Source organism: Somniosus microcephalus, chromosome 5, assembly GCF_052327205.1.
Source record: "Somniosus microcephalus isolate GS21.2 chromosome 5, FLI_Smic_1.0, whole genome shotgun sequence".
Lineage (NCBI taxonomy): Eukaryota > Metazoa > Chordata > Chondrichthyes > Squaliformes > Somniosidae > Somniosus > Somniosus microcephalus.
The window spans coordinates 17732641-18020998 of record NC_140991.1 but is presented as its reverse complement, the minus strand read 5'-3'; the positions used below and the strand labels follow the sequence as shown (position 1 = coordinate 18020998).

Sequence of the window (288358 nt, the reverse complement as noted above, 5' to 3'; positions counted from 1 at the left end):
TGTTTCCAAAATTTGGTGGCTCTTTTTTGGATAGTGATTATTAATGGATATTGGCCTAGTTCTGCCCTGCATGCATTGTTTACAGTTTTCCTTTGAGTCCGGAGGATACTTTTACAGAATTCTGCATGTAGGATCTCAATTGGGTGTTTGTCCCATTTTGCAAATTCTTGTTGTGTTAGCGGTCCCCACACCTCACTGCCATAGAGTGCAATTGGTTCAATTACTGATTTGAAAATTTTGAGCCAAATGCTAATTGGGATTTCTATTTGGATTGATTTTTTAATGGCATAGAAAGCCCTTCTTGCTTTCTCTTTCAGTTCATTCACAGCCAGTTTGAAATTTCCTGTAGAACTGATTTTGAAGCCTAAGTATGTGTAGTTAGTGGTTTGTTCAATTTTGGTTGTTCCTAGTGTGAAATTTATTCTGGGTCCCTGATGTCTGGATCTTTGCTGGAACACAAGGACTTTGGTTTTTTGGGGATTTATTGCCAGGGCCCGTCTGGCAGTACGACTCCAGCAGATCCAGGTTCTGCTGTAGACCCTCCTTAGTTGGTGACAGCAGAACCAGGTCGTCTGCATAGAGGAGGAATTTAACCTTGGATTCATATAGGGTGAGGCCGGGTGCTGTAGATTGTTCAAGTAGTTTTGCCAATTCATTTATGTAAATATTAAAGAGTGTCGGTGAGATTGGCGAGCCCTGCGTCACCCCCCGCCCCTGTGGGAAGTATTTTGTTTGTTTGTCTCCAATTTTAACTGCACATTTGTTGTTTGTATACATTGATTTAATTACATCATATGTTTTTCCCCCTACCCCGCTTTCGATAAGTTTCAGGAATAAACCGTCATGTCAGATGGAGTCAAAGCCTTCTGGAAATCTATAAAGCATGCGTAGATTTTGCTTTTGTTTTGATGAACGTGTTTGTCAATTAGGGTCTGTAGGGTGAAGATATGATCTGATGTTCTATAGTTTTGCAGGAATCCAATTTGGCTTTTACTCAAGACATTGTGCTCCTCAAGGAAGTTTATAAGTCTTTTGTTTATGATGCTACAGAATACCTTCTCCAGGTTACTGTTTACACAGATGCCTTGATAGTTATTTGGGTCGACTTTGTCCCCACTTTTGTATATGGGCGTTATGAGTCCTTTGTTCCAGATATCAGGGAAGTAACCGACACTCAGAACCAAGTTGAAGAGTTTTAGGATAGCCAGTTTCATTTTATCGTCTGTGTGTTTAATCATCTCGCTTAGTATGCCGTCTGCCCCGCAAGCTTTTCCTGGTCGCAGGTCCTTGAGTTTTTCAAAAAGTTCTTTTTCTGTTATTATGGAGTCTAGCGGGTTTTGGTTATCTTTTATGGCCATTTCGAGCTTTTCCAGTTTTTTGCATATTTGGTGTTGCTCTGGCCTTAGTGTGTTTTTCTGGTATAATTTTTCAAAGTGGTTTTCCCATGTGTCTCCATTTTGAATGGCCAATTCGTCGTGTTGTTTTTTGTGTAATGTATTCCAGTTGTCCCAGAAACAATTGGAATCAATGGATTCCTCAATGGAGTTGAGTGTATTCTTAATATATTGCTCTTTTTTGGTTCTGAGTGTGTTTCTGTATTGTGTTAGTGTCTGACAATAAGTAAGGCGTAATTCCTCGTTTTCTGGATGTCTGTGTTTTTGGTTTGATATTTTTCTAAGTTTTTTCCTCATGTTATGGCAATCTGGGTCAAACCATTTTTCATAGTTTTTTGTTTTGGGTTTGTTCTTGCGAGCTTTCAAGTTTGACCTTGTTGCCAAATTATCAAAAATATTGTTTAGTTTATTCACTGCCCGGTTTACACCTTCTTTATTGTGAGTGTATATGTTATCCAGAAAGGTGTCCAAGAGAGCTTGAGTTGATTCATTGCTAATTGCTTTCTGGTATTTTTCCGTGTCGTTTTTGGCCCATCTGTACGATTTTTTGGTGTTGTACAGTTTACTGGGTTGTGTTTCTGTCTTTTTAAGATACATAGTAATTTGACTGTGATCTGACACTCCAGTGCTGAGGGAGTGCTGCACTGTCGGAGGTGCCGTCTTTCGGATGAGAGGTTAAACCGAGGCCCCGTCTGCCCCTCTTGGGTGGATGTAAAAGATCCCATGGCCACTATTTCGAAGAAGAGCAGGGGAGTTCTCCCCGGTGTCCTGGCCAATATTTATCCGTCAACCATTATTAAAATAGAAAAACTGGTCATTATTTGATTGCTGTTTGTGGGAGCTTGCTGTGCGCAAATTGACTGCCACGTTGCCTACATTACAACAGTGACTACACTTCAAAAAAAGTACTTCATTGGCTGTAAAGCGCTTTGTGACGTCCTGAGATTGTGAAGCAAGAGAGAGGTAGAGCAGTATTATTAATATAGATTCTATTACAGCACTCCCCTCTCTCTCTCTCTCTCTCTATCATATGTATGTCCTTGAGTGTGGTTATGTTCAGCAGTGCTCTGTACTGGCAGTCTGTTAACTGCTTAAGCTCCAGCAGCATCCCCTGGATCAACTCAAGAGTGCCTCTTTCTACTGCCTGTGGTCCTACAGGGAGAGAGTGAACAGCCAGGTAAATCAATGGAACTCTCTCCCCCACCCCATCTGACCAAGGCTGGATACAACTTGACATAACTTCTTCCCCTTTGTATTCCAGACCCTTCAGATAAAGGCCAACATTTCAGTAGCCTTTTTGATTACTTTTTTTTTTTTTTTACCTGGCTACTTGTTTTTAATGACACGGACTCTCAAATCCCATTGCTCCTCCACAGTTCCTAATCTCTCACCATTTAGGAAATACACCAATTTGTCTTTTGTGGGTCCAAAGCAGATGACCTCACACTTGCCCACATTGAACTCCATTTGCCACAGTTTTGCCCGTTCACTTAATCCATGTCCCTTTGTAACTTTCTCCTCCCATCTGCACCACTTACTCGCCCTCCAAACTGTCTTATCCGCAAACTTGGAAACACAACTCGCTATTCCTTCATCCAAGTCATTAATGAATATGGTGAATGGATGAGGCCCCAGTACAGATCCACTCGTCACATCCCGCCAATCCTACCCTTTATCCCCACTCTGTCTCCTACCACCACCCCCACCCAACCCCACCCAACCAATTTCCAACCCAAGTCACAAGGCTGAAAGGAAATCAGTGAATTTTATGCGTATTTTTAAAAATAATTTTAGGAGTTAAATAATTCATCTCCTGGCCACATCTGATTGCAACACAAGAACATTTTATACACTGGTCTAATTTTTATTAAAAATAGACTACAGTGGGATCTCGACCATCCGCCCACATTATCTCTGTCAGACCTTGTGCGTCAGTTATGAGACCAGGTGGATGATGGGGCTTCAGGTCCAGGAGTAGAGTGGGAGTCAGGACTGGGAGGGCAAGGAGGCCAGGGGAAGTAGGGAAGCTGGGCGGCAGATGGGCAGGATCTGGGCTTCACGTCTGGGAGACAGGCAGGAGTCTGGGCTTCACGTCTGGGAGACAGGCAGGAGTCTGGGCTTCACGTCTGGGAGACAGGCAGGAGTCTGGGCTTCACGTCTGGGAGACAGGCAGGAGTCTGGGCTTCACGTCTGGGAGACAGGCAGGAGTCTGGGCTTCACGTCTGGGAGACAGGCAGGAGTCTGGACTTCACGCCTGGGAGACAGGCAGGAGTCTGGGCTTCACGTCTGGGAGACAGGCAGGAGTCTGGGCTTCACGTCTGGGAGACAGGCAGGAGTCTGGGCTTCACGTCTGGGAGACAGGCAGGAGTCTGGGCTTCACGTCTGGGAGACAGGCAGGAGTCTGGGCTTCACGTCTGGGAGACAGGCAGGAGTCTGGGCTTCACGTCTGGGAGACAGGCAGGAGTCTGGACTTTACGTCTGGGAGACAGGCAGGAGTCTGGGCTTCACGTCTGGGAGACAGGCAGGAGTCTGGGCTTCACGTCTGGGAGATGAGGAGGAGTCAGGGCTTCAGGTCCAGGAGACCAATGGGAATCAGGGCTTCAGGTCCAGGTGACCAATGGGAGTCAGGGCTTCAGGTCCAGGTGACCAATGGGAGTCAGGGCTTCGGGTTCAGGTGACCAATGGGAGTCAGGGCTTCGGGTTCAGGTGACCAATGGGTGTCAGGGCTTCGGGTCCAGGTGACCAATGGGAGTCAAGGGCTTCAGGTCCAGGTGACCAATGGGAGTCAGGGCTTCAGGCCCAGGTGACCAATGGGAGTCAGGGCTTCAGGTCCAGGTGACCAATGGGAGTCAGGGCTTCAGGTCCAGGTGACCAATGGGAGTCAGGGCTTCAGGTCCAGGTGACCAATGGGAGTCAGGGCTTCAGGTCCAGGAGACCAATGGGAGTCAGGGCTTCAGGTTCAGGTGACCAATGGGAGTCAGGGCTTCAGGTTCAGGTGACCAATGGGAGTCAAGGCTTCAGGTCCGGGTGACCAATGGGGGTCAAGGGCTTCAGGTCCAGGTGACCAATGGGAGTCAGGGCTTCAGGTCCAGGAGACCAATGGGAGTCATGGCTTCAGGTTCAGGTGACCAATGGGAGTCAGGGCTTCAGGTCCAGGAGACCAATGGGAGTCAGGGCTTCAGGTCCAGGAGACCAATGGGAGTCAAGGTCTTCAGGTCCAGGTGACCAATGGGAGTCAAGGTCTTCAGGTCCAGGTGACCAATGGGAGTCAAGGTCCTCAGGTCCAGGTGACCAATGGGAGTCAAGGTCTTCAGGTCCAGGAGACCAATGGGAGTCAGGGCTTCAGGTTCAGGTGACCAATGGGAGTCAGGGCTTCAGGTTCAGGTGACCAATGGGGGTCAGGGCTTCAGGTTCGGGTGACCAATGAGAGTCAGGGTTTCAGGTTCAGGTGACCAATGGGGGTCAGGGTTGAAGAGGCCAGTTAAATGCAAAACTGAGAAATGACTGCATAATCTGCACGGACCAATCAGAAATTGCGGAGCAGGTTTGAGGGGCCGAATGGCCAACTCCTGCTCCTATTTCTTATGTTCTTATGAAATGAAAGACTCACGGTGCCTGCTTTATATGGGATTAGCTCCACTGGAGCATGGTTGGAATGAAGTTGGCTGTCACAGGATGAAGAGTTAACTCTGCGGGACACCTGTGAACGCTGCAAGAACCAGCGAGACAGAAGAAAAGTCAGCCTGGTATCCATGGTAACATAACACTGGGTGCAAAGGTTCTTAAAGTGAAACATTACAGAGTCAAAGAGGGCAGGAGTCTCAGTGCTGTCAAGTGAGCTAATCGTTTGGGTGTTGAACGAGCTGTTAAACTCTCCAAGCTGGTGAGAGGGAAATCGGACTTTTGAGCTCCTCTCCGAAGGAACTTGCTGCTTTGTGTCAGAAAGTCAGCAAAAAAAAGTGCACAGTCATGGGGAAAAAAAAACTTTTAAAATTCCTTGCTGGTGTCCCAGGCCTTCTGGAACACGAGGCTTTAGTGCGCCTCTGAATCCTTATTTTTGTCCCTCCTAATCTCTCAGTACCCTGACCGATGCAATCTTCCTTCTCCCTACATGATAAAAATTGGCCCTTAGTGTTAGGGGGGATTAAATACGTGGGGTTACGGGGTTACGGGGATAGGGCTTGGGTGGGATGGCTGTCGGTGTAGGGACCGGGTGCTAGGGTTTGGATGATCAGCCATGATCTCGTTGAATGGCGGAGCAGGCTCGAAGGGCCGAATGGCCTACTCCTGCTCCTATCTTCTATGTTTCTATGTTTCTATCTTCGATGGCCTGAAGTCAAGATTCAACATCAACAACTTGCATACATATCGCGCCTTTAACGTAGAACAACTTCCCCAAGGCACTTCACAGGAGCAGTTATCAGACAAAAATTGACACCAAGTCACATAAGGAGATATTAGGACAGGTAACTAAAAGCTTGGTCACAGAGGTAGGTTTTAAGGTGCGTCTTAAAGGAGGAGAGAGACATAAAGGTTTAGGCAGTGGAGTTTCAGAGCTTAGGGCCTCGGCAGCTGAAGGCACGGCCGCCAATGGTGGAGCGATTAAAACCGGGGATGTGCAAGAGGCCAGGATTGGAGGAGCGCCGAGATCTCGGAGGGTTGCAGGGCTGGAGGAGATTACAGAGATAGGGAAGGGCGAGGCCATGGAGGGATGAGAATTTTGAAATCGAGGCGTTGCTGGACCGGGAGCCAATGTAGGTCAGCGAGCACTGGGGTGATGGATGACGTGGACTTGGTTCGAGTCAGGGTACGGGCAGCAGAGCTTTGGATGAGCTGAAGTTTACAGAGGGTGAGAGGCTGGGCGGAAGAGCGTTGGAATAGTCGAGTCTGGGGGTAGTAAAGGCATGGAGGAGTGTTTCAGTAGCGGGTGAGCTGAGGCGGGGGCAGATTCAGTGCCTATTCTCCCGCGCTTGACACATTCTTTCTCAGGACCTCAAATCTGTGAGGCTCCTTTCCTCCCTCCAAGTCTTTCTCGTCCCCTACAATCCTCAGACTTTAAAACATTAGGAACAGCAGGAGGTCATTGAGCCCCTCGAGCCTGCTCCGCCATTCAATTAGATCGTGGCTGATCTGTACCTCAACTCCATATACCCGTCTTAGCGCCACATTCCAAATCCCAAGCATGATGCCAAGTAGTGACCACTAGTGGTTGGAGGAGGAGGTCTCACCTCCTTTCCGACTCTTTTTATCCTACAGTGTTTGGCCTTTCTCCTGGGTTTCAGCTGTTACCCGTTTCATGGCTGAGCTTTGTTAAATGATTGGATTGGGAAGAACGATAAATCTGAGCTTAGAATCATAGAATGATACAGCATTGAGGGAGGCTATTCGGCCCACCGTGTCTGTGCCGGCTCTTTGGTAGAGCTGTCCAATTAGTCCCACTCCCCCTGCTCGTTCCCCATAGCCCTGTAAATGTTGACCCTTCAAGTATTTATCCAATTCTCTTCTAAGAGTCACTATTGAATCTGCTTCCATCGCCCTTTCAGGCAGAGCATTCCAGATCATGACAATGTTTCCTCCGCTCCCCTCTGGTTATTTAGGCTTGTCCCTATCCCGGTATCCGTGGAGACATCCACAAACCCAGGGACTCCCCAATCAGTCGGTGGGGAGATGCGCTGCAAACTGGGCTACTGAGACTAACGGAGCAGGAGGACCCCAAGCTCCAACACCCGGGCAGGCCCACACTAACCGCCATCACCCAGGGCAAGGTTAGTCAGACCCCTGTGCCACCTGAGCTAACCCATATATATCGGACTCCGATCGGAATATCATCCTGCCTCGCGCCCATCAGATCCTGGTTCTCCGCGGTCGACGTTCGTATTTTCCAGTCTGTAACAGACTTGCCTTGTCTCCGGGATGTTTCCGTAATGAAAGGCATCTTTACGTAGACTGGCCTTTAGCCTGACTCACGCCACCCCGCCCCGCCCAGGACGTCCCACAGTTAGAACGTGTCAGTCCACGTTTAGTGTACTTTCACAAAGAGCCGGCACAGGGTCGATGGGCCGAATGGCCTCCTTGTGTGCTGTAAGACTCCAAACTGCATCCGAACTAATGACTCACAACACACTGCAATTAGACAGGGTTTGAAACATTCTAAGACTTTGCTTGTGCCTTGAAAGGGGCATTAGAGCGACACAGAGACAAGTTAACCATCAACACCCACGGGTAGTTATGATAGTTAGTTAATGAGACAGTTAGTTAAGACAGTTAGTTAATGAGAGTAGTTAACAAGACAATTAGTTAAGACAGTTAGTTAATGAGACAGTTAGTTAACAGTTAGTTATGAGATATTTAGTTAATAAGACAGTTAATTAAGACAGTTTTTAATAAGACAGTTAATAAGACAGTTAAAGCAGTTAGTTAATGAGATAGTTAATTAAGACGGTTAGTTAATGAGATAGTTAATCTCATTCCCTTCCACGGGTGTAAAACATTTCCATTCTGGGCCTCGCTACAATACGTTTTTGTAAGAAAAACTTCAAATTAAAAAATCACATGTTCATAAAACAAATCTGGAATAACCTTTCGGAGAGTTTGGCTGGAGCCCATCCCCCTCCCTTCAGATTGTAACTTCGCTTCTCTCCAACTCTTGGTTGTATTAAACTGCAATTCCACTTCATAAATAAATCTTAGCTCTGCCAAGCGTCCATCTTTCAAGTTATTTTCCTTATTTTTTGTTGCTGGTTTTGTTTTGTCCAACACCAGCGATCACTTACCTCCCGCGCTGCAGTCGGTCGGCTCCGCTGAGTTTTGCCGGTCGCTATGGTTTCAGTCAGGGAGCTGCTGACCACAAGAACTTTAAACAGGCCGGACCCGAGCAGCTGGATTCCACTGCACTGGCCTGACACTGTTTTACTGGGGCTTGTTTAAAATTTTACACACACAGACACAGAGACACAGACAGACACACACACAGACACAGAGACACACAGATACAGGCACACACACAGACACAGACAGACACACACAGACAGACACACACACACACACACACAGACACACACACACACAGACAGACACAGACAGACAGGCACACACAGACACACACACAGACACACACACACACAGACACACAGAGACATACACACAGACAGACACACACACAGAGACACACACACAGACAGACACACACACAGACAGACAGACACACAGAGACACAGACAGACACACACAGACAGAGACAGGCACACACAGACACAGACACACACACACACACAGACAGACATACAGACACACATACACAGGCAGACACACACAGACAGAGACACACAGACAGAGACACACAGACAGACTGATACAGACAGACAGACACACACAGACCCACACACAGGCAGACACACACACAGACACACACAGGCAGATCTACACACAGGCAGATACACAGACAGGCGCACAGACAAATACACACACAGATTCACAGACTGACAGACACATACAGACAGATACACAAACACACATACAGACAGACACACAGGCAGATACACACAGTCAGACACACACACATTATAACCATGGAATGAAATATTTCTGTGCATATTGGGCCTACAATGTTCTAAAACTCCACTAAAAGCCATATCTTGTCATTAGCTTTTTGTGGAATCATGCTGTGCACAAATTGGCTGCCGCATTTCCCAACATTATAACACTTCAAAAGTACTTCATTGGCTGTAAAGTGCTTTGGGACGTCCTGAGGTTGTGAAAGGCGCTATAGAAAAGCAAGTGTTTTTTTTTGTAATTATCAGTAGAAAATTTTGGACAATTAAAAAACAATGCATCCAAGTGTCAACTCCAATATATTTAATTAAATTTCAGTATAATTCACTTTGAAATCTTACACGGATTATTCGGTGTCAAATTTTGTTTGATAATCGCTCCTGTGGAGCACCTTAGGCTGCTTTACTATGTTAAAGGCACTATATATAAATACAAGTTGTTGTTGTGCATGCTTCTGTGAGTGTGTGTGTAAGAGTGAATGTGTGTGTAAGAGTGTGTGTGTGTAAGAGTGTGTGTGTGTAAGAGTGTGTAAGTGTGACAACAAGGCCTCAGGAGCAGATGGAATCCCTGCTGAGGCACTAAAGCATGGCGGAGAAACACTACTGGCGCGAATTCATGAACTCATTTCTCTTATCTGGAAGGAGAGCATGCCAGGGGATCTCAGAGATGCCGTAATTGTGACCATCTTCAAGAAAGGTGACAAGTTCGATTGCGGTAATTACAGAGGAGTTTCCCTGCTATCTGCCACAGGGAAAGTCATCGCAAGAATTCTCTTCAATCGCCTTCTCCCAGTGGCCGAAGAGCTCCTCCCAGAGTCGCAATGCGGATTCCGCCCACTAAGGGGCACAATGGACATGCTCTTCACCGCACGTCAATTACAAGAGAAATGCAGGGAACAGCACCAACCACTGTACATGGCCTTCTTTGACCTCACAAAGGCCTTCGACACTGTCAACTGTGAGGGATTATGGAGTGTCCTCCTCAAATTTGTCACTATCCTCCGCCTGCTTCACGACGGCATGCAAGTCGTGATCCTGACCATCGGTTCCACCACAGACCCAATTCACGTACGAACCGGGGTCAAGCAAGGCTGTGTCATCGCACCAATGCTCTTCTCAATCTTCCTTGCTGCAATGCTCCATCTCACCCTCAGTAAGCTCCCCACTGGAGGGGAGCTAATTTACAGAACAAAAGGGAAACTGTTCAACCTCCGTTGCCTCCAGTCCAGATCCAAGGTCGTCCCATCCTCTGTCGTCGAATTACAGTATGCAGACGACGCTTGCGTCTGCGCTCACTCGGAGGTTGAACTCCAAACCATCGTCAACACCTTCACCGAAGCATACGAGAGCCTTGGCCTTACACTAAACATCCGTAAGACAAAGATCCTCTACCAACCTGCCCCCGCCACACAGTGCTGCCCCCCGATTATCAAAATCCACGACAAGGCCTTGGACAACGTGGACCACTTTCCATACCTCGGGAGCCTACTGTCAACAAGGGCAAACGTCGACGACGAAGTCCAACACTGCCTTCAGTGTGCCAGTGCAGCCTTCGGTCGCCTGAGGAAGAGAGTGTTTGAAGACCAGGACCTCAAACCCGGCACTAAGCTCATGATCTACAGGGCAGCAGTGATACCTGCTCTGCTGTATGCCTCAGAGACATGGACCATGTACAGCAGGCACCTCAAAGCACTGGAGAGGTACCACCAATGCTGCCTCCGCAAGATCCTGCAAATCCATTGGCAGGATAGACGCACCAACGTCAGTGTTCTCGCTCAGGCCAACATCCCCAGCATCGAAGCTCTGACCACGCTCAATCAGCTCCGATGGACGGGTCACGTTGTCCGCATGCCCGATACGAGACTCCCAAAACAAGCGCTCTACTTGGAGCTCCGGCACGGCAAGAGAGCCCCAGGAGGGCAGAGGAAATGCTTCAAGGACACCCTCTAAGCCTCCTTGAAAAAGTGTAACATCCCCACCGACATCTGGGAATCCCTGGCCCAAGACCGCACAAAGTGGAGGAAGAGCATCCGGGAAGGGGCCGAACACCTCGAGTCTCTTCGCCGGGAGCAAGCGGAAGCCAAGCGCAGGCAGCGCAAGGAGCGCACGTCAACCCAAGCACCCCACCCGCCCCTTCAACCACCGTCTGCCCCACCTGTGACAGAGACTGTAGGTCCCGCATTGGACTCATCAGTCACCTGCGAGCTCATTTTTAATGTGGAAGCAAGTCATCCTCGGTTCTGAGGGACTGCCTAAGAAGGAGGAGTGTGTGTGTATAAGAGTGAGAGTATGTAAGAGTGAGTGTGTATGTGTGTGTGTGTAAGAGTGTGTGTGTAAGTGAGTGTGTGTGTGTGAGTATATAAGTGAGTGTGTGAGAGTATAAGTGTGAGTGTGTGAGAGTATATAAGAGTGAGTGTGTGAGAGTATATAAGTGTGTGTGTGTATATAAGTGTGTGTGTGTGAGAGTATATAAGTGTGTGTGTGTGAGAGTATATAAGTGTGTGTGTGTGAGAGTATATAAGTGTGTGTGTGTGAGAGTATATAAGTGTGAGTGTGTGAGAGTATATAAGTGTGAGTGTGTGAGAGTATATAAGAGTGAGTGTGTGAGAGTATATAAGTGTGTGTGTGTGAGAGTATATAAGTGTGAGTGTGTGTGAGTATATAAGAGTGAGTGTGTGAGAGTATATAAGTGTGTGTGTGTGAGAGTATATAAGTGTGAGTGTGTGAGAGTATATAAGAGTGTGTGAGAGTATATAAGTGTGAGTGTGTGAGAGTATATAAGTGTGAGTGTGTGAGAGTATATAAGTGTGAGTGTGTGAGAGTATATAAGTGTGTGTGTGTGAGAGTATATAAGTGTGAGTGTGTGAGAGTATATGAGTGAGTGTGTGAGAGTATATAAGAGTGAGTGTGTGAGAGTATATAAGTGTGTGTGTGTGAGTATATAAGTGTGTGTGTGTGTGAGTATATAAGTGTGAGTGAGTGAGAGTATATAAGAGTGAGTGTGTGAGAGTATATAAGTGTGTGTGTGTATATAAGTGTGTGTGTGTGAGAGTATATAAGTGTGTGTGTGTGAGAGTATATAAGTGTGTGTGTGTGAGAGTATATAAGTGTGTGTGTGTGAGAGTATATAAGTGTGAGTGTGTGAGAGTATATAAGTGTGAGTGTGTGAGAGTATATAAGAGTGAGTGTGTGAGAGTATATAAGTGTGTGTGTGTGAGAGTATATAAGTGTGTGTGTGAGTATATAAGAGTGAGTGTGTGAGAGTATATAAGTGTGTGTGTGTGAGAGTATATAAGTGTGAGTGTGTGAGAGTATATAAGAGTGTGTGAGAGTATATAAGTGTGAGTGTGTGAGAGTATATAAGTGTGAGTGTGTGAGAGTATATAAGTGTGAGTGTGTGAGAGTATATAAGTGTGTGTGTGTGAGAGTATATAAGTGTGAGTGTGTGAGAGTATATGAGTGAGTGTGTGAGAGTATATAAGAGTGAGTGTGTGAGAGTATATAAGTGTGTGTGTGTGAGTATATAAGTGTGTGTGTGTGTGAGTATATAAGTGTGAGTGTGTGAGAGTATATAAGTGTGAGTGTGTGAGAGTATATAAGTGTGAGTGTGTGAGAGTATATAAGAGTGAGTGTGAGAGTATATAAGTGTGTGTGTGTGAGAGTATATAAGTGTGAGTGTGTGTGAGTATATAAGAGTGAGTGTGTGAGAGTATATAAGTGTGTGTGTGTGAGAGTATATAAGTGTGAGTGTGTGAGAGTATATAAGAGTGAGTGTGTGAGAGTATATAAGAGTGAGTGTGTGAGAGTATATAAGTGTGAGTGTGTGAGAGTATATAAGTGTGTGTGTGTGAGAGTATAAGTGTGAGTGTGTGAGAGTATATAAGAGTGAGTGTGTGAGAGTATATAAGAGTGAGTGTGTGAGTATATAAGTGTGTGTGTGTGTGTGAGTATATAAGTGTGTGTGTGTGTGTGTGAGTATATAAGAGTGAGTGTGAGAGAGTACATAAGTGTGTGTGTGTGTGAGTATATAAGTGTGTGTGAGTATATAAGAGTGAGTGTGAGAGTATATAAGTGTGTGTGTGAGTGAGTATATAAGTGTGTGTGTGTGAGAGTATATAAGTGTGAGTGTGTGAGAGTATATAAGAGTGAGTGTGTGAGAGTATATAAGAGTGAGTGTGTGAGAGTATATAAGTGTGTGTGTGTGTGAGTATATAAGTGTGTGTGTGTGTGTGAGTATATAAGAGTGAGTGTGTGAGAGTATATAAGTGTGTGTGTGAGTGAGTATATAAGTGTGTGTGTGTGAGAGTATATAAGTGTGAGTGTGTGAGAGTATATAAGAGTGAGTGTGTGAGAGTATATAAGTGTGAGTGTGTGAGAGTATATAAGAGTGAGTGTGCGAGAGTATATAAGTGTGTGTGTGTGTGAGTATATAAGTGTGTGTGTGTGTGAGTATATAAGGGTGAGTGTGAGAGTATATAAGTGTGTGTGTGTGAGAGTATATAAGTGTGAGTGTGTGAGAGTATATAAGAGTGAGTGTGTGAGAGTATATAAGAATGAGTGTGTGAGAGTATATAAGTGTGTGTGTGTGTGAGTATATAAGTGTGTGTGTGTGAGAGTATATAAGTGTGAGTGTGTGAGAGTATATAAGAGTGAGTGTGTGAGAGTATATAAGTGTGAGTGTGTGAGAGTATATAAGTGTGAGTGTGAGTGAGTATATAAGTGTGTGTGTGTGAGAGTATATAAGTGTGAGTGTGTGAGAGTATATAAGAGTGAGTGTGTGTGAGTATATAAGTGTGAGTGTGTGTGAGTATATAAGTGTGAGTGTGTGAGAGTATATAAGTGTGTGTGTCAGAGTATATAAGAGTGTGTGTGAGAGTATATAAGTGTGAGTGTGTGAGAGTATATAAGTGTGAGTGTGTGTGAGTATATAAGTGTGTGTGTGTGAGAGTATATAAGTGTGAGTGTGTGTGAGTATATAAGTGTGAGTGTGTGAGAGTATATAAGTGTGTGTGTGAGAGTATATAGGAGTGAGTGTGTGAGTATATAAGTGTGTGTGTGTGAGAGTATATAAGTGTGAGTGTGTGAGAGTATATAAGTGTGAGTGTGTGAGAGTATATAAGTGTGAGTGTGTGAGAGTATATAAGAGTGAGTGTGTGAGAGTATATAAGTGTGTGTGTGTGTGTGTGTATATAAGTGTGAGTGTGTGAGAGTATATAAGAGTGAGTGTGTGAGAGTATATAAGTGTGAGTGTGTGAGAGTATATAAGAGTGAGTGTGTGAGAGTATATAAGTGTGTGTGTGTATATAAGTGTGAGTGTGTGAGAGTATATAAGTGTGAGTGTGTGAGAGTATATAAGTGTGTGTGTGTGAGTATATAAGTGTGAGTGTGTGAGAGTATATAAGTGAGTGCGTGTGAGTATATAAGTGTGAGTGTGTGAGAGTATATAAGTGTGAGTATATAAGTGTGAGTGTGTGTGAGTATATAAGTGTGAGTGTGTGAGAGTATATAAGTGTGTGTGTGTGAGTATATAAGTGTGTGTGTGAGTATATAAGTGTGAGTGTGTGTGAGTATATAAGTGTGAGTGTGTGAGAGTATATAAGTGAGTGTGTGAGATTATATAAGTGTGAGTGTGTGAGAGTATATAAGTGTGAGTGTGTGAGAGTATATAAGAGTGAGTGTGTGAGAGTATATAAGTGTGAGTGTGTGTGAGTATATAAGTGTGAGTGTGTGAGAGTATAAGAGTGAGTGTGTGTGAGTATATAAGTGTGAGTGTGTGAGAGTATATAAGTGTGTGTGTGTGAGTATATAAGTGTGTGTGTGTGTGTGAGTATATAAGTGTGAGTGTGTGAGAGTATATAAGTGTGAGTGTGAGAGTATATAAGTGTGTGTGTGTGAGTATATAAGTGTGTGTGTGTGTGAGTATATAAGAGTGAGTGTGAGAGTATATAAGAGTGAGTGTGTGAGAGTATATAAGTGTGTGTGTGTGTGTATATAAGTGTGAGTGTGTGAGAGTATATAAGTGTGTGTGTGTATATAAGTGTGAGTGTGTGAGAGTATATAAGAGTGAGTGTGTGAGAGTATATAAGTGTGAGTGTGTGAGAGTATATAAGAGTGAGTGTGTGAGAGTATATAAGTGTGTGTGTGTGTGTATATAAGTGTGAGTGTGTGAGAGTATATAAGTGTGAGTGTGTGAGAGTATATAAGTGTGTGTGTGAGTATATAAGTGTGAGTGTGTGAGAGTATATAAGTGTGAGTGTGTGTGAGTATATAAGTGTGAGTGTGTGAGAGTATATAAGTGTGAGTGTGTGAGAGTATATAAGTGTGTGTGTGTGAGTATATAAGTGTGAGTGTGTGTGAGTATATAAGTGTGAGTGTGTGAGAGTATATAAGTGTGTGTGTGAGTATATAAGTGTGTGTGTGAGTATATAAGTGTGAGTGTGTGTGAGTATATAAGTGTGAGTGTGAGAGTATATAAGTGTGAGTGTGTGAGAGTATATAAGAGTGAGTGTGTGAGAGTATATAAGTGTGAGTGTGTGTGAGTATATAAGTGTGAGTGTGTGAGAGTGTAAGAGTGAGTGTGTGTGAGTATATAAGTGTGAGTGTGTGAGTATATAAGTGTGTGTGAGTATATAAGTGTGTGTGTGTGTGTGAGTATATAAGTGTGAGTGTGTGAGAGTATATAAGTGTGAGTGTGTGAGAGTATATAAGTGTGTGTGTGTGAGTATATAAGCGTGTGTGTGTGTGAGTATATAAGTGTGTGTGTGAGAGTATATAAGTGTGAGTGTGTGAGAGTATATAAGTGTGTGTGTGTGAGTATATAAGTGTGAGTGTGTGTGAGTATATAAGTGTGTGTGTGTGTGAGTATATAAGTGTGAGTGTGTGTGAGTATATAAGTGTGTGTGTGTGAGTATATAAGAGTGAGTGTGTGAGAGTATATAAGTGTGAGTGTGTGAGAGTATATAAGTGTGTGTGTGAGAGTATATAAGAGTGTGTGTGAGAGTATATAAGAGTGTGTGTGTGTGAGTATATAAGTGTGTGTGTGAGTATATAAGTGTGTGTGTGTGTATATAAGTGTGAGTGTGTGAGAGTATATAAGAGTGAGTGTGTGTGAGTATATAAGTGTGTGTGTGTGAGAGTATATAAGTGTGTGTGTGAGAGTATATAAGTGTGAGTGTGTGTGAGTATATAAGTGTGAGTGTGTGAGAGTATATAAGTGTGAGTGTGTGAGAGTATATAAGAGTGAGTGTGTGAGTATATAAGAGTGTGTGTGTGTGAGAGTATATAAGAGTGTGCGAGAGTATATAAGTGTGAGTGTGTGAGAGTATATAAGAGTGTGTGTGTGAGTATATAAGAGTGAGTGTGTGTGAGTATATAAGTGTGAGTGTGTGAGAGTATATAAGTGAGTGTGTGAGAGTATATAAGTGTGAGTGTGTGAGAGTATATAAGTGTGAGTGTGTGAGAGTATATAAGAGTGAGTGTGTGAGAGTATATAAGTGTGAGTGTGTGTGAGTATATAAGTGTGAGTGTGTGAGAGTATAAGAGTGAGTGTGTGTGAGTATATAAGTGTGAGTGTGTGAGAGTATATAAGTGTGTGTGTGTGAGTATATAAGTGTGTGTGTGTGTGTGAGTATATAAGTGTGAGTGTGTGAGAGTATATAAGTGTGAGTGTGAGAGTATATAAGTGTGTGTGTGTGAGTATATAAGTGTGTGTGTGTGTGAGTATATAAGAGTGAGTGTGAGAGTATATAAGAGTGAGTGTGTGAGAGTATATAAGTGTGTGTGTGTGTATATAAGTGTGAGTGTGTGAGAGTATATAAGTGTGTGTGTGTATATAAGTGTGAGTGTGTGAGAGTATATAAGAGTGAGTGTGTGAGAGTATATAAGTGTGAGTGTGTGAGAGTATATAAGAGTGAGTGTGTGAGAGTATATAAGTGTGTGTGTGTGTGTGTATAAGTGTGAGTGTGTGAGAGTATATAAGTGTGAGTGTGTGAGAGTATATAAGTGTGTGTGTGAGTATATAAGTGTGAGTGTGTGAGAGTATATAAGTGTGAGTGTGTGTGAGTATATAAGTGTGAGTGTGTGAGAGTATATAAGTGTGAGTGTGTGAGAGTATATAAGTGTGTGTGTGTGAGTATATAAGTGTGAGTGTGTGTGAGTATATAAGTGTGAGTGTGTGAGAGTATATAAGTGTGTGTGTGAGTATATAAGTGTGTGTGTGAGTATATAAGTGTGAGTGTGTGTGAGTATATAAGTGTGAGTGTGAGTATATAAGTGTGAGTGTGTGAGAGTATATAAGAGTGAGTGTGTGAGAGTATATAAGTGTGAGTGTGTGTGAGTATATAAGTGTGAGTGTGTGAGAGTGTAAGAGTGAGTGTGTGTGAGTATATAAGTGTGAGTGTGTGAGAGTATATAAGTGTGTGTGAGTATATAAGTGTGTGTGTGTGTGTGAGTATATAAGTGTGAGTGTGTGAGAGTATATAAGTGTGAGTGTGTGAGAGTATATAAGTGTGTGTGTGTGAGTATATAAGCGTGTGTGTGTGTGAGTATATAAGTGTGAGTGTGTGAGAGTATATAAGTGTGAGTGTGTGAGAGTATATAAGTGTGTGTGTGTGAGTATATAAGTGTGAGTGTGTGTGAGTATATAAGTGTGTGTGTGTGTGAGTATATAAGTGTGAGTGTGTGTGAGTATATAAGTGTGTGTGTGTGAGTATATAAGAGTGAGTGTGTGAGAGTATATAAGTGTGAGTGTGTGAGAGTATATAAGTGTGTGTGTGAGAGTATATAAGAGTGTGTGTGAGAGTATATAAGAGTGTGTGTGTGTGAGTATATAAGTGTGTGTGTGAGTATATAAGTGTGTGTGTGTGTATATAAGTGTGAGTGTGTGAGAGTATATAAGAGTGAGTGTGTGTGAGTATATAAGTGTGTGTGTGTGAGTATATAAGTGTGTGTGTGAGAGTATATAAGTGTGTGTGTGAGAGTATATAAGTGTGAGTGTGTGTGAGTATATAAGTGTGAGTGTGTGAGAGTATATAAGTGTGAGTGTGTGAGAGTATATAAGAGTGAGTGTGTGAGTATATAAGAGTGTGTGTGTGTGAGAGTATATAAGAGTGTGTGAGAGTATATAAGTGTGAGTGTGTGAGAGTATATAAGAGTGTGTGTGTGAGTATATAAGAGTGAGTGTGTGAGAGTATATAAGTGTGAGTGTGTGTGAGTATAAGTGTGAGTGTGTGTGAGTATATAAGTGTGTGTGTGTGAGAGTATATAAGAGTGAGTGTGTGAGTATATAAGTGTGTGTGTGAGTGAGTGTGTGAGAGTATATAAGTGTGAGTGTGTGAGAGTATATAAGAGTGAGTGTGTGAGAGTATATAAGTGTGTGTGTGAGTGAGTGTGTGAGAGTATATAAGAGTGAGTGTGTGAGTATATAAGAGTGAGTGTGTGAGAGTATATAAGTGTGTGTGTGAGTGAGTGTGTGAGAGTATATAAGAGTGAGTGTGTGAGTATATAAGAGTGAGTGTGTGAGTATATAAGAGTGAGTGTGTGAGTATATAAGTGTGTGTGTGAGTGAGTGTGTGAGAGTATATAAGAGTGAGTGTGTGAGTATATAAGAGTGAGTGTGTGAGAGTATATAAGTGTGAGTGTGTGAGAGTATATAAGAGTGAGTGTGTGAGTATATAAGTGTGTGTGTGAGTGAGTGTGTGAGAGTATATAAGAGTGAGTGTGTGAGAGTATATAAGTGTGTGTGTGTGTGTGAGTATATAAGAGTGAGTGTGTGAGTATATAAGTGTGTGTGTGAGTGAGTGTGTGAGTATATAAGAGTGAGTGTGTGAGAGTATATAAGTGTGTGTGTGTGAGAGTATATAAGTGTGTGTGTGTGTGAGTATATAAGTGTGTGTGTGAGTGAGTGTGTGAGAGTATATAAGAGTGAGTGTGTGAGAGTATATCAGTGTGTGTGTGTGAGAGTATATAAGTGTGTGTGTGTGTGAGTATATAAGTGTGTGAGTGAGTGTGTGAGAGTATATAAGTGTGAGTGTGTGTGAGTATATAAGTGTGTGTATGTGTGTGAGAAAATGTAAGTGTGAGTGTGTGAGAGTATATAAGTGAGTGTGTGAGAGTATATAAGTGTGTGTGTGTGAGAGTATATAAGAGTGAGTGTGTGAGTATATAAGTGTGTGTGTGAGTGAGTGTGTGAGAGTATATAAGTGTGAGTGTGTGTGAGTATATAAGAGTGAGTGTGTGAGTATATAAGTGTGTGTGTGAGTGAGTGTGTGAGAGTATATAAGTGTGTGTGTGTGAGTATATAAGAGTGAGTGTGTGAGTATATAAGTGTGTGTGTGAGTGAGTGTGTGAGAGTATATAAGTGTGTGTGTGTGAGTATATAAGAGTGAGTGTGTGAGTATATAAGTGTGTGTGTGAGTGAGTGTGTGAGAGTATATAAGTGTGAGTGTGTGTGAGTATATAAGTGTGTGTATGTGTGTGAGAAAATGTAAGTGTGAGTGTGTGTGCGTCAGAATTTTCCCGCTGCCTTGCGTGCGGGATTGGAGGCAGGTCGGGAGTAAAAGTGGAAGTAAATGGGAGCACGTTGGGAACCCGCTGTCATCTCGCCTCCTTTAACTCGGGTGCATTTGCCAGCGCGGCACGGACCCGAACGGCAGAGGCGGGCGACCTAATTTAGATCATTATGACCTTGTTTTTAACCAGAACATTTGAATTTCACTGCATGACCTCGGGAATCACGCAGCTCAGGAACCACGTCTGTCAACTTGAGGCGGAAGTTCAGCGGTCATTGAGTGAGATCATTACTGCAGAGCATGGAAAGCACAATAAATACTCCCACATTACACCTGACTACTTGCCTAAGGGAAAGGCTCTTGCGGAGCGCATTTTCAGCACTGATTTAGGTGTCTAGTGTTTGCAAGTCTTTTCTGCAAATTCTGAAACCACTCTCACCTCATTGCTACTATCACACCATTGACAGATTGCTTCTCTGATCTCTACTTGACCTGCTGTGGTAAACCACTGTTATACCTGCCTGTGTGTGTGCTTGTATTCCACTGTGTACATGTCTGTACATGCCTCGGCTGACTCCTCCCACGAGTCCAGGTATAAAGTTGACTGCTCCACAGTCCCTCTGTATTCTGGACTGGTCGACCACTCGAGGCACACCTTCATTCTCTTGTTAATAAAAGCCTGTTAGTTACTCGCTTAACCTCAGTCTTTTGAGTAATTGATAGCGCATCAATTTTATTAACAAGATTTTTTATAATGGAGAAGATCCTCACACCAGCATGCCTGGACTTAGACCATCGGGAGGCGGACACATCCACCAAGTTTGCTCACTGGCTTAAGTGCTTTGAAAGATTCCTGATCGCCTCCGCTGCAATGGTCAAATCGGATGAGGACAAACTGGATGTCCTGACCTCCAAAGTGAACCACCGAGCGTACTCGGTCATCCAGGACGCGACCTCGTACACGGCTGCTCTCAAGCTTCTCAAAGACCAGTACACGCGCCCAGTGAACGAGGTGTACGCCAGGCATCTCCTGGGGAGTCGTAAACAACAACCTGGGGAATCGACTGAGGAATACCTTCAGGCACTGTCTGTGCTTGGCCGGGCCTGTGGTTGTAAGGATGTAAAGGCCGCCGTGTACACAGAGGAACTTATCCGGGACGCTTTTGTTGCTGGCCACAGGTCCAATTACACCCGACAGCGACTGTTGGAGCAGAGTGACCTCGACCTCAACAAGGCCTCTGAACTCGCACTATCATTGGACACACCCTACCGGGGCATGGATGCCTACTCCTCTGCACCGTGCACGCCGCGGGGAACGACAGCCTGGGACACGGTAGGACCGTCTCATAGCGCCGTGCCACCCCAGCCACATCCCAGCAACGGCCCAACTACCGCAGCAGTGTCCCAAGGCCAGAAATGCTACTTCTGTGGCCAGGCCAAACACCCCAGAGCGCGCTGCCCGGCGAAAAATGCGATCTGCTCGGGCTGCGGGAAGAAGGGACACTACGCCAGCGTCTGCAGGGCCAAAGCCACCCCGAACCCCAGCAGCGCCGCGTGTGGGCCGTGCGGGCCGCCATCTTGGGCCTCCCCAGCCATGTGCGAACCACCGGAACAGCAGCCAGTTTGGATGCCTCCAGCCACATGGGGATCATGGACGCCGCCATCTTGGACGCCAGCCGTGACGCAGCAGGCCCCCAACACCGCCTCATCTGATACCCGCAGCAACACACCGACCCCTACGCTGGCCTCCGTTACGCTGGACCAAGCGAGACCGCACCAACTGGCCCGGTCCACAATGGACATTAAGGTAAATGGTCACGAAACAACCTGCCTTTTTGACTCTGGGAGCACGGAGAGCTTCATCCACCCCGACACGGTGCGGCGTTGCTCTCTCCCAGTCCTGCCTGCGCACCAGCGGATTTCTATGGCCTCCGAGTCCCAGTCGGCGGACATTGGCGGCTACTGCGTGGTGACACTCTTAGTAGACGGGACTGTGTACGATAATTTTAAACTTCTGGTCCTGCCCCACCTCTGCGCTGCCGTTCTACTGGGGTTAGATTTTCAGTGCCACCTTAAAAGTGTTACGATGGCGTACGGTGGACCCCTCCCCCCACTCACAGTCCGCAGCCAGCAGCTTCCAAATTGCCCGCCGCGCACCAGGTGCAACCTCTCCACACTCAGAGTCACCCCCCCCCCCCACAGTTTGCTAACCTCACCCCCGACTGTAAGCCCATCGCCACAAAGAGCAGGCGATACAGTGCCGGGGACAGGGTTTTCATTAAAACCGAAGTGGAGCGGCTCCTGAAGGAGGGGATTATTGAGGGCAGCACCAGCCCCTGGCGAGCCCAGGTTGTGGTCGTTAAGACCGGCGAGAAGCAGCGCCTGGTCATCGACTACAGCCAGACAATAAATCGCTACACCCTGCTGGACGCTTACCCACTCCCCCGCATAGCTGATATGGTCAACCAGATCGCGCAGTACCGCGTCTTCTCGACCATTGACCTGAAATCAGCGTACCACCAGCTCCCTATCCGCCCTGAGGACCGCCAGTGTACCGTCTTTGAGGCAAACGGCCGCCTCTACCACTTCCTTAGAGTTCCCTTTGGCGTCACCAACGGGGTCTCCGTCTTCCAAAGGGAGATGGACCGGATGGTCGATCAAAATGCGCTGTAGGCCACTTTCCCATATCTGGACCAGCGGGAGCAGCGAGGAGGAGCTCGGGAGAAAACCCGGCGACCAGCGAGGCCCGAGACCAGTCGGGAGCAGTGAGTCGGAGCCCGGTATAAAAACCGGAGAGAGGCGAGGCCCGAGACCACAGCTGGGGCAGTCTGGAGAGCAGGAGGCCAGTAACTGCTGGGGCAGTCGGGAGAGCAGGAGGCCAGTAACTGGTGAGTTTAAAAGCTCACCTTTCGCGGGCTTTTTCTTTCACAGCTGGTGCAGTCGGGAGAGCAGGAGGCCAGTAACTCTTATATAGGTGGAGCTGTTGCTAAACCCGAAACACTACAGTGTAGTGTCTCCCACCCTTCCACCTCCTCTAACCTTTTAGGGGTTAGGGCAAGTTGAAAAGGTAGGTTCAATTTATTTTATTTCAGGAGCCTAACCTAGGTGGAGAAGGTTCCAGGACAGGAGGCGGCAGTGAAAATACAACACCAGAAAACAGGTAGGTGACTGGTTGGTGAGTACTTTCACAAACTTATTCTAAGTAGAATTCAATAATTAAGCTAAATCGTAGTAAATAAAAGGGTATTGTAAGGGTTAAGTCATGGAAGGGCAGCTCGGACCCGTGTCATGCTTCTCCTGTGCCATGTGGGAAATCAGGGACACTGTCCCTGACAACTATGTGTGCAGGAAGTGTGTCCAGCTGCAGCTCCTAGCGGACCGCATGGCGGCGCTGGAGCTGCGAATGGACTCACTCTGGAGCATACGCGATGCTGAGGATGTTGTGGATAGCACATTCAGTGAGTTGGTCACACCGCAGGTAAAGGCTAGCTCAGACAGTAAATGGGTGACCAAAAGGCAGGGTAAAGGCAGGAAGGTAGTGCAGGAGTCACCTGCGGTCATCTCCCTCCAAAACAGGTTTACCGTTTTGGGTACTGTTGGGGGAGATGACTTATCAGGGGAAGGCACCAGCAGCCAGGTTCAGGGCACCAGGACTGGCTCTGCTGCACAGAAGGGCGGGAAAAAGAGGGATAGGGCTATAGTGATAGGGGATTCAATTGTAAGGGGGATAGATAGGAGTTTCTGTGGCCGAGACCGAGACTCCAAGATGGTATGTTGCCTCCCTGGTGCAAGGGTCAAGGATGTCTCGGATCGGGTGCAGAGCATTCTGAAGGGGGAGGGGGATCAGCCAGTTGTCGTGGTACATGTAGGTACCAACGATGTAGGTAAAAAGAGGGAGGAGGTCCTACAAGCTGAATTTAGGGAGTTAGGAGCTAAATTGAAAAGTAGGACCTCAAAGGTAGTAATCTCTGGATTGCTACCAGTGCCACGAGCTAATAAGTTTAGAGAGAGTAAGATAGATAAGCTAAATACGTGGCTTGAGCAGTGGTGCAAGGGAGAGGGATTTAAATTCTTGAGGCATTGGAACCAGTTCTTGGGGAGGAGTGACCTGTACCAAGGGGACGGTCTACACCTGAACTGTGAGGGAGCCGATGTCCTCGGGGTAATATTTTCTAGGGCGGTTCGGGAGGATTTAAACTAATTTGGCAGGGGGATGGGAACCTAGGTAGTGGAAAAGAGGGAAGTCATATGAAGTTAGAAATAGATGGTAGAAAGGTGAGAAGCAATAAGCAAAGGAGAGTAACACAAAGGGCCAAACTAATTCATAATGAGAGTGTGAAAAAAGCAAGCCTGAAGGCTTTGTATCTTAATGCTAGAAGCATTAGGAACAAGGTGGATGAATTAGTTGTGGAAATAGAGGTAAACAAGTATGATTTGATTGGGATTACAGAAACGTGGCTGCAGGGTGGGCAAGGCTGGGAACTTAACATCCAGGGATATACAATATTTAGGAAGGATCGGCAAAAAGGTAGGGGAGGTGGGGTAGCATTGCTGGTAAAGGAGGGGATTAATGCAATGGAAAGGAAGGATATTAACTCGGATGAAACGGAATCTGTATGGGTAGAAATGAGAAATAGCAAGGGGAGGAAAACGTTAGTGGGTGTGATATATAGGCCTCCAAATAGTAATATGGAGGTGAGGGAAGGCATAAAAAGGGAAATTAGAGAAGCGTGCGATAAGAGCACAGCTGTCATCATGAGTGACTTTAATTTACATATTGATTGGACTACCCAAATTAGTAAAAATTCTGAGGAGGAGGAATTCCTGGAATGTTTTCGGGACGGTTATCTGGACCAATATGTCGAGGAGCCGACTCGAGATCAGGCCATTTTAGACTGGGTATTGTGCAATGAGAAGGGACTTATCAGCAATCTTCTTGTACGAGGCCCCTTGGGTCAGAGCGATCATAATATGATCGAGCTCTCAGTCGAGATGGAGAGTGAGGAAATTGAATCAGAGACTAAGGTCCAGAACTTAAATAAAGGGAATTACGAGGGTATGAGACGGGAATTGGGTAAGATTGATTGGGTGGTGTTTCTGGGGGGATTGACAGTGGATAGACAATGGCAAGCATTCAAAGATAGAATGGAAGAATTCCAGAACATGTTTATACCGGTTTGGCATAAAAATAAACCTAAAAAGGTGACTCAACCGTGGATAACGAGGGAAATTAGGGACAGCATAAAATCAAAAAAAAGGGCATATCAACTGGCAAAAAAAAGCACCAGACCGGAAGATTGGGGGCAGTACAGGATACAGCAAAAGAGGACAAAGGGATTAATCAGGAAGGGGAAAATAGAATACGAAAGTAAACTTGCAGCAAACATAAAGGCAGACTGCAAAAGCTTTTATCGGTATATCAGGAGGAAAAGACTGGTAAAATCCCAAGTCGGTCCCTTGCAGTCCGATTCGGGAGAATATATAATGGAGAATAAGGAAATGGCAGACCAATTAAACTCATACTTTGGTTCTGTATTCACAAAGGAGGACACAAATAACCTCCCAGGAATATCGGCAAACATAGGGACTAATGAGAGGGAGGAGCTGACAGAAATTAGTATCTCTAGGGATATGGTGTTGGGTAAGTTGAGGGGACTGAAGGCCGACAAATCCCCGGGGCCTGATAAACTACATCCTAGGGTACTTAAGGAGGTGGCCCTGGAGATAGCAGATGCTCTAAGGATCATCTTCCGGAACTCCATTGACTCGGGAACAGTACCCGTGGATTGGAGGGTAGCTAATGTTACCCCAATATTTAAAAAGGGGGGTAGAGAGAAAGCAGGGAATTATAGACCAGTAAGCCTTACATCGGTTGTGGGCAAAATGCTAGAGTCCATTATTAAGGATAAAATAGCGGAGCACTTGACAAATGGGGAAAGGATCGGACAGAGTCAACATGGATTTACAAAGGGTAAATCGTGTTTGACTAATCTGCTGGAATTTTTTGAGGAAGTAACTGGTAAAATAGATGGGGGAGAGCCAGTGGATGTGGTGTACCTTGACTTCCAGAAAGCCTTCGATAAGGTTCCACACAAAAGATTATCATGCAAAATTAAGGCTCATGGGATTGGGGGCAAAGTATTAACGTGGATAGAGAACTGGCTGGCGGATAGAAAACAGAGAGTTGGAATAAACGGCTCGTTTTCGGAGTGGCAGGCAGTGACCAGCGGGGTGCCGCAAGGATCTGTCCTGGGACCCCAGCTGTTCACAATATATATAAATGATCTGGATCAGGGAATTGGATGCAATATTTCCAAATTCGCTGACGACACTAAACTAGGAGGAGGGGTGGGCTCTGATGAGGATGTCAGGAGGCTACAGTGCGATTTGGACAGGTTGGGGGAATGGGCGGATACGTGGCAGATGCACTATAATGTGGATAAATGCGAGGTTATCCACTTTGGGGGTAAAAACAGGAGGGTGGATTATTATCTAAATGGCAATAGATTGGGAGATGGGGAAGTGCAGAGGGACCTGGGTGTTCTTGTGCACCAGTCACTGAAGGAGAGCATGCAGGTGCAACAGGCGATTAAGAAGGCAAATGGTATGTTGGCCTTCATATCAAGGGGGTTCGAGTATAGGAATAGGGATACCTTACTACAGCTGTACAAGGTGCTGGTGAGACCGCATCTGGAGTATTGTGTACAGTTTTGGTCGCCCCATCTGCGGAAGGATGTTCTTGCCATGGAAAGAGTGCAGCGGCGATTCACCAGGCTGATACCTGGAATGGCGGGAATGACCTACGAGGAGAGATTGAATAGTTTGGGCTTGTACTCACTGGAGTTTAGAAGATTGAGAGGGGATCTCATCGAAACATATAAAATTATGGCAGGCCTGGACAGGCTGAATTCAGAGAGAATGTTTCCAATGGCAGGGGAGCACAGAACCAGGGGCCACAGTCTAAAAATAGCGGGCAAATCATTTAAAACAGAGATGAGGAAGAATTTCTTCACTCAAAGAGTGGTGAGCCTGTGGAATTCCCTGCCACAGAGGGCTGTGAAGGCTAATTCAATAAATATTTTCAAGAGAGAATTGGATATATTTCTGAAGGCTAAGGGGATTAAGGGTTACGGAGAAAAGGCGGGGACGGGGTACTGAACTGGTAAGATCAGCTATGATCTCAGACGAAGATCAGCCATGATCTCATTGAATGGCGGAGCAGGCTCGAAGGGCCGAATGGCCTACTCCTGTTCCTATCTCTATGTTTCTATGGACAATGTGACCATCTGCGGCCATGACTTGCAGGACCATGACGCAAACCTCAAAAAATTCCTCTGCACCGCCCAACTCCTGAACCTGACGTATAACAAGGAGAAGTGTATATTCCGCACAACCTGCCTCACCATCCTTGGCTGTGTTGTGGAACACGGAGTCATCGGTCCCGACCCCGACCGGATGCGTCCCCTTATGGAACTCCCACTGCCCCACTGCCTCAAGGCCCTGAAGAGGTGCCTAGGGTTTTTCTCCTATTACGCCCAGTGGGTCCCCTACTATGCGGACAAGGCCCGTCCGCTGATCAAGTCCACCTCTTTTCCCTTGACGGCAGAGGCCTGCTTAGCCTTCCACCGTATCAAGGAAGACATTGCCAAAGCCACCATGCACGCAGTGGACGAATCCATCCCCTTCCAGGTGGAAAGCGACGCGTCCGACTTTGCCCTGGCCGCTACCCTTAATCAGGCGGGGAGACCCGTGGCCTTCTTTTCACGAACCCTCCAGGGCCCGGAGACCAGACACTCCGCTGTTGAGAAGGAGGCCCAGGCTATTGTGGAGGCTGTGCGTCATTGGAGGCACTACCTCGCCGGAAAACGATTTACCCTGCTCACTGACCAGCGTTCAGTTGCTTTTATGTTTAACAACAAGCAGAGGGGCAAAATCAAAAACGACAAGATCTTGAGGTGGAGAATCGAACTTTCCACCTACAACTACGAGATCTTGTACCGGCCCGGGAAGCTCAATGAACCCCCGGATGCTCTATCGCGTGGCACCTGTGCCAGCGCGCAGATCGATAGACTGCGGGCCCTCCACAATGACCTCTGCCACCCGGGGGTCACCAGGTTCTTCCACTTCATCAAGGCCCGCAACCTGCCTTACTCCATTGAGGAGGTCAGGACCATGACCAGGAACTGCCAAGTCTGCGCTGAGTGCAAACCGCACTTTTATAGACCAGACAGGGCTCACCTGATAAAAGCCACTCGCCCCTTCGAGCGCCTGAGCGTTGATTTTAAAGGGCCTCTCCCCTCCTCCGACCGCAATGTGTACTTCCTCAACATTATTGATGAGTACTCCCGTTTCCCGTTCGCCATCCCCTGCCAGGACATGACCAGTGCCACAGTCATTAAATGTCTGAACAACCTCTTCACCCTGTTCGGTTTCCCCAGCTATATCCATAGCGACCGGGGCTCATCGTTTATGAGCGACGAACTCCGTCGGTACCTGCTCGCTAGGGGTATTGCCACAAGCAGGACCACCAGTTACAACCCCCGGGGGAACGGACAGGTGGAAAGAGAGAATGCGACAGTTTGGAAGGCCGCCCTGCTAGCCTTAAAGTCTAGGGGCCTTCCGACCTCCCGCTGGCAGGATGTGCTCCCCGATGCGCTCCACTCTATTCGGTCACTGCTCTGCACTGCCACTAACGCCACCCCTCATGAGAAAATGTTTGTCTTCCCAAGGAAGTCCACATCGGGGACATCGCTACCGCCATGGCTGACGTCCCCAGGGCCGGTCCTATTGAGAAGACACGTGAGGACCCATAAAATGGACCCTCTGGTCGAGAGGGTCGACCTCCTCCACGCCAACCCCCAGTATGCTTACATTGCGTACCCGGACGGGCGGGAGGACACAGTCTCCATACGAGACCTCGCACCCTCGGGGGCCCCAGTAACCCACTACCCACTACCACCTCCCCCCCACGATCCAATATCCAACCCCAGCAGACGGCACGCCTGGGCCCCGCGACCCGCTCGACACCCACGAGGACTACACACCAGTGCCCCAGCCTACGCGGGACTCGACGCCAGAAGCTTCACTACCCCTGCCGTCGCCACGTCGATCACAGCGGCAGACAAGACCTCCGGAGAGACTCCAATACACAAACTTTTAATACACTTCACCCCGCCGGACTCATTTTTAAACAAGGGGTGAATGTGGTAAACCACTGTTATACCTGCCTGTGTGTGTGTTTGCATTCCACTGTGTACATGTCTGTACATGCCTTAGCTGACTCCTCCCACGAGTCCAGGTATAAAGGTGACTGCTCCACAGTCCCTCTGTATTCTGGACTGGTCGACCACTCGAGGCACACCTTCATTCTCTTGTTAATAAAAGCCTGTTAGTTACTCGCTTAACCTCAGTCTTTTGAGTAATTGATAGCGCATCACCTGCCATCTATTACATCAGCACGGGTGCTGTTTATACTGTCTCACCTTGGTCCTCAGAATCTGACCACGATGAGCCCCAATACCAGCAGCAGCAACAACACCACCAATATTCTCCTCAACAACCTGATGCTCCACAGGACAGAGGGCATCAGCGCAGGGCTGCACCGCGCCCTAGGCGATACCCCCAACACAGGGTATACAGGCAGAGGATGAGCTTCCTCAACATGACTGAGCAGCAGTGCCAAAGGAGGCTCAGGCTATTGTGTTAGGTCATCGCAGATATTTGCAGATTGCTGGAGCAAGACCTGCAGCCCAGAGGACCTGGTGGACACGCCTTACCAGTGGCTGTCAAAGTCATCAGCGCCCTCAACTTCTTTGCTTCAGGCTCCTTCCAGGGATCTGCAGCAGACATTTGCGGCATCTCGCAGTCGGCCGCCCACAGATGCATCACACAGGTCACCAATGTCATGTTTGACAAGCCAGCCAATTACATCAACTTTGCCACTGATGAAGCCAGTGTGACTGAGCGAGCGCTGGGCTTTGCTGCTCTGGCTGGCTTCCCACGGGTGCAGGGCATCGTCGACTGCACAAAAGGCCATCAGGGCACCCCTTCATCACCCAGGAGTCTTTGTCAACCGCAAGGGCTTCCATTCCCTCAATGTGCAGCTCGTCGGCAGCCATAGGAAGATCATCATGCATGTCTGCACCAAATTCTCCGGCAGCTGCCATGACTCTTTTGTCCTGCGTCAGTCTACCCTCCTTCAGCTCTTCGCACTTCCAAACAGACTTTCCGGCTGGCTGCTTGGAGACAAGGGCTATCCACTGAAGACGTGGCTCATGACACCCTTGAGGATGCCAAGTACTGAGGCTGAGGAGAGATATAATGAAAGCCACATATCCACCAGATGTGTCACAGAACAAACAATAGGCATGCTGAAGATGTGCTTCAGATGCCTTGACAGATCTGGAGGAGCCCTTCAGTATGCACCAGCCAGGGTCTCCAGAATTGTCATCATCTGCTGTGCCCTGCACAACATAGCGCAGCAATGAGGATTAGGATTAGTGCTGTATGAGGAGCAAGGCTCTGAGCACACAGCCTCTTCAGAAGAGGAGGAGGAGCATCAGCTGGTAGGCGAGGAGGAGGAGGAGGAGCAGGAGGTACCTGAGGTCCAGATGCCAGCAGCACCTGAGCACAATTGCTGCCCGGGAGTGCAGGGATGGTCTCATCATGACCAGATTTACTTAACTTCCTGCATTACACCCATATGGCTGCCACACGCTGTGCCAGGTTCCCCACCCCACCCCCCGCCAACAACACCATAAAGCATCCCTACAATGGCCAACCCATTCCTTTCTCACTGACCTCCATTCAATAATGTTATGCCTCACCATTCACTCCATCTCACTAAGCCATTTCCAAAGCAGCAGACAAAATTGGGCATGATCAGAAAGTGGTGAAAAAACATAGTTTTATATGTAACGGAACCTTAACAGAAACACTTCTTTAAACACCCATGTGGTTACTGGTTACCCTTGTGCATCTAATAACGTGTCATCTTTGGCTTATGTCTGCTTCTACGAGGTGCAACCCCTGTGGCTTCAGCAGAGGTAGAGGCAGCCTGCTCGCTTCCCTGCTGCGGACATCCTCTGGGTTTTGGAGCCTCTGATGGCCCCGCCAAAGTCTGCTCCTACTGCGACTGTGCAGCAGCAGACTCAGCCATCGCAATCCCAGGAGGCATCTGGGGCTCTGACTGAAGAGGAGGCAACGGGGGAGAAGTGTGAGAGCTTTGAGAGGAGCCCCCACGTCCATGACTCCTCTTACCATCATCCCTCTCACGGGCCACTCGCACTTCCCTGCTAGCAAGGAGCTGCAGAGCACCTTGCTGCACAGCAGTAGGGCCATGAGGACCGAAGTCTACTTTTATATCCCTCCTAGACAGGAGGTCTATGAGCATCTGCCATCTATTCTCCATAGAGAGCATGTGCTCATGTGAGTGGCGCATTAGCTGCTCCATGCAGGTGGCCATTCTATCCATGGAAGAGCCTACCATCGCCATCACCTGCGACACGGTATGCTCATGTTGGAGATGGACTCCTCCATTCTCTGCACATTTGCAGACATCGCCGTCGCAAAACCTGTCAGAGCCTCCTGCATTTCATCTTTCACCTCCAGGATCGCCCTGTTTCTGGATGGCCCCCGAGGCTCAGCGTCTGCAGCTGAGCAGAGCTGGGAGCATCTGCGACCTGCAGCAAGGAGTCTCCACTGCAGGTTCTGTCTCCACCATCTCCTTTTACTCCCTTGTGACTTGTGAGACACCAGATGACAACACTACTCTATCTCGCGTAGGACCCATCGAGGTGTGCGTATTCGCTGGTGCTGGGTGCGCTTATGTCTGGTGATGGTGCACCCTCAGAGGCTGGAGGCTCCTCTGAGGAGTCGTCTTCCTCTTCCGCCTGGACATTGGGTGGGGGGGGGCTCTTGATGGACCAGTGGGAGGGTAAAGAGATGATTTAGAAATTGTGGTAAACCACTGTTTGTATTCCTGTTTGTCCTGTTTGTATTCCACTGTGTACATGCCTGGACATGCCTCGGCTGACTCCTCCCACAGGTCCTAGTATAAAGGTGACTGCTCCCCAGCCCTTTGTATCCTGGGCCTGTCGACCACTCGAGGCAGACCTCCATTCTGTTGTTAATAAAAGCCTTTAGTTACTCTTCTAACTCTCGGTCTTTTATGAGTAATTGATAGCGCATCAATTTTATTAACAACATTTTTATAATGGAGAAGATCCTCACACCAGCATGCCTGGACTTAGATCATCGGGAGGCGGACTCATCCACCAAGTTTACTCACTGGCTTAAGTGTTTCGAAAAATTCCTGACCGCCTCCGAAGCAATCAAATCGGACGAGGACAAACTGGATGTCCTGACCTCCAAAGTGAACCACCGAGTGTACACGGTCATCCAAGACGCGACCTCGTACGCGGACGCTATCAAGCTCCTCAAGGACCAGTACACGCGCCCAGTGAACGAAGTGTACGCCAGGCACCTTCTGGGGAGTCGTAAACAACAACCTGGGGAATCGACCGTGGAATACCTTCAGGCACTGTCTGTGCTTGGCCGGGCCTGTGGTTGTAAGGATGTAAAGGCCGCCGTGTACACAGAGGAACTTATCCGGGACGCTTTTGTAGCGGGCCACAGATCCAATTACACCCGACAGCGACTGTTGGAGCAGAGTAACCTCGACCTCAACAAGGCCTCTGAACTCGCACTATCGTTGGATGCAGCCTACCAGGGCATGGATGCCTACTCCTCTGCACCGTGGACGCCGCGGGGAATGACAGCCTGGGACACGGTAGGACCGCCTCATAGCGCCGTGCCACCCCAGCCACACCCCAACAACGGCCCAACTACCGCAGCAGTGTCCCAAGGCCAGACAGCAGTGCCCCAAGGCCAGAAATGCTACTTCTGTGGCCAGGCAAAACACCCCAGAGCGCGCTGCCCGGCGAAAAACGCGATCTGCTCGGGCTGCGGGAAGAAGGGACACTACGCTAGCGTCTGCAGGGCCAAAGCCACCCCGAACCCCAGCAGCGCCGCGTGTGGGCCATGCGGGCCGCCATCTTGGACCTCCCCGGCCATGTGCGAATCACCGGTACAGCAGCCATTTTGGACGCCTCCAGCCACATGGGGATCATGGACGCCGCCATCTTGGACGACAGCCGGGACGCAGCAGGCCCCCGACACCGCCTCATCTGATACCCGCAGCGACACACCGACCCCTACGCTGGCATCCGTTACACTGGACCAAGCGAGACCGCACCAACTGGCCAGTTCCACAATGGACATTAAGGTAAATGGTCACGATACAATCTGCCTTTTTGACTCTGGGAGCACGGAGAGCTTCATCCACCCCGACACGGTGCGGCGTTGCTCTCTCCCAGTCCTGCCTGCGCAACAGCGGATTTCTATGGCCTCCGAGTCCCAGTCGGCGGACATCGGCGGCTACTGCGTGGTGACACTCGTAGTAGACGGGACCATGTACGATCATTTTAAACTTCTGGTCCTGCCTGACCTCTGCGCTGCCGTCCTGCTGGGGTTAGATTTTCAGTGCCACCTTAAAAGTGTTACGATGGCGTACGGTGGACCCCTACCCCCACTCACAGTCCGCAGCCAGCAGCTTCCAAATTGCCCGCCGCGCACCAGGTGCAACCTCTCCACACTCAGAGTCACCCCCCCACCGTTTGCTAACCTCACCCCCGACTGTAAGCCCATCGCCACAAAGAGCAGGCGATACAGTGCCGGGGACAGGGTTTTCATTAAAACCGAAGTGGAGCGGCTCCTGAAAGAAGGGATTATTGAGGGCAGCACCAGCCCCTGGCGAGCCCAGGTTGTGGTCGTTAAGACCGGCGAGAAGCAGCGCCTGGTCATCGACTACAGCCAGACAATAAATCGCTACACCCTGCTGGACGCCTACCCACTCCCCCGTATAGCTGATATGGTCAACCAGATCGCGCAGTACCGCGTCTTCTCGACCATTGACCTGAAATCAGCGTACCACCAGCTCCCCATCCGCCCTGAGGACCGCCAGTACACTGCCTTTGAGGCAAACGGCCACCTCTATCACTTCCTTAGGGTTCCCTTTGGCGTCACCAACGGGGTCTCCGTCTTCCAAAGGGAGATGGACCGGATGGTCGATCAAAATGCGTTGCAGGCCACTTTCCCATATCTGGACAATGTGACCATCTGCGGCCGTGACTTGCAGGACCATGACGCAAACCTCGAAAAATTCCTCCGCACCGCCCAACTCCTAAACCTGACATATAACAAGGAGAAGTGCATATTCCGCACAAACCGCCTCGCCATCCTTGGCTGTGTTGTGGAACACGGAGTCATCGGCCCCGACCCCGACCGGATGCGTCCCCTTATGGAACTTCCACTGCCCCACTGCCTCAAGGCCCTGAAGAGGTGCCTAGGGTTTTTCTCCTATTACGCCCAGTGGGTCCCCTACTATGCGGACAAGGCCCGTCCGCTGATCAAGTCCACCTCTTTTCCCTTGACGGCAGAGGCCCGCTTAGCCTTCCACCGTATCAAGGAGGACATTGCCAAAGCCACCATGCACGCAGTGGACGAATCCATCCCCTTCCAGGTGGAAAGCGACGCGTCCGACTTTGCCCTGGCCGCTACCCTCAATCAGGCGGGGAGACCCGTGGCCTTTTTACGAACCCTCCAAGGCCCGGAGACCAGACACTCCGCTGTTGAGAAGGAGGCCCAGGCGATTGTGGAGGCTGTGCGTCATTGGAGGCACTACCTGGCCGGAAAACGATTTACCCTGCTCACTGACCAGCGTTCAGTTGCTTTTATGTTTAACAACAAGCAGAGGGGCAAAATCAAAAATGACAAGATCTTGAGGTGGAGAATCGAACTTTCCACCTACAACTACGAGATCTTGTACCGGCCCGGGAAGCTAAATGAACCCCCGGATGCGCTATCGCGTGGCACCTGCGCCAGCGCGCAGATCGATAGACTACGGGTCCTCCACAATGACCTCTGCCACCCGGGGGTCACCAGGTTCTTCCACCTCATCAAGGCCCGCAACCTGCCTTACTCTATTGAGGAGGTCAGGACCATGACCAGGAACTGCCAAGTCTGCGCTGAGTGCAAACCGCACTTTTATAGACCAGACAGGGCCCACCTGATAAAAGCCACTCGCCCCTTCGAGCGCCTGAGCGTTGATTTTAAAGGGCCTCTCCCCTCCTCCGACCGCAATGTGTACTTCCTCAATATTATTGATGAGTACTCCCGTTTCCCGTTTGCCTTCCCCTGCCCGGACATGACCAGTGCCACGGTCATTAAATGTCTGAACAACCTCTCCACCCTGTTCGGCTTCCCCAGCTATATCCATAGCGACCGGGGCTCATCGTTTATGAGCGACGAACTCCGTCAGTACCTGCTAACTAGGGGTATTGCCACAAGCAGGACCACCAGTTACAACCCCCGGGGGAACGGACAGGTGGAAAGAGAAAATGCGACAGTTTGGAAGGCCGTCCTGCTAGCCTTAAAGTCTAGGGGCCTTCCAACCTCCCGCTGGCAGGATGTGCTCCCCGATGCGCTCCACTCTATTCGGTCACTGCTCTGCACTGCCACTAACGCCACCCCTCATGAGAAAATGTTTGTCTTCCCAAGGAAGTCCACATCGGGGACATCACTACCGCCATGGCTGACGTCCCCAGGGCCGGTCCTACTGAGAAGACACGTGAGGACCCATAAAACGGACCCCCTGGTCGAGAGGGTCGACCTCCTCCACGCCAACCCCCAGTATGCTTACATCGCATACCCGGACGGGCGGGAGGACACAGTCTCCATAAGAGACCTTGCACCCTCGGGGACCGCAGTAACCCACTACCACCCCCCCCCACGATCCGATATCCAGCCCCAGCAGACGGCAGGCCTGGGCCCCGCGACCCGCTCGACATCTACGAGGACGACACGCCTGTGCCACAGCCTACGCTGGACTCGACGCTGGAAGCTTCACTACCCCTGCCATCGCCACGCCGATCACAGCGGCAGACAAGACCTCCGGAGAGACTCCAATACACTAACTTTTAATACACTTCACCCCGCCGGACTCAATTTTAAACAAGGGGTGAATGTGGTAAACCACTGTTTGTATTCCTGTTTGTCCTGTTTGTATTCCACTGTGTACATGCCTGGACATGCCTCGGCTGACTCCTCCCACAGGTCCTAGTATAAAGGTGACTGCTCCCCAGCCCTTTGTATCCTGGGCCTGTCGACCACTCGAGGCAGACCTCCATTCTGTTGTTAATAAAAGCCTTTAGTTACTCTTCTAACTCTCGGTCTTTTATGAGTAATTGATAGCGCATCAGAAATGTCATACCAAGAATGGGTAACAATACCATTATGCACATGATGACCATTCACTGGCTGCTAACATCAGTCCCCATATGAGTGACTACTATATACCATGTGGCTGTATGAGATGTAATTCTGTCACCAGGTTGCTGAGAGGTCTCCCACTCTCCGTCTCCCACTGCCAGCTGCTCTGCAACTTCTGAGATCTCCAGGGCGACTGCGTCTGCTGATGTCAACGTGGCGAATGATGGAGGGCCGCCTCCGGTTCTCTCCCTCTCTCTCTTATCGTGGGCTCTCTTCTCCTGCAAGGAGGGAAAGAAGAGATGTTTGAGCGAGAGTGATGGAACGAGTGTAAGGAATGTGTGGGCTACATCGGTAGAGGGTGACTATGAGGGAGTGTGGTGCCAATGCCAAAGTGACAATGCAAAGTGTTGTCAGTTGGTATGATTGCATTAGGATGAGGGTGAGTGTGACTAGTCAGATAGGATGAGAGTATGTAAATAGAGAGAGGGGGATGGGTGGAGGTGCAAGGTATGTTGGTGTGAGTAATGATGTGCAGGAGTAGGCTTGGGAAGGCAGAGTGATGGGGATGTGATGAGAGGCACAGCAGGATGAAGTTGAGTGTGGCTTTGCACATACCTTTCCTGATCTCATGAGGCCATTGAAGCGCTTCTGGTACTGCACCCAGGTCCTCCTCACCACATCCCTGCTGTTGGTCTCCTCTGCAATCTCCAGCCAGGTTCTTTTGGTTTCCTGGTGAGGTCTCTTGCGCTCATCAGAACGGAAGAGGACCTCTCCGCGTGTTCTGACTCCCTCCACAAACATATGTAGGGAGCCATCGGAAAACCTGGGTGCAGCCCTCTGTCTCTGTGCAGCTATGTGTGCAAGGCTGAGCAATAATCAGATGGTGATATGTCTGCACACTCCTAGATGGTGAGATGTACAGCCTGCACACTCCTAGATGGTGAGATGTACAGCCTGCACACTCATAGATGGTGAGATGTACAGCCTGCACACTCCTAGATGGTGAGGTGTACAGTCTGCACACTCCTAGATGGTGAGATGTACAGCCTGCACACTCCTAGATGGTGAGGTGTACAGCCTGCACACTCCTAGATGGTGAGGTGTACAGTCTGCACACTCCTAGATGGTGAGATGTACAGCCTGCACACTCCTAGATGGTGAGATGTACAGCCTGCACACTCCCAGATGGTGAGATGTGCAGCCTGCACACTCCTAGATGGTGAGATGTACAGCCTGCACACTCCTAGATGGTGAGGTGTACAGTCTGCACACTCCTAGATGGTCAGTCTGCACACTCCTAGATGATGAGATGTACAGCCTGCACACTCCTAGATGGTGAGATGTACAGCCTGCACACTCCTAGATGGTGAGATGTACAGCCTGCACACTCCTAGATGGTGAGATGTACAGCCTGCACACTCCTAGATGGTGAGATGTACAGCCTGCACACTCCTAGATGGTGAGATGTACAGCCTGCACACTCCTAGATGGTGATGTGTACTGCCTGCACACGCCTAGATGGTGAGATGTGCAGCCTGCACACTCCTAGATGGAGATATGTACAGCCTGCACACGCCTAGATGGTGAGATGTGCAGCCTGCACACTCCTAGATGGAGATATGTACAGCCTGCACACTCCTAGATGGTGAGATGTGCAGCCTGCACACTCCTAGATGGTGAGATGTACAGCCTGCACACTCCTAGATGGTGAGGTGTACAGTCTGCACACTCCTAGATGGTCAGTCTGCACACTCCTAGATGATGAGATGTACAGCCTGCACACTCCTAGATGGTGAGATGTACAGCCTGCACACTCCTAGATGGAGATATGTACAGCCTGCACACTCCTAGATGGTGAGATGTACAGCCTGCACACTCCTAGATGGTGAGATGTACAGCCTGCACACTCCTAGATGGTGATATGTACAGCCTGCACACTCCTAGATGGTGATGTGTACAACCTGCACACTCCTAGATGGTGAGATGTACTGCCTGCACACTCCTAGATGGTGATGTGTACAACCTGCACACTCCTAGATGGTGAGATGTACAGCCTGCACACTCCTAGATGGTGATGTGTACAGCCTGCACACTCCTAGATGGTGATGTGTACAGCCTGCACACTCCTAGATGGTGAGATGTACAGCCTGCACACACCTAGATGGTGAGATGTACAGCCTGCACACTCCTAGATGGTGAGATGTACTGCCTGCACACTCCTAGATGGTGAGATGTACAGCCTGCACACTCCTAGATGGTGAGATGTGCAGCCTGCACACTCCTAGATGGAGATATGTACAGCCTGCACACTCCTAGATGGAGATATGTACAGCCTGCACACTCTTAGATGGTGAGATGTACAGCCTGCACACTCCTAGATGGTGAGATGTACAGCCTGCACACTCCTAGATGGTGAGATGTACAGCCTGCACACTCCTAGATGGTGAGATGTGCAGCCTGCACACTCCTAGATGGTGAGATGTGCAGCCTGCACACTCCTAGATGGTGATGTGTACTGCCTGCACACTCCTAGATGGTGAGATGTACAGCCTGCACACTCCTAGATGGTGAGATGTACAGCCTGCACACTCCCAGATGGTGAGATGTGCAGCCTGCACACTCCTAGATGGTGAGATGTGCAGCCTGCACACTCCTAGATGGTGAGATGTACAGCCTGCACACTCCTAGATGGTGAGATGTGCAGCCTGCACACTCCTAGATGGTGAGATGTGCAGTCTGCACACTCCTAGATGGTGAGATGTACAGCCTGCACACTCCCAGATGGTGAGATGTGCAGCCTGCACACTCCTAGATGGTGAGATGTACAGCCTGCACACTCCTAGATGGTGAGATGTACAGCCTGCACACTCCCAGATGGTGAGATGTGCAGCCTGCACACTCCTAGATGGTGAGATGTACAGCCTGCACACTCCTAGATGGTCAGTCTGCACACTCCTAGATGATGAGATGTACAGCCTGCACACTCCTAGATGGTGAGATGTACAGCCTGCACACTCCTAGATGGAGATATGTACAGCCTGCACACTCCTAGATGGTGAGATGTACAGCCTGCACACTCCTAGATGGTGAGATGTACAGCCTGCACACTCCTAGATGGTGAGATGTACAGCCTGCACACTCCTAGATGGTGAGATGTACAGCCTGCACACTCCTAGATGGTGAGATGTACAGCCTGCACACTCCTAGATGGTGAGATGTACAGCCTGCACACTCCTAGATGGTGAGATGTACAGCCTGCACACTCCTAGATGGTGAGATGTACAGCCTGCACACTCCTAGATGGTGAGATGTACAGCCTGCACACTCCTAGATGGTGAGATGTACAGCCTGCACACTCCTAGATGGTGAGATGTACAGCCTGCACACTCCTAGATGGTGAGATGTACAGCCTGCACACTCCCAGATGGTGAGATGTACAGCCTGCACACTCCTAGATGGTGATGTGTACAGTCTGCACACTCCTAGATGGTGAGATGTACAGCCTGCACACTCCTAGATGGTGAGATGTGCAGCCTGCACACTCCTAGATGGTGAGATGTACAGTCTGCACACTCCTAGATGGTGAGATGTACAGTCTGCACACTCCTAGATGGTGAGGTGTACAGTCTGCACACTCCTAGATGGTGAGGTGTACAGTCTGCACACTCCTAGATGGTGAGATGTACAGCCTGCACACTCCTAGATGGTGAGATGTACAGCCTGCACACTCCTAGATGGTGAGATGTACAGTCTGCACACTCCTAGATGGTGAGGTGTACAGTCTGCACACTCCTAGATGGTGAGGTGTACAGTCTGCACACTCCTAGATGGTGAGATGTACAGCCTGCACACTCCTAGATGGAGATATGTACAGCCTGCACACTCCTAGATGGTGAGATGTACAGCCTGCACACTCCTAGATGGTGAGATGTACAGCCTGCACACTCCTAGATGGTGAGATGTACAGCCTGCACACTCCTAGATGGTGAGATGTACAGCCTGCACACTCCTAGATGGTGAGATGTACAGCCTGCACACTCCTAGATGGTGAGATGTACAGCCTGCACACTCCTAGATGGTGAGATGTACAGCCTGCACACTCCTAGATGGTGAGATGTACAGCCTGCACACTCCTAGATGGTGAGATGTACAGCCTGCACACTCCTAGATGGTGAGATGTACAGCCTGCACACTCCTAGATGGTGAGATGTGCAGCCTGCACACTCCTAGATGGTGATGTGTACAGCCTGCACACTCCTAGATGGTGAGATGTACAGCCTGCACACTCCTAGATGGTGAGATGTGCAGCCTGCACACTCCTAGATGGTGAGATGTGCAGCCTGCACACACCTAGATGGTGAGATGTGCAGCCTGCACACTCCTAGATGGTGAGATGTGCAGCCTGCACACTCCTAGATGGTGAGATGTGCAGCCTGCACACTCCTAGATGGTGAGATGTGCAGCCTGCACACACCTAGATGGTGAGATGTGCAGCCTGCACACTCCTAGATGGTGATGTGTACAACCTGCACACTCCTAGATGGTGAGATGTGCAGCCTGCACACACCTAGATGGTGAGATGTACAGCCTGCACACTCCTAGATGGTGAGATGTACAGCCTGCACACTCCTAGATGGTGAGATGGACAGCCTGCACACTCCTAGATGGTGAGATGTGCAGCCTGCACACTCCTAGATGGTGAGATGTACAGCCTGCACACTCCTAGATGGTGAGATGTACAGCCTGCACACTCCTAGATGGTGAGATGTACAGCCTGCACACTCCTAGATGGTGAGATGTACAGCCTGCACACTCCTAGATGGTGAGATGTACAGCCTGCACACTCCTAGATGGTGAGATGTGCAGCCTGCACACTCCTAGATGGTGAGATGTACAGCCTGCACACTCCTAGATGGTGAGATGTGCAGCCTGCACACTCCTAGATGGTGAGATGTGCAGCCTGCACACTCCTAGATGGTGAGATGTACTGCCTGCACACTCCTAGATGGTGAGATGTGCAGCCTGCACACTCCTAGATGAACCTTCAACTGCAATGTGGCCAAGGCTGCTTTAAATAGCCCGCTGGAAATGAGTCATCGATGACGTCATCAGACCCGCACCATTTAATGGGGCTGGGAAACGCGCATGCCTACCTTAATAGGTGCCATTAAGGGAAAGCCGCTCTGAGGAGCGGGATAAAAAGAACAGGGTCCCGACTCGCCACGCAGACCGCCCGCACCCGACCCGCCCGGGTAATGAAAATTCCGGCCTTTGGGTGAGTGTGTCGTTGAGTATATTCAAGACAGAGATCGATAGATTTTTGGATATTAAGGGAATCAAGGGATACGGGGATAGTGCGGGAAAGTGGAGATGAGGTAGAAGATCAGCCATGATCTTATTGAATGGCGGAGCAGGCTCGAGGGGGCCAAATAGCCGACTCCTGCTCCTGTTTTTTATGTTCTTATGTGTGTGTAAATGTGTGTGTGTGTAAGAGTGTATGTGTAAGAGTGTGTGTGTGTGCGTGTGTGTGTGTAAGAGTATGTGTGTATAAGAGTATGTGTGTATAAGTGTGTGTGTGTGTAAGTGTGTGTGTGTGTGTAAGAATGTGTGTGTGTATAAGAGTGTGTGTGTATAAGAGTGTGTGAGTGTGTGTGTATATAAGAGTGTGTGAGTGTAGGAGTGTGTGTGTAGGAGTGTGTGTATAAGAGTGTGTGAGTGTAGGAGTGTGTGTGTATAAGAGTGTGTGAGTGTAGGAGTGTGTGTGTGTGTGTATAAGAGTGTGAGTGTGTGTGTAGGAGTGTGTGTGTGTGTGTATAAGAGTGTGTGAGTGTGTGTGTAGGAGTGTGTGTGTGTGTGTGTAAGTGTGTGTGTGTGTGTAAGAGTGTGTGTGTGTATAAGAGTGTGTTTGTGCGTAAGAGTGTGTGAGTGTGTGTGTGTAGTAGTGTGTGTGTGTGTAAGTGTGTGTGTGTGTGTGTGTGTGTGTAAGTGTGTGTGTAGGAGTGTGTGTATAAGAGTGTGTGAGTGTGTGTGTAGGAGTGTGTGTGTGTGTGTGTGTGTGTATAAGAGTGTGTGAGTGTGTGTGTAGGAGTGTGTGTGTGTGTGTGTGTATAAGAGTGTGTGTGTAGGAGTGTGTGTGTGTGTGTGTGTGTGTGTGTGTGTGTGTGTAAGTGTGTGTGTGTGTAAGTGTGTGTGTGTGTAAGAGTGTGTGTGTGTATAAGTGTGTGTGTGAGAGTGTGTGTGTAGGAGTGTGTGTGTGTGTGTGTGTGTAAGTGTGTGTGTAAGTGTGTGTGTATGAGTGTGTGTGTAGGAGTGTGTGTATAAGAGTGTGTGTGTGTAAGTGTGTGTGTGTGTGTGTGTGTGTGTGTGTGTGTAAGAGTGTGTAGGAGTGTGTGTGTGTAGGAGTGTGTGTGTGTAGGAGTGTGTGTGTGTGTGTAAGTGTGTGAGTGTGTGTGTGTAAGTGTGTGTGTGTAAGAGTGTGTGTGTGTATAAGAGTGTGTGAGAGTGTGTGAGTGAACATAACCTGGCGATCGAAAAAGGTAGACACAGACAGACCCGGCTACCAAGAGAGGACAGGATATGCTCTCACTGCAGTCAGGGAGTGGTGGAGACAGAGATGCACTTCCTCACAGCTTGTAGAAAATATCAGGGCATAAGGGAGAATTTCTACCCAAAATTCACAAAAATATGCCCGGAATTCAGAAATTTGAATGACGACCAAAAACTCCCATACCTACTAGGGGAAGAGAGAAATTGCATAACACTAGCGGCACACTATGTTACAGCTTGCCATAAACAGAGGGACAACCAGTAAATATAAGAAAAGAGTATATATAAATTATATGAAAGTATATTTATACACTCAGGGATATATCTGTTTATACACTGTATGGATAGATCTGTATTTTTGTGAACAAACATGAATGTTTTCTGATGCTCTGGCAACATAAGATGTAATTTGTCATGCCAATAAAGCGATTTGAATTGAAAAAAAAATTGAAGTGTGTGTGTAGGAGTGTGTATGTAATTCCCCCCGGCAAAATTAAAGATTACCAACCCTACACAGCTGTGGTGACTCACCAAATATAATATGTACAAGTATTTCCTTGCCCCACCCAAAGATATAGAATCAAATTGTAGGCTTGTTTGTTTTAGTGTGTTTATTAATCAAATTCATATTGGGCCCAGCACTCCCAGGGTGCTGTCACCAGCTCACACTCTTTAAATAGCACTAATTGAAAAAATCTGACTGAAAATGGCAGAACAAATAAAAGGATTTTAATCATCTTTGAAACTGATTTAAAAAAGAAGAAATCTCGATGAGGAGATTTCCTCATTGGTCAGGTTTAGGGCAACCCCGTCCTAGAATTCAGTAGGACTGCTCAGTAAATTGGAGGCTGTGGTGTTTTATAATGGGACCATGCTGAGCCTGAACATCAGCCAGCAGATCCAGAAATGGCCCTTGCTCTTTTGCTTCATTCATCCATCCCTTCTTCATTGGGATTCTCTCCTCCTCGATCCAACAAGGCGACTCTCTCCCCCCCGCCGCGCCCACCCCCCTCCCGTTCAACCGGATCATCAACAATCGACTTCTTCTTCCCTTGAACATACTATCAATCTGTCTCTCTTGCTGTTCCCAAGCAGGGTCTATCTTCCATAACCCTAACCCTCCTCATAACAGCTTTTGTCTTTCTGTCTCTCTCTGTCCCCTGGATCATAGTGCTGCTGAAATAGTCAGGAGTTGTTTTATTGGGGTCAGCGACTCCATACCCGTGACCTCCACCACCTAGAAGGACAAGGGCAGCAGGCGCATGGGAACACCACCACCTCCAAGTTCCCCTCCAAGTCACACACCATCCTGACTTGGAAGTATATCGCTGATCCTTTATCGTCACTGGGTCAAAATCCTGGAACTCCCTCCCTAACAGCACTGTGGGAGTACCTTCACCACACGGACTGCAACGGTTCAAGAAGGAGGCTCACCACCACCTTCTCAAGGGCAATTAGGGATGGGCAATAAATGCTGGCCTTGCCACCGACGTCCTGATCCAGTGAATGAATAAAAAAAAACTACACACGTGTATATTACTTTGCCTCACCTCACCGCTCTCCCTCCACTTCCCCATTCCCCTCCTCCTCCCCAGGCTGTCCTCCTTCACTTCTCTTCTTCTCTCTAACCGCTATTATTCTCCTTTGGTTTTCCTTCTTTCACATGACTTTCCACTTTCTTCTGCAACATGTCCAAGACGGTCAGAGGCCCAGACAGGACGGTCAGAGGCCCAGACAGGACGGTCAGAGGCCCAGACAGGACGGTCAGAGGCCCAGACAGGACGGTCAGAGGCCCAGACAGGACGGTCAGAGGCCCAGAGAGGACGGTCAGAGGCCCAGAGAGGACGGTCAGAGGCCCAGAGAGGACGGTCAGAGGCCCAGAGAGGACGGTCAGAGGCCCAGAGAGGACGGTCAGAGGCCCAGAGAGGACGGTCAGAGGCCCAGAGAGGACGGTCAGAGGCCCAGAGAGGACGGTCAGAGGCCCAGAGAGGACGGTCAGAGGCCCAGAGAGGACGGTCAGAGGCCCAGAGAGGACGGTCAGAGGCCCAGAGAGGACGGTCAGAGGCCCAGAGAGGACGGTCAGAGGCCCAGAGAGGACGGTCAGAGGCCCAGAGAGGACGGTCAGAGGCCCAGAGAGGACGGTCAGAGGCCCAGAGAGGACGGTCAGAGGCCCAGAGAGGACGGTCAGAGGCCCAGAGAGGACGGTCAGAGGCCCAGAGAGGACGGTCAGCGGCCCAGAGAGGACGGTCAGAGACCCAGGCAGGACGTACCTAGCTAGACATTTTATCTCCTGCACTTCTGCCCTCACCCCTGCCCCTCCCTCCCGTAACCACGATAGGGTTCCCCTTGTCCTCACCTTTCATCCCACCAGCCTCCACATTCAACGGATAATCCTCCGCCATTTCCGCCTCCAAAGTGATCCCACCACCAAACGCATCTTACCCTCCCCTTTCAGTATTCCATAGGGACCGCTCCCTCCGAGACACCCTAGTCCACTCCTCTATCACCCCCAGTACCCCTTCCCCTTCGCCTGGCACCTTCCCGTGCAAGCGCAGGAGATGCAACACCTGCCCTTATACCTCCCCCCTTCCCACTGTCCAGGGCCCCAAACACCCCTTCCAGGTGAAACAGCGATTTACTTGTACTTCTTGCAATTTAGTATACTGTATTCGCTGCTCACGATGCGGTCTCCTCTACATTGGGGAGACCAAACGCAGATTGGGTGACCGCTTTGCGGAACACCTCCGTTCAGTCCGTAAGGGTGACCCCGAGCTTCCGGTCGCCTGTCATTTTAATTCACCGCCCCATTCCCACTCAGACTTCACTGTACTCGGGCTCTTGCATTGTTCCACGGAAGCTCAGTGTAAACTTGAGGAACAGCACCTCATCTTCCGATTAGGCACTTTACAGCCTTCCAGACTCAATATCGAGTTCAACAATTTCAGATCGTAACCTCGGCCCCCATTACATTTTTGCTTATTTTTTATCCACACCTTTGTTTTGGTTTCCCCCCCACCCCCACCCCACTTTTTTTCTCTCTCCCACATGGCAGCTGTCTCCCATTCTGCCAGCGCATTTCACACCTAATCTAGAGCCGTCTTTTGTCTCCACTAGTCCTATCACCATCTCCTCTCGTTTTGAATACCTCTTAATGTCTCTTCACTTCTCTTTTGTTCTCTCCCAGCCTGGCCTCTTAATCTATTTCATTTCCTGTGCCTTTCCAGTCTCGACAAAGGGTTTGACTCGAAATGTTGACTCTATTTTCTCTCCATGGATGTTGCCTGGCCTGCTGAGTTTTTCCAGCATTTTCTGTTGTTATTTCGGATTTCCAGCATCCGCAGTATTTTGCTATCGTAAGGTATAATTATAGCCACATCTATGGGTAAAATGTGTGTTTTTATATAAAACATAGAGCTTATGTTTAAGGGTATATAGTGCAGTGGCCGAGGAACGGTCACAGTGGCTGGATTTATTTTTTGACGGAACGTAATTGGGAAGTGCATCGCAATGGGGGTGAATAAATTGGGACGATTACTTTGCATAATGTGATCGATGAAAGTAGAAAATAACCAATTAAAAAGGGGACTTAAACACTTGACCAATGACAAAGAAGATAGCTGACCAGCTCAACGTAGTAGACAGGCTCAATTTATACGATAGTCACCAGAGCGTGCGGATCTCCCGTGGTACTGCTCATGGTTCAAGTGCAGAGTGCCACATTCACCTGCACTGAGCTGATGGCGCCGTTTTCCTTTTCATTGACGTCCTGTTGCCGTCAGTTCAAGGGCTTTGTTCCTCAGGCATGTGGGACTAGGAGCACGTGGGCCAGGGTGGTTGGGATTGGACTGGCTCCAGGGTGCTGCCCGTCAAGTGTTTTTTTCCTCTTCCCGATTGCTGAACATTGGGTGATTGGGGGAATAGCCACCACGGTTTTAGCTCGTTTATTTCTCTTGGAGCCATTCAGTATGTGGGAGGACATCAAGAGGTTTGAAGGCTCCCTGGGAGAGTTTCTCTGTGGTCCTTCCCCAATTGAAAATTTCACAACCGAGATTGATAGATCTTTGTTAGGCAAGGGTATTAAGGGTTAAGGCAGGTAGATGGAGTTAAGATACACATCAGCCATGATCTAATTGAATGGCGGAACAGATTCTAGGGGCTGAATAGCCTATTCCTGTTCCTATGTTCTTCTCTCCTCTAGACTGTGTTTTCCTTAATTTACCACTTAGCTACCATCTCCGTTGCTCTTTCCTTGTGTCACGCCCCCTCTTTTCTCACCGAATTTCTCTCCGTTATTATCTTTCTGGATATGGAGCTGCGCAGAGGGACAAAGAGGGAGCTGCCCCCCGTCAACTGGGGACATGGGGTGGAAGGAGGAGGACAGCATGCGGCATCAGGAGCTAGCAGAGGAGGGTGGAGTTGTCAGCAGGCACATGCATGGTTCCCGCTGGGCCTGGGTTGCAGTTGGGGTCAGGAGTACAAGGCTGTGGGCAGACAGGCAGGTTGCTTACTAGTGGGGTTTACCTGTGTTCTGATTTTGTGTTGGGGGTAAGGGGACATCAGTAGTAGGGAAAATGCTACAATCTATTATTAAAGACATGGTGACAGGGCACTTAGAAAATAATACAGGAAACTTTCATTTAACCGGAGGTTAAATGTCCAGAAAGCTCTATCTACTGGCAAAATTCAGGAACCATTTCCTATAAGTTTTTTAACTTCTCGTTGCTTTTTTTCTCCAGTCAGGCTCTGCAAGGTCTAGCTGAAGCTGTTGCTTAGCTACAGAGACGCTTTTAAGCTGCAGCCGACTGTTTTGAAGCTGTTGCTAAGCAACAGGGTTTGTTGATTCACACGGAGCTCAAAAGCTCCCTATGTTTTAACATTAGCGCTGGTTTCTACGGCAGTTTTGATGGTACGGCACCAGCTCGGTCCCGTCAGTGCCGGATACCAGAAAGTTTCCTGTAATAGGATTGGGCAGAGTCAACGTGAATTTATGAAAGAGAAATCGTGTTTGACGAATCTGTTAGAGTTTTTTGAGGTTGTAACTAGCAGGGTAGATAAGGGGGAACCAGTGGATGTGGTGTATTTGGATTTTCAGAAGGCATTCGATAAGGTGCCACACAAGAGTTTATTAAACAAAATTAGGGCTCATGGGATTGGGGGTAATATACTGAAGTACCACATAGAAGGCTGGTTAACAAAATTGAGGCTCGGAATAGGAGGGTCAGTGGCAGCTTGGATAAGGAATTGGCTTAAGGACAGAAAACAGCGAGTTGTGGTAAATGGCTGTTTTTCAGACTGGAGGATGGTAGACAGTGGTGTTCCCCAAGGGTCAGTGCTGGGGCCACTGCTTTTTTGATACATATAAATGACCTGGATATTGGAATACAAAGTAGAATTTCTAAATTTGCCGATGAAACCAAACTTGGGGGGGTGGCAAACAGTGAGGATGATACCAATCGACTGCAACAGGACATATAAAGGCTAGCAGAATGGGCAGACAAGTGGCAGATGGAATTTAATACAGAGAAGTGTGAGGTGATGAATTTTGGCAGAAGGAGCAGGGAGAGGCGATATACACTTAATGGCACAGTTTTACAGAGTGTGCAAGGACAGAGGGACCTGGGAGTTAATGTGCATAGGTCCCTGAAGGTGGCAGGACACATTGAGAGAGTGGTTAACAAAGCATATGGGATCTTGGGCTTCATAAATAGAGGTATTGAGTACAAAAATAGAGAAGTTATGCTGAATCTTTATAAAGCGCTGGTTAGGCCACAACTGGAGTATTGCGTCCAGTTCTGGTCACTGCACTTTAGGAAGGATGTGAAGGCCCTTGAGAGGGTGCAGAGGAGATTTACCAGAATGGTTCCGGGGATGGGGGATCTTAGCTACAAGGACAGGTTGGAGAAGCTGGATTTGTTTTCATTAGAGAACAGGAGGTTGAGGGGTGATTTGATAGAGGTGTACAAGATTATGATGGGTTTGAATAGGCTAGACGGGGAAAGACTGTTCCCACTAGTTGATGGTACAAGGACTAGGGGACACAGATTTAAGGTTTTGGGCAAGAGATACAGAGGGGATGTGAGGAAAAACTTTTTTACGCAGCGAGTGGTGATGACCTGGAACTCGCTGCCGACGGAAGTGGTGGAAGCGGAGACACTCAATGTTTTCAAGGGGAGACTGGATAGGCACTGAGGGAAATAAACTTGCAGGGCTACGGGGATAGAGCGGGGGAATGGGACTGACTGGATTGCTCTACAGAGAGCTGGCATGGACTCGATGGGCTGAATGGCCTCCTTCTGTGCCGTTATGACTCTATGACAAGCATGGATTGAGGATTGGTTAACGGACAGAAAACAGAGTCATTTTCGGGTTGGCAGGTTGTAACTAGTGGGGTACCGCAAGGATCAGTGCTTGGGCCTCAGCTATTCACAATCTATATCAATGATTTGAATGAGGGGACCAAATGTAATATATCCAAGTTTGCTGATGATACAAAGCTGGGTGGGAATGCAAGTTGTGAGGAGGATGCAAGGAGGCTTCAAGGGGATATAGACAGGCTAAAGGAGTGGGCAAGAACATGGTAAATGGAATATAATGTGGAGAAATGTGAAGTTATCCACTTTGGTAGGAAAAATAGAAAAGCAGAGTATTTTTTAAATGGTGAGAGATTGGGAAATGTTGGTGTTCAGAGAGACCTGGGTGTCCTTGTACACAAATCACTGAAAGTTAACATGCAGGTACAGCAAGCAATTAGGAAAGCAAATGTATGTTGGCCTTTATTACAAGAGAATTTGAGTATAAGAGTAAAGACGTCTTACTGCAATTATATAGGGCCCTGGTGAGACCACACCTGGAGTATTGTGTACAGTTTTGGTCTCCTTACCTAAGGAAGGATATACTTGCCATAGAGGGAGTGCAACGAAGGTTCACCAGACTGGTTCCTGGGATGGGGGGATTGTCCTGTGAGGAGAGATTGAGTAGACTAGGCCTATATTCTCTAGAGTTTAGAAGAATGAGAGGTGATCTCATTGAAACATACAAAAGTCTTACAGGGCTTGACAGGGTAGATGCAGGGAGGATGTTTCCCCTGGCTGGGGAGTCTAGAACCAGGGGTCACAGTCTCAGGATAAGGGGTCGGCCATTTAGGACTGAGATGAGGAGAAATTTCTTCACTCAGCGGGTGGTGAATCTTTGGAATTCTCTAGCCCAGAGGGCTGTGGAGGCTCAGTCGTTGAGTATATTCAAGACAGAGATCGATAGATTTTTGGATATTAAGGGAATCAAGGGATATGGGGATAGTGCAGGAAAGTGGAGATGAGGTAGAAGATCAGCCATGATCTTATTGAATGGCGGAGCAGGCTCGAAGGGCCAAATGGCCCACTCCTGATTTTTTTATTTCTTATGTTCTTATGATCCTATACGGTTGCCAGTGGAAGGAAAGGGTTAGACTGACTTGCGGTGTGCTAATGTAACACTGCTATCGATTTCTCTTTATATTGTAGTAACGTTAGCCTCCGTTTATTAAATAGGGAAGTATGGTTCAAATTTAAAGTAGTGACCAATAACTATGTGAACCGAAATTAACCCTACAGCTCTGGCAAGTTTCAATATGAAGCAATCACCTACTTAATGAGGGAACTTAATTAACGACATACCATTGCACACTGGCTCCGACACTTCAGGTAGTTGCAGTCACTGATAATGGCTGCAAGGACAGACGTTGGTCCGCACAAAAGGAAAATATCTGGGTAAATATTATCCTTTTAATTGGGGTTTCTGCAGATGGTACAGAATCAAAAACAAACTTAGAATTACAGGTTTCACCTGGTGGAATTTCAATTATATGTAACGGGGTGTAATTATTGACAAGATAACAAAGTGCTCATTAGTAACGAAACCAGTTTATTAACCGAAGTTATTGTAAAGGCCAATTAGATTTCTCTTATATTGAGTCATAATTTAACGTTAGGTGTAATCATGTAACACAGAAACGTGCGAATTGTCACGTCGAGGTGAGAGAAATGTATAAAAAGTGTCAGACGATCGTGAGCATTTGGATTTTGTAAAAGTTTGATCGACCTGTATGCTGAGCTCAGAACTGTAACACGTGTGAGCTGCCAATCATCAGGCATGGCTGCACCCACTGTATTTCAGGGTATAAGCACTATTGCATGTACTGTGTGCTTAATCAATCTATGAACGCTTGACCGCAACGTTACAAGGACCTGGTTGATTTATGAAGAATAGACGGAACATCTAAACATAAATAAAAATCATCTTCTAACACCAGTGTCCAGCCATTTGATTCACTTGACTTGACATTAAGCGGCTGATTGCATGGAGCATAATGAAGGCAATGGGTCCTTGGGATACAATGAGAATACATTTTTTTTGGTAAGAAAACACTCAAAAGAATTACAATTCAAAGACCAGAAAAGTGATTTTCTTTCCTGCTGTGCCTGAAAATCTGGTCGCAATGTTAGGAGACGCTCCTGAACAAGCGCAATTGGAGGTTACTCGCGTTTGAGGGCAGGGGCTGGGGTGGGGGGGCGATGGGAACGTGGCCCGTTTTGTGGTCGGGGATTGGTTCGGGCGGAGGGTGCGATGGACGGAGGTAAAACAAAATTGTGCGGTTAAATGCGTAACTCACTTATGCCCAGAACTCTGCCAGCTTTTAAGCCACCTAATTGGTGTGTGCCCAGATTACCAGTGTATCTGGGCACAAATCCAGAGGAAACTCCCATAAACTTGATGCCATATTTAGCAGATCTCCCCTGGCATTGCTCATAGTGAGTCGGGGGTTTAATGAGAACGTCTGTGATATCCCAAGTTGTACAGGAAACTCTTTTTTATCCGGGACCGGCGTGGTGCCGGTTTATCAAAAAGTCCGGATTACAGAGAGTTATTATAGTTAAAAGGTACGAGAGCTCCGTACACAGCAACAAATCCAGGCTTCCCTGTTGCTTAGCAACAGGTGCAAGAAGCCCGGCCACAGACCAAACGTCCCTGTTGCTTAGCAACAAGTGCAGGAACCTCGGTTACACAGCCACAGATCCAGGAACGGCCACTAATATGAAGTAAAACTTACCTGAACCTACTCCTGAATTTTGCCGGTTAACAGAGATTTCCGGTTATTTAGGTGCTGGTAAATCGAGATTCCTGTATTACCAGGGACACGGATTTATCAGCATTGCGAAGGGCCCCAGGGTCTGGAGGCATCGTGTCAGGATCTAACAGTACTTTGAAGGGGCGAGGTGGGGGGATATATATAAATGCAAGTTCTCTCTTTACTTTGACCAGTGGGGCATGAAACCGGGAGATGAAGTTCAAGTCCTTAAGTGTTCGAGGTAGCTCTTTGGGATTCCACTCGGAAATATGTAAATCTCAGTTTGAAAAGTAATCGCTTGCACTGCAGCAGAATTTGCCTGGATGAAATGCAAGCAAAACCACAACTTTAACAGTGGTAATCAGGAGGGGAATTGCGATCTATTATCAGTGAGCCATGTAAACGGGCTGGACAAAGCACCTATTCAAACAACAACAGCAATATAAGCTAAATGATAATCAGTCAGAAATTGACACCGAGCCACATAAGCAGATATTAGGACAGGCGACCAAAAGATATTGGAGTATAAGAGTAAGGAAGTCTTGCTACAATTGTACAGGGCCTTGGTGAGGCCACACCTGGAGTACTGGGCACAGTTCTGGTCTCCTTATCTAAGGAAGGATATACTTGGCTTGGAGGCGGTGCAACGAAGGTTCACTCAATTGAATCCTGGGCTGTCCTATGAGGAGAGATTGTGTAGAATGGGCCTATACTCTCTGGAGTGTAGAAGAATGAGAGGTGATCTCATTGAAACATAGAAGATTCTGAGGGGGATTGACAGGGTAGATGCTGAGAGGTTGTTTCCCCTGGCTGGCGTGTCTAGAACTAGGGGGCATAGTCTCAGAATAAGGGGTCGGCCATTTAAGACTGAGATGAGGAAGAATTTCTTCACTCAGAGGGTTGTGAATCTTTGGAGTTCTCTGTCCCAGAGGGCTGTGAGTGCTGAGTCTTTGCGTATGCTGAGATCGATAGATTTTTGGACTCTAGGGGAATCAAGGGATATGGAGATCGGGCGGGAAGGTGGAGTTGAGGTCGAAGTTCAGCCGTGATCTTATTGAATGGCGGAGCAGGCTTGAGGGGCTGTATGACCTACTCCTGCTCCTAATTCTTATGTTCTTGTGTTCTTAAAACTTGGTCAAAGAGGTAGGTTTTAAGGAGTGTCTCAAAAAGAGAGGTAGAGAGGCGTTGAGATTTAGGGAGGGAATTCCAGAGCTTAGGGCCCAGGCAACTGAAGGCACGGCCGCCAATGGTGCAGTGATAAAAATTGGGACTGTGCAAGAGGCCAGAATTGGTGAAACGCAGAGATCTCGGGGGGGTTGTAGGAGGTTAGAGATACTAAAGTTAGAACATGAATACAGGATTGATAAGTAACCCCATACGCAAGATGGGTCGCAAGTTCAATCTCTGGACTTTGCTAACCTCAACTGCTGCGTCCAAGGCATTTCCTACATTAGCCTCGGCCTTTTTCGCCCTGGAGAAGCCAGGGCTCCTGCTCCTAATCACTATCCAGTGATCCCGACTGAACAGCGTGCGTGAGCTGATGTAGGATTAGGACTGGATTGGGCTGGACTCCTACAGGTGACCATCCTGCCAACACTCACTGCTCACACGAGCATCAGCCACTTGGGGGAAGATATTGGATGAAAGAAAGAACTTGGGATTTATCAGCCAATAGAGTACAATCGTAGTCATAGAATCTCACAGCACAGGAGGCCATTCGGCCCATCGTGCCTGTGCCGGCTCTTTGAAAGAGCTCTCCAATTAGTCCCACTCCCCATAGCCCTGAAAAGTTTTCTTTTTCAAGTATATAATCCAATTCTTTCAGTTTCTTTTGAAGTGCAGTCTGTTTGTAGGCAAATGCAGCAGCCAATTTGTGCACAGTAAGATCCCACAAACAGCAAATGAATGACCAGATAGAAAGACTTGCATTTACATAACACATTTTCACAACCTCAGGACATTCCCCAAGGTGCTTCACAGCCAAAGAAGCACTTCTGAAGTAAAAACAGAAAATGCTGGAAATACTCAGCAGGTCAGGCAGCATCTGTGGAGAGAGACACAGAGTTAACGTTTCAGGTCGGTGACCCTTCGTCAGAACTTTTGAAGTGTAGTCACTGTAGTAATGTAGGAAATGCAGCAGCCAATTTGTACACAGCAAGCTCCCACAGACAGCAATGAGGTAATTGGCCAGATAATGTTTATTAGTGGTGTGGGTTGAGGGATCAAAATTCGATGGACACCGGAGAGAATTCCCCTGCTCTTCTTCGAATACTGCAATGGGATCTTTTACATCTACCCGAGAGGGCAGACGGGGCCTCGGTTTAAACGTCTCATCCGAAAGTCGGCACCTCTGACAGTGCAGCACTCCCTCAGCACTGCACTACCTACGTAACTATACCCCAGCAAGGAATCGATGCCTTCAGGAGAGGAAGGCAGAAAAGAATATGGGAGCTCACCCAAAATTGGGTAGCTACTGATATACCTATCAATTCGTCCAATAAAAGCGACGAGTTAGGAACGTAACTAAAGGTTTTTATTGACTAAATAACAGAGCCCACCCTCGTGGGTGATCGGGTCCAACAAGGAGGAATACCAGCCAGTCGACTACCTTTATACCTGGGCAGGTAGGTGGAGCCATGGGCGGAGTCGGAGGTGGTCAGCCCAGGTATAACAGCGCGACAAGAGGCGACCTCGTATCGTGATACAACAGTGATAATGGTGATAACAATACAACAGTGATAACTATAGTGTAACGATAAAAGTGGTTTACCACATTCACCCCTTGTTTAGATTTGAGTCCGGCGGGGTGAAGTGTACTACCAGTTCTGGTATGTCAGTCTGTCCGGAGGCCTCGTAAGCCTCTCCGATCGTCGCAGCGGCGGTGCTGCATTATCCGGTGTTAGTGCTGGTGTCTGCGTGGTCGGCGAAGGCTCGTGGGGTTCCGGCATGCCGTCTACCTGGGCTGGAATTGGGGGGGTGGTGGGGGGGGGTAAAGGTGGTGTCTCCGGAGTGCCCGAGGGTGCGAGGTCTCGTAAGGAGACAGTGTCCTCCCGCCCGTCTGGGTAAGCCACGTAGGCGTACTGGGGGTTGGCGTGCAGGAGGTTCACCCTTTCGACCAGGGGGTCTGTTTTATGGGCCCTCACGTGCTTTCGCAGCAAGACGGGCCCCGGAGAGGTCAGCCAGGTTGGTAGAGTGGTTCCCGTAGTCGACTTCCTGGGGAAAACAAACATTCGTTCATGGGGGGTGGCGTTAACGGCAGTGCAAAGTAGTGACCGGATGGAGTGCAGCGCTGTCGGGAGGACTTCCTGCCAGCGGGAGGTTGGGAGGCCCTTAGACTTTAAGGCTAAGAGGACGGCCTTCCATACCGTCGCGTTCTCTCTTTCCACCTGGCCGTTCCCTTGGGGGTTGTAGCTGGTGGTCCTACTTGCTGCAATACCTCTCGCTAGTAGGAACTGACGGAGTTCCTCGCTCATGAAAGAGGAGCCCCGGTCACTATGTATATAGTTTGGGAACCCGAACAAGGCGAAGAGGTCGTTCAGGCATTTAATGACCGTGGTACTGGTCATGTCTGGGCAGGGGAAGGCAAAGGGGAAACGGGAGTACTCATCAACAATGTTGAGGAAGTACACATTACGGTCAGAGGACGGGAGGGGCCCCTTAAAGTCGATGCTCAGGCGCTCGAAGGGGCGGGTGGCCTTGATCAGGCTTGCTCTGTCCGGCCTAAAGAAGTGCGGTTTGCACTCGGCGCAGGTCTGGCAGTTCCTGGTTATGGTCCTGACCTCCTCGATGGAGTAGGGCAGGTTGCGGGCCTTAATGAAGTGGTAAAGTCTGGTGACCCCGGGGTGGCAGAGGTCGTTGTGGAGGGTCTGAAGTCTATCACTTTGCGCGCTGGCGCATGTAATTCGTGACAGAGCATCGGGGGGTTCGTTCAGCTTACCTGGCTGGTACAAGATATCATAATCGTAGGTGGAGAGCTCGATTCTCCACCTCAAGATCTTGTCATTCTTGATTTTGCCCCTCAGCTTGTTATTAAACATAAAAGCGACCGAACGTTGGTCGGTAAGGAGGGTAAATCGTTTGCCTGCCAGGTAGTGCCTCCAGCGTCGTACCGCCTCCACAATCGCCTGGGCCTCCTTCTCGACCGAAGAGTGTCGGATCTCAGGGCCCTGTAGGGTCCTTGAGAAGAAGGCCACCGGTCTCCCCTCCTGGTTAAGGGTGGCGGCTAGGGCGAAGTCGGATGCATCGCTCTCGACTTGGAAGGGGATGGACTCATCCACTGCGTGCATAGTGGCCTTGGCAATGTCTCCCTTAATGAGGGAGAAGGCTGCGCACGCTTCCTCCGTAAGGGGGAAGGATGTGGACTTCATGAGGGGTCTGGCTTTGTCCGCATAATTGGGCACCCATTGGGCATAGTAGGCGAAGAGCCCCAGGGTTCTCTTAAGTGCCTTAGGGCAGTGGGGGAGGGGTAGCTCCATGAGGGGGCGCATTCTTTCGGGGTCGGGGCCGATGAGTCCGTTCTCTACTACACAGCCAAGGATGGCAAGGCGCGAGGTGTTAAACACACATTTCTCCTTATTGTAGGTGAGGTTCAGCCGTTGGGCTGTACGGAGGAATTTCTCCAGATTCACGTCGTGGTCCTGCCGGTCGCGGCCGCAGATGGTGACATTATCTAGGTAGGGGAATGTGGCCTGCAGTCCGTTCTGGTCAACCATCCGGTCCATCTCCCTTTGGAAGACCGAGACCCCGTTGGTGACACCGAAGGGGACCCTAAGGAAGTGGTATAGGCGCCCATTCGCCTCGAAGGCGGTGTACTGGCGGTCCTCGGGGTGGATAGGGAGTTGGTGGTAGGCCGACTTAAGGTCGATGGTCGAGAATACGCGGTATTGTGCAATCTGATTGACCATGTCAGATATGCGGGGAAGGGGGTATGCGTCCAGCTGGGTGTATCTGTTTATGGTCTGGCTGTAGTCGATGACCAGGCGATTTTTATCGCCGGTCTTAACGACCACGACCTGGGCACGCCAGGGGCTGTTGCTCCCCTCGATGATGCCCTCCTTCAGGAGACGCTGCACCTCAGAGCTAATGAAAGCTCTGTCCCCAGCGCTGTACCGCCTGCTCTTGGTAGCGACGGGTTTGCAGTCGGGGGTGAGGTTAGCGAACAGGGAAGGTGGCGGCACCTTGAGGGTGGATAGGCTGCAGGTGTTACGCGGTGGGCGGTTTAACCTTCGCTGGTTGTCGACTGTGAGTGGGGGGAGGGGTCCACCGTATGCTAGGGTTACACTTTGGAGGTGGGATTGGAAGTCCAGCCTTAGTAGGACGGCAGCACAGAGCTGGGGGAGGACGAGGAGTTTAAAGTTTTTATACTCTGTACCCTTAACCGACAAGGTCACAGCACAGTAGCCGCTAATATCCGTGGCGTGGGACCTCGATGCCATCGAGATTCGGTTGCGCGTTGGCAGGACAGGGAGGGAGTAGTGGCTCACCGTGTCTGGGTGGATGAAGCTCTCCGTGCTTCCGCTGTCGAACAGGCAGGTCGTGGCGTGGCCGTTTACTTTGATGTCCATCATCGACTTGGACAGGTGGTGTGGGCGGGCTTGATCCAGAGTGACGGAGGCTAGCGTGTAGGTAAGCGAGTCGTTGTCGTCTGCGGGCGAGGCGGTCGTCGAGTCCGGGGGCCCGGTGGCAGTCGGGCGTGGTGGGTAAAATGGCGTCTCCCACGAGGTAGGACAAAATGGCGGAGAAGATGGCTGCCCCCATAACTCACATGAGGCACTATTGGGGTCGGTTGCCTTGATCAAAGATGGCCGCCCCCATGACTCACGTGTGGGGATACTGGCCTCAGTTGCCGTGAAAGAAGATGGCCGCCCCCACAGTTCGCATGAGGCACTGCTGGCCTCTGAAGATCCGCTCCTGCAGGCCTTAGAGAAGTGGCCTTTCTTCCTGCAGGTTGTGCAGGTAGAGTTCCTGGCTGGGCAGCGCGACCTCGGGTGCTTCTCCTGGCCGCAAAAGAAGCAGCCGGCGGCCCGATCGCGGGTGCCCGATGTCGGAGCCGGTACCGGGGGTGGCGGGCCCGGTCGGGTCCGGGACGCCGACGCTGAGGTAGGTCCCGGGGGCGGCGCTGCGAAGGGTATTGCGGTAGGGGTCGGGCCCGAGTCCCAGGGTCGCGAGCAGTACCTGGAAAACGCCTCCTGGTCCTGATGGGCCACCTCCAGGGAGAGAGCGAGGGCTTCAGCTTTGTCCAGGTCGAGGTCTTTAGCTTCAAGCAGTCTTTGCCGTGAGTAGTCGGACCGTAGGCCTTTCACAAAGGCATCGCGGATATTATCTTCCGTATTTTCAACAGCCGTCACCGCTTTAAAGTCACAGTTCCTGCCGAGTGCTCTTAGCGCCCGTAAAAATTCAGCTACAGACTCTCCTGGCTGTTGCGGGCGGGATCTTAGGAGGTGCCTGGTGTACATGTAATTTACCGGGCTGCGGTACTGCTGTTTCAGTAGGTTGATAGCGGCCTCGTACGTAGTCGTGTCCTGTATGAGTGCGTATACTCTCGGGCTCGCTTGGGCGTTCAGAACTCTTAGTTTGGATCTCTGCGGGGCGCCGGATTCTTCCAGGTAGGATTCGAAGCAGTCCAGCCAGTGTTTGAAGTTGAGGGCTGCGTTTGCTGCCTGTGGGTTTAGATCCAGGTACGGTGGTTTGAGGGCTTGCAGCCAAGCCGGCTGGTGTGGCTGTGCTTCTGGGCGGGCTTCTGGCTGGCCAGTAGTAGACATCTTTAAAATTTAGTCAATAAAATTGATATACCTATCAATTCGTCCAATAAAAGCGACGAGTTAGGAACGTAACTAAAGGTTTTTATTGACTAAATAACAGAGCCCACCCTCGTGGGTGATCGGGTCCAACAAGGAGGAATACCAGCCAGTCGACTACCTTTATACCTGGGCAGGTAGGTGGAGCCATGGGCGGAGTCGGAGGTGGTCAGCCCAGGTATAACAGCGCGACAAGAGGCGACCTCGTATCGTGATACAACAGTGAGAACAGTGATAACAATACAACAGTGATAACTATAGTGTAACGATAAAAGTGGTTTACCACAGCTACCTTCTGCGTGGATTTTGTGTTTCTTGTGGTGAAAGGATCAGACATTGGGGAATGTTTACCATTACACTCAGCAACTGTCAGATGGTCCCAACTTAGAAACTTTTAAAAGGCACAGATATCCAATTTTAGGGCTTGTAAGGGACTTGGCTGCTTTGGCCCAAACCTTGGTTTCAATAAATATAGTGTGATTCTGTTGTAGTTGCATAACCTCCAAGTAAAGGTTTGCAAGAGGCTAATAGTGTTTGCTTGAACCTACAGGACCGCCCCTGGGAAATTAGTCCCATCATCTCTGTTGATGTTTCATGTACCACATTATCTCAGCTGGGGGCAAGATACCCCCTTGTTTCAACTTTACCTGCCTGGTGGAAAGAAAGAGGTCACTATTCCAGGCTCATCCTGGAATCAAGCGTCTTGACCCCTTGCCCTGAAATGATGACGCATCAACTCAGTCATAGTGAACAAACTAACCTGCAGTGTTCCTCGGCGAAGATTAGAGACCAATTTCTTGTGTAGGGTGTATTTGTAGGGTTGGTTCCCACCAATCTTGAGGTGGTCTCCACAACAACCGCAGGTTAACAATGGGATCTTGTGCCCAGAGTAAACATTCCTCCTCAAAAGCATCCAGTCATAAATTCTCGGATCGCGTGCTCTTTGTACATGTCAGTAGCCGGCGTGGATTTGTTAACTGACAGCACTGGTAGGCTCGGTGTCCCTGGGCTGCAACACGGCAGGAGTAACTGCAGAAAGCTGCTGTGGCAGATATAGACAATGATACAACAGCACAACTGATGACTGGGGAAGGGGAAGGGGACGGGGGAGGCGGCGGGGACGAGGAAGGCGGCGGGGACGGGGGAGGCGGCGGGGACGAGGACGAGGAAGGCGGCGGGGACGAGGAAGGCGGCGGGTACGAAGAAGGCGGCGGGGACGAGGACGGCGACGGGTACGAGGAAGGCGACGGGGACGAGGAAGGCGACGGGGACGAGGAAGGCGGCGGGGACGAGGAAGGAGACGAGGAACGAGGACGAGGAAGGCGACGGGGACGGAGACGAGGAACGAGGACGAGGAAGGCGGCGGGGACGGGGGAGGCGACGGGGACGAGGAAGGCGGCGGGGACGGGGGAGGCGGCGGGGACGAGGACGGGGGAGGCGGCGGGGACGAGGACGAGGAAGGCGACGGGGACGAGGAAGGAGACGAGGAACGAGGACGAGGGAGGCGGTGGGGACGGGGAAGGAGACGAGGAACGAGGACGAGGGAGGCGGCGGGGACGAGGACGAGGAAGGCGGCGGGGACGAGGAAGGCGGCGGGGACGAGGAAGGCGGCGGGGACGAGGGAGGCGACGGGGACGAGGGAGGCGGCGGGGACGGGGAAGGAGACGAGGAACGAGGACGAGGGAGGCGGCGGGGACGAGGACGAGGAAGGCGGCGGGGATGCGGACGAGGACGGGGACGAGGGAGGCGACGGGGACGGGGGAGGCGGCGGGGACGGGGGAGGCGGCGGGGACGGGGGAGGCGGCGGGGACGGGGGAGGCGGCGGGGACGGGGGAGGCGGCGGGGACGAAGAAGGCGGCGGGGACGAGGACGGCGACGAGGACGGCGACGGGGACGAAGGCGGCGACGAAGGCGGCGACGGGGACGAGGACGGCGACGGGGACGGGGAAGGAGACGAGGAATGAGGACGAGGAAGGCGGCGGGGACGGGGGAGGCGGCGGGGACGAGGACGAGGAAGGCGGCGGGGACGGGGGAGGCGGCGGGGACGAGGACGAGGAAGGCGACGGGGACGAGGAAGGCGGCGGGGACGCGGGAGGCGGCGGGGACGAGGACGAGGAAGGCGACGGGGACGAGGAAGGAGACGAGGACGAGGGAGGCGGCGGGGACGGGGAAGGAGACAAGGAACGAGGACGAGGGAGGCGGCGGGGACGAGGGAGGCGGCGGGGACGAGGGAGGCGGCGGGGACGAGGGAGGCGGCGGGGACGAGGGAGGCGGCGGGGACGAGGGAGGCGGCGGGGACGAGGGAGGCGGCGGGGACGAGGGAGGCGGCGGGGACGAGGGAGGCGGCGGGGACGAGGGAGGCGACGGGGACGAGGGAGGCGACGGGGACGAGGGAGGCGACGGGGACGAGGGAGGCGACGGGGACGAGGGAGGCGACGGGGACGAGGGAGGCGACGGGGACGAGGGAGGCGACGGGGACGAGGGAGGCGACGGGGACGAGGGAGGCGACGGGGACGAGGAAGGCGACGGGGACGAGGAAGGCGACGGGTACGAGGAAGGCGACGGGGACGAGGAAGGCGACGGGGACGAGGAAGGCGACGGGGACGGGGAAGGCGGCGGGGACGGGGGAGGCGGCGGGAACGAGGACAAGGAAGGCGACGGGGACGAGGAAGGCGGCGGGGACGGGGGAAGCGGCGGGGACGAGGACGAGGAAGGCGACGGGGACGAGGAAGGAGACGAGGAACGAGGACGAGGGAGGCGGCGGGGACGGGGAAGGAGACGAGGAACGAGGACGAGGGAGGCGGCGGGGACGAGGGAGGCGGCGGGGACGAGGGAGGCGGCGGGGACGAGGGAGGCGGCGGGGACGGGGAAGGAGACGAGGACGAGGGAGGCGGCGGGGACGAGGACGAGGAAGGCGGCGGGGACGAGGGAGGCGGCGGGACGAGGGAGGCGGCGGGGACGAGGACGAGGGAGGCGGCGGGGACGAGGAAGGCGGCGGGGACGAAGAAGGCGGCGGGGACGAGGAACGAGGACGAGGAAGGCGACGGGGACAGGGAAGGAGACGAGGAACGAGGACGAGGAAGGCGGCGGGGACGGGGGAGGCAGCGGGGACGAGGGAGGCGGCGGGGACGAGGCAGGCGGCGGGGACGAGGAACGAGGAAGGTGACGAGGACGAGGAAGGTGATGAGGACGAGGAAGGCGACGAGGAAGGAGACGAGGACGAGGAAGGCGACGAGGAAGGCGGCGGGGACGAGGAAGGCGACGGGGACGAGGAAGGTGACGAGGACGAGGAAGGTGATGAGGACGAGGAAGGCGACGAGGAAGGAGACGAGGACGAGGAAGGCGACGAGGGAGGCGGCGGGGACGAGGGAGGCGGCGGGGACGAGGGAGGCGGACGAGGAAGGAGACGAGGAAGGCGACGAGGACGAGGAAGGCGACGAGGACGAGGAAGGCGACGGGGACGAGGGATGCGGCGAGGACGAGGGAGGCGGCGGGGACGAGGGAGGCGGACGAGGAAGGAGACGAGGAAGGCGACGAGGACGAGGAAGGCGACGGGGACGAGGAAGGCGACGGGGACGAGGAAGGCGGCGGGGACGAGGAAGGCGGCAGGGACGAGGAAGGCGACGGGGACGAGGAAGGCGGCGGGGACGAGGAAGGCGGCGGGGACGAGGAAGGCGGCGGGGACGAGGAAGGCGGCGGGGACGAGGAAGGCGGCGGGGACGAGGAAGGCGGCGGGGACGAGGAAGGCGGCGGGGACGAGGAAGGCGACGGGGACGAGGAAGGCGACGGGGACGAGGAAGGCGACGGGGACGGGGGAGGCGGCGAGGACGAGGAAGGCGACGGTGACGAGGGAGGCGGCGGGGACGAGGGAGGCGGCGGGGACGAGGGAGGCGGCGGGGACGAGGGAGGCGGCGGGGACGAGGAAGGCGACGGGGACGAGGAAGGCGACGGGGACGGGGGAGGCGGCGAGGACGAGGAAGGCGACGGGGACGAGGAAGGCGACGGGGACGAGGAAGGCGACGGGGACGAGGAAGGCGACGGGGACGAGGAAGGCGACGGGGACGAGGAAGGCGACGGGGACGGGGAAGGAGACGAGGAACGAGGACGAGGGAGGCGGCGGGGACGAGGGAGGCGGCGGGGACGAGGGAGGCGGCGGGGACGAGGGAGGCGGCGGGGACGAGGGAGGCGACGGGGACGAGGGAGGCGGCGGGGACGAGGGAGGCGGCGGGGACGAGGGAGGCGGCGGGGACGAGGGAGGCGGCGGGGACGAGGGAGGCGGCGGGGACGAGGGAGGCGACGGGGACGAGGGAGGCGACGGGGACGAGGGAGGCGACGGGGACGAGGGAGGCGACGGGGACGAGGGAGGCGACGGGGACGAGGGAGGCGACGGGGACGAGGGAGGCGACGGGGACGAGGGAGGCGACGGGGACGAGGGAGGCGACGGGGACGAGGGAGGCGACGGGGACGAGGGAGGCGACGGGGACGAGGGAGGCGACGGGGACGAGGGAGGCGACGGGGACGAGGGAGGCGACGGGGACGAGGGAGGCGACGGGGACGAGGGAGGCGACGGGGACGAGGGAGGCGACGGGGACGAGGAAGGCGACGGGGACGAGGAAGGCGACGGGGACGAGGAAGGCGACGGGGACGAGGAAGGCGACGGGGACGAGGAAGGCGACGGGGACGGGGAAGGCGACGGGGACGGGGAAGGCGACGGGGACGGGGAAGGAGACGAGGAACGAGGACGAGGAAGGCGGCGGGGACGAGGAAGGCGGCGGGGACGGGGGAGGCGGCGGGAACGAGGACAAGGAAGGCGACGGGGACGAGGAAGGCGGCGGGGACGGGGGAAGCGGCGGGGACGAGGACGAGGAAGGCGACGGGGACGAGGAAGGAGACGAGGAACGAGGACGAGGGAGGCGGCGGGGACGAGGGAGGCGGCGGGGACGAGGGAGGCGGCGGGGACGAGGGAGGCGGCGGGGACGGGGAAGGAGACGAGGACGAGGGAGGCGGCGGGGACGAGGACGAGGAAGGCGGCGGGGACGAGGGAGGCGGCGGGGACGAGGACGAGGGAGGCGGCGGGGACGAGGAAGGCGGCGGGGACGAAGAAGGCGGCGGGGACGAGGACGGCGACGAGGAAGGCGGCGGGGACGAGGAACGAGGACGAGGAAGGCGACGGGGACGGGGAAGGAGACGAGGAACGAGGACGAGGAAGGCGGCGGGGACGGGGGAGGCGGCGGGGACGAGGAAGGCGGCGGGGACGGGGGAGGCGGCGGGGACGAGGACGAGGAAGGCGACGGGGACGAGGAAGGCGGCGGGGACGGGGGAGGCGGCGGGGACGAGGACGAGGGAGGCGGCGGGGACGGGGAAGGAGACGAGGAACGAGGACGAGGGAGGCGGCGGGGACGAGGACGAGTAAGGCGGCGGGGACGAGGGAGGCGGCGGGGACGAGGAAGGCGGCGGGGACGGGGAAGGCGGCGGGGACGGGGAAGGCGGCGGGGACGGGGAAGGCGACGAGGGAGGCGGCGGGGACGGGGAAGGAGACGAGGAACGAGGACGAGGGAGGCGGCGGGGACGAGGACGGCGGCGGGGACGCGGACAAGGACGGGGACGGGGGAGGCGGTGGGGACGGGGGAGGCGGCGGGGACGGGGGAGGCGGCGGGGACGAGGACGAGGAAGGCGGCGGGGACGAGGACGGCGACGGGGACGAGGACGGCGGCGGGGACGAGGAAGGCGGCGGGGACGAGGAAGGCGGCGGGGACGAGGAAGGCGACGGGGACGAGGAAGGAGATGAGGAACGAGGACGAGGGAGGCGGCGGGGACGAGGAAGGCGGCGGGGACGAGGGAGGCGACGGGGACGAGGAAGGCGGCGGGGACGAGGAAGGCGGCGGGGACGAGGAAGGCGACGGGGACGAGGAAGGCGGCGGGGACGAGGACGGCGGCGGGGACGAGGAAGGCGGCGGGGACGAGGAAGGCGGCGGGGACGAGGAAGGCGACGGGGACGAGGAACGAGGACGAGGGAGGCGGCGGGGACGAGGAAGGCGGCGGGGACGAGGGAGGCGACGGGGACGAGGGAGGCGGCGGGGACGAGGGAGGCGGCGGGGACGAGGGAGGCGGCGGGGACGAGGGAGGCGGCGGGGACGAGGGAGGCGGCGGGGACGAGGGAGGCGGCGGGGACGAGGGAGGCGGCGGGGACGAGGGAGGCGGCGGGGACGAGGGAGGCGGCGGGGACGAGGGAGGCGGCGGGGACGAGGGAGGCGGCGGGGACGAGGGAGGCGGCGGGGACGAGGGAGGCGGCGGGGACGAGGGAGGCGGCGGGGACGAGGGAGGCGGCGGGGACGAGGGAGGCGGCGGGGACGAGGGAGGCGGCGGGGACGAGGGAGGCGGCGGGGACGAGGGAGGCGGCGGGGACGAGGGAGGCGGCGGGGACGAGGGAGGCGGCGGGGACGAGGGAGGCGGCGGGGACGAGGGAGGCGGCGGGGACGAGGGAGGCGGCGGGGACGAGGGAGGCGGCGGGGACGAGGGAGGCGGCGGGGACGAGGGAGGCGGCGGGGACGAGGGAGGCGGCGGGGACGAAGAAGGCGGCGGGGACGAAGAAGGCGGCGGGGACGAGGACGGCGACGGGGACGAGGAACGAGGACGAGGAAGGCGACGGGGACGGGGAAGAAGACGAGGAACGAGGACGAGGAAGGCGGCGGGGACGGGGGAGGCGGCGGGGACGAGGACGAGGAAGGCGGCGGGGACGGGGGAGGCGGCGGGGACGAGGACGAGGAAGGCGACGGGGACGAGGAAGGCGGCGGGGACGGGGGAGGCGGCGGGGACGAGGACGAGGAAGGCGTTGGGGACGAGGAAGGAGACGAGGAACGAGGACGAGGGAGGCGGCGGGGACGGGGAAGGAGACGAGGAACGAGGACGAGGAAGGCGGCGGGGACGGGGAAGGCGGCGGGGACGGGGAAGGCGGCGGGGACGGGGAAGGCGGCGGGGACGGGGAAGGCGGCGGGGACGGGGAAGGCGGCGGGGACGGGGAAGGCGGCGGGGACGGGGAAGGCGACGAGGGAGGCGGCGGGGACGGGGAAGGAGACGAGGAACGAGGACGAGGGAGGCGGCGGGGACGAGGACGAGGAAGGCGGCGGGGACGCGGACGAGGACGGGGACGGGGGAGGCGGCGGGGACGGGGGAGGCGGCGGGGACGAGGACGAGGAAGGCGGCGGGGACGAGGAATGCGGCGGGGACGAAGAAGGCGGCGGGGACGGCGACGGCGACGAGGACGGCGACGGGGACGAGGAAGGCGGCGGGGACGAGGAAGGCGACGGGGACGAGGAAGGCGACGGGGACGAGGAAGGCGACGGGGACGAGGAAGGAGACGAGGAACGAGGACGAGGGAGGCGGCGGGGACGAGGGAGGCGGCGGGGACGAGGGAGGCGGCGGGGACGAGGAAGGCGACGGGGACGAGGAAGGCGACGGGGACGAGGAAGGCGGCGGGGACGAGGACGGCGGCGGGGACGAGGACGGCGGCGGGGACGAGGAAGGCGACGGGGACGAGGAAGGCGACGGGGACGAGGAACGAGGACGAGGGAGGCGGCGGGGACGAGGGAGGCGGCGGGGACGAGGGAGGCGGCGGGGACGAGGGAGGCGGCGGGGACGAGGGAGGCGGCGGGGACGAGGGAGGCGGCGGGGACGAGGGAGGCGGCGGGGACGAGGGAGGCGGCGGGGACGAGGGAGGCGGCGGGGACGAGGGAGGCGGCGGGGACGAGGAACGAGGACGAGGAAGGTGACGAGGACGAGGAAGGCGACGAGGAAGGAGACGGGGACGAGGGAGGCGGCGGGGACGAGGGAGGCGGCGGGGACGAGGGAGGCGGCGGGGACGAGGGAGGCGGCGGGGACGAGGGAGGCGGCGGGGACGAGGAAGGCGGCGGGGACGAGGAACGAGGACGAGGAAGGTGACGAGGGCGAGGAAGGTGACGAGGACGAGGAAGGCGACGAGGAAGGAGACGGGGACGAGGGAGGCGGCGGGGACGAGGGAGGCGGCGGGGACGAGGGAGGCGGCGGGGACGAGGGAGGCGGCGGGGACGAGGGAGGCGGCGGGGACGAGGGAGGCGGCGGGGACGAGGGAGGCGGCGGGGACGAGGGAGGCGGCGGGGACGAGGGAGGCGGCGGGGACGAGGGAGGCGGCGGGGACGAGGGAGGCGGCGGGGACGAGGGAGGCGGCGGGGACGAGGGAGGCGGCGGGGACGAGGGAGGCGGCGGGGACGAGGGAGGCGGCGGGGACGAGGGAGGCGGCGGGGACGAGGGAGGCGGCGGGGACGAGGGAGGCGGCGGGGACGAGGGAGGCGGCGGGGACGAGGGAGGCGGCGGGGACGAGGGAGGCGGCGGGGACGAGGCAGGCGGCGGGGACGAGGAACGAGGAAGGTGACGAGGACGAGGAACGAGGAAGGTGACGAGGACGAGGAAGGTGATGAGGACGAGGAAGGCGACGAGGAAGGAGACGAGGACGAGGAAGGCGGCGGGGACGAGGAAGGCGACGGGGACGAGGAAGGCGACGGGGACGAGGAAGGCGACGGGGACGAGGAAGGTGACGAGGACGAGGAAGGTGATGAGGACGAGGAAGGCGACGAGGAAGGAGACGAGGACGAGGAAGGCGACGAGGGAGGCGGCGGGGACGAGGGAGGCGGCGGGGACGAGGGAGGCGGACGAGGAAGGAGACGAGGAAGGCGACGAGGACGAGGAAGGTGACGAGGACGAGGAAGGCGACGGGGACGAGGGATGCGGCGAGGACGAGGGAGGCGGCGGGGACGAGGGAGGCGGACGAGGAAGGAGACGAGGAAGGCGACGGGGACGAGGAAGGCGGCGGGGACGAGGAAGGCGGCGGGGACGAGGAAGGCGACGGGGACGGGGGAGGCGGCGAGGACGAGGAAGGCGACGGTGACGAGGAAGGCGGCGGGGACGAGGGAGGCGGCGGGGACGAGGGAGGCGACGGGGACGAGGAAGGCGACGGGGACGGGGGAGGCGGCGAGGACGAGGAAGGCGACGGGGACGAGGAAGGCGGCGGGGACGAGGAAGGCGACGGGGACGAGGAAGGCGGCGGGGACGAGGAAGGCGACGGGGATGCGGAAGGTGACGAGGAAGGAGACGGGGACGAGGAAGGGAAAGGCCTTATTGCTGCTTTAATATCAAATCTCAAGCTTGACAACTCAAGGGGACACGTCGCCGACCTCATTTTCAGTATATGAAGAACCAGACTTACCTGTGAAGTGGTTTTCCAGGTATTGTCTTCATCGTCCTTCGCCAATCTTTATTCTCAATTTGTAGAGATCTGTACTGGATGGAAAGGTTTCATTATCACCCTGCCCGTCACATCTTTACAGAGCTTCCAATCCTCAGTGTTTAAGGCACTGACCCTTAGATTGTTCGTATGGTATTCAACAAAATTAAAAGAAGCATTTTGGCTCAACAATATCAGAATAAAACTAACCACACGTGCTATTGCAATGTACTGCAGCTTTACATTAAAACTGACATTTGACTAATGCCACATTGCTGCTGAAACAGTTCCAGTTTCCAAGCTTGTTAAAAAAGCTTTCCAGTACAACACAGAGCAGATTCCCTCCCCACCCCCTAAAACTCCTTCTTTTGCTTTAACCAGTTACTGGATTTTGCTTTAATGATGTGCAATCTATTGAAGAATGATAAAGCAGAGTCTGTTGTTTTGTACGGACACCCATTGATTGGACACCAGAGCATCTATACAAGACCTGAGGAGCACCGCAGTCGGAATGCTGTGAGCAGTTTTGGGCTCCACAGTAAAGGAAGGATGTTGAGGCTATCGAGAGGGTACAGCACAGATTCATTTCACAACCTTCTGGACTCAACATTGAGTTCAACAATTTCAGGTCAGAACCATTGCTCCCATTTTTTCGGACAGCAGCTGTTGGTAATGATTCTGCTATTCCCATTTACACCTCCTCTCGACCCATCTTTTGTTTCTATACTTGCCCCATTACCAAAGGGGGACGATAGCATAGTGGTTATGTTACTGAGCTAGTAATCCCAGGAGCCTGGACTAATAATCCAGAGGCGTAAGTTCAATTCCCACCACGGCAGCTGGGGAATTGAAGTTCAGTTAATTAAATAAATCGGGAATTTAAAAAAAAAAAACTAGTATTAGTTACTATCTGGTTCACTATTGTCCGTTAGGGACGGAAATCTGCCGTCCTTACCTGGTCTGGCCTATATGTGACTCCAGACCCACAGCAATGTGCTTGACTCTTAACTGCCCTCAAGGGCAATTAGGGATGGCCAATAAATGCTGGTCTACTGTGCCACATCCCATGAACAAATAAAAAAAATCTCCTTTTGCCCAACACCATCATCCCTTTGTCATTTAATCTCTCCTGCCTCCACCACCACCCCGCCCCCCCTCCACCTCATTTCCCTGCCTCTGTACTTGCTTATAACCTGCTCCATCTTTTCAGTTCTGATCTGGTCATCGATCTGAAACGTTAACGGTTTCTCTCTCTCCAGCCTAACTGATTTCCAGCATCCACGGTATTTTGCTTTTATTTTCACGAGGATGTTGCCTGCGGTGAGGAGATACTAATACGAAGGGGAGACTTTGAGGAAATTATAGGGTGATTTGATGGAAGTGTTTAAAATTCTAAATGGGTAAAAACTGTCTGTTTTCAGAGATGAGGGAGGGTCTACATCCATCGATATACCATTAAATCTAAGCGATGTAGGACAGAGAGCAGGAGAAACCTTTTACAGAGGATTGCAAGTGTGTAGAATGAACTACTGGAGGTAGTGACTGAACCAGGGATCATGTTAACATTTAAGAGTAGGTTAGATAGTTGGTTGATGGAAAGAGGAATAAAGGGATATAGGAACATGGCGGGTACAGGGGATTAGGGTTACTGTTGGCGTGGAGGGTAACAACACAGCCTGGTCGGGGCAAACGGCCGTTTCAGTCTTGTAATTTTTATGTAATCAGAAATGCTGAGATTAACATCACACTATTCCTTCAAAATGAGGACACTGCAGTTAGTAAATTCACCAGATCCAGAAAGGAGGGTGGGCAGGGGAATATGCTTCTCAATTAGAACATAAGAAATAGGAGCAGGAGTAGGCCAATCGGCCCCTCGAGCCTGCTCCGCCATTCAATAAGATCATGGCTGATCTGATCCTAACCGCCAATCCACTATCACAGAACCATCTCCTGAATCTAACAGAATTAGACACACGAAATAGGAGCAGGATCAGGCTACACGGCCCCTGGGCCCGCTCCACTACCCACAGGGCCATGACCGATCCGCACCTAGACTCATGTCCAAATTCCTGCCCGCTCCCCGTAACCCTCAATTCCCTTTACTTCTAGGAAACTGTCTATTTCTGTTATAAATTTATGTAATGATGTAGCTTCTACAGCTTTTTGGGGCAGCATATTCCATGGACCTACCACCCTCTGAGTGAAGTAGTTCCTCCTCATCTCAGTTTTGAAAGAGCAGCCCCTTATTCTAAGACTATGTCCCCTAGTTCTAGTTTCACCCATCATCGGGAACATCTTCCCCGCATTCACCCGATCCAACCCCTTCACAATCTTATATGTTTCAATAAGATCGCCTCTCATTCTTCTGAACTCCAATGAGTAGAGTCCCAATCTACTCAACCTCTCCTCATATGTCCATCCCCTCATCCCCGGGATTAACTGAGTGAACCTTCTTTGTACTGACTCGAGAGCAAGTATGTCCTTTCTTAAGTATGGACACCAAAACTGTACGCAGTATTCCAGGTGCGGTCTCACCAATACCTTGTACAACTGAAGCAATACCTCCCTATTTTTATATTCTATCCCCCTAGCAATGAAAGCCAACATTCCATTGGCCTTCTTAATCACTTGCTGCACCTGCATACTAACCTTTTGAGTTTCGTGCACCAGGACCCCCAGATCCCTTTGTACTTCAGTACTTTCCAGTTTCTTGCCATTAAGATAATAACTTGCTCTACGATTTTTCCTGCCAAAGTGCATAACCTCACACTTTCCAGTATTGTATTCCATCTGCCAAATCTCTGCCCACTTACTTAGCCTGTTGATGTCCCCTTGCAGGTTTTTTATGTCCTCCTCACTCACTACTTTCCCTCCCATCTTAGTATCATCTGTAAACTTTGATATGTTGCACTCGGTCCCCTCCTCCAAATCGTTAATATAGATTGTAAAGAGTTGGGGACCCAGCACTGACCCCTGTGGAACACCACTAGTTACTGATTGCCAGTCTGAGAATGAACCATTTATCCCAACTCTCTGCCTTCTGTTAGATAGCCAATCCTCTATCCATGCCAGAATATTACCCCCAATCCCGTGATTTTTTATCTTAAGCAATAATCTTTTGTGTGGCACCTTGTCAAATGCCTTCTGGAAGTCTAAATACACTACGTCCACTGGTTCCCCTTTATCCACCCTATATGTTACTTCCTCAAAGAACTCCAGCAAATTTGTCAAACATGACTTCCCCTTCATAAAACCATGCTGACTTTGTCCTATTAAATGATTATTATCCAAATGTCCTGTTACTGTCTCCTTAATAATGGACTCCAAAATTTTACCTACCACAGATGTTAGGCTATAGTTTCCAGCCTTCTGTCTACTGCCCTTTTTAAATAAGGGTGTTACATTAGCAGTTTTCCAGTCTGCCGGGACCTTTGGAAAATTATTACCAATGCATCCACAATCCCTACCGCCACTTCCCTCAAGACCCTAGGATGTAAGCCATCAGGTCCAGGTGATTTATCCGCCTTGAGTCCCATTATTTTACCGAGTACCACTTCCTTAGTGATTTTGATCATGTTTAGCTCCTCCCCCCCTTTAGCCCCCTGTTTGTCCAGTGTTGGGATATTCTTAGTGTCTTCTACTGTAAAGACTGATATAAAATATTCATTCAGTGTTTTTGCCATCTCCATATTTCCCACCATTAATTTCCCGGTCTCGTCCTCTAAGGGACCAACATTTACTTTAGCCACCCTTTTTCTTTTTATATAACTATAAAAACTCTTACTATCTGTTTTTGCTAATTTACTTTCATAATCTATCTTCCCTTTCTTAATCAATCTTTTTGTTATTTTTTGCTGTCTTTTAAAGTTTTCCCAATCCTCTATCCTCCCACTAGATTTGGCTACCTTATATGCCCTTGTTTTTAGTCGAATACTATCCTTAATTTCTTTACTTAGCCACGGATGGCTGTCTTTTCTTTTACTCTTTTCTTCTCAGTGGAATATATATTTTTTGGAAGTTGTAAAATAACTCCTTAAATGTACACCACTGATCATGTATCGTCTTACCCTTTAATCTATTTTCCCAATCCACTCTACTCAATTCCGCTCTCATACCTTCATAGTCTCCTTTATTCAAGCTTAGCACGCTTGTTTGAGATCCAACCTTCTCACCCTCCAATTGAATATGGAATTCAACCATGTTATGGTCACTCATTCCAAGGGGATCCTTTACTAGGACATTTTTAATTAATCCCATCTTGTTACACAGGACCAGATCTAAGGTTGCTTGCCCCCTGGTCGGTTCAGTTACATACTGCTCAAGAAACCCATCCCTAATACACTCAATGAACTCATCCTCAAGGCAGCCCTGCCCAATTTGATTCGTCCAATTAATATGATAGTTAAAATCCCCCATAATTATAGATGTTCCCTTATTACAAGCCTCAACTATTTCCTGATTGATACTCCGTCCAACAGAGTTGCCACTGTTCGGAGGCCTATAGACTACGCCCACTAGTGTTTTTTTCCCCTTATTATTCCTTACCTCCACCCAAACTGTTTCATTATCCTGATCTTTTGACCCAATATCATTTCTCTGTATTACAGTGATTCCTTCCTTTATTAACATAGCCACCCCACCTCCCCTTCCTTCCTGCCTGTCCTTCCTGATCGTTAAATAACCTGGTATGTTTAATTCCCAGGCATTGTCACCCTGCAGCCATGTTTCTGTAATGGCCACAAGATCATACCCATATGTAGTTATTTGTGCCATTAACTCATCTATTTTGTTACGAATGCTACGTGCATTCAGATAGAGAACTTTCAAAGATGTTTTGTGACACTTAGTTCCTGCTTTTGCCCTTTTTATTACTTTACCTTTTACTCCATACCTTCTGCCCCTTCCTGACACGCTCTGGTTTTTAATTTCCCCACTGCTACCTAAGTCTATGACCTTCTCTGTTGTCATTTTTATTATTTGCTCTCTAGGAACTATTTTCCCCATTTCCATCCCCTTCCTCTCTCTTTGCTGATGTTCCCCGCTATACCCTTCAGAATCTTGCCACAAGAGTAGTGCTTCATGTATGAAGATAGAGGGTGAGCATTGGCAGGCTACTCTGCTGCGGAGGCCATCACAGCCATATCCCCCGCCCCACACTTTCCAGCAGCAGTCACTCAATGATGAGCTGAGGTCCTGGCTGATTTTTGGTGTGCTGGGGCCAGCTGGAGCATCCCTTACTGCTGCCCTAGTACGTAGCTAGTTTTACTTCTTCCGTTGTAAATGCAAAGCGTTTCACACACATCCCTGCACTGCTTGGGGTGCAAGCAAGCACAGTACAGCTCTCCTCATACACAAGTCAAGAGGTGAAGACATGAAGTCAAGGGTGTTGCAAGCCTCGAGATGATGGCCACCACCTCCAGGATGCCTGGCTCTGATGTTCCCACTAGCCGCCTGAACTCCACCTCATTCACAACTCCAACCCTCGCACTCTACCCTCAACCAGCCTTTACTGGTTGGCCCATCGAGCAGCACTGCACCTCGACCTCTAACCTCCTTCCGCCCTACACGCTGGTCTACAACCTCTTGTTCTTCCAGCTCACGCCCGCTGTGTGTTCCCTCCGGCTTTGGGTTGCCAACTCTGGTTGGACGTATTCCTGGAGATGTCATCACATGACCTCCTGCCTCCAAACGCCCCTCCCCCCCTTAACACTCCTGCCATTGATCGCCCAGCATGCCTTCCCATGGCCAATCGGAAAGCGAATAGACTCTGTTACCGGATTGAATGATTCATGACCGTCAGTCAAACAGCCTTTACCCCATCTCAGATTTATTTTTACAACTAGTAAACAAAAGTGTTTAAAGAATGTTTGTTTAAAAAACGCCATTTTTTAACACTCATATGATTTCTCTCTCAGGTGTTGCTCATGGCAGTGTCCTGGAGATCAGTCCTGGCAACTCCAGAGCAACCCTACTCTGGCTGAAGGTGTTGCATTTTGTCCCTGCTCTCTGGAATTGTTAATTTATTAGCCCTCCCACCCTTTGCTGCATCTCCTCTACCTTCAGTTTTTCGGTCACACCTGTAATCACCTCACCTCACTCTCCTTCCAAATCCCACTTAGTATTCGATTTCCTCCTTACAAAGCATCTTGAGATATTTCACCAGGTTGAAGGTGTGATACAAGGGCACAGCATTATGTCAGAGCACCAACATGCATTACTCCATAAAGTGGTGAAAGGCAGCATCAATCTCCCACATTACTGAGCTCTGATCTCTACCACACCTACAAAGCATACAGGGATCCTTGGCTTTAAAAATAGAGGCATAGAGTACCATAAGCAAGGAAATTATGGTCAACCTTTATAAATGACTGGTTCGGCCTCAGTTGGGAGAATGGTGTCCAATTCTGGGCATCACACCTTAGGAAGAATGTCAAGGGTGCAGAGGAGATTTACCAGAATGGTACCAGGGGTGAAGGACTTCAGTTATGTGGAGAGACTGGAGTAGCTGGAATTGTTCTCCTTATAGCAGAGGTTAGGAGATTTAATAGAGATGTTTAAAATTATAAATGGTTTTGATAGAGTAAATAAGGAGAGACTGTTTCCACTGATAGAAGAGTCGGTAGCCAGAGGGCACAGAGTTAAGGTAATTGGGCAAAAGAACCAGAGGGCAGATGAGGAGAATTTTTAATACGCCGAGAGTTATAAGAGTAAAGATGTCTTACTGCAATTATATAGGGCCCTGGTGAGACCACACCTGGAGTATTGTGGACAGTTTTGGTCTCCTTCCCTAAGGAAGGATATACTTGCCATAGAGGGAGTGCAACGAAGGTTCACCAGATTGATTCCTGGGATGGGGGGATTGTCCTATGAGGAGAGATTAAGACTAGGCCTATATTCTCTGGAGTTTAGAAGAATGAGAGGTGATCTCATTGAAACATACAAAATTCTTACAGGGCTTGATGGGGTAGATTGTCCCCCCTGGCTGGGGAGTCTGGAACCAGGGGTCAGTCTCAGAATAAGGGGTCAGCCATTTAGGACTGAGATGAGGAGAAATTTCTTCACTCAGAGGGAGGTGAATCTTTGGAATTCTCTACCCCAGAGGGCTGTGGAGACTCAGTCGTTGAGTATATTCAAGACAGAGAGCGATAGATTTTTGGCTATTAAGGTAATCAAGGGATATAGGGATCGGGCAGGAAAGTGGAGTTGAGGTCAAAGATCAGCCATGATCTTATTGAATGGCAGAGCAGGCTCAAGGGGCCGAATGGCCTACTCCTGGCTGCTATTTCTCATGTTTTTATGATCTAGAACGCACTGCTTGAAAGGTTGGTGGGAGCAGATTCAATAGTAAATTTCAAAAGGGATTTGGATAAATGCTTAGAAGGGGAAAAGTTTGCAGGGCTATGGGGAAAGAGCAGGAGGAGGTGGGACTAATTGGATAGCTCTTTCAAAGAGCCGGCCCAGGCAGGAATGGCATTCTTCTGTGCTGTATGTTCCTATGAATCTTCTATGATTCTATGCTACCGTGAGGAAGTGTGGACCACTTTTAGGCCAAGAGTTAGGCCCGTCTGTCAGAGCCGCATTACTATTAATGGGTCCACACGCGTTTACACCACAGCTATAAAACAGAAATGATTAACTTTGGGCTCCCCAGTGGTCAAATAAATTACATACTGTGGTAATGCAGGCGAGACCAGGTAGTCACCAACAAATCCAATAATTTAGAAGAAACTTCTTTTCCCAGAGAGTGGTTAGATTGTGGAACTCGCTACTACATGGAATAGTTGAGGCGAATAGCATGGAGGCATTCAAGGGGAAGCTAGATAAGCACATGAGGAAGAAAGGAATAGAAGGAAATGTTTATAGGATGAGATGAAGTAGGGTGGGAGGAGGCTCGTGTGGAGCAGAAACACCGGCATGGACCTGTTGGGCCGAATGGCCTGTTTCTGTGCTGTAAATACTATGTAATGACTCATCTAAAGCAGGGAAGATCCCAGGTTAGCTCCTGGTCTGTGCTGAGCTATGATCGGCAGTGAGCGGTTATGATTCCCCCATTTCCATTGTGAAGCACAATGGGACTATTCTTCTTAAAACAGTAAGTCACTATATAATAGTCCAAGACAATAATTAATAAAAAGTCATGAGGTGTGGCTATTCTCGTGGCCATTGGCCAGCAGGGGCATCACTGCCCAGCTTAATTCTATTTTCACCCGATGTCCCTATTACAGCCACAGCATTCAGCTATGTGAATGGGACCAGTATTGTTTTGCTTGTGACTCGCATGTCCATTTTGTGCGCGCGCGCGTTTTCAGATCCTCCCTAGGAATATTTGCCCAGTTTGTGTGCCCTTGATTTAGTTTGAAGTATAGAGTTCTGGGTCCACCTTTTACTATCCAATACAAGAGGTCCTTAATCAGTTGCCTACTTTGCAAGGCTGCTATCAGGCCTCGGGCATTCACACCATTGAATCTGTGCCCAGCAGTGCTGTGGACCTGCCTGCATAAAAACTTGTTTTTGTGCCATTTAACAGAGAGAAAAAAATCCCTTTGAAGTGGTAGCCCTTTGAAGTGGAAAGCAGGTTAGCTGTTAATGCATTTGCTCATTAAAACAAACTATTTCAAGAAAGCTGCTTCATCAAATAGCACTATATCCTTGGTTAGAACGGTGAAAAGGGGGAGTCAATGCAATGGGGCTCCCTGGCTTCGCCGCACCAGGAATACTCGCTGCACGGTAGAAAAATACTTGCTGCACGACAGTTGTTTAAAAGTTTATTTTATTGGTGAAAGTAAAGAAACAGATTATTCAGTAACTGACAGTAACAACCATTTCTGTTTCTTTCCCTCTTAAAACGTTATAGTGTTTCTCAAGTATTGCTGATCAAAGTGGAAAAGTGTCACCAACTCCGGAGCCACATTAAAACTATGAAAAACAAGCAAGTCACCTCCCTTCCCACTCTCTGCCCTCCCTCTTTCTCCCAGGCCTCCGAACACCAGACACTCACTGCTCTGTTATACAGGGAAATGGTTCAACAGTGGGAGGGTGCGGGGGGGACGCGGGGGCGATGGAGACGAACCCCCGGCCTCGACAGCTTGTTGTGCATAGTTACCCTTGCTGTTTTGTTTTATTTCCCCCTCCTTCCTCCCTCAACGCCCCCCCCCCCCACCCACCAACCAATCATTTACAAGGCAATCATCCTTTAGAGCACCTTTGGAATCAGAGGCACAGAACAGACCATTTACAAACACCAGTATTAGAACAGTCGAGAGTTTACAGGATTAAAGATTGACGGAATGCCAAATTTTGCGCTCAGAACAGCCAACTAGGATTGTGTTTCCTGCACAATCCCTTGTGGTTTGAGGAAGCAACTGGTTGGTTTATATCACCGTACAGAGTTTATACAACTTGTGTATGAGAACAGAAATTACGTTGTACTAACATTCATTTACTGGATTTTAAGGCAAGTGGTTCATTTGTTCACCAAGTTTTTAAAAAGAAAAATGGAAAGACTGTAACAAACCATTGGTTTGAGCTGAACACGATTATATTAAAAGGAGGAGTTGTACATAATCTACACTCTTTTAAAAAAAAAGGTAAAGTCTAGCTAACTGGGCGGAGTATGTGCCTCTTACGTTGATTCATAGGACTAATACATAGCAGGTTACAAACACACACACACACATACACACACACCCACCCAGTGTACTATGGGCATAGAACTGTCCATCTCCCTCGCCCAGCCCCTCCCCACTTCCCTCAAACCAACAGACAACACAGTATATCTGGAGCTTTATTCGCCATCATACTGTCACAGTACTTATGCTGCAGAGAGGGAAAAAATATATAATGACCCTATTGGTTGGTTTCTGAAGTTTGTAGTCCATCAAGATCACACACTCGCACTCACACTCGCACGCAGAGCAGCAGCACGAGAAATGTTGGCAGGTTTGTTTCACTGCATTACCACATACTAGTAAGTCACAGAGGTAAAACGATGTTGAAACAAAGTTAGTTTCCTTAACAAAAGCAAGTTACCACTTAAGCAAGTCAAAGAAAAAGAAATTAAACCGTATAGAGCGGTCTAGACTTTACCATGCCATAATGCCAAAAACTTGAATAATGCTTAGTGTTTGAAGCTTAGCATGTACTGCAAGTAAGTGTTTTTAAAAAAAAGCTATTTCAATTCCCATTCTTACAACTTCCTGGTACAGGGGAAGGTGCTTGAAAGAAAAAACCCAGCGTGTACTCTGGTTACATTAACGCGTCGTGAAGTTACAGTACTCTCAACACTTTGCAGTGAAACAGTAAGAAATATTTGCAGCGAGGGGGGGCGTGAGGCGAGGGAAACAACCTTTTGGGGTAATTTCTTTTTAAAGAAAAAAAAAGGACACTTCGACCCGATTTTGTGACACGAAACATTTTACAGTACACAAAAAAAAACCGGAGAGAAATTCTGCGGAGTCCAGGAGCTGGCTGCCCAGTATGTCCTCCGAAATGATTGCGCCTGGATTTGCGGCATACAGTAGCATGTTTTTAAAAGCGATAGGCACACAGTGGCGAGGAACAGTTTGAAACAGCCATGGGTCAGCTCCCATTGGGTAAAACCGTACTTTAGCAGCATCCGCTGAAACAGAAACAAGACCAAAATAAACACAAAAAATATACACGACTGCATCCGACTTACGGGATCGTTCAGGTTCACTATTGCAAGTAGTTTCACAGCCAATATTCCTGGATAATGAACAGATAAGTGCAGGAGGGTTAAGCCCCCCTTGTGACATTTAATTAAATAATAAATGGATGGCAAACGGCGCTCACACCAACGAAAGGGAGCTCGTATTTTTTTTGATTTGTTGGATAGTTCGTCCCTGCGGGCAGGCACAGGGCTCGTGCCCGTACCACGTAGGCGCGCACCTTGCCCAGAACGACACTCGCCCGGTTCCGAAAGCTACGCTTGGTTCCATCAGCGCTACAGACCGATGCCTTCCTTCGTCCCACTCAACTCCCAACTGCAGCAATGCTCCAGCCAACTTCCATCAGCCATGACTCCGCTATACGGCAACCTACCTCTGCTCTTTGTGGTCCAGTCCTAGTCTTTCTCTTCTGCCCTCCAATATATTTACTATATTGTACTCTACATATTTATTTAATTCTCCTCGTTACTCCTCCCCTGGAGCTGCCTGCCGTCTCCTTGCTGGTGCACACTTTCACGAGCACCAGTATCCCAACCAAGTGGGCGTGAGCGCCGACTGTGAGGGCCAGCAAGCTATTCCACCATAGAGGGAGTCACAGCTGACTTCAAGCTTGGCCATACCAGGTGTAGGACAAAGAGGGGGCCACTGGATAGCGATAAGGACGGTGAAATTTGGGTGTTTCCCCCACCCCATCCACCCCTAAAGCAAACGGCAACACGCTCACTGGTTCCCTGGTTGAGATGAGCTAACTTAAGCAAAGACCCAGGATCAAAACCCGGGGCCGTCCTGGTCAGGTCTGTTAGGAAAATGAATTGAATAAATAAACGAGGACCTTAGGTCACCTCGAAGAATGGCGACGCGATTACTTGCACACTACCACGTACAAGGGAGTGCATTTTCCAGTTATGTAGCATTTTAAAATAGAACCTGATAATACTGCAGGTCTCATCACAATTCGGCAAGCTCCCGATCGAGAAGATTGGTAACTCCCTACATCACGGGAACCTATGGCCTCCTTCCCCAAAAGACATACAAAAGTATCACTGGAACTACAACATAAATAAAGCAGTTACTTATTGTGCAATAGGGTAAAAGCCAGACAGATGTGGACAACTGTTCGACTACGAGATCAGCGATGTTGATCGGTTTTGCTAAGAGTACATCGGGAGAAACTGTTTCCACTGGCAAAAGATAACTGACAAATAAATCCAGAGGGGAGGTGAGGAGAATATTTTTTACGCAACGAGTTATGATCTGAACGCGCTGCCTGAAAGGGCGGTGGAAGCAGATTCAACAATAACTTTCAAAAGGGAATTGGATAAATACTTGAAGGGGGAAAGAGCAGGGGGGAGTGGGACTAATTGGGTAGCTCCTTCAAAGAGCCGGCACAGGCACGATGGGCCGAATGGCCTCCTTCTGTGCTGCAAGATTCTATGAAATCTTTGTTGCTCTAAGCTAATATTTTAGAGCACTACCAGAAGCAGAAACATAGCCTCGGCCTCAGTAATCGTGAGCAGAAAGCAAAAACGCAAGGACTGCCCCTGCAACATTTCCCACCCAGCGTGGGCGCGGATTTATTCCCACAATGCATGGGCTGGACGCAGGCTGAAGCTCCTCCTGCTCTGCCCCAAACACTGCGCTTTGGAGCAACACTCCCCAGCACCAACCAGCCACCCTGCCTGGGCAGCCTCAGTAAAATCCCCCAATTCAGGCAGGACTTTGTGCTGTGGACACTTGCCAAACGAGACTGCCCAAACGCACTTTACTGGCAGCAAAGATGGAAGAGGTTGCCCATCAGTCTGGGCTGGATTTGAGTTCGGATCCAGTGGGTGAACAGACTCTCCTCTGACCTGTTGCATCACCTAGTCCTTTACCTCCGAAACTCAGCGTCACCGCCGGTAACAAGAATACAGATTCAATGTAACTGCTACGTAAATAAACCCTGCCATTAAAACAGTAGGCTGATTCAGGAATCTCACACTCGCCAAAGAAGCACTGCAGTTGGCAAACAGTGCGACGCCGACTCCAATGCTAACACAGTCTTTCTAAAATAATTGCGTAAAGTTGCCCCCAGGATGGAGTGCACTCAAAAAGTTCCATCTGCAAGCTGCACTCCCTTCAATGACATCTCCCCACTAGGAACAGAACTGATTAATTTAATCCCCCCCCGCCCCCCATGCTGCTTTTGTTGCCTTTAATCCTCTCCCCCCCCCACCTCTCCTATAAAAGCACCGGCTCTAGCCGGGATGCAGTTCTACAAGGCTTTGTCCATCCTCCGCTTACTCACCCCAAGTGGCCCTTCTTCCCGTGCCAGCCTGGACAGCGAGTGCCAGCCAGTTTATACGGGCATCACCGCCCAGCACCATCCCGCCCTCCTCCTGACCTCCGACACACGTGCGTTTCCAGAAAGAGCCGCCAGACGGCAAATCTGGCTGAATTTTACCCCCCTCCCTAACATTACTGATTGCATGTTAAAAAAATAAGAGAGAGATGCCATCGTTGTGCTTGACAAACAGGAAAGGCAGCAGGAGCGGTATATCATGAATACCTATTGCAAGGGCATTCTTGCTTGCAAGCAAACAAATGCCTCGAGGACAAAGAACCTTCAAGCAATGGCCAAATAAACAAAGTTAGTGACTCGACTGTAAAAGAATATCCTGGCTGATATTTCACTATTGCAGGGAACACCTACCATCTCAGTTTCTCTTTCAGAGCAATTTGCTGACAGGAAGTCACTTTTACAGACTCGCCACTACCAACAATACGGAGACTTTGTAAATTGACCATTCGGTGTGTATGTGTGCGCGCACAGAGAGACACATGGTTAGCTCCCAGTGAAGACTGGCATTAAGAGGAAATTCCACTCATGTCTGGTGAAAACCCAGCAAGGTATTCGTGTTTACTGAGGTGACAGTGGGTCGGGTCACGTGCACGGGTCAGCTGCACTGACCTGTCCCAAGCGAATTACCTTCAAGCGGAAATCAGAGTATGTCTGGGTAGGAGGGAGGGGAGGAAGAGCGAAGGCGAGGAAGGGGGATGGAGGGAAGAGCAAGGGCAAGGGGGGGGGGGAAGGGAGGAGGAGGAGGAGGCAGAGGGGGAACAAGGAAGGGGAGGAGGGGGAACTATGAAGGGAAAAATAAAAATCACTTGTCTTGTCTTGAAAATTCAATGGAAAACATTAGACTACTGAGTCGCTGCTTCAATACTCACAGATGGTGAAGTGAGACACTCAAAAAAAGTCCACGTTTGCCCAGTTTTCCGATGAGACCCCCAACATCAGGCGAAAGACAGTGAGAGAAGGCAAGCCACTTAACTAAGTTTTAGAACCAGACAGAAAGGTTGAGCTCACATATAAATACGGACGGACAGAATCACAATATAAATTCGCCCCTTCCCACTGCGGCCTTTTGCTTGGGATTGCAAATGCTTCATGGAGAGAGCAGAAAAGGTTTGAAACAAACAGGAAACAACAGTGGTGTTATCCACAAAGACTGCATCTTAAAACCCCTCGAGATCCCCACTGTACGACACACCTCCATTGCGAAAACCTCTTGCCCTTCCCCCGCCCCCTTTCCGCTCCCGCTGCTGTTGGCTGCCGCACATTGCTAGCGCCTGCGGTGAGCAGCGTCAGACAGCCCGCAACACGCAGTGGCCGAGCTGAGTCGCGTGGGACCAGTACAACGCCAGTCCCGCAGCGGAATCCAGGGCGAGACCACCCCCCCCCCCGCACCTTGGCTTGTTGTGGTGTTAAGTTGTGGAAATTGAAAGCGGGGGGGGGGGGGGGGGGGGGGTGGTTAGGTAAACTGACATTCCAGTCACAGATAAGAGAGCATCTATGGCATGTGTGGGGGGTGGGGAGAGAAATAGGGGAAATAAAATATCCATCACAGTGTTTGGCATCACCGTGCCTTTTCCCCAAATAGCTGGTGGCACTTGTAAGGACTCCAGCTTCTGATCTGTCCCTTATCAAGTCATACTGCAATGGCTGCTGACAAGTGTGACATTGGTAACCTTAAACCATCCCTATATTTAAAATAGTAATTTTTTTTTTTTAATTTATAATTTGGTGCCCATGAACTATTGTTAAGCCAATTGATGTAAAATTTAAAAGTTTAATGATTCTGGAGACTTGTACCCAGCACTTATAATTCAACGTGTTCAGCATAAATAACAGTGCTCATAAAGATTAATTTTTGTTTTTTTTTCTTTTAAAACATACAGTCATTAAAAGATAAAAGATCTCTGGAATATGCGGTGTACAAAAAAATTAACTGCTTTTTTTTCTCGTCTAAAATTATCAATTTTTTTTTCTCCAAAAAGGCACTTCATTCTGCAAAAGAGAGATCACAGAATCAGGTCAGCTACTGTAGAGCAGAGTGACTGTCTGCATAGCATGAACCAAAAAAATAAACACAAGAGGGGAAAAAAATACTTAAAAATATCACAGAACTGCCCAAATACTTGTTTTTGGTAGGTAGATAGAAGGAAAAGTTTTCTACTTAAACTGTAGTCCATAGCAGAGTTTTCTTTTTGTTTTCCGTGTGTTGTGTGTTTTTTTTAAAAAAACGACAGTTCTTTCTTTTAAACAAAGTCTGGTCATGTGCGACTTTCTGACGTCAGGCTTCGAAAAGCTCCAGCGAATGTCAATCATCGTGTCCATCGTGAATTAACGGCTGGAACTGCTGAAGTGCTTCTTGTTCGAAGATACCTTCCTCCTCCTCCTCCAAAAGCTGCAGTTCCGATCCAAACACAGGTGCGCGAGGCAGGGGAAACTGAAGGAAGCTTTCTTTTTTTTCAAAAAAAAACGCAACACTGCGAGGGGGTTGTTTGGGGCGGGGGGTAAAGAGGGGGGTGTAGGGAAATAAAAATCGGGCAAGAACAACGTAAAGAATCTGCCTCGAGGACACGCCCGGAGCACAATCGCTACCTGCCGCGGAGGTTCTGCAGCATACTGTAAACATCCTCTTCTTTACTCAGTCCTTCAAAGAATGGAATCAGATCAAACAACTCCGTGTCCGACATGTCGTCGAACCAGGACTGCACAGGCACCTGTTTTAACAAGAAGTGAAAAAACATCGCAATTAGCGAGCTGCGGATATTCCACTTGACAGAAAACTTCGACAAGGCAGCTCAGTGGTGTCGAATTCTGTTTTTTTTATAAAACAGACTTAATTAATTCTCGGGATGTGGGCGTCGCTGGCAAGGCCGGCATTTATTGCCCATCTCTAGTTGCCCTTGAGAAGGTGGTGGTGAGCTGCCTTCTTGCAGTCCGTGTGGTGAAGATACTCCCACAGTGCTGTTAGGGAGTGCCAGGATTTTGACCCAGCGACGATGGAGGAACGGCGATATATTTCCAAGTCAGGAGGGTGTGTGACTTGGAGGGGAACTTGGAGGTGGTGGTGTTCCCATGTGCCTGCTGCCCTTGTCCTTCTAGGTGGTGGAGTAATTGGCCGCATTGTCTGGAGTCTCTGGCTCTCCTGCTGTGATGTGGTTCTATAGGCCCCCGTTCCAGCACCCCGATACCCCAGCTGAACCCTGTCCTGCCCCCGCCTGAAGCCCACCCACTTTCCAGCAGGCGTCACTGAACGGCAATCGGGACCTCGATTCTTTTTTCTTCTCTTCCTCTCCTTAGTCCGGGGAAGGAGAGACCAATTGTAGCACCCCAACCTCACCGTGATTAATTGACTCAGCATGGGCCAAATGAACTTAGGATGGCTCACTTACAAACCACGTGGAGGAGCCTCGAGGAGATTTAAAAAAAAACATAAATGAAAATGCCAGGGGTGGAAGTTATGCTACAGTTGTATAAATCTCTAGTTAGACCGCATCTGGAACACCGAGTTCAGCTCTGGGCATTGCGCCTCGGAGGATATATTGGCCTTTGGAGGGGATGCTGCGCACATGCACCAGAATGACACTGGGGTATAAAGGGTTAAATTATGAGGATCGGGTACATAGACTAGGCTTGTAATTCCCTTGAGTATAGAAGATTAAGAGGTGATCTAACTGAGGTGTTGAAGATGATTAAAGGATTTAATAGGGTAGGATGGAGTTAAGATATAGATTAGCCATGATCTAATTGAAAGGTGGAACAGGCTCGAAGGGCTGAATGGCCTCCTCCTGTTCCTATTCTGTTGAGCGGGCCACTCATTTTCAGGAATTTCAGGTGTCTCTAAGATAGCGTGAAAATTGCCAATGAACTAAGAGCAAGCGCGCAGACCGAGAACTGTTCGAGGTTACTGAAAGGACTATCGGCTAGACTGGTACCAGGGTTGAGGGACTTCAGTTATGTGGAGAGTCTGGAGGAGCTGGTGTTGTTCTGCTTAGAGCAGAGAAGGTTAAGAGGAACTGATGAAAGTCATCGACCTGAAACGCTAACTCTGCTTCTCTCACCATACAGATGCTGCCTGACCTACCGAGTGTTTCCAGCATTTGCTGTTTATATTTCAGATTTCCTTCACCCGTAGTATTTTACCTTTGTAGAAAGTTAAGAGTTGATAGAGGTGTTCAAAATCATGAACAGTTTTGAGAGAGTAAATAAGGAGAAACTGTTCCCAGTGGCAAAAGGGTCAGTAGCGGGAGGACACAGATTTAAGGTGTTGGCAAAAGAACCAGAGGCGACGTGAGGAAAACATTTTTTTTTGCAGCGAGTTATGATCTGGAATGTGCTGCCCGAAAAGGTAAAAGCAGATTCAATAGTAACTTTCAAAAAGGAATTGGATAAATACTGGAAGGGAAAATACAGGGCTATGGGGAAAGAGCAAGGGAGTGGCTCATGGATAGCTCTAGCAAAGAGCCGGCATGGGCATGATGGGCCGAATGGTCTCCTGCTATACTGTATCATTCTATGACTGCTCGCTACCAATGAAAGAAGAATGACTTGCATTGATACAGCGCCTTTCACATCCTCAGGACGTCCCAAAGCGCTTTACAGCCGATGAAGTACCTTTGAAGTGTAGTCACGGACATGAATCAGTCATTCATGAATGAAAGACTTATGAAATAATACTGAGCGGCCTGCTGGTGGCGCTGTCCAGGGAGAGTATAAATACTCGGGCACGGACCCAGCTTGCGTAGGACATTCTTTAACAGGAACTAGTGAAGGACACAACTAGACCTCCATGTTGTAAAACAGTTGATTAAAGCTTTGTTTAACGCTTAGACCAAGTGCCCAGTAGTTTTCTTACGTCAGTCACTGTTGTAATGTAGCAAATTTGCGCACAGCAAGATCTCACAAACAGCAATGTGGTAATGACCAGATAATCTGTTTCAGTGATGTTGATTGAGGGATAAATATTGGCCCCAGGACACCGGGGATAATTCCCTGGCCTTTCTTTGAAATCGTGCAATGGGATTTTTTACGTCCACCTGAGAGAGTAGAAGGGGACTCGGTTTAACGTCTCATCCAAAAGACGCCACCTCTGACAGTGCAGCGCTCCCTCAGCACTGCTCTGGAATGTTGGCCTGGATTTCTGTGCTCACGTCTCTGGAGAACCCACAACCTTCTGACTCAGAGGCAAGAGTGCTACCAACTGAGCCATGGCTGGCACTGACCAGGGACAGTGGGCTCCAGAATGGGCGGGTGAGGCAACAGTCAATTAATCCCAACGATGTATGAAGGTAGCGAAAGCAGTAGCTGCCTACACCTCAGAGATCCAACGTGGAATTCTGGCACAGCAGCAATGAAAGCTTAATCTCCTGGTGGTAAAAATGGTTTGAAGTAAGTTAGGTTTTTCAAACCAGGTTCACTTTTGGAAGTGTGGCGAGGAGGGGGCCTGTGTGAACAATTCCATCGTGATTTATCTGCGAATGCAGTGAGCTGCTGCCATGGCGTGAAGGAGGATGCATTTTACTTAACCCTCTGCAAAAAAAAAAGGACCAACTTAGAAATGAAACACGTTTTGTAACGAGCGGCAAGGAATACTCACTGCGTTTTCAGGATGGAAGATGTAGGATGCCGGCGAGTTATCCACTATAATAACCTTGCTTAAGTCCCTCCCTAGCCGACTGAGATCTTTCACGTAGTTTCCTCTGTGGAAAACGCACGATTCTCTGAAGAGCCTGGCCCTGAACACGCCCCAGCGATCCAGCAAGTCTGCCACGGGATCTGCATACTTCGAGAAGGCGAGAAAAACAAAACAAGTTAGATCCCAGAGACTGACGCAACACGCTTCGAAACATTCGCAGTTAAAAAAAAAAAAGGGGTCTCACACCACAAACCCATTTCTAGTCGGAGGGGGAGAAACTGCGAAACGTGCGCTTAGTCAAAAACAACAAAACATTTTCTTTTTAACAAAGATGGTTTGTTCGATAATTGGCTTTAATCACAGAATCACAGAAACCCCACAGTGCAGATAGAGGCCATTTCGGCCCATCGAGCCTGCACCGACACATATCCCACCCGATCCCCGTAACCCCTACACCAACACATATCCCACCCTATCCCCGTAACCCCACGTATTTAATCCCCCTAACACTAAGGGTCAATTTATCATAGCCAATCTTCTACAGGCTTATACAAATTAATACGAGATAGAATCCGAATGTTCCGTTTCCTTTGGGTACTAAAACTACGCTCTCCCATTAAATTCACAAGCCTCGTGCAGGGTTAGAAGTGAGATAAAGCGCATGTGAAGCAGACTCCCAAAAAGTAGCAGTCAATTGACACCTTCAAAAGGGAGCTGGATTGAGAGGGGTATTGAGGGTTATATTGAGATATTAATAACGCTGCCATGATTTTTATTTTTGCAGGGAGGTTGGAGAATCTTACAGCACAGACGGAGGCCGTTCGGCCCATCGTGTCTGTGCCGGCTCTTTGAAAGAGCTAACCAATTAGTCCCACACGCCCATTCTTTCCTCATAGCTCTGCAAACTTTTCCTTTAAAGAACTGAGACCAATGGGATCAACAGCTGGGAGAATATCTGAGCGTGGGCTTGGGATGGAGTGGGCCGATAGGCTTTTTTTCGCTCCAGATTTTGTGTTCCTATCCCTTTGATCATGTTATCCTCTGCCCAGATAATAAAGGGCCGACAGTAATGAGCAGGTCTTCACTGTTGTATACTGTAATACACTATAAACATTAAATAATCGAATTGGAGATGATCTATATATTGATAGAATCTCTTCTGATGATACACTCAGCATTAAATCAGTGATCACACAGTGTCTCCGCTATCTGAAGGGCAGAATTCTGTGACATCAGCCTCGGTGTCAAAGTCAACATTGACCCCTAGTGGAAAGAGCAAAGAAAGCATCGAATTCAATGCTACAACATGGCCTAGTTTCTCAGTGTTTGAGCCATGTCTCCTGTGAATTTTTGGGATGATTACTCGCTGTGTGCAGTGTAGAATGCTTCTACACACACCCAGTATCCTGCTCAGTATTTCCCCCCCCTCCCCCCTGAAATGAATGGGACCAAGGGGGGGGGGGGGGGAAAGTTCCAGCAGAACCGGAGATTGAACCCAGTTTATTAAATCCACGGCCTGACATTTGTTCCATGTTATAATGTTTGTACCCCTTAAATAAGTTTGGGACTTCTCCCAACACTAGTTAACAGGTGCGCTGAAAATGGAGCGAGTTGCACAGTATCGGTGAAACGGTAATAAAGTCGGCGGGGAACCTGAAGGTATGTGGCACAGCCAGTACCGTAACATTGCAAGTTTTACTTTGGCAAGGGCAAACAGGGAACAGCTTACGTACGGTGATGTGAATGAAACAGCTGTGAACAGTGACTCCACTCTCAATAGGACGACGATGATGCTGGTGCATCTTACACAGAATTTACAGCACAGAAACAGACCATTCGGCCCAAATGGTGCAGGCCGGTGTTTATGCTCCACACCAGCCTCCTCCCAACCCCTCTTCATCTCACCCCATCAACATACCTTTCTATTCCTTTCTCCCTCATGTGTTTATCTAGCTTTTAGTTAAATGCATCTACGCTATTCACCTCAACTACTCGCTGCGGTAGCGAGCAATTTTCCCTCGTGTTATTTTTTGGTGCGCAGCCCATTCAAATTTTCACACATGCGCGGTTACGCCCATGTAAAAGTCGGTGAGCAGCCGCGCGGCTACATTGGCAGTGAGTTCCACATTCTCACCACTCTCTGGGTAAAAATGTTCCTCCAGAATTTCCTACTGGATTTATTCGTGACGATCTTATATTTATGGCCCCTAGTTCTGGACTCTAGAACATAAGCTGGCGAGGATGGCACGGGATGAATATCAAGTGTGGTGTTCCGGCGCGTGCAAATGGAGCGGCAATTTTCTGGTAAGGCTACAGGAAGCTTCGGCAGAGCTACGCTGCAGTGGGCACCCTCGGTGTGGCTGCACTGGTGAAATATCAGGCCATTCTACCCTCGCACGGCAAACATAAGGCATCGAAGGCATCTCTGGATATGCGCACATATTTAAAATGCAAGCAGGGGATGGGAGGAGAGGGGGATTGGGAAGCACCGAGTATTTCCCTAAATGCATGGGATTTGTAGTTACAGTGCGGCATGTGTTTTCCTCTGTACTCCTGCAATGCTAGAGAACCGAACCGGCGGATGGGACTGGGGAAACTAATTCTGTGGCCGTGAACAGGTGCTGCTAAAAAGGCATCCACTACTTCTAGTGCAGTCATGGCAACACACAAGGCTCTTGAAAAGGCCACACGGGCGAAGCCAAGGACCCAGGTAGCCGTATTGCCATGGGCGGGGGAGGGACTTACCCGTGCTATAGCCATCAGACAACAGCAAGAAAAAAAAATACACACACACACGGAGAATAGAAACAAACAAGTGGAAAAAGGGTTAAAACAGCAAAAAAATTAACTTTGTAATTTAAAAAAAAAATCATAAATATGTTAACCTATTAGTTTCCCGGCGACTGAGTCACACAAATGCAAACCGACGGTTATAATACTTCGGTTTCACTGCATGCTTACCTTGGCTAGACTGGCTGTAAAGAGAACACATTCAAAGAGCTGCCCCATCTTTTGCAGAAATAGGTCAACGTGCGGCCTTTTCAATACATAAACCTGTAAATGCAGACAACAGTTGGGTCAAGGACTCAACAAACAAACCAGCCTTATGCTGTTTTATCCATTCATCTTAAAGTTGCAACAAATAACACCAGATCCTCTCGCGCACTTTCTTGCCTGCTTACAATCTGTGGAATGTTTTCCAAAAACTAATAGGTTTGATGCTGCCTTCAGTTTTATTTTGGGATAATCTGGTAGACGGGCGTAATAACAGAATGAATGCAACATGTGTAAGTGTTGGGGCTCTATACCGTCCTTCTGAGCAGCAGCGTGTGCGTGGTACGTTGGTGGGACGGAGGGTCGCTCTGCCGAGCTCTTAGCCTCTGCCGCTGTGGGGAGGCAGCACAAGGTTTCGCCACAGTGAGGGGCAGGAAACCAGAGGGAAAGTGATGGCCAGGGTCGCATTGGATACGAGGCAGCAGCGCTCTCTCTCTTTCTCTCTCTCGTTGAGAGAGGCGCGGTGCCGGTGGACTGAGCAGCATCAGGCCGAATGGCCTCCTTCTGTGCCTGAATGATTGTCAATTCTCATCATTTGTTCCACGAGGCAGCCGTGAATATCCATCAACTGGAAGCAGCTGTGGATCAAGTAAAATGACTCGACCTGTTCCCTGGGCTTCTTCTCTGAATGATGTGAAGACATTCAGGGTGCATTCAACCATCCATTTGTGCTAGCGACTGCTTAGTTAACTGTTGATCTTGGGTCCCTCCATCATAGGAAACAAATTACATTTTATGACTGCTAAATTGTAAGATTAAAAAATAGCTTGCGACTCTGTGAACATGTACACAGTGGAAACGTTGTTCCCGTTCGAACTACTGTGGTGGCAGATAGAAGATGGGCCAAGTTATTTCTCCAAACAGAACTGGAAAGCAACCTCAGGCTCTTTCAGAGAGCTGGCACGGCCCAATGAGCCGAATGTGTTATACACTTCTCTGATTCTGAAAACATGGAGTGTCCTAAAGATGGCCCTGTCAAAATGCCAACGCAAATATAGACGGTATACAATGAGGGGTTGCAGCTGACCCACTGTGCTGAAGCTCTGCTTGTGAAGAACTAAATTAAGGTACCAAATGGAAACTAGTGAAGGCCTAACTGGGCACAGTATCTAAATACATTGCACAAGGCTACACACCAATAGATGATCCACAAAATCTAAAGATTAACATCTGAGCCAACCAAGAAATCTACCACCAGCAACAGGAGACCCTGACCTAATCACCAACTTTCAATAACCAGATTGAAAATTGGAATGTCTCAATGCCCAGATACAATATTGAACCCCCAATTGTTGCGAGGGGACCCCTGCTAGGGGGTAGTGGGATCCTGCCTCTTCCTCATTGTCGTGGAGTTCGACCACAGTTTGAAGGGCAAATAAGGGGTTATCGGTGTTCCTTTCATTTGGTTTGCTCATATCTTTTGAACGCAAAGAAACCTTTGTGCCCAGGAAAAGGAGAAACTATCCAAGGTCCAGGCTAACATGTTCTTGAGCATAATCACAGAAAATGACCGTGATCTGGGGCTCCCTCTTTCCTGGAAATGTCTTGGATGTATTTTTAACTTGTGAGATGACAGTCTGCCACTATTGTATGTACCCAGTTAATGCCGAGAGAATAATCCTGTGGTCTAGACACCAGTGGAGCCTCATCCTGAAAGATGGAATGGGAGCGTTAGCCTCCCTCTGCTCGCTGATGTCGTGGATCGCTACAGTACTGTCTCACATACTGGCCTGTCCTATCTGGAAGTGTTCTGGAGTGGACCTTTCTATCAATCGATTGACAGGCCAGGCTGACTGCTCAATTGTCGGCTTGCCTTGTCGGCTGTCAATGGAGATTGCTCCACAGCACGCTATCGCTTGGTGGCCACCATACGAGGTCCAGGGATGAGGCCTGGTCAATTCTTGGTGGTTAGGAGGGGGAAGCTCGATTAAAGACGCCACAGACTGAGCAGGTCCAGCTGATGCACTGGTGCTCGAGCAGAAACAGAGACAGACTGACTTTGGAAACGACAAAGGTGGCTATTGCTTAAGTTATTGATCCATGACTGTCCCCGCTAGTGATATAGAAGAAAACATCCTTTAGGTCTATAGCAGCTAACTAGTCCTCAAATACATTGTCTTAATAAATTGATGTACAGGAAACTTTGGTTTATCCGGAGGTTGTATGTCCGGAAACCTCGATCTACCGGCAGAAATCAGGAGCCGTTTTGTTAGGTTTTTTTTTCTCTCGTGGCTTTGCTTTCAACAGTCGGGCTCTGGAAAGTCTCTCTGAAGCTTCCAAGGTACGGGCCGACTGTTTACAAGCTGTTGCTAAGCAACAGTGTTTGTTGTCAGATACGGAGATGAAAACCTCCGTATGCTTCAACATTATCTTTGTATGTCCGGCAGTTTTGATAGATCGGCAACAGCTCGGTCCCGTCGGTGCCGGATATAACAACGTTTCCTGTAGTGTGACCATTTTGAATTCCCTCCATTTCAGGAATTAGTTTAGAACCCTTAGATCTAATTCAAAGCAAGTTCTTCCTTTGGGGGATGACGAACCATTTATAATAGGAACTCTGTTAACGGTGGTGAACTATTTCTATTGCCCCAGTTGCTATTAATTTGTCTATCTTAACTGACAGTGCAGCTCACCATTAAAGGTTTCTGCAACAGGTGCAGTCTCACCAACCCATTAAATCTTGGAGGGGTGCTAGTCAATTGGACAGCAGAAGTCTCTGAGGCCCATGTGCCTGCAGTAACATTTTCCTCACACAGCCACAACATTCTGCGGTGGTCCACACGCAGGTCCCAGAGTGGGAGAGGAATACTGGGTCCACGGTAGGACACCTGGCCGCAGTTGCTAACTGCGGATATCAACTGAAAGCAAAGGGCTACTCTAGGCCACAAAAAGCCAGCCACTGAACCAGGCTTTGCCACTACATAAGCTGAGCAAGGGAGGCTCCTAATGGGAAACTTGCTGTTTAAAGCCACCCGGTCCTAGCTCACATATTCAGCTAAGTTTTTTTCTTAATATTCCAACAGTTCTTTTCCTACATTGCAACAGTGACTACGCTTCAAAAGTACTTCATTGGCTGTAAAGCACTTTGGGACGGCTGGTGGTCATGAAAGGTGCTATATAAATGCAAGCCTTTCTTTCTTCTGCCTGTTTCTTAAACCAGGGACCCGGGTTCAAATCCGGCCTCGGGTGACTGTGTGTGGAGTTTGCACATTCTCCCCGTGTTTGCGTGGGTTTCCTCCGGGTGCTCCGGTTTCCTCCCACAGTCCAAAGATGTGCGGGTTAGGTTGATTGGCCATGATAAAAAAATTGACCCTTAGTGTTAGGGAGGATTAAATACGTGGGGTTACGGGGATGGGGCTTGGGTGGATGGCTGTCGGTGTAGGGACCGGGTGCTAGGGTTTGGATGATCAGCCATGATCTCGTTGAATGGCGGAGCAGGCTCGAAGGGCCGAATGGCCTACTCCTGCTCCTGTCTTCTATGCTTCTATGTTAATAACTTTTTCATCAGAAGGTAATCACAACAAAAACTGCTGCAGTTTTCACTGGTAGCTGCAGCGATAGTGGATGCACTGGTATTAATCTTCCAGAATTCCCTAGATTCCAGGACAGTCCCCAAGGATTGGAAGGTAGCAAACATAACCCTGCTATTTAATAAAGGAGGAAGAGAAAAAACGGGGAACTATAGGCCAGTTAGCCTGACATCAGTAGCAGGCAAAATGCTAGAATTTATTATTAGGGACATGGTAACAGGGCACTTAGAAAATCGTAATATGATTGGGCCGAGTCAACATGGTTTTATGAAAAGGAAATCGTGTTTGACAAATCTGTTAAGAGTTTTTTGAAGATGTAACTAGTAGGATGGATAAGGGGGATCCAGTGGATGTGGTGTATTCGGATTTTCAAAAAGCATTTGATAAGGTGCCGTACAAGAGGTTATTACACAAAATTAGGACTCATGGGATTGGGGGCAACATATTAGCATGAATTGAGGATTGGTTAATGGACAGAAAACAGAGAGTAGGAATAAACTGGACTTTTCTGGCTTGGCAGGCTGTAACTAGCGGTCTCCTTACCTAAGGAAGGATATATTTGCCTTTGAGGGAGTGCAGGGAAGGTTCCTGGGTTGAGGGGATTGCCCTATGAGGAGAGATTAAGGAGACTAGGCCTATATTCCCTAGAGTTTAGAAGAATGAGAGGTGATCCAATTGAAACATATAGGCCTAGAAATTCAGTATAGCCACGTTTGGGGCGCTACAGCCGGGCGGCCGCTAAAGTTTGCGCCCGGCGCAACTTCGCGCCACCTTCGCCGATATTCAGTGGCATCGCCCCAAGAGGTTGTTGCTGCGCTAAAGCAGGCGATGCACGACTATCATTAGGCGCTAAGCCGGCGATCCGGGGCGCTAGCACCGAGGACGGGCGCAGCGCAGGTGCGGCGAGTTGCTCAATGAAGGCAGACACGCTGGCGCCGGTCAGCTCTTAAAGGGGAAGGGTCGACTTGTTTGGCTGCCATGCCCTGCACACTGCAGCCCTGAAGCAAGGCCTGACCATTGCTGGTTCATCAGTTCTACGCCCTCAACCATGGGGAAGCCCGCTATTCTTCCAAAGCCGATTGCACGCTCTTGCTGCTTGTCCAGGGTCATGGGGAAGGAGATGTACTGACGTCTCCTTCTGAAAAGGGCATTGTTCACCTGGCGGATGCAGCAATGTACCACGAACTAGGAGATGTTGGCAATGTCCCCAGTAGCGGATTGGAAGGAGCCAGTGGCATCGAAGTGGAGAGCCACCGTCACCTTCACTGCCACTGACAGAGACGTCCTGCTCCTCAGCTGTGGCTGCAGATCTCTGCGAAGCAGGTGGCAGATCTCAGTGACCACCTCCCTTCTGAATCGCATCCTCCGAACACACTGCTCCTCAGACATGTTCAGATATGAGAACTGCTGGCGGTATACCCTGGGTGGGTAAGGCCTCCTGTGCCGACGCCTGTTGGCCAATCTCCGTCTGGCCATGACTGGCACTCTCTCACGGCGTCTCTGATCCCTTTGAATGCAATGCAGAAAGCCAACGTTTCCACCCATTGCAGCCCCCATTATATGTGGCGACTCAAGGCTATGGCACTGAAAGTGAAATCCAAGTGCAAAGCTCTGGCCTGAAGCCACAAGTACCTGTGCAAGCGCTGAGTCAAAGCAGAAAGCTCTCTGCCTTTGTCTCTCTCCAAATATCCGTCTCTCACACAGAGGGATTGGCACAAAATGACTGCCACTTATACTGCAGGAGGAGTCCCCTTTAAATAGCGCCCCCCGCAGTGACTGGGAACCGTTCCCCTCTACCAGTCGCTGGGGGCGCCAGGCGCAAAGAAGGGCGGCGCCACTGAATTTCCGGTTCGGGGCGCACAAAGGGCGTTGCACGATGAAATGACGTCAGGATCTGCGCGCGCGCAAAGGCTTTGCGCCGCCGCTAAATCTTTACTGAAGTTGGGGAGAGGCGCAGATCGCGCTGCGCCCGGCCGCTAGCCGCCTAGCGCCCCACATCTCCTCCTCCTAAGGCGCTAGCGGCTGGCGCAAACAACTGAATTTCTAGGCCATAAAATTCTTAAGGGGCTTGTCAGGGTTAATGCTGAGAAAATGTTTCCCCTGGCTAGGGAGTCTAGAACCCGGGCTCACGGTCTCAGAATAAGGGGTCGGTCACTTAGGACTGAGATGAGGAGAAATTTCTTCACTCAAAGGGTTGTGAATCTTTGGAATTCTCTACGCCAGAGCGCTGTGGATGCTCAGTCATTGAGTATATTCAAGACAGAGGCCGATCATTTTTTGGGAACAAAGGGAATTAAGGGATATGGGGATAGTGTGGGAAGGTGGAGTTGAGGTAGAAGATCAGCCATGATCTTGCTGAATGGCGGAGCAGGCTCCTATATCTTATGTTCTTATGGAGCAATGCTAAACACAGCTGTATGGATCTCACCGCAGAGCTCAAGAGACGTACAAGGGGTGCACTTAGTTTTCGATCAGTGGCATTGAAAAATACCGCGATCGGCTTTAGCATCTGTCTGGAGCAGAGTGGCCCTTTGGTGAACAAAACCTTCCCCCATTCTCCCTGGTAGCATGCCATCCCAACCCAATTAACCCCTTGTTGGCAAATTCCTTGGCCAAAGCACATAGAGGTTTGGAATCTTGATTGGTGAGGCTCGAGGGTCATCTAATGGGTGGTGGATTTTGCACGGCCGGAGAGGGTCTGAAGTAGAACAGTCGAGTCTGTGGCTGGCATGCTAAACAAGGGTTCTGCTGAATGGCACAGACTCTTTACTCAGTCTATTTTAGGGTTAGGTATTGGTCATTTTCAGAAGTTGGCCGAGGTCTTTGTAGACATGGTCTATAGAAATGTGGCCATGAGGAATCGCATGAAAACCACCTACTGTTGCCTGTGTCAAATCCAGAGGAGGGGTCCACTTTGGGGTCAGGACCTTTGAAGCTAGTAAATTTAAGATGTGGACACCTCGTGTTAAGTGCATCAGTACATTATATCTTTGGTAAATGAACCCTTGAGCACTATCATTCTACTTGCGGAGTCTTTTTCATGATCCCAGTATGTAGATGGGTGACATTCTGAAGTGAAACCCTCAGCTTCTGGTGGTTAGGCCCTGATATAGATAGAAGCATGGCTCTCACTGATTCCACCTTCTACAGGGAGTCAGATGTGATTCCCTGGCATACCATCTGCGAAATGATGCTGGATTCCCCCAATGTTTTCTAGAAGCCTCAATTGAAGTCTTGGATTTTCTTACAGGAAGGCACTCCCAATGAAATGATGTGGACAGGAAGCATGCACGCGCAGCTGGAGATAGTTTACTCCGTAGGACGAGGAGAGCACAAAGCCAAGCTCCCTTCAAGATATTTCATGTTCGTCCAACAAAGACCAGTCCCTGGTGTACACTGAAGTCTCGTCCTCAGCACGCCGCAGTGCCAGTGTTTTGATGTGTGTTCTGTGATGTATTGCTACATTTCTTAGGCTTGCTGTGCTCGTCTATCTTGCTATTAATAATGCAACTCAGCCTTACGTTTTATGAATCAAATGCATTTTGACTAGTCACAATGTCATGATTAGGCAACAAATATTTTATACAGTCATCATGAGAGTCAGCGACTGTGAATGCATTACTGAATTCTGCACAGTATTTAAAGCCTGAGACAAATGTTGGTGCTGACATGCTGACCCAACTAAGGAGGCACTTAGTTTGTTTTGATGTACTGCACATCTCGTTTGTTATTGCCTGCTTTACTTGCTCTCCATAGGACTGTCTAGGGAGTAAATGACTGGTGACTGATGTTGCAAATAACCTAAAGACACAGCTTTGCTTTTCTATGCTTGGCCTGAAAGAGTGAGCCTAGAGCTATATTTCATGGAGATTCACCATCTGGTGACGACACGCAAGTTTCCTGAGAAGCCTCAAAAGAAACCCAGAACCCAGACAGCTGACAAAAAATAAAGAATGTGATGCTCTGTGTAATCGAACTTACTCCCGTAGAGAGGATGGTAACTACGTTCCAAACTTTGGTCAGAAAAATGCTTATTACAACTTCAAGATGTCCCATGGCCATGGCGTTTTACAGCCACAGTAATTTTGAAGTGTAGTTACTGCTGTAATGTAGGGAATTTGTGCACAGCAAGGTCCCACAAACAGCAATGAGATAATGACTAGATAATCTGTTTTAGTGAAGATTGTAATTTAGGTGCACATAGCACAGAGGAATAGCCCCATCCCCCCAACACACACACAGCAGACCAGCAGCATTAATCCTTCTAACATTCGGCAGTCCCTATTAAAGTCCAACAGTGGTTAGTAGTATGCTCCGGTTCGTAAATACCTTGTGTTTTCTTTCCTTAGAGGGAAAGTAAAACATAAAATTTTAAAATCTCATTCTTCACATCATTAACTCACAACTCAACTCGTGCTTCCTGCAGTCACTGACGTTCTTCTGCCTTCAGATGCAGGCTCCGTTCTGTGCACCGTGACTGCCCCCTAGTGCAAGTAATCAAGAATAGGCCAACTAGAAGCTACACAGCCTATCCTGGATTACTTGAACCAGGTCTCAGCCTGATCATACGTCCTTCGATGGGAGACATCATCTACCGTCGGGCACTTTCAGCACCGATAGACTCCAACGTCCTGAGTATCACAGCCAGTGTAATGCTTTAAACCGTAGCACTGATTCAATCCGGCACCCACAGACAGATAGGCAAAAATATACAAGGGGGCATAACCTTAAAATTAAAGCTGGGTGATGTCTGAAGGACTTCTTCACAGAAAGGGTAGTGGAAATCTGGGATACTCTCCCTCAAAAAGCTATTGAGGCTGGGTGTCAATTAAAAATGTCAAAAACTGAGATCGCTAAGATTTTTGTTAGACAAGGGTATCAAGGGTTACAGAACCAAGGCGGGTAAACGGAGTTAAGATACAGATCATCTATGATCTAATTGAACAGGCTTAAGGGGCTTAATGGAACGATTATTTTTACAGTGGTACTCAGCATTCTGCAAGTTGACTTCCTTTTCTTAAAAAGTATTGCACACAGACCAGGGCGATCCTCAGTCTATGGTGAGCTGGCTGATCTCATGTGAGGCAGCAGTCAAGTGCTACCTCCGAGGGGAAAATGGACAGGATTCCCGCTCCTGATTTTGTACTCGTGTTCCCTCGTTAGTTTAATAATGAGCTGATAGCCATATTAACAATACCTTGCTCCAACATCAACAAGTGTTTATATAGCGCCTTTAACGTAGTAAAACGTCCCAAGGTGCTGCACAGGAGTATTTTAAGACAAAAAATTTGACATCTAGTCACATAAGGATAAATTAGGGCAGGTGACCAAAAGCTTGGTCAAAGAGGTAGGTTTTAAGGAGCGTCTTAAAGGAGGAAAGAGAGGTAGCGAGGCGGAGAGGTTTAGGCAGGGAATTCCAGAGCTTAGGGCCTAGGCAACAGAAGGCACGGCCACTAATGGTGGAGCGATTATAATCATATAATCAGGGATGCTCAAGAGGGCAGAATTAGAGGAGCGCAGATATCTCGGGAGGGGGGTTGTGGGGCTGGAGGAGATTACAGAGATAGGGAGGGGCGAGGCCATGGAGGGATTTGAAAACAAGGATGAGAATTTTGAAATCGAGGCGCTGCTTAACCGGGAGCCAATGTAGGTCAGCGAGCACAGGGGTGATGGGTGAACGGGACTTGGTGCGAGTTAGGACACGGGCAGCTGAGTTTTGGATGACCTCAAGTTTACGTAGGGTGGAATGTGGGAGGCCAGCCAGGAGTGTGTTGGAATAGTCAAGTCTAGAGGTAACAAAGGCATGGATGAGGGTTTCAGCAGCGGATGAGCTGAGGCAAGGGTGGAGACGGGCGATGTTATGGAGGTGGAAGTAGGCGGTCTTAGGTATGCTGCGGATATGTGGTTGGAAGCTCATTTCAGGGTTAAATATGACACCAAGGTTGCGAACAGTGTGGATCAGCCTCAGGCAGATGTTAGGGAGGGGGATGGAGTCGGTGGCTAGGGAACGGAGTTTGTGGCGGGGATAGTATCCTTCCTCAATCTTGCTCGAGGCTGGTTAGTTTAATACTCAAATCCTCTTAAGTCTAGACGTAGGAAAAACTTTCCTCCTCTCCATACAAATAACAGTCATGTGAATTGACTCCCATCCGCAGCAGTTAGTTGATTAACTGCTTCATAAAGGAGCTGGTCAACTTGTGTAAACTCCTGGGGTTCCCCCTAACTGCAGTCCATTGGTGTGGCCTACTGAGGTGGCTCGAGGAGATCCCAGCCCCCAGCTGCCAATCATTGTGAATTGGCAGACTACAGAAAACTGTCCAGTCACTAAAACTTTACTTGATGCTGAAACGCTTGGATATCTGCCCTCCCAGACAGTTAGTATATCAAGGAACAACTTGATCAGTTCAGCTTCAAAGAGAAACATATATTCACAATATATATTAATGATCTAGACGAGGGAACTAGATGTAATATCTCCAAGTTTGCAGACGACACAAAGCTGGGTGGGCGTGTGTGCTGTGAGGAGGATGCAGAGAAACTCCAGTATGATTTGGACAGGTTGGGTGATTGGCAGATGCAGTATAATGTGGATAAATGCGAGGTTATCCACTTTGGTGGCAAAAACAGGAAGGCAGATTATTATCTGAACGGCAATAGATTGGGAGAAGGGGAAGTGCAACGAGACCTGGGTGTCCTTGTGCACCAGTCGCTGAAGGTAAGCAGGCAGGTGTAGCAGGCAGTTAAAAAGGCAAATGGTATGTTGGCCTTCGTAGTCAGAGGGTTCGAGTACAGGAGCAAGGATGTCTTGCTGCAGTTGTACAGGGCCTTGGTGAGACCACACCTTGAGTATTGTGTGCAGTTTTGGTCGCCTTATCTGAAGAAGGGTGTTTTTGCCATGAAGGGTGTGCATTGAAGATTCACCAGACTAATACCTGGGATGGCAGGAATGGCAGGAATGGCGTATGAAGAGAGATTGGGTCAATTGGGCTTATATTCGCTGGAGTTTAGAAGAATGAGAGGGGATCTCATTGAAACTTGTAAAATTCTAACAGGACTAGACAGACTAGATGCAGAAAGGATGTTCCCGATGGCGGGGGAGTCCAGAACCAGGGGTCACAGTCTAAGGATAAGGGGTAAGCCATTTAGGACAGAGATGAGGAGGAATTTCTTCACCCAGAGAGTGGTGAACCTGTGGAATTCTCTACCACAGAAGGCAGTTGAGGCCAATTCATTCAATATATTCAAGGAGTTAGGTATATTTCTTAAGGCTAAAGGGATCAAGAGATATGGGGAGAAAGCAGGGACAGGGTACTGAATTTGGATGATCAGCCATGATCGCATTGAATGGTGGAGCAGGCTCGAGGGGCCGAATGGCCTACTCCTGCTCCTATCTTCTATGTTTCTATCCCAGAGGGGACCTTATGGGGATGTATATAAACTCGAGCAATACTTGTGGATAGGGTAGGGCAGGTTAGTAGTTGTGAAGGGCACATTTAGGACAGATGTGTTCTTTACACAGTGACCAATAGCTGGAATGAAAGATGGCTGAGGCAAGGGCATTGAGCTAATTTAAGGAACAGCTGGATTCTGTAATGGGGAAATAGCAGGGTTGACATGTTGGATGGATAGGCTGAAGGGTGTTCTCATCCAAACCTCTCTCATTTCACACTTTCTTCAAATATTTCTGTTTAAACAAAACCAGGTGAATTCCTTTTGCTCCAAGTGAGAGACGTCAGCGCAAGGGAACGGAACACTGACACAGACTGTCAGCATCACATCCCTTTACACAAAGCATAGCACAGATTGGATCCAAACTGAAGCACATCCCCAACACTGTGTACTGAACACAACGCAAGAACAGCCTTTTCTGCATTGGTTTCCATCCAGCGAGATAAGCAGATTTAGTACATACTTGTGCTTAAGTGCGTTTGCAGAGTTTTGAGCTGTGAACCATTAGAAACCGGGGAGACTAAACTCATTTCATCTGGGACAATTACAGACAGCAGAGGACTGGTCTGGGCTACAGTCAAACCCAAGTACCAGCAGAGAAACATTAATTTCAGAACCCAGTGCACCATGCCAACGGTCAGGCATCTGACCTCTACGATGTACTCTGGTTGAAATTTGACCCACCAACTTTGTACTTATGGCTCAGTACAGTGACTGTGTTTTGCTGCATATTCAGTCACAGATTAAGCCCGAGCTATTTTATTTCACAGCAAAAGGAACAATTATTCTAAAAATACTGCAGGCCTCGCATTGCTCCATTACTAACCTGTAGCTAAGTAATCGATACTTGATCCTCAGTCATGCTGCTGTTCAGCTGCTGTTAACAATCCAGATGTAGTTCAGCAATGTATGCACCCAAGGTATATATGGAATATATATGGAGGGGAATTCTAACCACCCCCTCCCCGCCCAGGAGAAACAGAGTGGGGGCAGTTAAAATGGTGCGGGATAATTACCTGCTAGCTTCCCGCCTAATGCAATTTTCAACTGGAAGCTCCAGGTACACCCGCCCAAAGCTACAGGTCCGGGCCCAACAGCAATATTAACCTCAGGCCTGTGCGAGGAAGCCAAACCGGTCAGGCGCAGCAGCCGGGGCCAGAAGAGGAAGGTTTTTGTTTGGTTTCCTTGTAGGCCAGGAGGAAGAGGAGTGCTCCTCTGAGCGGCACAAGGACACCTTGAACTTCTCTCCCCTCCCCCAACTGCGATCGCCTCCGAACCGCAACCCCCCCCCGCCACACTTTATCTTATACTGGGGTCCGTACCCTCGGGTCCCCACAGTTGCCTCCTGAAATCCCGCTCACGCCCACCTCCTTGTCATTCCCGCCGGGTTCCGGCGGGAATCCGTCCAGCAGAACGTAACCGAGGCCTAGTTCCTGGACAGGCCGGCTGCTCACTAGTCTGCGTTCCCACCCAGGAGTTAAAAATCAATCCCTAGATCACATCTACCGCAATGTACTTCAGTGCCTTGCATTAAAACAAGTCTGAACTAAATACAAGCTAAAAATTCTTACTGACTTACATGGACTGAAAAACAAATTCAATAGCAGCCAAGGCATTTGGATGTAGAGAACACACTAATTTTGTTTTATATTAGCTTTACATGGCGGTGGTTGGTATAAATGAGCTCCTTTGACCAGAGTCTAGTGTGGTCCCTCAGTAACTAAGCTTACATTAGATCATTCAAAGCAGTTTAATAATGTTAACGGGGCCTTAGTGCGCTGCGCAGTATCTGAAGCGATATCAGCTCCATCACCAAGACTGCCTACTATCTCTGTAATATCACCCCTCCACCTCAGCTCATCTGCTGCTGCAACCTTCGTCCGTGCCTTTGTTACCTCCAGACTCGATTATTCCAATGTTTTCCTGGCCGGTCTCCCATCGTCTTCCCTCCATAAAATTGAAGCTCATCCAAAACTCTGTTACCCGTATCCTAACTCGCACAAAGTCCCGTTCATCCATCACACCTGTGCTCGCTGACCTGCACTGGCTCCCGCTCCGGCAACACCTCGATTTTTAAATTCTTATCCTTATTTTCAAATCCTTTCATGGCCTCGCCCCTCCCTATCTCTGTAACCTACTACAGCCCTACAACCCTCCAAGAACTCTACGTTCCTCCAATTCTGGCCTCTTGCACATCCCCAATTTTAATCGTTCCCCCAATGGCGGTCGTGCCTTCACCGTCCCTAAACCTCTCCGCCTCTCTCTCCTCCTTTAAGACGCCCCTTAAAACCTATCTCTTTGACCAAGCTGTCCTAATGTTTCTTTTTGTGGCTCGGTACCAAATTTATTTTGGCTAACACTCCTGTGAAGCGCCTTGGGACGTTTTACTACGTTAAAGGCGCTATATAACTGCAAGTTGCTGTTGTTGATCTAACCCCAGATAGTCACTGCAGTAAGTGCTCGTGCCCGAGTAGTGAGCCATGTGTGTGGTTGAGTCTGATCACAGCCTGATTGCCAGTTATGAAGCAGAGGCGAGATGCCCGGTCGTGGTGGCGAGGGAGAGAATCAACAGCCAGCCTGCACTCTTACTAACCAGCCACACGACACCAGCCACCACAGGTGTGCCCCTTCCAGCCTCTCAATTAGAGCTTGCTTCGGATTTCAAATTTCTTGCACAGTTCTGCCATTTTCTGAACAATTGTGTACCGAAAGTGAGCAATCCCTAATCTAAATAAACTGCACAAACACGGGACCCTTGTAATTTGTAACCACCTTCACTGACATTTTGTTTGGTTATTTCATTTCACAGGTTTCCCGCCTCTGCAATGAAACCCTCTGTGCCACCTCAATTCTTTGGTCACTCGTGATTCTGCAATACCACTTCCGCATCACTCGGCTTGTGCGTTTGTGTAAACAGCTCGGTTTCTCAACATGACACCAGCTTGAGCCAACATGCAACACTTGCCCCTCTGAACTGTGACCCTTTTGTGTAACTAAGGATGCGTCGTTTACAGTAAGATTTCTTACCTGGTGAACAGTCCCATCTATCTCAACAGGAACAATGAAATCAGCATTGTTAATAGGCTGTAAATAAACAAAAGGCAGTCATTATAAATCACTGTTGAACATGCAAACGCTAATTCTGTTAACAGTTTCACCGCAAACACGTACAATTTGAGCAGTCTGTTTGCACTGGGATTGTATTCATCTCACAGACAAGATGATTAAATCTGAGAATTGACAGGTTTGAACATCAGTGATATTTTTCAATCTATTGTTTTCCACGTGGTGATATAAAGCTAGGGAATTTTTAACATTTTCCAAATTGTTTATTGTACATGCTTGATGTTTGCGTTGCAGTTGGCAACAAGCAACTAACTAAGCTAAAGTTAAACCGGTTCCTCTCGGACTGCGTTCTCCGTGGTCCTGTGTAAGGTTATCCCTCCATTTGCTGCAGACACGGACTCATGCCGAGTTACGGGTTTGAAGGCCTTTCTCTCGTGCGCGAGCGATGGAAAAGGAGCAGCGAGTGCCGGCAGATGAGGGTTCCAATTGCGGGAGCATCCGAGCCAAACCCAATCCAGTCCTCCCCCACTACTCGCACATCCGCTTTCACTAAAGGAGCCCTTGAAGGGCAATCAGGAACCAGGGCCGTAGTTTGCTCCCCCCCTTCCCTTCCTAGCCCAATTACATAGAATTTACAGCATCGGCCCAACCAATCCATGCTGGTGTTTATGCTCCACATGAGCCTCCTCACAGCCCTCTTCATCTCACCCCATCAGCATATCCTTCGACTCCATTCTCCCTCATGTGTTGATCTAGATTCCCCTTAAATGCATCTATGTTATTCGCCTCAATTACTCCATGTAGATATAAGTTCCGTATTCTCGCCACTCTCTGGGTGATGAAGTTTCTCCCGAATTCCCTATTGGATTTATTAGTGACTATCTGATATTTATGGCCCCTAGTATTGGTCTACCCAGAAGTGGAAAAATGCTCTCTACACCTACCCTATCAAACCCTTTCATAATTTTAAAGACCTCTATTAGGTCGCCCCTCAGTCTGTTCAATCTTTCCTGATGGGCATAACCTCTCAGTTCTGGTATCGCCCTTGTAAAAATTCTATCACCCCCTACAGGGAAACTAGGGATGAGCAGCAAGTTAGGAACACAGGAACAGGAGGAGGCCATTCAGTTCATCAAGCCTGTTCCACAATTCAATGAGATCATCTGTATCCCAACTCCATCCACCTGCCTTGGCCAAAGCTTACCCTATAGGCCTTGCCAGCGTTGCCCCTGTCCCAAAACCAGATAATTTAACAACATTTGCACATAGCAAGGTCCAACAAACAGCGAATGAGGTGAACGAACAGTTTATCATTTCTTCTCGCGCTGTTGATTTGAGGGGTGAATGTTGGTCAGGATACCAGAGGAACTCCCTGTTCTTCTTGGAAAAAAGGTCCACCCGATCAGGCCTCGGTTTAACCGAGAGACGGCATCTCTGACAATGCAGCACTCCCGCAGTACTGCACTGGAGGGGCAGCCAAGATCATGAGCTCAAATCCATAGCGGAGCTCAAACCCACAACCTTCTAAAGGAGCTATCAACTGAACCAAGAGGGTAAAACTTGTAGCCTTACAGGTCCAATTGAGCGTAGGGGGAGGGGAACAGAATCCTGTGTAAAATTTAATCTTTAAAAGTATGAAGGGGTTCAATAGGGTAGATGTAGAGATGTTTCCACTTCTGGGGAAGACTAAAACTAGAGGTCATCAATATAAGATAGTCACTAATAAATCAAATAAGGAATTCAGGAGAAACTTCTTTACCCAGAGAGTGGTTAGAATGTGGAACTCGCTACCACAGGGAGTGGTTGAGGCGAATAGCAGAGGCATTTAAGTGGAAGCTGGATAAGTACATGAGGGAGAAAGGAATAGGGTATGCAGATAGGATTGGATGAAGCAAGAGTGAGAGGAGGCTCGGGTGGAGCATAAACACCAGCATAGGCCAGTTGGGCCAAATGGCCTGTTTCTGTGCTGTAAATGTGAGGTTTAGCTTCACGGTTCTTTTAGTTGATTAAAAAAAAAATTCAAAGAGTAGAAACAGAACTTGGGAACAATTTGCATGTATGATAGCGTACATCAGTACCACTGAGAAGCTAAACTGCTAAGTAAACACAGACTAACCAAACATTTGTAACTTTCCAGAGTGCAGATTGTGTGCTTACAACTTTGACGACTGCATTGGGCCACACCAAAAAAAACTTTGCTATTAAAAAGTAACCAGGAGAGGGCACCCCACACATGAATGGCAGGAAGCTGCCTTCATGTTACGTCGCTGGGAAACAGCCACTCCTGCGGGATTTTCACCTCACAGTATAATGGCAGCCAAGTGCTTAACAAGTAGGCCTGCGTAGCTGGAGTTTCCAACACCATGGAGATATTTGAACTGATTCCTTTCATTAATGCGACTCACTCAATGTGACGGAAGTTGTTGTTTTGGGATCATTGCTTTTCATGACTCTGAATGCTCTCTCATGGTAAATACTTGTTTTTAAAAAAAATTTAAACAAGTGAGAAACGAAGGTGAAGGGGCCGAGGGCCCATAATGCAGGATGCCACCGAGGTCGGAAAGAGCGAGGTATGACTTAAACCAAGTAGTGATTCTTCTAGGGTTTTAAACGTTCCTAGATTGTAGGAAAAAGGGATTACTGAGGGAGGTGAGGAGCTCTATAGTTTTGAGATCCTGCGAAAGGAGGATTTAAGGGCAGGAGATGATGTGACCAACCTTGATTTTGGCACAGCGAGGATGTCGAGAGAAGGAAGGTACACGTAGAGCACGACGTGCAGCTTACGAGAATGGAAAGCTCGGAGGAGCATCGACCATACAATTCTTTACCCAGAGAGTGGTTAGAATGTGGAACTCGCTACCACAGGGAGTGGTTGAGGTGAATAGCATAGATGCCATTAAGGGGAAGCTAGATAAGTACATGAGGGAGAAAGGAACAGAAGGATGTGCAGATAGGGTGTGATGAAGTAGGGTGGGAGGAGGCTCGTGTGGACCGGCATGGACCAGTTGGGTCAAATGACTACAGTAGAGAGGAGAAAGGCTGCAATAGTGAGGTGGGTGGTAGGTGTGCGAGAGGAGAGTCAGCGGAGCCTCCACAGATATGGAGCAGCATCAGGTTTTGGATAGACTTATGGAGAGCGAACAGTTGTTGAAGGGAACAAGTGGCTGCCGCATTGATAATCCGCTTGCGATTTGCAGATGTGTCTCAGGTTAAATATTCAGGTCCTGAATTTAAATAAAGGAAACTACGATGGTCTGAGGCATGAGTTGGGTAGGATTGATTGGGGAATGTCACTCAAAGGGTTGACGGTGGATAGGCAATGGCAAACATTCAAAGATCGCATGGATGAACGACAGAATTTGTTCATCCTAGTTTGGCATCAAAATAAAACAAAAAAGGTGACTCAACCGTGGCTAACAAGGGAAATTAGGGATAGCATAAGATCCAAGGAGAGGACATATAAATTGGCCAGAAAAAGCAGTAAACCTGAGGATTGGGAGCAGTTTAGGATTCAACAAAGGAGGACAAAGGGATTAATTAAGAAGGGGAAAATAGAATATGAGAGTAAGCTTGCAGGGAACATAAAAACTGACTGTAAAAGCTTTTATAGATATGTGAAGTCAAGCGTAGGTCCCTTGCAGTCAGAATCAGGGGAATTTATAATGGGGAACAAAGAAATGGCAGACCAATTAAATACATATTTTGGTTCTGTCTTCACAAAGGAGGACACAAATAACCTCCCAGAGATGTCAAGGAACATAGGGTCTGATGAAAGGGAGGAACTGAAAGAAATCAGTATTTGTAGGGAAATGGTGTTAGGGAAATTGAGGGATTGAAGGCCAATAAATCCCCAGGGCCTGATAATCTACATCCTAGGGTACTTAAGGAAGTGGCCCTAGAAATAGTAGATGCATTGCTGATCATCTTCCAACATTCGATGGAATCTGGAACAGTACCCATGGATTGGAGGGTAGCTAATGTTACCCCACTATTCAAAAAAGGCGGTAGAGACAAAACAGGGAATTACAGACCGGTAAGTCTGACATCGGTAGTGGGGAAAATGCTAGAGTCCATTATAAAGGATGTAATAGCAGAGCACTTGGAAAACAGTGACAGGATCGGACAAAGTCAACATGGATTTACAAAAGGTAAATCGTGCTCGACTAATCTACTGGAATTTTTTGAGGATGTAACTGGTAAAATAGATAAGGGAGAACCAGTGGATGTGGTGTATTTGGACTTTCAGAAGGCTTTCGATAAGGTCCCGCATAAGAGATTAGCGTGTAAAGTTAAGGCACATGGGATTGGGGGCAAGGTATTGACTTGGATAGAGAACTGGTTGGCAGACAGAAAGCAAAGAGTTGGAATAAACGGGTCTTTTTCCGAGTGGCAGGCAGTGACTAGTGGGGTACAGCAGGGATCGGTCCTTGGACCCCAGCTATTCACAATATATATTAATGATCTAGACAAGGGAATTAGATGTAATATCTCCAAATTTGCAGACGACACAAAGCTGGGTGGGCGTGTATGCTGTGAGGAGGATGCCGAGAAACTCCAGGATGATTTGGACAGGTTGGGTGATTGGGCAAAAGCATGGCAGATGCAATATAATGTGGATAAATGTGAGGTTATCCACTTTGGTGGCAAAAACAGGAAGGCAGATTATTATCTGAATGGCAATAGATTGGGAGAAGGGCAAGTGCAACGAGACCTGGGTGTCCTTGTGCACCAGTCGCTGAAGGTAAGCATGCAGGTGCAACAGGCGGTTAAGGCGGCAAATGGTATGTTGGCCTTCATAGCGAGAGGGTTTGAGTACAGGAACAAGGATGTCTTGCTGCAGTTGTACAGGGCCTTGGTGAGACCACACCTTGAGTATTGTGTGCAGTTTTGGTCGCCTTATCTGAGGAAGGATGTTCTTGCCAGGGAAGGAGTTCAGCGAAGATTCACCAGACTGATACCTGGGATGGCAGGAATGACGTATGAGGAGAGATTGGGTCGATTAGGCTTATCCTCACTGGAGTTTAGAAGAATGAGAGGGGATCTCATTGAAACTTATAAAATTCTGACAGGACTGGACAGACTAGATGCAGGAAGGATGTTCCCGATGGTCGGGGAGTCCAGAACCAGGGGTCACAGTCTAAGGATAAGGGGTAAGCCATTTAGGACAGAGATGAGGAGGAATTTCTTCACCCAGAGAGTGGTGAACCTGTGGAATTCTGTACCACAGAAGGCAGTAGAGGCCAATTCATTAAATATATTCAAGAAGGAGTTGGATATATTTCTTAAGGCTAAAGGGATCAAGGGGTATGGGGAGAAAGCAGGGACAGGGTACTGAATTTGGATGATCAGCCATGATCGCATTGAATGGCGGAGCAGGCTCGAGGGGCCGAATGGCCTACTCCTGCTCCTATCTTCTATGTAAATATAAAAGGCAGCTTTCCACATCATGAAAGTTTCTCGAGAAGTGAGAGGGTCAAAAAAAAACTTCCACAAAACATACACGAATTCCAGCAACAATTTTGTTCTTTGTCTTTAATGAGCTGTTACTAGAAATTTTAGCAACTGCCTCCATATTCCAGTCATTAAAAAAAGTGTCAGATTGAGTTGGTGGATTCGGCACAATGTATTTGAATTTAACAGCTCCTGTTATACAGTGAACGCCCTCTCTCATTAAGCAGCGAGCTTGCGACCCAGTAAGGAAGGTAATAGAATCAGCTCTGCACTAGTGTACACAATCCCAGGATTCTCTCTCATCCTGGTACCTTTTGGAAGGTGACTGAATAGGAAGGGAGGAAGCCTGACGGTCGTGGTAGAAATGGAGCAGGAAGATGTCTTGTAATGGTGGCATCACGTGGTCTGCTGGCATCCACCGTTGGAAGAGGGCTGCCAGTACCCATGGAACGGCGGGGCTAGCCCATACCCAAAGGTAACATATCCTGCAGTGGCCTTGGAGAGGGTGCAGCGCAGATTCACCCAAGTGATACTGGGGCTGATCCTCGATCTCAATACCATATTCCCGCTCTCTCCCCATACCCCTTGATGCCTTTTGGGTCTAGAAATTTATCTATCTCCTTCTTAAATATATTCAATGACTCGGCCTTCACAGCCTTCTGTGGTAGAGAATTCCACAGGTTCACCACCCTCTGGGTGAAGAAATTTCTCATCATCTCAGTCCTAAATGTCCTACCCCATATCCTGAGACTGTGACTCCTCGTTCTCGACCCCCCCCCCAGCCAGGGGAAACATCCTCCCTGCATCCAGTCTGTCTAGCCCTGTAAAATTAGAGCTTGGCCATTCAGGGGAGATGTCAGGAAGCACTTCTTCACACAAAGGGTAGTGGAAATCTGGAACTCCCCCCCTACCCCCCCCAAAAAAAAAATCTGTTGAGGCTGGGGGTCAACTGAAAATTTCAAAACTGAGATCGATGGAATTTTGTTAGGTAAATGGAACCAAGACGGGTAAATTGAGTTGAGATACAGATCAGCCATGATCTAATTGAACGGCGGAACAAGCTCGACGGGCTGAAGGGCCTTCTCATGTTCCGATATGCAGGCCCGTCTGCAATCTCCCACGGTGAGCTCCCTGTGGGCGCTGCTCCTCACCGGGAGTGCCGGATGGCAGAATCACTCCTCAAACCTCAATGCTAGTGGGCGCTTTCAGGAGCGGATGGTTAATGGGGAAATAGGTGGGTGTGGCTTCTGCGAAGAGTCATATCGTTAAATGAATGAATACTACTCACTGCAGATTTCTAAAGCTGTATGCTCCACAGCATGGTGCTGTCCCCACAACAGCGTGTATGAGACTGGCAACTCCGTTTACTTAGCAGATCGCAGGCATGAGCCTATGTCCCAACACTCATGTGGCACGACTTGCGGCTACTCCAGCGCACCATCGCAAATCTGGGTTAACATGGAACTCGCCACCACATGGAGTTATTGAGGCGAATAGCAGATGCATTTAAGGGAAAGCTAGATAAACACACGAGGGAGAAAGGAATAGAAGGATATGCTGATAGGGCGAGATGAATGGGGTGGGAGGAGGCTCGTGTGGAGAATAAACACCGCATGGCCCAGTAAATTCTATGCAGTGATGAGAGGAGACAGATCATTTACTGTGCAAGTGAGTCAAGGGGGTTCATAATCATGCAACAAATGAAAGGAACTCATCAAGGCTGTACATCAAGATGTCAGCGTGGCCTGGTGACTCTCGCCTCGGAGTAAGAAGGTCGTGAGTTCAAGTTCCACTCCAGAAACTTGAGCACAAAATCTAGGCTGACACACCCAGTGCAGTACTGAGGCTGAAAAGTTAAACGGACAACCCAACTGCCCTCTCAGGTGGACATAAAAGATCCCACGCCACTATTTCGAAGAAGAGCAGGTGAGTTCTCCCTGGTGTCCTAGGGCCAATATTGATCCCTCAGTCAACATCACTAAAAAACAGATGATCTGGTCATTATCGCATTGCTGTTTGTGGGACCTTGCTGTGGACAATTGGTTGCCGTGTTTCCTACATTACTACACTTCAAAAGTACCTCATTGGCTGTAAAGCGCTTTGGGAGGTTCTGAGGCTGTGAAAGGCGCTATAGGAATACAAATCTTTCTTTTTTCTTTCTAGTCCACACCGAGCCAGCTAATTGCACTGGGACTACAACTAGCCTCAGCATTTCCCTAGTTAGGCACATCACCCATAACTGCTCCCCAGCAACTCGCCTCTGCTGGAATGAGAGATGTGTGGATGAGAGATGGGGTCAAGCTCCACTGTGAGGGTTAGACCGTCTGCCGACACTTGCTGGTATATAAAGAATGGGCACGTGCACAAATCACCACCCCTCCCCAACCCCCCACCACACACAGGACCACTTACGTCACCTGTAAGTCTGTACTACGCCGTGGGTCACTGCTTGCAGGAGAGAAGGGATATGGGTAGGGAACAAATAAAGTCACAAGGCAACAACATACTATTAATTAGATTAAAACACAAACTGGTCACGCCGACCTGTGCTCTTACAGATTACCTGGTATCACAGTTACTGACCAACGTCAGGTTGTAAACAGCAGCTTTAGTTCCTTTCATCATCAGCCAGCCAATGTCTCAAATTTACCAAACCCCAGGTTTACTTTTCCTCCCAATAAAATGACTTCTCCGTGAAGTGTAATCACAGAAATCACAGAAACCCCACAGTGCAGATAGAGGCCATTTCGGCCCATCGAGCCTGCACCGACACACATCCCACCCAATCCCCGTAACCCCTACACCAACACATATCCCCATTTAATCCCCCTAACACTAAGGGTCAATTTATCATAGCCAATCAACCTAACCCGCACATCTTTGGACTGTGGGAGGAAACCGGAGCACCCGGAGGAAACCCACGCAAACACGGGGAGAATGTGCAAACTCCACACAGACAGTCGCCCGAGGCCGGATTCGAACCCGGGTCCCTGACGCTGTGAGGCAACAGTGCTAACCGCTATGCCACCGTAATGTTCGAGGTGAAAGTAAACAGCTCCATATTAAAAGCAACAGTGCAAGGCAAACATCAGCTCTCGGCTCTCCCACTGAAAGCAAGAACCACGAGTATGTCAACTGTACCTTTCCTCTCTGGCAAGGTGCTCATTACCGACGTCACCAATTCCCTGCCTACATTGCAAGGAAGGTTGGGGCTGTTATTTAAAAAGGTTTATTCTCACACTTGTGATAGGAATGGGCATCATTCTGGATTTAAACGCACTCATCACACAATAAGTGTGTCCGAACAGGTGCCCTGAAACCGAGGCAAGCACATGCCATTATTTTGTGAGCATGGGTATGTTTTATTTCTGCTCCTTTCAGTTGCTGGCTGGTAGTCAACTGATTCTGCACGAGTTGCGCTGACGCAGGACAAAAGGGGCGAATATTGAATGAAATCCTTTGTTTGTGTGCAGGGTAAGGTTTTTTTTTTCTTCTTTCTCTGCTGATTTCCTTTTACATTCGTCAAGGTGGGAGAGAGGACTCAGTGCTGGAGAATGGATATGCCTGGATTCGGGCAAATGGGATCAGTATCAAGCACTTCCCGGTCAGATTCAGCAAAGCCCGACAAGAATAAAGCGCCTTCTACTTTTGTACCACCAATGCACAGCCTCGGATGACGACTCCCTACTTTCCATTTCCTTCACAAGCCATCATGGTGGCCTCTTGACTGCAACTTTGTACTTAAATTATGGGCATTTTTGCGCTACGTCCAAACCCACCAGGACCAGTGCCGGGAATTCCCCAAACCTATGCAGTAACATCCCAGACAGCAAAGCAGCACTTCCATACCACTGCTGTGGGCTGGATTTGAACGCAGGTCCAAAGAAATTAGTGCTAACCCACCGCAAAAGCCAGTTATGGGGTTAGGGATTTCATACAATCATACAGCACAGAGGGAGGCCATTGGGCCCGTCCTGCCTGTGCCGGCTCTTTGAAAGGGCTATCCACTTTGTCCCACTCCCCCCTGCACTTTCCCCACAGCCCTGCAAATTTCTCCTTTTCAAGTCTATATCCAATTCCCTTTCCTTTTGCTTCCTCCCATCATCTCCATGGCAAGTATCGTCCTCACCCCTCACACGAACACCTTAAAGTTACCGGAATCACATTCTGACCATTTTGAACAGGCTGAGAATTTGAAACTACAAAAGTATCATGCGTTATCATGCGGAAATAAAATCGGCAATCACTATTTTTACTCTCGATTACTTCTCATGCACTGCCCCCGGAACAGACTTGAGATTGAAAGTTGTACGCTTGAACTTAAAAAAAATAAAATTACACAAGTTAAAGAACACCACAAAGAATAAACAAAGAACTTGCAGTACCTTAAAGGAACTATGTACTAAGGTTTCATCTAAGTCGATGACTACACATTTCTTTGCAACATCAGATACTCTCATCTCTGGTAAGAGGTATTTGGCCGGAGGCTAAAGGAGAAAAACAAAACAAAAAGGCAAACAAAAAACAAACAAAAAAATAAAACAGGATTGAAATAACAGGACATATATTGCCATAATACTATAGAACACACTTGCAACTCTGCAAAAATCAGATATCTGAATTGTCTAGACCCAGATAGGCAGCAAAATAACCATTTCATTTACAAACTTTGACATCAGGCCCATCAGTGCTCACCCTATCCCTTTGATTGTTCAGTCTCTGCAATGCTAGCTCTTAGAACCTGTGGCCAAATTTCAGGCAGACCTCGGGAAATATCTCATCAACTAGCTCCAGAGAACATAGTTGAGACTGGGGTGCATCACTAGACTTTGCTTATCAATACCAAGTTAGAATTATATTCTGATTGTTACTGTTCCTTCCCCAGTTCTTCTCCTCCTTTATTTAGGTCTCATTCCCAGTCCAGAGAACCAGTAGCCACCCGCTCCCTGGGCACAGGTGATTCAACTCAGTCACCCCACATTGGAAAGCACTAGAGAGAAACTCCTGTGATTTGAGATGCCCTCACTTTTCCTCCCATCTCCCTATTTATTCCACTAAGAATGGCGGAAGGGAAAGGAACAGCATGGGCTGAGTCGGAGAACTCATTGGGTACAATGCTGCGGGCGTGAGCCAGTGTCCTGTCACTCTGTGCACAGTCCATTGGTATGCCAACACACTGTGGCACAGAGGCCCACCTCCAGCTACATGCATTAGTACAGTCTTAAGTCCATACATTTTTTGTTCCAAAACAGATAATTTTCCTTAAAAAAACATAAGAACTAGAGTAGGCCATTCAGCCCCTTGAGTTTGTTCTGCCATTCAATAACATCATGGCTGATCTGCGCTCTAACTCCATATACCTGCCTTTGACCCAAATCCCTTAATACCACTGGTTAACAAAAAGCTATCAATCTCGGATTTAAAATTAACAACTGATCTAGCATCAATTGCCATATGCGGAAGAGAGTTCCAAACTACTACCACCCTTTGTGTGTAGAAGTGTTTCCTAATTTCACTCCTGAAAGGTCTGGCTCTAATTTTTAGATTATGCCCCCTAGTCCTAGAATCCCCAAACCAGCGGAAATAGTTTCTCTCTATCTATCCTATCTGTTCCTTGGCAATTTTCTCCCTTCTCCTCCATTCCTGAAAGCACCAGCGCCTGGGTCCATGGACGCCATTTGCCTTCTGGAAGCCCACCCCCAGTAGCCAGTGCTCGACAAGAGTGTGACGGAGGTTACTGAGCCGAGCCCAATCCTTCCTCACCTGGTGTCCACACGATGGCACTTCCCAGCAGCAGTTACTGTAGGCCAATGAGGACTGAGAAACTGGGCTAATTTCAGCTCCTTCCACCCCACCCCACCCCAAACCTAGGGTCACTGAGGCATGTTGTAGTGACTCGGCACATACCAGGGACTGTATGGCTCAATTACTCACTGAGCCATCGAGTGAGTGTGCAGCATCGTCATGGGAACGCCTGGTTAGAAGGCATCAGCTGGTATGGATACAGGATTAAACTTACGCTCAAACGCTTTCAAAAGCTCAGCACGGAGACACAGAGGAGGAAAGGATGGCCAGGTTACTTCTGCTTTAGCGGTGAGGCCTATTTCCTAACAGCAAATGTGTGTCTTCATAAATAATGTTAAGGGCTGGGAGGAATGTACTCTGGGCTTTAGATAGTAATGGCCAACAGAGCGAGAAAAAATGCCAATTGTATAGTTAGGTTTTATAGGCTGCTTTTGTTGCTTATTTAATGTTCCAATTCTTTATTTATTTCTAAAACTTCTTTTTAATCTTTAATCCTCCCCATTTGCTTCGTGTTTTATCTGTGTTCTGGTTTCACCTGTGCTGTTCTTATTCTGCAATTCGCCACACTTCTCCCGAAAATGCAATGTGACGATGCCATTTTTTCCCCAGGCTATCTGGCAAAACTGCTCGTCTCTTGAATGGAGAGGAGCAACAAAAAAAACCAAATCAAACTGGAGTTCCATTAAGGACATGTTGGACTTGGAGTGGCTCGAATCATGTTTCTGCATTGAACCATGCAGTTTGATACGACTTTGAAAACATACAGGACCTGTTTTAGCCTTGCGGTATTTTGACCCAACACAGTGCACGTGGCTAGTGAACGGTCCTGAGGAACATTGTTTCTGCCCTTGAGACTGCAAATCAACTAAAATAGGGAGGTGGGGGAAACCTGTGCATCCCGTAAAAAGATATGGATTGAAATAGCATGGTGTTTCATTCAGAAGTCATGAGAAATATTTCAAAGTAAAAATTGGAGAATGAAAAACTTTCAATTAATTCACACTCTTGTCTTTAATTACATTTATTTTAGTAATGATGCCAATGCACCTTGGATTTTCATTTGAAATAATTATTAGGAGTAAAAGGACAAACCTTTAAATATTAACACCGAGCTGACCAGCAGGAATAATTTCAACAAAATGAACATCAACCTAATGAGCAACTTAAATCCCAAGGTGTTATTTTTAGATCGTTTTCTGCTTCTATACAAGAATTACTTTCATCTATGGTCTGGCTTTAAGCAGTTAAGACCATTAACCTCAGCAGAATAAGGGCTGGATCCAAAAACAGTCTTACCATACAATGCTCTAACGTACACAGGTCACAAGCTAATGTAATAAAAACTAGAAATTTATAATTTAGATTAACAATAGTGTACAAGACAGCCAGCCACAATTTAACACACATCAGCATTTCCCAGCTACAGGGTACAGCGCGTTTTAACGGGATTTCTTTCTCTCTCTCTTTCCCCTCCCACCACCCTTTTCTACTCGTGGTCAGGGAAATTGGTTTTTATTGCAACCAAATTCCAGTTGGTTTGTTTGAGGGTCCCAGCTCCCAAATTATAAAGTTATGTCATGCCATTAACGAAACAAACATCCAGTCTGATTAGTGTAGAGTGTTTCGGCCAAACGCTCTTCTTAAAAAAGTTTGCAAAACCAAAAAGACAGATAAAAGGAAGCAGATGTGCGATAGGCAGAGCGAGGGCGAAGGCGTTTATTGTGGCTCAATTGAAACATGGATTTCAAGTAATTTTTTTAATTTATCTGCACCAGCGGTGTGACTGGTCAAGTTACAGATACACCAGCGGTGTGACTGGTCAAGTTACAGATACACCAGCGGTGTGACTGGTCAAGTTACAGATACACCAGCGGTGTGACTGGTCAAGTTACAGATACACCAGCGGTGTGACTGGTCAAGTTACAGATACACCAGCGGTGTGACTGGTCAAGTGGCAGATACACCAGCGGTGTGACTGGTCAAGTGGCAGATACACCAGCGGTGTGACTGGTCAAGTTGCAGATACACCAGCGGTGTGACTGGTCAAGTTGCAGATACACCAGCGGTGTGACTGGTCAAGTTACAGATACACCAGCGGTGTGACTGGTCAAGTTATAGATACACCAGCGGCCGCATTAACTCGACGCCCCCATCCTCGCTACTGGAAATAACAAGAGATTTGAAAAAAAATATTCCTAGGCAAAAGAAAACACAAAAATTAATGTAAAGTCAAATAAACCACACGATTAAAACACAGCATCTCGGTACGCCCCTGATTGCCGTCACTCCACTGGAAGCCAAGCTGGTTTAGGACCATGCAACAGTTAAATGGATTACGATATATACTGCTGTGCGCTGGGTTACCGGGAGTCAAATAATCCGAGTGTGCGGCCCACAAGCAGTTCGAAAGCATGCAAAAGGGGTAGAACAGAAAATGAAATAATAATACATACACTGGGACTGGGGATGACCTGCACCTGGTCAGGCTGGAGAACGAATAAAACAGACAAAAAAAGACAAAGAAAAATCCTGATCAATATGCAACATAAAGAAATGAATGAGGAAAGAAAATAAGATAAACCAAAGTCGAAGCCGTCTCCTAATAACCTGCCCTTTACACGGGGGATATCAGAGAGCGTCGTCCAGTCAGATTTTCTCCTCTCTCCGTCACTGGTCACTGGATTTAAACATGGGTGCAGAGATGAAGACAGCGCGCTGTAGAAAGCGCAACCCGATTAAAGCCCCACTTTAAACTCTTCAAATGGTATCATCGCGTATGAGGGACAGACTCTCGGCTGGATTCAGCTTCATTCATTTTCTTGTAAACCAATACAACGTTGAATTATAATAGCACTAAAAACATTTCATATTTAAAAATTATAGCATAATGCATTGAGTCCAGAAATGGCCTAAGAATCCATACATCTGCATTTACCAGAATCTGGTTAACTTACTTTTAGACTTAAAATGAACAGGAACTTCATGTCCAATAATACTGTCAACACAGGCGATGAAAGCGGGGAAGAGGAGCAGAGAGAGAGAGGCAGAGACAGAGAAGAGGGACGAGAGACAGAAGGGAGGGGGAGGAGGAGGAGGAGGAAGAGAGAGAGGGGGAGAGAAGGGAGAGAGAGGAGGGAAAGGGGGAGAGAGAGAGAGAGAGCGAGAAAGAAAGGAGAGGCGAAAGAAAGAAAGGAGAGAGAATGGAGGGCAGGAAGGAGGAGAGACCCTGGAAAGGAGGCAGGGTGTAAAGACAAAAAAGTTATACCGAAAGAACAATGAAGAGAAGAAACATCAGTGCCCAGCCAATGAATCCTAGGAGTTAAGGCCGCTTCCCATCAACTTTATTTTTTAAGTTCAAAGACCCTTAAGAGTTGTTTGAAAAATGTAATTTAATGCGAGTTGGAAACGTCTCTCTCAGATGTGAGCTTGCAGTTTTTAAAAGGAGTCGAGAAAGGCAGCTGACTATAAACTGCAAAACAATTGTTTTTCCCCAGTGATCTTCCCAAGCCTAGTCTTCATTATCACAGAGAATCACAGAATCTACAGTGCAGATAGAGGCCATTTCGGCCCATCGAGCCTGCACCGACACATATCCCACCCTATCCCCATAACCCCACGTATTTAATCCCCTAACACTAAGGGTCAATTTATCATAGCCAAATCAACCTAACCTGCACATCTTTGGACTGTGGGAGGAAACCGGAGCACCCGGAGGAAACCCACGCAGACACAGGGAGAATGTGCAAACTCCACACACAGTCGCCCGAGGCCAGATTTGAACCCGGGTCCCTGGCGCTGTGAGGCAACAGTGCTAACCACTATGCCACCGTGCCCCCCTTAGTATGTCGCTCTGCAACTGATGTTACACAGTGCGCACAGGAACATCTTAGCTGCGATATGTGTACGACTATGACCTTCACAGCCCTGATGGAGAGCCACCATGAAGTGCGGTCACTGACAATAGTAGGCACAGTCAAGAAACGATCAGACATCCTGCGTGAGGAATTGCTCGACGAGACTTGGTAATTAGCACTAACTTCAGAAGAGGTCCAGTTTATAGGGTACGATGCAACTGCACAAGGCAGGTTTCTGATTGCTTCCATATGGGCTGTGGCTTAACCACACAACTGTTCCAATAATTAAAAAAGCAAATTTTCTGAAGGGGCAGGCACTATCTGCACTTTCATGAAATGCTTCAACGCGTTATGGTACCATACGGCACAAGACACTGCTTTGTGATCAACAGAAGAAGCCATTTAATTGAAGACAGAGATATTTCTACTTATGGGGGAATCCAAAACTAGGGGTCATAAATAGAAGATAGTCACTAATAAATCCAATAAGGAATTCAGGAGAAACTTCTTTCATAGCTCGCTTGATTCAGGAATAGTACCAGAGGATTGGAAGTTAGCAAATGTTGCACCCTTACTCAAGCAGTCACGTCTAACTGACGTGACAGAGATAGCTGACACAGTCATTGAGTAGGTGGATAGAGGAGGATTATTGGATGCCATACGAATTTTCAGAAAATAGTTTGATAAGATTCCACACAAAAGCTTGCTAACGAAAACTGAAACACAAAGAATTGAAGGCAACCTCATGGTACTGATCAAGCATTAGGAATCAGAGAAGTGGGATGAAAGGGTCATTCTAGGATTGGTGGGCAGCGAGATGTGAGGTGAACAGAGAATTGTAAAAGAACACCGATTAAGCCAAGGAACGTAACCTTGGCAGATAGAGTTCAACATAACGAAGTGTGAAATGGCACACTTTGGGTGCAATAATGCCAGACAGGAATGGATAAATAGATGAACAAAGGGATTATTTCCAGGTGCATAAATCATAAAGGTTGGCTTGCTGATGCAGAAAAAAAATCAGATATTGGCATCATCGCAAGAGGCATAGAATATAAAAGCAAAATGCTCATGCAAATATACAGAGCATTGGACAGACCTCATGTGAAATTCTGCATTCAGCTTTGGGTGTTCCATTTGGCAAAGGATCTACTGGAGAAAGCTGTGATTCAGCAGGATAATACCTAGATCAAAGGATAATACCTAGGATGGTAGGACTGACTTAACAAGGAAATAGCAGAAATGTTTACAAATAATTTGTAATGTGTCTTCACAGTAGAAGACACAAAACGCATTACACAAATGTTGGGGAACCAAGGGTCTAATGAGGGTGAGAAAGTTAACGTAACTAATATAAGTAGAGAAAAAGTATTAGTGGAACTAAAAGCCGACAAATCCCCTGGACCTGACGGCCTACATCCTAGGGTTCTAACAGAGGTGGCTGCAGAGATAGTCGATGCATTGGTTTTGATCTTCCAAAATCCCCTAGATTCTAGAATGGTCCCAGCGGATTGGAAGGTCACAAATGTAACACCGCTATTCAAGAAAGGAGGGAGAGAGAAAACAGGGAACTACAGGCCAGTGAGCCAAACAGTCGTCGGGAAAATGCTGGAATCCATTGTTAAGGAAGTGGTAACAGGGCACTTAGAAAATCATAACATGATTAGGCAGAGTCAACATGGTTTTATGAAAGGGAAATCGTGTTTGACAAATTCATTAGAGTTTTTTAAGGATATAATTAGCAGGGTAGATAAAGGGGAACCAGTGGATGTAGTATATTTGGATTTCCAAAAGGCATTCGATAAGGTGCCACATAAAAGGTTATGACACAAGATTAGGGCTCATGTGGTGGGTAATATAGTAGCATGGCTAGAGGATTGGTTAATAGACAGAAAACAGAGAGTAGGGATAAACGGACCTTTTTCAGGTTGGCAGGCTGTAACTAGTGGGGTGCCGCAAGGATCAGTGCTTGGGCCTCAGCTATTTACAATCTATATTAATGTCCTAGATGAAGGGACCGAGTGTAATGTATCCAAGTTTGCTGATGATACAAAGCTAGGTGGGACAGTAAGCTGTGAGGAGAACACAAAGAGTCTGTAAAGGGATATAGATAGACTGAGTGAGTGGGCAGTAAGGTGGCAGATGGAGTATAATGTAGGGAAATGTGAGGTTATTCACTTTGGTAGGAAGAATAGAAAAACAGAATCTTTTTTAAATGGTGAGAAACTTTCAAATGTTGGTGTTCAGAGAGATTTGGGTGTCCTCGTGCAAGAAACTCAGAAAGCTCGTGTGCAGGTACAGCAAGCAATAAGGAAGGCAAATGGCATGTTGTCCTTTACTGCAATGGGGTTGGAGTATAAGAGTAAGGAAGTCTTGCTACAATTGTACAGGGCCTTGGTGAGGCCACACCTGGAGTACTGGGCACAGTTTTGGTCTCCTTATCTAAAGAAGGATATACTTTCCTTGGAGGTGGTGCAACGAAGATTCACCTAGATTGATTCCTGGGATGAGAGGGCTGTCCTATGATGAGAGATTGTGTAGAGTCATAGTCATAATGGCACAGAGGGAGTCCATTTGGCCCATCGAGTCCGTGCCGTCTCTCTGTAGAGCAATCCAGTCAGTCCCATTCTCCCGCTCTATCCCCGTAGCCCTGCAAGTTTATTTCCCTCAAATGCCTATCCAGTCTCCCCTTTCTACTTCCACCACTTCCGTCGGCAGCGAGTTCCAGGTCCTCACCACTCGCTGCGTAAAAAAGTTTTTCTTCACATCCCCACTTGCTCAAAACCTTAAATCTGTGTCCCCTAGTCCTTGCACCATCAACTAGTGGGAACAGCCTTTCCCCGTCTAGCCTATCCAAACCCGTCATAATCTTGTACACCTCTATCAAATCACCCCTCAACCTCCTTTGCTCTAATAAAAACAAATCCAGCTTTTCCAACCTGTCCTTGTAGCTAAAATCCCCCATCCCCGGAACCATTCTGGTAAATCTCCTCTGCACCCTCTCAAGGGCCTTCACATCCTTCCTAAAGTGTGGTGACCAGAACTGGACGCAATACTCCAGTTGTGGCCTAACCAGCACTTTATAAAGGTTCAGCATAACTTCTCTACTTTTGTACTCAATACCTCTATTTATGAAGCCCAAGATCCCATATGCTTTGTTAACCACTCTCTCAATATGTCCTGCTACCTTCAGGGACCTATGCACATTAACTCCCAGGTCCCTCTGTCCCTGCACACTCTTTAAAACTGTGCCATTAAGTGTATATTGCCTCTCCCTGTTCCTTCTGCCAAAATTCATCACCTCGCACTTCTCTGTATTAAATTCCATCTGCCACTTGTCTGCCCATTCTGCTAGCCTGTCTATGTCCTGTTGCAGTCGACTGGTATTATCACTGTTTGCCACCCCCCCAAATTTGGTGTCATCGACAAATTTAGAAATTCTACTTTGTATTCCAATATCCAGGTCATTTATATACATCAAGAAAAGCAGTGGCCCCAGCACTGACCCTTGGGGAACACCACTGTCTACCATCCTCCAGTCTGAAAAACAGCCATTTACCACAACTCGCTGTTTTCTGTCCTGAAGCCAATTCCTTATCCAAGCTGCCACTGACCCACCTATTCCATGAGCCTCAATTTTGTTAAACAGCCTTCTATGTGGTACTTTATCAAACGCCTTCCTAAAATCCATGTAGGCAACATCCATTGCATTCCCTTCATCGATCCTCCCCGTTACTTTATCAAAAAATTAAATTAAATTAAAATGGGTCTATACTCTCTGGGGTTTAGAAGAATAAGAGGTGATCTCATTGAAACATAGAAGATTCTGAAGGGGATTGACAGGGTAGATGCTGAGAGGTTGTTTCCCCTGGCTGGAGTGTCTACAACTGGGGGGCACAGTCTCAGGGTAAGGGGTAGGCCATTTAAGACTGAGATGAGGAGGAATTTCTTCACTCAGAGGGTTGTGGTTCTTGGAATTCTCTGCCCTAGAGGGCTGTGAATGCTGAGTCATTGAGTATATTCAAAGCTGAGATAGATAGCTTTTTAGACTCTAGGGGAATCAAGGGATATGGAGATTGGGCAGGAAAGTGGAGTTGAGGTCGATGATCAGCCATAATTTTATTGAATGGCGGAACAGGCTCGAGGGGTTGTATGGCCTACTCCTGCTCTTATATTTCTTATGTTATCACAGAAATCACAGAAACCCCACAGTGCAGATAGAGGCCATTTCGGCCCATCGAGCCTGCACCGACACATATCCCACCCGATCCCCGTAACCCCTACCCCACCCGATCCCCGTAACCCCACGTATTTCATCCCCCTAACACTAAGGGTCAATTTATCATAGCCAATCAACCTAACCCGCACATCTTTGGACTGTGGGAGGAAACCGGAGCACCCGGCGGAAACCCACGCAAACACGGGGAGAATGTGCAAACTCCACACAGACAGTCACCCGAGGCCGGATTCGAACCCGGGTCCCTGGCGCTGTGAGGCAACAGTGCTAACCACTATGCCACCGTGAGACGGGGCATACTCGGTTTATTCCCTGGAAATGAGGTGTTTAAGAATTGATCTGATTGAGACATTTAATATAAATGAAGGGAATTGACCGGTTAAGTACTAGGGAACAACTCTTCTCCCTAGCAGGGAAATCTAGAGCAAGGAGACAGAATCTTAAGGCCCGATTTTAACCCGGAGCAGGAACCGAGCAAACAGCGGGAGGGGCAAATACTCCTGACCTCGGCACCATGGCGATTTCAACTCCTGGGCCTCATTCGCTCAGGCTACCAGTTAAAATGGCAGTCAGGGCCCGATGAGGTCATCAGACCCCGATCTGCATATTTAAAAGGACCTCGTCAGACTTCCTTTCCGCTTGCTCAAAAAAGCAGGTTAAAATAGAAGAGAGTGGGAAGGGAGTGGGATGTCGGCGGTTAAGTCTCCGGGACCATTTTAACTGTAGGGTTATAATCGTCCCTTCAGAATTTTAAAAAAAAGTGAATCTAGGAAAACTTCACACAAAGGATTGTAAGAATGTGGAACACATTGCCCCAGGAAGACAGACGAGCAAAGTCAATTTAGGTGTTTGATAGGTACATACTTTAGAAGTAAGGATATTAAGGGATATGGAGAAAGGCCAAGGAATAGGGGTTGAAGAGACACAGATGCCATGGCTGACAAAATGATGGAGCTGGCCCATTGCGCCAAATTATAAACTTCTGGTCAAATGATTCACCACTGATGTTTTGGAGATCGTATTCCGTGATTCTACCCAATTAGGAGCATGGAAACAGGAGTAGGCCATTCAGCCCCTCGGCCTGTTCGGCCATTGAATGAGATCATGGCTGACCTGTACCTTAACTCCATCTACCTGCCTTGGTTTCATAATCTTTAATACCCTTGGCCAGCAAAAATCAATCAATCTCAAGTTATGGAAATTTTCAATTGACCCCCAGCCTCAATAGCTTTTTGGAAGAGAGTGTTCCAGATTTCCACTACCCTTTGTGTGAAGAAGTGCTTCCCAATTTCCCTCCTAACGGCCTAGCTCTAATTTTAAGGTTATGCCCCCTTGTTCTGGACTGCCCTCACCAGAGGGAATAGTTTCTCTCTACCTACCCGATCAAATAATCATCTTAAACACCTCAATTATAATCACCCTTTAATCTTCTATAGTCAAGGAAATACAAGCCTAGTCTATGCAACCTGTCCTCATAATTTAACACTTTTAGCCCCAGTATCATTCTAGTGAATTTGTGATGCACACCCTCCAAGGCCGGTATATCCCTTCCTGGGGGGCAGTGCCCAGAACTGAACGCAGTACTCCAGTTGGGGTTTAACCAGACCTCTGTACATCTGTAACATAACTTCCCGTGAAGCCTGCAATGCTGATGGGGAAATGCCAGTCTCCTGCTCAGTGCATCCTCTTGGAGAGAGGACATTAATGCAAGTACGGAGTGTCGTATGATGCAAACTACTGGAGACCCAACTGTAAAAGAGAGAGAATGCGGTCTGGTGCGGGGGTAGGAAGGTTTTGGGAGGAAGCAGACCCAGTTTAAAACCCAGAGCTGTTGAGATGGGAGCTACATGTTGCCAACCAGTGAGATATGAAGTCTGTGCGATGATTTCAGGAGTAAATCTCAATGGGCTGCATATGTCATTTTGCACACTGGAGACACTTGTGATTTCTCAGACCTGACAAAACAATTTAGGTCACAGGACTCAAAACGGAGGCCTCAGAAGGAAGAGTTAGCAGCAAGGCGATTAGCTGACAAACGTCTCTGGTCCACAGCAAGGCCCTCCATCGTAATAAGGCTCTGTCATAATACTGCTTCACGCACGCACACCGGGTTTGCTCGTTTTAAGAGCACACACACGGCAAAACTTCCTACATGCAGTTCTGGGGGTGGGCACAATACAGTGAGCACATAAAAGATGAATTGGTCTATCGTTGGCTCACTGCTAAAAGGATTGGTCTGCTCGACTGTTGTTGCTTTTAAACACTATCGTCACACTAGCTTGTGAAATAATTCTGCCTGAATGTCACGTTTTTGCCGATCGGAATCAGTAGGTTATCCTGCGAGCTTTCGCTTTTCTGATTCCCTCATTGAGGAAACAGGCATACAACCAGTTCCCAGACCTCCATCAATGCTACTGGTAATCTGGTCGATAGAAGGTGGACAACAATAGACCATGCCTTGCACACTTTATTTTCCTTCCTCCCCTTCTCGGGGGTGGGGCAGGCAGGGTCCAAGCCTTTGTCTGAAGCCTTAGGCTAGTGACGTAACCGAGATCAGTAACCTGCCACATGATGCTTCATCAATCAGTTTGCAGCGTCAGTGGGACTGCCCAAAGAACCACAGTCCGACATTTTGAAAGTAAAGGAATGCAATGGCCTCATCGCCCAGTAGATGTCCGACGTACAGCCCCACGTGTAAATATTTTAAAAAAAGAGAAAGCAAGTCTGAAGCCCAAGATTTGGGACTCAAGCATGCTGTGGCTACACCAAACATGGCAGCGCTGTGGAAGCCAAGTCAAAATAAGGGCACCGTGCTTCAGCATCTAGCTGTGGAAAAGGGAAGTTAGGAGCAGGAGGAGACCATCCAGCCCCTCAAGCCTGCTGCGCCATTCTATCAGATCATGGCTGTTCTGTAGCTCGACTCCATTTACCCACCTCTGCTCCACAGCCCTTAATGCCCTTACCCAACATTAATCTATGGGGGCCATTTTAACTTTAGATGATAATGTAAAACGGGTGATATTGGCTCAGCTACCCATTAAACACCACTCCCGATTTTAGTTTCCATCGACTTCATTGCTATTTTTTTGAAACTTGTATTAACTCCACGAAGTTCCTCCCCATGACTTATTTTTAGGCTCCCTTGTACCGCAGGTGTTTTGTCCTCTTCCTCCACTGTGAAAATGATATAAAGTACTTATTTAATTTTTTTCCTTATTGTGCATTATACTAACCGTCATCTGTCTTTAATGAGCCCACATTCCCCATTACTACTCTCTCTCAATATATTTATAAAAGCTCTTCTAGTTAGCTTTGATATCCCTAGCAAGTTGTTTAAAAAATCATGATCTCTTTTTGCACCTCTTATTACTTCCTTTATATCTGCCTTTGTTGCTTTTTATAGCTCTCCCAGTCCTCTGGATTTTTACTTTTTCTTACATTTGTGTAAGCCTTTTCTTTTAGATTGATACTGCCTCTTGCCTCAAGGTGTCTTAACTACACAGGGGCAGCCTTTGCCCTTTTAGTGGTACGCACTGGTTATGTATCGCACCAAATACTTCTTTGAATACTTTCCGCCGTTTGTAGATTTACCCATCAACAGTTCAGCCCAGCTTACCGCGGTCAATTCATTCCTCATCACTTTGAAGTTTGCCTTACTTAAATTTAATACTTTGGTTTGTGACTCTCCCAGCTCCCTCTCAAACCTAATATCAAATTTAATCGTATTATGGTCGCTATTTGCAAGATGCTCCTTACCGTCAGACAGTTAACTAATTCTGGTTCGATACTCATCACTAAATCCACTATGGTCTCTTCCCCTGTCGGTTCTAAAACATATCGTTCTTGAAAACTGCCCTGAAAACATTGTAGAAATGTAATGCCTTTACTACTTGAGCTATTCAGGCTTTCTATGTGAAAATTAGAATCACTTATAACTATTATTTTGCTACTCGCTTCCCTGATCTCCATGTTTATACATCGGCCCACTACATCAATCCCATCAGGAGGTCTGTAGACAACTCCTACCTAAGTCTTCTCAAAGGATGGGAAGACACCTTGTGGCAGGACTTTTGTTTTTAAATTAATTTACCGATGGGCTCTATTGTTAAACGCACCACAATGTGTGGTACTGAGCTATACTAGTAACCAGGAAAGGCAAAAGGTGAGGGCTGGTTTTTTTGGACTGGGGGCTGGAGCAGCATATCAACTGGCCTCCGTGCCTCTGGGCTAAGGAATAGGTGGGGGTAGAATTTCTGTTAACGTTTCCACTCCTGATCGCTACCCGGTGATACCGGGTTGGAAAATGCATGTCTGTTGATTTCTGCCAAGGACCAGATAGAGCTGAGCTGCGATGCTGCTCACAGCCAAATTGCCTGCCAACATTCACAATTCAAGCTGACACAAGAACAGCCAGTTGGAGAGTTGGCAGAACTTGTCGAACCATATCCCAGAGTAACGTCTGGTTTTTCAGAGCTGAAGAGTAGGAAAGAAAATTGGGAAAAGAGTAAAGAAACAAATAGTTTTTAATTGAAAGAACTTAAACTACACGGCAGATTGTTTTTTCAGACGAACACTCAAAGATCAGGTCACTGGAGGCGCTCTGGAGTATATATTTAAAACCTAGGACAAAAGAATCAGAGCATATCAATCGAACTAGGTCGACAATCACAGAATTAGCTTAAAATGTGTGTGAAGTGAACACCAGGCATAGGATAACCTCCAAATGTTAGCAGCTTTCATCAAAGTCTAGACGCTCCCACCACTGTTGACAACTCTCTACACTTGAAGAGTTTCTGCACCTCCATATGTACCACCTGCCAAAACTACAAGGCAGGCACTTTCAGGGTTGAGCGGTCTACCTTGCACAGCTATGAGGATTGTTAAACTTGTCAGATCAAAATGTTTCAACTCTCAGAGCACTTCCAAAAAAAATAAAGGCAGAAAACAAAAAAGTTTCACATTTCAGAGTTGGCTTCACACTTTTATTCTCGTTTTTTTCCCCCTCCCTTAGATCTCCTTGTACCAGAGTACAGCTGGGTGAACGAGCAAGTGGCTGTCTCCCGGGGCTCGGCTTCGCTGTACCATAACCGGGCACTAGCGATTGACCAGCGCCAGCCAAGATTACCCTCTTTCCCCAGCAAGGCTCCTCTTCACAGCTCTAACAGCCGAGATCCGGAGCTCACCGTGAAGGGAGCCTCAAGAGTGAACCCATATCCACGACTTTGTGGGAAGGGTAGGGTAGAGATCCAACTCCCTGTGCCACAAACTCTCTCTCAAATCACTTCTTGCTTCGTAATTATAAAGTGCAGGGAAGAGTCCATCAGTAAAAGGTCAATTGCACAGCAGTGTTCCATTCCTGTGGTGAGCTTTGAGATATATTCCTGAGTCTACCCCTTCAGAAAATCCTCCCCCGCATTGAGATGGTTTACTCATGAAATCCTTAATCAAAATTAATTGTAGGAAATGTCAATGTTATTTTCGCCCCCCCTTAAATTATCCACTGTGACATCTGTTGCCACTTGACATCCTTCTATCTTCCTCACGAGGAGAGTGAACAGCAAGGATCGGAGTTTCAGATGCGGTCGTGGAGTGCTTGGTTCAGGAACACTATCATTAGACTGTGTCTGAAAGATTTATTCCACTGTTCTCTCTAAAGAGTGCCCCGGGCAGAGATAAAATAGGAGCAATACATCTTTTTCATTTCTGCCAATGTTAGAATCACATTGTTAATGGTGTTCATACAAGTTAAAATTTGGTACAAGGCATCAGTAAACTTAAATAAACAAGAGCGAGGAAAATTGAAATTTATGCTTTTAATTATAATGCATTTAAATGGATATAGGGAATGCATTTAAATGGATATAGGGAATGCATTTAAATGGATATAGGGAATGCTAACAGACCAACTCTAATAACTTAAATGTGCTGAAATGGAAACATAAAAAATACAAGGCGCACAATTTCTCTTTTGTCGAGGAACGCCTTATGAACAAACCTTTCTCATGCCTGTTTAAGTATTAAGGATATTGAAGCACAGCCTGGGGAAAGGAGTGAGATCAGTCACTGTGTCCTTCAGTGTATGGGTGCAGTGGGCTTGGTCTGTGTGAACAAGGCCACAAGACAGTGGGTAAACAGGATAAAAATAGTATCCCGAAACCAAATGCATCAACAGCTTCTTTGTTTATAGTGCACAGAACTATTGGTTTGCCTGGACATTTCTTTACTTAGACTAAATGTAATTGCAGGAAACGAGGCGCATTTGTACCTGGAATCAGTTTGTTCAATATGGTGCTAATGAAAGAACATACACTGCCCCCTGTGGAGTTTCAATTCTTTTTTTAATTTCCCATAATCTGCATTTGCCCCACTCACAGTAGATCACTAAATATTCTAAATCAGTGGTTAATTAGCGGAACGAATAAGCTAAGGAGCCTATATGCAGCACTTGTCAAAGGTCTAGAATAGTTAGCATTAGGAAGCCATTTCCTTTCCTGTTATGACTTTGGTTAAACTACACAAATCAGGTCAGCAAGGATCAATCTGTTGTAGGATGTTGCACATTTATAAGTACAGTGCACATCTTCAAAACTAGATCTTTATCCCAGTCAAACCTCCCCTCCCACTGACCACTAGCTTGTGTTCCATTACTAACCACCCATTTGCCTGCCTGTGGCTCCCTTACATAAAACTCAATGTTGGATGACAAAAAGGATCATCTATTGCCAATTAAGAGGCCAAAATAGTGGGCCTACAAACCATGTCTGTATGTCATGGGTAATTGCTTTTATTGCTAAATCTTTGCCATGGACATTTCAGTCACTTTGATCTGGGCTCCAACCTTACTCACCATTTGGAGATGCACAAAAGAACTCTTTTTACTCTCTCAAGCACTGCTCGTCAGCTCACTTGTCCAAGTGTTGTTGGGCTGCAGGGATCATTGACCAGTTAACTAAATTGGTGGTCCTACAATTTTGTACCAAATAATGGATAATGGGACTATGCTCATCTACATTAATGGCATTACATAAGAAATAGGAGCAGGAATAGGCCACTTGGCCCCTCGAGCCGGCTCCGCCATTCAATAAGATCATGACTGATCTTGGGCTCAAAGCCACTTCCCTGCCCGTTTCCCATAACCCTTCACTCCCTTATCTTGCAAAAATCTGTCTATCTCCACCTTAAATGTATTTAATGACCCAGCCTCCACGGCTCTCTGGGGCAGAGAATTCCACAGATTTACAACCCTCAGAGAAGAAATTCCTCCTCATCTCAGTTCTAAAAGGGCGACCCTTTATTCTAAAACTGTGCCCCCGAGTTCTAGATTTTCCCATGAGGGGAAACATCCTCTCTGCATCTACCTTGTCGAGCCCCCTCAATATCTTATATGTTTCAATAAGATCCCCTCTCATTCTTCTAAATTCCAATGAGTATAGGCCCAGCCTGCTCAATCTTTCTTCATAAGTCAACCCCCTCATCTCTGGAATTAACATGGTGAATTGTCTCTGAACTGCCTCCAATGCAAGTATATCCTTCCTTAAATAAGGAGACCAAAACTGTACGCAGTACTCAAGGTGTGGTCTCACCAATACCCTGTACAGTTGTAGCAGGACTCCCCTGCTTTTATACTCCAACCCCCTTGAAATAAAGGCCAACATTCCATTTGTCTTTTTGATTACTTGCTGTACCTGCATGCTAACTTTTTGTGTTTCATGCACAAGGTCCCCCAGGTCCCTCTGAATTGTAGCATTTTGTAATCTCCCTCGCCATTTAAATAATTATTTTTTTTCTGCCAAAGTGGATAACCTCGCACTTTCCCACATTATACTCCATCTGCCAAATGTTTGCCCACTCACTTAGCCCGTCTATATCCCTTTGCAGATTCTTTGAGTCCTCTGCACAACTTGTTTTCCCACCCATCTTTGTATCATCCGCAAACTTGGCTACATTACACTCGGTCCCTTCATCCAAGTCATTAATGTAGATTGTAAATAGTTGAGGTCCCAGCACCGATCCCTGTGGCACCCCACTAGTTACCATTTGCCAACTGGAAAATGACCCATTTATCCCGACTCTCTGCTTTCTGTTAGTTAGCCAGTTCTCTATCCATGCTAATATATTACCCCCAACTCCGTGAGCTCTTATCTTATGCAGTAACCTTTTATGTGGAACCTTATCGAATGCTTTTTGGAAATCCAAATACACCACATCCATTGGTTCACCTTTGTCCACCCTGCTTGTTACATCCTCAAAGAACTCCAGCAAATGTGTTAAACATGATTTCCCTTTCATAAAACCATGCTGACTCTGCTTGACTGCATTATGATTTTCCAAATGCCCTGCTACTGCTTCCTTAAATGAAGGACTCCAGCATTTTCCCAACGACAGATGTTAGGCTAACATAGAACATAGAAACATAGAGATAGGAACAGGAGTAGGCCATTCGGCCCTTCGAGCCTGCTCCGCCATTCAATGAGATCATGGCTGATCTTCGTCTGAGATCATAGCTGATCTTACCAGTTCAGTACCCCGTCCCCGCCTTTTCTCCGTAACCCTTAATCCCCTTAGCCTTCAGAAATATATCCAATTCTCTCTTGAAAATATTTATTGAATTAGCCTTCACAGCCCTCTGTGGCAGGGAATTCCACAGGCTCACCACTCTTTGAGTGAAGAAATTCTTCCTCATCTCTGTTTTAAATGATTTGCCCGCTATTTTTAGACTGTGGCCCCTGGTTCTGTGCTCCCCTGCCATTGGAAACATTCTCTCTGAATTCAGCCTGTCCAGGCCTGCCATAATTTTATATGTTTCGATGAGATCCCCTCTCAATCTTCTAAACTCCAGTGAGTACAAGCCCAAACTATTCAATCTCTCCTCGTAGGTCATTCCCGCCATTCCAGGTATCAGCCTGGTGAATCGCCGCTGCACTCTTTCCATGGCAAGAACATCCTTCCGCAGATGGGGCGACCAAAACTGTACACAATACTCCAGATGCGGTCTCACCAGCACCTTGTACAGCTGTAGTAAGGTATCCCTATTCCTATACTCGAACCCCCTTGATATGAAGGCCAACATACCATTTGCCTTCTTAATCGCCTGTTGCACCTGCATGCTCTCCTTCAGTGACTGGTGCACAAGAACACCCAGGTCCCTCTGCACTTCCCCATCTCCCAATCTATTGCCATTTAGATAATAATCCACCCTCCTGTTTTTACCCCCAAAGTGGATAACCTCGCATTTATCCACATTATAGTGCATCTGCCATGTATCCGCCCATTCCCCCAACCTGTCCAAATCGCACTGTAGCCTCCTGACATCCTCATCAGAGCCCACCCCTCCTCCTAGTTTAGTGTCGTCAGCGAATTTGGAAATATTGCATCCAATTCCCTGATCCAGATCATTTATATATATTGTGAACAGCTGGGGTCCCAGGACAGATCCTTGCGGCACCCCGCTGGTCACTGCCTGCCACTCCGAAAACGAGCCGTTTATTCCAACTCTCTGTTTTCTATCCGCCAGCCAGTTCTCTATCCACGTTAATACTTTGCCCCCAATCCCATGAGCCTTAATTTTGCATGATAATCTTTTGTTTGGAACCTTATCGAAGGCTTTCTGGAAGTCAAGGTACACCACATCCACTGGCTCTCCCCCATCTATTTTACCAGTTACTTCCTCAAAAAATTCCAGCAGATTAGTCAAACACGATTTACCCTTTGTAAATCCATGTTGACTCTGTCCGATCCTTTCCCCATTTGTCAAGTGCTCCGCTATTTTATCCTTAATAATGGACTCTAGCATTTTGCCCACAACCGATGTAAGGCTTACTGGTCTATAATTCCCTGCTTTCTCTCTACCCCCCTTTTTAAATATTGGGGTAACATTAGCTACCCTCCAATCCACGGGTACTGTTCCCGAGTCAATGGAGTTCCGGAAGATGATCCTTAGAGCATCTGCTATCTCCAGGGCCACCTCCTTAAGTACCCTAGGATGTAGTTTATCAGGCCCCGGGGATTTGTCGGCCTTCAGTCCCCTCAACTTACCCAACACCATATCCCTAGAGATACTAATTTCTGTCAGCTCCTCCCTCTCATTAGTCCCTATGTTTGTCGATATTCCTGGGAGGTTATTTGTGTCCTCCTTTGTGAATACAGAACCAAAGTATGAGTTTAATTGGTCTGCCATTTCCTTATTCTCCATTATATATTCTCCCGAATCGGACTGCAAGGGACCGACTTGGGATTTTACCAGTCTTTTCCTCCTGATATACCGATAAAAGCTTTTGCAGTCTGTCTTTATGTTTGCTGCAAGTTTACTTTCGTATTCTATTTTCCCCTTCCTGATTAATCCCTTTGTCCTCTTTTGCTGTATCCTGTACTGCCCCCAATCTTCCGGTCTGGTGCTTTTTTTTGCCAGTTGATATGCCCTTTTTTTTGATTTTATGCTGTCCCTAATTTCCCTCGTTATCCACGGTTGAGTCACCTTTTTAGGTTTATTTTTATGCCAAACCGGTATAAACATGTTCTGGAATTCTTCCATTCTATCTTTGAATGCTTGCCATTGTCTATCCACTGTCAATCCCCCCAGAAACACCACCCAATCAATCTTACCCAATTCCCGTCTCATACCCTCGTAATTCCCTTTATTTAAGTTCTGGACCTTAGTCTCTGATTCAATTTCCTCACTCTCCATCTCGACTGAGAGCTCGATCATATTATGATCGCTCTGACCCAAGGGGCCTCGTACAAGAAGATTGCTGATAAGTCCCTTCTCATTGCACAATACCCAGTCTAAAATGGCCTGATCTCGAGTCGGCTCCTCGACATATTGGTCCAGATAACCGTCCCGAAAACATTCCAGGAATTCCTCCTCCTCAGAATTTTTACTAATTTGGGTAGTCCAATCAATATGTAAATTAAAGTCACCCATGATGACAGCTGTGCTCTTATTGCACGCTTCTCTAATTTCCCTTTTTATGCCTTCCCTCACCTCCATATTACTATTTGGAGGCCTATATATCACACCCACTAACATTTTCCTCCCCTTGCTATTTCTCATTTCTACCCATACAGATTCCGTTTCATCCGAGTTAATATCCTTCCTTTCCATTGCATTAATCCCCTCCTTTACCAGCAATGCTACCCCACCTCCCCTACCTTTTTGCCGATCCTTCCTAAATATTGTATATCCCTGGATGTTAAGTTCCCAGCCTTGCCCACCCTGCAGCCACGTTTCTGTAATCCCAATCAAATCATACTTGTTTACCTCTATTTCCACAACGAATTCATCCACCTTGTTCCTAATGCTTCTAGCATTAAGATACAAAGCCTTCAGGCTTGCTTTTTTCACACTCTCATTATGAATTAGTTTGGCCCTTTGTGTTTCTCTCCTTTGCTTATTGCTTCTCACCTTTCTACCATCTATTTCTAACTTCATATGACTTCCCTCTTTTCCACTACCTAGGTTCCCATCCCCCTGCCAAATTAGTTTAAATCCTCCTGAACCGCCCTAGAAAATATTACCCCGAGGACATCGGCTCCCTCACAGTTCAGGTGTAGACCGTCCCCTTGGTACAGGTCACTCCTCCCCAAGAACTGGTTCCAATGCCTCAAGAATTTAAATCCCTCTCCCTTGCACCACTGCTCAAGCCACGTATTTAGCTTATCTATCTTACTCTCTCTAAACTTATTAGCTCGTGGCACTGGTAGCAATCCAGAGATTACTACCTTTGAGGTCCTACTTTTCAATTTAGCTCCTAACTCCCTAAATTCAGCTTGTAGGACCTCCTCCCTCTTTTTACCTACATCGTTGGTACCTACATGTACCACGACAACTGGCTGATCCCCCTCCCCCTTCAGAATGCTCTGCACCCGATCCGAGACATCCTTGACCCTTGCACCAGGGAGGCAACATACCATCTTGGAGTCTCGGTCTAGTCTAGTCTATAGTTTCCTGCTTTCTGTCTCCCTCCTTTCTTAAATAGGGGTTACATTTGCGGTTTTCAAATCCGCTGGGACCTCTCCTGAGTCCAGGGAATTTTGGTAGATTACAACCAATGCATCCACTATCTCTGCAGCCTCTTCTTTTAAGACCCTGGGATGCAGGCCATCTGGTCCAGGGGACTTGTCGTCTTCTAGTACCATTATTTTACCAAGTACTTTTTCCTTAGTGATAGTGATTGTCTTTAGTTCCCTCCTCCCTGTGGCCCCTTGATTATCCATTATTGGGATGTTGTTAGTGTCTTCTACCGTGAAGACAGATACAAAATATTTGTTCAGAATCTCTGCCATTTCCCCATTCTCATCCTCTAAGGGACCAATGTTTCCTTTAGCTACTCTCTTCCTTTTTATATACTTGTAGAAGCTCTTGCTATCTGTTTTAATATTTCTTGCCAGTTTACTCTCATAATTCATCTCTTTTTTTTTTAGTCATCCTTTGCTGGTTTTTAAAAATTTCCCAATCCTCTGGCCTCTCACCAATCTTGGCAACATTGTATGCCTTCGTTTTCAATTTGATACCATCCTTTACTTCCTTAGTTAGCCATGGATGGTGCGCCCTTCTCTTAAAATCTCTCTCTCTCACTGGAATATATTTTTGTTGAGAGTTATGAAATAGCTCCTTAAATGTCCGCCACTGCATTTCAACTGTCTTACCCTTTAATTTATTTTTTCAGTCCACTTTAGCCAGTTCTGCCCTCATGCCACTGTAATGGCCTTTGTTTAAGATCAGGACACTGGTTTGGAATACAACTTTCTCACCCTCCAACTGAATTTGAAATTCAACCATGCTATGATCACTCTTTCCTAAAGGATCCTTTACTATGAGATCATTTATTAATTCTGGCTCATTACACAATACCAGATCCAAGATAGCCTGCTGTTCTAAGAAACCATCCCGGATACACTCTATGAACTCCTCCTCAAGGCTACCATGGCCAATTTGATTTGTCCAATCAATATGGAGATTAAAATCACCCATGATTATTACCGTACCTTTTTTACAGGCCTCCATTATTTGTTGATTTATACTCTGTCCAACAGTATTGCTACTGTTCGGGGGCCTGTAGACTATGTCCACCAAAGACTTTTTCCCCTTATTCTACATCTTGATCTTCTGAGCCAATATCACTTCTCACCACTGCACTGATCCCATCCTTTACCAACAAAGCTACCCCACCTCCCTTTCCTTTCTGTCTATTCTTCCGAATTGTCAAATACCCTGGAATATTCAGTTCCCAGCCCTGGTCACCTTGCAACCACGTCTCTGTAATGGCGATCAGATCATACCCATTTGTATCTATTTGTGCTGTCAACTCATCTATCTTGTTACGAATGCTGCGTGCATTTAACTTTGTCTTTTTACCATTTCTCCTTGTTTTGGCCCCACTTTCTGTTGCACTCTTATTTTTAAACATTCTGTCCCTTCCTGTCACACTCTGGTTATTATTTCCCCCATCTCTATCCTGCTCTATTGCTTTCTCATTTCTCATTTCCTTTTTAAATTCCTGCTCACCTGGATCCCCCCCCCCGCCCCGCCGACTATTTAGTTTAAAGCCCTCTCTACAGCCTTGGCACTCAAGAACTCACCCATGTGGTAATTCTTTACTATTTCCTATAAAACTATTACAGCTACCTGACTAAGGAAGTCAATGACAAGGGTCACCAGTTTAAAAGTTTTGGATTGCTCTAGCAAAGAGCTGGCACAGTCATGATGGACCAAATGGCCTCATTCTGTGCCGAAAACTCCTACAGTTCTCACTTTCTCAGGATGTCCCAAAATGCTTCAGAACCGATGAATTACTTTTGAGGAGCAGTCACTGTTGTTATGCAGACAGTTGGAGCAGCTAATCTACACACAGCCGCGGTTCTATAAACAGCAAATAACCAGTTAGTCCGTTTATGCTGGCGCTGATTAAAGGATAAACATGAACCAGGAACAATTCTTTACTCTTCTCGAATCAATCCAATGTGATCTTTTACCTAAAAGGGAGACGGGACCTCCGTTTAATGTCTTATCATAATGGTGGCACTCCTGGCAATGCAGCACTCCCTCAATAAGGTACTCGAGTGTCAGCCTAGATTATGTGCTCAAGTCCCGAAATGGAGCTTGAACCACACGACGCAAAATAATCTAATGTTTAAAAAATGTAATAAAGCTCTCCCTGATTACTGTAACACTTTATTATGTAATCAGTGTTTGTGTCTGTTTCAGTACATGGGACGAAGCCAAACAAAATCAATCAGCCCTAAGGAGACAAGAGTTTCTCTGAGGCTGTCTCAGCTTAAAACTTCTCCCAGTTCCTTCCCATTTATCTGAGCTGATGGAATCTGAACTTTTCGTTGAATTATTTGAGCCAATTTTGAATGTCTGACTGCAGCTATGTCTGGTGGCAAGGCTTCACTTAATGGAGCATTCCACTCGAGGCATAAAATGAAACAGAAAAATGAGACAGAATCTCTCTCTCTCCATTTTATTTAGACCTTTAGTTAAAGCACAGACCACAATTTCAGTCCAGGAAACCCATAATCTACATTTGCCCACAAAAGGTATGTTGTTTAGGACTATAGCTTTGAGGTGAGAATAGCTTCTTTCTAAAAAAAAGAAATACAAGTGACAACATTTTTTGAAGTGAGGCACAAAAAAAAAGATTTATAAACAAGTACCATTGTGGAGCACTGTTGTTCTCTGCAGTGTGAACTTTCAACTTAAAATGGCACCTCAGAAAAGTTTGTGCAACAACAACAGCAACAAAAAGCTTGGCTGGAAAGTTGCTTTAACAGGAACTTAAAATGTCTGAATGTGCTCCAGGATTTACACGGTAAGAGCAGTTTGCACCTTTGCCAAAATATTTTAGGGCCCCATCTGTAGCTCCGTCTCGAAGTATGCAAAGTCTTCATTATTGGAAGCCTTTGCAAGAAAGCCAAGTGCTTTAAGTGGTCAATTAATCATGAAACAGCGACAGAAGAGAGACATTCTGAAAGGTACTTCAATCTGCTGCCAAAACATCTCACAAAACCTATTACCAAAGGTCTGCAAACTTTTAGTTTAAGAATGGAAATACTGGCACATTTTAAAATTAAGAAGCAAGTAGCTGGCAATGAGGAACATCAATTGTACCCATTTCTTATTTTTTGTTGAGTGTCTGATATGAAACCATTTTGATCGACAACTGATTTGCTAATGGAGTAGATTAATATTCCACTTACAGTGGGAGTCACTCGGGAGCAAAGGGAAAGAATTAATTTTCTCCCAAGAGGCAGTTTCCATGTGGAAATGCCCTCACCAAGTACTTTCTCAATAAGGGCAGTGAAGCAATACGCACCTTAGCGATCGACCCATTCTCCTCCACCGCCGGGAGCTGAGCATTGCTGTTGTTGGTCGTCGACTCCACATTGTAGTCACGAAAGCAACAGAAGAACGAGTTGAAAAAGCTCCGACTCCTCTGCTTCTTCAAGCTGAGGCTGCTCTGAGAAACTGAAAGAGAATGTAATAAAAAAAACATTAAATTTAGCTGAAGAAAAATAGATGGCATCATTTGTATTAGTGTGTTCTGGACAGCACACGGGATTGCTTATCCTGGGTGTTTCAGTCCTCCATTAAATCCACCTCCTTTCCCTTCCCTTGACCTACAGGTTCCCCTCCAAGCCACACACCATCCTGACTTGGACCTGTATCGCTGTTCCTTCACTGTCGCTGGGCCAAAATCCTGGAACTCCCTTCCTAACAGCATTGTGGGTGTACCTACACCATATGGACTGCAGCGGTTCAAGAAGGTGGCTCACCACCATCTTCTCAAGGGCAATTAGGGATGGGCACTAAATGTAGGCCTAGCCAGCCAGCGACGCCCACATCCCATCAATGAATAAAAAAAAGAGAAGACACACTTGAGCAGTACTTCAGACATAAATACACAAAGACCCACTTGTACTCTCAACAGGTGTCCAGGGTGTGTAACTATGAAGGGAATAAAACGGAGGAAAGATTTTTAAGATTTTTGAGGAGAGGTTAAAGGAGTAGAGTTTGTTTTCTTGTTTAAAAGAGGAGTTTTCCAATAGGAAGGAGTGCAGACAAAACTGATCCAGGCCTGTTGTTCATTATGGTGAAGGGTTGAAATACCAGGAAACTCGCACTAAAAATCAGACAAATTAGGAGAAAATCAAGTCAGGTAGAACTTTTTCGCCCAAAAGATAGACTGTGGAATAAGTTAGCAGAGAAGCACACGGTCTGTGGGTTCAATGGACCATTATATGTGTTCCTGAAGGGACTGACAGTCACGGGGTAGGTGGGGTTGATTGAAGAAAAAGGAATCATAGAACGATACAGTACAGAAGGAGGCTATTTGGCCATCATGTCTGTGCCGGCTCTTTGAAAGAGCTCTCCAATTAATCCCACTCCTCTGCTCTTTCCCCAGAGCCCTGCAAAATATTCCCCTTCAAGTATTTATCCAATTCCCTTTTGAAAGTTACCATTGAATCTGCTTCCACCGCCCTTTCAGGTGGTGCAGTCCGGCTCATAGCAACTCACTGCGTAAAAATATTTTTCCTCCCATTACCTCTGCTTCTTTTGCCAATTACCGTAAATCTGTGTCCTCTGGTTACCGACCCTTCTTCCAGTGGTAACAGATTCTTCTTATTTACTCCACTAAAACCTTTCATTATTTTGAACACCGAAATCAAACCTTCCCTTAACTTTCTCTGCTCTAAGAAGAACAACCCCTGTTTCTCTAGTCTCTACCTGAGTATTTCACCCTTGCAATGAGCTTGTTGTGCTGACTTGTGCAGGATGCCTGCTTTGTTCCAAGTCAGCCATCCAAAGGACCACCCTGTCACCCATGAACAGCCTGACCTTGATCAACATGGGTTTTGTTGCAAGAGCTTCACGGTAAAGGTCTTTTCCTTTCCTAAGAATTCTTATGCACCCTCACAACTCACTAGCCCCTCACAATCTTAAAATTCCCCTTGGCCAGTGTGGGATAATCAAGACTGTCGTCCAGTTACCCTTAATGGAGCACGCCAGCAGGTTACACAGAATGTACAGCACAGAAACAGGCCATTCGGCCCAACTGGACCACGTCAGTGTTTATGCTCCACACCAGCCTCCTCCCCCCACTCTTCATCTAACCCTATCAGCATATCCTTCTATTCTCTCCCCCATGTACTTATCTAGCTTCCCCTTAAATGCATCTCAACTATTCCATGTGGTAGCGAGTACTACATTCTCACCATTAGGGTAAAGAAGTTTCTCCTGAATTCCCTATTGGATTTATTAGTGACTATCTTATATTTATTTATGGCCCCTAGTTTTGGACTCCCCCACAAGTAGAAACATCTTCTCAACATCTACCCTATCGAACCTTTCATACTTTTAAAGGCCTCCATCGGGTCACCCCTCAGCCTTCTCTTTTCTAGAGAAAAGAGTCCCAGCCTGTTCAATCTTTCCCGATAAATCCGGTATCATCCTTTTAAATCTTTTTTGCACCCTCGCCAGTGCCCCTATATCCTTTTTACAATATGGAGACCAGAATTGTACACAGTATTCCCAGTGTGGCCTAACCAAGTTTCTATACAATGTTGAGTAGTACAGAAAGTAACTTTACACCCTCGCCTTCCCCGACACAATTACTGCATTCCCTTTCAAGAGACCACCCGAGGCTCACTAAATTATCCCAAATCCAAATGTCAGTTGCGAATGGGGTTCAAACTCAAATTACAGTGGTCACTACCCTCAAAGCAGATCAGACCTGATACAATACAGTCAACACTGTGCACTCCCAGGTATCCTTTACTAGTAATGAGGTACAGCATAAGAACATAAGAGAACATAAGAAATAGGAGCAGGAGTAGGCCATGCGGCCCCTCGAGCCTGCTCCGCCATTCAATGAGATCATGGCTAATCATCGACCTCAACTCCACTTTCCCGCCCGATCTCCATATCCCTCGATTTCCCCTAGAGTCCAAAAATCTATCTATCTCAGCCTTGAGTATTCTCAAAGACTCAGCATTCACAGCCCTCTGGGGCAGAGAATTCCAAAGATTCACAACCCTCAGTGAAGAAATTCCTCCTCATCTCGGTCTCGGCCTTCCCCTTATCCTGAGACTGTGCCCCCTAGTTCTAGACACTCCAGCCAGGGGAAACAGCCTCTCAGCATCTACCCTGTCAATCCCCTTCAGAATCTTGTATGTTTCACTGAGATCACCTCTCATTCTTCTAAACTCCAGAGAGTATCGGCCCATTCTACACCATCTCTCATCATAGGACAGCCCTCACCCCAGGAATCAATCTAGTGAACCTTCGTTACACTGCCTCCAAGGGAAGTCTATCCTTCCTTAGATAAGGAGACCAAAACTGTGCACAGTGCTCCAGGTGTGGTCTCACCAAGGCCCTGTACAATTGTAGCGAGACTTCCTTGCTCTTATACTCCAACCCCTTTGCAATAAAGGCCAACATGCCATTTGCCGTCCTTATTGCTTGCTGTACCTGCATGCTAGCTTTCTGTGTTTGTTGCACAAGGACACCCAAATCTCTCTGAACACCAACATTTGAAAGTTTCTCACCATTTAAAAAAGATTCTGTTTTTCTATTTGCATGCTACTACCCATCTCTGTCTTGCCTGCCACCATAGGTCGAGAGCTGGTCAGACAGTAATGGCGGCAGATATTGCCCATACTGATACCTCTTCATCCACACTGTACAGGAGTTACACAGCACTTTAAATAAGTAGTACAGTAAAGTGCAGCTCCCCTGGTATGGGACTGACCAACTCTCAATATGTGGAGGGAACGAGAGATGGGCAAGGGAACCAGAGAATGGATAAAAAGCAAAAGTATTTTGCACACTGGGAAGACGTGTCGACTAATGTACTTTTCACCAAAATTCCAGCAGAAGCGTCAGATCTCCCGGTCAAACGTACAGGAGCGATACTGTGCCTACACTATGTGACCACGTTGCCATGATGGTACAGAGCTCAAATCCCATCATGGCAACTTGTGAACAGGAATGCAGTAAATCTGGGCTGGCACCAGAGAAATAACCTTGATAAAGCTACCGGACTGTGGTTAAAAACCCAACTGTTAACAAATGCCCCTCAGACCCAGTCTGGTCAGTCCCACGCTCTGCGGTTGACTCAACTCACCTCAGGGGAAAACTAGGCAATAAATGTCACCTCGACAGCCTCGCCCATATTCCAAGGACCCATAAAACTCTCTCGGCACTTAGTTTCATTATAAATCTGCAGCCTGCCAAAATTGTAATAATTTTAAACGGCACCCAATTCCATGAATGCAGGAGGTGCGGGATACAGAAATAATCTACAGCTCCCGAAAGGAAATGGCTCGGCCTGGTTTATGCTGATTAATTTAAGCAGCCTGTGCCTTTCATGGCCTCAGGATGTCCCAAAGCACTTTACAGCCAATGAAGTACTTCTGAAGTGTAGTCACTGTTGTAATGTAGGAAACACGGCAGCCAATTTGCGCACAGCAAGCTCCCACAAACAGCAATGTGATGACGACCAGATAATATTGGGAGTATTTTTTTTTTTTTTTTTAAAGTGATGTTGATTGTGGGATCAATATTGGCCAGGACACCGGGGAGAACTCCCCTGCTCTTCTTTGAAATAGTGCCATGTACATCCATAGCAACAGTACACGGCAAGTCTGCGCCAGTGCTTTTTCACACCGCAGGTTGCCGATCCCAGCCCCTGCGCTGCGGGAAAGTGCCAAGTACAGGCAAGGTGAGGCACTCCCCGCAGGGAGAAAGAGGGAATATTAACAAATTAATCAACAAAAGCCATGGGGCGATGTTCAGGGCACCCTGCAGGCAGGGTGACTGCCATCTCGGTCAAGGTCAATGAATGGCAGAGGAACACCCAACAAGGAGATTGGGGGGGGGGGGGGGGGAATGCTGTCAAAAGCTCACTTGATTAAGAGTTGTTCAGTTTGACCAGCACTCCTATATATTAAAATGAGAAGAGCCCTTTGGTATGTTCTGTCTGCAGCCCTGTATGTACAGGTTGACTATCCCTTATCCGAAAACCTTGGGACCAGCTGTGTTTTGGTTTTCGGATATTTTCGGATTTCAGAAGGTATTATTTCAGACTGGGAAACTCTGAACATTAAATTAATTTGGTAATTAGTATTTGTATTGAATATAAATTTTAAAGTTCAGGCTACCTCTTGCGACTGTTCCGTGTCTCATTCCCCTTCCTGCTTCTCTGTGCTGCCGCTCAGTCTGTTTACAGCTCCCCCTGCTCCGTATCTGAATTCCTTGACTTAGCGGGGGTCTGGGGCTCGACTGCTGCCGCCAGTTGTGGGAAAGCCGGATATCGGCTGACTCCTACGCTAAGCTGGCCCGCAAATCAGGTCAGAAAAGCATCGGCCGCGTCGGGTCATGTTTGGCGCCACTCGGGTTATGTCGTGCGCACGACTTACACTCCACAAAAAAAACTTTCGGTTTTCAGAAGTGCGGATAAAGGATAGTCTACCTGTACCAACAGGCTGCATATTTTGAAATGCTCAAAAATCAGTGACCAAACTCCAAAGCAGCTCATTGAGTAAAGTTTATGTCCTGTAAAACCATGTTGTTTTCAGCTGCTAAATGCACATATTGTAACTAACCATTTACTGCATCTCAGCTTCTTCCAGCGTGCATTCTGCAGCCGCTTTGTAAAGCCATCATAACAAAGCTACACGAAGGGCACATTCTTCCATTAAGCAAGCAGCCCATGACATCGAGTGTTGCAATAAAGGTTGTGCATTTATCGCTGAATGCTAGTCGAGAGCTGCTGCTCTACAAATCTGAAAATGTGTCTGGCATAATTGCCGCAATCCTGCAAGCCCCAGCCACATTCAACTCAAAATAGTTTACAGCATTCATCGTTATTGTGGAAATACAGCGACACTAATCATATGTTCACCGTATCAGCAGGAGTACTGATGTCAGCAACAGCACGCTGAACTATACGAGGTAGGAATGCTGCCGCTGCAGTCTATGTGCATCACCAAGAGGTGCTTCCTCCCTCAGCTGCAAGATCAGAGAATCAAACTTGCTGTCAGAGATGGAAACGTCTTCCTTGGTCACCGAGCAGTTCAGACTGCCATGGAGGGTTCAAGATGATGTTTTGAGTTCACTGACCTGTATGGAATTTCCCCGGTTAGGTGGGGTTGCAAGGGGCAGCACAAAAGCAAGGCTGTAAATGCTGTTCCACTGCTACAGAATCCAGTCTGCAACATTAACAGGGGCAGGTTCGACTGCCTTTTACTCTCGTCAAACTAAATTGTTAACTTGACTTGATATTACATAGAATGTACAGCACAGAAACTGACCTTTTGGCCCAACTGCTCCATGCCGATGTTTACGCTCCACACGAGCCTCCTCCCACCCTTCTTCATCTAACCCGATCATCATAATCATCTATTCTTTTCTCCCTCATGTGCTTATCTAGCTTCCTCTTAAATGCATCTGCGCTATTCGCTTCAACTACTCCCTGTGGTAGCGAGTTCTACATCATAACCACTCTCTGGGCAAAGAAATTTCTCCTGAATTCCCTATTGGATTTATTAGTGACTATCTTATATTTATGGATCCTATTCTCCTGTAACCTGCAGGGGAAACCCCCAAACAACACTAGCCTCCTGTGAATTCCATCGATTTTATTAACACAAGCTGCAGTGCGTTTCAGGCAGAGATGATTTCTCTCATCTTAACCTGATACTGCCTGCTAACACACTCTAATTACACACTGGGTTACTGGTTTTCAGGTTAAACCAATGAAAAAAATCAGAAACTTAACTGGACCAGCCACATAAATACTGTGGCAACAAGAGGTCAGAGGCTAGGTATTCTGCGGCGAGTGTCTCACCTCCTGACTCCCCAAAGCCTTTCCACCATCTACAAGGCACAAGTCAGGAGTGTGATGGAATACTCTCCACTTGCCTGGATGAGTGCAGCTCCAACAACACTCAAGAAGCTCGACACCATCCAAGACAAAGCAGCCCGCTTGATTGGCACCCCATCCCCCACCTTAAACATTCACTCCCTCCACCACCAGCGTACCGTGGCTGCAGTGTGTACCATCTACAAGATGTACTGCAGCAACTCACCAAGGCTTCTTCGGCAGCACCTCCCAAACCCGCGACCTCTTCCACCTAGAAGGACAAGGGCAGCAGGTGCATGGGAACACCACCACCTCCAAGTTACCCTCCAAGTCACACGACATCCTGACTTGGAAGTATATTGCCGATCCTTCATCGTCGCTGGGTCAAAATCCTGGAACTCCCTCCCTCACAGCACTGTGGGAGTACCTACACCACACGGACTGCAGCGGTTCAGGAAGGCGGCTCACCACCACCTTCTCAAGGGTAACTAGGGATGGGCAATAAATGCCGGCCTTGCCAGCGATGCCCACATCCCATGAACGAATAAAAAAAAAACCCAGCAAAGACCCAAAACTACAGAGAATAAACTAATGGGAAGCTAACAAAATATTCTTACCATTTGACACGACTTTGAAATCTCAGCTGCACAAACGTGCCAGGAAACCCCTGAGAGCGAGAGATTCACCACGCTCATCTTTCCTGTTTTGGGTGAATCGTGGCTGCTACTTTTACACTAGTTTTATTTTTTACTTTAAACAAAAAACAGTGACTTTGGTGAAACCATGACTTAAAAATAAAATCACCGAAAGAAGCGCCTGAACCCAAAAAACAAGACTGATAACTGGAAAAGCTAGTTAGCGAAAATGTAGTTGATAGAATCATACGGCACAGAAGGAGGCCGTTCGGCCCACCATGTCTGTGCCGGCTCTTTGAAAGAGCTGTCCAATTAGTCCCACTCCCCTGCTTTCTCCCCATAGTTATGGGTCAAAGATGACCATCTTTCTCCAGATTCAGGTCTTACGTAAACTAGACTGCAACGAGCGCTGTACTACACTCGTTAACAGCCAAACTAAGGCAGTCTCGTTTCCACCAGTAACACGACCACTAATACTCAAAGTTCCAGGTCAGTGCGCAAAGTATCTATCAGTGGTGAGGCTTCACTGTCTGCGAGGAAGTCCCACAAAACAGGTGACTGCCCTGGACTGACCGTTTCTCCTTTTTGCAAATACAAAAAGATGTTAATTGATAAACCTAGGAAAATGGCCAAGACCCACCATAGTATTGGACAGCACTAAAGGTAGGAGTAGGAGAGAAGCTCATTCCAGATGTGTGTCTGCCCAAAACATCATCGGGTTTCTCTTCTCTTTGCTATTTTTTGCCTTTTCAGCCACAGGATAAATGGATGATTAAGGGAGCGAGGAGTCACCATTTTAAGGTCATGGGGAAAAATGAATTAAAATAGGAGGCAGTGTGCTGACTACTGTTATGTATTGTGTGTTCTATTGTGTGTTCTCCTCCCACCTGTGGTGGCGCTGTCACAGGAGATAAATGGTTGGGTATTCTCTCGGTTAAGTTTAGCTCTCTTTGTTCGGAACTTGCCAGAACTTCCTTTCCTTCCAATAAAGCACTTCATGTTTGAATGTCCGAGTTCTGAGTCCTAAATTGTGTCTAGGTAGAAAGGTACCGACACAACAACCACTCTTGATTTAGACAGTGAGGATGCAAGCAAAAACAGGGTGGCCCAAAGCACTTTACAGCCAATTAATTACGTTCAAAGTGTGGTCACTGCTATTATGCAGACAAATGCAGCAGCCATTTTGCACACAGCATGGTCTCACAAAATGGCAATGACATAAATGACCAGATAATGTGCTTTTAGTTATGTCTGATTGAGGGATAAATGTTGACCAGGACACCGGGACAATTCCCATGACCTTCTCCGAACACTGCTGTGGCATCTTTTACGTCCACCTGAGCAGGCAGATGTGGCCAGTTTAACATCTCATCCGAAAGATAATGTACTGAATGTCAGCTTAAATTACACGCTCAAGTCTTGGGAGTGGAGCTTGAACCCATAGCCATCTGACACCAAGGCGAGAGTGTTACCTCCTGAGCTGACAGAGGATGCAAAAAGGAAAAATCAAAGAAATATTAGCATCACTTCAAAGAATCATAGAATGATACAACACAGAAGGAGGCCTTTTAGCCCATCGTGCCTGTACCAGCTCACTGAAAGAGCTATCCAATTAGTCCCACTCCCCTGCCCTTCTCCCATAGCCCTGAAAATGTTTCCCCTTCAAGTATTTATCCAAATCCCTTTTGAAAGTTACTATGGAATCTGCTTCCACCGCCCTTTCAGGTCGTGCTTTCCAGGCCATAACAACTCGCTGTGTTAAAAACATTTCCTCATCTCTCTTTCCCCCCGCCCCGGTTCTTTTGCCAACTACTTGCTGGACCAGGATTGATAAACCATGTACTAAGGGTTAAAAGACTGTAGTCTTTTCCCATGGGACTTCATTACAAAAACTTTTTGTAAAGCCTTCTGCTACATAAGAAATAACCAAACAAAGCTCTGCTCATTGCATGGTGAGTAAATACAAATCCTACTCAACCAGACAGACCAGGAAGGTCCTGTGTAGGCAGAACATCAAAGTTCAAACTTCATCAACTTAGCAAAGCCCTAGAAAAAAAACTGCAGGAGAGGAAAACGGCAGAGTTAAAACTAAACACAAACTCCAGCAAGAGTCTGATTACTAAATGCACCTTCAAATACCAGAAAGACATGGTTGGGAAGGATACAGTACATCAAAACAACTTGCATTTATATAGCACCTTTTACATAGTAAAAAATACCAAGACGCTTCACAGGAGTGATTATCAAACAAAATTTGACAGAGATATTAGGACAGGTGACCAAAAGCTTGGTCAAAGAGATAGGTTTTAAGGGGCATCTTGAACGGAGGAGAGGTTGAGGCGCGGAGAGGTTTAGAAAGGGAATTCGAGAGCTTAGGGCCTAGACAGCAGGAGGGATGGCTGCCAATGGTGGGGCAAAGAAAACAGGGATGTACAAGACGCCAGAACTGGAGGAGATTAGAGATCTCGGAGGGTTGTAGAGCTGGAGGCGGTTAGAGAGATCTCGGAGGGTTGTAGGGCTGGAGGAGGTTACAGAGATCTCGGAGGGTTGTAGGGCTGGAGGAGGTTACAGAGATCGCGGAGGGTTGTTGGGCTGGAGGAGGTTACAGAGATCTCGGAGGGTTGTAGGAGGTTACAGAGATCTCATAGAAACATAGAAGATAGGAGCAGGAGTAGGCCATTCGGCCCCTCGAGCCTACTCCGCCATTCAATGCAATCATGGCTGATCATCCAATTTCAGTACCCGGTCCCTGCTTTCTCCCCATACCCCTTGATCCCTTTAGCCTTAAGAAATATATCCAACTCCTTCTTGAATATATTTAATGAACTGGCCTCCACCGCCTTCTGTGGTACAGAGTTCCACAGGCTCACCACTCTCTAGGTGAAGAAATTCCTCCTCATTTCTGTCCTAAATGGCCTACCCCTTATCCTTAGACTGTGACCCCTGGTTCTGGACTCCCCGACCATCGGGAACATCCTTCCTGCATCTAGTCTGTCCAGTCCTATCAGAATTTTATAAGTTTCAATGAGATCCCCTCTCATTCTTCTAAACTCCAGCGAGTACAAGCCCAATCGTCCCAATCTCTCCTCATACGTCATTCCTGCCATCCCAGGTATCAGCCTGGTGAATCTTCACTGAACTCCTTCCATGGCAAGAACATCCTTCCTCAGATAAGGTGACCAAAACTGCACACAATACTCAAGGTGTGATCACACCAAGGCCCTGTACAACTGCAGCAAGACATCCTTGTTGCTGTACTCAAACCCTCTCGCTACGAAGGCCAACATACCATTTGCCTTCTTAACCGCCTGCTGCACCTGCATGCTTACCTTCAGCGACTGGTGCACAAGGACACCCAGGCCTCGTTGCACTTCCCCTTAATAATCTGCCTTCCTGTTTTTGCCACCAAAGTGGATAACCTCACATTTATCTACGTTATATTGCATCTGCTATGCTTTTGCCCAATCATCCAACCTGTCCAAATCATCCTGGAGTTTCTCGGCATCCTCCTCACAGCACACACGCCCACCCAGCTTTGTGTCGTCTGCAAATTTGGAGATATTACATCTAGTTCCCTTGTCTAGATCATTAATATGTATCTCGGAGGGTTGTAGGGCTGGAGGAGGTTACAGAGACAGGGAGGGTTGTGGGGCTGGAGGAGGTTACAGAGATCTCGGAGGGTTGTAGGGCTGGAGGAGGTTGGAGAGATCTCGGAGGGTTGTGGGGCTGGAAAGATTTACAGAGATCTCGGAGGGTTGTAGGGCTGGAGGAGGTTACAGTGATCTCGGAGGGCTGGAGGGGTTTACAGAGATCTCGGAGTGTTGTGGGGCTGGAGGAGGTTACAGAGACAGGGAGGGTTGTGGGGCTGGAGGAGGTTACAGAGGCAGGGGGGGGCGAGTCCAAGGAGGCCAGAACGAGATCCGCTCCTGCAACTAGTCCGTAAAGGAGCTTGATACAGATTACAGCGCACGGAGATGCTGCTTCAGGAACAAGTATAAAACGGTTCCTTTTACAAAACATACTTTAGGGCGGGGAAAAGGAAAGTGGGTTTCAAGTAGATTTAAAAGAAGGTTTACACTGCAAAATCTCAACCAACTGCGATTTAGCGCATTGTAAAACTGAAGGTGGATTTTTCTAAAATGATTTTGCATATAATCGGTTAACAGGAGCACTTGGGGTACAAATGCAGTGGCAGAGGACCACATATATTAGCAGAATTAAAAAATTAGAGGCGTAAAAATACACGACTGGAGTTCCTTCCTTTGCTTGGTTATCTATATATGGTCACACCTCACTCAGGCATTCTCGCTCAGTGGACTTTTAATTATTTGACTGCAAGCAGTGAGTGAGCTTTGTTTGCTGTAGTTATTTGTGCAACTGGCGCTTTTTTTAATCTCCTAGCACCAACACACGGGTATGCACACCCAATGAAAGCAGCCTTTCAGAACAGGCGCCCTTTGTGCCAATGCATTCCACTTTCGGATATAAAATAAGACATAGGCTGGACTGTGTTGAAATGTAGAAACAGAGCACTCCCCTGTAGGCTCAGGAAGTTTAGCCAGCAACAGGGCTGAGCAGGAAATTCCCAGATTCACAGTAGGGGTTCCACAACTACTGGGCCAGGGGACGGAGGGCGTGTTAAAATAAATCAATCAGGGGCGCGGCTTCTGATTGGCGTCCCGATGGAAAATGCAGGCATGTGGATGTCGGCTTACGGCAGAGTCAGGCTCAGTGACGCCTCCAAGAATTAACAGCCAGCCAACACTCTTTTTGAAAATTCTCATCCTTGTTTTCAAATCCCAACATGGCCTCACCCCTCCCCATCTCTAACCACCTCCAGCCCTACAACCGCCCCCCCACAGAGATCTCTGCGCAGCTCCAATTCTGACCTATTGCGCATGCCTGACTTTAATCACTCCACCATTGGTGGCCGTGCCTTCAGCCTCGAGGCCCTATGCTGTGGAAAACCCTCCCTAAACCTCTCCCTCCTCCTTTAAGATGCTCCTTAAAACCCACCTCTTTGACCAAGCTTTTGGTTACCCTTCCCAATATCTCATGTGCCTCGGTGTCAAATTTTGTTTCATAATGCTCTTGTAAAGTGCCTTGGGACGTTGTAGCACATTAAAGGCGCTATATAAATGTCAGTTGTTTTTGTTGGTTTGGTGCACATTTGTGGAAGAAAGGCATGTGGAAAGTGCAGGGTTGCTGGAGGGCGACTGGAGACGTCAGCAAGCAGGGAGAATGGAAGATTGGTGGAGATAATTGGTGAGAAAATTGCAGACGCACTGAAGTAACATCAGAGGAGAGCGCTGCTGGGGTTCAATGACATTGTTTTCTACTACAGAGCTGGCTGTATCCTGTATGCATCCACTTAACTGACAAAGAACTTAAGTTTTAAAAATGAAAGTGAAAAAAAAACTATCTTGAAATAAAAATGGGCAGAGCTGGAAATACCAAACAGGTCAGTTCACTTCTGTAAGGACACTGGCCAGGTTATAATTAAATATTACGTTGATTCACAGCACAGAAACGGGCCATTTGGTCAAACTGATCTATGCTGGTGTTTGTACTCCACACGAGCCTCGTACCTCCCGTCTTAATCTCACTCTATCAGCATATCCTTCTATTCCTTTCTCCCTCATACTTATCTAGTTCCCCTTAAATGTACCTATGACTTTGCCTCAACTACTACTCCTGGTAGCGAGTTCCACATTCTAGCCATTCTCTGGGTAAAGAAGTTTCTCCTGAATTCCCTATTGGATTTATTAGTGACTATCTTATAGTTATGGCCCCTAGTTTTTCCTCATTACAGATACTTTTTTTAAAAATTCGTTTACGGGATGTGAGCGTCGCTGGCAAGGCCAGTCACCAGCGAGAGCAGCCCTGGGTGGAGACTGAGTGCGGAGACCAAGGAGTTAAAGAGCGGGGAGAGAGAGCGGCCCAGAGTCACCGGCGGCAGCAGCGAGAGCGGCCCTGGGTGGAGACTGAGCGCGGAGACCGAGGAGTTAAAGAGCGGGGAGAGAGAGCAGCCCAGAGTCACCGGCGGCAGCAGCGAGAGCGGCCCTGGGTGGAGACTGAGTGCGGAGACCAAGGAGTTAAAGAGCGGGGAGAGAGAGCGGCCCAGAGTCACCGGCGGCAGCAGTGAGAGTGGCCCTGGGTGGAGACTGAGCGCGGAGACCGAGGAGTTAAAGAGCGGGGAGAGAGAGCGGCCCAGAGTCACCGGCGGCAGCAGCGAGAGCGGCCCTGGGTGGAGACTGAGTGCGGAGACCAAGGAGTTAAAGAGCGGGGAGAGAGAGCGGCCCAGAGTCACCAGCGGCAGCAGCGAGAGCGGCCCTGGGTGGAGACTGAGTGCGGAGACCAAGGAGTTAAAGAGCGGGGAGAGAGAGCGGCCCAGAGTCACCGGCGGCAGCAGCGAGAGCGGCCCTGGGTGGAGACTGAGCGCGGAGACCAAGGAGTTAAAGAGCGGGGAGAGAGAGCGGCCCAGAGTCACCGGCGGCAGCAGCGAGAGCGGCCCTGGGTGGAGACTGAGTGCGGAGACCAAGGAGTTAAAGAGCGGGGAGAGAGAGCGGCCCAGAGTCACCGGCGGCAGCAGCGAGAGCAGCCCTGGGTGGAGACTGAGCGCGGAGACCGAGGAGTTAAAGAGCGGGGAGAGAGAGCGGCCCAGAGTCACCGGCGGCAGCAGCGAGAGCGGCCCTGGGTGGAGACTGAGTGCGGAGACCGAGGAGTTAAAGAGCGGGGAGAGAGAGCGGCCCAGAGTCACCGGCGGCAGCAGCGAGAGCGGCCCTGGGTGGAGACTGAGCGCGGAGACCGAGGAGTTAAAGAGCGGGGAGCGAGAGCGGCCCAGAGTCACCAGCGGCAGCAGCGAGAGCAGCCCTGGGTGGAGACTGAGTGCGGAGACCGAGGAGTTAAAGAGCGGGGAGAGAGAGCGGCCCAGAGTCACCGGCGGCAGCAGCGAGAGCGGCCCTGGGTGGAGACTGAGTGCGGAGACCGAGGAGTTAAAGAGCGGGGAGAGAGAGCGGCCCAGAGTCACCGGCGGCAGCAGCGAGAGCGGCCCTGGGTGGAGACTGAGCGCGGAGACCGAGGAGTTAAAGAGCGGGGAGAGAGAGCGGCCCAGAGTCACCAGCGGCAGCAGCGAGAGCAGCCCTGGGTGGAGACTGAGCGCGGAGACCGAGGAGTTAAAGAGCGGGGAGAGAGAGCGGCCCAGAGTCACCAGCGGCAGCAGCGAGAGCGGCCCTGGGTGGAGACTGAGCGCGGAGACCGAGGAGTTAAAGAGCGGGGAGCAAGAGCGGCCCAGAGTCACCAGCGGCAGCAGCGAGAGCAGCCCTGGGTGGAGACTGAACGCGGAGACCGAGGAGTTAAAGAGCGGGGAGAGAGAGCGGCCCAGAGTTACCGGCGGCAGCAGCTAGTGCGGCCCTGGGTGGAGACTGAGCGCGGAGACCGAGGAGTTAAAGAGCGGGGAGAGAGAGCGGCCCATTGTCACCGGCGGCAGCAGCTAGTGCGGCCCTGGGTGGAGACTGAGTGCGGAGACCGAGGAGTTAAAGAGCGGGGAGAGAGAGCGGCCCAGAGTCACCGGCGGCAGCAGCTAGTGCGGCCCTGGGTGGAGACTGAGCGCGGAGACCGAGGAGTTAAAGAGCGGGGAGAGAGAGCGGCCCAGAGTCACCAGCGGCAGCAGCGAGAGCGGCCCTGGGTGGAGACTGAGCGCGGAGACCGAGGAGTTAAAGAGCGGGGAGCGAGAGCGGCCCAGAGTCACCGGCGGCAGCAGCTAGTGCGGCCCTGGGTGGAGACTGAGCGCGGAGACCGAGGAGTTAAAGAGCGGGGAGAGAGAGCGGCCCAGAGTCACCGGCGGCAGCAGCGAGAAGTAAAAAGTAATCGAAGTGCGACGTCACCAGAAAGCAGGTAAGTGATTGGTTGGTGAGTATTTCTCTCTTTCTTGCTATTTTCCAAACTTACTTCTTGTGGTTTATAGTTTCTAGGGTCTCTGTTGTGTAGCGGGCAGTGGTAGTAAACAAGGGCCCTTGAGTATATCATTTAATTGTAGTGTAATTAGTGGTATTGATTTGATTAATTTAATTTGAATTAATTAAAGGGGTAAGTCTTGGCAGCACAGCTCGGTCCTGTGGCATGCTCCTCCTGCACTATGTGGAAAATCAGGGACACTGTGTGTGTGGGAAGTGTATTCAGCTGCAGCTACTGGCAGACCGCATTGCGGCGCTGGAGCTGCGAATGGATACATACTGGAGCATTCGCGATGCTGAGGACATCGTGGATAGCACGTTTAGGGAGTTGGTCACACCGCAGGTAAAGGCTGCACAGGCAGGAAGGGAATGGGTGACCAACAGGCAGAATAGTAGGCGCAGGCAGGTAGTGCAGGGGTCCCCTGTGGCCATCCCCCTTTCCCATACCACTTTGGATATTGTTGAGGGAGATGGCTTATCGGGGTAAGGCAGCAGCAACCAACTTCCTGGCACCATGGGTAGTCCTGCTGCACAGGACGGGAGGAAAAAGAGCGGGAGAGCTATAGTGATAGGGGATTCTACTGTAAGGGGAATAGATAGGGATTTCTGCGGCCACAAACAAGACTCCAGGATGTTGCCTCCCTGGTGCAAGGGTCAAGGATGTCTCGGGGCGGCTGCAGGGCATTCTGGATGGGGTGGGTGAACATATAGGTACCAACGATATAGGTAAAAAATGGGATGAGGGCCTAAAAGCTGAATATAGGGAGTTAGGAGGTAAATTAAAAAAATAGGACCCCAAAGGTAGTAATCTCAGGATTGCTACCAGTGCCACGTGCTAGTCAGAGTAGAAATAGAAGGATATTTCAGATGAATACGTGGCTAGAGGAATGGTGCAAGGGGGAGGGATTCAAATTCCTGGGACATTGGAACCGGTTCTGGGGGAGATGGGACCAGTACAAACTGGACGGTTTGCACCTGGGCGGGACCAGAACCGATGTCCCAGGGGGAGTGTTTGCTAGTGCTGTTGGGGAGGGTTTAAACTAAAATGGCAGGGGGTTGGGAACCTGTGCAGGGAGACAGAGGAAAGGGAAGCAAGGATAGAAACAAAAGACAGGAAGGAGAAAAGCAAAAGTGGAAGGCAGAGAAATCAAGGGTGTAAATCAAACAGGGCCACAGTACATAATAATTCTAAAAGGATGAAGAGTTGTTAAAAAATCAAGCCTGAAGGCTTTGTGTCTAAATGCGAGGAGCATTCATAATAAGGTGGATGAATTAGCTGCGCAAATAGATGTAAACGGATATCATATAATTGGGATTACGGAGACATGGCTCCAGGGTGACCAAGACTGGGAATTCAACATCCAGGGGTATTCAATATTCAGGAAGGATAGGAATAAAGGAAAAGGAGGTGGGGTAGCATTGCTGGTTAAAGAGGAGATTAACACAATAGTAAGGAAGGATATTAGCTCTGATGATGTAGAATCTGTATGGGCAGAGCTGAGAAATACCATGGGGCAGAAAACGTTAGTGGGAGTTGTATACAGACCCCAAACAGTAATGCTGAGGTTGGGGATGGCATTAAACGGGAAATTAGAGACGCGTGCAATAAGGGCACAGCAGCTTTCATGGGTGACTTTAATCTACATATAGATTGGGCTAACCAAATTAGTAACCATACTGTGGAGGAGGAATTCCTAAAGTGTATACGGGATGGTTTCCTGGACCAATGTCGAGGAACCAACTAGGGATCAGGCCATCTTAGACTGGGTATTGTGTAATGAGAAAGGATTAATTAGCAATCTTGTTGTGCGAGGCCCCTTGGGGAGGAGCGATCATAATATGATCGAATTCTTCATTAAGGTGGAGAGTGAAGTAGTTGACTCAGAGATTAGGGTTCTGAATTTAAATAAGGAAACTATGATGGTGTGGGAGACTACGGTCTCCCGCGTAAAGAAATAGGCAACACAGCGAGCTACAAGAAATAGGTCTTTACTCCAACTCTCACAATACAGTACTGAATTCGTGCAGCCCGCGAACCTGTGATGACTCACGGATTGGTCACCTGCTGGAACCTGATTGGTTTTCCTTCCCTCAGCAGCAGGCAAGTCTGAACGTGCCTTATTCCTCTCAGCTTGCAACTGTTTTGCGGGGGAGGGGAATACAGCAGTTAAAAGGGGATTATACAGGTTTATCTACATACACAGTGTTTCCCCCAATGGTATGAGGCACGAGTTGGCTAGGATGGATTGGAGAACGTTACTTAGAGTTGACGGTGGATAGGCAATGGCAAACATTCAAAGATCGCATGGATGAACTACAGAATTTGTTCATCCCTGTTTGGCATAAAAATAAATCAAAAAAGGTGACTCAACCGTGGCTAACAAGGGAAATTAGGGATAGCATAAGATCCAAGGAGGACGACATATAATTAGGCCAGAAAAAGCAGCAAACCTGAGGATTGGGAGCAGTTTAGGATTCAAAGGAGGACAAAGGGATTAATTAAGAGGGGGGAAAATAGATTATGAGAGTAAGCTTTCAGGGAACATAAAAACTGACTGTAAAAGCTTCTATAGATATGTGAAGAGAAAAAGATTGGTGAAGTCAAGCATAGGTCCCTTGCAGTTAGAATCAGGGGAACTTATAATGGGGAACAAAGAAATGGCAGACCAATTAAATACATACTTTGGTTCTGTCTTCACAAAGGAGGACACAAATAACCTCCCAGAGATGTCAGGGAACATAGGGTCTAATGAGAGGGAGGAATTGAATGAAATCAGTATTTGTAGGGAAATGGTGTTAGGGAAATTGACGGGATTGAAGGCCGATAAATCCCCAGGGCCCGATAATCTACATCCTAGGGTACTTAAGGAAGTGGCCCTAGAAATAGTAGATGCATTGCTGGTCATCTTCCAAAATTCTACAATAGTTCCCATGGATTGGAGGGTAGCTAATGTAACTCCACTATTTAAAAAGGGTGGTAGAGAGAAAATGGGGAATTATAGACCGGTAAGCCTGACATCGGTAGTGGGGAAAATGCTAGAGTCCATTATAAAAGATGTAATAGCAGAGCACTTGGAAAACAGTGACAGGATCGGACAAAGTCAACATGGATTTACAAAAGGTAAATCGTGCTTGACTAATCTACTGGAATTTTTTAAGAATGTAACTGGTAGGATAGATAAGGGAGAACCAGTGGATGTGGTGTATTTGGACTTTCAGGAGGCTTTCAATAAGGTCCCGCATAAGAAATTAGTGTGCAAAAGTAAAGCACATGGGATTGGGGGTAAGGTACTGTCTTGGAGAGAGAACTGGTTGGCAGACAGGAAGCAAAGAGTTGGAATAAACGGGTCTTTATCCGAGTGGCAGGCAGTGACTAGTGGGGTACCGCAGGGATCGGTGCTAGGACCCCAGCTATTCAAATATATATAAATGATCTAGACGAGGGAACTAGATGTAATATCTCCAAGTTTGCAGACGACACAAAGCTGGGTGGGCGTGTGCTATGAGGAGAATGCAGAGAAACTCCAGTATGATTTGGACAGGTTGGGTGATTATACTGCATTTGCCATGCATCTGCCCAATGTGGATAAATGCGAGGTTATCCACTTCGGTGGCAAAAACAAGACGACAGATTATTATCTGAACGGCAATAGATTGGGAAAAGGGGAAGTGCAACGAGACCTGGGTGTCCTTGTGCACCAGTCGCTGAAGGTAAGCATGCAGGTGCAGCAGGTGGTTAAGAAGGCAAATGGTATGTTGGTCTTCATAGCGAGAGGATTCGAGTACAGGAGCAAGGATGTCTTGCTGCAGTTGTACAGGGCCTTGGTGAGACCACACCTTGAGTATTGTGTGCAGTTTTGCTCGCCTTATCTGAGGAAGGATGCTCTTGCCATGGAGAGAGTGCAGCGAAGATTCACCAGACTGATACCTGGGATGGCAGGAATGACGTATGAGGAGAGATTGGGTCGATTAGGCTTATATTCGCTAGAGTTTAGAAGAATGAGAGGGGATCTCATTGAAACTTATAAAATTCTAACAGGACTAGACAGACTAGATGCAGGAAGGATGTTCCTGATGGCGGGGGAGTCCAGAACCAGGGGTCACAGTCTAAGGATAAGGGGTAAGCCATTTAGGACTGAGATGAGGAGGAATTTCTTCACCCAGAGAGTGGTGAACCTGTGGAATTCTCTGCCACACAAGGCAGTTGAGGCCAATTCATTAAATATATTCAAGAAGGAGTTGGATATATTTCTTGAGGCTAAAGGGATATGGGGAGAAAGCAGGGGCAGGGTACTAAATTTGGATGATCAGCCATGATTTCATTAAATGGCGGAGCGGGCTTGAGGGGCCGAATGGCCTACTCCTGCCCCTATCTTCTATGTTTATTGCCTATTCCTAACTGCCCTCGAGAAGGTGGTGGTGAGCTGCCTTCTTGAACCACTGCAGTCCATGTGGTAAAGGTACTCCCACAGTGCTGTTAGTGAGTTCCAGGATTTTGACCCAGCGTAGGGTCGGCGATATACTTCCAAGTCAGGATGGTGTGTGACTTGGAGGGGAACTTGGAGGTGGTGGTGTTCCCATGTGCCTGCTGCCCTTGTCCTTCTAGGTGGAAGAGGTCGCAAATTTGGGAGGTGCTGCCGAAGAAGCCTTGGCGAGTTGCTCCAGTGCAACTTGTAGATGGTAAACACTGCAGCCACGGTACGCCAGTGGTGGAGGGAATGAATATTTAAAGTGGTGGATGGGGTGCCAATCAAGCGGGCTGCTTTGTCCTGGGTGGTGTCGAGCTTCTTGAGTGTTGTTGGAGCTGCACTCATCCAGGCAAGTGGAGAGTATTCCATCACACTCCTTACTTGTGCCTTGTAAATGGTGGAAAGGCTTTGGGGAGTCAGGAGGTGAGACACTCGCTGCAGAACATCTAGCCTCTGACCTACTCTTGTTGCCATATTTATTTAAGTATTTATGTGGCTGGTCCAGTTAAGTTTCTGGTCATTGGTGACCCCCAGGATGTTGATTGTGGGGGATTCAGCGATGGTAATGCCGTTGAATGTCAAGGTTAGACTCTCGCTTGTTGGAGATAGTCATTGCCTGGCATTTCTGTGGCACGAATGTTACCTGCCACTTATCAGCCCAAGCCTGAACGTCGCCCAGGTCTTGTTGCATGCGGGAATGGACTGCTTCATTATCTGAGGAGTTGTGAATGGCGCTGAACACTGTGTAGTCATCAGCCAACATCCCCATTTCTGACCTTATGATGGAGGGAAGGTCATTTATGAAGCAGCTGATGATGGTTGGGCCTAGGACACTGCCCTGAGGAACTCCTGCAGCAATGTCCTGGGGCTGTGATGATTGACCTTCAACCACCACAACCATATCTTCCTTTGTGCTAGGTATGACTCCAGCCAGTGGAGACTTCCCCCCCCCCCCCCGATTCCCATTGACTTCAGTTTTACTAGGACTCCTTGATGCCACACTCAGTCAAATGCTGCCTTGATGTCAAGGGCAGTCACTCTCACCTCACCTCTGGAATTCAGCTCCTTTGTCCATGTTTGGACCAAGGCTGTAATGAGGTCGGGAGGCGAGTGGTCTTGGCGGAACCCAAACTGGGCATCAATGAGCAGGTTATTGGTGAGTAAGTGCCGCTTCATAGCACTGTCGATGACACCTTCCATCACTTTGCTGATGATTGAGAGTAGACTGATGGGGCGGTAATTGGCCAGATTGGATTTGTCCTGCTTTTTGTGAACAGGACATACCTGGGCAGTTTTCCATTGTCGGGTAGATGCCAGTGTTGTAGCTGTATTGGAACAGCTTGGCTAGAGGCACGGCTAGTTCTGGAGCACAAGTCTTCAGCACGACAGCCGGGATGTTGTCTGGGCCCATAGCCTTTGCTGCATCTTACTGACCGACTTGCTGGGTATTTCCAGCATTTGTTGTTTTTATTTGGAGAACAATAGGCAGCACAAATTTCGATTGTCGAATGTGAGCTTGCAGGTTTTAATGAGTTTACAGTACGGTTCTGTATTGGAATTCTGCCCACATACCTGGTAAATACAAGAACCTCACGCAACAGCGACTAAAGGGCCTTTACCTGCCTGTCACAGCACCTTATCTTCATCAAAAAAAATGGCCTCATGCTTGTTGGGGATCTGCATAGTGTTTATGTTTCCAATTTCTACACAGACGTACTAGAAATCTGGGGGGGGGTGAACTTTTACAGCACCAAAGTGCAACATTATTACTGTCGTTCCAACAGTGCCTCACGTACTTCACTACTGGTCTCTCCACACAGTCACCTTTTCCCACATCATGAAATTCCATGAATTGCCGTTGTTTGGGGATGGAGCGGTGCCGGGGAGAGAGACAGCAATTTCACAGAGATCTTCACCCGACTAACTTCTCAACAGGAGGATAGTAAAAATGCTGCCCTGAAAGCTGCTCCCTGTTCTTATAGACCACATCTAAATGTACCTTCAGCACAGTATCCGGCTGTCCTCGTCCACTTCAAATATAATTGAAGAAATACACAGCCAGTAAAAATACATGCAACTTTATAAGAACATAAGAAATAGGAGCAGGAGTAGGCCAATCGGCCCCTCGAGCCTGCTCCACCATTCAATAAGATCATGGCTGATCTGATCCTAACCTCAAATCTTCTATCACTCTGCATCCACCCGAACCCATGTGATCTCCCGGGAGAGGCGAAAAACCAGATAAAGACCCAATGGCCAATTAGGGAGAAAAAAATCTGGGAAATTCCTCTCCGACCCATCTAGGCGATCGAAATTCTTCCAGGAGATCACTCTGTCCCTATATTTTCTACAGTACTTACTTTCTGTAAAGGCGATCGCCACCCCAGCCAGGAACAGGAATAAAACCATCTCCTGATCAGGGTGAGCTAACTCACTTAATAGACAAGTTGGATCTGAGGTTTTTACACCACTTTTGCACGCTGGTTGTGAGGATATGTTTGTTATACAATTAGCACTAAATAAACCTACATGGTCAGTTTTTGTTAAGTAGCAGCACAGGAAAAGGCAAGGCGAGTTATAGGGGACTGAAAATCTGAGTACTGCAGGGGTTTATAGGCAGCCGAGATGGAGTTTCAAGATGCAGAAACAGTTGTGATCAGAACCAGAAGAGAAGTTCTTCCAGCGCGATTCAGGCCAATTCTAGCATCGCTTATCGCAATCGACGCTGACTCGGGGATCAAACCTGGGACTCCCGTTGAGGCAGCAATGCCATGCGGCAACACCCTGGAAGATCTAGGAGCCCGATTCAGGATCTCAGTGCTTAGCCAACACAGGAAGAGGAAAGCTGAACATTAGGTAAACCTACACTGTCGTTTCTTTGCAGAAGATATTTTTACTTTAACAAATAATTCAAAGTCTTGCATTTATATAGCGCCTTTCACCACCTCCGGACATCCCAAAGTGCTTCACGGCCAATCTAGTACTTCTGAAGTGTAGTCACTGTTGTAATGTTTTCTTTAATTCTTGTTTTCAAATCCCTCCATGGCCTCGCCTCTTCCTATCTCTGTAATCTCCTTCAGCCCCACAAACCCCCGAGATATCTGCGCTCCTCTAATTCTGCCCTCTTGACCGTCCCTGATTATAATCGCTCAACCATTGGTGGCCGTGCCTTCTGTTGCCTAGGCCCTAAGCTCTGGAATTCCCTGCCTAAACCTCTCCGCCTCGCTACCTCTCTTTCCTCCTTTAAGACGCTCCTTAAAGCCTTCCTCTTTGACCAAGCTTTTGGTCATCTGTTGTTGTTGTAATGTGGGAAACACAGCAAGCTCCCACAAACAGCAATGTGATAATGACCAGATAATCTGTTTTAGTCATGTTGGTTGTGGACTAAATATTAGCCAGGGCACTGGGGATAACAACAACAACTTGTATTTATATAGCACCTTTAATCAAATCAAATCAACTTTTATTATCATTGTTAGTGCACATGTGCAGTACAACGAAATGTAGGCTTGCGGCTCCCGAGAGTGTACATTTAGATTAAGACATTTAAACATTCCACATACATTTGGCTTGTAATACATTAACATAAACATAACCATAATAAAGTGCATTGGCAGATGTGCAGGCTTTAGAGTTTATTTGTGGAGTTCAGTAGGATGACAGCCCTGGGGAAGAAGCTGTTCCTAAATCTGGTCGTTCGGGTGCGAATGCATCTGTAGCGTCTCCCAGATGGCAGGAGGGCGAACAGACTGTGGCTGGGGTGGGTAGGGTCTTTGATGATGAACCGTGACCTCCGTAGACAGCGTTTCTGGTATATGTGCTCTATGGTCGGTAGCCGGGTGCCGGTAATGCATTTTGACTACCCGCTGCAGGGCTTTCCGGTCATAGTAGCTACAGTTTGTCAGGATGCTCTCTATTGTGCAGCGGTAAAAGTTAGAGAGGATCAGGGGTGACAGGTTACATCCCTTCAGCCTCCTTAGGAAATATAGGCGCTGCTGGGCCTTCTTCACCACGTAGTAAAATGTCCCAAGGTGCCGCACAGGAGTATTTTAAGACAAAAAAATTGACACCGATCCACATAAGGATAAATTAGGGCAGGTGACCAAAAGCCTGGTCAAAGAGGTCGGTTTTAAGGAGTGTTTTAAAGGAGGAGGGGGGTAGCGAGGCGGAGAGGTTTAGGCCGGGAATTCCAGAGCTCAGGGCCCAGGCAACAGAAGGCACTCCCCTGCTTTTCCTTGAATAGTGCCATGGGATCTTTTAAGTCCACCCAAGGGGGCAGACGTTTAACGTCTCATCCGAAAGACGGCACCTCTGACAGCGCAGCACTCCCTCAGCACTGCATTGGAGTGTCAGCCTAGATTTTGTGCTAAAGTCTCTGGAGTGGGACTTGATTCCACAACCTTTCTGACTCCGAGGCGTGAGTGCTACCCACTGAGCCACGGCTGACACCCAATTGACAACAATTCCATTACCTGCCCCGCGTAACGCAATTTAGGAATTAGAAACGGGGCAATGTTCAGCAAGGGGCGCTTTCTTGGAATCTGGGGTTTCTGAGCGACATCTGTAGAAATTTTGCACTGTATTTGTAACCAGCTGCCTCACCCCCATGAGAGTTCAATTCTTATGAAGGCATAAGTTTTAAAAAAAATTGGACGGTGGAGCCAATGCTGCAGCCTTGTACACAGCCGATAGCAGGTACTCTGAACTATGGTGAAGTGCCTCACTTCGAATGAGCTTCGTTCCTTCCCCACTTGAAGAGATGTATTGTCGCCGCCCGCACGGACCCACGCCCAACCGCTGTCAATCTGCTATTTCATTCTGTTGGCGCCGGGCAGATATGGATGACTTCATTTTCCTGAGTTTCCAGTGGGCTTTTGTTTCAGCATCCCAGAATTTTTCCAGATGCCAGGGAGGAAATGGCTACACACCGCACAGGAGAGACAAGGCCATTTCCTCCCTGGGTATTGCAGAGTGACTAACATTTTCCACATATTAACATAAACAAAAACAGGGCTCGTGACTCATCGCCACTTGTAATACACGCACAGATCGTGTACTGCAAGTCACACTAGCCGAGGAGAACGAAACTCAAATTGCAACTTTTGATGCAGTACATTAAAGAAAGAAGGCTTGCATGTATACAGCGCCTTTCAGAACTTTAGGACATCACAAAGTGAATCACTTTTGAAGTGTAGTCACTGTTGTAATGTCAGGAAACATGGTGGCCAATTTGCACACAGCAAGTTCCCACAAACAGCAACGGAGATGAAAGACCAGATCATTTGTTTTGGTGAGGTTGGTTGAGGGATAAATATTGGCCAGGGCTCTCCCCTGTTCTTCTTTGAAATAGTGCCTGGGGATCTTTTACACCCACCCGAGAGGGCAGACGGGGCCTCGGTTTAACATCTCATCCAAAAGGCGGCACCTCCGTCTGTGCAGCACTCCCTCAGCACTGCACTGGAGTGTCAGCCTAGATAACGTGCTCAAGTATATGGAGTGGGACTTGAACCCAATAGTAATGAAAAAAAATCTTGCATTTCTATAGCCTTATTACAAATGGATAACTTCTGAAGAAACAGTTGTTTTTTTTAGGCAAACGTGGCAGCCAATTTGTACACAGCAAGACTCCACAAAATAGAGGAATGATCTGTTGTTGGGTGTTGGTTGAGGGAGGAATGTTGGCCAGGACATGCTCCTCTCTGCATTCGTGGGCAACTGAATAGGACAAGACCGAGTTGAGCTATGGTGGCGCTTCACCGCCCCCCCCCTAACCCCACCCCCAACCACCCTCAGTTGAATATAATGTCCACATGGAGATGGCAACTTGGAACCAGGGTGTGCCTGGACATGTAGCACTAGATCCCAGCACGAGACAGCGTCATCAGCAGGCAAGCAAAGGAGATTAAATGTTTCCATGGTTGGCGAGACTTTAATGAGAGGGCAACAATATAAGATATTCACAAAAAGAATTAATGGGGAGGTTAGGTAAAAAAAAAACCTCTTTTACATGGAATACTGTCGCAAACTGTTACTGAAGCCGAGTCCATAAATTATTTTAAGCGGAAATTAGATGGTTGAAAACAAGGAATATTAAAGGGTACAGGGAGCGATCAGGAGAGTGGGATTAGATGAAGTAGACCTGATGGAGCTGAATTGCTGGATTATGCTATGATTCGAAATGAAAATATTAATTTGTTTAGGTCACAATGGGCAGGAAATCTTAACAACAAACAGAAGGAACTGGAGGGAACAAACAGCAGCCTGGCTGTCGCTGTGCTGTGACTTCGTTTCAATGACGTTGCAATATGGCTCACCCAAGCCTGTATTTCGCAGTGTAGCACTTCAGTAATTGAGTGCACGCTACATTGAGTCACAGATCACAGGCCGTAACCAACCAGTAGAAAAACAAAGCACAGCGTGCTGTTTCAAAACTGTTCCCAAATCTCAGACGTAACATCACTAAAAAGAAAACAGATTATCTGGTCATTATCACATTGCTGTTTGTGGGAGCTTGCTGTGCGCAAATTGGCTGCCGCGTTTCCTACATTACAACAGTGACTACACTTCAAAAGTACTTCATTGGCTGTAAAGCGCTTTGGGGAAATCCTGATGTGAAAGGCGCTATAGAAATGCAAGTCTCCCTTTATTCTATAATAGTGACGGTACAATCAGTTTGGGGGTACAAAGCTCTGGGTGCATACAATGTTTTCTGTCTGCTTCAACCTCCAAAAGACACAACTCATTCCAGCATACATACTAACCCTTTGAAAATAAAGTGGAAGAACGCTAAAAATAGCAGACTTTATTTTGAATTTTATCTAAACATGTGCAAGGACAGTTTACAAAATAAATATACACATTTACACTTCTAGATTTAAAATTTTAAAATTGAGGGTACATAGTTGGGGGAATGGGGAATGGTTCGGTAATTCTCATCTCAGAAAAGAACTGACACAAGCAGTGGTTGTACAGTGACTCTGAAAGGAAAATGTACACTCGACCCTTTATTTTAATCAATGAATTCCTGTAAGCACTGAACAGTAAGTCAGGCTCCAATCAGCACATAAAAAGAACTATTTACAGACAAGTTAAGCCAGGGAGCGCTTGGGTGGGCTAAGATAGATTCAGTTAATTGAGGCCGTCAGATAAATTAATGTATGATAAATCAGTATCCCCTCCTCTTTACATGCTCATTAAATCTATACACGTTGAGTAAGATTTGCTGCTGAACTGTGCCTCCATTTTGTTGTCTGGATCTGTTGCTGCTTGCTGGAACACTGCCAGTTCAGTGGCTTTGAACCAGGGACTTCTACAGGAAACGTTGTATAGCCTGCACTGCATTTTTGCTCTGCCTATTGAGCATCTAACAAATGGCCATTTATCTGAGAATAAAGCAGACTACACACTGCTCCGCTCCAGACATATCCCTTTGCAAATCTCAATTTCCTCTATGACTAGCTGAGCATTTTACTATTTACTAGCACCTACCAGCACTTCTGCACCATACCACCACTCTTCCCCAGTTACACCCACGACCCCTACCTCAACAGCAATGTCCCCCTGGCAACACTCTAAACCCACAAACGTGGGCTAATTTTATTGTACTAAATAGGTGACGCACCATTGAGATTGTATTGTTCCCAATGTCAAAACTTTTAACTTAAATCCAGAAAATCCTCTCTCTATCCCTCTGGGCCTCCCTTAAATCCTTTCTCCACCTTCTCCCCAGATCTCTCTCTAGTCAGCAAGCTCCATATACTGGCGACGAGCCTTTCTGTGACCATCAGTAGTCTGCAATTAACTAGCAGGCGGTGCAATACAAGTAGAGCAAAACAAGTACTGTTCCCTCTTCCTCTACACCACTAGATAGAAAGCCTGGTTTCCAGGTGCTTTTATAACTCACTAACCCAACCTTAAAGTGCCAAAAACATCCTGGTGAGTCTCTGTTGCAACATACCGTAAACATGTGATCTATACAGTGTCAGCTGTGGCCCAGTGGGTAAGTTGTGGGTTCAAGTCCCACTCCAGAGACATGAGCACATAAATCGAGGCTGACGCTCCAGTGCAGTGCTGAGGGAGCGCTGCACTGTCGGAGGTGCTGTCTTTCGGATGAGACGTTAAACCGAGGCTCCGTCTGCTCTCTCGGGTGGACGTAAAAGATCCCACGGCACTATTTCGAAGAAGAGCAGGGGAGTTCTCCTGCTGTATTAATGCAAGTCTATCTTTCTTTCATTAGTTACATCAATTCCATGCAGAATGTTTTACATGATAGTAAACAGAGAGCACGGTTATATAACGTCAGTGGAACAGATGTATTCTGTAGTGGCCAAAAAAAGACACCGGGCTTCAGGACAGTAATGGACCAATGGATCATCGTTCTGTGGTCTTTGGGTTACTCTCGTACATTCCAAAATAACCCTAACTCGAAAACCTTCGCCTCAACAACCTTCTGTAAGTACTGAGAAGTCATGATTCACAGTTCCTTCCTGACTTTCATATAGTGCTGTCCTCCACTCTGCTGGGGTCAAGTGACAGATGTCCGCTCTCCTGGTTGCATGGCCACCGACATCTAAACGCAAAGTTCACTCGTAATTACCCACAGACTTTGTGCAATGTTAGAAAGGAAAGAGGATTGGAAACTAGTGCATTTAATTTGGATTACAGTAAAAATAGAGTTTGTGCACCCTCCTTTCTGTGTTTACACAAAGTGAGAGTCGCCAATGACATTTAATAGGTGATCTTTCCATTTAAATTATTCAGGTGTCAGCTATCGGTTGTCAGATTTGGTCCTGGGGCTTGTTTATATTGGGGAGAGCGTGGAGCCTTTTTTTGCCTTATGATTTGAATAATTAATTGTTTCATAAATCAATTTGTAAAGCAATTAGTCAACACTTAAATTATTTGATAAATTAATCATGAAATAAATTCATTGCCGTAGTTTAGCACAAAACGTGGCAATGAAACTGTACCCCAGTTGTCAGGAAGTGTGATAAATATTTATTTTATTGTTGGAAGGGAAAAAAAACAAAAAGAGGTTCCTTTTTAATTAAAAGGAAATGCGAATGGGAGAAATCTGAAGTAAAAGGCGAAAGTGCACAGCACGACATCGAACGTCTGAGAGAGAAGGAAAGGTTAGAGCTTCAGATGGAACCTTTCATCAGTTTTCATGATCGGTTACATGTAAGCTAATGACCTATTTTTCCTCTTTCAGATACCGATTGTCCTGCTGTGCATTTCCAGCATTTCTTTGTGTTTTTATCTCTGCTTGTTTTGTCTTTTTAAACTTAAATATAGGTTGTGACCAGTAATTAACAGCACCTTTCACCACCTCAGGACGTCCCAAAGTGCTTCATGCCAATGAAGCACTTTTGAAGTGTAGTCACTGCTGTAATGTGCGCACAGCAAGCGCCCACAAACAGCAATGAGGTACACAAACAGATAGTCTGCATTAGTGATGGTGGTTGAGGGATAATATAATTGCTGCTTTAATACATGCATTTAAAAAGGAAAAGGGGAAATACTTGATGCCTGATTAAAAAGATCTGATGTCAATGAACAAAGACTGCACATTGCAGCTTTACCATATGGCTTCACTCTTTGCCAAAACAATGACTGACTAGTAACCACCTCCGATGCACACATCTCCTGCTCTTTTCTGCCCACTCCCATTACTGCTGGTAAGTATTTACAGAACAGAAGGCCACTGCAGTTTTGATAAACACTGTACATGTGCTCTACAACTCCTAGACATGCGGCTGGAAATAACATTCAGAACCTGAAGAGCTCTGTACCACCTTAAAAGGCATCATATTAATACAAGGCAAGTCTTGATGTAGTGGCCACTTCATGTAACAGTTCCCATTTGTTTCATCACCAGTCTCAGGCATCGAATCACTTTACATTCAGTGCCGATTTACATGGCTCTTGATGTAGGTTTCTCCTTGTCCAGTCTTTAGGGAAAAAAAACACTACACCCTTCTGCATGCAGCAGAATATGTGTGGCAAGCTCAAAATAAGGCAACATTCTGCACCTCACACAAATACTGGAGAAGCTGTAGCGTCAAAAGGTTCATTTTCACACACGCGTTCTGGTCCTGCCCACAATCCAGATCTTCTGCACAGTTTCATGATGGATGTGAATGCTACTCGGGGACCTACGCAGTGCCTGTTCGGGGGTGTGTGTGTGTGTGGGGGTGTGAGACACAGGCTTGTGCAGTGTGTCCTGCTTGTGTCAGGGTTGGCTCCATTGGCACTCTTGCCACCAAGTCAGAAGACTGCAGCTTTGAGCCCTAGTCCAAGGACTTGACCACATAATCTCTAGACTGACACTCTAGTGCAGCACCAGGGACGTGCTGCGTCGTCTGAATCACAGGGCGAGATGTTAGATTGACGCCCTGCCTGCCTGTCCCAGTGAATGTTAAAGATCAACTTTTGAAGAGGAGCATGGAGCTCTCCTAGGGGTTGAAATTGGGCGACAGCGAATCGGAAGCCTGTTTTACATTCTCTCCGATTTCCATTGAAGTCGATTCGCCATCGCCCATTTTGTGGGACCGCCCGAGATCAATTTCACTTCCTAGTGTCCTGGCAAATATTCATCCCTCAGCCAACGCCATCAAGAACCTTACCTCATTATTGTTCATGGGATCTTGCTGCACTGCTACATTTCCCTATAGAACAAGTTTCATTTCAACGTCATGCAAAATGTTTGAGAGAAAAGTGACAAGGTGCAAAAAATGCATTTCTTTCTTGCTTGCTTTTTTCCCTTTACGATGTAAATATTGTGAACAGGTGACACCTGGACTACCCTGAAGCTGGGTAAACATTAGCCATCTGGACCATTTTCCCATCAATCCACCACCCCACCCCACCTCAAGGCTGGCAGACAAACCGGTCAACCCGCTTGAGATTCCCCCACCCCCCCCCACCCCATAAACCTCCCAGTAACATATCTCAAGCCTTTCCCTCACCGCAAAACAGCCTCTATGATGGATGGCCAGGGTGTCCTTGCATGATGTCCTCTCACTACTGTGTCATGATTGAAACCAACTGGTCCCGCAGAATCTATTTAAATAAAGGATTTTTAAGAACATATGTATATATTAAAGTGTTACATTTACATGGGCTAAACAAGACAGTTTTTAAACTAGCTGGTACTAATGAGGAAGGAAATGGAGATACTGCTGTGGTACTGATCTTTGAGTTTCTATTTATGTCAATATCTCTACTTTTCTTCCAAGAAAGGGCCAGGGTTTGTCTGCAGTTAAACCAATATAGCTTCCCCAGCAGAGAAATGGAGTAGAAATTAAGAGAGGTTGTATTGTAGCTCTACGTCGCTGGTCGACCCTGTGTGAAGCATTCATTTCTAGCTGTCTAATCATAGGAAGGCTTCCACTGTCCTTAAAAGGAACAGAGGTGAGCCCATGTATCAGGAATAGTTCTGAGCAAAGGGTAAGGACAAGGGTTTGGTTTCTTTGGTAAAGAGACTGTGGTGATTGAGGTTTTCAAGATATGAAGACAATGGACATATCTGAAGGCAAACTGTTCACTGAAGTGTAGGGTTCAACTAAAGAGTTTAACATTAGGGAGTCAGTAGGAGGAAAGGTAGCAGGTAGTCATTTTATTTTAAGCACAGTGGGTAAGTCAACCTGTGGAATAGGGATTGAGACATGATGAGACAGTGGGGGGTTGAGGGATACCGCGAGAAGGTGGGTGGGGTTGAGGGATATGGTAAGAAGGTGGGATTGTGAACAATCGAAGGGGGACAGGCTTGTTGACACTAATGGCCATTTCATGTTTCTAAAAATTCTTACATTTCTAAATAGGGTGACGGTTGTTTCACTGCTAAATAGGGCAGGATGTCAAATGTCAGCAGTCCGTGACCTTTGAAGACCGAACAGTCTGTTCTCACTCAGTGACGCTGAAACAATGACTTGGAGAGATCATGTTTCTGCTCGGTTACAAAGGACGGGATGACTGGTGCGCTCGTATCAACTACTTTTACTCCAGTGTACTTTCATAATGGAATGGGAGGAGGCAAACAAGTGGGGGAAAAAAGTTACAACCCAGAAGATTAAACTATCCCTTTTACTGAATCAAGTTAATTCTCCCTTGGAGGTACTGTACTCTGAAGTAGCTGTTCATTTGAGAGAGAGAGAATTGGGCTTCAGATTAGTGAGACATCAACCTGGAGAGTACTGAAGAATGTGACAGCCATTTTCTGTTTAGCTGCAATAATACAATATAATTGATCATTAAGCAAGTGAGAGGAGACTGAAAACCCACAGTAGGAGGTTGGCTTCCACATCAACATTTTGAAATGACGAATAATGGGCCAGCGTATTTATCCAGTAAATATTCACTGCAGGTCTGTTCAGCGTTAAAGGCATCCTGGTCAGTATAATCGCCCTCAGCATTCCTAGTGCAGGAAAGCAGGCAGAGTAAAACACCCTCTTCTGATCGATCCCTTGCTGAAAGTGTAGGTGTGCGGACAGCGGGTGAGCAGGACCGGACTGGGTTGAGTGAAGATTACCCTGTGATCAAAGAGTCCTCTGACACTCAGTTACGGCTGATGCACAAATAACGACAAGAGGTTATCGCAAGGCTCCAAGTGCGTTCCTCGAGAAGGAGTGGACAGCTTCAACAGGAGGGAGCAGAAGAAACATTGGTGAGGGGGAAATGTACACTTCAGTACTTGCTGCACCAGTGCTACGTTATTCTTAGCTCGATGGATCAGCAAGGAACTGAATCACCCCTACAAAAATAATTCTATTTTCCTACTCATGAAGCTGAGGATTCACAGTAATGAACATCCAAACATTAAGCAATCTTAGGCCAGGTATGTCCTGGCCAAATGACACTCACTGTACACACAAGAATATATGATATATATATATATATATATATATAAAAAACTAGAAATTAAAATTAAATTTCTGGTTAACTTTAATCCAAAATAAAAAATGGACGCACAGACAAGGAGACACAGACATGTTGGGCATCACTTAGATCGTGAACACATGTCCTGCAAATCCAATCCACCAAACGTGAGCAGTAATCTTCGTACAACTAGCTAGTGCAGTAAAATGCACTATCCGTATCCATCCGTCTGCCCCTGCCGACGGGCCGGTTACAGGTTTCAGCAGCTGCGAGACATGTTTAATTACACTTCAGAGGAGACTCCCGGGCAAGCAAGCTCTTGTGACTGCTGCAGTCTGCCATCAATTATGGCCCTGGAGGAATGCAGTATTTGGAATATTTAATGCAGTACTTCAAGATCCTGCCTACAGACGTCTCCAAGTAGGAGTCAGCAGTTGAACAAAATGGGGCGGCCAGTTCCTTGAAGTTGAGCCTTTCACCGCTGGAATTTAGTCTCTGCCAGCCGTCGTCTTAAGTGTTCAGTCTTCTCGGGGGGAGGGGGGAGACACGTTGGCAGACAGAAAAATGTGCTGCAGCGTATACATCACACCGGCAATTTCAGCAGAATTATCAATGGCCGCAGGCTCCACATTTGTGCCGAGTAGGACTCTTGAATGGGCATATTGTTAATGAAATGCAGCAGGTTGTTTCCTACTTCGGCTAAACATTTGAAATTGATCAACGTTGTTCAAAAGGGATGGTTCAATTCCAAATTCCGAGGCATTCTTCCCATATCACAACCTTTGTTCACATTAAAATGAGCCTAACAGGATACTGGCTTTCATAGTCAGGAATGATACAGCACAGGAGGTCATTCGGCCCATCGTGCCTGTGCCGGCTCTGTGAAAGAGTTGTCCAATCAGTCCCACTCCCCCCTGCCCTTTCCCCACAGCCCTGCAAATTTTCCCCCTTCGTGTATTTAGCCAATTCTCATTTGAAAGTAACTATTGAATCTGCTTCCACCACCCTTTCAGGGAGTGTATTCCAGATCACAACAACTCGCTGCGTAAAAAAAATTCTCATCTCCCCTCTGGTCCTTTTGCCAATTACCTTTAATCTGCGTCCTCTGGTTACCCACCTGTCTGCCAGTTTCTCCTTATTTACTCGATCAAAACCCTTCATGATTTTGATTCCTCTCTTAAATCCCCCCTTAACCTCTCTGCTCCTAGGAGAAAAAGCCCAGCTTCTCCAGTCTCTCTGCAGAACTGAAGTTCCAAATCCCTGGTGCCATTCCAGTAAATCTCCTCTGCACCCTCTCCAAGGCCTTGACATCCTTCCTAAAAAGTGTGGTGCCCAGAACTGGCCACAATATTGGCTTTGTTTCTCTCTGTTGGAGATGTTAATGAGATCTACAAGCATGAATATTCCAACTGACCAAGCGCTTTAGGCTGCCTCATCCCACATCTTTGGGCCTGTTAAACAAATGATGCTTTACATGCCTTATCCATAAAACAAACACTTACATTACAGGTCGCTGTAAATTACAGCCAAAGGGTGTGATAATCCCCTAAAACCCCTTCACCGACACCAAATATCTCGAGACAGATTTGAAATGCTATATGGTACTTACAGAAATTAGTTCTGTTAACTATGTATTTGCTTTTTTTTAAATCAAATATTGTCACACACACACGCCTTCTTCATTTCACCCTATTAACATATCCTTCTATTCCTTTGTCCCTCATTTACTTATCTAGCTTCCCCCTACACACGCACGCACACAGCGAACATTCTGCTTTTTAAAGTAGAAATGTGCTGCTTTTCACATTACTTTTAAGCTAGGCATGTCTGTGTTTGTTGGTAGTTAACAAGTTGAAATAGTGATGAACCCAGTGAATATTGTGCTGATGTAGTACAGGAAACTTTGGTTTATCCGGAGGTTAACTGTCCGGAATGCTCGAGCCACTGGTAAAAATCAGGAGTTGGTTTAGTAAGTTTTATTCTTTTCGTTGCTTTTTTTTCCACCAGTCAGGCTCTGCAAGGTCTAGCTAAAGCTGTTGCTTAGCTACAGAGACGCTTGCAAGCTACGGCCGACTGTTTAGAAGGGGTTTGTTGCTAGATATGGAGCTCAAAAGCTTCTGTATGTTTCAACATTAGCGCTGGTTTGTCCGGCAGTTTTGATGGGACGGCAACAGCTCGGTCCCGTCGGTGCCGGATATCACAAAGTTTCCTGTACTTCACTGCTCCACAAGGAACCGCTAGCTGGCTGTTCAAATCTTCAATCTGTCTGTCAGAAATGGGTTACAGACAACTTACAGTTTAAACATTTCTTTCCCATTTAACCGCCAGGCTTCAAGTGAGTATTTCAATAACTGGGTTGGGGGGGGGGGGGGGGGGGGGGGTGCGCAGGGGGCACCTCTACCCCAATCACCAAACTGCAACAGATTATCAGAGCAAAGAAATTTTCAACCAAGATGAAATAATGTCAATTAAAATAACGCACTGAGGCAAGACTATTACTGCTGTGATACTGATCTTTGAGTTTCTATTTATGTCAATATCTCTACTTTGTCAGTTAGCTTTGAGAAAAGAATACACTTGTTTGATTAACAAGGCTAAATGCAGTCATTTGCACGGAGGTGATGATAGTGTTGCAACATTTACTGATGTCCCTTGTCAGCAATAAAAATTAATTAGAAAAAAAAGACAGAAAACACACAATCTTCTTTTACTTGAACTAGCTGAAGAATCAGCTTCTTCGATGTGTTCCTTACTGGCCTTGCCCCCACCCTTCTCAAACTCCATCTTGGCCCTTCTGCTGCCCAGTCTCTCACATTCACCCTTGCCGAGCTCAAAGGGCTCCATGTGCCCTCGTCAACTGAAAATGATGGTGAGGATCTAGGAAGTCAATTCTCTCCACCCTTGCTCCAACCTACCTGAGCGATGTTCTCTAGCTGCACACACCTCCACTGCCTGTGACTCCAGACAACTGCTGGTGCCTGCTCCACCAGCTGTGGAATTTTCTCCCAGATCCCATTCGCCTTGCCCACTTTCCCCTCACTCGCTGCCCACCATTTCAGCCTGGTAAAATGTGCTCCGAGTAGTTTTTCTATTGTGTGCAGAGTGTTAAAGAACTGTGACTTATTGGAAAGAAATTTGAGTGAAGCCCATTTTTTCGGCGCCAGTTTCCTGCCTCGCCATAAATCAGAGAGACATCCACCTGCACGGAATTGCTGTACTGCTGACTAGTCCACGCTACATGCCCTCTGAAGTTGTACAGACAGTTTCTACTCAAGAAGACCGACCCCCACTGGCGCCTTTTCAGGGAAAGGAGGTCATTTCTTCCAAACCCTTCCCCAAGAAAATCTGATAAAATCAGTGCTGATGCCCCTGACAAGAACGAAACTGCTGTAAAATATTTTGGGGATTTACAGGAGGGTATAATAAAAAGGAACTATTTATACTGTTCTGAAGGAGTAATATAAAAAGGAAGTTAAAAGCCTTGGTACACATTCTAAAATAACACACACACACACACATTAGCATTTTAAGCAGAGAAGACATTTTGGGTTTGAATAGCTTTATAAAGTTAGTAAGATCAAAAGGCTCAAGAGGTTTTAAGAGTGCAATTTTAAAACTCTGACTTCAATCCAAATTGTAAATCTCTGTAACCAAGTCATTCCACCCCAGCCCAAGGATAATAATTCAAAGAAAAACACCAAATAACTTCCATTAAATACACAGCGCACTCTGGTATCTAATTACCAGCATCAAATCATTTTTAGCATTCATCCACACACTTCAATTGATTCGCACAGTGAATACTTTCTGCTTAATGAGAGCGGTTATTTACGGACAATACTTTGAAAGTTCATTGCATCTTACTGCTGTCCATAATTTACACAAAAAGACTGTATATAAGTTCAGACAAGCCAGTTGTGAACTCATTTCTGTAAACTCCAAATTCGTCCATATGTAGCTCAGAATTCAATTCAGAAGGGCGAGCAGGAAAATACTTGCACGGATTCCACACATACCAGCCCAAATTACTGCATCAGTTTCCTTCTTTCAAAGGGTTCGACCCGAAATGTTGACTGTTTCTCTCTCCTCGATGCTGCCTGACCTGCCGAGTGTTTTCAGCATTTTCTGTTGTTATTCCTTCTTTCTACAGTTCTTCTTCCAGTGTCAACTGTGGCTTAGTTGGTAGCGCTCTCACCTCTCGGTCAGAAGGTTGTGGGTTCTAGTCCCACTCCAGAGTCTTCAGCACAAAATCTAGATTTGCGCTCCAGTGCAGTGCTGAGCGAGCGCTGCGCTGCCGGAGGTGCCGTCTTTCGGATGAGGCAAAGATCCCACGACACTATTTCGAAGAGAAGAGCATAGTCCTGGGGAGTCCTGGTCAAATATTTACACATCAATCAACATCACAAACAGATTATCTGGTCATTATCACATTGCTATTTGTGGGAGCTAGCTGTGTGCAAATTAGCCGCTGCATTTCCTAATTACAACAGTGACTACACTTCAATAGTACTTCATTGGCTGTAAAGCGCTTTGGGACGTCCTGTGATCGTGAAAGGCGCTATAGAAATGCAAGTCTTTCGTTTCCTCAACTTCAGAGAACCTCGATGAAAGGGCAGTAAGATGGTAATCTGAAGGGTAAAGGGGATCATCGTTCTGAACAGCTAGGGTGAACATAAGGACATTTCCCCAGAGGGAGGAAAGGTTGACAGGGAGCAAAAGAGGTTGAAAAGGGGTAGCACAAAACAGGGGTAAATGTGGAGGCACGCATCTCAAGCACAAGGAGAGGGACACTAATCAGGGCCAGATAGCTTGCTGGAGTTGAGAGAGCACAGGATCCGGCCTGACTGGGCTGAATTAACTTGACATTATCCATAATAAACAGAATAGTTGGAGCAAGGAGGAGGAAGCTCTTCACCAAGATCATCAAGATTAGAGTTGGAGGTCAGCTCACTGTTTAGGTGATAGGAAGAGAGGTAGAAAGGATGATTCACAGTAGGTACAAGGTATAGCTTCGGCAAAGGATTATAGCATGCACACCCAGAGGTAGAAAGGATGATTCACAGAAGGTACAAGGTATAGCTTCGGCAAAGGATTATAGCATGCACACCCAGAGGTAGAAAGGATGATTCACAGTAGGTACAAGGTATAGCTTCGGCAAAGGATTATAGCATGCACACCCAGAGGTAGAAAGGATGATTCACAGTAGGTACAAGGTATAGCTTCGGCAAAGGATTATAGCATGCACACCCAGAGGTAGAAAGGATGATTCACAGAAGGTACAAAGTATAGCTTCGGCAAAGGATTATAGCATGCACACCCAGGACAGGCAGGAAGACAGTAGTTGACACTTGTTTTCAACAACATGTGTTTTAGTAATCTGGTGATTTAGCCAACATTCTATTCCACACTAAACAAAATATTAAATAGATGTATATGGAAGCCAACAACACAAAAGAGTTCTTTTAAAAACTGGGACATTTCACTTATGATTTTCTAAGAAAGAAATACAAGAACCCAGCAACAAAAATGCCGACAGCTATCTAGGTATAATCTAGAAGGAGCACGTGGTAACGGGGGGGGGGGGGGGGGTGGACACTGAGCAGGAGGTGAAGGGAGTCTTGGTGGGGAGGGTACGGGAGTTTGAAGAGTGCCAAGTGTTTGGGTGGCTGGAGGCGAGAGGAACACAGCACGCAAGATGGGATGTCCGGCTGGAGATTTCCCAATCAGACAAGGTGAGATTGTGCAAGGATTTGAAAACAAGGATCTTAAAATGTAAATGAGAGAAGTCATTCATGAGAAAGTGCCATTTGAAACACATCCTTCCATGACATTAACTCTCCCATCATGACATCTAATCATATTTGAATATCCCAATGCTTTTGCCCCTATTACCTTGTCTGGTAGATTAATCCAAACAGTTATCACTCGGAGTTTTTCCCCCTGATGTCTGTTCTGAATTTACATCAATTTCCATTGTGTATTGATGGCTGATCTGCACTCTGGCAGAAGGAAGACTAAAAGATATAAAATATACGTAATTCCTAAACTGCCACATGACTTTGGCGGCAGCAAGTAGTGTGGCATAAGGATGTTGAGGCAAATAGTTCCCCTACTCGGGAATCAACTGATGGGCTCTCAGCTGGGGGGAAGCGTCCACTTGGACACTTAACTGTTGTGTGTAAATAAAAGTATGAAAATAAATTAAATGGTTAGAACTAGCTATTGGACAAGTGTTTGGTGTATTAAAAGCAAATAGCACAAAGTCTTAGGGCTTTTCTTTTTAAAGACACACAAAATCTTGTAACTGCATAAATATAAGTGAACTGTAATCATGTGATGTGTTCATTCCTTGAACCTGCCGAGAAGATCAAAGCCAACTTTATTCCACAGAAAGATATATAGAGAGAAAAAGGGAAAGAACAAAGAGAGAGGAGAAAAAAAAGAGAACGAACTGTAGTGGTATTGGTTGAAAAGAAAGACTTGCATTTCTGTAGCGCCTTTCACGCTTTCAAGACGTCCCAAAGCGCTTTACAGCCAATTAAGTACTTTTGAAATGTAGGAAACGTGGCAGCCAATCGCACGCAGCAAAGTCCCACAAACAACATGACCAGATAATCTGTTTCAGTGATGTTGATTGAGGGATAAATATTGGCCAGGTCACAGGGAGAACTCCCCTGCTCTTCTTCGAAACAGTGCCATGGGATCTTTTACGTCCACCTGAGAGAGCAGGTTTGAACGTCTCATCCGAAAGACGGCACCTCCAACAGTGCAGCACTCCCTCAGTACTGCATTGGAGTGTCAGCCTAGGTTTTTGTGCTCGAGTCTCTGGAGTGGGACTTTAACCCACAACCTTCTGACTCAGAGGCAAGGGTGCTACCAACTGAGCCACAGCAGACATTGCATTGAGGGATAAATATTGGCCAGGATACTAAACAACTCCCGACTTTTCTTCAAATAGGGCCTTGGGATCTTTAATATGCATCTGTATCACCAGAATAGACAGAGGGGGTCTCAGCTTCACGTCTCATCCAAAGGACGACACCTCAGAAAATACCTCCGTACTGTACTGAATTGTCAACTTCGATTATCTGTCCTGGCCATTAGTTATCCCTCAACTGATATCAGTAAAGAAAATACCAAATTATCTGGTCATTATCTCAATGCTGTTTGTGGGAGTTTGCTGTGTGCAAATTGGCTGCTGTGTTACTTGCATTACAACAGCGAGTACACTTCACAAGTACTTCAATGGCTTTGGGGCGTCCCGAGGTCGTGAAGACGCTAGATCAATGCCAGTTCTTTCTTTTCTTTCAAATCCTGGAGCAAGGCTCGACCTCACAGCGCCAGGGACCCGGGTTAGAATCCGGCCTCGGGTGACTGTGCAAACTCCACACAGACATTCTCCCCGTGTTTGCGTGGGTTTTCTCCGGGTGCTCCGGTTTCCTCCCACAGTCCAAAGATGTGCGGGTTAGGTTGATAGGGTCAATTTATCATAGCCACCCTATCCCCGCGTATTTAATCCCCCTAACACTATGGCTATGATAAATTGACCCTTAGTGTTAGGGGGATTAAATACGCGGGGATAGGGTGGCTATGATAAATTGACCCTTAGTGTTAGGGGGATTAAATACGTGGGGTTACGGGGAACGGGTGGGATATGTGTCGGTGCAGGCTTGATGGGCCGAAATGGCCTCTATCTGCACTGTGGGGTTTCTGTGATTTTGAGTGCAGATAGAGGCCATTTCGGCTCATCGGGCCTGCACCGACACATATCCCACCCGATCCCCGTAACGCCTACACCAACACATATCCCACCCTATTCCTGTAACCCCACGTATTTAATCCCCCTAACACTAAGGGTCAATTTATCATAGCCAATCAACCTAACCCGCACATCTTTAGACTGTGGGAGGAAACCGGAGCACCCGGAGAAAACCCACGCAAACACGGGGAGAATGTGCAAACTCCACACAGACAGTTGCCCGATGCCGGATTCGAACCCGGGTCCCTGGCGCGGTGAGGCAACAGTGCTAACCACTATGCCACCGTGCCTTTCTGGTCAAAGTATCAATCTTCAATGTTACATTAGAAAATACTCATGCTTGAAATTTCTTTGACTTTAAAAAAAAAAAAATGTTGGGTTTGGCTGCTAGTATGCAGGCCCTGGAGGTGTGTGTCATTGAGACAGCCAGTGACAGTCCAGAATAGGGCCAGGTGGCACAACACTGCAGGCATGGGGGTAGCGGCTGCTGAAACATCCTGGCGGGATGCAAGTGGACAATCAAACCCAATTCATAGCACAGAGCAGCAGCGCAGCACTCAGCTCAGATTCCAAGGCTCAAACGCAAGAGCTCTTCAGAGTGGTTGGAGGAGTGAGTGCGTTGCGATTGATCTCTGGCAATGAGCTTAAACTTAGCTTCCTCTGAAAGCAGTCTTTGAAAAAAAAAAGCAGAACCACAACACTCAGAAGCCGCAGTATTTCCTTGCATTGGGCAGCAAGACAAACACTGGGTAACTGCAAGGGGGGAGCTTCATTTGACGCAAAACTGGATTGCCCGTTTCTTGCTGTAATTAAAGGATCTGATAAACTCGCATTCTCGAAAATTGCACTTCTCAAAGCCGCACGTACCTGCGATTTTATTAATGGGATGCTAATTATGGGGGGGGGGGGGGGGGGGGGGAAACAGCATTCACTGATTTAACTTTCAAAGCAAAACTTCAAACAACCCCCACCTAAACAACAACAACCTAAAGTGCGTACCCGAGGCTGCAAAGCACAGACATCGATTTAAATGATGTTGTAACCCACTAGAAGAAAACCGAAATAATTTAGCATCTGTTCAATTGAAGATCTGTTAGTGGCATGGAGCACACTTTACACGCCACTCTATATGGAATCCGTCTTAGCTTTTCACTGTCTTTCCCTTCAGGAGCATCACACCGTGCCAAAGTCCTGCCTTCCACCTGGACACCATGTGATTTGGCAAAAAGGATACTAGTACTTTGGTGGCTGACACGCAGGATGATTGCAGCTTCGACAGAGCATCACCCAAACAGTGGAAGTCGGCGGTCTGTTGTTGTCTGCCATATCATCCATCCAGAAATACATAAATCGGAGATGAAACAGGAAAAATGTAGTGACATGAGATTTCTACATATTGTGTAGAGCGCCACACTATGAAGCTCGATTCCAGGCACTAACCTATCATAGAGTTGAGATGACTTTGATAAACCATTCAAATGTTGCTCGTTGGTTATTACACCATCTCAACATGTTACAGCCTTGCTGGTGCCTTACTGCGTATAGAATGATACAGCACAGAAGGAGGCCATTTGGCCCATCGTGGCTGTGCTAGCTCTTTTGGAGAGCTCTCCAATTAGTCCCACTCCCCTGCTCTTCGCTCATAGCCCTAGAAATGTTCCCCCTTCCAGGTATTTATCCAATTCATTTTGAAAGCTCTTATTGAATCTGCTTCCACCGCCCTCAGGCAGGGCATTCCAGATCACAACAACTCGCTGCGTAAAGAAATTTCTCCTCATCGCCCCCTCTGGTTCTTTTGCCAATTACCTTAAATCGGTGTCCTCTGGTTACCGACCGTTCTACCACTAGAAACAGTTTCTCCTTATTTACTATATCAAAGCCCTTCATGATTTTGTATATTGAATAACACCCACGCCAGACAATGTTATTCAGTAGATATATACTGTAGGGGCTCTCTCACACTAAAGTCTCACGTTCGACCCCATTCTCAGCTCCGTGCAACTGTTACTATCGATAAAGAATTGCAGGACCAAAGTTTAGCTCCTGTCAAAGCAGCTAATCTGGAAGCCTGGATTTGCCTCGATAGTTGACAATGTCCAATTAGGCCAATCAAGGATCTCAAGAGTCACACAAGGAATTGGAAATCACTAATCACAAAACTAAACAAGGGGAAAAACTCCTCTCAAAAAAAAACTTAGTCAACAAAACATTTTCATAACAAAAGACATCTTTCCTGAGAGCGCCATGAGTTTATCTGTCCAGCCACCAGGGCGGGTGGGTACCTAGCTTTAATTCCCCAATCTATGTGGCGCGAGATGACCTCAGAAGGAGCACTGCCAATTATCAATGCCATTGGGTAATGGCGAGAAAAACGTGGCAGAGCTCCCATTCCTGCAAACAAGATCGTAGATCAATTGAAATTTTCAAGGGATTTTTTTCTTGCCTTTTTATCTGACAAATAATGTCAATTTTGGGAAGAGTACCAGAGGGCACCCAACATCCAGTGAACCGTACTCCAGCAAGCTTTCAAAATGCGAGGGGGAGGGGGGGAAAAACACACACACTCATGCACTAATATAACATTAATGTTACAGACAAGGTCCGTCACAGACAAGAAAAAAATGAAGTGTTGTCTGGCGTGAAAGTGATCGAGGCTGTCAGAACCGTACCATCAGACTGCCCGAGACAGAGGTGAGGAAAAGGACCGACATTACCAAGTCCATCCAAATGTATTTTCCACTCGGGTAATGGAAGGAAATGGAAGCAGAGGACTCGGGGTCATTTGCAGAGAGCTATGCGGCAGTCAGAAGCAATTCGATGTCTAACCCGTCAGCGCTCTGCCTCCGGCACTGGAATAAACAAGTCCTACTGGACACCATCTTGGTGACATTTTCACAGCTGGTTAATTAAAAAAAATATCAACTACAGCACATTGTGCAGCATTTGTTTTCCAAATGAACTCGACAATTCTGACACTCCACATATTGAATCAATTCACTGCGAGGCAAGCTTCCAGTGCCTCCGCCCCTTTCTCTATCTCCTCACTGACCACACGCACTGTTTGAAAGCATAACACTGTTTTAATATATTTCATTCACACACCTTCAAATTCTGCTGCTGGCTGAAGGCAATGGTATTTTACATCTTATATACTCGTGTCATTTTCACTACTTGCCAGAATGCCTCAGCATCAAATTACTTGAGACTACATACAGGAATGCTGTTGCACCACATTACAAGAAAAAAGGGGCTTAAAAGACATTATTGCTGTTCCTACACTCCTGTGACAGTGTCTTGCAACTTGCCTCTCCCTCACCTATGGCACCATCCTACAGCCAGCTAGCTCCTGTCGGAGCTGGGGTGATACATACAGTACCTCATTATTCTTAGAATCGTGCAGCAGGAGGCCATTCAGCCCATCGGGCCTGTGCCAGCTCTTTGAAAGAGCTATCCAATTAGTCCCATGCTCCACCCGCTCTTTCCCCATAGCCCTGCGATTTTTTTCCTTTTCAAGTATTTATCCAATTTTCTCTTGAAAGTTACTGTTGAACCTGCTTCCACCAGCCTTTCAGGCGGTGCATTCCAGCAAATTACTCATCTATAAACAATATTAAGAAAATATCCATTTTATTTTAACTGTGACTGCCTTGGCAAGAAGTTGGAGTAAACTGTCAGATGAAAATGTATGCATCGTTATCTCTTCTTTTCCAGACTTCAGCCCCCACACACTGTTGCAAAAATCTGCCTATTAAAAAGTGAATTCGTAACTTGTTTCATATTTGTTGAGCTAGATCAGGGTTACTGAAGTAATCGATGAGCAGTTCTTACAATTTGCAACAAAGGCCAGTGTAACTGGAAGGAACATGGTACCCATTCCTAGGACACAGCAATGGTGGGTGGGGGGGGGGTGGGGAGGCGCGAGCCTGGGTCTGCATTTAGCCTATTCTTCCGAGCTCACTTCTGTCCTCTTTTAAAAAGGAATCATCCTTTCAAGATTGAATTATTAATACGGCAAATTCAAGCCAAAACCATCGGTGAAGCAGCAATGGAAAATTTATAAAGAAAAAAAATCCGATCTTTGAAAAATAAATGAATGCACAAGAGTGCTGCTTATTCCCATTGACTGAGAATGTGCGTTGACTAAAGTTGTCGAATCCTCGGTATTGATCAGTGTTGATGTATGCTCGGAGACACCTGACTGGACTTCTTGAGCTTACTGTGCTAGACTAAGCTTTTTCTCGATAACGTGGGAGGATACAGTGCTGCCGCTCCTTACTGACGTTTGTCGGGAGCCTGAGGCAGACTTATCAAGTCCCAGTATCGTGCTTTGGTGACGGGCAGTTTCTGCACCGATTGCGAGACTCATGAATGGACCACTGCGTTTTGGCCAGTATTTAAAGTCTTGGCAGGCCCCACCGTGGAGGCAGTTAAAAGTTATTTTTTCGATATAGACACTATTACCTGGGTCAGTGCCAAAGGAGGCACCGCACAGTGGCAGCCAATTGGACCCAAGTCTCCCAAGGAACCTGAAAAAGAAACACAAGCACATACAGGCCAGATAACCTAACTTTGTCTAATCCAAGTTACTCCTACAGAGAGGCTACAGATTCTTGGCAATGAGGTCTGACGCAAAGGGTGAAGAAGTGTTAGCTAGGGGAAAAACAAACTGGCACAATGGCGGAGATCCAGAGCTTTATATGATGCAGGTGCAGCACAACATACGCTAGCTCAGCATGTGGTTTGTAAACTAGCCCATACTCCTATAGCGCACGGAAGGTGCAGAAGGATAAATTGTGCAACAATTTTGTTTGCTTTTAGAACAGGCAAGATGTTAACTGGGAAACGGAAGAACGTGGAGATTTATTGTTTCAATGCAAAACAGTTTTACATAGTTGTGTGTGGGGGAATACCAGTGGAAATGAAAAAATATCAGCTTCCCACAGGCATCACGTGACAAAGTCATTTTAACCGTTTTGTCTCGGCTCCAAAAATTACTCCCCGAAATTAGCTTTTTCAGTTACAACAGTGACTACATTTCAAAAGTAACTTATTGGCTGTGAAACGCTTTGGGACACGAGAGGTGCTATATAAATGCAAGTTCTTTCTTTCAGTTGATATGCTATAACATCAAAGGGAGCTCAGAAAATAGAGGGAAGCAAAAATGGAAATTAAAAAGGCTAAAAAAAAGGGGCATGAAGAAAGTCTGGCAGGAAACAAAAAGGAAATGGTAAAGGCTTTTCAGAGGAGGAACTGCAGCTTTTAATCCACTGAAGTACAGAAATCTTGATTCTAGGAACAAATTATTTTCTATGAATACACGGGCTACGGCTAGCTATGTATGATGTGATCAATAATCTCCAGCTGGGAAGCCGACTTTAACCTACTCAGGAATTCACCTATGAATTATCCAGTCGGAGTCAATCGCATACACTTTTCTGGCAGTGCTCAAAGGCACTTTCCCAAGGCTTCTTCCCACTCTCTGGAACTGCCAAATACAAACAATTATAAATGCATCCAAACGATAGCGGTGCTTTCTTTTCAATCAATGACGCTGCCTTTCAGAGGTTAGGGCAGCGGTCAGTATTAGCAGAGCGGTCCCAGGAGCGGGTTATCTGCGGGGGATACCCTACAAAGAAAGGTTTGCCAAGCCTGTGGCATAGGCATATGTCCCATCTCTCCAGAGTAGGCCGTTTGGTATACAAACCCCCACGAACCAACAATGGAGATTTTTAATAAAACCTGTCCAGGTGCCAAGTATTTTTCCCTCTGCATTTCAAAAGCATATTAAAACCCAATGGCATATTTCAGATTCCACTAGCCAAGATCAAAATTTTAACTCCAGTAAATTCTGCCAGTAGGAATTAATAAAACAGCAAGCATACTTGCAGATATAGCTGTTCAACATTTCTGACAGGCTTAGATCAAATGGCAGAATTTAAATTTTTAACAGAATATACATTATTCATTCATTAGCTTTTGAAATGAAGAATCACGCGGTCAGGCCCAGAGATCCCTCCCCATGTTCTCATTCTCATGTGCTACACATACACACCGAGTAAGAGTGGGTTGCTGTGTTCTATACGCCAATGAGTAAGAAAAACTGGAAGCAACAGCGGAAAATGTACCAGTTGACAGAATTTGCCATGTCTAAAATGGATCCCTCTCCCTCCGACAGTTGTGAACGGAGCTCCAGAGGCCTCTGGAACGACAGCATCGGTGAGTGAGACTCCCGCTACAACACAGACAACAAACTGCGCTCTTCAAGCTACAACAGGGTTCCATATTAGGTGCTACAAAAAATTAAACACCCTGTAGGCTGTGTCTATTGGCCATTTTGTGATGGGAACCATATGCTCCTGTTCAAGGTGTTTAGGGTTTATTTTAGGAACATTTCACAGACAGAAGCATACAGGATTCAGATGATTATAAATTAGATCAACACTTGTGAGCTCCTTGCTTAAGATGAAACAGAGGCACGGTAGAAGACCCCAAGACGGCGAGAGGGTTTTTTTTTGGGGGGGGGGGGGGGGGGGGGGGGGGGAGGTCAGGAAGAGATTTTCCTGATCTTATTCCCCCAATTGGCCTGGGGTTTTTTAATCTGTTTGTTTGCCTCTCAGGAGATTACACAGCTCCTGGGTGGGGTGGGGAATGTATATAGCGTGACGCAGAAGGCGTGGCATTTGTGTGGGACAGGCTAAATGGACAAGTAGGTCTTTTCCTGTCCGTCATTTTTTGCATGTTCATATCAATAATAATGATTGTAGGCAGTACCTAATTTGACGTTATGGCAAGCTGCATTTTTAGTGTACGCTCCTTGGGGAAATACAAACCAAACCAGAAATCTCTCTCTGCTGTTCTCAAAATGCAATACTGGGAATTGATGGGGCTTGACACAAAGGAACCGTTAATTATACCAAAGGTGATAAATAACGAGAAGTTGCATGGCTGTAGAACTGAAACAATCTGTGAAATCATGCAATCATACACAGAGAAGGGGGTCATTCGGCCCATCGTGCCGGTGCTGGCTCTTTGTAAGAGCTGTCCAATTAGTCCCACTCCCCTGCTCTCTCCCCATGGCCCAGCACATTTTTCATTTTCAAATATATATCCAATTCCCTTTTGAAAGTTACTATTAAATCTACTTCCCTTTCAGCCAGTGCATTCTAGATCATGGCTCATTGCGTAAAAAAAATTCTCATCTCCGCCCACTGGCTTTTTTTGCCAATTACTGACCCTCCTATCGGCGGAAACAATTTCTCTCCATTTACTCTTATCAAATGCACTCACAAATGTGAACACCGCGATTAAATCTCCCCTTAACCTTCACTGCTCTAAGGAGAACAACCCCAGCTTATCTAATCTCTCCACATAACTGATCCCTGGTACCATTCTAATAAATCTCCTCGGCACCCTCTCCAGTGCCTTGACATCCTTCCTAAAGTGCAGTGCCCAGAATTGGACACAATACTCCAGGCAAGGCCGAACCAGGCATTTTTAAAAGGTTGACCATAACTTCCTTGCTTTTGTACTCTGTGCCTCTATTTATAAAGCCAAGAAGTATTCATCATGATCAAAGAATCTAATCTGGAGTTTCTTCCAAACTGATACAAGTAAAAATCCCTGTCGAGTTACTTGCTAAGTATCAGAAATATTCAGCACTAATTTCCAAACAAAACCAGTGCTTCCTATGGTTGCCAAGTTAATGTTCCTAAATAATGGCTGCGTACACAACGGCTGTGATCTGAATGAGAAACCAATAGCTGGGACTTCACCAAAGTAACCGGGGGCAACATAAATTGAAACCATTATAAAAGTGGTGGAAGTTGCTAATGCGACGGCTCATCAAATTCTGGCCAACGCCACTTCAGCTCAGCTCTTCACTAACATTAAGAATTCAACTGGCATCTGAATGCCAGAGAACAGGTGCCCACAACTCCGCTTTGGCAGCCCAGAGAGCAGTACAGAGCCAGCAGTCTAACTTGGTACTGCCAGCTCACATTGTTGGAAAGCAGGCATTTAGATCAGTACCTCCCAAATACAGGTCCATTCTATGCCACAAAAGATGCAGCTCTCTTGAGAAAAGCTAATATTCAGCTACTTCATTTTTCTAATATGCACCACTAAGAGCAAGTGAGAACGGAACAAATACTGCCAGCTACACAACAGTTCAGATTGTCTCTATTTTAACATTAAACAGATATTTGTAGGAGACTATAGTAACCTCCACGGCTAATGTCGAACTGTTTGTTCCGCTCTCCATTTCCAAGCTTCCGCAAGGAATTTCGTTGCCGTAATTTGTATCTTCCGCTGCCACTTTTCCAATGGAAAAAATAAATCGGGCAGGGAGTAAAGGGGCAACCGATTCGCTACCACCTGTTTTGCGCCATCACTGAAGACCAATTTCACCCCAATTGTAGTTTGAGTACAAATTTTAAAATCAACATTAAACAAGAGGCGATGTTGCAAAATAAAACACATATTCTCAAGCTGTATTTTCTGTGAAAGGTGACATCCCAAATTTTGACCGTAACATTCATTACCAAATGCCACACGAGCAGTTAAACATCGCCTGAAACCTAAAGTGTTCCAGCCTTCACTAAAGTGGTAACATCAAATTTACAGCACAGCAACATCCCGAGGTTGTGACACACACTATGTAAATGCACGTCTTCTTTCTTTCGCCCAAACTGGTCCATGCCGGCGTTCATGCTCCACAGGAGCCTCCTCCACCCGAACTCTCGTCCTCTACCACCATATCCTTCTATTCCTTTCTCCCTCATGTACTTATCTAGCTTCCCCTTAAAATGCATCTATGCTAGTCGCCTCAACTACTCCTTGTGGTAGCGAGTTCCACATTCTACCCACTCTTTGGGTAAAGAAGTTTCTCCTGAATAACCTATTGGACTTCTTGGTGACTATATTGATGGCCTCTAGTTTTGGACTCTCCCAAGTACTTCTACCCTACCAAGCCCTTTCATCATTTCAAATACCTCGATTAGCTCACCCCTCAGCCTTCTCTTTTCTAGAGAAAAGAGCACAAGCCTGTTCATCCTTTCCGGATAGGCATAACCTCTCAGTTCTGGTATCATCCTTGTAAATCTTTTTTGCACCCTCTCCAGTGCCTCTATATCCTTTTTAATGAAGTGGTAATGGAAGACAGGAATCATCAGCTCACTTCTTGACTATGCAAACACGTGGCTGAAACAACTCAGAGTTACATCCTAATCCAAACAGGGAAATGGTCGGCCTCTGTCTGAATTAGGAGGAATACCAAGCAGTCTGGGGCATGTCCTTGAAGTCACAACAACACATAACCACCTTCTGGGATAAGAAAATAAATGATCAGCGGTGACTCAAACACAGACAAGCCAAGGACGCAGACAACAGGACCACTAATGAGCAGCAACCCAACCACCCATCTACCCTGCTCCCCACCCCAAAGGAATCCGGAGGCCAAGGTATAATTGCTCTAACCCTAAATGAAATTTTACATTGAACTTTTAAGAGGATTCCCAGAGCCCAGTGTCTGTGAGGCCATTCCTCGCATTTTTTTGCTGCAAGATCTGGTTTGCGTAGTTTTACCTGGCTCCACAAGTCTACTGGCGATCCACTGAAACAAGATTGAACAGCAGAAATGCTGGGGACCAGCTCCCGCGCGCACAGCTCGTGGAGCTGGACTTCAAACATCAATTGAGGAGATTGGGCCCATACACTCTGGAGTTTAGAAGAATGAGAGGTGATCTCATTGAAACATATGAGGGGGATTGACAGGGTAGATACTGAGAGGTTGTTTCCCCTGGCTGGAGTGTCTAGAACTAGGGGTCACAGTCTCAGGATAAGGGGTCGGCCATTTAAGACTGAGATGAGAAGAGATTTCTTCACTGAGGGTTGTGAATCTTTGGAATTCTCTACCCCCAAAGGGCTGTGGATGCTGAATCGTTGAGTATATTCAAGGCTGAGATCGATAGATTTTAGGACTCTAAGGGAATCAAGGGATATGGGAATCGGACAGAAAAGTGGAGTTGAGGTAAAAGATCAGCCATGATCTTATTGAATGGCGGAGAAGGCTCGAGGGGCCGCATGGCCTACTCCTGCTCCTAATTCTTATGTACTTATGTAATACGGAAGGTCCTTTAAAATCACAATGCTCCCAGCACAATTGTGCATTGAAACCTTAATGTATTCATGCACTTCTACAAGAAGAGTGTAATCAAAATGTGCAATGGTTTCATATAACGTATGCGAGTGCAAACTTGAAAATTCAGGGGGCGGGGGGGGGGGGAACATTAAAAGAAAGAGACAAATGCATCATTTCACACTTGTTTATTTTTTACTGAGCTTATTGGCTGGGGCTTTACTGGAGATCGTATCTATGGAATGCAGAGATTGTCCCTGTTGTGTGGCGTGGAGAGACAGGTTCAGTTACTGCAAACCGGCATGGCCAGAAAGCCTCGCCCACCCTCCCCGTAGCTCCACGTCACATGCTAGGGGGTTCTTTACATTGCTGTCACTAGGCAGTGGGCACAAGGAGGATTTTATTTTAAAACTGGGAAATCGTTCATCTAGTATACATAGTACATCAATGCTGTGTATCTAATTTACAAAATTAACACCTGCGTAACTGAGTTACAACACCTCTACATAGCATGCTGCAATTGGGATCTTCACACCACGAAACACAACCCTCACCTTGCACGGCAATTTTCTATTTAGTAATCAAGGCAGCTGCAATCAGACGGCACCACCCAGCAAAATGTGTCCAATTATTTCTGTTTAAAGTAAAAGACAATTAAATGTATTTACAAACCCCTGGCCAATATTTATTCCTCAATCAACATCACTAAAATAGATTATCTGGTCATTATCACATTGCCGCTTGTGGGATCTTGCTGTGCGCAAATTGGCTGCTGCGTTTCGTACATTACAACAGTGACTGCACTTCAAAAATACTTCATTGGCTGTGAAGCGCTTTAGGGCGTTCGGAGGTCGTGAAAGGTGCTATAGAAACGCAAGTCTTTCTTTTTTTTTTTAAACCACTTTGGGATAAAGAGCAATTCCGCAATGTGGAAATTTATAGTGAATGTTTGGAACGGTTCCCCCGAAAAATCTGCCCAAAGCAGGCAACAAACGCCTTTTTTTTTTTAAATAACGTTTAATAGTTTAAAACATTTTGGTCAGCTTTTAATTGATGTGCACAGTGGCAGGAGGCATTGAGCTCAACGAACAATATTCTGGGTAAGATGGACCCCCCCACTCTATTATATGAATGAAAGCTGGAAAGACTGTTCTTGGAATTCATTCTTTTTAAACTTCAATGGAGTATTTTACAGTTATGGTCTGCAAGAACAGCCTCGGATGGCTAATTAGTAAAGAACGCCACTGTAAATGCTCATTGCAAGAGAACGGCAGTTTGCTGCAGTACATATGGCAAACATTCTTATACCAGTCGTGGTATTTCCGGTCCTGTACAAGACTGGAAGTTTCTTGGCAACTGGAGATTTCAGCAGCAAGAACAGAGATAGATGAACACAGACTGGGCGGGTTCGGCACATTTGATAATGTACCCAGGTTTGCAGGAAATTTTGTTGAGTAGCGACTGTCGGACAACTTTCTAGACAATGGCATTGTAATGAGCGGGTGCCACCCAAGTTCAGTTAAAAATGAATTGAATCATTAGCAGTGCTGTGGAAAAGGACTACTTAATAAACATGGTGAGCCAGAATCCCCAGAAAATGCAGGGTATACGTGGACATTTTTATTATGTGGAGTGACAATGTGTCACTAATACATCTAATAAGGAATTCGGGAGAAACTTCTTTACCCAGAGAGTGGTTAGAATGTGAAACTCGCTACCACACGGAGTGGTTGAGCCGAATAGCATGGATACATTTTAAGGGGAAGCTAGATGAGGGAGAAAGGAATGGATGGATATGCTGATAGGATGAGATGAAGTAGAATCATAGAATGGTTACAGCACTGAAGGGGGCCATTTGGCCCGTCGAGTCCAGGCCAGCTCTCTGCAAGAGCACTTCAGCTAATCCCAATCCCCGCTCTTTCCCCGTAGCCCTGCAAATTTTTTTCCTTCAGGTACTTATCCAAATCCCTTTTGAGAGCCACAATTGAATCTGCCTCCACCACCCTTTCAGGCAGTGCATTCCAGATCCTAACCACTACGTAAAAAAGTTTTCCCTCATGTCGCCTTTGGTTCTTCTGCCAATCACCTTAAATCTGTGTCCTCTGGTTCTCGACCCTTCCGCCAATGGGAACAGTAGGGTGGGAGGAGGCTCGTGTGGAGCATAAACACCGGCATGGACCTACTGGGCTAAATGTCCTGTTTCTATGCTGTAGTTTCTATGTAAGTCTGTGTAAATTTGAGACAACTAACTAGATAATAGAGATTTAAATTAATGTGCAAAAAATGTCAGGGGGAGATGAGAATTTCTTTTTACTCTGAGTTATGAGCTGGAATGCACTGCCTGAAAGGGTGGTAGAAGCAGATTCAACAGTAACCTTCAAAATGGAACTGGATATATACTTGAAAAGGAAAACATTGTAGTTCTATGGGGAAAGAGCAGGTAGTGGGAGTGGGAGTTAGACAGCTCTTTCAAAGAGCTGGCCCAGGCACGATAGACCGAATGGCCTCCTTCTGTGCTCTTTGATTCTATGATTCAGTTAACCTACTGTGCAATGCGAAGTGAGAGGTATAAATAAAATACAAACACAACATTGTGGAGAAAGGCACATGTAAAAAAAAAACCACAACAGTCACAAATGGCTCTTCTACAATCCTATATGAGACTTAATGCAGCTTGGAAAGACTAGGAGACAATGCAGTACACCATGCTGGTGTACCAACACACTGTGCTACAGAGTTACAGCATCCAGGACGGTACCTACTGCTCAGAATTCCCAATTTCGTCTCAGGTCGATGACCTTTCGTCCCGAGTGGGTTCTGATGAAAGGTCATCGACATATACATTGCACAGAATCAGGAATTTCGGCCCAACTAGTCCATGCCGGTGTTTATGCTCCACACGAGCCTCCTCCCACCCTACTTCATCTCACCTCTATCAGCATTATCCTTTATTCCTTTCTCTCTCATGTGTTTATCGAGCTTCCCCTTAACTGCATTTGTGCTATTCGCCTCAACTACACCATGGTTTTTCTTTTTAAATGGGATGTGGGTGTCGCTGGCAAGGCCAGCAGTAATTGCCCATCCCTAATTGCCCTCGAGAAGGTGGTGGTGAGCCGCCTTCTTGAACCGCTGCAGTCCGTGTGGTGATGGTACTCCCACAGTGCTGTTAGGTAGGGAGTTCCAGGATTTTGACCCAGCGACAATGAAGGATCGGCGATATATTTCCAACTCAAGATGGTGTGTGACTTGGAGGGGAACTTGGAGGTGATGGTGTTCCCATGCGCCTGCTGCCCTTGTCCTTCTAGGTGGATGAGGTCGCAGGTTTGAGAGGTGCTGCCAAAGAAGCCTTGGCAAGTTGCTGCAGTGCATCTTGTAGATGGTACACACTGCAGCCACGGTACGCTGGTGGTGGAGGGAGTGAATGTTTAAGGTGGTGGATGGGGTGCCAATCAAGCGGGCTGCTTTGTCCTGGATGGTGTCGAGCTTCTCGAGTGTTGTTGGAGCTGCACTCATCCAGGCAAGTGGAGAGTATTCCATCACACTCCTGACTTGTGCCTTGTAGATGGTGGAAAGGCTTTGGGGAGTCAGGAGGTGAGACACTCGCTGCAGAATACCCAGACTCTGACCTGCTCTTGTTGCCACAGTATTTATGTGGCTGGTCCAGTTAAGTTTCTGGTCAATGGTGACCCCCAGGATGTTGATGGTGGGGAATTCGGCGATGGTAATGCCATTGAATGTCATGGGGCGGTGGTTAGACTCTCGCTTGTTGGAGATAGCCATTGCCTCGCATTTCTGTGGCGCGAGTGTTACCTGCCACTTATCAGCCCAAGCCTGAATGTCGTCCAGGTCTTGTTGCATGCGGGCATGGACTGCTTCATTATATGAGGAGTTGTGAATGGCACTGAACACTGCAGTGATCAGCGAACATCCCCATTTCTGACCTTATGTTGGAGGGAAGGTCATTGATGATGCAGCTGAAGATAGTTCGGCCTAGGACACTGCCCTGAGGAACTCCTGCAGCGATGTCCTGGGGCTGTGATGATTGACCTTCAACCACCACAACTATCTTCCTTTGTGCAAGGTATGACTCCAGCCAGTGGAGAGTTTTCCCCCCCCGATTCCCATTGACTTTTTTTTACTAGGGCTCCTTGATGCCACACTCGGTCAAATGCTGCCTTGATGTCAAGGGCAGTCACTCTCACCTCACCTTTGGAATTCAGCTCCTTTGTCCATGTTTGGATCAAGGCTGTAATGAGGTTGGGAGCCGAGTGGTCTTGGCATAACCCAAACTGGGCATCAGTGAGCAGGTTATTGGTGAGTAAGTGCCGCTTGATAGCACTGTCAATGAAACCTTCCATCACTTTGCTGATGATTGAGAGTAGACTGATGGGGCGGTAATTGGCCGGGTTGGATTTGTTCTGGTAGCGAGGTCCACATTCCACGAGTCCAAGGCAGAAAGCTCACACGTGAAATCTCTGACACCTTTGAAAAAAGGTAACGGAAAACACCCTAGCAACATAAACAAGATATTATATCGACATGGATAACGTTAATTCAAAGCACTACTTTAAGGTGTTAGAACAAAGGGTATAGGTTAATACTGGTGAAAGGAAAGTTTAGGAGCAATGTCAGGAAGAACGTCTTTACGCAAAGAGGATCTACTGGGTAGGCTAATGAAGGCAAAACTCGGTCATTCAAGAGTCAATTAGTTGATGCAATGGGGGAAATGTACGTCTTTTGTCTTAAGTGTCTGACCTAAGGTGGCCCAATGACCTCCCTCATCCTTCGCTATGTTGTGATCTTGCTAGCTATTTTACGGAGGACATTACTGCAACCACGCAGGTAGCACAGAATATTTTTTAATCTACTGCAGATACAAATCACCAATATCATAAAACTCCTGACCTGAAGGTACAGGCTCCTGGTGCAGGTTTCCCGCAAACACGGAGTCGGTGCAAAGCAGCGGTGACGCTGCACCAGTCCAAGGTGAGCAGCAGACACCTAACTGCAGCCGGTACTTGCCCTGCCCATCAGCTGTCTGCGTCACCTGTATCCCACCCATACCAGCAGTCTCAGCTCACCTGGGCACCAATTACACAAGATTCGAATGTCAAGAACTGGCTGCACACAGCATTACTGTGTATATAAAACAAATCAGAGGACGCCGTTTACACTCTTTATGGCTGAGAAAACCCATCGGGAGGGAGGTATTACTGTAACAGGCTCAAGGGTCGTGCACAATGCAGGAACAAAGGTTTCCTTCAAGGACATGAGTTTGTAATCCAAGAGGTGCTCGTTCAAAAGATATGTTTGGATTCTTTTTTTTTTTTTAAATTTAATAGCCTTTCATGGAAGGGGGGAGGGGGCATTAATCTAGAGGTTAATGAGCTGAGCAAAGGGTCCGAATTCACACTGAAATGAGAAAATAACTGACAAATCCAAGAGTTCATAGCTTCATTTTAAAGAGTGCTCAGTAGCTCCTACAAATCAGTTCCCTCAGTATCACAGGTCCTCAGTTTGAACAAAAATCTATATATATATAAATCGGTACTTCTGTCATTCTGTCTGTCTATCTGTCTGTCTGTCTGTCATCGCGTGTGCGTTGCGGGTATGCACTCGAAAGTTACAGGGCGTACCTATGCGCGTGTTACCTCCAAAGAAAGCTTACGCTTCCGAGACGGTTTTAAGCGTATTTACGTTTCGGCCGGGCTAAAATTGCGCCCGCGGTATCCCAAAAACCTTCAACATTCCGCTCATTAGCATCTCATTATCCGCTCATTAGCGACAGAGTGACCTCGAGCTCGACCAATCGTACGCCGGGTTGCTGGCGTGTGCCGCCGGGCCAATCGGTGCGCGTGTGGCCGGGCTTTATCGTTCTGAACCGAGGTGAGTCGCCGCCATCTTGATTCCAAACTTTTCCTTTCTTTTTCCCGCTTTCTGCGTCTTAAAAAAAAAACGTTGCTTTTAAAACACATTGATTTAGAAAGTAATTAACTTATCTAATCTCATTAATTTTCCTACCTTTCCCCGTTTTTCCAGGTAGGCCTAGAAGCCTCGGCGTCTCCTCCGCACCCACGCCCGAGCTAGGCACCTCCCGGCCCCACTCGAAGGCTGGAGGGCCGAGCCTCAGCCCAGCGCCGCTAGGGTGCGCGCGCAGCAGGAGCTGAGACGTCTCTCTCTGCCGGGGCTTGCTGAGCGTCCAGCGTTACCCTGGCAACGGGCGCAATCGGCGGTCTTCACCTCGGGGGGGAGGGGGGGCGGCCGCGACCCTCGGGGGGGGGGGGCCGGCGACGGGGGGGGGGGCCGCGTGCGCAGCAGGAGCAGCTGAGACGCGGCGTCTCTCTCTCTGGCTTGGTCAGCGTCACGGTTGCCCTGGCAACCGGGCCCGCCGGCCGAGAGAGATGCCGCGTCTCAGCTCCTGCTGCGCGCGCAATCGGCGGTCTTCACCACCGGGGGGGGGGGGCGCGACCCTCGGGGGGGGGGGGCGCCCGCCGCCCTCCCTCCCCTCCGCCCTCCCCTCCCCTCCCTCCCTTGCCCTCCCTCCCTTCCTTCCCCCCTCTCCCCTCCCTCCCTTGCCCTCCCTCCCTTCCTTCCCCCCTCCCCTCCCCCCGCCCTCCCTTCCCCCCTCCCCCCCTCCCCCCCTCCTCCCCTCCCTCTCTTCCCCCCAGTCGCTCTCTCTCTTCCCCCCAGTCGCTCTCTCTCTTCCCCCCAGTCGCTCTCTCTCTTCCCCCCAGTCGCTCTCTCTCTTCCCCCCAGTCGCTCTCTCTCTCTCTCTGCCAACAACAACATTCCCTCGAAAAAGCCTCGGCACCGCCGGGCACTTCAGCTAGTATAATATAAAACAAGTGAAAAAGATAAAGGTTCTTTATTTATTTTTTAAATAAAATACTCTGAAAGTTGTGTTACATGGTAGAGTACATTAAAGAAAAATCTACTGAACAGAAACCATACAACACATTGGCATCAAAAATCCTTCCTCATACATTCTTATGCTTTGAGGGGCACCAGTGGGAAACTCCATGTGAATGTTTTTCAATAAAATGGCTACTTTGCAGCTCATGGTATTAATATATTTAATTACGGCCCTAGCCAGCTGCTGTACAGATGTTGCGCACAAAGATGCCAGGTGCCGTCCAACAGCAACTGCTATAAACTCCTGGGCCAAAGATATTTTTCCAGGCGATTCTTTTTCCCCCCCCCATCTTTCGCCCCCTCTTTCAGATCAGAAATCACTTGAACTTCTCAAATAAACTTCTGCCTTGCAATTACTTCTAGCTATCCACTAATACCATACTGCAAATATAAGTGACTTAATATGTCTAAGAAAAAAGAACTTGCATTTATATAACGTCTTTCACGACCTCAGGGCGTTCCAAAGCGCTTTGCAGCCATTGAAGTATTTTTTGAATTGTAGTCACTGTTGTAATGTAGGAAATGCAGCAGCCAACTTGCACACAGCAAGTTCCCACAAACAGTAATGGGATAATGACCAGATAATCTGTTTTTAGTGATGTTGGTTGAGGGAGGAATATTGGCCAGGACACCGGAGAGAACTCTCTGCTCTTCCTTAAATAGTACCGTGGGATCTTTTACATCCACCTGAGAAGGCAGACGGGGCCTCGGTTTAACGTCTCATCCGAAAGACGGCACCTCTGACAGTGCAGCGCTCCCTCAGCACTGCACTGAGGTGTCAGCCTAGATTACGTGCTCAAGTAACAACAGAAAACGCTGGAAAAACTCAGCAGGCCAGGGCAGCATCCGCGGAGAGAGAAACAGAGTTAACGTTTCAGGTCGATGACCCTTCGTCAGAACTCGGATTTCGGATTTCCAGCATCCGCAGTATTTTGCTATCGTTATGTGCTCAAGTGTCTGGAGTCGAGCTTGAACCCATGTCCTTCTGACACGGAAGCGAGAGTGAGCCAAGGCTTTTATATACAAGCGCCTATATAAAAGGCAACGATCCAAAATAATGCGAACAGATCTCAAAAGTAAGTGAAATCTACCATTTTAGGAAAAAGAAATGAGGATGAGAGAGGTGCAAGTGAGCTGGGTCACAACAGACCCATACCTGCTTCAGAAAGACAGCACACGCCCTCTACCTGTCCAAACACACTGGGTGGTGTCAGAAAAATTCCTCGCACATTTTTGTTTCTAAATATAAAAGCCTTTATTGCACAACAGGGAGGCTCCCAGCTCCCACTTGGAACGCTGCACATTCATTTTGTTGCATCAATGTGCAATCTCCATCAAAGTTAAAAATGAACAAGATTCGAACAGAATTAAACTGCATCATGTTACCATTCCAGGAAAGTAACAGTGTCTTTATACACATGCACAGTTCAGGAAAACTGCCCAACAACTGTTAACCTGCACCAACTTCAATGAATCAGTATCACCGCCTGTATACTTTCTTTCGAATTTATTAAACTTCCTTTTGCTTCCTACCGAATCCTTTTGTTTCCTACATTACAACAGTGGCTGCGCTTCACAAGTACTTCATTGGCTGTGAAGCGTTTTGGGACGTCCTGAGGTGGTGGAAAGTTCACGTCTTTCTTCATATAGTTAGTGCGAGTAACATCACTGGAGAAACTTGCTGGGATGATTTGTCAAGCCCAGCAACGCCTGAAGCTTAATTACTCGAGAAGAGACAGAAAAAGCTTCAATATAAAGCACTCCTCCAATGAATAGCGGTGTTCATAATTCTCCAACCCAAGAGGAGAAATTCAAACTTTATTTTCCTATCAAGTTAAGTAGGCAGCTGGAGACATGTCACACTATGTCTCCAGGCTGGGGGGAAGGGGTAATGTACACTGCCAGTCCATCTTCAGATGGTTCCTCAGACCCTTGCTGGCCCTGGATACTGACCATGCGGCTCCAATGCAACAAGACTATGCAGTGCTGCAATAAACCTTTAGCAATGTCAGCGTGTCTCCTGCAGGCTATTTCCTAATAAGAACATGGAGGAGGAGTAGGCCATTCGGCCCTTCAAGGCTGATCTTCTACCTCAACTCCACCTTCCCGCACTATCCTCATATCCCTCGATTCCTTTAGTATCTAAAAATCTACTGATCTCTATCTTGAGTATACTCAACGACTGAGCATCCACAGCTCTCTGGGGTAGAGAACTCCAAAGATTTACAATCCTTTGAGTGAAGAAATTTCTCCTCAGCTCAGTCCTAAATGGCCGACCCCTTATTCGGAGACTGTGACCCCTGGTTCTAGACTCCCCAGTCAGGGGAAACATCCTCCCTGCATCTACCCTGTCAAGCCCCCTGTAATAACAAATTCATTACAAATCTTAACTACAGTGTTCATTGGGGGGTGGGCAGGAAGGAGGTGTTGGCATAAAGTACTTCAGACTGAATGAACTCATCAAATGTACTGTACTTTCACTGATGTACACAGATGAAATAGCATGATTGCTGAAGCACCTGGTCAAATAGCTATCTCGGTCATTAACTCAACTCCCTCACGCCAAATAGCTCAAACTCCTCCAAGTCGCTCCCCTCAATTATACTAAGTTTTAACATAATTAGTCACAATATTAGTAAAAATTCAATTTAAAAAATGTAGAAACTGCTAGTAAATACTTCAGTGATATCACTAGGTTTGCACTGCAAGATGTGTCACGTCTATGCCATTCTCCATTCATCCTCACCTCAAACTTTTCTCACCACATGCATCGCCACTTACAGATTTATAACCACCAGAAAATCACTCTAGTGTTGTGCAGTTCAAAATAATCTCTCCAGCCACAAATCAAGCTTTGGCGGAGACAGTGAGAAGAAAGAAAGATTACTTCGACAGCACCTCCCTCCTCTGCCACAGGAGGAAGACAAGGACGGCAAATCGTCGGAACACCGTCACCTCCAAGTCGCACCCACCCTGACTTGGACATGTCGACATTCCCTCATTGTTGCTGGGTCAAAATCCTAGACCATACGAAACCGACGGGCAGGAAAAGACCAGCTGGTCCATCAAGCCTGGCCCGTACCAACACCATCACCACAAGGGCTGCAGCGGTTCAAGGAAGGCCACCATCTTCTCAGGGCAACTAGGGATGGGCAATAAATATGGCCGTGCCCGTGTCACTGACATCCAGAGAACAAATTTAAAATATAAAATTGTATTACCCAACAGTTCAAGTTATCATAAAATGACAATTTAACAGAGCCAGCCTTAGACTTCACCGAACTCCCAATGATAACATTAACTTGTTTGGAAATTTTTTTTCCCCCCAATTAGCAATTTTATTTTTGCCCTCATTCCCCCTCCCCTCAATTTTTTTCCCCCTCTTCAGAAAGTGTGACGAGGATGCAGGTGGAGCTTAGGAGGCGCTGGCACCTTGGTACCTTCCCCGAACAGCTAATCTCTTGACCCTTGATCACAACAACAGGTATCTGACGGTGTGGAGCATCACAGACAAGCCTCATCCTGTGGCGGCCTGTCCACACCCAAGCGGTTTCTATCAGAAATCTTTGTCTCTTCCCCAGACCAAATGCAATGCTGCCACTACGCTGGCTTTAGAAGGAACATGATGGCACTTGTTCCAAGCTGAGGCACCCCGAGCTGCAGCTGGAGTATAAGAGTAAGGAAGTCTCGCTACAATTGTACAGGGCCTTGGTGAGACCACACCTGGAGTACTGCGCACAGTTCTGGTCTCCTTATCTGAGGAAGGACATACTTGCCTTAGAGGCAGTGCAACGGAGGTTCAACTAGATTGATTCCTAGGGTGAGAGGGTTGTCCTATGGAGGAGAGATTAAGTAGAGAGTGGGCCTATACTCTCGCGAGTTTAGAAGAGCGAGAGGTGATCTCATTGAAACATAGAAGATTCTGTGGGGGATTGACAGGGTAGATGCGGAGAGGCTGTTTCCCCTGGCTGGAGAGTCTAGAACCATGGGGCACATAAGAAAAGAAAGACTTGCATTTATATAGCACCTTTCATGACCACCGGATGTCTCAAAGCGCTTTACAGCCAATGAAGTAGTTTTTGAAGTGGAGTCACTGTTATAATGTGGGAAACACGGCAGTCAATTCGCACACAGCAAGCTCCCACAAACAGCAATGTGATAATTGTCATGAATCTTATCCATGACTCATGAAGTAACACTGCGCAGCCAGCTGGTGGCGTCGTCCAAGGAGTATAAATACTCGGGCGTGGGCCCAGCTTGCTCAGGATGTTTCTGTAGCCAGGAACTAGTGATGTAACTAGAATCTCATGGTTTTGAAACAGTTGATTAAAGCCTTGTTTTATACTCAGACCAAGCACTTAGTAGTCTTTCTACATCAATAATGACCAGATAATCGGCTTTTGTTATGTTGGTTGAGGAATAAATATTGGCCAGGACACCGGGGAGAACTCCCCTGGTCGGCCATTTAAGACTGAGATGATGAGGGATTTCTTCACTCAGAGGGTTATGAATCTTTGGAATTCTCTACCCCAAAGGGCTGTGGAGGCTGAATCATTGAGTATATTCAAGGCTGAGATCGATAGATTTTTGGACTCTAAGGGAATCAAGGGATATGGGAATTGGGCGGGAAAGTGGAGCTGAGGTCGGAGATCAGCCATGATCTTATTGAATGGCGGAGCAGGCTCGAGGCGCCGTACGGCCTACTCCTGCTCCTAAATTCTTATGCTCCATTGCGTATCTTCATGCAGTATATATATATTTTTTTACATTCAATTATTCTCTACTGGATTAAAATTAAATTTGTGAATGAACTTTGAATTGGTAGCAAATTCAGATAGCCATGGACCCCGGAAGCTTGAGGAATCATTTACTCCGGAGGAATTTACAAAATGTTAATAGGAAGAAAAAGAAAATCCGATGAGGCTTGTAGATTTGGATCCACCGTACGAGCTGTTCTTCATCAACTTCACAGCAGAACCCAGCAGAGGCAACAGGCTCCTGTGTAGCAGCAGCAGAGGATGGTCTGAATGCACAGCTTCAACTCCAAAGGGCCCATTTTAAGGTCATTTGTTAGGGGAAAGGCTTTGCAGATGTGAGCAATTAGGATGCATGTACAGAACCCAGCAGAGTTAAACACAGGAGCACCAAAGAGAACACACAGCTCCTGTTGAAACAGTGCTGTAAAAAGCTAACCAGAATTCTGACAGCTCCTTAGAAAAATAATTATAATTTAACCATACTCCTGGAGCGAGGGGTCCTGGGAACAAAGCAAGCTTCGCTCTCCAAATCCAAACCTCAGAAACCTTTCATACAAACCTGCTCCTCCAATGTGCTTTTTATAGAGCTGCTGAAAGCTATGTCGCAGAGATTATCCATGGTAACTCGATTCCAAAGAATTTTTCCAAGCAAGCCCGGAACTGAAAGGTCTTTTTTTTGGGAGGGAGGGTGGGATGGAGGGAAAGAGGAAGGAAGCTGGGTTGAAGGCAGACCCTTGATCATTTTCTATACTGTAAGACAGCCAGGAAACATTGCCTCAACTTTAAACTGGTGAGAAATTGCAAATCTGATTATATCTCCTTTCAAAGTGGTTTCTGAAATTCAACATCACTTCTCGAGTGTTAATAAATTGGAGGTGGAGAGAATGCAAACAGTTGGACAATTTCCTCCTACTGATTGCTGTGGTGTCACTCCTACCACTACTGTTCAAGTGGGTTATGCACAAACCACTTGCATAGACAAACTTTATAAAATTTTATATATACACACACGCAACAGTCTTGCACACACACAACTGGCTTTATTTCAGTTTTGAATTTTCTTCATCCTCACCCTTCTCTTAAAATAGTTTTCAAATTCTAAAGAAATTACATATTTTGGTTTGCTTTCTTCCAAGTCCCCGTCGTCGTCACCCCCCCTCTCCCATTAGTCAGGAGGCTTTGTTTCAAAGGCTTTTAATTTTATGCCAAATCCACCCAATTACTTTCTTGTCCACACAATAGCAGGTGACTTTCCCTTTTATACAACCAATATTTAGTTCCTGTGTAACACCTCTGGATTAACCCTTAGAATGGTGAATCATTACAACAGCTTGGATATTGTTGTTGGGGCTCTACATTTGGCTTCAAGTTCCCCAAGCTGCGAGGGTGGAGAAGGATAAGCAAGAAAGGGGAGCGCGGCAGGGCAGGACCGGGGGGGGTTGTTGGTAGAGAATGAGCAGGGTTCACAATGGTCATGGGTCAAGAACAAGACCAGGCAAATGCACTATAATGTGGATAAATGTGAGGTTATCCACTTTGGTGGCAAAAACAGGAAGGCAGATTATTATTTGAATGGCAATAGATTGGGAGAAGGGGAAGTGCAAAGAGACCTGGGTGTCCTTGTGCACCAGTCGCTGAAGGTAAGCATGCAGGTGCAGCAGGCTGTTAAGAAGGCAAATGGTATGTTGGCCTTCGTAGCAAGAGGGTTCGAGTACAGGAACAAGGATGTCTTGCTATAGTTGTACAGGGCCTTGGTGAGACCACGCCTTGAGTATTGTGTGCAGTTTTGGTCACCTTACCTGAGGAAGGACGTACTTGCCATGGAGGGAGTGCAGCGAAGATTCACCAAGCTGATACCTGGGATGGCAGGAATGACGTATGAGGAGAGATTGTGTCGATTGGGCTTATACTCACTGGAGTTTAGAAGATTGAGAGGGGATCTCATCGAAACCTATAAAATTCTGTCAGGTCTGGACAGACTAGATGCAGGAAGGATGTTTCTGATGGCCGGGGAGTCCAGAACCAGGAGTCATAATCTAAGGATAAGGGGTAGGCCATTTAGGACTGAAATGAGGAGGAATTTCTTCACCCAGAGAGTGGTGAACCTGTGGAATTCTCTGCCACAGAGGGCGGTGGAGGCCAGTTCATTAAATATATTCAAGAAAGAGTTGGATATATTTCTTAAGGCTAAAGGGATCAAGGGATATGGGGAGAAGGCAGGGACTGGGTACTGAATTTGGATGATCAGCCATGATCTCATTGAATGGCGGAGCAGGCTCGAAGGGCCGAATGGCCTACTCCTGCTCCTATCTTCTATGTTTCTATGTGACACCCTCCACAGTCAAATCGCTTGCAAAGCGGAGGGTCAACTGAGAAACTAATCTTTTCTTCGTCACTCAAGCTCACTTTTAAGCAGCCAATAAAAACAGCATTTAGGGTCTCTTGGAAAAGACCGTGATCGCTGGGCCCTCCCACCCGCTCTCTGAACAAGATGGCTCAGGATAAAAATAGGGGGGGCAAGTCAGATGATCAAAATAGAGGCAACATTAAAAATATAAATAATAAATGTTATGCAAACTTAAAATGCCATTTCATTGCCTGTATTTCATTCAAAGTGCCGGAATGTATTTCTCGTGAAAGAATTTTTCAGTCGTTGTCAAAGGGACAAGGCTTTACTCAAAACATATGGCTATCAACATTACCCCAGCACCCGGCTCTCGTCAGTATAAACTCACAGAGCCAAGCGCTGGGCATCACAGACTTACCACCGGAACTCCACCCTTCCTCATTGCCCTGCTGAGCTAATTTAACACATCAGCCCGCTTGTACTGTGACGGAAAAGTGTCACACACTTGGTTGGCAGTGCCCGCTTCCAGCCCTGAATTGGGAAACTTTTTTTCCTAAGTTGAAGAACCATCTGTATTAACTAAGGGCTCAGCTCTCCTGTCGGCTCATTGAAGGCTATTTCGGAAGAGGGGGAGCCAGGCCTCCATTTGCCAAATAGGCCTTTCACGTGGGATGGAGGCGGAGGACAAGAGATGCACAGGCTCACTTCTGCGTTACTGCCCACAGCCAAAGTAAAAGGGGTTTTAGACTAATGTGCAACATGCGCACTCCTCGCATTTTGTCCCCTTTTCTCAAGCAACAACTTGCATTTATATAGCGCCTTTAACGTAGTAAAACGTCCCAAGGCGCTTCACAGGAGTGTAATCAGATAAAATTTGACACTGGTCCACAGAGAGATATTAGGACAGGTGACTACAAGCTTGGTCAACGGGTAGGTTTTAAGGAGCGACTTAAGGAGAGAGAGGCGGAGCGGTTTAAGGAGGGAATTCCAGCGCTTAGGGCCTCGGCAGCAGAAGGCACTCCCCCAATGGTGGAGCAAAGAAAATCAGGGATGCGGAAGAGGCCAGAATTACAAGGAATAACAGCAATGACAAAGCCTTAACTTCCATTCTTTGCGGCCCAGTAACTTGGAGGAGGAAAAAACAATTCCTCCATCCTTGATAAATCCGGTTAAATATCAAGGGTCAGCACTGAAGCCAACAACAGCTGGTACTTAAAGAAAAAAAGTCAGAACAAGCTCATGGAGGTAGGGCAACCCTTCAGACGCAGATTGGCTCCACTTGGTCGTGTAAATGGGACATGGTTAACTGTTCAGACAGATTTCTAATCATTGTCCGGCACCAAATATTCATCGATACACTCCTACTCATTCCCACTGGTCTGCAGCTGTCTGCCCAATAAACAAGGGTTGAGCTGCAGACACAAGGATTGCTTAAAACATGTTTATCTGCCTCTGACAGCAGGAAGTTCCTGAAGCAGCTATCGCAAGAGGTCGCCAGAGTGAACGTGGTTGCGTCCAAAAAATGTTTTTTTATTAAACATTTTCCGCCTCACTTTCGTCTATTCTATATAAAGACAAGCACTGTACTTGGCCTCCTCCACCCTGCTCAGGAAGTGGGGCCCCATCACTAGCCCCCGCACACACTCCCTCCGCCCTACCAGAACTTGCAGTCAACGTTGTCGTTATTAGGCCCTTCCAGAAACTTACTTTATACTTGCAAAAGGGGGAGTTTCAAACTTTTCTACGGGTTGACGAGCAATAAAACACAACAAAAAAAGTTCAGTGCAACATGAACCTACATCAGACTCTGCAGCCCGAGGCCTGCCTGGTGGTACAAGAGACGCTGCGGTGTACACGACAGAGATAAAAGGTACCAATAATAACCACTACATTTGAACACACCCTACCGTCAAACTCAAGTCTATAAATGAAGGTTTTTTCACAAGAAATGTCAGCAGGAAGTGCAGAAATATTGCACCTTTCTTTTCCCACACACTGCATACCAAAAGCATCAAAACTCTCCAGTCTTCAGAACTAATTTTCATCAAAGCGTGTTGAAATTCAACACGGTGTAACCAAAGAAACTCACAAAGCAGAGTCTCTGTCTGCACCCACTGAGCAACATCTCAAACAATGCTTGCCCACATCAGCAATGGCTCTCCTTTCCTCAGACTATCTGCCTGCCTCTTCCACTACCTTCCTGTCCCCAATCTCCCTTTCTTCTCAAAGGCCCTTAAATGTCTGGTCTTCATACTTACCTTTCCAATTTCCAATCAATCCTGTCCAGTGTCCACAGCACGATGACTGCCCTCACAATTTCACCAACACCTTAGTGACTGCGGCTGGGTGACGTGCTCGCCTCCTCATCCATTCTACAGCATTTGACATGATCAACTACTACACCCTCCTCCTCCTCCTCCACTATCCGTGGCATTGCCCTTGCTTGGTTTTACTTGTACTGGCTTCATTGGAACAGATACAACTCCTCCAATAACTTACCCTCCCACCCCTACATGGCCAACTTGTTTTGTGGCTGTTCTTTTGCTTGTCTACATTCTCTGCCTCATTCATAGCGACAGGATCATTCTTCACTTGTAAGCTGACAGCACCCAATTGTACTGCTCTGCTACCACCCTCGATTCCATGTCCACTACTGCCCATCGGACATCAAATCGTGGATCAGCAAGAACTTGCGTCAACTTAACATTGGCAAAACAGAAGCCATTCTGCTCAACGGTGTACAAAAACTCCCCAACATTGCCTCGGATTCCATCCTGCTCCCTCAGGCTGAGACTAACAATTTACAGATCGACACGGTGTTGTATCAAAACACTTTACACAATGAATTACAAGGAGACCAAGCACTATACAAATGCAAGTATCTCTATCTTTTAATGTTTCATCTGCCTAGTGTTGGTCACGTAACTCCAGTCTCAGTAAATGTGCAGGAACCTGAAGCTTTCCACGCCTCTAGTGCATTAAAAGCTCCTAGAAACACAGACGTTCCAACATCATTCCGCTGATGGATGGATTTTTAAAATGAAGCAACGTCTGCTGCACGTTAACCCAATAATTTACTGCGATAATCAAAACACACAATTGTGCTTTTTTTAAACAGTCTACAACGGGATGCTTTCACTCAACCTCAGCAAGCTCCCATGAAGAGTTTGGACATGCAGAAGAATGTATGAGGCAGTTTCACAGATTCCACACACGTATTTGTACTGAATAGCACCTTTATGCACTGCAGCCTTTGCATCATCTCCTTACCCACTGGAGCAACATATCTGGGTGCCACAGATGCCTACAAGTGGCAACTTATATTTGCATATCCAAAAGACAGGAACAGTGGATTTCTCCAGCCCAATAATAGTATCCGTTACTTTTAAAAACAAATAATCAGTATATTTTTTCCGGTTCTGCCCTCTCCAGCCAAGAGCAGAAGAAGTGCTTTCAAATGTCACCGAATGCCGATCTATAAATCAACTAGCATTATGTACACAAGGAAAGCTCTTGAACCAGACAGATGCAGCCAGGATTGAGAACTCAAGAGTGTGCGTCTCCTGAATCCATGGCTCCCCCCATCCATTAACACATTAAATTTAAAATTCCTCATCCCCGTCTATAGCCCTCACCCACCCCATCTCTGCACTCCCCTCCCCACCCGAACACTCCATCCCACTGAACCTGGCCTTCCTCCTTCAGCTACCTCAGTCCTGCTCTCTGGAACTCCAGGCTTAAACCTCTCCACCTCTCATGTCCTCAGCCAAGCTTTCAGTCACCCCCCCCCTCCCACCCCCTGATCTCTCCAGTTCTGGTTCAGCTTCAGTTGCTTTGTGCCTATTTGTGAAGCACCTGGGGATGTTTTGCTGCATGACAGGCGCTATATAAATGCAGGCGCTGTTGTCCTAGCATTATCGTGGCCTGTGAATGCATAACATGACCATTTTGTGTCAGCTGTTTTTATCTGTTATAGGGCCAGAATCTAATGGTGCGACGGGTTGTCATTAAGTGGACAAGGCTTTAGCAACAAATGTATAAACTGTCCTCTACGCAGATCATTTGCACAAAGTGTTATTTCTAGTTTGACTGCACTGAAGACTCCAGAATTTACTCTAAATAAACATAAGGACATCTGCAGACTTTCCTGGCGATCAGTATTTCTCCTCCTCCACACACCAACCCCCATCACCCCCCCATATCCTCCTCCTCCACACACCAACCCCCATCACCCCACCCATATCCTCCTCCTCCACACACCAACCCCCATCACCCCCCATATCCTCCTCCTCCACACACCAACCCCCATCACCCCCCCATATCCTCCTCCTCCACACACCAACCCCCATCACCCCACCCATATCCTCCTCCTCCACACACCAACCCCCATCACCCCCCCATATCCTCCACCACACACCAACCCCCATATCCTCCTCCTCCACACACCAACCCCCATCACCCCACCCATATCCTCCTCCTCCACACACCAACCCCCATCACCCCCCATATCCTCCTCCTCCACACACCAACCCCCATCACCCCCCCATATCCTCCTCCTCCACACACCAACCCCCATCACCCCCCCATATCCTCCTCCTCCACACACCAACCCCCATCACCCCCCCATATCCTCCACCACACACCAACCCCCATCACCCCCCCATATCCTCCTCCTCCACACACCAACCCCCATATCCTCCTCCACACACCAACCCCCATCACCCCCCCATATCCTCCTCCTCCTCACACCAACCCCCATCACCCCCCCATATCCTCCTCCACACACCAACCCCCATCACCCCCCCATATCCTCCTCCTCCACACACCAACCCCTATCACCCCCCCATATCCTCCTCCTCCACACACCAACCCCTATCACCCCCCCATATCCTCCACCACACACCAACCCCCATCACCCCCCCGTATCATCCACCACACACCAACCCCCATCACCCCCCCATATCCTCCTCCTCCACACACCAACCCCCATCACCCCCCCATATCCTCCTCCTCCACACACCAACCCCCATCACCCCCCCATATCCTCCTCCTCCACACACCAACCCCCATCACCCCCCCATATCCTCCTCCTCTACACACCAACCCCCATCACCCCCCCGTATTCTCCTCCTCCACACGCCAACCCCCATCACCCCCCATATCCTCCTCCTCCTCACACCAACCCCCATCACCCCCCCCATATTTCTCCTCCTCCACACACCAACCCCCATCACCCCCCCATATCCTCCTCTACACACCAACCCCTATCGCCCCCCCCCCCCATATTTCTCATCCTCCACACACCAACCACCCCGCCACCCAAACCCCTCCCTCCACATCGATTTAAAATCCAACCCTGACAAATGTTTGAAAAACACTGCAGGGAAATCAGAACACCTACTCAGATTATGATGCCGAGAACATAATACAGGTAGGTAAACACTGTCACTTGTGGTTCGGTATCACTGTGAAATCATGAAGGAGTTGTTGCTGGTAATACTAAGCCCGTTCTCAGGAACAAAATATGCTGGAACACCCACAAAGGAATATTGAGACAAATGACTAGTTGCAGCAACACGCCCATCCCCTACCCAGTATCAAATACAAAACAATCGAGTATCGAGATTTCTGCAGCATTTTCTGAATTTAACATACACATCCTTAGCTCATCTCCGATAATCTTCCACCTGAAAACAACCCTCCACCCCAGTCCAATGTTACAATCTTTGCTGTATAAAATCAACCGTAACTATTTGCATTTAAAAAAAAAGACTTTCCTTGTCTTTTCCCTCAGCTGACAGGATTGTGCTCCAGCTCCAATGCCTAGTATTACAGCGCATTGTCATGCAGCCTCGGTTGCACTGGTGCTACTGTGAGGTTTCCCTCAATTTCAACTCATCCAGAACGCTGCTGCTCATATACCATCCCGCACCAAGTCCTGTTCACCCATCAACCATCCCGCACCAAGTCCCGTTCACCCATCAACCATCCCGCACCAAGTCCTGTTCACCCATCAACCATCCCGCACCAAGTCCTGTTCACCCATCAACCATCCCGCACCAAGTCCCGTTCACCCATCAACCATCCCGCACCAAGTCCCGTTCACCCATCAACCATCCCGCACCAAGTCCCGTTCACCCATCAACCATCCCGCACCAAGTCCTGTTCACCCATCAACCATCCCGCACCAAGTCCCGTTCACCCATCAACCATCCCGCACCAAGTCCTGTTCACCCATCAACCATCCCGCACCAAGTCCCGTTCACCCATCAACCATCCCGCACCAAGTCCCGTTCACCCATCAACCATCCCGCACCAAGTCCCGTTCACCCATCAACCATCCCGCACCAAGTCCTGTTCACCCATCAACCATCCCGCACCAAGTCCCGTTCACCCATCAACCATCCCGCACCAAGTCCCGTTCACCCATCAACCATCCCGCACCAAGTCCCGTTCACCCATCAACCATCCCGCACCAAGTCCCGTTCACCCATCAACCATCCCGCACCAAGTCCCGTTCACCCATCAACCATCCCGCACCAAGTCCCGTTCACCCATCAACCATCCCGCACCAAGTCCCGTTCACCCATCAACCATCCCGCACCAAGTCCCGTTCACCCATCAACCATCCCGCACCAAGTCCTGTTCACCCGTCAACCATCCCGCACCAAGTCCTGTTCACCCGTCAACCATCCCGCACCAAGTCCTGTTCACCCGTCAACCATCCCGCACCAAGTCCTGTTCACCCATCAACCATCCCGCACCAAGTCCCGTTCACCCATCAACCATCCCGCACCAAGTCCTGTTCACCCATCAACCATCCCGCACCAAGTCCCGTTCACCCATCAACCATCCCGCACCAAGTCCCGTTCACCCATCAACCATCCCGCACCAAGTCCCGTTCACCCATCAACCATCCCGCACCAAGTCCTGTTCACCCATCAACCATCCCGCACCAAGTCCTGTTCACCCATCAACCATCCCGCACCAAGTCCCGTTCACCCATCAACCATCCCGCACCAAGTCCTGTTCACCCATCAACCATCCCGCACCAAGTCCCGTTCACCCATCAACCATCCCGCACCAAGTCCTGTTCACCCATCAACCATCCCGCACCAAGTCCTGTTCACCCATCAACCATGTCCTCAACGCCAGGCTGCTCCATGTGGGCTAGCAGGAATACGGGACAGGGAGTCTGCCCACAACATCTTCAAATGTCTCCAAGAAACCATCCAATTGTCATCGTCAACAACAACAACTTGCATTTTTATAGCGCCTTTAACCTCGTAAAACGTCCCAGGGCACTTCACAGGAGTGACAATCAGACAAAGTTTGACACAGAGTTACATAAGGCGATATTAGGGTAGATAGGTCTTAAGGAGCATCTTAGAGGAGAGAGAGAGATAGAGAGGCAGAGGGGTTTAGGGAGGGAATTCCACAGCTTGGGGCCTAGACAGCTGAAGGCACGGCCGCCAATGGTGGAGCGATTCAAATCGGGATGTACAAGAGGCCACAATTGGAGGAAGAGAGAGAGTTCTTGGACTGGGAGAGGGTTGTTGGGCTGGGAGAGGTTACATACATATAGGGAGGGGGGAGGCCATGAAGGGATTTGAACACAAGGATGAGAATAAAGGCATTGCTGGACCGAAAGCCAATGTAGGTCAGCGAGCACGGGGGTGACAGGTGAAGGGGACTCGGTGAGAGTCAGAATAGGGGCAGCAGAGCTTTGGTTGAGCTGAAGTTTATGGAGGGTGGAAGGTGAGCGGCCAGCCAGAAGAGCGCTGTAATGGTCAAGTCTGACAGTCATCCTCTGATCCAAGTGGTGGGTGACCTCAGGGGAAAGGAAGTAGTTTCAGTCTGCTGCCCTTTCCTCCCACACCCCAAAGATGGCTAACCAGTGACCTACACCCAGCCAACCAGTGACCTACACCCAAACGGTGTCCGTATGGCGAAATACCTAACCTCCACTCGGACAGCCCAGTCAATATTTGGAACTCTGATCAGCGAATTACAGATGGTGAAATCACATTCCATTACTCTGTGACTCAGCTTTAAACCTACCTATCAATTTACAACATTCACAAGGTCAACAACCACTTACTCAGTACGATAGCAAAATACTCACAAATTAAAGTTCATTGTACCACTTTTTTAGATCGATCTGCTCATCACAGAATTCCAAAGCTCTCAACTATTCCCTTTTCAGAATTTCTGGATTAAAATTTATACCATATTTTGTCACCTAACAGCCAGTTTAATATGAATTATTACACTTTGCAAAGCTTTCAAAAATATATGTGGGGAAAAAAGTGCCTTTAAATGTTATTGGGCTTTATTTTCGAATTATGGGGGAGTCCACAACTAGGGGCCTTAAATGTAAGGTAGTCACTAATAAATCCAATAGGGGATTCAGGAGAAACTTCTTTACCCAGGGAACGGTTAGACTGTGGAACTCACTACCACAGGGAGTGGTTGAGCTGAATAGGGGAAGCTAGAGAAGTACATGAGGGAGGAAGGAATAGAAGGATAGTCAGATAGGATTAGATGAAGTAGGGTGGGAGGAGCATAAACACTGGCACAGACCGGTTGGGCCGAATGGCCTGTTTCTGTGCCATAAATTTAATGTAATTGATGCACTGCAACCAGCCGCAATGTACTTAATCTCATGCCTATCCGCTCATTGCCAGAGCGCCTCTCCAAGTCTATGTGCCATCAGGCTGCTTGTCTTGACATTTTGTCTTTAGCCTCTGCCACCAACTCCATCCCCTCCAGGCCACTGAACAGGCTCAAGCAGACTGTTCACAACTTTGGCGTCCTTGTCGAGTCTCGAGGTGACAAGGGCATGGACGAGGGTTTCAGCGGGAAATGGGCCGACGTTAATGAAAGTGTGATGGGAGAGGATGGAATACAATACTGGAAAGTGTGAGGTTATGCACTTTGGCAGGAAAAATCGTAGAGCAAGTTATTATCTTAATGGCAAGAAACTGGAAAGTACTGAAGTACAAAGGGATCTGGGGGTCCTGGTGCACGAAACTCAAAAGGTTAGTATGCAGGTGCAGCAAGTGATTAAGAAAGCCAATGGAATGTTGGCTTTCATTGCTAGGGGGATAGAATATAAAAATAGGGAGGTATTGCTGCAGTTGTACAAGGTATTGGTGAGACCACACCTAGAATACTGCATACAGTTTTGGTGTCCATACTTAAGAAAAGACATACTTGCTCTCGAGTCAGTACAAAGAAGGTTCACTCGGTTAATCCCGGGGATGAGGGGATGGACATATGAGGAGAGGTTGAGTAGATTGGGACTCTACTCATTGGAATTCAGAAGAATGAGAGGCGATCTTATTGAAACATAAAAGATTGTGAAGGGGTTGGATCGGGCGGATGCGGGGAAGATGTTCCCGATGATGGGTGAAACTAGGACTAGGGGGCATAGTCTTAGAATAAGGGGCTGCTCTTTCAAAACTGAGATGAGGAGGAACTACTTCACTCAGAGGGTGGTAGGTTCATGGAATATGCTGCCCCAAAAAGCTGTAGAAGCTACATCATTACATAAATTTAAAACAGAAATAGACAGTTTCCTAGAAGTAAAGGGAATTAAGGGTTACGGGGAGCGGGCAGGAATTTGGACATGAGTCTAGGTTCGGATCGGTCATGGCTCTGTGGGTAGCGGAGCGGGCCCAGGGGCCGTGTAGCCTGATCCTGCTCCTATTTCGTTTGTCTAATTCTGTTAGATTCAGGAGATGGTTCTGTGATAGTGGATTGGCGGTTAGGATCAGATCAGCCATGATCTTATTGATTGGCGGAGCAGGCTCGAGGGGCCGATTGGCCTACTCCTGCTCCTGCTCCTATTTCTTATGTTCTTAGGATTTGGGGTTGGAACCCGAGCGGAGCTCAGCCGTGCCTGTCGCCTCCAGACTCAGCTAATTCAATGCTTTCCTGGCCGGCCTCCCATTCTCTACCTTCCCCAAGTTTCAGCGCAAAACACTGCTGTTCGTATCCTATCCCACACCAAGACCGGCTCACAACTTTTGCAATGAAAATGTGAGGTATAAATTTGGGATTTTCAGCTTTTCAAGTTCTTGTTTTGGATGTGCAAAAGAAACGTACAACATAGAGGAAAAGACCAACTACTCCACCGAACCAACCCCACACAGTTGTGATGCCTTAAGCATCATGATTCACAACCCCCACCACCCCCCTTCCCATGTAATCTCCTGGGAGAAGCAACAAAAAACATTCAAAACACCCACGGGCAATTTAAAAGGGAAAAAAAAAATCTGGAAAATTCCCCTTAGGCAATCAAAACTAGTCCAGCAGACCACAATGACCATGATTTATCTTGCTTAGTATGCCACCTACCTTTTGTATGCTGTGATCTCCGCCCCAGCCAAGAACTGGTCCAGCTCTCTTTGATGGTATGCAGCATATCAGCACTCACCGCACGAGCTGACAACTTGCTCCTTTGGTTTACTATCCTCTGGGGAAAAGAGAACCTCGTGGTATCTAACCCAGTTGTGTCCTAGCGCAATTTATACACGTGACCCCCTGGTCCTCCCTAACCCATCCAACTGAAATATGGACACAGTGGAGGCTGTTGGATTATTTTAAACACCTCAATCGGATCTACGCATCTCTAAAGTAAATAGACCTAGCTTTTTAAACCCAAGATGGTTTAAACTGGGGATCAGCTTAAAACACCCTAGTTACCGTCCTCTCAACCATTTCCAATGACTCTTTATCACCCATGTGAGGGGAACAAAGCTGGACACTGTATTCTAAGTGAGGCCGACCCAAAGTCTCATATAAAAGGTGTTCTATTTTATATTGCTTTGTCGCTGCAATATAACCTGGTACCCCATTTGCTTTGGCTATCGCTTGGTCATGAACTTAAGAGGATTGTGTGCTAGAACACCAAGATCTTTTTCTTTTTCAACAGACTCCAATTCTGTACCCTGTAGGGTGCGAGCATACTTGGTGTTGGTCCTGCCCACATGCGTAACACAACATTTATCCAAGTGGCCAAATGCGAGCCTCTTCCCCCATTGCATCAAGATCCGCTTATTCTCGCCCTCAGTACTAACACTCGCACAAATCCTCCTATTGTCCACAAACTTTGCACCTACATCCAGGTCATTATTGAAGACAGTAAATAACAATGGCCCCAACACAGATCCCAATGGGACACCAGTGGTGATCAGTCTTCTGTGTAGATTGATGATCATTAACCATCACTTCCGCTGTAGCATCTTAAAAAAAGTGAAAGGATTCAGCTGCTGCCCGATCTTTTACTCGTCGGGATTCGCTTCATCACAGACAGTCGAGTCCTATGGGGGACTCATTTCAGTTAAATTATTATAAGCCTATGTGTCCCTGTTGGTGGCTCAGGGTCCCAAATTAGTGGGAGATTGTCTGTCCTGGATAACTGCCATCAAATTAGCACACGTTCTATGGAAACAATTCATCAGACAAGCTGTTTACTGCACCCTGTAATTTTCAGAGAATTAAGACCCACAGGTTTCTTCAGGAAGATGGTTAGTGTCCAGCACCCAGTTCTGTTAATAGCGAATAGCTTGGTAAATCACTAATGTAGAAACAAACTCTTCTATTAAGACTTCACAAATAATTCAAAGCAGCAAGGGTTTGAAGTTATTTTGAATTCTTTGTGGTAGCAACTGGGGTTAGTGTGGGGAGCGAGTGGATGGACGCTTCTGATTTTTAACATCTGTGACAGGGTTGGTGAAGTTCGACGCAACATTAAAAATTAATGATCTTGATGGCTTTTGGGAGCATTGCGTTGTGTGACAGATGGAAAAAGGCAGAGCAGTCACAGTGAGAGGTCTGTGGCAGCTGGGCACCATTAGTGTGTGGTGGGAAATTAGTGACAGTATGCAAAACCATTGGCAAAATCTGCAAATAAACAGAAATGATATTTGGAACATCTTCAGCGTATAGAGTATAGTCAATCCCCCACAGTTACGACTTGATGTGGTAGGGAAGTTGTTTAGGCGGGGGATATTACATCCTTCCCATTGTCACACTTTCCTCCTTCCAGAGTATGGGTGAGCTTGGAACAAACTCATTCATCGCTTTCTAAACTCAACAACTGAACACAGAATTATTTGGAACTCGCCACCGCGTGGAGTGGTTGAGGCAAATTGCATAGCTGTAATGAAGGGAAAACTAAACACATGAGGGAGAAAGGAATAGAAGGTTAAGCTGATAGGGTGAGATGAAGAGGGGTGGGAGGAGACTCTAGTGCAGCATAAACACTGGCATGGACCAGTTGGGCCGAATGGCCTGTTTCTGTGCCGTACATTCTACGTAATTCTATGTAGCATTGGGACGGTGAAGAGACGAAGGTTCCGCATGGATTTTCCTTCCTTCCATTGCCACCCCGCCCCATCCCTTCAAAGGGAATACCACACAATCTAAGAATCCAACAGAGCAACAGTAAACTCAACCATTGGTATTGGACTTGTAACTACGCTAAGAAGTTATACCCATCAGGAAAGGATGAACAGGTTGGGCCTCTTCTCTTGAAAAAGAGCAGACTGAGGGGTGATCTAATAGAGGTCTTTAAAATTATGAAAGGTTTTCATAGAGTAGACAGAGAGAGTGTGGCCTAGAAACTCACTTGGGCGCGGGCAGCTCGCTCGCGCCCAAATGTTAGCGCTGGGCAGGGAGGCATTAGCGCACGCCGTATATTCGTCTTCTGCGCCCCAATTCGGAAGCGGGCGCTATACCAGGGTGTGCCCACCTCAGTTTGGGGCGCTGCAACTGAATATCGGCGCGCTAGTTGCCGCAGCGCCACCCGATGCGGTGCGGCAGGCTGCGGTACTGCAGGCCTCCTCCTTCTCTTACGGGGGAGGTGCCTGCAACGGCCGGAGCCCCGATCGCGAGTGCCGGCAAAAGAGCCCGGCACAACGGAGAAGTGCCGGGCTCCACGGAAACCAGCCGGCAATGCCGCAGGGGGTGTGGAGGAGGCCGGGGAAGGAGGTGCGGGCAGGCGGCCGCCGAAAAAGCGGCCGGCCGCACCTTCAGCTTTAAAGCGCCCCACTATGGCAGCAGGACGGCCCCGTTTTCTGTTCGCTGTTTGCGCCCGCTTCGGAGGAGGCGGGCGCAAATAAATATGGGGATCGGCGCGGTTTCGGGGCGTTACGGGCCACCGCGCACACCGATGATGTCATCGGTCCCGGCGCAGCGCTAACGGCTACTGCCGCCAATACCGCTGCACTCAATTTCCGCGCTACCACCCCGCCGGCGCAAAAGACCTCTTTAGGCGCTAAGTGGGCGCAAGGCCCACTGAATTTCTAGGCCTGTGTTTCCACTTGTGGGGAAGAGCAAAACTAGAGGTCATCATAGAAACATCGAAGATAGGAGCAGGAGTAGGCCATTCAGCCACTCGAGCCTGCTCCGCCATTCAACGCGATCATGGCTGATCATCCAAATTCAGTACCCTGTCCCTGCTTTCTCCCCATACCCCTTGATCCCTTTAGCCTTAAGAAATATGTCCAACTCCTTCTTGAATATATTTAAAATGAATTGGCCTCTACTGCCTTCTGTGGAAGAGAATTCCACAGGTTCACCACTCTCTGGGTGAAGAAATTCCTCCTCATCTCTGTCCTAAATGGCTTACCCCTTATCCTTAGGCTGTGACCCCTGGTTCTGGACTCCCCCGCCATCGGGAACATCCTTCCTGCATCTAGTCTGTCTAGTCCTGTTAGAATTTTATAAGTTTCAATGAGATCCCCTCTCATTCTTCTAAACTCCAGCGAGTACAAGCCCAATCGACCCAATCTCTCCTCAAACGTCATTCCTGCCATCCCAGGTATCAGCCTGGTGAATCTTCGCTGCACTCCTTCCATGGCACGAACATCCTTCCTCAGATAAGGCGACCAAAACTGCACACAATACTCGAGATGTGGCCGCACCAAGGCCCCGTACAACTGCAGCAAGACATCCTTGTTCCTGTACTCAAACCCTCTCGCTACGAAGGCCAACATACCATTTGCCTTCTTAACCGCCTGCTGCACCTGCATGTTTACCTTCAGCGACTGGTGCACAAGGACGCCCAGGTCTCGTTGCACTTCCCCTTCTCCCAATCTATTGCCATTCAGATAATAATCTGCCTTCTTGTTTTTGACACCAAAGTGGATAACCTCGCATTTATCCACGTTATATTGCATCTGCCATGCTTCTGCCCAATTACCCAACCTGTCCAAATCATACTGGAGTTTCTCGGCATCCTCCTCACAGCACACACGCCCACCCAGCTTTGTGTCGTCTGCAAACTTGGAGATATTACATCTAGTTCCCTATTAATATAAGATAGTCACCAAAAAATCCAATAGGGAATTCAGAAGAAACTTCTTTACCCAGAGAGTGGTGAGAATGTGGAACTCGCTGCCACAGGGAGTGGTTGAAGCGAATAGTATAGATGCATTTAAGGGGAGGCTAAATAAGCATACGAGGGAGAGGGTTATGCTGATAGATTTAGATGAGGAAGGACGGGAGGAGGCTAGAGTGGAGCACAAACGCCGGAATGGACTGGTTGGGCCGAATAGCCTGTTTCGGTGCCGTATATTCTATGTAACTGGTAAGTATCTGTACCCTTCTAAGTAGGGATCCTCGGAAAAGTTGGATGTTGCCATCTTCTATCTGGTCTTGCTCATTCTTTGAGATTTATCTGTCATGTACCAAGTGATTAGCCCACTTGTCACAGGCACATGGGCCCTTTGAAGATTTTCAAGCGCTAGAGTCTTTCCTCAACTCTCTTTCCACACCCCCGTTATCAAACCAAACATGCAGCAAGAACATGAATGAGGTGGCCTGGCAAGCCATCGAGTTGCACTAAATGAATAACGAGCAGCACTGTGGGACCAGCATCACCACACGGACTGTGGCGGTTCAAGAAGGTGGCCCACCAGCACCTTTTCAAGGGCAATTAGGGACGCCCACGTCCCAAGAATTAATTTTAAAAATATTCAGGTCTATTGATGCATTCATTAAGCATTCAAATCAGAAAAAGATGCATTTTTTATACGTAGGTGAAGGTTGAAGAGACAGGGTAAAACTGGAGGTGGTGTTCAAGCTGTTAGACTGTAGGAGAAAAGGAAGTAACACATTTTTGTGATGAGTCTCAACTTAAACACAATGATGATGTTGGGAGGAGGTGGAAGATTAAAGTGGCATATTTGTAGCTTAAGAGGAACCAGACAGTCAAGTTCAGAAATGCACCAACCTTTGTGGTAATAAAAGTGAGTCAGCTTAAAAGGGAGAAAAAGGAGTGAACACCAGCTTGTAGCCTGCATGAGAGAGGACAATTTATTAGCCTAGACAGATACAGCTCACCATCCAGAAAAAAACCTGCATTTCCCCATCACATTATCCAAATGTGCCAATTCAAATGTTTGTGCCTCCACTACCCTACCCAGAGGCCATCCCATAGGTTGATCACTCGTTGCACAAAGAAATCCTGATATCAGTCCTAAATTTGTCTTTTGCTAATTTGAATTTGTGTCCTCTTGTCCCAAGGTCACAGTTTATTGAAGCAAAGCTCCAGAACTGCTAACTGTCTTGCATCCCTCTGCAAGATCCGCTCTTGGTCACCCCCTTTTCTATGCTGAAAAGCCCACGTCTTTTCTCACAACTCAATGCACTGGTATTAAGAAGCAGCCTCTCTCCAGGCAGTGTCTGTGACCAAACTGACCATAATATTCAAGGCACAATCTGACCAGAGCAATAACTTTTGCCTGCCACTGTACGACTTAATACTCTCACCAATTTGGCAATGTAGTTCGGTAGGCAATGCACTTTGACCGTTGTTCCAGCTGACGGTAGACTTGGCCCTTGATGTGTACAAACACCCCTACAACCCTTTCAATTTCACAATTAGCCATTTTGCCGTCATACATGAAATATATCGATCACTCATTTTTCTTCTAATCTGTAATATCTTGCAATAATACAATACAATACAAATCGCTTTATTGCACTTATGTGTGTTAAATTTGGTCTGCCACTGATCAGCACACTTAGACTTTATCAGTCTCATTTTGCAGCCACTTGGCTGCCTTTTCAGGCTCGAATACCTCGCTAGTTTGGTATCGTCCGTGATTCTAACCAGTTTGTAATGAGACTCTGAACCCAGGTCGTTAATGCAAACTAAAAAAAAGTATGGGTTCCAACACCAATCCCTGGGACAAGCTCACTTGGTACAGTGCTTCCAACCAACCTTCACTCAGACATCATTCTCCAATAAGTAGCCACTCCTTCCTATGCTCCTGTCCAGGAGGAGTGAGCGAAGGTGATGGAGGAATCTCTCCAGATATGGAAGCCGTTTTGGATGGACTTGGATTTTATGGACAGTTAAGAATGGCCGAGCAGAAAAGAAGGTAGAAATGCAGGAACAGAGAACAAGAGGATACAAAAGGGTCAGACTAGAAGAGAAAATATTTTTCTAATTTATTATCCCTCCTTTTTAATTTCCCCAACAGTGAACCAGACCTCTTTCTCCCAGGCCTTTGCAACTGAACATCTGGAGGTCTGAGGGAGAGCGGAAGAAGTTCATATAACTTTACTGTAACTATGGAGAAGAACCTTATTCTGCTGAGCACCTTCACGAGCCTATACAATCTCAATCAGGAACAAGTAATGCCTGCGATTCTGGGCACAAACTCCGCAGATACCACCCTGCGGCACAGATTGTGGGTATAAGGAGGTGATAGTTTAAAAAGATTTCTAGACAGCTGGTATTGGAATAATTCTGTTTAATTTTAGAGGTTTACAGGGATTCAAACAGTGACAGAAATGTTTGACCTATTCCTGGATTACACGTTTTGCACATTGGCATAAAAATTTTAGCCAAAGATGAGGCTTCTTGTCCCCACAGTAAATCCACTGTTGAGAATGTACATGGCAATCCTACCGGCTTGTATTAAACGTCTGCAGCATCTTATACTGCTTGTGCAGTAACACAAGAAAAATGAAAAATTTATTTCACCATACGAGGGACCATCATTTGGTCCCTACTAAAAATCAGATGTTACGACATACAACTTCTCACATCCAATTCCCATGCAAAAGGAGTTTGAAATACCAATGCAGGAAACTTTCTGGTATCCGGCACCGACGGGACCGAGCTGTTGCCGTTCATCAAAACTGCCGGACAAACCAGCGCTAATGTTGAAGCATACGGAGCTTTTGAGCTCCGTATCTGGCAACAAACACTGTGCTTCTAAACAGTCGGCCGTACCTTGCAAGCGTCTCTGTAGCTTAGCAACAGCTTCAGAGAGACTTTGCAGAGTCTGACTGTTGGGAAAAAAAAGCCACGAGAAGAAAAAAAACCTAACAAAACGGCTCCTGATTTTTGCCGGTGGATCGAGCATTCCGGACAATTAACCTCCGGATAAACCAAAGTTTCCTGTACATAGTTTCTGCACTGGAGATCCAATATATTCTGCCAGAGTGGTGGCACAGAGTTTATGGCCTGCAATCTCAGGATGTGTGGAGTTGGGTTAGGCACTCCTGCCCCACACAGACGGAAAGTCACACCCAGGGACAATGTCCTGCTAATCAGCTGGACGGTGTAGCACTGACATCCTGTCTATCCGTTCCCCCGGGGAGGCTACATCATGTGGTTCAAACTCAAGGAAGGAAAAACAGGCACAAATTAAATAATGAAATAGAAAATAAACAATAAAACTGAAATAATACACCCTCCTAGTTCTGAATATTTTCTGAATCCCTTGACTACACTACAGCCTTCTAACTCCCACCTAAATCACTACAGAATAGCAGTCACACACAATATTGACTCATGCTGTCATAGTAAAAAGACCCGTTTATGGTCACCTTTAATCACTATCATCATTTAAAAAGGGTTGAGGCCACATTACAAATCATGGATAGTTGGAACGAAAAACAGGAAGGCACATTTAGAACGGTGAACTTTTGGATGTAGATTCAAAGCCTTGGGGAGAATGCAGAAGAGATTCGCTCAGGTGATTGAAGGGACGAGACTTTAGTTACACAGAGACTAGAGGTGCTGGGGCTGCTCTCCTTACAGCAGAGCAGGGATCAGATAGAGGTGTTGAAAATTATGAAGGAAGGCAAATAGGAAAAAAAAACTATTCCCACTGGTTGCAAATCTCTAGCTAGAAGGCATGTATCGAAGATCAGCACCAAAAGAATGAAGGGAGGGGTTAAAGGGTGAACCGTAGAGGGTTGTTAGGATATAGAACGCCCTACCAGAAGCAGCAGTGCAAACAGAGTCCACAATAGTTTTCAAAAGGAAAATGGATAAACACTAACTATGCTTCATCACAAACTAGACCAGATTATAACAATATTGCTACACGCTGTAGCAGGTCAATTGTCTACTTTTTCCCTATGTGTGGGGAGAGAGAGAGAGAGAGAGAGAGAGAGAGAGAGAGAGAGAGAGAGAACGCACGTGAGCAAGAGTGAGCTCTGGAACAAGTTGTCAGGTCAAGCAGCGAGTGCCAATTCACTACGAGCGTTCATAAGGCAGTTGAACAACTTCCTAACTGTGGATGGCATCACAGCATACACAAGATCAGTGGGATGTTGGCCAATGTGTCTCATGGTCACTGTGCTCTCCTGGAACTCGTGTTGATCCCCTTCAGGGGGTGGAGGCATTTGGGATCATGATGCGCAGTTGCGCCATGACTGAATGAGACAGCCTCAATGGACCAGTTTGTCTTTTCCTGTCTTGTCATTTTTGTATGTTGGTATGAATGAATGAGAAAACAGCAGCATTGTGGGAGTACCTACACCACACGGACTGCAGCGGTTTCAGAAGGCGGCTCACCACCAGCTTCTCAAGGGGAACTAGGGACGGGCAATAAATACTGGGAATTAATATTTTAAAAATTCCCAGCTACAGGTATCACCGCAACCAGGTTCATTCTATACTTGGGAGTGTTGCAGAACTCAACTTCTGCAACTAGATGCTGCTAGCAAAATGGGAAAATGCTTTGGCAGTTTCATGTGCAAGGATTCAGGCACCGGTCCAAATAGATTACATTTCCCGATACACCCCCCACAAAATAAGAGTGGCAGCCCGGAGAAGACCACTGACCAGCAGCATTATTAATGAGCCTCACAGAGTCACTATGTAACAGTTAATATGTAAACCAAGTTGGTCCAGGTTCAATTCCCCCTCGGTCAAGTCAGCTGAACTGAGCTAGCCTAATGGTAGGAGGACCACAGTTCATCTCAGCACCTCTAAAGTTAGGGAAGGGAAAAATCTCCCCAAGATTCCCATTGCTGATTACACTTCTGCAGTTCCACTGGATGGCAGACATTGGTTGGGGACAGGGCCAAGCTCAGCTGTGATAACTTCGGTCCAATAGCCTGACACACCATCGACAGCGCCACGACCCTACGGAAGACCACTGCAAATATGAATCACACCTTGAGTCAAGAGGAGCTCTCTTGACAGCAGGCTCGAACTTGTGGTTTACTAGTTTGTGCCCATGTCCTGCAGTCATCGCTTACCCGGATTAGCCTTTGCTACCAACTCAGCATCTTACGCACCTCTGAACAAATCCCTCTCATTCACCTCCTTTTCAAGGTGAAGAATGACCTTTTTCTAACCCTTCCGTATAACTCCGTGCTGAAATGAGGGACCAGCCTCATCACTCTTCACGGCATCGCTTCCAGGAGTTTAAAGCTTACCCTTGTACCTTGGTGACCGGAGCGTTATATTCAAGGTAGAGTTTCCTCAGTGTTCTGTCTGATATGTAATTCCAGACTGGAAATGGGAAGGCCACGTCAGTTACTAGTCCGAAATCTTTTCTAGCCTCCCCCCTCGCCACTTCAACGCTATTATCTCTCCCATTTATTTCATACGAAGTGCAACACCTGTTAGTTCAATCTTAGTTGCCATAGTTAAATTCACTTTCAAATTTTATTTTCCTCCTGCGATTTCTCAGCTGCTTCATCAGACTCAACCGTCCTCTTATCCAATGTAATACCACCTGCAAATGTGACCAATTTGCACAGTAACAGAAGAGAATAAAGAACAGAAACTGCAGAATATAGATGCCACAGGACAGTTAAATACCCAGGGAAAAATTTACAGGGCTATGGGTAAAGAGCAGGGGAGTGGGACTAATTGGATAGCTCTTTCAAAGAGGCACGATGGGCTGAATGGCCTCCTTCTGTGCTCTATCATTCTATGATTCTAGGACAATAAAAAAAACACTGAGAACGTTACAGACTCTTTGCTTTGATGCTTAAATGAAGCTTTTGGATCTACGCTGGCCAATCAATACATGCCAAAAGCAGCCAGATGACAGAAATAGTTCAATAATTAAGATGGCCAGACAACCCACAAGTGGATATATAAATATAATATATATATCACACACATACAGGAAACTTTGGTTTATTCGGAGGTTGTATGTCCGGAAACCTCGATCTAACGGCAGAAATCAGCAGCCGTTTTGGTTAGGTTTTTTTTCTTCTCCTAGCATGTTTTTTTTTATAAACAGTCAGGCTCTGGAAAGCGTCTCTGTAGCTTAGCAACAGCTTCAGAGACGCTTCCAAGGTACGGGCCGAGTGTTTACAAGCTGTTGCTAAGCAAGTGTTTGTTGTCAGATACGGAGATGAAAACCTCCGTATCCTTCAACATTAGCGCTGGTCTATCTGGAAGTTTTGGTAGATTGGCAGCAGCTCGGTCCAGTTGGTGCCGGATATCGCGAAGTTTCCTGTATATATAAATGGATGGACTATGACACGAACCAGCCACATAAAACACACAAGTTGGTTTTCAAATGGATTCCATCCTGTATTACAATATGCAAAACATTAGGTTTTGTGGGTAGCGCTGCGTGTTGCCTCGCCCATAAGTAACGCTGCAGAGTAGAGAGATGCAGGTTAAGCTTATCACTATACTGAGCGTCTGAACTCCAAACGGGAGAGGGGGAAAATTCAGAGCAGTCATAGAGTTTTACAGCACAGAAAGAGGCCCTTCGGCCCATCGTGTCTGCGCCGCCCATCCATCCCTGTCCAGTCTAATCCCATTTTCCAGCATTTGGTCCATAGCCTTGTATGCAATGGCATTCCAAGTGCTCATCCAAATGCTTCTTGAATGTTGTGAGGGTTCCTGCCTCTACCACCCTTTTGGGCATTGAGTTCCACATTCCAACCACCCTCTGGGTGAAAAAGTTCCTCCTCAAATCCCCTCTAAATCTCCTGCCCCTTACCCTGAATCTATGCCCCCTTGTTATTGACCCCCCTACTAAGGGGAAAAGTTCCTCTTTATCTACCCTATCTATGCCCCTCATCATTTTGTACACCTCAATCAGGTCCCCCCTCAGCCTTCTCTGCTCCAAGGAAAACAACCCCAGCCTGTTTAGTCTTTCTTCATAGCTGAGGCGCTCCATCCCAGGTAACATCCTGGTGAATCTTCTCTGCACCCTCTCCAAAGCAATCACATCCTTCCTATAGTGAGGCGACCAGAACTGCACACAGTACTCCAGCTGTGGCCTCACCAGCGTTTTGTACAGCTCCATCATAACCTCCCTGCTCTTATATTCTATGCCTCGGCTAATGAAGGCAAGTATCCCATATGCCTTTTTAACCACCTTATCTACTTGTTCCGCTGCCTTCAGGGATCTATGTACATGTACACCAAGGTCCCTCTGACCCTCTGTACTTCCTAGGGTCCTACCACTCATTGTGTATTCTCTTGCCTTATTTGTCCGTCCAAAATGCATCACCTCGCACTTTTCAGGGTTAAATTCCATTTGCCACTTTTCTGCCCATCTGACCAACCCGTTTATATCGTCCTGTAGCCGGAGGCTTTCCTCCTCGCAATTGACCACCCCACCAATTTTCGTGTCATCTGCGAACTTGCTGATCATACCTTTTACATTCTCATCCAAATCATTTATGTAAATCACAAACAACAAGGGACCCAGCACCGATCCCTGAGGTACCCCACTGGACACAGGCTTCCAGTCACAAAAGCAACCTTCGACCATCACCCTCTGCCTCCTGCCACTCAGCCAGTTTAGGATCCAACGCGCCAAGGCACCCTGGATCCCATGGGCTCTTACCTTCTTGACCAGTCTCCTATGCGGGACTTTGTCAAAGGCTTTACTGAAGTCCATGTAAACCACATCCACAGCATTTCCCTCATCCACCCCCCTAGTCACCCCCTCGAAAAATTCAATCAGATTTGTCAGACATGATTTACCCTTGACAAAGCCATGCTGACTATCCCCGATTAATCCTTGCCTCTCCAAGTGGAGACTAATTTTGTCCCTCAGAATTTTTTCCAATAATTTCCCTACCACAGAGGTTAGGCTCACTGGCCTGTAATTCCCTGGTTTATCCCTGCTACCCTTCTTGTATAATGGTACTACATTAGCTGTTCTCCAGTCCTCTGGTACATCCCCTGTGGCCAGAGAGGTTCTGAAAATTTGTGTCAGAGCCCCTGCAATCTCCTTTGCCTCCCACAGCAGCCTGGGATACATCTCGTCCGGGCCTGGGGATTTATCCACTTTTTGGCCTGCTAAAACCGCTAGCACCTGCAGGTGCATTTGTATCAGCCATTTACGAGCAAAAATTGGCTAGAGTCTGGAAGCAGGCTGTCCTCTTGGCCCTGTAGATGCGTTGCTGGAACCTCCAAGGGAGGAACCTTAAGAGGTAATATCATGCCCTCACTGAAGAGCAACCTTGACAAGAAAAACCACACGCCTCCACAATGAAGTGTTTCTTACGAATTATCAATAATGAAGAAAGCCATCTGTATGTTAACAACCCAGCAGTTTATATTTTGAATATACACAGGAAGTCAAACTTTCCATTTCAGCTTTAAAGAGATCTTTTGTTGTATACAGAAAAAAGCAAATATTTTCAAATGCTTCACTGGCAGATGTAGCAAGCCCATCTGCCTGCTGGATTTGCTCAAGGCGTTTAATCACATATATTCAGAACCCAGTCCCAGTCCAAGCCACCACGCGGGTCGACTCAGGTTTTCCACACGGCCAAGCAGAATCTATGACAGCCGCTGCCCACCCTCCCCCAACCTCTGGGCTAAAACCTACGTGCAGCATCACCTCAAAAGGATTCCAAACCGCGAGCCTGGAGAACAGACCCCAGTGCGCTGGCTGACATTCACTGCCGGCTTTCCAAAAGGGATGAGGAGGCTGCTTTCTCCATTGGAAGATTCACTGAAGGCTCTCGAGCGTGTCTGCTGCACGCTAACAGAGAAGCAGCGTTGACAGCATCTGTGCAGATATCCTTGGCGCTGGTCTGTCCTGCCTTCCTTACAGTACAGACCGCTGGGACTGGAAGGTGAGGTACAGAGCAGAGGAGGTCAAATTTAAGAGCTAAAAATGGAAGTGGAAAGATACCAAAACCCTGCCAGAACTGGCTGTCAAATAAATTTAAACAATAAGAGTCCCAGGGTCACAAGCGACCACTAGACCTTATTAGGAGCACCAAAGATCTAGATGATCCCATTGTGCAACTAACATAACACTACAATAACCGATCTCGTTTTGAAAGGGTAAGCCAAAAGGTGCTAAGTTAGCAGATCTCAGCCAAGGCAGAAGTGATAGAAAAAGTCAGCCAGATAATCTGTTTTAGTGCTGTTGGTTGAGGGATGAATATTGGCCAGGACACCAGGGATAATTCCCCTGTTCTCCTTCGTAACAGTGCCATGGGATCTTTTACAGCCACCTGAGGGGGCAGACGGGGGCCTCGGTTTAACGTCTCATCCGAAAGACGGAACTGTATATGGAATTGAGCCCATCAGGGTTCAGTGAGTGGTACCCAGACAGCATACAGTGCAGCACCCTTTTCCAGTTAGATGAGCCTGCGGAAACACCATCACCTCGGAGTCACGGTTGTAGGTTCAAGCCCCACTGCAGAGACTTGAGCACAAGATTTAGGCTGACACTCATGCAGTACTGAGGGAGTGCTGCACTGTCGGAGGTGCCGTTTTTCGGGTGAGTCACTAAACCGAGGCTCCCGCCTGCCTTCTCAGGTGGACTAAAAATCCCACAGCACTGTTGCGAATAAGAGCAGGAGTTCTCCAGTGTCCTGCCCAATATTGATCCCTCAACCAACATCACTAAACAGAATATCTGGTCATTATCACATTGCTGTTTGTGGGAGCTTGCTGTGTGAAAATTGGCTGCTGCGATTCCTACATTACAACAGTGACTACACTTCAAAAGTACTTCATTGGCTGTAAATCGCTTTGGGACGTCTTGAGGTCATGAAAGGCACTATATAAACACAAGTCTTTCTTTCGTTCCTTTAGGGTCGCTAGAGTGAGCCTCATTGAACCCAAGATCTGCCAGGATTTCCACCCTCGACTGCGACCTAGTGAAATCTACTGGAAAGTGTGCATGCTGGGCAAGGACAGGCGGAACTCGGCTGTGATGCTTCCCGTGGTCAAAGAGCCCGTCAAACACTAATTTTCCAGTCTCACAAAGAATGACTGCTTGGAAGAGGTACCAGAGCGTTAATGGGGCCTGAGGAGATAGACCCTCGCAAATAGTCAACAGTTGGAGGAGCTGGAGGCTGCGGAGATAGTGCTGGTGGAGAGAGAGAAAACCGACAGAAAATGGAAGAGGAAAATAAACTGTCAGCACAATTTATAAAGCTGCTGAGGAAAAAAACCCAGATCCTACCGCTGGAAAATGCTCATGGTTAGCTATTCTCTCAGTTTGTAAAGCTTTAGTTAAGCCTCATTTCTGGCATGCAGCTGCTTTAAGTCAGCCATGACTGCACAATCTAAAGCAGCACTCAGAACGCCATTCACGGTGCTTCTCTTTGCCCTGAATTCCCGAGTTCATCACAGAACCATTATTACTATGTTCGTTAATAAGGTTCACTGCAGATCATTTCTTTAAAAAGCTGCATGTTCATTTCCACAGCAAGTGAGGACTCGGAGCAGATGGGTTTTTTTCCTCTCCTCTCAACAAGAACTGCAAGGGAAAGAAGTCAGAGTGGAACATAAAGCAGCGAGTGGCAGCGAGGCGTAATAACCCCTCTGTCAAGAGTGTCAGTGAGTTTTATTTAGATAACGTGCAATTAAGGGAAATATTCAATGCACGGAAATATTCAATGCACAGCAAACAGCAGCGCGGCACTGCAACCAAAACCCAAACACAATCCGATGACTTTTACAACCGGTTACGCTGATTCCAAACCTACATTAAGAGTATTTCAGCTACCCGAGGACCAGGCCTTGTAATTTAATCTGCAACAGGGAGATACAAGAGAACGACAGGCTTTTTATGCACTACTATCCTAAATATTATTGCAGTTAAGTCTGTACACTCCTCCTGTTCCTGCTCCTCCCTTGATACTTCCGCTCTGCAAGAAACTTGGCCATTTCTTTACCAATGCCAGCATTTGGGATTCTAGTTTAGGTTTTATTTGGACGCCTATCCAAAGGTTCTTGCCAATATTTTTAGATATACATGAACAATGATCAGCCCATATCCCTCGAATTATGGAACATATACAAAAACCCTGCTGACCAGGTTTCTACTACACTGATTTCTTGTTAAATCCTAAGTTATGATTCTGGCACATGTTGATTTAGTGAGTATGACGCAGTCGCCTTGCCCCTCCCTCGCCTTGGCCGTCCAAAAAGGGAGGAAAGCAATGTAGCAATTTACAGGGGGAGGAGGGGAGTCGTTCTGTGTCTTTGCATTGCTCATGTGCGAATGGTCCAAACAATTTGAAGTCAAACATGACCTTCTGCTGCCTGAACACCATTTTCTTCTTCTTCGGCAGTCCCTCGGAACCGAGGATGACTTTCTTCCACACTAAAAATGAGTTCCCAGGTGACTGATGAATCCAATGCAGGACCTACAGTCTCTGTCACAGGTGGTGCAGACGGTGGTTGAAGGGGCGGGTGGGCGGGGGGCTTGGGTTGACCTGCACTCCTTGCGCTGCCTGTGCTTGGCTTCCGCTTGCTCCCGGCGAAGAGACTCGAGGTGTTCGGCACCTTCCCGGATGCTTCTCCTCCACTTTGTGCGGTCTTGGGCCAGGGATTCCCAGGTGTCGGTGGGGATGTTACACTTTTTCAAGGAGGCTTTGAGGGTGCCCTTGAAGCGTTTCCTCTGCCCACCTGGGGCTCTCTTGCCGTGCCGGAGCTCCGAGTAGAGCGCTTGTTTTGGGAGTCTCCTATCGGGCATGCGGACAATGTGACCTAATAGGACAGTGATTTCCCCCCCACCGCCACCACACCCCACCTCCCAAAGTCCTTTCTGCTGCTTCGATGTAAAATGGGCTGATTACTTGACAAACTGCTCCAACCCCAGACTTTCCCAGTAGGAAATTAGTCACCTTTCCTCGCCTGCTAAGACAGAGCCATTTCTCCCCACCCCAACTCAACAACAACTTGCACTTATATAGCGTCTTTAATGCAGTAAAACGTCCCAAGGCGCTTCACGGGAGCGTTATCCTCTCATCCACTCCCGACGTTAGTAGTTCGACTTTGAAAAGCACATTGTGTTGAAAGCAGTTGAGGACGTGGGCCATTTGCTTCCAATATCTGCTGCTAGACAGTCCGTGGGATCAGCAGTACAACTGTGTGAAAAGTATGGATGGAAACCAAGCTCCGCACCAAGTGAATGCAATGCTATTTTGGGTGGGGAGTGGAAGGAAGGGAAAGAGAATAAACATGGAAACACTAATCTAAACCATTTTACCGAGAGATTCCTGGGCAGTGCTGCAAAACGCTTCTGCTGTATTTGCTCCAGCTCCTTTTTCCCTTTCTGAAAGAATGACAGACATGTGTTTTCTTTACTCTAAATCAAAAACCTCACTGTCTTTTGGGAAAACATCCACTTCTGTCACGTGCACAAGCCAGCCTGGACAAAACTAAATATTTAGCTTCCTGTCAGGATACATGCTCCAACACTGAGCGAGCAAAAAACTGCAACAATAAACTCATGGTTTTTTTTTCCCTGGACAACAGGGTTTGTGTGGGAGCGTTGGGTGCGATCATGGAAAACGGATCAGGAAAAGCGAGCCTTAATTACAGTTTGTAAAACAAGAGTGCGCATGTACAGAGTTCCAGACGCAGTTGTGTGCAGGCAGTGCGAGAGTTGTCTGCAACTCAACAGTTGGAAATTCGGAAGCACGGTAATAAATTGCATATTATGAGGAGCTGTTTACTTATTCAGCTTCTCTAGTTTAAAAAAAGTTAATTATTTCCTACAAAATATCGTAGTTGATGATAATCCCGAGCTCCAATAGCCCAGGTCAACAATTAAGGAATCGATAGAGAATTTCCCGAGTATAAAGGTGATGTGGGATGTCATTTTTTTGTGCAATTCTCATTTTACACACGACTGAATACTTGAGTTTCTATTCCTGACTATTTACACACCCAGTGCAGTGAAAACCGGCATGGGCGAGAGGAGGAAATCGCAGTAGATTTGAATTGGCAATTGAATATATTAAAAACCTTCCCGTGCAAGGACTGTGCAACTCTTGAAATGCCGATAAGCCAGTATGCACATCTTTCATATTTATTACTCAACAGTTACTTAAAAACAAGCATGCGTGAAAGAAATTATGCAACTCACGATGTGGGTGGCACAGAACGAAGGCTAGGTGGTTCCCCGTAATAGGATGTGGGTAGGCCGAGTGAGGAAAGAGGGGGGGGGGGGGGGGGGGAAACAGCGCAAGTCGCAGTGGTAGAGGCATTGAACAGCGGCCTTCTCAATCAGGCAATTGTGTTGGGTGACGAAGGAAGGGAAATAAAACAGGTAAAATTAAATGGAATTTGAAAATTAAAATCTCTGGCTCCATCACCACCAGAGTTTAGAAAAGCTGCACTAGATCACAAAAATGAAGCATCAAGTGTACATTAACGTATGAAAAGGATATGCAAATTGGCTGCTGTATTCCTACAAAACAGTCAATGAATTATTTTTTGAAGCACTTTGGCACATTCTGAGGATGTGAAAGGTACGATATAAATGAAAGTCCTTTGTTATTGTAACAAAAATTATTTTGCATGTAAAGTGAAAGAATGCTACACACACACACACACACACACACACACACGTATCCCAAAAAGACCATGGTCTCGCAAGGTTTCTAGCTTCCATAGTGATGGCACCTTACACTGAAGTGTCCGAAAACATTTCAGACAATGAATGACTTCTGAACTGCAGTGACTGCTGTTAAATAGGCATTTGTATGAACATGTCACTTTTTAGCCTTGCAATACATCTAAATATGAAAAGCAAACTCTGTCAGATATATTATATATAAACTCTACAATTAGAATAAATTTCCTTCATAATAATTGCTTCCAAAAGCTCCCCCTCAGAGTAATTTGCTATCAAAACAAAGCTGTTAAAAATAACTATAAACATGCAAAGCTCTGCGCTCCCTAATGTAATAAATTGATTACCTAATGGTCCCAGACTGTAATGTGCCATTTCACCACAATGCTCCCCCGGGCAATGCAATGTTTACACCACAGTGTCACAGCACTTCTTCCTCGCCCCTTTAACAATGCCTCATTAACACAATACAATACAACTTTCTCCCCCTCTTTCTCTCTATGTAACAAGGGTGCTCATTAGCTTCTGGTCCAGGAGCACAATCTCATAACGTGACTTGCTTGAGGGCTGCAGCGTTCTAACTAAACCATCAAGTCACTCCGTGTGTTTGCGGCTGACCGTGCACTTTCCACACACTGCATACGTACGTCATCTGTCCAATGCACAAAAGGTGAAGTGAATTTTAAGCCATGCATCTGCCTGTGCAGATCTGTGCCAGTCTGTGTTAGTCAGGTGCTATGTCTGTTTCTCCAGAGAGAGAGCAAAGGGCCCACACGCGTGTGCATGTCCTCAGTCCAGATCAGATCAATTTAGTCAGATGCTTCCTCGTAGTGTCCGACTCCAAACTTCAGTCCACATTATTTCAACCTGAAAGGTGAAAAGCCCTTCTAAAACATCCATCCATCTCGTCTCTTCTCTGATGCGCACGGCCAGCATTTTCTGGTTTTATTTCAAGTTTGTAGCATTTGTGTTTTTGCTTTTTTATAAATTGTGTACCTTTAGCAGACTATCCAATCAGGATGACATAAATCCCATTAGATCAGCTCCATTCACACTAACAGATGATCTGCAATAATCTAAACCGATCAATGCAAGAGATTTAGAAGACCACAATACAAAACTTTTACTTGCACCTCAATGGTTACCTTTAGTGGTGAAAAATGAGAAACGTCAGTGTGCAGTGTCACAATTATAACTGCACTTCATGATGGTCATTGAAACGTAGCACCGTTTATTTAGTCCCAGTGTCAGGAGAAGTCGGTGAGTACTTATACAGTACTCAGTTTTGCGGGCTTTTATTCATAGGCTTACCAATGTCAGACCGACGGCGGCGTTCTAGAGCCACGTCACAATTCAAAAAGTGACGCGGGCAAGAGGAAGCAGCTGATGGGCGAGTACGGCCAGGTGAGTATTTATACTAGTCTATTGTTTGACAGTTAAGATTAATAGTTTATAAAGTTTAGAAGATTTTAATTTTTGCGGTTATAGTTTGTAAGGTCTCTGTTGTGTAGCGGGGAGTGCTAGTAAACAAGGGCCCTCGAGTAGATCATTTAATTGTAGTGTAATTGGTGGTATTGATTTGATTTAATTTAATTTGGATTAATTAAAGGGCAAGTCATGACAGCACAGCTCAGCCCCGTGGCATGCTCCTCCTGCACTATGTGGGAAATCAGGGACGCTTCCTGTGTCCCTGACAACCATGTGTGTGGGAAGTATCCAGCTGCAGCTACTGGCAGACCACATTGCGGCGCTGGAGCTGCGAATGGATACATACTGGAGCATTCGCGATGCTGAGGACATCGTGGATAGCACGCTTAATGAGTTGGTCACACCGCAGGTAAAGGCTGCACAGGCAGGAAGGGAATGGGTGGCCGCCAGTCAGAGTAGGTGGCGCAGGCAGGTAGTGCACGGGTCCCCTGTGGCCATCCCCCTTTCAAACAGATATACCACTTTGGATATTGTTGAGGGAGATGGCTTATCGGGGGAAGGCAGCAGCAGCCAACTTCCTGTCACCATGGGTGGTCCTGCTGCACGGGACGGGAAGAAAAAGAGCAGGAGAGCTATAGTGATAGGGGATTCTATTTTAAGGGGAATAGATAAGCGTTTCTGCGGCCGCAAACGAGACTCCAGGATGGTATGTTGCCTCCCTGGTGCAAGGGTCAAGGATGTCTCGGGGCGGCTGCAGGACATTCTGGAGGGGGAGGCTGAACAGCCAGTTGTCGTGGTGTATATAGGTACCAACGATATAGGTAAAAAAACGGGAGGAGGTCCTAAAAGCTGAATATAGGGAGTTAGGAGGTAAACTAAAAAATAGGACCTCAAAAGGTAGTAATCTCAGGATTGCTACCAGTGCCACGTGTTAGAGTAGAAATAGAAGGATATTTCAGATGAATACGTGGCAAGAGGAATGGTGCAAGGGGAGGGATTCAAATTCCTGGGATATTGGAACCGGTTCTGGGGGAGGTGGGACCAGTACAAACTGGACGGTTTGCACCTGGGCGGGACCGGAACCGATGTCCTAGGGGGAGTGTTTGCTAGTGCACTGGGGGAGGGTTTAAACTAAAATGGCAGGGGGTTGGGAACCTGTGCAGCGAAACAAGAGGAAAGGGAAGCAAGGATAGAAACAAAAGACAGGAAGGAGAAAAGCAAAAGTGGAGGGCAGAGAAATCAAGGGTGTAAATCAAACAGGGCTACAGTAAATAATAATTCTAAAAGGACTAAGGGTGTTACAAAATCAAGCCTGAAGGCTTTGTGTCTTAATGCGAGGAGCATTTGTAATAAGGTGGATGAATTAGCTGCGCAAATAGATGTAAACGGATATGATATAATTGGGATTACGGAGACATGGCTCCAGGGTGACCAAGGCTGGGAACTCAACATCCAGGGGTATTCAATATTCAGGAAAGACAGGAAAAAAGGGAAAGGAGGTGGGGTAGCATTGCTGGTTAAAGAGATTAACACAATAGTAAGGAAGGAAATTAGCTCTGATGATGTGGAATCTGTATGGGCAGAGCTGAGAAATACCAAGGGGCAGAAAACATTAGTGGGAGTGGTATACAGACCCCAAACAGTAATGCTGAGGTTGGGGATGGCATTAAATGGGAAATTAGAGATGCGTGCAATAAGGGCACAGCAGTTATCATGGGTGACTTTAATCTACATATAGATTGGGCTAACCAAATTAGTAACAATACTGTGGAGGAGGAATTCCTAGAGTGTATACAGGATGGTTTCCTGGACCAGTATGTCGAGGAACCAACTAGAGATCTGGCCATCTTAGACTGGGTATTATGTAATGAGAAAGGATTAATTAGCAATCTTATGCGAGGCCCCTTGGGGAGGAGCGATCATAATATGATAGAATTCTTCATTAAAATGGAGAGTGAAGTAGTTGACTCAGAGACTAGTGTTCTGAATTTAAATAAAGGAAACTACGATGGTATGAGGCGCGAGTTGGCTAGGATGGATTGGAGAAGGTTGACGGTGGATAGGCAATGGCAAACATTTAAAGATCGCATGGATGAACTACAGAATTTGTTCATCCCTGTTTGGCATAAAAATAAAAAAAGTGACTCAATCGTGGCTAACAAGGGAAATTCGGGATAGCATAAGATCCAAGGAGAGGACATATAATTTGGCCAGAAAAAGCAGCAAACCTGAGGATTGGGAGCAGTTTAGGATTCAGCAAAGGAGGATGAAAGGATTAACTAAGAGGGGGGAAATAGATTATGAGCGTAAGCTTGCAGGAAACATAAAAACTGACTGTAAAAGCTTCTATAGATATGTGTGAAGAGAAAAAGATTGGTGAAGTCAAATGTAGGTCCCTTGCAATCAGAATCAGGGGAATTTATAATGGGGAACAAAGAAATGGCAGACCAATTAAATACATACTTTGGTTCTGTCTTCACAAAGGAGGACACAAATAACCTCCCAGAGATGTCAGGGAACATAGGGTCTAATGAGAGGGAGGAATTGAATGAAATCAGTATTTGTAGGGAAATGGTGTTAGGAAATTGACGGGATTGAAGGCCAATAAATCCCCAGGGCCTGATAATCTACATCCTAGGGTACTTAAGGAAGTGGCCCTAGAAATAGTAGATGCATTGCTGGTCATCTTCCAAAATTCTATAGACTCGAACAGTTCCCATGGATTGCAGGGTAGTTAATGTTACCCCACTATTTAAAAAAGGTGGTAGAGAGAAAACAGGGAATTACAGACCGGTAAGCCTGACATCAGTAGTGGGGAAAATGCTAGAGTCCATTATAAAAGATGTAATAGCAGAGCACTTGGAAAACAGTGATAGGATCGGACAAAGTCAACATGGATTTACAAAAGGTAAATCATGCTTGACTAATCTACTGGAATTTTGAGGATATAACTGGTAGAACAGATAAGGGCGAACCAGTGGATGTGGTGTATTTGGACTTTCAGAAGGCTTTCAATAAGGTCCCGCATAAGAGATTAGCGTGCAAAGTTAAAGCACATGGGATTGGGTGTAAGGTACTGACCTGGATAGAGAACTGGTTGGCAGACAGGAAGCAAAGAGTTGGAATAAACGGGTCTTTTTCTGAGTGGCAGACAGTGACTAGTGGGGTACTGCAGGGATCGGTGCTAAGACCCCAGCTACTCACAATATATATTAATGATCTAGACGAGGGAACTAGATGTAATATCTCCAAGTTTGCAAACGACAGGTGGGCATGTGTGCTGTGAGGAGGATGCAGAGAAACTCCAGTATGATTTGGACAGGTTGGATGATTGGGCAGATGCAGTATAATGTGGATAAATGCGAGGTTATCCACTTCGGTGGCAAAAACAGGAAGACAGATTATCTGAACGGCAATAGATTGGGAAAAGGGGAAGTGCAACGAGACCTGGGTGTCCTTGTGCACCAGTCGCTGAAGGTAAGCATGCAGGTGCAGCAGGCGGTTAAGAAAGCAATTGGTATGTTGGCCTTCATAGCGAGAGGATTCGAGTACAGGAGCAAGGATGTCTTGCTGCAGTTGTACAGGGCCTTGGTGAGACCACACCTTGAGTATTGTGTGCAGTTTTGCTCGCCTTATCTGAGGAAGGATGTTCTTGCCGTGGAGAGAGTGCAGCGAAGATTCACCAGACTGATACCTGGGATGGCAGGAATGACGTATGGGAAGAGATTGGGTCGATTAGGCTTATATTCGCTAGAGTTTAGAAGAATGAGAGGGGATCTCATTGAAACTTATAAAATTCTAATAGGACTAGACAGACTAGATGCAGGAAGGATGTTCCCGATGGCAGGGGAGTCCAGAACCAGGGGTCACAGTCTAAGGATAAGAGGTAAGCCATTTAGGACAGAGATGAGGAGGAATTTCTTCACCCAGAGAGTGGTGAACCTGTGGAATTCTCTACCACAGAAGGCCGTTGAGGCCAATTCATTAAATATATTCAAGAAGGAGTTAGATATATTTCTTAAGGCTAAAGGGATCAAGGGATATGGGGAGAAGGCAGGGACAGGGTACTGAATTTGGATGAACAGCCATGATCTCATTAAATGGCGGAGCAGGCTCGAGGGGCCGAATGGCCTACTCCTGCTCCGATCTTCTATGTTTTACTAGATCCGTAAAGCCTGACTCAATTCACAGCCACCACAATAGTACAAAGGCAGCAATAAAAACAGAAAATGCTGGAAATACTCAGCAGGTCAAACAGCATCTGTAAAGAGAGAAAAACAGAGTTAAACATTTCAGGGTCATCGACCTGAAACGTTAACTCTGTTTCTCTCTCTACAGATGCTGCCTGACCTGCTGAGTATTTCCAGCAGTTTCTGTTTCAGATTTCCAGCATCCACAGTATTTTGCTTTAGTACAAAGGCAGCAATGACTTTTATTCACAAGTGGGTGAAAATTGTTTAACAGTACCACAAAAGATGGAATTCAGTGCTTAGTACAGTGTGGCTACATGATAATGTCATTGCCTCAGTAGAGGACTATCAATACTCCCAAGTGCAAGAGTGAGCAAACACTAATTCACATGTGTGAAATAACAATGCCGAGCACCAGGTACAACATGTGCTGCATTCACAGAAATCACAGAAACCCCACAGTGCAGATAGAGGCCATTTCGGCCCATCGAGCCTGCACCGACACATATCCCACCCGATCTCCGTAACCCCTACACCAACACATATCCCACCCTATCCCCGTAACCCCACGTATTTAATCCCCCTAACACTAAGGGTCAATTTATCATAGCCAATCAACCTAACCCGCACATCTTTGGACTGTGGGAGGAAACCGGAGCACCCGGAGGAAACCCACGCAAACACGGGGAGAATGTGCAAACTCCACACAGACAGTCACCCGAGGCCGGATTCGAACCCGGGTCCCTGGCGCTGTGAGGCAACAGTGCTAACCACTATGCCACCGTGCTGCCTTCGGAGAACAAGTACAAATCCTGCTAATTTCATGGCATACAACATTTAAATACTAGAAAGTCTCTTGGGGCATTGCTCACTACATTAGACAATGAGCTATTTTATAATGGTAGCTACATTACGTCATGTAATGCACAATTTGACTTGGTGTGCTGGACTATGGTTAGAGAGATGCATTTTGGAAGGAAAAATAAGGAGATGCAGTATAAACTAAATGGTATAATTTTAAAGGGGGTGCAGGAACAGAGACCTGGGGTTCACATACACAAATCTTTGAAGGTAGCAGGACAAGCTGAGAAGGCAGTTAAAAAAGCATACAGGATCCATGGCTTTATAAATAGAGGCATCGACTACAAATGCAAGGAAGTTCTGCTAAACCTTTATAAAACACTGGTTAGGCCTCAGCTGGGGTATTGTGTCCAATTCTGGGCACCACACTTTAGGAAGGATGTCAAGGCCTTGGAGAGGGTGCAGAGGAGATTTACTGGAATGGTGCCAGGGATGAGGGACTTCAGTCACGTGGCGAGACTGGAGAAGCTGGGATTGTTCTCCTTAAAGCAGAGAAGGTTAAGGGGAGATTTAATAGAGATGTTCAAAATTATAAAAGAGTTTTGATAGAGTGAATAGGGAGAAACTGTTTCCAGTGACAGGAGGGTCAGTAACCAGAGGACAAAGTGTGGTGCCCAGGATTGGACACAATACTCCAGCGGAGGCCTAACCAATCATCTATAAAGGTTTAGCAGAACTTCCTTGCTTTTGTACGCAATGCCTCTATTTATGAATTTAAGATAATTGGCAAAAGAACCAGAGGGGAGATGAGATTTTTCTTTTTTTACGCAGCGAGTTATGATGATCTGGAATGCGCTGCCTGAAAGGGTGATAGAAGCAGATTGAATAGTAACTTTCAAACAGGAATTGGATATGTACTTGGAAAGGAAAAACCTGCCGGGCTATGGGGAAAAGAGCAAGTGGAAAGTTGGACTAATTGAAAAGCGCTTTCTAAGAGCTGGCACAGGCATGACAGGCTAAAAGGCCTGCTCCTGTGCTATGAATCTATATACACACGCCCCCAAGAGCTTTACAGCAGTAATCGAAGATGGTTAATGGATATTTCTACTGGTTCAGGAATTGATGTATACTATAAACAATTCCGTGCCATTATGAATGGTTGAGTCAGAGGTTGTATTGCTGCAGCGGGAGGTGCTGGGGTGGGAAAGCAGGGGAGGGATACACATCTCCAGTGAAAGAATTTAGAAAGAAGTTTACACAAGATTTCCCCAGAGACAGTGAAGCACAAGTTTTTTGTTGATTGTTTCCTGAAAAAGTGTTTTCCTTACCCCCTGAAATTAGATAAATGTGTTGGTATGAACTAACTTTGTTCTTCAGTTACAAGTATAAATAAACAAAAGGCAGCTTCTGTAACTATTTTGAATATACATTTTTTTTTAAATTGAAACTTGGCATTGTTTAAAGTTTCATTTATCTGCAAATGTAACATGCTGTAAATCATTTCTGAATACACCCAACCTTTCTTTCAGAGAAAGTAATTCAGGGAAAAGTTAAAGAATTAATGCTTCACCTTTTCTCTCAGCTTACATCATGCTGTCTCCAACTAAACTGAGCATTTACTACTGGAAATCAGGAGTGTGGCGTACACAAATTTACAAAACAAAATTAAGCTTTGTGTTTGACGGAATACAAAGTTTTTGGTCAGAAGCAGGAGTCTAAGTACCCTAATGCATCACTGTCAGCTGAACAGGCTCAACAAAAACATTTGCAGTCATTAACCCATTTGATTTAAACTGCATTGTTAGCGCAGACAGAAATTTAATGCGAAGGCATTAACTAATGAACTACAAGATGACGCATCGAGCGAATTAAACCCCAAAATATAAACTCGTATGCATAAACGGTGCCATACACAAAACAGAGCACAGTGGGCATACAAGTTTCTTTCTGATACATTTATATCACCATGACGACATCTTCGACACCCAGAACATCACCTGCTCACACCCTTACCTCATCCCCTCTCGTTGCTTCAGACACTCATCACCTCAAGGATCAATTCCTCGAACACAGTCTCATAATTTAAAGAGGAAATCAATTCTTTCTAATGTTCTCTTCACCAAACTCCCCGCATCACAAACTTGTCCCACACATCCATCACTCTCGTCCTTTCCAGCTTCCTGCCCTCAGCATATTAAATTCAAACGCCTCATTCCTATTTTCAATTTCCTCTTCCACCTAATTTGGGATATTTTCTTCAGTCTGATGCTCAGCTAGTACCCTCTTTCCCTTTAAATCTGGATTACTGCTTGCTTTCCCTCCCCACTGTTGAAAGACTATCTACCAGCTATTATATCCCTATACAGGTAGACTACCCTTTATCCGAACTTCCGAAAACCGAAACCCTCTAAAAACCGAAGGTTTTTTCGTTCAGCGTAAGTCGTGCGCACGACCCCGACCCCCGCCGACCCCCACCAACCCCCCGACAACCCCCACCCCGACCCCCAACAAATTTCCCAGTCTTATAAAATACCTTCCGAAATCCGGAATTTCCCGAAAACCGAAACACGGCTGGTCCCGAGGTTTTCGGATAAAGGATAGTCTACCTGTATAACAACAGAAGAAAATGCTGGAAATACTCAGCAGGCCAGGCAGCATCCGTGGAGAGAGAAACAGAGTTAACGTTTCAGGTCGAAACCCTTCTTCAGAACTGGAAAAAGCTGGAGATGTAACAGATATTAAGCAGGTGCAGGTGAAACAGTGATTTACTTGTACTTCTTGCAATCTGGTACACTGTATTCGCTGCTCACGATGCGGTCTCCTCTACATCGGGGAGACCAAACGCAGATTGGGCGACCACTTTGCGGAACACCTCCGTTCAGTCCGTAAGGGTGACCCTGAGCTTCCGGTCGCCTGTCACTTTAATTCTCCACTTCACTCCCACTCTGATCTCTCTGTCCTCGGCCTAATACATTGTTCTAATGAAGCTCAATGTAAGCTCGAGGAACAGCACCTCATCTTTCGATTGGGCACTTTGCAGTCTGCCGGACTCAACGTAGAGTTCAACAATTTCAGATAATAATCCCTGCCCCCATTTTTCATGCAGTATGATTTTGCCATTCCCATGTGCAACATTTTCACAGCATGTTCTTTCAATTCCTTCCTCCCCTCCTAAACCCCCCTACCCCCCCCCCCCCCCCGTCTCTGCACCTGCTTAATATCTGTTACATCTCCAGCTTTTTCCAGTTCTGGTGAAGGGTCCCAGACCTGAAACGTTAACTCTGTTTCTCTCTCCACAGATGCTGCTGGCCTGCTGAGTGTTTCCAGCATTTTCTGTTGTTATTTCAGATTTCCAGCATCCGCAGTATTTTGCTATATTATATCCCTATACTTTGGAATTCTCCTCCAAAACCCCTTTCCCTTGCTACCTCTCCCAACTTCATCAGCCTCCTAAAAATGTCTGTCTTCAATTCAGCCTTCACTGATAAATTCCTTTTCTTGCTGCTCAGCATCCAACCGCCCTTCATTGTGAAGCACTCTTCTTGTAACACGAGGAGTGCTAATGATATGAACACAAGGTGTTGTTGAGTAATAATGTCGCAAAGTCCTCCTGTGTGTATGCGCTTTTGAAAAATAATTCACAGAAGCAATGGCTGCTTTTAATATGGACTCAGACAGAAGAAAATTATGAACATATTGTACTAAAGAACACAAGACAGCAGAGGCCCCGTGTAGAGGATGGGAGTGGCAAGGCAAAACAGCCAAGGAACACTTATCGTTATACTTCTAGTCGCTGTTCAGACTTTTAATAGGCTTCGAAATCATTACGAAATGGGATGCTGCAATTCTCCAACCACAGGGACAACAGCAGTATCTAGGAAGTACGTTTTATTTTTGCAATACCTTTGTGAATAAGGACAGGACTTGTGCACGAGACAAAGTTAACCAGTTCAAGAATGGTAAACTTGGTTTTAATAAACTCAATAAAGGCAAGTATTCTGTAACACGTCCCAAATCTGATTCTCACATCTCTTGGGAGCCCAGAGAGTCAAAATCTTAGTGGCAAAGAGATGCTTTTACTGCAACACCTCGGATTTATATAGCAGCTTTAACGTAGTAAAACATCCTATGGCACTTTACAGGACCGTAATCAAATAAAAACTGACACTGAGCCAAAGAGGAGAATAATAGGCCAGGTGATCAAATGCATGGTTAAAGAGGTAGGTTTTAAGCAGCATCTTAAAAGGAGGTGGAGAGGTCTGGTGAGGGAATTCCAGAGCTTAGGGCCTAGATGCCTGAAGGCAAGGCTGCCAATGGTGGGGTGAAAGAAGAGGCAAGTTGGAGGAATGCAGAGATCTCAGAGGGTTGGAGGAGATTACAGAGATGGGGAGGGGGGCGAGACCATGGAGGGATTTGAACAAGAGGATAAGAATTTTTAAAATGGAGGTGTTGCTGGACTGGGAGCCAATGCAGGTCAGTGAGCACGGGGGTGATGGGTGAACGGGACTTGGTACGAGTTAGGACACGGGGCAGTGAGCACAGAGGGTGATGGGTGAACGGGACTCGGTGCGAGTTAGGACACGGGCCAGTGAGCACAGGGGGTGATGGGTGAACGGGACTGGGTGCGAGTTAGGACACGGGGCAGTGAGCACAGGGGTGATGGGTGAACAGGACTTGGTACGAGTTAGGACACGGGGCAGTGAGCACAGGGGGTGATGGGTGAACGGGACTGGGTGCGAGTTAGGACATGGGTCAGTGAGCACAGGGGTGATGGGTGAACGGGACTTGGTACGAGTTAGGACACGGGCAGCCGAGTTTGGGATAAACTCAAGTCTGGAGGTAATACTACTCATTTATTACTTATAGTACTTGATGGGCAAAATTATACACTTAAACTACTGTTAATGTCAATGATTCTACTACAGTACCATATTGCTGACAGACACAATCAGTTGGTGCAAAATAAACTACAGAGGAAAAGATCAGATCTTTATTTGAAAGCTAGGTTCAGTTCTTCAGCTAAATTATATAGAAGGAACGATGCAAGCTTGATGCTGGGTGTGTTTTAAATTTGTCATACTACTGACCACCGCCCCCCCTCATTCCCCCAGTAATTATACAGGGAGAATCAATGGATAGGAGTGATTATGATGCTTTGATCTCAATGTGACCTTCAGATAGTTTAATAAAACTCAAAAGCAAAGTTTGAGCCATTTATAGCAGTCTTCTGAGCCTTGAGATCAGAATGCTACCTTGTAATCACACTCCTGCAATGTTACTTTGATTATTATAACATGCAGCGTTAAGGGGAGTAGTTCATTCTATTTCAGTTCCTGTGAGCTTGATGTAGTTGGTTTGTTGTGCATGACGTCCTCACTGTAGGAATAACAACTGCGACACAATCACTGCAACGTGGCATTTCCTGCAATCAACCATAGACCAACATTTCTGGTCTGCATTTTATTTGTGGTAGACATCACAATTGTTTGTGCAACTGAAAGTAGAGATTTACAATTCTGAATTATTAAACCAACAGCAACTGGAGCAAAATAGCTGGTTGCTTCAACAGCCTTTTCTCATTCTGTACTTGAGTTCCGAGGCTAGTACTGGAGACACTACTGTGATCAATTATAACTCAATACTCTTTCAAACTCTATTGAATAGCACTACTCATTGTGTTCGAACTACTAAACAAAGATTTGTTAACTTTCCTTCTTTTGCAGCTCAGGCTCGGAATCAAAAAAAAAAACGCTGAAATGTGTTCCAGACTTCCAGCTTTAAAGTAGGCACCCGATATATTTACATGGGTTGGCTCCGTGTCAACAGAATGTGATCAAAACAAGCTGAAGCTCCACTTCCTGGTTATTACACAGAAGATCCTGTGCAAGCGGTGGGGGGGGGGGGCACGCATGCACACGCGCTGGATCCAGAGTATTTAACCACTCATGTCTAAAATTGAGAGTTTCGGATTCCAAAACTAAAATCCGTTGCTGCAGCTCTGTTAACACTGTTATTTTGTTTTCTATATACTGTAACTACTTCCGAGTTATCAATCAGAAATGCTGCTGACAGATTCAGGTTATTTTTTTATTTTTTTTTAAAAAGGGGACAGGTGATGCCACCTTAAAGCTGCTTTTCTGCCACCATTACAAGGTGAGAGACAGTCGCAAGCTAATTGAAGAGGCTTACGTAAATGCAAGAAAAAGTGGAAATCCAGTGGACTGGAAGGGCTATAAAAAGCATCAAAGGGATACCAAAAAAAATTAAGAAGTGGTGCAAAATGGGAATATGAAAAATACTTGCAAGAGATATCAAAGCTAACAGCAAAAGTTTCTAATAAATAAATTAAGAGAAAGAGAATGGTAAAAGGGAATGTGGGCCCATTAAAGACAGATGCAGGCGAGGCTATAATGGACAATAAGGAAATGGCAAACTTATTAAATAAAGTATCCATTTCACAGTGGAGGAAGGGCAACATATCAGCCATACAAGGAAACCTAAAATAAGTAAAGGCAAGTAACTTGGTGGATTCAATATAAGCAAAATAAATAAGTAAATAATAACCAAGAAGAAATAAGTAAATAATGGGATTTAAGCTAGATAATCTCCAGGACCTGACGGATTCCAGGCTATTAAAAGAAACAGGTGAGGAAATTGCAGATGCATTTGTCATAATTTTCCAAAGCTCTCTAGATTCAGGAAGTGTGCCTTTGGATTGGAAAATTGCAAAAGTCACTCCATTATTTAAGGAGGGAGGGAGGGAGAAAGCAGGCAACTACAGTCAGTTTAATATCAATTGTGGGGAATTTACTGGAATCTAACATCAGAGACAATGTGACTGAGCGTTTGGACAAGTATTAGCTGATCAAAGAATCAACATGGATTTGTGAAGGGTGGCTCATTTCTGACTAGCCTAGTTACATTTTGTGAAGAGGTCACTAGCATGGTGTGGAAGATAGCGTCTATGGATATTGTCTATATGGGCTTCCAAATGTTCCACACAAGAGGGATTCGCAACAAAAATGAGAGCGCACGGAATTGGAGGTATCCTTGTGGCATGTGCCGGTAATTGGTTGGGAGATAAGAGTTATAGGGATAAATAAAGGTAATGTACTCCGATTGGTGGGATGCGAGAGGTGGTGTTCCCCAAGGATCTGTTCTGGGGTCTCAGCTTTTCACCATATGTATTAAATGACTTGGATGAAGGAAGAAAGAGTTGGATATTCAATCTAGCAGATGACACGAAGTTAAGAGGCACAGTAAGGTGCGTGGATGAGAGTAGGAAGTTAAAATGGGACGCAGACAGACTGTGTGGGGGAAAAACTATGGAACTGAGAAAGATAAATCAGAATATTTTCTTAAGGGTGAGAAACTTGGAACTGTGGAGGAACAATGGGATTTAGGCGTCCACATACACAAATCACGAAAAACTAATGCACTGGTACAAAAAGTACAGGAAACTCTCGATTTACCGGCACCTAAGTAACCGGAAATCTCGGTTAACCGGCAAAATTCAGGAGTAGGTTCAGGTAAGTTTTACTTCATTAGTGGCAGTTCTTGGATCTGTGGCTGTGTAACTGGGGTTCGTGCACTTGTTGCTAAGCAACAGGGACGCTTGGTCTGTGGCCGGAGTTCCTGCACATGTTGCTAAGCAACAGGGAAGCCTGGATTTGTTGCTGTGTACGGAGCTCTCGTACTTTTTGATAAACCGGCACCACGTCGGTGCCGGATAAAAAAGTTTCCTGTAATCACAAATGGCCTTTATCGTAAGGGTGTTGGAATTGGAATTGGAATGTGAAGAGGTTATGCATCAGTTGTATAGAACCTATATCAGACCCAATCTGGAGTACTGCGTTCAGTGTTGGGCACCAAACCTCAGGAAAGATATATTGGCCTTGGAAGGGGTAAAACACAGATTCACCAGAATTATACCAAGGCTTTAAGGGCTATATATGACAAAAGTTTGCCTAAACTCATTCCCTTGAGTTCAGAAGGTTGAGGGGTAATCTAATTGAGAGGTTTAAAATGATAAAGCAGTTTGATAGGGTAGATACAGAGAAATTATTTCCTCTGGTGGGGGCATCAAGACAAGGTGCATAATCTTAAAATTAAAGTTAGGTCATTTAGAAGTGAAATCAAGAAGCATTTGTTCACACAAAGGCTAGTGGTAATCTGGAACTCTCTCCTGCAAAAGACCGGATGCTGGGTCAATTGAAATTTGCGAGACGGAGATCGATTGAGTTATATTGGGTAAGAATATTAAGGGATATGGAACAAAGGTGGGTAAATGGAGTCGAGGTGCAGATCAGCCATGATCTAATTGAATGATGGAACAGGCTCAAGGGGCTGAATGGCCTCCTCCTGTTCCTATGTTCATAATGCACTCTCCCCGCATTATAATGCTGTCCTTGGAAACCTGACCATTTGAGATGGTGCTCTCATTCCACTTCCAAAATGGTTTCCTCTGCTCGATTTAGATTTCACTATGCCATGTACAAATTCATGGCTTGATGGGCAGAAAAACAACAGCAACCCTGGCTTCCACAATTACCACTTAAGGTGCACATTAGCGGTCCATGGCGACATGCTACCCTGTCAATTTTCCTCCCCCTCCTCCTCCCGATGGCTTGCCACGGGGAGAATCACCAGGAAGAACTCCCATACTACTGCACCGCGCTGCACATTGGACTATCGGCTCTTGTTCTATGCGCAGGTTTCAGATCTACAAGATGGGTTAATCAGGCAGTTCCCACTCCTGATCGCTTGGCGAGTGGGTCATCTGCTGAACATGTATGTGTGAACATTGGATGAAGATAAGGATCTGGCTAAACTGTGATGCCCAAGCGGTGAATAGCCTGCCAATGCTCAAAAGTCTGGACGCAAAATGAAAAGCATCAACAAGTCCCGCAGTACCTTAGATGAGGTGCTCAAAGGATGTTGATGCTTTTGGAATGATAACCCAACAACATTTTACATGAAAAAGGACAAGTAAAGCTCGGTCACACACTCACACTTTTCTTAGCATCCAGCTCAGAAGCAGCACTGGCAAAGGCAGGTCACCTACCGAGGTTTATAGCTGGAGTATAGTATGTGACATGGAGAAAGACAACTTGCATTTATACAGCGCCTTTCATGACCTCAGGACGTCCCAAAGCGCTTTACTGCCAATTACAGGAAACTTTCTGGTATCCGGCACTGACGGGACCGAACTGGTGCCGTACCATCAAAACTGCCGTAGAAACCAGCGCTAATGTTAAAACATACGGAGCTTTTGAGCTCCATGTGAATCAACAAACCCTGTTGCTCAACAGCTTCAAAACAGTCGGCCGCAGCTTAAAAGCGTCTCTGTAGCTAAGCAACAGCTTCAGCTAGACCTTGCAGAGCCTGACTGGGAAAAAAAAGCAACGAGAAATAAAAAAACTTATAGGAAACGGCTCCTGAATTTTGCCGGTAGATAAAGCTTTCCAGACATTTAACCTCCGGTTAAACGAAAGTTTCCTGTAAGTACCTTTGAAGTGTAGTCACTGTTGTAATGTAGGCAACGCGGCAGACAAATTGCGCACAGCAAAATTCCACAAACAGCAATGAGATAAAGGCCTAGAAATTCGGTGGCGCCTCGCCAGGGCACCGGAAGTACCGCCCCGGAAGGAGTCGCGAACGCCCGCCGGAAATTCAGTTTCAGCGCCCCAGACGGAAGCGCAGCGCTGTCTCGAGGCGCCCCGCATCCCTCTTGGGGCGCTGCAACTGAAAATCGCAGCGCAACGTGCCGCAGCTACTGCAGGCCTTCCTCCCCTTCTTAAAGGGGAGGGGCCTGCTGCAGCGCGATCGGCAATCGCGAGTGCCGGCAAAAGAGCCTGGCACCAAGGAGAAGTGCCGGGCTCTTGGGAGACAGCCGGCACAACGTTGGGGGGGGGGGGGGGTGCTCAAGAGGCCGGGGACGGCGGCGCGGAGAGGTGCTGGCAGGCTGCCAGCAAAAAAAATGGCCGCCCCGCGCCTCTACCGCCGCAGGTAGGCCCCCCTGAACCGGCGTTACAGCGGGGGGCGCTACCAAAGTTGCCGATCGGGGCGGTAGCGGGGCGCTGCGCACACCGATGACGTCATCGGTGGCGGCGCAGCGCTACCGGCTAACGTCGCCATTAGCGCCCCCCTAAATTTCGCGGGAGGCGTGGCCAGTGGCGCTAAACCCACTAAGTGCCCTCTTTGGGCGCTAACTGGTGGCGCAGCCCACCGAATTTCTAGGCCAATGTGTTTTACTAGCGTTGGTCGAGGGATAAACATTCATCAGCACACCGGGGAGAACAAAGAAATGAAAAGGTAGTATTTTGAAACCTCATTAATAAACAATTCAGTAATCATAAGCAGTTGGTGCCTCAGTCCTAATACTAGAAAGCCGTATACATTCTCAACATCTTAAAATTTTAGAAAGAACAGCGGGACTAGGTGCAATTAAATTAGTAGTCTATTATCGGGGAGTGACCATTTCATTCACTGATTGATTAGAAGCTCGGTACACAGAAAATGCTCTTCAACCTTCGCACAGTTCATTCATTTAAAATAAATCAGTTGCAGTTAGGATCTTTCCACAGCATCTCTCCACTGTAGGTTTCAACCATTTTTAAGCTGTGTCCTTTCAGCTGGATTTTTAAGTCAAATGTATCCTGACATTGATTGCATTAGTACGGTAGACTGCTACTTCAGTCTGGAACACTGCTTTCCCCTTTTTTTTTAAAAAATACAGCCACATGGAGTAACCAGACCTCCATTTGCTCACTTTGTTATAACAGCTGGTCCTGGTACTTTAGAAAATTACCTCAGAGCTGAGGCATTAACAGATTGCACCATTTATGATTTTTTTTTAAACTTGCCTGCACTTTCTAAAGACAGACTTTGTAATCTCAAAAGTTATAAAACTTCCACATTGGACGAGTTTCCTGGGGTTAGTCACTTGAAAAAAAAATTAATCTTGCTGACTATTTGCCAAGATCAATTAAAAAAAAAGATAAAACCGAATACATCACAACGCTGGGCCATGATTACCTAAAGAAACACGAGAGTAACTCCTCCAGTGAGTATGTAAATCAATTCTGCATATACTGTACATAGGAAAGTGCCGTCAACCTATGGGGAGGGGGCGGAGGAAGCACCATAACACTGGCCCTTTGAGACTTTGCCATGCTTGCAACCAATGAGATTTCAACATGAGCTGGATCTTCAGTCTGGAGTGGAGACAGCAAACCAACCCCAGGGCACTGAAAGGGGGCATCAGGCCACAAGATTTTAATTTAAAACAACTATAAGCACCCGGGGGGGGGGGGGCAGATAAGAACAGGATGCAGGAAAGAGAGAGAGAGAGAGAGAGAGATAGATAGATAGAGATTTGTACACGGAGCTGCTAAACACTCAAAATTAGGAAGATTAGACATACCTACAGTGAGGAATTTAACAGGCTCGCTCACTTGTTCAAATCCACATACAAAAGAGGAGTACAACAAAGAGAGTCGGAATGTGGGATTCAAATGAGTAGGCAAGTTTTAACCAGTGCTACGCTAAAAGGTTTATGGGCCTGCGCCGTCAGATCAAGACAATAATGCTTTTTGATGGTACGCCAGCTGCCCTGCACACAACGTCAACCAAATCCCTGTGTAAATTGGCTGGTGAGGTTTCCACAACCTGGCTGCAATGGCCTGGGACTTTCACTTACCTGCTCTTCGCAGGGCAGGGAGCAACACTTTATTACCCAATGTGTGAACATCTGCCCCGTACAGAGTTTAGTTCATTTTTGCTCTCAAAGCAAACAACTGTCTCGAAATGGTGAATATTCTTGGTTCTACGTACACTGAAGGCTAAAGGTTTCAACAGAAGACTCGTGAAAATGACAGACAGCGATGAAAAAGCTCAAGCGCCGCGATCTGCCAAGATAAATGAAAGTAATTCTGAACAGAAAATGGGCAAGAATCGCAATATGCAATCCCTAAAACACTAGTAAAATCCTGAAATCCTAGACAATAAAAACTGGATTTCACTTATTCAGTCATCATAACCTGGTGTGCTACTGATAGGGAATAGCAGCCTCCGCCTCCTCTATGTATATTACAAGCAGGGCCACTGGTTTTCAGATTTTATGGAAAAACATTTAAAACAGAATTTGACTTATTCTGTCATTGTAAGCTAGTGGCCCTGCCAATAATGAATGAAGTCCATTGATTGTGTGTGCAGGAATGCAACTTATGCTAATTGTACAAAATTTAGGAAAACATACACTGACAAGAAATCAAGTGCATTGCTTAATCCCTCCCCACATCCACTCAGCTATCAACGCTTCCCTCCACTCGGCAATACTGCTTCCTCTACCCCGAAATCCCCATGGCTCTCCTCCAGCGCCAAAACCCTAATCCACGCCTTCACCACCTCCAGACCGGGTTTCTCCAAAACTCCCCTAGCTGGCCGCCCTGCCTCAACCATCCACAAGCTTCAAGTCTCTGAAAACGCGGCAGGACGTGTCCTTACTTGCACATCCCCATCACCGCTATCCCTTCCAAGCACCATTGGCTCCTTATTATCGAGCAAGTTTACTTTGAAATTCTCAGCCTCGCTTTCAAATCCCACCCTACCTTAGCGATCTCTTCACATAACCCTTTGCTCCTCTAACACTGGGCTTTTTCTTGTTGGCCCCCCCCCCCTCCATGCTCCACCCCCCCACCTCCATGCTCCACCACTGGTGCCTACTTCTTCAACGACTACATTCCTGCCCTCTCGAACTTCCTGCTTGGTTCCCTCGGCCTTTACATTTCTGTCCCTGCTTTCAAAACCCCCCCCGCCATTAAATCCTTCCCTTCTCCTATGCCTTTCGTCTCCACCAACCCTCTCCATTTCTCCCACACGATTTGTTTTGTCCTTCTAACGTTAAGCACTTTTGAGCCATCTTCCGGTTCGTGAGATGCGCTAGGGAAAACATGAAAAGCACCAGAGAAATGAAAGTTGTTGTCATGTCATGTTCCTTTCTCCCAAAACAAAATGATAGTATATGAAGCTGAATGAATGAATAAGGAGGTGTGATTTTAATTTTATCAGCCTGTTGCTCGGAGGTGCAAGCAAATAAAATTGGACTTTCTTCCTCGTTCTAGGGTAAAATTGGTCTACACCAGAAGTCAATAGAAAATAAAATCCGGACGGTGTAAAACGGGCTGCCGATTCGCCATACCCTAACCCTAACAGCCCGTCTGCTGCCATACAACAACAACTTGTATTTATATAGCACCTTTAACATAGTAAAGCGTCCCAAGGCGCTTCGCAGGAGTATTCTAATACAAAAAATGACAGATTTCACTCCCTCTATCTTTTTATATAAAACTTGTAAGCATGTCCATCAAATTTTGTCATCTACAGAAACTTAAACAACAATTAGCCCCTAACTGACCTCAAGACCTACTTAGGCCAGTTCTCCAAAGTGGAGTACCTAAACAGTGCCCTTAAATAGCAGGCGAGACCATCAGCTGGATGGCACAACATCATGCTCCAGACCCAGACTACCACAGGAGATCGGCTACATATTGTAAACAAAAAATATTGGGCTAGTCTTTTTGGCTCACTTCCTGTGCTCCAGAGTCAGTATGTTGCAGGTCTCCGAGAATACCGCTCAACACAGCCATTATCCCGGTCTCGGGGGTAGCTGGGTTCAGCTCGGAGACTCCGTCCGCACAGCCAAATACAGGAAACTTTGGTTTATCCGGAGGTTAACTGTCCGGAATGCTCGAGCCACCGGCAAAATTCAGGAGTCGGTTCAGTAAGTTTTTTCTCTTTTCGTTGCTTTTTTTTCCACCAGTCAGGCTCTGCAAGGTCTAGCTAAAGCTGTTGCTTAGCTACAGAGACGCTTGCAAGCTACGGCTGACTGTTTAGAAGCTGTTGGGGTTTGTTGCTAGATACGGAGCTCAAAAGCTTCCGTTTGTTTTAACATTAGCGCTGGTTTGTCCGGCAGTTTTGATGGGACGGCAACAGCTCGGTCCCGTCGGTGCCGGATAGCACAAAGTTTCCTGTAAACAAACGAAATATCAGGAGTGAGCCCAAGTGTTATCTTTCCCCGCTGTACTTCATGCTGTTGGGATGCTGACACACAATGGAGCTCATGCCTTCAAAATGATTTGCAAATTTAAACTAATATTGATCTCATTAAATTTTGACAAGAAACAAGATGGCAAAGTTGAGGTTATGATCAGAGAGGACTCTCAGGGTAAGTTAGAGTGCTTAACCACATGGCCTTCAAACAGCATCAAGACAAGATGGTGATTTTGAACTTGAGCTAAAAGGTACTTGACTGTACGCACAGAAAGCTCGATAACTGAACACATATGTAGGGAGAGTGGAGTACAGCATTATATAGTACAGCTATTTAAAACATATTCAGAGTTCTCAAGGATTAAAACCTTACGTGTCAGCTGTGGCTCAGTGGGTAGCACACTTTGCTGCTGAGTCAGAAGGTTGTGGATTCAAGTCCCACTCCAGGGACTTGAGCACATAAAGCTAGGCTGACACTCCAGTGCAGTGCTGAGGGAGTGCTGCACTGTTGGAGGTGCCGTCTTTCGGATGAGACGTTAAACCGAGGCCCCGTCTACTCTCTCAGGTGGATGTAAAAGATCCCATGGCACTATTTCGAAGAAGAGCAGGGGAGTTCTCCCCGGTGTCCTGGCCAATATTTACCCTTCAACCAACATAACCAAAACAGATGATCTGGTCATTATCACATTGCTGTTTGTGGGAAATTGGCTGCCGCGTTTCCTACATTACAACAGTGGCTCCACTTCAAAAAAGTACTTCATTGGCTGTAAAGCGCTTTGGGACATCCGGTGGTCGTGAAAGGCGCTACAGAAATGCAAGTCTTTCTTTTGATACAACATGTAGGATATTTGTACAGGAACACTGCTCATCTCTGAACTCACCTTATTCTTCCTCTATTCAAAGATAACAAACTTCTGAATTTGCAAATAATCCCATCAAAGGTGGGCTATTTGTACAATTAAAATGGTAAATCTCAATTCCTTTGTTAAAATATTTTGGGCTTTGAAACTGTGTCACAGGTAACCTCTGAACAGACGTTTTGTATCGAGTTCCCCTTCTTTCAGAGATATTGTAAATGGGGAGTGCAGTCCACTCACCATCGTCCCATTCGTTACATAGAAACATAGAAAACAGGAGCAGGAGTAGGCCATTCGGCCCCTCGAGCCTGCTCCGCCATTCAATGAGATCATGGCTGATCATCCAAATTCAGTACCCGGTCCCTGCCTTCTCCCCATATCCCTTGATCCCTTTAGCCTTAAGAAGTATATCTAACTCCTTCTTGAATATATTTAATGAATTGGCCTCAACTGCCTTCTGTGGTAGAGAATTCCACAGGTTCACCCACCACTCTTTGGGTGAAGAAATTCCTCCTCATTTCTGTCCTAAATGGCTTACCCCTTATCTTTAGACGGTGACCCCTGGTTCTGGACTCCCCCGCCATCAGAAACATCCTTCCTGCATCTAGTCTGTCTAGTCCTGTTAGAATTTTATAAGTTTCAATGAGATCCCCTCGCATTCTTCTAAACTCCAGCGAATAAAAGCCCAATCAACCCAATCTCTCCTCATATGTCATTCCTGCCATCCCAGGGATCAGCCCGGTGAATCGTCGTCTGCTCTGACCAACGGGTTCAAAGCACAGACACAGGAAGAGGAGAAGGCATGGACACCAAAAAATAAATAAATCTCCCTCTTCATATACAACATTTAAGATCATCAAAGCAATTTCGATGAAAGCAGTTCCCAGTTAAATCATCAGTCTGCAGCAAAATGCAAGTTTCTTTGATTTTGCAAAGCAACTTATAAGTAATCAGTAGCGAGATTATTATAATCAAGGAATCCGAAAGAGCTGCCCCCCTGAATATACGACAAAATCCTGCATTCCTCAACAAGCCCAATAGATGGAAAGCACCACTGGCTAAGTTCTTAATTGGCCTCACTTGCTTTTTTTTCTGTCAGTGAATATAGCAACATTATTTACACTGCACCAGCGCTTGGGGAATGGAGAGAGCTTGGGGGGGGGGGGGGGGGGAGGCGGGGGGTTGGAGAAGAGAGATCTTCAATCTGACCAGAGAAACTCTATTCACTATTCTAACGCAGCACGCCTCAGCGAGATTTACTTTTCAAATAAAAGTTGTTCCTTACAGCAGAATGTGTAGAGAGTACAGGAATACAAGCTTACCAATGTTACATATGTGCAAAGCAGTTAAATCCGTGTACAATCAACCTTCATATCTAATGTCTTTGAAGTTTGTTTTTTTGGAGAAAAAAAAATCTTAATTAAAATATACATGCTGCATTTGTAAAATGAGTTAATACGATTAACCCTGCAAACTGCTGTCCAGATCTGAAGACTAAAATACTCAAATTTAATGATCTTCTGGCTTCAAGCACCACTCTGTCGCCGTCCCAGTTAGTTGTCTCCAAATAAATATATTATACTTCTTGAATGTGCTCTGTCATAACTCAAAGTTGAAAGACATTGTCTGGAAACAAATACAAGGAAAAGTTGTACTATTTAAATTAATAGATTTTGTGCGACTTTCTTGAAAAATGCAAGTTAATTTGTGGTCAAAAATATTGGCAGAATTCATTTTTTCCCCTTTTATTGCAAAGAGAATTAACCCTTCATCTTTTCCCAGTTATATCCTTCCCTTCCCTAGTACAGGAAACTTTTTTTTAATCCGGCACAGACGGGACCAGAAATTCCGGATAACCGAACGCTAAGGGCTCCGTATAAAGCAACAAACCCTGTTGCTTAACAGCTTCAAAACAATGGCCACAAGTTGCAAGCGTCTCTGTAGCTTAGCAACAGCTGCAGCCACACCCTTGCACAGCAACACATGGAGGAAAACAAGTAATAAAAGTTACCTGAACCTACTCCTGAATTTTGCTGGTTATTTAGGTGCCAGTTAATCGAAAGTTTCCTGTACACCTGCTCCACACGGCAGATGTTTAACTTGCCCACCCTCCTCCACAGCCAGTGCCCCTCTGAACCAATCATTGGAAGGTGCACAACAACAACTTGCATTTATATAGCACTTTTAACATAGTAAAACATCCCAAGGCGTCTCACAGGAGGAGAATCAGATACAAATTGACACAGAGACAAAATAGGAGTTATTAGGACAGGTAACCAAATGCTTGGTCAAAGAGGTAGGTTCTAAGCAGCGTCTTAAAGGAGAAAAGAGGCGCGGAGAGGTTTAGGGAGGGAATTCCAGAGCTTGGGGCCCAGACAGCTGAAGACACGGCCGCCAATGGTGGGGATGGACAAGAGGCCAGAGCAACCCAGAGTTCTTGGGAGGGTTGTATAGCTGGCGGAGGTTACAGAGATAGGGAGGGGCAAGGCCATGGAGGGATTTAAATATTAGGAGGAGAATTTTAGAATCGAGCCGTTAGTGGAGCGAAAATGTAGGTCAGCGAGCACAGGGGATGATGGGCCCGAAGACAGCCCTTCCAGCATCCTATGATGAAGCACAGCCACTGGTCAGTGCCTCCACTGGTGCCGAGTGACACAACCGCAGGCAGCAACTCAAAAAATAGGGGGATTTGTGCCTTACCGTTCTGTGGCATGGCACATTGGTACTCCAACACACTGCACCGCTCTGTTGCTTTAAAGCAAGCGTTTTATTCTAAGCAGAATGAATGAGGAGAGAACTTGTATGTGGTAAGTTCTCATTATCAGAGTGACAAAAGAACATACGGAAGAACAAGAAAAGGCCTTTCAGTCCATCGAGCTGGCCGCACTGTTGACATCAATTCCACCCTCACCCAGTTTGCAAATCACAAGGCCTTCAGCTGAAATAATTCACAACTTTGTTCCCATTTGGCAATTCAATTTTTTTTTAAAAACACCCATTTGCAGGTAAACAGAATACTGTGCCTTCAAGCAATTGACATGACCCACTCCCCACATCCCACTCACACAGGTCTGCCTTTGTTACAGCTTGTTGCTCATTAGTTAGTGTAAAGAGGGTTTGGGTTAGTGGAAAATCACTGACGCAGAATGCGGATGACAGATAATCCGGACAGGGATTCTTAGTGTCAGCTTTCCTGGTGGAATATTTTAGGTGTCAGAGTTATACAGCACAGAAAGAGGTCCTTCGGCCCATCGCGTCCGCGCCGGCCATCAAGCCCTGTCTAATCGAACCCCATTTTCCAGTACTTAGTCCGTAGCCTTGTATGCTATGGCATTTCAAGTACTCATCTAAATGCTTCTTGAATGTTGTGAGGGTTCCTGCCTCTACCACCCTTTCAGGCAGTGAGTTCCAGATTCCAATCACCCTCTGGGTGAAAAAGTTTTTCCTCAAATCCCCTCTAAACCTCATGGCCCTTATCTTGACTCTATGCCCCCTTGTTATTGACCCTTCTACTAAGGGAAAAAGTTCCTTTCTATCCACCCTATCTATGCCCCTCATAATTTTGTACACCTCAATCAGGTCCCCCCTCAGCCTTCTCTGCTCCAGGGAAAACAACCCCAGCCTGTCCAGTCTTTCTTCATAGCTGAAGCGCTCCAGCCCAGGTAACATCCTGGTAAATCTTCTCTGCACCCTCTCCAAAGCAATCACATCCTTCCTTTTGTGTGGCGACCAGAACTGCACACAGTACTCCAGCTGTGGCCTTACCAGCGTTTTGTACAGCTCCATCATAACCTCCCTGCTCTTATATTCTATGTCTTGGCTAATGAAGGCAAGAATCCCATATGTCTTTTTAACCACCTTATCCACCTGTTCTGCTGCCTTCAGGGATCTATGTACATGCACACCAAGGTCCCTCTGATCCTCTGTCTTTCCTAGGGTCTTACCATTCATTGTGTATTCCCTTGCCTTGTTAGTCCGTCCAAAATGCATCACCTCACACTTTTCAGGGTTAAATTCCATTTGTCACTGTTCCGCCCATCTGACCAACCCATCTATATCGTCCTGTAGCCTGAGGCTTCCCGCCTCGCTATTTACCACCCCACCAATTTTCGTGTCATCTGCGAACTTACTGATCATACCTTTTACATTCACATCCAAATCATTAATGTAGACCACAAACAGCAAGGGACCCAGCACCGATCCCTGCGGTACCCCACTGGACACAGGCTTCCAGTCACAAAAACAACCTTCCACCATCACCCTCTGCCACTAGCCAGTTTTGGATCCAATGTGCCAAGGCACCCTGGATCCCACGGGCTCTTACCTTCCTGACCAGTCTCCTATGCGGGACTTTATCAAAAGCCTTACTGAAATCCATGTAAACCACATCCACTGCACTACCCTCATCCACACACCTAGTCACCCCCTCGAAGAATTCAATCAAATTGGTCAACAGAAAGACATATTTTAGACAAGAGCAGGCCACTCAGCCAAGACTGTTCTGCTATTGAGGTACAGATCAGCCACAAACTGATTCAACTCCATTTTACCAGTCTTTGATTTCCTTACCTAACAAAAAACACTTAGAGCATGCCACACAATCGAGAAGTTAAGAGGGCATCATAAACCGCGAGATCACAACTACAGCCGAGTTCACATGATAGAGGCCCAAAATTCTTACATCCTTCAGACTCCCGTTATGTAAACAGGTTATCCTGTATTTATCACAGCCTTTTATTTTTACTTGGTTGATGTTGGAGTGGGGCACAAATTCAGCCGAACCACGCACATGCCAGTTAAATACACTGCAGCAGCAACCGACAACGTGAGACGCAAATCTTGAGATTTCATGGCAATATCACGCCATTCGCTCGAGGATATTAAACATTTTATTGATTACTGCCAGCCTTTTGTGTGTGCATTCTCATTCACATTAAGTGAGTTAAGACTTTGGAAAGTGTTCACAGGACAGATGTCACTCACAACTTGGTACCACCTATGTGATGTAAATTCAGGGGACTTTAATGAGGTGTTTCCTCTTGCAACAGTATGACCACACTTCCCTCGCATGCCACACAAGCGGAGGCTGCAGCCCTGTGCTTTTCTGACCCTGCGGAGAACTCGTACGCTTTGGGACTCTCACAATCCTAGATCGCTTGATCCTAATTCACTTCATTTCTCTCCAAACCACTTCAGAAGGCTCAAGCTAGGTTCAGAATCCAAAAAGTGATGGACTTTGATTTATTTACAGAAATTAAATTAAACAAGGACACATACAGAATAGCACAAGCTTATGTGCAATGACAGCAGCAAATGGCCAATCCTTAAAAACTGCACTCTGTCCTGACAACAGAGATTCCAGCCACAGTCTAGAACACATTCCAGCACAAACTTTCAGTTTTGTTTCACCCAAGATCAGCCTGTTTCCCACTCTTTCATGGTGCAGTCTGCTGCCTCTGCAGCCCAGCAAATCAGCGGCTTAAAATATACCGTGAGCCTTTGAAATTCATTGACTCCCCACAAATTCCAGGTAGATATAAATTAATGCATTAAAAAGTTATAGCCATCTCCAGATTGAATAATCCACAGGAGGGAATTGTTAACACCACCAAAGGGTGTTTTCCTGGTTTCATTAAACACATTAATTAATGCTGTACATGGAATGAAGACAAAAGCCACCTTTCTGGAAGACAGGTACAGATCTTCGCCAGCCTCAGTTTTACGTTTATACAGTCAACATCAAATTCACATACATTTATACATACAAAGTGAGTTCTGTCTCGATATACCTTCATACACTGAAAATACCATGGGATTTCTCACAGAAAGTTTACAGAGCAATAATGTAATTGAAGAATTCAGTTGATGCATTGTACATGCTGAATGGAAAACATGTTCTCTAAAATCTTGGTGCAAATCGGCCTTCACACAAGAGTATTAACAGTCTGTCATGGACTAACTACAGGTTTATGTAGATAAAATAAAATAGTCAATGCACAATTACAATGAAGCCCTGACACTTGCATGTTAGCATGCAAAGAATTAAAACCTGGGCATCATCACAAATGAATAATCTAATCCCAGGAATTCAGACTGCAAATCTTCAATGACTCACAATCCTCATCTGAACCCAAAGATTACCGCTTTGGAATGATTCCAATTCATATATTATATGCCACATCTTTTAACACAGGAGACATTCGCGTTGCAAGATTTGATAACTATAATGCAATTTACAGCAAAGTGATCAGGAAATTTCTCTGGCCAGTATGCCACTTTATACTGTTTATACAGCAATGGCTCCTCTTGTTATTGTGAGGGTGTCACCATGTTGAACACGGACGATTTATAGCGAAGTAATAGTACTGACAGATTAGGGCATTTTTTAATTTTAATTAGTCTAAGTGTCAGACAAAGTGTCCTATTCAAGTTGGATTGGTTGGCTTTAGTACCATCATAAAACATCCATCATAAAATTGTTCTCAGAAAACTAGTTACGTCTGTATGTGTCTGTGGTGATGGTTGACTAAATAAAGCACACAGTTGTACTGTGTATTTCTGTTTGACAACATCTCGTATGGAAAGTCTACCGCTGAAAACTCAAGGGAATTTTTTATTATGAACAAAATGGCACGTAAACGTTCAGATCACTGCTTAAAAAATCATGGTCCAATATTTGCTGGATTAATGCTATGTGGGCTTCTCATTCTGAAGCAACTCAAAAACAACACGACTGGCACAAACTAAAAGAGTTCTAAGGCAGCACAGCCGTGTTGTGAAAATGTCACCAAACAGCACAACACTACACATACCATCATGTCAACCTTGTAATCCAAGAAGCATGTAACGTTTACAAAAGGACATGTTCCTTTTTTGCAAATTAAAAAAAAAGCACCAAGTTAAAAGTCTGCACAAAGGGAACCATTTAGAAAGTTAACTGAAGCCAGGCAGCATTAACCTCCAGTTTCCTATCACAAGATCTTGCTCAGCACAGAGAGAAAAAGGAAAGCGCACCATGACATAGGTAGTGGAAAGGTACTGCAAAAAAAGACTGTAGCCTGTGTTTTTTGGGGGGAAAAATTAAGTATAAAGTAGCAACACAGCCTAGTGTGTAAAAGAAACAAACTTGCATACATATACTTTCTGCTACATGCTCCATAAAACTGGTAGGTGGCTCTTCATAGGGTCCCTTGTTTATCAAATTTGCTGTTTCAATTAAAGCAATGAAGAGATGAAAGAAAACATATACACAAGATATTACCTACTGCAGTAGGCACGATTTGATAAATTATAGCTCCACAAACAAGCTGACCAGCTACTTTGTGAGTGACAAATTCACGAGGGGAGTTACGATCGACCTGATGAGTGCAGATATTAATTGTGTCGCACTGCTGCCCTGTGACAAGTTCTCTTGTTTCCAACCACACATTTACATCAATTTTAAAAGCTACATTTTTGTTGTTATAACAGAAGAGCAAGTGTGGAAATACAAACAGTACTGCCACTGATTCCAAGCCACACATGTTTAAATACTTGTCTGAAACTAAAATTCCCCCTTTTTTTTTAAAAACTCTCTCCTGGGAAAACTGAATGTAATGGAAATTCCCAAAATTACTACATAAGGAAATAATTATAAATGGTAACAAAACAAGCCACACAAAGCTTAAAATTCACAAGCAAAAATTAAATAAAATTGTTAAGTACTTTTGAAAAAATATTTTACTAGGAGCCTTCTCAAGACTATGGAAGGGGGCAGTTCCCTCTCATGCTTCTTCATACTCTTCAGATTTCTGAGGATCAGATCAGGATTGATCAGATCAGGATTGATCACTGATTTTAAAATGCTTGCCAAAAAATGCCCTATTTTGTACCAAAACTTCCTCTGAAGCAAAACTTCTCTGCACAATACAGTTGTTCCATCCCCTCCAAAAAGGATGCACTAGATCCTAGTTTGAAACCACAGACGTTTAACTTTTTTTTTTAAAACCTTGTTCCTAATATGAACCATGTGCATTATCATTTTTTAAAAACTGATCCAACACTATTATAACATTTTTTTTCACCAAATCCAGAATGCTGTCTCTCTCTAAATGAGAAGCAAATGCACATTTTCTTTTCCTGCCTAAGGTGCAAAACCATCAAGTAGTTGCGCTGAGTCAGAGGAAACCTTAACTTTTTTGGGGCCATTTTCTCGCTCCTTTTTCTCCAATTGTGGAAGATGACAAAACAGAGGGTGGGGGGGCCCACATCAAAACATTGCTAAATGCGAACACTCACTTTATTTTACTTGTTGTAGCAAGGTGGCTTTAAGAGTTCAAAACATCATTAATTCATAATTCCTGGCAGTGAACAAAACCAACGATATTATTCTTACCTTTACACTCCCAAGTACAAAATCTGAAAAAAGTCCAACATTTTCACTTTTGGGAAAGGGAACAGAGAGCGAGTGGAAAGAGGTCTCCACTGTCTCTCTCGATTATGATTCATTTATGTATTTGTCTTAACTATTTCTTCTTACTTTTCCTCCCCAAACAAGAACTGTGCAAACAAAATGATCACTTTTAGCTAGAATGAGGGAGAGGAAATCCAAAACTAAAGTGGTCTCCAGGAACCTCTTTATGAAGGTTTTATTTATGTCACATTTTGGGGGTTTGGGGGTTTGGGGGTTTGGGGGGGGGGTTGCCTTTCAATACTATATGTGTATAAATAAATAAAACAAATTAAAATCAAAATTTTCATTTCTAAAAAAAAAGACAAAAAGAATATCTAAAGCTTGGTTAGACCAAGACAACATTGGTCTTTACTTTTCAAACTCAGGAATCCATAGCGCCCCCCTAATTTCCCCAACATTTCACATTATGCATTCTTTTATATGCATATTAAAAAAAATGTTTTAATGTCCATTTCCTTACCTTTTTCCTGGGACGATGAAATAATCTCATCCTCTTTGCTGACCTGCGTTATAATGGACGTGCTGTCCATCGAACAAACCCTTTCTGCTTTCGGCCGCCGGGCCCTCCTCGATTTCCTTCAGAAAATGCACCGAAAACAAACTTGCCCCCCACCCACCCCACCCCAACCCCTTTGCCCAAAACCCAAATTAGAAAAATATATATATATTTAATATATATATAGTATATACGCCACAGGGAGGAGGGCCAAATTTAAATACTTTTTTTTCCCCAAAAAAAGGAATAATGCAGAAAATATATTCCCTGCAACTTTTTTTTTGCCCTCCTCCCCCCCTCCCCCAACAAAAAAAGAGGTTTTAAGTCAGTCGACCATTTATATTAATGTTTATATCAAGCGAGAGAGAAAAATTCAAAAAATAACCGCCTTTGCCCCTTCCCGCGGCCCGGGAGGAAGAAGCCAAGCTGTCCGGCGAGTGCCCAGAGGTTCAAACCCGATCCACACACCACAAATGTCCGCCTTTTGGCTTTCCTCTTTCAATCCTGGTAAGAAAAAAAATAATTGTTTCTTAATCTCCCAAAGCCTGGTTGGTTTTTTTTTTGTTATCCTTGCTCTGGCGACGGCGGCGTCTCTTCTCGGTTGGGGTTTTTTTTTCTTGTCAAACGTCGTCGTTTGGTCTCCAATATGGAGGAGCTGGAACTTCTCTGCGATTCAAAAACAACAAGAAAATGTGCGTCGTCTGTTTCAAGAAACCCGCTTCACTTTTTTTTCCTCTTTCCCCCCCCTCCTCCCCTTTCTTTTTTTTCTTTCTCTTTCTTCCTCCTTCTCTTCCCTTCTTCCTCTCAACTTCCCAGCCCGAGGGAGGGAGCGAGCTTTTTTTTAAAAATTTGCAGAAAAGAGCGCGAGTGTGGATTATTATTAAACAACCCCCACAACAACAACAATAATAATAGTTCTGTCAGAAAAGAAATCCGAGCTAATGCCGTGTACAAGAGTGCCCCACACAGCGCAAACACACCAAGCCTCCACTCCGCCTCCTCTTAACTCGGCCACTCTGGAGCTGCCAGAATTAGTGTATATTACAAAAGAGAGACACACACTGTGCAAAGAGGAGGTTTATGGCACGGCCAACACCATCCTATTCAAATGTCCTGGATTTGCAGAATGCCTTTAATAATACCTATAATTTGTAAAAGCAGCTTGGAGCTGAAGATCAGGGTCTTTTTCTTTTTTTTGAGAGGGGGTTAACCGAACGCCCAAGTGCCACTTTTTGGGCATTTAAAATGAGGTGTCCCTCTATAATAAAGTAGTCCTCTAATAGGGTTGAATTGAATTTAAGAAGCATGGCAGATGCAATATAATGTGGATAAATGCAAGGTTATCCACTTTGGTGTCAAAAACAGGAAGGCAGATTATTATCTGAATGGCAATAGATTGGGAGAAGGGGAAGTGCAACGAGACCTGGGTGTCCTTGTGCACCAGTCGCTGAAGGTAAACATGCAGGTGCAGCAGGCGGTCAAGAAGGCAAATGGTATGTTAGCCTTCGTAGCGAGAGGGTTCGAGTACAGGAACAAGGATGTCTTGCTGCAGTTGTACAGGGCCTCGGTGAGACCACATCTTGAGTATTGTGTGCAGTTCTGGTCGCCTTATCTGAGGAGGGATGTTCTTGCCATGGAGGGAGTGCAGCGAAGATTCACCAGGCTGATACCTGGGATGGCAGGAATGACGTATGAAGAGAGATTGGATCGATTGGCCTTATACTCGCTGGAGTTTAGAAGAATGAGAGGGGATCTCATTGAAACTTATAAAATTCTAACAGGACTAGACAGACTAGATGCAGGAAGGATGTTCCCGATGGCGGGGGAGTCCAGAACCAGGGGTCACAGTCTAAGGATAAGGGGTAAGCCATTTAGGACAGAGATGAGGAGGAATTTCTTCACCCAGAGAGTGGTGAACCTGTGGAATTCTCTACCACACAAGGCAGTAGAGGCCAATTCATTAAATATATTCAAGGAGGAGTTAGATATATTTCTTAAGGCTAAAGGGATCAAGGGATATGGGGAGAAAGCAGGGACAGGGTACCGAGTTTGGATGATCAGCCATGATCTCATTAAATGGCAGAACAGGCTCGAGGGGCTGAATGGCCTACTCCTGCTCCTATCTTCTATGTTTCTAATCTATCCATCAACCTCCCCCCCGCCCCCCAATCGCACCACCCAAAAAAAATGCTGACATACCAGACAGAATTGCAATTGGCCTGGTCATACCGCAAGCAAAAGGCAGATGTAAGGCACAAGTTCGTGCAGGGGAGTGGGACTAATTGGACAGCTCTTTCAAAGAGCTGGCACAGGCACAATGGGCCAAACGGCCTCCTTCTGTGCTGTATCATTCCATGAGTCTATGTCTGCAATCCCTCCACTCCCTCAAAGTGAGGTCCCAATTTCAATAGCACTGTCCGGAAGAGGTGGTAAGTGAGGCCCAGATACTACCCCCATAAGAAAAATCAGGCCCAGTCACACACTCTTCATCCTATATAAACATCTGGCTGTTAAGTAACACTGTATACATCTAAACGTCTCCAGCCTCATCCTGTCAATAGGTTGTGTGGGGTGGTTGAAAAAGGGTAGATAAGGAAGTAGATTAACTAGCCTGTGATTATCCCAAATTTACCTGTGTCATTAATGGAATGATATCCTTTTTTTTCAGCGTCCTCTCACTGCTGTACCCCTTACATTGCATCCCTCCCTAGAGAGCCTATAATGTAGTGCTGCTGTGTGAATTTGTTAGGGATGGAGCAACAAATGAATGGGAAAATGAACCTGCATCAATTTGCATTTATATTAGCTTCTTCTTAGGCAGTCCCTCAGAACCGAGGATGACTTGCTTCCACATTAAAAATGAGTTCTCGGGTGACTGATGAGTCCAATGCGGGACCTACAGTCTCTGTCACAGGTGGGGCAGACGGTGGTTGAAGGGGCGGGTGGGTGGGGTGCTTGGGTTGACGTGCGCTCCTTGCGCTTGGCTTCCGCTTGCTCCCGGCGAAGAGACTCGAGGTGTTCGGCGCCTTCCTCCACTTTGTGCGGTCTTGGGCCAGGGATTCCCAGGTGTTGGTGGGGATGTTACACTTTTCCAAGGAGGCTTTGAGGGTGTCCTTGAAGCGTTTCCTCTGCCCACCTGGGGCTCTCTTGCCGTGCCGGAGCTCCGAGTAGAGCGCTTGTTTTGGCAAGACTTGCATTTATATATTTTTTTATTCATTCGTGGGATGTGGGCGTCGCTGGTAAGGCCAGCATTTATTGCCCATCCCTAATTGCCCTTGAGAAGGTGGTGGTGAGCCGCCTTCTTGAACCGCTGCAGTCCATGTGGTGAAGCCACTCCCACAGTGCTGTTCGGGAGGGAGTTCCAGGATTTTGACCCAGCGACGATGAAGGAATGGCGATATACTTCCAGGTCAGGATGGTGTGTGACTTGGAGGGGAACTTGAAGGTGGTGGTGTTCCCATGCGCCTGCTGTCCTTATGTAGCGCCTTTCACGACCTCAGGACATCGCAAAGCGCTTTACACCCAATTAAGTACTTCGTTTTTTGAAGTATAGTCACTGTTATGATGTAGGGAATGCACAACAAGCTCCCACAACAATAATTTGATAATGACCAGATAATCTGTTTTTAATGATATTGGTTTAAGGGATAATTATTGGCCAGGACACCGGAGAGAACTCCCCTGCTCTTCTTTGAAATAATGCTGTGGGATCTTTTACGTCCACCTGCGAGGACAGACGGGGCCTCGGTTTAACGTTTCATCCGAAAGACGACACCTCCGATAGTGCAGCACTCCCTCAATGCTGCACTGTACTTGGGAGTCAGATCTAACCAGGAGGGGGAGGTGAACTAGAGCTATCAAATGACTTAAGGAAGATTTTGAAGATGGGGGGGAAAATGTAGCAAGGCGAGTGGCTTCAGGAATGGAATTTTAGAGCGTGGGGCCTAATGCCTAAATGCTCTCTCACCAATGGTAGCAGAGGGAGAAGGTAATGCTCAGTAAACCAACATTGGTGGAAATAAGCGTGCAGGCAGGAACATACAGGTGAGGAGGTTACAAAGATAGGGAGGGTCATGGACTTGAAGAGAATGAAGATTTTGAAGTCAATGCTCTGGGGACAGGGAGTTGGCAAATACACAGATAATAGGTGAGCAGGACTTTTGTGGCTAGAATGTGGGTAGTAGAGTTCTGGATGAGTTGGAGTCAGGAGGTAAGTGAGGAGAGCATTAGAGAAATCCTGTCTGAATGTGACAAAATTATGGGTGAGAGATTGAGGGTAAATCAGGGTAGAGACAGGTAATGTTTCAGAGGAGGAAGTAGACACTATTGTGTGACAGTCTTGATGTGAGCTTTGACAATCAGCTCAGGATTGGGCAGCATGCAGATATTCCGCAGTCGGGTTGAACTTGAACAGGCATCCAGGGAAGGCGAGGAGATCCGGGTTAGTGTGCAAAGTATCTAGTGGGAGAAAAAACAGGATGGCTTCCATATTGCCAATGTTCAGCTGCAAAACAATCTGGCTTCTCCACAGCTAGATGTCAAACAAGAAAATTGACAGCAAGGTAATGGTTGTGGAATCAAGAATGAAGCAACTTTTATTTATGTAGCACCTTACCGCATCCTCCAAATACCCCAAGACACTTGTGCAGCCAATGATCTACTTTTGAAGTACGGGCCCCGAAACTTACTGGGGTGGGATTTCCAAAGCAGGGGGGAGGAGTTCTGGTCCCCACGAAAGCTGTGGAGTTTTAACTCCATAGCATGCGTGTTTTTTTTTAACAGATTCCCCTCCTGGAAGCCAGCCTCATTGACAGGCTTGGCTCCCTGTCGGGCGGGTAATGCTCCAGAAGAGGCCACAGCCCAGGAGCAGGTAGGTTTCCTGGTCCTTGGGTTAGTGATCGCGAGAGAGAGGTGGGTACAGCATGATTCGGAGGGTTTGGGGGTGATCACAGGGGGTCAAAGCGAGATGGCCGATATGGGGAGGTCGGGGATGGGTAATTTCCCTTTACCACATATAGTGGCAGTTTTGCAGTCTGTCCGTTCAATTTAACTGCCACCTCAATGGTGCCTCTCATGGCCACAGGTTCGCCGGTATACGTCTTTAGCACAATGTTTGTTGGCTGAAGGGTAAGATGCTTTAGCATTTTGTTGCAGACAGTGTCTGAAACAAGGGACACAGCCGCACCTGTGTCCATCTCCATCCGCACTGATTGTCCCTCCACTAGTGGTGACACCCAGTAGCCATTTAAATCACCTGCAACCGTCAGTATGTGCACCTCTTCCTCCTCAGAGGTGTCGCTCCCCTCTGTTTTGCTTGTTCTATCATACTGCACTGAATGAACACTCTTTTTCCTCTCTTGTCCAAATACAGACATTTTGCTTCCATGCTTCCCAGCTCTGTCTGTTCTTTTTTTACCTCTACAGGCGCGTTCAATGTGACCCTTTTTGCCACAATTTCGGCATTCCAGCTCCGTACACCAGCAGTCATTAGCGTGATGGCCCATTTTCCCACAACGGTAACATGTGCCGTTCCGCGCACCTTTAGGCTCAGACGACACCTTGTGAACTCTCCCTGTTGAACTCAACTGGTGAGCCTCCTTTTCCGCCATCTCCATGGAGACACTAACTTCAATGGCCTTTTCAAGAGTAAGGTTGTCCTCAGTAAGAAGGCGCTCCTGTGTGGCTGCATTTTGCAGACCACACACGAGTCTGTCTCTAATGGTGTCCTTCAGCACCTCCTTGAACTCGCAGTGTTCTGACAACCTTTTTAAAGCAGCAATAAACATCGTCACTGATTCCCCCTCCTCTTGATTCCGTTTGTGAAATCTAAATCTCTCAGCAATAACCAGAGGTTTTGGTGAAAAATGTGCTCCAAGAATTTCCACTAGTTGCTTATATGTTTTAGTTCCTGGCTTATCTGGCTGCACGAGGCTGCGAAGTAAATTGAATGTCTTCGGCCCGATTACACTCAAAAAGGTAGGCACGACCTTTTCATTTGCCACCGCATTCCCCAATACAAAATAGTCAAAATGTTCCGTATATGCGCTCCATTGCTCCACATTTTCATCAAAATCACCGATGTTTCCTAATATAGTAGCCATCTCACATTTCAAATTAAAATTTCTGTTTACTCACTGCCGTAACGTTAATGTGATGCTGCAATCTCTGTTCCGAGTGTTTTGTAGTCGAAAACAAGAAAGTTCCCACAACACAGATTCATCCGATCCTCGTCGCCACTTGTTGTGTCGGTACCTTTCTACCTAGACACAATTTAGGACTCAGAACTCAGAGATTCAAACATGAAGGAAAGGAAGTTCTGGACAGTTCCGAACAAAGAGAGCTAAACTTAACCGAGAACACCCAACCATTTATCTCCTGTGACAGCGCCACCACAGGTGGGAGAAGAACACACAATACATAACAGGGGGGTAGAGGTCCAATTGCGGAGAGGGAAGCAGGTTAGCTTAGGGGGCCAGGAGGGAAGCACTCCTCCTCCTCCTGGCCCACAAGCAGTGCTGGAAAGGCACTTACCTCTTCCATGCAGCCGTCCTCACCTCCCTTTAGCTGCCGGGTTTCCCGAGGCCCGGGAAACCCGGCTTGCCAGCATTAAAGCTGGAAGAGACATAAAATCTGAGGCACGCAGCCTCAATAAATTATTTAAATGAGCGACCTGCCTCCTGCGAGCGGGTTGGTTGCCCGTCTCCGTTAAAACCAGAAGGGGGTGGGTTCAAGTTTGAGATTTTTTAAATTTTAACATCCCACCCAACCCAAACCCATCCGTTTTTAGAGGTTAAAACACACTAGAGACACTTCAGTACAGTACTGAGGGAGTGCTGCACTGTCGGAGGTGCCGTCTTTCGGATGCGATGCCTGCCCTCTTCGATGGACGTAAAAGATCCATGCATCTCGAAGAAGAGCTGGAGAGTTCATTGTTGTTACATAGGCAAATTCAGCATGTAACCTGCTCGCACCACAGTCTGTAAAATAAATGACCAGGTGATCTGTTTTTAGTGGTGTTGAAAGCAGGATGAATGTTGACCAGGACACCTGGAGAACTCCTTGTTCTCCTTCAAATAGTACTATAGGATCTTTTATGTCTACCTGAACAGGTAGATGAGCCCTCGCTGATCTGAAAGGCAGCACCTCGGACAATGCAACACCAATTCAGCTGAAGTGTTAGCCTAGAGCATGTGCTCAAGTCCTAACATGGGGATTGAACCTACGACGTTAAGTTTGAGGCGACTACCAGTTGAGCCAAGTTGACACTCGAGGCTGATAATGGAGAAGAAATGCTGGGTAATGTTGATGCACATATGAAAGCTTACACCATGCTTGCAGGTAATGTTGCCCGGAGCATTCATTAATACGGTCCAGGGATTGAATCGTGACGCTGCCAGATGTGACCATGCAATGTGCATATCTTGTCTACATTCAAAATGCCAGTCCTCCCTTTCACTTCTGGGAACCAAGTTGAACTCCAATCCAGACTAATGGGGCTGAAAGTGTCTTCTTCCTTCTTGCTACAAAGGACAATTCACATACTACAAAGAAAGAGACAGAGAACAGGCTCTCTCGATAGCTCATCAAGTTTATCCAATGAGTAACTGAGCTATAAAAAGGTCCCAAGTTTGATGCCAATTTACTACATTACATGCATAGAATCTATAGGACAGAACAGGCCATTCAGCCCAACTGGTCTATGCCAGTTTTTATACAATGCACAAGTCTCCTCCCACTCTAATTGCCGATTCCCACCCTTTCCACCATATTCCTCTATTCCCTTCTCTGTGACAAAGGAAAGGACTTGCACAGCGCCTTTAACGATCCCAACGCGCTTTACAGCCATTGAAATACTTTTTTTTTATAAAAATGGAGTTACTGTTGTAATGTCAGAAATGAGGCAGCCAATTTGCAGACAGCAAGGACCCACAAACAGCAATGGGATACATGACCAGATAATATGTTTTAGTAATGTTGGGTGTGGGATTAATATTAGCCAGGGCACGGGCGAATTCTCCAGCTCTTCGTCGAGATGCATGGATCTTTTACGTCCATCGAAGAGGGCAGACATCTCATCCGAAAGACGGCGCCTCCGACAGTTCAGCACTCCCTCCAGTTCAGCACTCCCTCAGTACTGTACTGAGGTGTCAGCTTGGATTATGTGCTGCTCTCTAGTGTGGGCCTTGAACCCACAACCTTTTGACTCAGAATCAAGAGTGCTACCACTGAGATAAGACTGACACCTCAGGTAGTCATCAAGCTTCCCTTAAATGCATCATAACTATCTACTTCAACCACTCCATGTGGCAGCGAGTTCCACATTCTCACCACTCTCTGTAAAGAAATTGCCCCCAAATTTTTATTTGATCTTTTGGTGGCTAGCCTATGTTTATGTCCCTTTTGTTCTGAACTTACAAGTGAAAACAGTTTCTCCACATCCACACTATCGGACTCTTTCATAACTTTAAAGACCTCTTTCAGTACTCCTAGTCTTCTCTTTTCCAGAGAAAAGAACCCAGCCTGCTCCATTTTTCCTGATAGTCTTATTTAGCCTCTCAAATCTGGTAGCGTCCTTGTAAAACGTTTCTGCACTTTCTCCAGTGCTTCAATATTCTTTTTTGTAGTATGTAAAGAAAAGAAAGACTTGCATTTATACAGTACCTTTCAAGACCTCAGCATGTCCCAAAGAGCTTTACAGCCAATGAAGTACTTTTGAGGTGCAGTCACTGTTGTAATGTAGGGAAACGCGGAAGCCAATCTGCGCACAGCAAGGACCCACAAACAGCAATGAGATAATGACCAGATAATCTGTGTTTTAATGAGGTTGGTTGAGGGATAAATATTGGCCAGGACACTGGCAGGAGCAGAGACGGGTGATGTTACGGAGGTGCAAATAGGCGGTCTTAGTTATGGCTTGGATTTGTGGTCAGAAGCACATTTCAGGGTCAAATATGACACCAAGGTTGCGAACAGTGTGGTTCAGCTTCAGACAAATGATAGGGAGAGGGATGGAGCCGGTGGCTAGGGAACAGAGTGTGTGGCGGGGACCGAAAACAATGGCTTCAGTCTTCCCAATATTTAATTGGAGGAAATTTGACAATGAATTTGGACAAGCAGTCTAACAATGTAGAGACAGTGGAGGGGTCGAGAGAAGTGGTGGTGAGGTAGACCTTGGTGTCGTCGGTGTACATGTGGAAAGTAACGCTGTGTTTTCGGATGATGTCGCCGAGGGGCAACATGTAGCTAATTCGATAGCTCTTTCAAAGGGGCATGATTAGCCAAATGGCCTCCTTCTGTGCTGTATCATTCTATGATTCTTTTCTATGATCCAGCTAAGCCTGTTGGAAGTGCATAATCTGTGGATTTCAGGGGAAGGGCAGGATCAAACTTGTCTGTGACGTCCATTGTACTCAAATTCCCTGACAGCACTCACTGTAAAAGCTCATATGTCAATAACAGCAACTTGGAAGAGGTGCCAGCGGGTCCCTGCTACCCAGGGAACCATACCCCAGCAAGGAGGAAACAGCTTTTGGGCACGAGTACAGGGGAGAAGATTGAAGAGGGGAAAAAAGACTATTAGCCAAAAGGATATGTCTTAAACAGCACTGAAGGTATCATCATAAAACAGACCTTCCCTTTTGTCCTTTCCTCCCCTCCCCCCTTTCCCTGCTCCTACACTTGCTTAAAAACCTGTTCCATCTCCAACTTTTTCCAGTTCTGACGAAGGGCCATCGACCTGAAACGTTAACTCTGTTTCTCTCTCCACAGATGCTGCCTGACCTGCTGAGTATTTCCAGCATTTTCTGTTTTTATTTCAGATTTCCAGTATCCGCAGCATTTTGTTTTAGTATCATAAAATAGAAAGTGCCCTAATTTCTGGCTTGCAAGAAAAATATGCTTTAATTTTAGTTTGAAATGGTCGAAGGTGAACCATGGTCTTTTCTCGTCCAGTAATTCCTATGAAAACCAACTTTGAACTGTGTGTGGGGGGGGGGGGCTTTTACTTTTGAAGAGAAAGGCTAAAGACCACAATTCGATAGACTCTGGCACAGTTCCCATGGATTGGAGGGTAGCTAATGTAACCCCACTATTTAAAAAAGGTGGTAGAGAGAAAACGGGGAATTACAGACCGGTAAGCCTGACATCGGTAGAGGGGAAAATGCTAGAGTCAATTATAGCAGAGCACTTGGAAAACAGCGACAGGATCGGACAAAGTCAACATGGATTTACAAAAGGTAAATCATGCTTGACTAATCTGGAATTTTTTGAGGATGTGACTGGTAGAATAGATAAGGGAGAACCAGTGGATGTGGTGTATTTGGACTTTCAGAAGGCTTTCGATAAGATCCCGCATAAGAGATTAGCGTGCAAAGTTAAAGCACATGGGATTGGGGGTAAGGTACTGACTTGGATAGAGAACTGGTTGGCAGACAGGAAGCAAAGAGTTGGAATAAACAGGTCTTTTTCCGAGTGGCAGGCAGTGACTAGTGGGGTACCGCAGGGATCGGTGCTAGGACCCAGCTATTCACAATATATATTAATGATCTAGACAAGGGAACTAGATGTAATATCTCCAAGTTTGCAGACGACACAAAGCTGGGGTGGGGGGGCGTGTGTGCTGTGAGGAGGATGCAGAGAAACTCCAGTATGATTTGGACAGGTTGGGTGATTGGGCAGATGCATGGCAGATGCAGTATAATGTGGATAAATGTGAGATTATCCACTTAGGTGGCAAAAACAGGAAGGCAGATTATTATCTGAATGGCAATAGATTGGGAAAAGGGGAAGTGCAACAAGACCTGGGTGTCCTTGTGCACCAGTCGCTGAAGGTAAGCATGCAGGTGCAGCAGGCGGTTAAGAAGGCAAATGGTATGTTGGCCTTTATAGCGAGAGGATTCGAGTACAGGAGCAAGGATGTCTTGCTGCAGTTGTGCAGGGCCTTGGTGAGACCACACCTTGAGTATTGTGTGCAGTTTTGGTTGCCTTATCTGAGGAAGGATGTTCTTGCCATGGAGGGAGTACAGTTAAGATTCACCAGACTGATACCTGGGATGGCAGGAATGACGTATGAAGAGAGATTGGGTCGATTAGGCTTATATTCGCTAGAGTTTAGAAGAATGAGAGGGGATCTCATTGAAACTTGTAAAATTCTAACAGGACTAGACAGACTAGATGCAGGAAGGATGTTCCCGATGGCGGGAGAGTCCAGAACCAGGGGTCACAGTCTAAGGATAAGGGGTAAGCCATTTAGGACTGAGATGAGGAAGAATTTCTTCACCCAGAGAGTGCTGAACCTGTGGAATTCTCTACCACAGAAGGCAGTTGAGGCCAATTCATTAAATATATTCAAGAAGGAGTTAGATATATTTCTTAAGGCTAAAGGGATCAAGGGATATGGGGAGAAAGCAGGGACAGGGTACTGAATTTGGATGATCAGCCATAAGAACATAAGAAGTAGGAGCAGGAGTAGGCCATACGGCCCCTCAGGCCTGCTCCGCCATTCAATAGGATCATGGCTGATCCAAACCTAAACTCACATCCACTACCCTGCCCGCTCCCCATAACCCTTAATTCCCTTATCAGCTAGGAAACTGTCTATCTCCGTTTTAAATTTATTTAATGTCGCAGCTTCCACAGCTCTCTGAGGTAGCAAATTCCATAGATTTACTACCCTCTGAGTGAAGAAGTTTCTCCTCATCTCAGTTTTGAAACGGCAGCCCCTTATTCTAAGATTATGCCCCCTAGTTCTAGTCTCACCCATCAGTGGAAACATCCTCCCCGCATCCACCCGATCAAGCCCCCTCACAATCTTATATGTTTCGATAAGATCGCCTCTCATTCTTCTGAACTCCAATGAGTAGAGGCCCAACCTACTCAACCTTTCCTCATAAGTCAACCCCCTCATCTCCGGAATCAAACGAGTGAACCTTCTCTGAACTGCCTCGCGAGCAAGTATATCTTTTCTTAAATATAGAAACCAAAACTGTACGCAGTATTCCAGGTGTGGCCTCACCCAGTACCTTGTATAACTGAAGCAAGACTTCCCTGCTTTTATACTCCATCCCCCTTGCAATAAAAGCCAAGATTCCATTGGCCTTCCTGATCACCTGCTGTACCTGCATACTAACCTTCTGTGTTTCATGCACCAGGACCCCCAGATCCCTTTGTACTGTAGCACTTTGCAGTTTCTTTCCATTTAGATAATAACTTGCTCTTTGATTTTTTCTGCCAAAGTGCATAACCTCACACTTTCCAACATTATATTCCATCTGCCAAATTTCTGCCCACTGACTTAGCCTATCTATGTCCTTTTGCAGGTTTTTTATGTCCTCCTCACTCACTGCTTTCCCTCCCATCTTTGTATCGTCGGCAAACTTGGATACTTTGCACTTGGTCCCCTCCTCCAAATCGTTAATATAGATTGTAAAGAGTTGGGGTCCCAGCACTGACCCCTGTGGAACACCACTAGTTACTGATTGCCAACCCGAGAATGAACCATTTATCCCAACTCTCTGTTAAATGGCGGAGCAGGCTCGAGGGGCCGAATGGCCTATTCCTGCTCCTATCAGTCACGCCTTTATATGCACTCAGGGTGAAATTCGTCTGTTTTGATTGAGAAGCCTAAGGGAAAGGCCAAAGCCCACCGTACAGAACACCAGAGATGTTGAAAAGAATCAGAGAAAAGAAAAGATAAATCAAGTAGTGTTCATTAAATATCCACACAGTTCCTAGTGAGTTCAGGACCACAGTCTTGCGAGAGAGTAAACAAAGGTTTGTATTCTGCATCTGGCCTCTGCTTTACCTGGCCTGGAAGAACCTGATGCTGAGCAAACTTCACCTCTTTAATCCAATTCCCCTTAGGGCAACATTCAAGTTATAAAGCCTGCTTCAACTCCAGTATAAGAGCTAAATTGTGACACTCACAGATGCACTCAAACACTGAGAACACGATATCTGTCATATTAATTATGATCTGTAAAGTTATGCTGTTCGTATATGCATTCTGTGTTCATTCCCCCCACCCCCCCCCAGTTCTCTATGACTCTTCTGAAAACTGATGTACAGTTCACCCAGTTACCAGCGGCCTTTCCTTGGATCATCTAAGTAGCCATTTTTCATGTGAGCCTTGACATTAACTGTCGAAAGACTGTTCAACTGTGAGAGGTATCACAATTGCGCCCAATTATGTCCTCATCTGAGGCCTACATATACAGGATCATCAGGTGTCAATGAGGGAAAAAAAACCCTGGCAAATGTTTTATTACTTTCTATCGCTCCCAGAATCTGAGGTGAATTGCAGAAATCATACTGGTATCCTTAGCAAAGAATAACAACTGCAGCACTTACTGCGGAATGAAAATGAACTATTCTTGGTCTATATGGCTCAGTACCACATCACATGGTGTATATACACCCATTGAGCCATCAGAAGATTATGCAATCTGAAAGATCATTACAACAACTTATATATTTATATAGCGCCTTTAACATAATAAAACGTCCCAAGGCGCTTCACAGGAGTGTTATAAAAAAAAAAAAATTTGACACCGAGCCATAAATGAGATGTTGGGGCAGGTGACCAAAAGCATGGTCGAAGAGGTAGGTTTTAACGAGCGTCTTAAAGGAGGACAGAGAAGTGGAGAGGCAGAGAGATTGAGGGAGAGAATTACAGAGCTTAGGACCAAGGTAGCTGAAGGCACAACTGCCAATAATGGAGCATTTAAAATCGGGGATGGTCAAAAGGCCAGAATAGGCGGGACAGAGAGGTCTAGGGGGATTATAGGGCTGGAGGAGATTACAGAGGTAAGGAGGGGCGAGGCTATGGAGGGATTTGAAAACAAGGATGAGAATTTTAAAATTGAGGCGTCGCTTAACTGGGAGCCAATGTAAGTCAGCAAGCACAGGGGAGATGGGTGAGCGGGACTTGGTGCGAGTTTGCACACGGGCGGCAGAGTTTTGGATGACCTCAAGTTTATGAAGGGTAGAACTAGGGAGGCCGGCCAGGAGTGCATTGGAATAGTCAAGTCTAGAGGTGATGAAGGCCTGGATGAGGGTTTCAGCAGCGGATAAGTTGAGGTACGGGCGGAGACAGGCGATGTTACGAAGGTGGAAATGGGCAGTCTTAGTGATAGAACGGATATGAGGTAGGAAGCTCAAATCGTGATCAAATATGACACCAAGGTTGCGAACAGACTTGGTCAGCCTTAGACAGTTGCCGGGGAGAGAGATCGAATCAGTGGAAAGGGAATGGAGTTTGTGGCGTGAACCGAATGAAAGATCGTTACAGTGACAAATGGGTGACAAATCTTTATTAATAAAAAGGGTGATTTGTCTCATCTTTGCTATTATAAGCAGTCAATTCAGACCATTCAGGGTATATAAAATCCATTGTTTGGTGCATATTCTTTACTTTGTACTTTAAAATAGTTTAGAGATGCTGTTAATGTAGGCAACGGTGGGGTTATATGCCTACATTTTTGGCTGTGTTTTTAAAATGGCTCCTCCAGCTTCTTGCTTTTCCATTTCTTCTCTGGTTATAGTTGAAACAATCTTAGCGAAGTTCACCCTTAGTTGTCATTGCTTTTGGTGTAGCTCAAATAAAGAGCCAAAGCAACACATGCCACTGTCTTACCCTCTTCTTTATTGTCGCAGATAACTCCCACAATACAAACGGGGTTGGTTTTGTCCAAACGGAAGATCTGCATACAATTAAAACCACTTGCCAATGGAACCCTTCAAATTCAACAAGGTGCGACAGGGCCCATAAACTCTTCATTAAAAGGGTATCGCTATCAGGTCAGGCACTTTTGCAGGAAGGGTTGGTTCCTCCAAGAGCTATAAACCAAAAGCTGTCATGATGGCTCTGCTTTGGAACAACATCTGTATGCTACATTGTGAACTTTTCCCAGAAGCTGTCACTAGAAATAAATTAGTAGTTTACATTTCCAACCCAGCTACCAATTCTCAGTTCTTTCCCTCCATTCTCAGGACACCCAACAAGCTGTGTCTCAGGCACTGTCAGAAGCACAGGATATGTCCCCTTTACAGCATGCTGACAGTGATGGGAGTCCCAATCTCCTGTGACCAACAGTACAATATCAGTAAAAATGCCGTAGGAGTCGACAACATGACTTGCCCTCCAGTTCCTCTACGCAGGTAGTGCCTAACAGCTTAACCTTCACCATCGTTTCCCATCCCACATCTCTCATCATATTGATGAGTCTCAACATAAATCAGCGACCTACTAAAACATGGCACCGTGCACCATCTCTTCCTCCACCTTTATATTTGTATCCCATATAAAACATTGACAAATGACTTAAGAGTCTTACAAGACACTTTAATGTGACTTTAAACAGTTTAAACACAGATGGAAGCAGACAATCATCCATCATTCCACTTCACCTTTTCAGCCATTGATCCTTTAAGTGTGTAAAAAGAAAGATGTCTTGAGACATGCAAGCTCTTTCATGGGTGCAAATGGCCCATAATTCATGAATTCCTATTCCCTGGAGTGAGAGAACACCAAACTCATGGTTATTGTTTATTCTGTCGCACATAGCTCTCCTACCCACAGCCCTATAAACACAGAGGAGGGAAAAGGATCACTCATCGGACAAGGTTGTGAGAAAAATGAAGCATGTTTCAGGTCACTATTGACTCCTTTAATTCAGTCACAGTACACAAGGAGTTAAAAACCAGCTTAATACAACATTTCAATGACTACTTAGTAGTTTGCTTGAGGGAGGAGCCAAGCCAGACAATTCAAACACAAACATTATCAACAAAAAGCAAAATACTGCGGATGCTGGAAATCTGATAGAAAAACTGAGAATACTGGAAATACTTAGCAGGGCAGGCAGTGTTCTGAGGAAGGGTTCCACACCTGAAATGTTGACATGTGTTCTCTTCACAGATGCTGCCTGGCCTAATGAGTGTTCCCAACATCTTCTGTTTTTGTTATAACAGATCTGTGTCTAATTGGAAACTCCTTTTAAACTTACTAAAGTTATTTAAATTTACAAAACTACAAATAACTCCTGTAGTTGAAGAGAAAAGGGGTCACTATGTAAGGAAATTAATTACAGTTAGTTGAGCACAGAGTCACAAATTATTTATTATTTTCTACATTTCCCTCCATTACCAGTGACTACACTTTAAAAGTATGTCATTGGCTGTGAAGTGCTTTGGACATCCTGAGGTTGTGAAAGGCGCTGTATAAATGCAAGCTCTTCTACTAATAAAGAATTAGCAAAGTTTAACAAATGCTGTGAAAATATATATTAAGTTTCTGCTATTGATTTATTTGTTCAATAAATTAAAGTCTAACGCAAGGTCTAACGTAGTACTATTCTGCCGCTTCTCTAAGACAACAACAGCAATAACAACTTTCATTTATATCGTCCCTTTTAAAATACACAAATGTCTCAAGGCGTTTCATGGAAGCATAATCAGACAAAAATGGATGTCAAACCAAGGAGGCAGAGTAACCAAAAGCTTGCTCAGTGGTGGGTTTTAAGGAGGGCCCTAAGCGAGAGAGGTGGAGAGGCAGAGGGGTTTAGGAAAGGCATTGTAGAGCATAGGGCCTAGATAGGAGAGGGCGCAGGCTCCAATGGTGGGGCAAAGAGATGGGTGGGTAGACAAGAGGCCACCATCAGAGGAGTGGAGAGTTTGGCCAGTAATTTCTATGTAATTCCCAATGTTTAGCTGGAGAAAATTGAAACTCATCCAATACTGGATGTCAGATAAGCAGTCTGACAACGCCATGGCAGAGGAGGGGTCAAGAGAAGTGGTGAAGAGGTAGAGCTGGTGTCATCGGCATATATATGGAAGCTGTTTGCCTGCAGATAGTATCATCATGGGGCAACATGTAGATGAGGAAGAGGAGGGGCAAGAATAGATCCTTGGGGGACTCCAGAGGTAATAGTGCAAGAGCTGTAAGTGTAGCCCTTGGTGCAGATGCTCTGGCTACAATCAGATAGGTAAGGGCGGAACCAAGCAAGGGTAATCCCACCAAGCTGGACAACAGAGGAGAGAGTTTGGAGGAGGATGGTGTGGTCAAGTGTGTCAAAAGCCACACACAGATCGAGGTAGTATCGTGCACCACAGTTACAGTCATAGGGAATGTGGTTTGTGAGGTTGATTTGGGTAGTTTCAGTGCTGTTCAAGAGGTACATGCCAATTGGAGAGATTCAAATAGGGAGTTCTGGGGGAGAGGGATCACGGAGGTGTCAGCTGTGGCTCAGTGATAGCGCACTTGCCTCTAAGTCAAAAGGTTGTGTGTTCAAGTCCCACTGCGGAGGTGGGTACTGAGGGAGCGCTGCACTGTCGGAGGTGCCATCTTTCGGATGAGACATTTAACCGAGGCCCTGTCTGCCTTCTCAGGTGGACGTAAAAGATCCCATGGCACTATTTTGAAGAAGAGCAGGTGAGTTCTCCCCAATGTCCTGGCCAATATTTATCTCCATCAACACTAAACATAGATTATCTGGTCATTATCACATTGCTGTTTGTGGGATCTTGCAGTGCGCAAATTGTCTGCCACGTTTCCTACATAACAAGAGTGACTACACCTCAAAAGTACTTCGTTGTTTGTAAAGCGCTTTGGGACGTTTGTTTCTTTATTTCCTTCTTTCATTCCGCAAGATATGCTGAAATTTGGATCTCCTTGTATAGAGAGATATACGCTCTCTGTGGCATTGAACACCAATGTGTTGCACCATTGGGACACAATCTTACACCTTTCTCGTTTTTCCTTCCTCATTTTCAAACGATCTTTCTCAGGGCTGCATGTTACTGCAGCATGTTGATGTGCTCTTGTGCCGTTCTGACGCATCCACAATTTCCACAGGGTGGGGGTCATTTTGATTTTGTGCGATAGTGTAAAAGGGGTGAGCAAATCGGCATTGAAGTCAGCGGAAATACAAATCGGGAGCCATGTAAAAGGGGTTACCAACTCGCTATCACCCCTTTCACACTATCGCACAAAAGCAAAATGACCCCCAGTGAGTTCTCAATCTCAGACAGATCATTGGGGAGATTTACCAAGTGTGGGCTTGATATCTTTCACCTGGGAAAAGAGGTAAAAATCAGATGACAAGTTACCCCCAAGCCATCTCCGCATAACCAGGAGCGGGTTGCCTCCTTGCTGTCATAGCAAAGTAAGACTTTTAGCCACAGGGCATGTAAAAGAAAAAATTACTTTTCACAAAATTGAATGTTTATTGCCTCGTCCACTGCTTTAGGTGTGGAGTCTGTGGCACAGTTCCTGGAGCATGGTTGCCTCTGGTACCTTAACCAAATGCCCATGCTTTGTACGCAAGCCTAGACAATGAGTATAGGCAGGCTGTTCAACAATGGAGGAGGCATTTGACCCTGACCTTGGTCTGCAGCTGATGTCTATGCATTCCTAGCCCGTGTGCTCTAAGGTCAATTCTAGAGCCCCTCCTGGCACCCTGGCTGATAGCAGCAAACTCAGCATAGACTGAGAAGTGACCTGGAACCCTCTGGTCCAGAGGCTTTTATCAACTTTTTCCTACCCTGTGTTGATTGTTCTCTTCTTCCTCTCATTCATAATTGCCATGCCAGAAGGGCAGGAGACAACCAGCTCTTGAATTCCTCCCAGTGTTATTCTGTAGTTAGCAGTTTGGAGTTGATTTCCTTCCCACCCAACTCCCACTGATATTTAGAGTCATAGAGTCATAGAGTTTTACAGCACAGAAAGAGGCCCTTCGGCCCATCGTGTCTGCGCCGCCCATCCATCCCTGTCCAGTCTAATCCCATTTTCCAGCATTTGGTCCATAGCCTTGTATGCAATGGCATTTCAAGTGCTCATCCAAATGCTTCTTGAATGTTGTGAGGGTTCCTGCCTCTACCACCCTTTTAGGCAGTGAGTTCCACATTCCAACCACCCTCTGGGTGAAAAAGTTCCTCCTCAAATCCCCTCTAAATCTCCTGCCCCTTACCCTGAATCTATGCCCCCTTGTTATTGACCCCCCTACTAAGGGGAAAAGTTCCTCTTTGTCTACCCTATCTATGCCCCTCATCATTTTGTACACCTCAATCAGGTCCCCCCTCAGCCTTCTTTGCTCCAAGGAAAACAACCCCAGCCTGTTTAGTCTTTCTTCATAGCTGAGGCGCTCCATCCCAGGTAACATCCTGGTGAATCTTCTCTGCACCCTCTCCAAAGCAATCACATTGCTTGAGTTATATGGCCTAAACTTCAATCAGCACCTTCACATACAAAATAATTATCCATTATTTTATATTTTAAAACTTAGAATCGTCCTATACTCTTGCTCCACATTTAAACAGTAATGGTTTTGTAATAAATAAAGGCTCTTGCAGCAGCGTTGTATTGCCGGTTTTGCGTCACATGTAAGAAACAGCACATAATTCTTAAACCTGCAGTGCTTATAAATTATTCATCCTTATGAAAGAAAGCCAGTAGTACACGATCACCACTATTGTCTAGTTATTCTAACGATGTGATTGATAATTGCACTTTTCAAATCACGCGTTCATACTTATGACTGCCAAAATGTTTGTGTAATTTTTTATATACACACACACATATATATTAAACATTTATCTATAAGGCCATCTGCGACTTGTTGGGAGGACAGGCAGTATCTGTGCCAAAGCTTCTTTAGTTAACTGCTATGAGGCACAAGGTGGACACACCTCAGGGGTCATACCTCTACACCTCTGCCCAGTTTTCCTAATCTAATTTTCCATGTTTGAACCTCTCCAATCAGGTTTCCGCCCCTGCCACAGCACTGAAACAGCCCTAATCAAAGTCACAAATGACATCCTATGTGACTATGACCATGGTGCACTATCCCTCCCTATCCTACTTAAGCTGTCTGCAGCCTTGACATGGTCGATCACACCATCCTACTCTCTGGTGTCCAGGTGAGTGGGACTTCCCTCTCCTGGTTCCACTCTTATTTATCCAGTCACAGACAGACAATCTCCTGCAATGGCTTCTCTTCCCACTCCCATTACCATTACCTCTGGAGTCCTCCAAAGATCTATCCTTGGCTCCATCCTATTTCTGATCTACATGCTGTCATGCAGTGACATCATCTGGAAGCACAATGTTAGATACCACATGTACGCTGATGATATCCAGCTCTTCCTCACTTCCACCTCTCTCCATCCCTTCACTACCTCTGTGTTGACAGGCTGCTTGTCCGACATCAAGTACTGAATGAGCAGAAATTTCCTCCAATTAAGCATTCGGAAGACCAAAGCCATTGTCTTCATCCCTGCTACAAACTCTGTTCCCTCGCCACCAATTCCAACCCCCTCCTTGGCCACTGTCTCAGGCTGAACCAGACAGTTTGCAATCTCGGTGTCCTATTTGACGCTGAATTGAGCTTCCGACCCCATATCCTCTCCATCACAGACCGCCTATTTCCACCTCTGTAATATTGCCTGTGTTCAGCCCTGTCTCAGTCCATCTGCTGCTGAAACTATAGAAACATAGAAGATAGGAGCAGGTGTAGGCCATTCGGCCCCTCGAGCCTGCTCCACCATTCAATGCAATCATGGCTGATCATCCAAATTCAGTACCCTGTCCCTGCTTTCTCCCCATATCCCTTGATCCCTTTAGCCTTAAGAAATATATCCAACTTCTTCTTGAATATATTTAATGAACTGGCCTCTACTGCCTTCTGTGGTAGAGAATTCCACAGGTTCACCACTCTCTGGGTGAAGAAATTCCTCCTCATTTCTGTCCTAAATGGCTTACCCCTTATCCTTAGACTGTGACCCCTGGTTCTGGACTCCCCGACCATCGGGAACATCCTTCCTGCATCTAGTCTGTCCAGTCCTGTCAGAATTTTATAAGTTTCAATGAGATCCCCTCTCATTCTTCTAAACTCCAGCGAGTATAAGCCCAGTCGACCCAATCTCTCCTCATACGTCATTCCTGCCATCCCCGGTATCAGCCTGGTGACTCTTTGCTGAACTCCTTCCATGGCAAGAACATCCTCAGATAAGGCAACCAAAACTGCACACAATACTCAAGATGTGGTCTCACCAAGGCCCTGTACAACTGCAGCAAGACATCCTTGTTCCTGTACTCAAACCCTCTCGCTACGAAGTCCAACATACCATTTGCCTTCTTAACCGCCTGCTGCACCTGCATGCTTACCTTCAGCGACTGGTGCACAAGGACACCCAGGCCTCGTTGCACTTCTCCTTCTCCCAATCTATTGCCATTCAGATAATAATCTGCCTTCCTGTTTTTGCCACCAAAGTGGATAACTTCACATTTATCCACATTATACTGCATCTGTCATGCTTCTGCCCAATCACCCAACCTGTCCAAATCATCCTGTAGTTCTCGGCATCCTCCTCACATCACACACGCCCACCCAGCTTTGTGTCATCTGCAAATTTGGAGATATTACATCTAGTTCCCTTGTCTAGGTCATTAATATATATTGTGAATAGCTGGGGTCCAAGGACCGATCCCTGCGGTACCCCACTAGTCATTGCCTGCCACTCGGAAAAAGATGCTCATTGATGCCTTTGTTACCTCCAGACATGACTATTCCAATGCTCTCATGGCCGGCCTCCCATCTTCCAACCTCCGTAAACTTGAGCTGATCCAAAATTCTGCTGCCAGTTTCCTAACTCGCACCGTCCCACTCACCCATCATCCCTTTTGCTCGCTGGCCTACCTTTGCACCTAGTCCACCAACGCTGCCACGAATTTAACATTTTCACCCTTGTGTTAAAATCCCCCCATGGCCTCGCTCCTCCCTATCTCTGGAACCTCCTTTAACCCTACAACCCTCCATAAACTCTGCGTTGTTCCAATTCTAGACTCTTGTGCATTCCCGACTTCCCTCGCCCCACCATTGGCGGCCGTGCATTCAGCTATCTAGGCCCTAAGCTCTGGAATTGCCACCCTAAACCTCTCCGTCTCTATCTCCTCCTTTAAGACGCTCCTTAAAACCTACCACTTTGGCCAAGCATTTGGTTGGTCACCTGTCCTAATACCTTCTTCTTTGGCTTGGTGTCAATTTTTTTCTGATTACATTCCTCTGAAGTGCCTTTTTCTACATTAAAGGCACTACATAAATGCAAGTTATTGGTGTAGCCTATGCAGAGATGTGCAATCTCTTTAGCCAGCATAGCTCAGATCGGGAACTGAGGGGACTGCAGATTCAAACCTGTGTCCATTCCACAGCTCTGAATGTTGGTGTTCCTGTCCTCAGAAGAAAATAACTACTGAAGGTAACAACACTACATATATGGTACTCTGCTCATTAGGGCTACAGGCTAAGAATGCTGTCACTAAGTGTTATTCCTCTTGACTGCCTTTATTATACAAGGCTTGCTGAGAGCCTGAAAATAGAAGAGACTCACTGAGAGTGTCTCTGTTCTACACCACTGACGAGCACAAGAGAGAATGTCTCTCACTGCTTTTACTTTACATTTCAGTGATTAACCCTCTAACGTTAATCCCCCGCCCCCTCCCCCCCCAACACCGTCCCTCTGGCTTTCCTGGGACTAACCATTTGTGGTCAAGAGGGCAAGAGGGGGGCCGACTCTCAGGCTCCCACCAATGTCTCCGTGCCTACCATGAGAAGGCATTTGCCTGGATGAGCGCAGCTCCAACAACACTCAAGAAGCTCGACACCATCTGGGACAAAGCAGCCCGCTTGATCGGCACCCCATCCACCACCTTAAACATTCACTCCCTCCACCACTGGCGCACCGTCAATGAAGTGTGTACCATCTATAAGATGCACTGCAGCAAATCGTCAAGGCTTCTTCGGCAGCACCTCCCAAACCCACGACCTCGACCACCTAGAAGGACAAGGGCAGCAGGCACATGGGAACACCACCACCTCCAAGTCACACACCATCCTGACTTGGAAATACATCACCATTCCTTCATTGTCGCTGGGTCAAAATCCTGGAACTCCCTCCCCTAACAGTACTGTGGGAATACCTTCACCACACGGATTGCAGCGGTTCAAGAAATTGTGTAACCTTAGCGGCACACTATGTTACAGCTTGCCATAAACAGAGGGACAACCACTAAATATAAGAAAAGAGTATATACAAATTATATGAATGTATATTTATACACAGAAACCCCACAGTGCAGATAGAGGCCATTTCGGCCCATCGAGCCTACACTCAGGGATATATCTGTTTATACACTGTATGGATAGATTTGTATTTTTGTGTTCAACCATGAATGTTTTTCGATGCTTTGGCAACATAAGATGTACCTTGTCATGCCAATAAAGCGATTTGAATTGAATTGACTCACCACCACCTTCTCGGGCAATTAGGGGTGGGCAATAAATGCCGGCCTTGACAATGATGCCCACACCCTGTGAATGAATACATTTTTAAAAAGGAGCTTAGGGGTGATGCCTCCTCCCTGTCTGGCCTCCACACAAAGGCTTAAAGGGTTAGATTATAAGGACAGGTTGCATAAACTTGGGTGTATCCCTTGAGTTTAGAAGGTTGAGGGTTAATCTAATCAAGGTGTTTAAAATGATAAAAGATTCAATAGAGTAAATGCAGAGAAACTATTTCCTCTGGTGGAAGAATCCAGAACAAGGGGGCATAATCTTAAAATTCGAGCTAGGCCATGCAGGAGGGAAATCAAGAGACACTTTTTCACACAAAGGGCAGTGGAAATGTGGCGTTCCCTCCCCCAAAAGTCTACGGATGCTGGATCAATTGAAATTTTCAAGATTGAGAACGACAGATTTTTATTTGTTAAGGGTATCAAGAGATATGGATCAAAGGTGGGTAAATGGAGTGGAGGTACAGATCAGCCATGATCTAATTGAATGGCGGAACAGGCTCGAGGGGCGGAGTGGCCTACTGCTGTTCCTCTGTTCCCACATAAGGGAGGTCAGGAACTGCGTGGAGTTGGGTAATCCTATCATTCTGTGGAGGCATGCGCTGATACTCCAATACACTGCATCCAGAATGTGAACTGAAATGGCATTAACCATCACATGTATTCTCTTTCTTTATAATTATGTGTGGTAGGGTTCTTACCACCCACAAGAAGAGTGGCGGTTTTGCGATTAAAAAAATAACAAAGGCACCAAACAGTCAAACAGTTTATAATATAACAGAGATTTTAAACTGTGAAAGCAAGAAATATCAGGCAGTCTGAGGAGCCTTTATATTAGTTAGCTTTTTTTTAATGCTTGCTCCTGGTGTTTAGTCATTAGGTTTCTGAGAAATAAATGTGGATGAGAGCTCTTTTGACTCTCAGGGAAGAAGCACTGAAGGGTCCCTTGAACATAGATATGTGCATTGAAATGAATCTGTCAATTACTATTTTTGATCGCAGTCTTACTATTCTTTAGTCAATCTTCTCTCCAAGTCCAGGCTGCTTCTTAACTGGGCTTCAGAACCTTTAATATTCACATTCAGTTGAACTGAATATTTAATTTATTGTTATATTCTTCAGAAAAACATTCATCTGCTTAACTGAAAGATATTGGGAAGAGCTATTTTTTACAGGAAGATTTATTAAACATTAATGTTACTTTCTTTGTTGGTTCAAGTCCCTCTCCAGAGACTTGAGCACAAAAATCTCGGCTGACACTCCAGTGCGGTGCTGAGGGAGCGCTGCACTGTCGGAGGTGCCGTCTTTCGGATCAGACGTTAAACCGCGGCCCCGTCTGCCCTCTCAGGTGGATGTAAAAGATCCCGTGGCACTATTTCGAAGAAGAGCAGGGGAGTTCTCCCCGGTGTCCTGGGCCAATATTTATCCCTCAATCAACATCACTAAAAACAGATTATCTGGTCATTATCACATTGCTGTTTGTGGGAGCTTGCTGTGCGCAAATTGGCTGCCGCGTTTCCCACATTACAACAGTGACCCCACTTCAAAAGTACTTCATTGGCTGTAAAGCGCTTTGGGACGTCCTGAGGTCGTGACAGGCGCTATAGAAATGCAAGTCTTTCTTTCTAAACAATTGTAAAAAAGCATCATTTTGAACTCTGTAAGAAGTATAATAGTGTAACGTTGCGTAGTTCTACTCAGGAGGTTTGCAGAGATGAAGCAGTCTACGCTGCAGGGATTTTATTTAATTGTACAACTGCCAGATTAGAGACACAATGATTTCAGCCTTGCAGATTCACAGCAGCTCTCGCTGCTACTCTGTGGTGTCGGCTGGCCACACTAGATTTTATTCCTGGTGAAAGAAAGAAGGAAGACTTGCATTTATATCGTGCCTTTCAAGACCTCAGGACGTCGCAAAGCACTTCACAACCAACGAAGTACTTTTGAAGTCTAGTCACTGTTGTAATGTGGGAAACACAGAAGCTAATTTGTGCACAGCAAGCTCCCACAAACAACAATGAGATAATGAGCAGATAATCTGTTTTTTTTCTGATGGTGGTTGAGGGATAAAATAAAAAAAGCCTGGTGAATTTGCCATCCTTACCCATCTGTATGTGACTCCAGTCCCGCACTAACATGGTTGACTTGTAACTGCCCTCTGAAGTGGCCTAGCAAACATAGAAACATAGAAGACAGGAGCAGAAGTAGGCCATTCGGCCCCTCGAGCCTGCTCCGCCATTCAATGAGGTCATGGCTGATCATCCAAATTCAGTACCCTGTCCCTGCTTTCTCCCCATATCCCTCGATCCCTTTAGCCTTAAGAAATATATCCAACTCCTTCTTGAATATATTTAATGAATTGGCCTCTACTGCCTTCTGTGGCAGAGAATTCCACAGGTTCACCACTCTCTGGATGAAGAAATTCTTCCTCATCTCTGTCCTAAATGGCTTACCCCTTATCCTTAGGCAAGCCACTCAGTTGTATCAAATTGCCACATCAGGAGAACTAGGGATGGCCAATTATTACCAGCCTTGCCAGTGACGCCAACAACCCGATAATGAGTTGAATTAATTAAACTAAAGCTTGCTGATCAGGTTCCTGTTGCTGAGTGGGACTTAGAGTAAAGAAGAGAGGGTCAAGAGTTAGGATGGCATTGAGAGGCTGGACATTTACACAAGCAAGGCTTGACCACACTGATTCATGGTTTAAAGTTGTCTCGAAGGTGCAATTGCTGGTAGTTGATGAAGGGGTTCAAGTGATAAGCAGTCACTCAGAGGAGCCGCCAGCCTCGCCATCTCCAATGCTATCAGCTCTTGCAGTGCCACAAATTTCCATTGCCTCCTGCTCCATTTGGGTGAGGGCCACAATGACTGGTGTTCCTCCAGTCTTAGAGGAACATAGGAACAGGAGGAGACCATTCAACCCCTCGAGCCTGTTCCGTCATTCAATTAGATCATGGCTGATCTGTATCTTAAAACCATTTATCTGCCTTGGTTCCATATCCCTTATTATCCTTTTCCCTTCTGCTGTGCACTGTCATCTCCTGCAGAAGGAGGAGAAGGAGAGAGTTATGAGGGGCCTTCTGAGATTAATGGGAGCGATGAGCCACAGCCCCATGCGGGTGACAGAGCCCTTATGGGACAGAGAAGTGTAGCCCTCTTTTAGGATGGCAGCATGTCTGCCTCCTTATCACCCGCTCAACTAATACCCGCCATGGTGCCAGCAAGCAGGCTGGGCCAGACTGACCCGGCAGCAGACAAGGAACTACAGTCTGCAGCCATGCCCTCACGGGTTCAAGCTCCCAGAGGACAACAGCCAAGAGCATCTCAAGGGTCCCGACTTGATGTACAGCCGCTTACCACCAGCTCTGCTGAAACCATTAGGGGAACACTTCATAGAGGTGATAGAATGAGTAAACCTTCTTTTAAAAAAGTCACTATGGGTTGACACTTGGGGGATTCATTATCTGAAACAGTTGATGGTGTTTGGACACTCATTAATATTTTAATTCATTTTGGCACGTTGGTCGGCAGCGTGTCTGTAGAGCAGCTTATGGGTCTGCCTTGTCAGGAAGTCCTAGACGAGAAACTTGGCAGAATGATTTCAATGTTAGAGAATGCAGGATTAAGGGAATGGTGACTGAGATTAGCAGGACTATTGGCACAGAGGAGCTTGGTTTCAGTGTGGAGGGCAGGGCTCTGAGCAATCCAGCTGAACTGTTGTGCAGTTAATTTGTCCCTTGCATTCCTCACTGTAAAGCCTGGTACTGCCTGTCCTCCCTGTGCTTCGGCCTCACCCTCGGCCAGCTGGTCCATGTCAGACGAGGATTCATCCTGTTCATCTGTCTCCTCCAGCTGCAGTCTCTGGACAGCTAGATTGGGGAGGATGGAGAAGGCCACAATTATGCTTGAGCCTCTCTCCGGCGCATATTGTAGGGAGCCCATGGACCTATCAAAAAAGAAAGAAAGACTTGCATTTATATAGCACCTTTCACAACCTCAGGATGACCCAAAGCGCTTTACACCAATTAAGTACTTTTGAAGTGTAGTCACTCTTGTAATATAGGAAACGGGGCAGCCAATTTGCACACAGCAAGCTCCCACAAAGAGCAATGTGATATTGGCCAGATAATCAGTTTTAGTGATGTTGGTTGAGGGATAAATATTGGCGAAGACACCGGGGAGAACTCCCCTGCTCTTCTTCGAAATAGTGCCATGGGATCTTTTACATCCACCTGAGAGCGCAGACGGGACCTCGGTTTAATGTCTGATCCTCAGTACTGCATTGGAGTGTCAGCCTGGAACCCACTACCTTCTGACTCCGAGGCGAGAGTGCTACCCACTGAGCCATCGTTGGCACCTAT

The 288358-nt window shown here is 47.0% G+C and overlaps 2 protein-coding genes across 3 annotated transcripts in view; both read right to left on the bottom strand.

Moving 5' to 3' along the window:
• vill (villin-like) overlaps positions 1-8262 on the bottom strand; it is a 198020-nt gene extending 189758 nt beyond the window's left edge. Inside the window, exon 1 of the mRNA XM_085987391.1 lies at positions 8168-8262. The gene's annotated coding sequence lies outside the window, so the exon portion shown is untranslated. The remainder of the gene's footprint in view (positions 1-8167) is intronic.
• Positions 8263-76235: 67973 nt separating this feature from the next.
• On the bottom strand, positions 76236-260778 carry ctdspla (CTD (carboxy-terminal domain, RNA polymerase II, polypeptide A) small phosphatase-like a). Of its 2 annotated transcripts, XM_085987386.1 has the most exons (8): positions 260615-260778; positions 137899-138050; positions 116947-116979; positions 113074-113175; positions 103199-103255; positions 89100-89192; positions 86100-86285; positions 76236-83220 (listed from the first exon to the last, which is right to left on the bottom strand). In XM_085987386.1, exons 1-8 carry the CDS (start codon positions 260682-260684, stop codon positions 83095-83097), a joined length of 819 nt encoding a protein of 272 aa, XP_085843512.1. In that variant the 5' UTR covers positions 260685-260778; the 3' UTR covers positions 76236-83094. The 2 variants fall into 2 exon arrangements, with proteins under 2 accessions (XP_085843512.1, XP_085843513.1); XM_085987387.1 differs by lacking the exon at positions 116947-116979 and having other exon boundaries at positions 260615-260777.
• Between the last annotated feature and the right edge of the window lie 27580 nt (positions 260779-288358).

What these genes read in the sequence shown, in the direction of transcription:
- ctdspla (XM_085987386.1), bottom strand. Translation starts at nt 260,684, where the DNA reads ATGGACAGCACGTCCATTATAACGCAGGTCAGCAAAGAGGATGAGATT. An exon ending in AGAATGGGTCGATCGCTAAG is followed by an intron (nt 116,980 to 137,898) that starts GTGCGTATTGCT and finishes TTCGTTCTCCAG; the next exon opens with CCTGACCAGGTGCAGGTCAT. An exon ending in AGGTCATCCCCAGTCCCAGT is followed by an intron (nt 113,176 to 116,946) that starts GTATGTATTATT and finishes TTTCTCCTTTAG; the next exon opens with CCTCCGGCCAAATACCTCTT.